This window comes from Eutrigla gurnardus, assembly GCF_963514095.1.
Source record: "Eutrigla gurnardus genome assembly, chromosome: 7".
NCBI lineage: Eukaryota > Metazoa > Chordata > Actinopteri > Perciformes > Triglidae > Eutrigla > Eutrigla gurnardus.
Window position 1 is genome coordinate 22,397,530 of NC_139921.1, and position 216,026 is coordinate 22,613,555.

Here is a 216,026-nt window from a genome sequence, read left to right on the forward strand (position 1 = left end):
CAAAGGGCGTGGCCAGTGCGTGACGTTTTTACCAGTGTACAGGAAGTCATTGTAACTTCAGCATACAATGTCCAATCTGCTCAACACTTGCAGGATGTGTTGACATCTCTCCCTGGAACATATCCTGAAAGTTTTATCAAAATTGACCACTCGGGGGCGCTACAGTTAATCAGCCATTTTAGACCCACGCCGTGGAGGTGGCCGGGGACGACAGGCGCAGTGGCGGCGCCAGGGAGGGGCTTGGTTGGGCTATAGCCCCATCAAGAATTGTGTCAGCCCTACCGTTAGCCCTACCATAAAACCACCAAGAAAAAAACAACAACAAAATAACCAAGAAAAGTGCGGAGTTCAACAGCAGCACCACGTCACGTCGTAACGGCATTCAGGCAGCTGCGATGCCAACTGTCACTGATCTGGGTTCATTAACAGACTGTACTGTCTGTACGTAAACGTCACTCATGTGAGCCCGCTTTTAGTGTATGCTCGACACAGAGACAGCAGGCTACTAGTTTGTAAGCTACCTGGCTCTAGCAGTTCGTGTTAGCGGCTTATAGTCACTCACGTTAAGTTAACGTTAGTAAGCTGGTCAAAATTGATCATGGATACATTTGTTTTTAAACGTCGTCGGACGGAACAACAGATGGCGGTGGCGGGCGTGTTGGGTAAAACTACGGACGCACCGTTGACACCTGCAGGGGAAGATGACCACTCGGGTCCCGGCTGTTAACGTAACTATTCACGTTTCGCTGTCTCTGTCTCTCTCTCTCACTGTGTGCGTGTTTATAGCTGTGGGAGGGTGTTGTCAGCGCCGCCGCCAGGATTCAATTTCAATGTACGCACAGATACGGCAAATACAACAACAAATGGAAAAATACTTTTTTAAGACAAAATCTAATGTTTTCAGTATCAGTGAAATCAGTAGTGTATATCATGGTGACAGGCCCCGGTGCAAATAGTTTTTTGTGCCCTCCATCCCCGAACTAAACACAAGCGCACGCTTGTGAGCACTCCACGCACGCACACACACGCTTGGACACGCACGCACAGTACGGTATGATAACTCTGCCGGCCCGGGGAGAGAGACATGCATCGTCTGTATCGAGCTGTATTGTGTAGTGGAGAGGGGCCAACACACGCTATGCGTAATTGCGCACACACGCGCGATCGTCCTCTCAAATGCGGCTGCATCCAGCCCGGTTCAGCAGCATCAATTTTTTTTTCCACCTTCAAAAAAAGTCCTCCCAGTGCGTACTGGATTCCGGCTGGCAGCGCCACTGGGTGTTGTTATATATTCACATTGAAATTCTGACATTGATTTGAGCCCCACCGTCGTATGAGTTAGCCCCACCGTAGTTGAACCAGAAAAAATACTCTGGCGCCGCCACTGCCTTTGATACATGTCACATCCCCCTCTCTCTCCCATGTTTCCTCTCTATCCACCACTAAATACAAAGGTGTCTATGCAAGAAAATAATCTTTAAAAAAAAAAGCCTTGATCATATTGTTAAAAAAAAGTCATACTATAGCACGTCGAAAATTCACGAAAAAGTCAGTCAGAATATATTCATAAAAAAATATTTAAAATTGTTAAAGAGTCATACAAATCGCTCATATCGCTGGACGCGCCTAGTCTCAGTGTAGTGAGTCCAAAACAGCCATAAAAAGCCATGGTCAATTTTTTCAGGAAAAAAAAAAGTCATACTATGTCGGAAAAAAAGTGAAAAATCAACAAAATTCATAAAATGTTGTAAAAATGATGTAAAAGTCCTAACATATGCTTCTATATCGCGTGTCAAATAAAAATCTGAGTGTAGTGAGTTCAAAACAGTCATAAAAAGGCTTATTCGTGGCAGGCAGGCAGGTAGTTGAGTGGTTAGAGTGCATGCCATTTACCCATGTCTGCATATATGCAGCAGCCTCAGGTTCGAATCCCGGCTGGAGATCCTTTGATACATGTCACATCCCCCTCTCTCTCCCATGTTTCCTCTCTGTCCACCGCTAAATACAAAGGTGTCTATGCAAGAAAATAATCTTTAAAAAAAAAAAAGCCTTGATCATATTGTTAAAAAAAGGTCATGCTATAGCATGTCGAAAATTCACGAAAAAGTCAGTCAGAATATATTCATAAAAAAATGTTTAAAATTGTTAAAGAGTCATAAAAATCGCTCATATCGCTTGATGCACCAAGTCTCAGTGTAGTGAGTCCAAAACAGCCATAAGAAGCCATGATCAATTTTTTCAGGAAAAAAAAAAGTCATACGAAAGTGAAAAATCGACAAAATTCATAAAATGTTGTAAAAATGATTTAAAAGCCGTAACATATGCTTGTGTATCGCGTGTCAATCAAAGTCTGGGTGAAGTGAGTCCAAATAAGCCATAAAAAGGGTTGCTCATGGCTGACAGGTGGCCTAGTGGTTAGAGTGCAAGCCATTTACCCATGTAAACATATATGCAGACGACACCGGTTCAAATCCCGCCTGGAGGTCCTTTGCTGCATGTCACGTCCCCATCTCTCTCACATGCTTCCTCTCTGTCCACTGCTAAATAAAAACTTCTCTACGCTGGAAGAATATCTTAAATCTTTTTTAGAAAAAAGTCATACAAAAGCATGTCGAAAATTCACGAAAAAGTCAGTCAAAATAAATTCTTGAAATATTCATAAAAAATATTAAAAAGTCATAAAAATCGCTCATATCGCTTGTCACGTCAAGTCTGAGTGTAGTGAGTCCAAAACAAGCATAAAAAGCCACGGTCAAATTTTTCGGGGGGAAAAAAAAGTCATACTATAGCATGTCGAAAAAAAAGTGAAAAATCGACAAAATTCATAAAATGTTGTAAAAATGATTTAAAAGCCGTAACATATGCTTGTGTATCGCGTGTCAATCAAAGTCTGGGTGAAGTGAGTCCAAATAAGCCATAAAAAGGGTTGCTCATGGCTGACAGGTGGCCTAGTGGTTAGAGTGCAAGCCATTTACCCATGTAAACATATATGCAGACGACACCGGTTCAAATCCCGCCTGGAGGTCCTTTGCTGCATGTCACGTCCCCATCTCTCTCACATGCTTCCTCTCTGTCCACTGCTAAATAAAAACTTCTCTACGCTGGAAGAATATCTTAAATCTTTTTTAGAAAAAAGTCATACAAAAGCATGTCGAAAATTCACGAAAAAGTCAGTCAAAATAAATTCTTGAAATATTCATAAAAAATATTAAAAAGTCATAAAAATCGCTCATATCGCTTGTCACGTCAAGTCTGAGTGTAGTGAGTCCAAAACAAGCATAAAAAGCCACGGTCAAATTTTTCGGGGGAAAAAAAAAGTCATACTATATATAGCATGTCGAAAAAAAAGTGAAAAATCGACAAAATTCATAAAATGTTGTAAAAGTGATTTAAAAGCCGTAACATATGCTTGTGTATCGCGTGTCAATCAAAGTCTGGGTGAAGTGAGTCCAAATAAGCCATAAAAAGGGTTGTTCACGGCTGGCAGGTGGCCTAGTGGTTAGAGTGCAAGCCATTTACCCATGTCTGCATATATGCAGCAGCCTCAGGTTCGAATCCCCGCTGGAGATCCTTTGATACATGTCACATCCCCCCCTCTCTCCCATATTTCCTCTCTATCCACCGCTAAATACAAAGGTGTCTATGCAAGAAAATAATCTTTAAAAAAAAAAAGCCTCGATCATATTGTTAAAAAAAGGTCATGCTATAGCATGTCGAAAATTCACGAAAAAGTCAGTCAGAATATATTCATAAAAAAATGTTTAAAATTGTTAAAGAGTCATAAAAATCGCTCATATCGCTTGATGCACCAAGTCTCAGTCAAGTGAGTCCAAAACAGCCATAAAAAGCCATGATCAATTTTTTCAGGAAAAAAAAAAGTCATACTATAGCATGTCGAAAAAAAAAGGGAAAAATCGACAAAATTCATAAAATGTTGTAAAAATGATGTAAAATTCCTAACATATGCTTCTATATCGCGTGTCAATCAAAATCTGAGTGTAGTGAGTGCAAAATAGTAGGGATGGGCAGAACAAGGCTTTGTGAAACAGCGAAGCGTTCGAAGCAATTGCGCCGGAATTGTGTCGAGGTTTCGAAACAATCCGAAACCTGGTTCTCCATGGTGACATCTAGTGGCCAGTTTTGCTAACATGACAATTTGACTGTGAAACTCAACTGGTTCAGACAGAGAATATAAATAGCTGTCAGGTAGTCAGCCCAACCGCGAAAAGTAACGTGGCCTAATGGTGAACAATCGCGTCGTACACCCGAAAGTCCGGTATTCAATTCCCAAGAAGTGCCACCAACAGTGTTTTTAAATAGAATTTTTTTAAATCGAAATTTGCCAGATGTTTTGTTATTTCAGGTTCATAGTAGCCTACATGATTCTGTTTTAAAATGTAGGCTGATGGCCCAGGCTTTTTCTTGAGAACATGTTGTAGGGAAAGGATAAACGAATTGGGAAAGTTAGGCTATGCTAATCAGGTTCAACATGGACAAATAAAAACACATTTTTTGTATGTCAAGATACATTTTTATTTAAGAATAATAGTTGTTCTGCAGTCTTGGCATTTAGTCGGTTTCTGGTTTTGGACAAAACCTCCCCAGCCTTGGAAAAAATCCTTTCACAAGGCACACTTGTTGCTGGAATACACAAATATTTGTTTGCCATTACACTTAAATGTGGATAAACAACTCTCCTCTCTTGCCAGTACTTCAACGGGTCAGCTGTTCTTGGGATGAAGGCATCAGTCAGATATTTCTGAACTTCCACTGTGGCATCTGCAGTGGCGCTCTGAATGTTTTGCGTTTCACCAACACGATGATCAAACAACTCCCATAAATTGTCTGATGTGGATGTTGGTGATGATGATGATGCTGATGCTGATGATGCTGATGGCTCTGAGGACGTTGTTGCTTGTGGCTCTACTTTGATAAAAAAAAGCAGTTAGTTATACAGCATATGCATACATATATTACGCCATGTTAGGCTAAAATGAACGGACACTGCATCTTTAGCTTATCTATACTAGCCTGACTAAACACTACAACTAGGCCTACCTCGCACTAATCTGCTATTCCCTAAATATTAACGTCACTTTATCTATCTAAACAATCGCTCACTGTCTGTCTCTAGCCTGTCAATTAATCTATATCACTAACTTTACTATCAATTGCAAGAATACACCAAATTGCTGTCGCTATGTCACTATTTCTCTCAAAATCGCTCTACTAACTCTCAATATCTCTCAAAATCTCTCCCCTCACAAAAACCCACAAAGATGAGATGTGTTTGAGTGGCTTTTAAGCATTCTGGGGCTTTGTGTTTTAGATTAACCAGCTGTTTAATTAGGCAATTGCCTCGTGCGGCAAGCGCCACCTGTGGGAAAACAGATTGAAACCTGAATGAAACACTACGAAGCCTGTGGTCACGTAACAAGGGCGTTTTGAACCACATTTCGAAACACTGTCCGAAACACTTGCGTTCCGGAAGCTCGACACTGTTTCGAAACATCAGCTTCGAGCGTCACATCCCTACAAAATAGTTATAAAAAGGCTTAGTCATATCCCCCCCCCCCCCCCCCAAAAAAAAAAAGTCATATTATAGCACATCGAAAATTCACGAAAAAGTCAGTCAGGATATATTCATAAAAAAATATTTAAAATTGTTAAAAAGGCATAAAAATCGCTCATCTCGCTTGACGCGCCTAGTCTCAGTGTAGTGAGTCCAAAACAGCCATAAAAAGCCATGATCAATTTTTTCAGGGAAAAAAAAAGTCATACTATAGCATGTCGGAAAAAAAGTGAAAAATCGACAAAATTCATAAAATGTTGTAAAAATTATGTAAAAGTCCTAACATGCTTCTATATCGCGTGTCAATCAAAATCTGAGTGTAGTGAGTCCAAAACAGTCATAAAAAGGCTTATTCATGGCAGGCAGGTGGTTGAGTGGTTAGAGTGCATGCCATTTACCCATGTCTGCATATATGCAGCAGCCTCAGGTTCGAATCCCGGCTGGAGATCCTTTGATACATGTCACATCCCCCTCTCTCTCCCATGTGGAAAGTGCGGAGTTCAACAGCACCACCACGTCACGTCGTAACGGCATTCAGGCAGCTGCGATGACAACTGTCACTGATCTGGGTTCATTAACACACTGTACTGGTATGTCAACGTCACTCATGTGAGCCCGCTTTTAGTGTATGCTCGTCACAGAGACAGCAGGCTACTAGTTTGTAAGCTACCTGGCTCTAGCAGTTCGCGTTAGCGGCTTATAGTCACTCACGTTAAGTTAACGTTAGTAAGCTGGTCAAAATTGATCATGGATACATTTGTTTTTAAACGTCGTCGGACGGAACAACAGATGGCGGTGGCGGGCGTGTTGGATAAAACTACGGACGCACCGTTGACACCTGCAGGGGAAGATGACCACTCGGGTCCCGGCTGTTAACGGAACTATTCACGTTTCGCTGTCTCTGTCTCTCTCTCTCACTGTGTGCGTGATTATAGCTGTGGGAGGGTGTTGTCAGCGCCGCCGCCAGGATTCAATTTCAATGTACGCACAGAAACGGCAAATACAACAACAAACGGAAAAATACTTTTTTAAGACAAAATCTAATGTTTTCAGTATCAGTGAAATCAGTAGTGTATATCATGGTGATAGGCCCCGGTGCAAATAGTTTTTTGTGCCCTCCATCCCCGACCTAAACACAAGCGCACGCTTGTGAGCACTCCACGCACGCACACACACGCTTGGACACGCACGCACAGTACATATGATAACTCTGCCGGCCCGGGGAGAGAGACATGCATCGGCTCGGCCCGCAGTGCTCAGCAGCAGAGAGGTGACGAGACTAGAGCCGAGCTGTATTGTGTAGTGGAGAGGGGCCAACACACGCTATGCGTAATTGCGCACACACGCGTGATCGGCTGCATCCGGCCCGGATTCAGCAGCATCAATTTTTTTTTTCCACCTTCAAAAAAAGTCCTCCCAGTGCGTACTGGATTCCGGCTGGCAGCGCCACTGGGTGTTGTTATATATTCACATTGAAATTCTGACATTGATTTGAGCCCCACCGTCGTATGAGTTAGCCCCACCGTAGTTGAACCAGAAAAAATACTCTGGCGCCGCCACTGGACAGGCGCCAGCCGTGGCGGCGGCCGGTGACGACCCGCGGCGTGGCGGTGGCCGGGGACGACCAGGGACGACTGGCAACGTGGCGGTGGCCAGGCCAGGCCAGGCGCCTGCGAGCCGTTATCACTGCTCGCAGTTTTAATTATAATTTAATTTGCCCAATGATAAAGTTATGATGCCTCCAAAATAGTATTCTCTATGAAAACTATTGACAAATATTCCCTTTTTAATTATCAGTGTCAGGTTTACACAGGATTTTAGAAATAAACATTTTTTGAAATTGTATTTATTCATTTATCAACTATTCAATGATACGGTAACTATGTCAATTTGTTGTCCATATCATTGGCCATCTGTTCCCTGTTAGGTATGTATCTAACTATTAACATATTTAATCTTTTTGCCTAAAAACAGCCACATTTTAAGATAATACAAAAAAATGAAAATGATCACACTCCTCTCTCGTGTAATTTAACCCCCCTTTACAGTATATTTCAAGAAGTCTGGACTCTAAATGACACAAGGAGCAGCTTCCTCAGCAGTAGCCCCCCTGATGAGTGTATGAAGTATGCGTGTGAATGGGGGATGGTAAAACAAACTGGATGTACAGTAGATGGTCAGGTCTTCACACTGCGTTTCCCAATGAGGCCAGAGAGGGGTTACTACTGGTCAGTTTACACCGCTGACAAAGAGAAAACGCCCTCTCCTCTCCTGGGAAGCGTACAGAGAACAGAAGAAGCTACACTAAACTATTATCTCTCCCGGCTCCTCCGACACAGAATGTGATAATCTCCCTCCTCTACCTTTTCAGTGCGATTGTGCTGCCGTGAATATTGTCACATGAACTCGCCTGAACTCGCCTTGTAAAAGGTCTTCACCCCAAATACTTATGCAAATGATGCTCTGCCTGGTTTTGTGAGAATAAAAAGGAACATTTTTTTTTTTTGGCATCCTATAACTGGAGCATAAAGACGGATTCTGATTGAAATTAATTCAGTAAAGCAACGGCCAAATGAGTTCCACTCCAGTTACCGCAGTTTCTTTGTGCCGCATGCTATTCAGAGGTGGCCAGAAACTTGGCAGCCTGTGCGTTGAGATAAGAAGAATGGCCACTTGTAGTCACAGTGTTCAGTAGGCTGGAGGCAGCTCACAGGGCAGGAGAGGGGAGGCTTTAGATTGGCGTCCTGAAATGTGGGAACTATTGAGGACAGACGGGGGAGCTTTAAAACAGCATCCTCTCGTATTATCAGAAGGTGTAGAGGCTGTCAGAGATCACACAGTTTTACTGGCAGCCTCTAATTTTAGACTTTGAACTACCAATGTGGGATATTGGATTGATACAATCTGCATACAGTGTCCTCTCACTCACGTCGCCTGCCGTCATGAGTCAGGTCAGAGGCAGCGTTCAATCACGGTTGGTCCACACACCATCGAACGATGCCTCTACGTAATGACACCACAACTAAAACCGGATTAGTGACATCACCACCAGCACCCCTCCCCGCCCCCCGCAGCTCTGAGTCGCCTCGGACCATCTGGGGTTTACTAGAGGACATTCATTCCCACGGGTTCAATGGTCAGAGTGGCTGCTGCTGCGGCTCTGGCCTGCACAGTCACCCTGCAGCTGTCACCTGGAAGTCACCCATCACAGGGAAAGCACTGTGTGGGAACTTATTTGAAGATATTTGAAAAGAAATGTGTGGATTCAAAGTTGCACAGGGGAGAGAGAAAAAACCCCACCCTAAATGAATAAGACAGCTCTGTTGAAATAAAGTGGGACTGATGGAGAACTTGTAAAAAACACATGAAAGGACTGAAACATTGAGGTTTAATCAAGTAGTTTATTTTTTCCATTTTTAACATGCGATACACCATTTTAAATGAAACCATTTTAGGTCCTTCATAGTCGGAATTTCTTACAAAAGATCTTACAAAACATTTCCCAAAAATATTTATCTCATGTTAAAACAGCAAATCAAGTGCAAACCACTGCATACTGTAAAAAAAAACGAACAAAAAAAGAAAGGAAAAAGGAGAACACCTTGTTGGACGTTTGCAGCGCAGGGATGATTTGCTCAGTGAAGTGGATGGAAAAGTTAGGCTTTCTCATATATGCGGACGGCCTGGACTCCCTCAAAAGTCAAAGTCTGTGAGGCGGAGAAAGGACAAAGCAAAACACAGCTTTGAATATTTACAGTGAATATTTAGGGATTTTAATGCAGGGTCAAGAAATCAAGTTAGTTATTTGAGTCATTCAACATCAGTTATTAACCATTGCAAAGGAAGAGCAAGCTTCTTTGTACCATAAATGGATAATATTTGTTATTTAATCTTACCGCAACCAGCTTCCCGTCCTTGATTTCCCTCACAAATTTGGTCTCCTTGCCGTCCCACTTCTGCACTTGCAGCAGTTTGTCTCCTTCCATGGTGAAGGTGGACTGCAAGCACAAGCACAATGTAAATTTAAACCGTCTCTCAACCTACAGCCAGCGTGCAGTGAAGATTGCATTGCATTTTTTTTTATAAGCTGCATACTTTGACATGTCGGTCATCAGCTGTGGTCTCATCAAACTCCTCTCCCAGTTTGGAGGATATCTCGGTGTTCTTGAAGGTGCTCAGGGTTTTCACCACCAATTTGTCCCCATCCTGGCTGATCACTACTGTTGGTTTGGTGACATTGCCCACTTGTCTTGTGGCAAAACTAACACCTGATCAAAAAACATATTTTTATTAGTAATGCATTATTATGCTGGACACAAATTATTTAAGTATTATTATTTTCTGTACTTTAAAATATATGAGCAAACGTAAGCAACTAGAACATTACTCAAACTAATAATTATATGTTATTTCAAGAAGGAAAATGATTTATTCTTACCAAGTGCCTTCATGTAATCATCAAAGTTCTGGCTGTCAACCAGTTTCCACGTTGCACAGAAAGCATCAACCATGTTTGCAGATGCTATTGATCCAGTTGAGTATCAGACAGTCAAACGGGCTCTGTTCTCCGTGCAGTAAATCCTGCAGCGTCTCTGCCTGCGAAATTAATACTGGCACAGAGGGCGGGGCCTCGGGCGGCAGCGGGACATCTGATTGGATGTCCCAGACGCTCCGTGGGCTGCGATTGGTCTTTGTCAAATGAGCCGTTAACATATTGTAATTTGTGCTTCAGCGTCGTCTGAATGTTGAATATGGAAATATAGGGCATATATATATATAGGCAAATGGTACGAATCCTTTTATATTTCTCATTAGACATAAAGTTAATATTATTTTTCTGTAGCCATACTAGTGGCTTTGTGAGGCTGTACTGAAGGCTAAATGCTAACGTGCTCACATGTTTAGCATTCTAAGAGTGAAGTTTCCCATATTCATCATCATCATTTTTTTTGCATGTAAGCTTGCTAACATTTGCTTATTAGTGCTAAAACAACATAAATACATAAATAAATAAATTAAAAAAACAGAGGCTGATGAGAACTTCATTAACTGGACAAATTATTGGACATATCAAAACTCTGTCCTGATGATTCTGCGAGAGAAAAAGTCTTAGAAACTCTTAATCACAAATGTCAACCACATGATGGTGCTAACGTAGTGAGGGGGTCACCAAGGTCATTCTGATTCATCACAAAGGAACCATGAAACATTACCATTCATAGAGCTGTGGCATTAAAATAAAACCAAAACCGTAATTCATCTTCAGCTTCCTTTATTGTTGACAAAGTATTTCCTGCAGATACAGTCTGATGTGGATACCAACAGATGTCCACCGTCGTAATATAGAAGAGCAGTCCTTATCAATAACACCAAAGATTCAATGAACTCTATATTATATAAATGATACAAATTGAAATGCAACTATTGCTGGATATACTGTCCAAAAAAGCACTGATCAAGGCCAGATTGTTACATGTATGAAACAAAAGCTTAAAAATATATCACAATTTATACACAATTACTTTTCCTTTTCCAGATAAATTATCACCCAGAACGCCTTTTAACTTCCCTGAAGTTCACATGTAGGCCTAGTGCATGCAAATTAAACGTTAATTCCACAATGAAAACTTGTGGGGGCAACTCTGCGACCTATACTTTCAAATAATCGAGGAGAATAGTGGCAGAAATTGTATGAATGTTGTGCAGTATATTTCTGAAGTAGCAGTTCATCTGGCGTCCTAGATGGTTACTTAACAGAATGATGTTTGCCTCCACAGTTATTCCTTTAACTGTTTAAATTAATAGATGGAGGTCAAACTGACAGCCTGCTTTAATTTCACGTCTAATAAAAGCCAATAAAGTTATTTAAACAGTTATAGAATATGAATAGAATTAAACAAAAGGCAGACAATCTACATTTTAAGAGTTGATGCTTTATGTCACGCCTTGCACAGAGCCGAATGATCAAACTATGTGCTACTGAAATACTTTTTATAAGCGTAGTTGTACCCAACTGAACAGGGCTTTAGGTTACAGTAATGTAATTATGGATTACAGCAAGAAATTGGGGGGTAAAAAGAAAGCCAGGGCAGAAGAGGTAGAATGAGAGAGGTAGAGAGTGAGGTAGGGAGGACAGCGCTACACCGAGGCGAACCCACATTAAGGCCCATCTCTCCTCTTCTTTATCAACCGAAATCAAGTCCATGGTCCAGTTTTTTTGTTCTTGGCGCACAGTGACAGGTTTATCATAAAAGTGAGCATCACTTATTGTAGTCGATTTCCTTCTACCGATGGCTTGTTGTACTGAAAACTTATTGTAAATATGTTTTTACCCTGATTGCTAGAGATTAAACAGCATATGAGAAATACAGTTTCCTTAGAGTCAGTATATAACCGCCAGCCTGTAATAGCAAAAAAAACACTTTAAGTAGAGACCGTTTTCTCTTGTTCTCTCAGCTACTGATCCATGCAGAAAAAAAAGCACATCGTCTTCAATACGCCGCAAAATATAATAAAACAGCATTTAATTAAATTAAGGGCATGGATGGTGGTGGTTGTAATTTAGACAGCTTGTAGAGAGAGGAAGCAAGACAAACGATGGGCATCTAATAAGAAATCCAGTAATATTGCATAGAAATAACACAAATTAAGGTCAATTGTTACAAAACAGCAAATCAAATTGCCAAAATGAAATTCCTCCTCTTCCCGTCAATAAAGAGTTGCTTTTAAAGATTTGTGGAGAAATATGGGTAAAAATAAATGGCACAACACCGGCGTCAAGTGGATTGTCCCAAATGCATCCCGGTATCTGTGTGTGTGTGTGTGTGAGTGTGTGTGAGACCATGTGGGTTTACCGATAGTTCTGATTCGTCCTTGCCCCCATGGGAGCAGAGTGCTATCTGAATACCCCAACATTGATTGACAGCGCTACCTCTGGTTTCCTGGATTTGGCTGGTCCAGTCTTCTTCTGTGGTCCATCAGCATCAGAGCCGGCAGCCTGCCCTCTGAAAAAAAACACAGGTAAAAACAAATCATCTTGGTCTAATTGAGCCATGTGATTACAGCTAAAGGACTAATTCATTCAGTCACAATATGATTTTCAAATAATTCTGCCATAAAAGGTTTGACTTTTTCCTGTACTCGTCAGTGCAAGCGATTACATCAAGAAACAAGCATTTTCCCTGCAGCTGCGGCTGCAGCTGCATGCGTCAACGTAAAGAAGTCCCACCCTTTCCTGTGTTGCTCTGCTTGCTCTCGGAGCCTCTGCTGGCCCTGCTCGTCCTCCAGACTGAGGAAGTCCCTGTTGTTATCAATCAAAAGATTCTGGGGAAAATATGAACAATGGATTCAGTGTTTCTCAAAGACATCAAACCAAAACGAACTCATTTCCAAAACAAAGAAGAGCTTATCAATACCTTGATGCCGATTGTGTCGCCATCTTTGAGGTAAAACGGTGCTCCCAGTAGTGATTCGGCCTTCCTCTTTTTCTTCTTTTTTGAAACCTGCTGATTCTGAAAGTAAAGACATATTATTCACTGATAATGCGACAACATATTAGCAACACATACAAGAATGTTATTCCGAGATACTTTCTTTGAAGTAAATGATCAGCGTTGACTCTCCTAATATTTGTCACTCTTTTTCCAACATTTCTACTGAGCCAGAGACTGCTGGTCTAGATATAGATTGTTCCAAGCCCCTATAACAGATTCCTTTCCATGGAATTACTCCTATAATCTCACCCAGTTTGAGATTTCCTCCCAGCTGTGTTTGTCCGGCTGGTGTTTGGCCAACAGCAGAGAGTCGGGGGAGAGGCCGTAGTGTGCAGCCAGACAGGTGCGTAGAGAGCGAGGAGACGAATCACGGGTTGCATCCCAAACCAGCTCCTCCGGAGGGTAGTAACACCTCTCCCCTGGTACTCCCATTTTAACATTCAGCACCACGTCTTTGGGACTAAATAACAGAAAGACAGGAAGAACTTAACCAACGTTGATAAAAGGCAAATGTACGGATTGGAAAAGAAAGGTCCTTTCTCAGATCATGGACGTTTGCTACAGAAAACTAGTGATGAAAGCCCAAACTTTACCCGAGATCTTCTTCTTTTAGTAGCTGTTGCACAAAAAGGTTTGTACCACTGGACAGCTTCAATTTCCTGATCAGGAGGAAACCAAACAGAAATTGTGGTTAATGATAACAAATGGCTCAAAACGTCTCAATTTTCCGATAATAGAATCCAGCGGCATCACATTACATGTATCTAAGAATAAACGCTGCGATGGGAAAGTGTCCATACTTTAGCGTGAGCTGTTGTCCTCTGATGATACGTGCTAGCCGTCGTCCTTCAAGCTGCCACATGCGCATGAACGCAGCGGTGGGCAAACACGCATCCTGAAAGGCAGGCAGCGTCAACACCTGATAGAGAGAAAAAAAAAAAAAAAAAAGGTAGAGCAAGAGATTTGCATTTGGTTCGAAAAAAAAGCATAGAAATCATATAAATGTACACTTTGCATACCCTGACGTATAAGTCTTCTATAAAATAAAAGGAGCAGTTTCCTTTAAATGTGTTTAGTTGCAGTCAGCCTCCTAAAACTTGAAATATTAATACAACGAGTACTTATCTCCTGGTCTCATAACTAACGAGGACTTAATTCCACTAGAATCCAAGAGGATCTCTTTCAGGTCTTTGAGGATCACCTCACTTGTACAGTGACTAGTAGAACAACTACCAACCTGAGTCTTGAGATCCTCCAGGGTGGCCTCGTCCGATATCTCCACCTGTCCTGCACAACTCCGCTCCGCCACGTCGCCTGCACACATGGGAGGTGAGCGACCTGCAGTCACGACCTCCAGCGTTTGCTCCTCGGTGTGTCCGTTGTCAGTGTGGTTTAAATCCATGGAAACCGCCGACTTGTTTCTGGGATCCGGACACAGCCACACAGATAGCTTGAGAAAACCCTGACAGAAAAAGAGACAACAAAAGGCTGATGAGAGAGGTGAAAGTTATAGTACATCATAGACTAAATCTAAATATTTGAGTACCTTGGGAGGAAGATGCCCTTCAGTGATGACTAATGTCTCGCCGTTGTTTATCTTCAGCTCCGACAGAGAAGCATCCTGAGAATAAAAGGTTGTCGCTTTTGAAATGGGACAGTATACATGTATTTATGTCAAATATATTACAAAGTGAGGGGATTGTGCCTTCTAGTAGATATCTGCTTTTGTTTAGATACAAGTTTTCATTCACAGTTTTGTTTATTTTGTTAGCTTTCAGACAATATTTTCCCTATGAATTTAGTCTGTTCCATCACTCACCTCATCCATTAATGGCTCTCCAACCTCCTCACACCAATCGAGCCTCCTTAAGTGCCAACGGGTGCCTGCAAACACGCATTTAAATTACAAAAACAACCGGATATTGCACCAATGTACTAGTGAAAAAAGGATTAGTGTTAAAAGCAACACTGTAAAAAGCAGAAAGTATTTATGTAGTTTTACCATCCAGTCCGACAGCATCCAGCATTGCCTTTAGACACTGCAAATGACAATCACATACGTTACATAAACATGTACATTAGCACGTAAAGAAAGTTCCACAAAATAAGTTTCCCGACCTCTCTGACAGTGCAGGCTTTCTCCACAATTATGTCCATCTCCGTGCCAGCAGAGGGCGCTGTGCCCAAAGAGAAGTGCAAGAAAAGCTGCAAAGCAAAGTGAAAATCCCACGTCATCAATCAAGCACTTTAAAACGCTCGCAACTCTTGGTCTCCTTTTGTTTTCAACTGTTGGATGGGGTAGGTTTACTGGTGCTTCAAGGTTCGGTAACATTCACCCGTGTGCAGCTGCAGGTACAAAGGATTTATTGAAGGTTTCAAGTAAAAGACACACCTGTGATGCCTTGGGGGCATTTCCCGGACAGAGAGTCAGTGTGGTCATGAGTCGCACGCCGGCATCCCGAACACTCAACTCTTCACAAACTGTCAGGTAAACCAGGGTTAAAAAAAACACACACAAGGGTACTTGGTAAATGTGTTCTAAAACTTCAAAGACAGATGATGAAGGAAGCATTACAGGCAGGGGGAGTACCTTTTAAACATTTTTATGAGGGGTAGTTTAAAGGAATGCCTATCTTAATATTTTGGCAAAATGAGGGGGATTTCCAGCTCTAAGTTATCGGCACCATTAAAATCACCCCCGGGTTACAAATGACACGTTACCTGGAGGAAGGAGTTTCCCTGTGCAGTCCACCTGTCTCAGACAGTACTCTGCACCTGGTCAGCAAAACACAAAACAGCTGGTTTAAGTATTATGTGTATACTTACATAAGAATTTAAGAACCCAACCACAAATACACATTTAATGATTTTCTGATCAGTCGCTGAGATAAAAAAATATATATTATTTGAAGAATTTTAGGAGCTCCCAAAACAATGTCTTATATTTGTATAATTTACTTATTCTGATCCTTTGGTACAGTTTTGACAATACGTATATGAATCAGGAATTGGTGTTCCAATTAAATGGCCTGGGGTTTTCACATTTCAGAAGAGACATGTCTAATATTTCCAGTTTACTTCATTGTCCAAAAAGAGACGTTTTTTTAATTAATTCAATGACGTGCAAATTGTCAAACATATTTTACACACATAAAACAAAAAAAAATGTATTGGTTCAATTAACTTTAATTACTACTAAGTGGGCATCTACATATAGACTATAATGAGGGGGTGGTGGATAACCAGGAAAATCCCTTTCAGACACAGTTATGTAAACACTGCGTCTTGCCTGGGGGTTGCTCCTGTAGCTGCAGCTCCTCTATGGCCCTCTGTTTCACCTCACACAGCAGCTGTCAGACAGACACATTAAACATATTAATTACTTTTTGAAAGAACAATGGGGTGCTTCAATTGAGAGATAAAGAGGGTAACCAGACAGCGCAGCAGAAAAAAATGACTGACCATATTTCCTGTAGCTGGCACCTTGATCTTCATCCTCTCCTCTTCTTTCTCCAATTCTCCTCCATGTGGCCGAAACTCCACCTGGAGCCAGCGGCAGTCAGACGGTGTAGTCACCGTGACGACGTCTCCGTTGAGAGTGAACACACTGAGCACAGTTAAGAAGACGGTAGTAAAACAGACGCACCTGTAGAAAACAACACACACACATTGCAGAGGATTGTACCTGCTGTCGAAGGATTGTGGCTCCAGCACCAACAGAGCGTCGCCATCTTTCAGCGACAGCTCCTTAAGCGTCCGGTGCATGTCACCGGGGGGGAACACCCTCCATCCACTTGCGCCTCCTCCCTCTCCTTCCCTCTGCTCTGCTCTCTTTCCTCCCTTATGTTCCTGGCACAGCAGACTCTCCTCAGGTTCCCCCAGTGCCTCCTTCACAGCCCCAAGAGTCGCAGCACCTGCAAACCCTCTGGCCTCTCTTTTAAGTCCCGGCGCCCCGCTTTCAAAATCTCCTCTTCCCTCCTCACACTTCACCCCATCCTCCTCCCCCTCCTCCTCCTCCTCCTGGTCCCCATATTCCCCCAAAAAGGGACGGACTACATTCAGCAGCACTGGTTCCCACTCGGCTCCAGTTAGGACTGCCGCACCACACACCTGATGGGGGGAAAAAAACATCATCATCCACCTTCGATCTTGCATAGTTACTGAATTAAACATATTTTGATTAAATGAATGTGTAATTCTCACCTCTCTGCCATTCCACACGAATAGGTCAGAGTTTGTACAAATGCCTGCACTGTACAGGGAGACGCTGTCATCTGCAAGGTCAACAACAACCAGAATGTTGTTACAGAATGTGTAAAGCTTCTTCTACCCTACTGAGGTATTTTACATGAGTTCAGTGACTCGCCTGTGACAGTATTGTAGAGGTGAAGACCTGCAGGAAGATTCCTGGCCACAGTCAGAGCCATGTCCCCTTCCCAGAGTTCCTGCTTCTATATAAACAGATGCAATGACAGCTTATTTCTATCAGTTTTCTGTGTTTTAAAACACAACATATAGTGTTTTTAGAAATAAAGTTACCTGATAAATAGCTAAGCGAAGATCTCCGATCGTCTTTCTACGGTCAAAACTGATAGTGGTGCTCCCGTTGTTGTCGTTGCTGATTGGTTGCAGCGCTCCATTCTCTAGTCTGTAAGAGGGTGCCAGGTGGAGACGCAGCTCCACTGTGTTGTTAGTGGCTTCGAACTCCTCGCTGTAACAGAAACAATGTTGATTCATGATTAGTGTAAGAAAACTATTTTGATAGTGGTTGGAAGTCAGAACCCACTGAATAAACAGCCAAACGTGTCATATGATAGTAGCGTAATACGCTGCATGGACATGCGTTTGTTTCTGTACCGCATTTTCTGCACTTTGATGTTCTCCTCCTGAGCCATTTGGATGAGGTGAAGAGGAACTGTATACTTGGGATTGTTCAGAGCTGCAGGTGTAGAAACACATTTTATACATATTAGTCAGCTAATTACTTCATCTTATGTGTACTTGATGGGAAAACTATTCAATTTATAACAATGAGGAACAGAGTTGTTGTTTAATTTAATCAAATTACCCCAATTTCAATTTCCAATTACCCCACCTCCCTTTGTCTCCTCTCTTTGTCCTCTTTTCCTGATCCTCTAAAATGCAAAACATGGGGTCCATTACCTTCACTAGGCCTGTGCAGCTGTGTTTTTCTGTAGAATAGCATGTATGCGCTCTCCTTGCCCTGGAACTGCTTCTCTATGTCAGACTCCCTGATGGAGGTCACCGTGGAGTCGTTCAGGTCAAACCAGTGGCTACTACCCTGCTGACAGACGGGAAGAAACACCGTGAGAAACAGTCAAAACTAATCACAGCAAATGTCCACCAGGAACCTAGACAAAAATGAATTAAGTGAGTTCATTTTTTCTTCTTCAAAAGTCTTCACAATATAATTTTAGACCCTGCATTTGTGCTAAAAATGTAAAATAAAACCTTTTGTTCAGGCTCTGGCTTCTGGTCTAGGTCTGGCTGCGGTTCAGCAGCTCCAGGGTCTGAAGGTGTTGAAGGATCAGAGTTAGTCGTCTGCTCTGCTGGCCCGGGGGGCTCCGTCACAGGGCTTGGCGGGTTTGCCTTCAGTGCCACTCGACTACCGTTGCACACCAACATGAAAACATCATTGTGGCTTTGCAGGAACTACAATAGAAAAAAGACATGGTATAAGACATATATTGGTACGAGCCTCAAGGACACCAGCAGTCATTTAAGATCTCAAGAACAAATAAGAACATCTTAGAAACAAAGAAACCAAAAATACCTTTCCGATGGGACCATAGTGCTTTCTGAACATTTTGCTCCAGGATGAACCAATCTTATCCATGATTTTCTGTCCTAGCTGGTCCAACAGGACACTCTTGGATGGCTCCTATAGGACAGGATATGCAGCACCTAATTAATTAACAATACTGAGACAACAAAGAAAAAACTAGAAAGGTGCACTCAGTCCAGAGCAGATCTCCACCAGGTTTGTCTGCAATGGCCGCTGGTCTATGGTGTGATTTAAAGAACACCAAGGCAGGCAGTCGGGCGTCACTCAAGCACGCAGCCATGCAAGCAATTTTCTGGCAGAGATAAGTGTGAACTAATTCACTCGGGAAGCTGTCGCTATACCTGGGCAATAATAGCAGTAATGACAGACAAAGGGTCATCTGCTTGTAGTTTAGGCTCACACATTTGCTTGACCTCCTCCTTGAATTTCTTCTGAAACTTGGGTTTGCATTCCTCCTCCTGACAACAAAACACAGCGGAGATGTCTTTCCTAATAGTCACATACAAAATGTTGCAGGTTATAAATACATACAAAAAAATCCTCACTGGTGGCTCCCATTGGCCAAGCTGGTCAATGTCCCTGATATAAACGTGGTAATGACCACCATAACAGCCGCCCTTATGGATGATCACAGAGAACAGCTCGTAGGTGTAATCAGAGTCCTCTCCATCAGTCTGTGGACGAGAAACACATAGAAGTTAACTTCTAGAAGACATCTTGGTGAAGTTAATCATAAGCCCAGAAACCAAGAAAATGTGTTTGTCAGGTACCTCCTCACAAAATGGCCGTAGGTTTATGTTTATGGGGAAAATATAGCGTGCCGTCTCCTTGTATCGCTCACATTTGGCGAAGTCAAAGCTGAATCTCAGCAAAGACATCGTCATGAATGGGGGAAGTTTCTGCAGCTTGGCAGACTGAATAAAAGGAAAAGAAGTAAAGGAAGGTGAGTAACAGCAAAAAAAAGAAATGAAAAGCAACATTTTTGCTGTAAATAAGAAAAGAATGTTAATACAATGTTTAATGTCAGGCTTGCTCGGGTAAACTGAGAGAAAAGGACAATTTTAACATCTCTTAAGGTTCTCGGTGTGATAACCTTTGCTATTGTTCCGACAGTTGGAAAGCTGGCACTGACCTTAGCAGCAGTGACTAGCCTGTCACACTGTGCACAGCGGTACAGGTTATTGCCCTCGAACAACTCTTCCTCCACAAACATGTTCCACAAAGCCTCCTCCAGGCTAGACACGCCACAAACACACACTGTCAAGTCCAGGAAGTCCTCCTGAAGAGGGCACGGGAAAAACACAGAACTGGTTCATTACTCATCGTTTTATTCACATTTAGTAGTGAGAGATATTCCACTAGGATCAGTATATCCAACAATATCTAATGGACAGAATATAACTTCGTAAAAAAAGTTGACACGTCAGAGGAAGCTGCACACACGGACACACCTGTCTCTGGCTGACGTTACCGCACTCCTTGCAGACAATGCTGTTAACAATAGTCCCATGATACAGCTGGTGGATGAACGTACTCCCACTGGTGCCCACTAGAGAGTGCTCCAACGCACTGAACAGAATCCTGTTTAGTTCCTGCACGTCATGCTGATTCGTTCCCTGAGAGCAACACACACATAAATGGATCAAATTAGGGATGTGTATATTGTGTTGTTATTATTAAGAGAATAAATCAATAAATATCAACTTATTCCCCATTATTTACTTCACTTTTTAACATTGTTTTCACTTCCCACCTCCCCCTGGTTCACGGTACACCTTCCTTTTTCATTCGTTTGAGCGAATGCACTTAATGACATCATGTGTGCATTCTTGACTTGGAAAAAGGTGGTTATTGGCAATTTCTGTGAATGTGTCTTTCTGAACTTGTTCTTCTTGTGTTTATTTTTGCTTCCGTTAAATAAAACCTGGAATTCTAATCAGGTTGTACCATTTGAAATCCAGTTGTGGATTTCGTCATGTACTTCCTGGTATGACTGGAAGGTAAATCAATCGGTGAAATGAGAAGGGGTAACCTGATTCTCTCTTGACAAGGATAATGGACACAGACCTCGCTGCTGTTCCAGCCAAAACTGCTCGTGAGGTCGGCCGTGGAAGCGCTCTGCTGGTCCACCAGCAGCAGACTGGCAAACAGTCTCTGTAGCTCCAGTGGGATCACTCTCACCTGGGGGAAAAGAGAAATCTCATTACACTTCACAAACACACCTAGAGACATTACACCTGTGGTTACAGCTAAGCTACTTACTTTGGCCCCTATTTTGTCTTTGTCCTTCAGGCATCCTAATTCATCTGCACCCAAACTGAACAACTTCTCTGTAAAGACAAATAATGCATAAATTAGTGACTGTCCTCTGGTTGTTTACGTCACCTCATCCCACCCTAAAGGACATGTGATCTGGCCTTGCCTCTGAACTCCGGGGTGAACAGCAGGGTCTGGAGCAGAGAGTTGAGGTAGCAGGTCCCCCCTTGGTTCTTGATGCCACACAGATTGCTTCTTCCTCGGGGCGGAGGTGGCTCGTCTCCCCGCGTCGCAACTCTCCCCCTGGAGGAAGCCGAAGAGAAGCCCTCCTCCTCCTCCTCTTCCTCGAATAGGTTCCCAAACATGCCGTTTGAGTGATGTCTTCCGTTGTCCTCTTGATTTATCCTGGGGGCTTTGCCTCGTCGTAAATCACGTGTTAGCACTCTAACGTGCCCTCTTGCTATCTCATCTTGGTCTTGCCGAGTTCTCTGTTGACAATGGCCGGGCTGACTCTGAAATAAGAAGACTTCACGGGGCTAAACATAGCGACTGTTACCGGATGTAGCATATATGCGTTGGGCTCGCGGTTATGTTGCTCGAACGTTAGCTAGCTCAATGCTATATCAAATTCAAACCAATGGCAGTCGAACGCCGAGGAGCAGCTTTGACTGCTCAGCGAAATAAAAAATCAGGGTGTCCGTAAGGTTAACGCTCCGTGTCACTACGACGGGAGAAATGGCGTCTTCTCACCGCAACTCCAACGACCGATATAACCGAATTGTTACACGATGTAGCTTCTGACACTCTCTCTTTCTTCCTCTGTCTGTCTTAAAACAGATAACAAACGAAACGTCAATAAAAATACCGTCGGTGAACTGTAGGCAGCCATGTTTCTTCCGAGCAAAAAAAAAAAAAAAAACAGTAGTGCATTGTGGTACTTGTAGTATGACGATTAAAGTACGTACTGTAACTGACATCAATAATATTCAGTGTATATGTCCAGTAATTGAGTGTTCTCTTTATGATACAGCCATAAAAAATATATATGTATAGTTGTATCTTCTTTTCACAGCGACACGAACTGTAGCTATAAATACTACATTTCTGACAAGTCTAGTCTTGAAGTTATGGGGCTTGTAGTCTTCAAGACCAAACCATGGAACAAACACGTCTAACAGTTGTTGGTGTTTTCGTGGATGGCAGTTATGTGCCCAGGGCCATGCATACCAATCAAATACGTCACCAGGATTTAGATTAGCCACTAAATGACTGGGATTTTTTGTTAAAATTATACTTCTGATCTTATAGGGTATGTTTGTCACCCCAGGAGCTCTAAATAAACATAGCCGAAGGGCAGACAATGCATAAAGAAACACTTGTCTCGCATATAAACATAATAAATGTGGTTTATTGCAGTTTAAATCTAATTACGATAACTTTGTATTTAATTAGTGCCATAGGTAACAATCAGTCCATTTTTTATGAGAACACACAATCCAGTTAATATACAAAATGTTAAATATCATCAATATTAATTTTTTACAGAAAGAAAACAATCTGACAGAGGCGTGCTGTCTTCGGCTGTATTAATTTCTGTTACCCAGTGCACACAAATGCACCGCGCTGACAGTTGATGTTGTGGGGTAACTGTGCAGAGGGGTTCATTTTACCAAATAGGTTATGGATATTTTAACCAAAGTTAATTTAATTCTTGTCAAAACTGTTATATTTAAAGATTGTTATCGAAGAAATATCAAAATCGTGACTTTAATGGTTGCTACGGCCCTGTCTGTATGTAAATTGAGAACAAAGTATTGTAAAGGCACATTCACTTAAACACACTCGGACATTTTAAATATTATCACAAACATCTTCTCAGACAGGAACACAAGTAATAACAACATGTACACACAAACACAATGCACAAAGCTAGCGTGTACAAATGTGCCTAGTAAGTTTTCAGCTTAAAAACTTTGGAGAGGGGTGCTTTGGCACTAGAGTAGATCAGATACGATTCACCCTTAAAACTAAAAAACTCCCAGTCACTGCACCCAATCGTTGGGAGCCAATGAACAGGAACAAATCCTTCATATCCCTGCCACCTAAAAACAGAGAACAGAGAAGATGAATCAAACCAAAGGTATTAACATTAGCTTACCAGAGGCTCTAGACTCAGAATGAGCTAGTTTCTTGTAAATTCTTACATAGTAAAAATGCTGTCAGAGGTCTGGCTCACAGGAGGGATATAAATCTACATTAAAACAGCACTTAATTAGAGGGTAATCATAATGTGTGATTTATTTAACACTGGGAGGGGTGCTGTTGACACGTTGAGTACCTGTAAAGAATGCTGTTGAGAGAGTAGGATTCTCCGTCAAAGGAGTTTGCAACAACAAGAAAATATTCCTCCCCGAGGCTGAAGAACTCCCAGTCCACGGCACTGGAGAGACAGAAAAGCACATGGCCATGAGGAGAGGTGGAAATGGCAGCAAACTGGATATTACACATCCAGTGCCTCGCATGAGGCAAGTGTTTGCACATCTGTACCTGTAGGTGACGATATCCTGGAAGCGGACAAACAGCTGTGCAACCATGTCCAGCTCGTAGATGGTGGAGTTGATGGCGTATTGACTCGGCCCGTTACCATGGAGTCTGTGTCCATTGGCAACAATTAGGAAGACTCTCCCGCCAATCTGAAACATCTCCCAGTCTGTGGCGCAGAATGTCTAGATGGAGAGAGAAACCATCCAGTGTTTTCAGTAGCGTTAAAGATTCGTGTCCTTCTTTTCTCTTACAGAAAAGCTGAAAGAGAGACGGCGACACAATTAATGCATGTAAAACAAATGTCAACATTATATAATTGCACATTATTTTACATGATTAATTCCCACCTGCCTCAAGGTGTTCCTAACTATCCTCACATCCAGCTGTGGAGTTCCCCTAAATCATCTGCTTATGGTTTCTCGTGTGCCCATCAATGTGTCAGCACTCTCTCTTTCAATGTGGCTAGATGCAAATGTATAATTCGCTATCAGTCACACGTCAAAGTGCTGCTATCAGTCAAACAAATCATGGCAAACCGCACACTCTATTTTTGGCCCTGGTTTAACGCCTGTTCTCTTCGCTCCATCTCTCTTTCATTACCTTTTTTTTCTCTTTCCCTGTAAGGTCCCCTTCCTTCTCGACGACACAGTTTTTCATACATATAGATACAGATCTTATCAGAGGAAATCAAAGCCCAGCTGGAGAGAACATGAGTGATATGGAAATCCTGCAATCAAGCCGTATTCACCCCCTCACACTTAAACACCTTCCACATTTACCCCTGTACTGTGGTTTTCAGACATTATTTAAAGGCAATTTATTTTTGCCATTTTCTGACCTTAATTGTCTGAAACACCAGGAAGCTTCCGTTGACCCAAACGTAGACGACTGAGTCTATGGAAGTCGTCACCCCATCAAAGGCATTAGCGACCACCAGGAAATGGTACGGTCCGACTGTGAAGAACTCCCAGTCGTAGGCCCCCGAGGTCTGCAACGTCTGGTGAACCTCAAAAGACTTTGTCAACCTGCTCCATTTGTATATCACACTGTCTATAGTGTGATTATTATCACCTGAAACACAAGTAAGACAGAGAGAGGATGCAGCAGCGGAGTTTGATATCATGTGAATGTCATGCCAGGCTTTCTGGAAGTCATATGATGGATTTCTTTTTTTTTTTACCTTGCCTGTGGTTGGCCACGGCCAGATAGGTTTGTCGATTGATGTTAAAGGCCTCCCAGTCTCGTGCACAGTGGGTCTGCAGAGTCTGGAACCGCACAAACCGTTTTCTTCTTTTGCTCCACTCGTAAATCACAGAAATGTCTGTCTCTGACTCTTTCCGCTTATGTGGCCCTCCTCCAGAATTAGACACCACCAGAAATATCTACATCCGGATCAAAGTAAAACAAACCACCAGGGATATCAGCTCTCCATCTAACGTCGACCAGGTGGATGCATGCGCTCGATTCATGTCACATCTCTTCCTTATACCTTCTTGCCCATGCTGAAATGTCTCCAAGCCAGAGCTCCATATGTGCTGATATTCTGGTAGAGCTGGAAACCTGCGTTGCTCCACAGATACACAGCGGAGCCAGAGGCGGACCTATGGGCCATTGCAGCCATCAGACCCACGCCAGCTACCTGGAACAACTAAAAAGTGGATAAAAATGTTTAAAAAGTGAAAAAATGACTCCTAAACCTTTTGGACAGCCCAGAGGAAGGAAATCACAGGATGGTGAAAAGGCTGCACAATATCTTATACAAAAATCACATCAAGTTAAAAGTGGTACTGCAACAGAAAAAAGCATTACATTTCAGGAATTGACACCTTTTTATCGATGTAAAACAACATTGGAACAGAAGAAAAACATACAAATTCCATCTAGAATTGTTATTCATAACCTTTTTTTTTCTTATGAGCCCATAATTAAAAAAAAAAAAGCATTCTCTGTCCATGATCCTTTGTGAAAGGATGTATATCTTGTGTTTCACAGGATAAATATGAGAAAAGTCTGGAAAAAAAACTAATTTTGCATGACCATATAGCCTTTTTTCTATTCATCTTGTGACCTCATAGATCGATCTTGTGACCCCTTGTGGACCAAGACCTGAAATGCAAGACTCCTCTAAAGACTAAATATTTTCCTCCTCTTGTGCCTTTGTTTCCCTAAAGTACAGTGAGTATCCTAGCAATACTATAGACAGAACAGATACATGTAAATATTGATATTCCATGAAGTGGAAGGGTACCTCTATATCATGTGTCTCTGAGCTGGTGGTGAGGACCTGCTGTTCCAACACGTAGTCCAGTCATTTATGATCTGAGTCGATGGAGACGTGAAAACATTGTCAATTTTAAAACATTAGTTAAAACATGGTCACGAGCAGAAGGTTGAACATCCTCACCCTCGAGCACGGTGATCCACACCGCGCCGTCACACAGGTAGAGGCCTTTCCTGAGCGGATTGAACCACATCTGGCCTTGTAGCGGCTCCGAGCACGATCGCTCCGACCCCACCGACACTCGCTCCTCTGCTTCTGGCAGGTCGTCATCGAAACACAAAAAAACAAGCAGACAATCAACGAGGGCAAGGAAAGCACGGAAACTTTCAGCATGCTGTGTCAAATCTCTGCAAGTTACCATAGGAAGTCACATGGTCAGTATCCTCGCTGCCCACGACAGGCAGGTCCGAGAGAAGTGGAGGAACTGACAGAGCTGACAGTTGGGGGTCTGAAGAGGGGCAGATAAGATGGGTGGCATCCATACCTGGCGTCAAAACAAGCTGTCGCAACAGACCCTGTGCACGAGGTCGCGGATGAGAAGAGATTTGGTTGTTTTATAGAGAGATGTATCATTCACGTGATTTAGCATCTTATTCCTCAACATGGAAGTCTTACTGAATACAAGCCTTTCCATTTCCCCCGACTGCCGATGTGGAATTGGGATCCCCGAATGTTGAGGTCTGAGGGGAATGGCCTGGAGGGAACACTGGCGGCCATAAAAATGCATCATTATTTCTAAAAGCCGAGGTAAGTTGCTTTCCTTCAATAAGTCTCTGTAATTAAAGGAGTCTCCTCCATTCTTCAGGTTGTAGAACTGAGACAGGAATAGTATTAAATAGGCTCCTTTCACAGAAGAGAGGAATATCGGCTCCCACAGCTGATATTCCTCTCCCTTCTGTGAGCCAGAGGGAGTTTCCACTACAAACATCTATCACATCCTGTCAAGCCACTGTGATATGGCTGCGGGCCGTGAGTAGATTTGGAGCAGTGCCATTGTATTGTGGTGAAGGATCTACTATCCCTCAAGGGAATTCAGAGGCAACAGGAAGAGAAGATGGTGGGAGGCAGACCCAGTCATTTAGTCAGAGAGAGAGAGAAGAAGAAACATGAACTTACATTTCTATGGGTGAGCTGCAGTCCACCATGAGCCTGACATGGTGACCAGCGACGACTAAAACCAGAGTGTGCCACTGGTTGTCGGCAAGTTGGGCGCCTCGAAACACCCAGTGATCGGCGACCCCTCCATGACCTCTAAAGAGGAAATGCAGGCGCTTTCTCGAGAACCTCAGTCCCAGGATGAACCGTCCACGTTGCTCTCGCCTCTCCTTCTCCCTTTCTCCACGTCGCCTTTCTCCACCGCCACCCCTCGTTTTATTCCTTTCCGAAATGTCCCCTTTATCGTCCTCCTCTTCCTCCTCTCCCACTCCATCTTTCTCTACATGTTTTGAATCCATCAAGGAGAAGATGTATTCATTTCTCTGGAAGGCAAATCATAAAAGACCTTTAGACACTGTATTTGGCAGGGTTGAACGGTGATGAAGGTACTTTCACTAAGTATCTGAGTACTACTCCACCACTGGCAGATGTTTCAGAAAAGCGTGGACGCTCACCTTGTGTGCGATGCTCGTGACTTTTACAGTCGCAACGATGGAGAATTCCTCGGGGAACAGGTCGCAGTTCACCAGCAGCTGGGAGGAGGGAAAGCTCATGGAGGTATGAGGGCTGGAGAACTGCACACCCCTCACCCCTCCAGCCTGCTTCATGTGCACCCCCCGTACCAGTTTGGAGGGGTCCCTCTCGAGGACAAAAGACAGAAGATCCAGAGGGAGCAAATCTGCAGACAATAAACAAATAAAGAGGTCAGAATGATTGCTTTACTGCTGAAAGCCTTTTTATGCATTCAAAGTTAAGTTGGTGGACTGTAAGTCTGAGCGTTTGCTTATTGCTATTAGTAGTATTTTCATTTCATTCTGATCCATAAATAATCAGCAGATTAATCCATAATAAAAACCAGATTCATCGGTTATATGTTTCTGCAAAGCTGCGAAGTTGCAGTTCACATCCACGTCTGTCCAGAATGTCATAACTTCATTATTTCATCCTAATAAGACCTTTGTGTGGAATTAATAATAATAATAATAATAATTAGCATATCAGGATTTGAGTTATGGCCACATATGAGGTCACAGAGGCCTTGGGCCAAATTATGATTTGTGCCAAATTTTAAGAAATTCCCTCAAGGCAGAGAGAATGGCCGAATGTGAGGTCACAGTGACCTTGACCTTTGACCCCCAAAATGCAATCAGTATATCCTTGAGTCTAGGTGTAAATATAGATGTTCCTAAGACGTACAAAGCGGTATGGACAACCTGAAAACAAGATGCCTCCGGTGTGGAGGATGATAATTATTTTGTAGCCCTTTATGAAATAGTAATTTGCTCCACCTCAATCAACAACGAAAAGCGAGGATCTGCTTACACATGAATGCATCGATAATAATAATAATCTAATGATAAGTACAAGAACATTTTCTTGATTACACTTTATTAACCTAACAGTGCTTCTAAAGTGTGGTATTAGTACTTTTATAGTGTGGTATTAGTACTTTTATAGTGTGGTATTAGCAGCTCATAGGTTAATAAATACCATTGGAAACAAAAAGGCCACAAGCAGACGCAGCTTTGTTTTAAGGGTAAAGACGCCAAAAAGGTTGGGAATAACTGCTGTAAACTAATAAATCAATGAATGTGGTAGCATGAAGGAGTCCCTGACCCCCCGGTGTGTGAGAAATAGCCCTGGGTGGTGGTGGTGGAGGTAGAGGAGTTTTTAGGAGGGGGTTGTTGAAGAATAATAGAAAGAGAATTGCGGTGAAATTGTTGAGACATCGTAGAAAGTGTGTGTTTGGAAATGCTGACCTCATTAAGTGTCTGTACTTGTTTGTGGATGTTAATTTAAGTTAATGTGGCACGCAACACTGCACGCACAAACACTCCCACAGTACTGTAAGCAGACGCAGACAGTTGGAATTATCCGAAAGAATTTTAGCTGGAGGGGCTTCCCAGGTTTCAGATGAAACTGTAAACCATCCATTGAATAATCATTAACCGCACATTAGATGTGTTGCAGGGAGCTGAGGTAATATAGATGAAAGCTGAGGTTGGGAGAGAGTCGAATCAAATAAAATGGTATTGTACCTGTGCAGCGTCTCCATGTGTCTGTGGTGGCGTCGGTGACCTTTAACCCCAGGAGAAGAAAGTGCACAAAAATGAGCGATGTCATCACAAAAAGTTTGGTTTCAGTTGCCAGCTGGTGCAAATGTCTCCATATTGAAGGTGTTTCTCTATCTCGAGTGACAACAGACACCAGACGACGGTGTGTTCTTCACGTTGACCCAAGAGAGCATGTTTCCTAGATCCAGATGAAAATGTCCCGCCGACAAACTCTGTTTAAAAGTGGCTAACCTAAGATTCACAAGTAGTAGAAGTGAAGACCCAGAGCATCTGTCCTGAGAGAGGGATCCATTCATCTGTGTGGAGAATCCTGCACCTGCAGCTCCTTTTAAACACCAGTCATGCAAATCACCAAGCAGCCTTTCACTCATCCTCCCTCTGATGTCACAGACCTGCCAGAGGGGTGAGCTGCTCTGTGTGTGTGTGTGTGTGTGTGTGTGTGTGTGTGTGTGTGTGTGTGTGTGTGTGTGTGTGTGTGTGTGTGTGTGTGTGTAGGCAGGCAGACTAAAAAAAAAAAAATTCTGTCAAAAGATCCAGACATTCACTACATGAAAGAGGCCTTAGCAGACGAAATTTAATTAAAAGGCAACCCTAACAACAACAGAACGTATGTGACCTTTGGTCCACTAATGGATGGATGGATATGAGCTGAGCTATTATCATATTAGCTGTTATCCCATAGTTTATTAGAGAAAGCGAGGTATGTGAATGGACCCAGCTGTGATATTAAAGTATATTAAAAAAAGGGATGTCCTGCACATATTACCTGTTAAAAATGTCTCAGGGCAATGACATTGGGCAAAATAACATTTTATTTTGTATTGCATTATTTTGTGCATTGGTGAAATCACAGGGATTTAACTATTAAAGTTATATTATACACGGTCACCCTACGATTGAATATCACTATAATTTCTATTTGACCCTGGTTTGTGGGTCAAATAGGCGCTCATGTAATAACAAGATCATGTTGATGTCGGCATCTCGGCCGCTGTCAGATCTCTCCTGCATCCTCTCATCCACCGGCCGGCACATTTACAAGGCAAATGCACTTCATCTCCCTTCTTCTGCAGCCACATTAAAATCATAGACTGCACACCGATCAGGATACAAGATATCAACTCTGCCTCGCTTTTTTTCCCTCCCTCTATCCATTCAGTAATCTTTCTTCCTTCCAGGCATGACAGAGAGTTTCAGATTTCTGTTTGGATACAGAAAAGTGAATATAGATTGTCCACCTGCGTGCACGCTTTTCCTCATTCCTGGTTCCGCTCACCAACCACTGCTGTTAACATCCCTGTTCCCGTCAGTACCTCAGATGATATCTAAGGTTCTAAATCAGGACTGGAAGGCAATACACTATTTTAAATCAGTATCAGACTTAAGCTACTAATAGTCTTCAGGGCCACTTTTGAAATCTGTAATTTAAACTTTTTATTTCTTCACATTTTTCAGTGTCATTCTGACATTTTATGTGAAACTCTTATTTATATTCTATTTTTTTTGGCATTTCTGAATTTCCATGTTTTACGTCAGACTTAATATGTTTGTTTTGTATGTTGGCGAATATTTGGACAAGTGTGTTTATGTGGAGGCTGTTTTACCACCACAGTTCACTGGCACCACCTAGCTGTCTATTATCTTCAAGACACGTGTGGTGTTTCATGCATTTCCAGCAGGCAGGACCTCAGTGGGAATCTCGTCTTGCATAATTGACCCACACATCAACTATATTTAATTCAATGACAGCCATGTTCTGAGAGCAGGCACCAGAGAGGCTATGTCTTCAATAATAACTCAATCATATTGTAGTTTTGTAAAAGCACATCGAGGGACAGTCATTTTAATCTAGTTTAGGCTATTAATTATGTAGCATTAGCATTAATTAGTGTCCTTGGTCTGTATATGATCCAAATATATTATTTAAAGCAACAGATTATTACCTATTAATCAAAAAGAACACCCCAGGGGTAATTGTAAAGCTTTAAAAAAAATGCAATTCTTTCCCAATTTTTAAATGTACAAATACCAAATAATGATACGCAGGACAGCAAATCTGAGTACCAAACTATATTTATTGTATACAGTAGTAAAAGACCACAAATAATGTACAAATCAGTAGAGAAACAAATAACATGACAAGACGCGGGCCCCGCTCTTCGTACATTACACAGCTTAGCTCGCACGTTAGCCAGCTCAGAAGACCTCGGTCCAGCTAACTAGGTTTTGCAAATGCAAGTTGAAGACCGTCTTGATATCTGTGCTCTTATTTTTGTGAGACAGGAAAGCTAAAACCAGGATGGATACTTGTGATCGGCTTGTGCCGAGGCCTGTCTTCAAAAGTAACCACGCACATATTTAGCACACATCCGTGACATAGTTTTGTCCAATGCTTGTCGTTGATGAGATTTGAGTAGTCCCAAAAAAGAAATGTCATTTCATATTTATTTGGGGCCAGAGTGGACAATAGCAAATAGTTCAGCAGGTGGCAGTACAGTGAAGCTTTTTAAAACAATTACATCAAATATTTATTTAGAAAATGAGTTAATGCTGCACCAAAAAAAAAAAAATAAAAAAAAAGTTTGGTTTAAAATTCAGTGAATACAACGCTAATTAAATGCCTTTGAAGAAAAGGTGGAGCCTGAAAATAAACTAAAATTGATAAACTTAAAAAAAAAAAAAGGTTGTCATGATCCAACTCACTCTGAATTAACTTGCACTTCTGCAAACAGAAATTTTAATCCTGATTGAACTGAAAAATCCAAGCTCAAGTCAGGCCATCAATCATATCAGCTGTTTTCTGCGTACGAAGAATGGGGCCCTGTGGGTACAGAACACTGATCTCCCAAACTCAATTGGTTGGCCTTCGTGCCCTCCCCATTTGCAACACACTGCATGCATCCTTCTCTGAACTTTAAAATATTGAAGACACTCATCACCACTTGGGATCTCACCGTTTGCAACACTGCAGTCAGGCTTTTAAACAAATGGCCTGAAACGTCCCGTCTTACACACAATCAAACAGCTCGACGGTTGACACTGCAGTGAAAAATGTCTTCAAAATGTGTTTGAACGGAAACATACTGACTTTTGTTGGATATCCTGGCCCAAACTGGAAGCTGCTCCTCTTTAAAAACTCATCTAGACTCAGTCGTCCCAGGACAATCCAGAGAAGCGACAGCTGACCCCGAACTATCGTTGATGCTTCCAGTTATTCCCACCCAAAGCCCGCCCTCTACTTTCACAAGTAAAACTCACAAGCAGAGCCACTTGTAAGAACACCATAGGGACTGGCAATTGGCAAGGATCATCAGAAAATAGAGAAAGTGAAAAAAAAAGTTATGTATTCCACATCGTGATCCTATCCTTACACAGCCAGACCCCGACCGACTCGAACAAAAAGACAAAAGGACATTTCCCTCCCCTAAACAGGCATTTGCGAATAAAAGTCTGTACCACGGATACCCACAGAGAACCTTTCTCAATTAGTAGAAGTCAAAGAGGAATCAAACAACATTAAGGAAATACAAACTCCCGTGTGACTGTTTTGACCTTGCAGTTTGCTTTTTAGAGTGATCCAAGTACATCGAATATGAAACAGAAGTTAAGTCTTTGGAGTATTGGTCCAAGCAACCCAACTTTTTATCTAACATCCACTCTGATATTTCTGTACAGGAAGGAAAAAAAAAAAGAAAAAAAAAAAGTCAACAAGCCCCCTGGGTGTTAATTCTTAAAAAGAAAAGAAATACAAAAAACATTGCAGAACTCTTTAGCAAAAGCACCTAAAATGCAGAGAGAATTAAAATACCTTTTTGACAGAAGAGCAAGAGTCACCGTTCAGACAAAAAAAAAAAAAAAACACACGAAAGCGAAGAGAAATGGAAAGCGGACTGTGTATTAAGTTCAGATGGTGCTTCCACTTCAAAACATTTTCATGCCCACTGACTGTGACCCTGGACAAAAACTTGCAGAGCCTCGCATTCGACCCCGACGGATGAAAACCGTGACAAACTACTGGATACTAAGCTTTCACTGGAGAATGAATGAGAAGCGCTGACAAAACAGGAACAGCTGTGACGTGCTTTTGGTCCAATCACAGCCTGCGGTGCCAGAAGGAAATGATGTCCTGATTGGCCAGCGGAGAGACTGTTGACACGCACAAAAGTTCAGTCCTGGCTGAGACAGTACATAAACAGCTGAGGAGCCCCCTCCCCCCACACACCTGATGAAAAAGCATGACAGACATCTTTTAACTGAAGAAATAATAATAATTATAATATTCATGAGAATAATAATAATAATAATAATAATAGGCTGAGAGGAGCGATGGGGATTGGAGGGACAGTGAAAGTGGCTGAGGGCGTGGTCTGAGGGTGGCCGTCAATAAGGTGGGGAGGGGGGGGGGCTTAGCAATGCCCTCCTGTCTGCTGCTGGAAAACATCTATGGTGTCCTCATCTTCCATCTCCAGCTGAAAAAAAGCAGAGGGAAAGATATTCAAGTGAGTGGATAGAACTGAACAAGTAAATTAGAGAGATAAAACTTTATAATTAAGACTCAGAGATTGTCTGAATTGTGCAGCGAACGTTACAAAAGTGCCTCTCCAATAGTGACGGGTAGGCTTCTCTGTCATCGTGTAGAAAAGGTCACTTCAGTGAGGTTTAAAGAGAATATAATGATAAATCGAGCACGAGATCTTACCTGTGCAGGTGTATCCGTTTCATTTATCGGCTGGCCATCGAACCTGAACCTGATCTGCCTTATTGCGAGACCCTGCGGAGGCGACAACAGACACAGGGGGTGAATCCAAAGTGACTTTGGGTACAGTAATAGCATGGTGAAGTGCACAACCACTGGGGAGGCTGCGGAGCCAGAATAATTGCATGTTGTTGTAAAGGAGGACATTTAAAAGCAGTCATTTGAGGGGTTTTCAGCTCACCTGTCGGTCACAGTACGCCTTCATTAGTTTGCTGAGCGGCGTGTGCCTCTTGATTTTGAACTGCACCACCGACCCATCTTGCCCCGCAACCTTGAGGTTGATGTGATCGTTCTCGGTCTTTACTCCCTCCTGCAGAGGCAAAAACGTGTCGGCACAGAGAACCACAGACATTACACACCGGAGTCAACGGATACACAACAAAACAATGGAGCAGAGCATTGTGGGGGACGTCTGACAGCCAAATAAGTTGCCAGACTGCAGGCTACACACGTTACGTTAACTTTAAAAGACATGTGACGGTGTTCGGTGAAGGAATATGGTTCCACTAGCTTAGGTTAGAGAGAGCCGGTTACTGAGTGTGTTTCTTCAGCCACATATGCTAACATTAGCATTGTTAGCTACAGGCTAGGTGGTTGGTACGCTAGCCCTTTAAGACCACAGTCGAGTTTAGCTGCCGGCTAACGATGCTAGCGGTTTTGTTTGTTGTACCGGGGCAAAACAAACGCACACAAAAAATAAAATACACAAGAGCAGCTCGGATGCTTTGGTTTTTATATACGCGAGTCTCCTCCATTGGCGCCTTTTGGTCGCTGCAGCAGTTGCGGCATTTCGGCGTTGCGGACATAACGTGGTCCCGTTTCGACAAAGAAAAAAAAAATCCGCAAATGACAATCATGGTGTAATTGAGATTTCTGCTCACAATCTTCGAGACCCCGGTTTGTAGGACGGGATATCTCCCCGTTTCCGTCAATCGGGTGTTGCGTAAGCGCAGGTAAACGTAAATGGATGTGCAGGTAACTCATTCATTTGCGAAACAAACACTGCGCCGATTCAGAGAAACGTGCAAACCAGGCCATTTTAGATTGCACATCTGAGAAATGGTTTGGCAGCAGCTCGACTGAGCCATCACCACAAATCCACAGCTCTTTGAGCCGTTTGTCTTACCTTTGGCTTTTCCTCTGACATCTTGGCTGTATTTCGCGTGATGGTTTTCAGAATAATCTGTTAATTGGGCTATATTTGTCTTTCTGCCGCCTTCTGTCCTCTCCTTTCCTCCGCTGACGGGTGCGCGCTTTGGACCGAAGTTAGGGATAAACGATTGGATCCGAGGGGACCACGTGACTGCTAAACCGCGGGAGCGCGGAAACGGAGGCGCGCACCATGCAAAATACTCGAGCACGCGGACTGAAGAGCCGAAGGTAATACTGTATCAACACCACCTGAATGCTCTCATTAAAGTATGTATTTGTATTTATTGTAAATGTTCACAGACAAGTACAATCTTTTGGAACTTCTTATAAAGCAAATTACATATTTCTGAAAATTCAACTGAAATATAATCAGCCAGTTAACTGGATTTTGTTTTTCAATATCTTAATATTATTTACTATATATTATTTCTTAAATTAATCATTTCAGAATAAAAGAATAATATCTAAATAAGAGAGTGAGCTAAATTCTGAAAATAAAATGGGACAGAATTCATTAAAAATATTCTTTACACTAACAGCTAAACTAAAGACCTTGGCCAGGTGTTCTCCAAGTACCTCACTTTGTAATAACTCAGGACACAAAATATAAGGCGACAGTTTTGGTTGGTTTTAATCAAAGCAGAATAGGAATGCGTCAATTTGAAACAAAGGAAGAAATCACACAAAGTACAAAAATAGGCTGTTATTTCCTATGTATATCTTTAAATCAGCAGCAACTCAGAGGAGTAAATTAGATGAACTGTGAAAATTTGCACACGATAAACCTAATAAATAGTATACGACTGACGCTATAGGAGCCACAGGATCAGCTTCATAGTCTTGAAGAATACTGCTGCCATGTTTCTATTCTAGCTTTTGGTTACAGCCTCTTAGGTCATCACATTGAACACAACTTTCCTGTTCATTGGCTGGAAGAAGCCAGAAGAGACCTATATACGCCTATATACAAAACTTCTACGGCCTTTCTGAAATTGTCTTAGTTATTTGCACATTATGTCTCAAGTCTACTTTCACAATGTCTGTTGGGTTGGAGGTCAGAGTTCAGGGGGAAACAGAAGGGTCGTGATCCTCTCATCCAAATTTGGAGTATGGATTTTGCCCACTCAGACCTGGAGAAACAGAACACAATCATGAGAGTCGTACATTGATTGAAAAGTGTAGTTCGACATTTTGGGGAATGGCGTTTTTTTTTGCTGAGAGTTAGAGAAGAGGACTGGTACCATGTGTATGTCGTCCATTAAATATAAAGCTACCAGAGCGTCTAGATGTGTACATTTGTAGGTTACCAGGCAACCAATGTTGACTCCAGCAGGTTAATGCACGTGGCAACACAAACGCTAACATTGCACACAGAGCCAGGCTAGCTGTGTCCAGTCTCTGTGCTAAGCTAACCGGCTGCTGGTAGCTTTACGTTTACTGTACAAACATGAGATTGGCATCATTGTTGTCAACCAACCTTAGGCAAGAAAAGCAAATAAGCGTGATTCCCCAAACATCTGACTAATAAGTGTCAACAAGGTGTCAACAACAAAACACCATTTTTAAGTTTTTAATTCTCCCATCAGAACACAAAAACGGATCTGCACCGTTAGTATGTTCATGTTTATGAAAAAGGGGTGTCAGCGAACTCACCATATTTCTTCCTGATATCGTCATGTCTCTGTTTCATATCTGCCCTCCTGTAGGAACAACATTTTTTTCTGAGCGACACAAAGACTGATATTTTTTTCACACTCCCAAAAGTCATGTGGCACACAAACCAGTTTGGGTTGGTGGCAGTTTGACGTGTCCTTTTGTGGTTCGCTATGAAGGAAACTGATATGGATCATGTCCAACAATGCAACGTGGGCCACTGGTGCGTCAGACGTCCTGATTGTAAACCCTGAGACTATCCACACATTGTGATTATTAGAGGGACAATGCGCATAGACCCAGATAGTTATTCAGCTATTATAATAAATATGAATATATCTACTGTATATGGGCATTTGTACTGCAAGGACAAACATTATTCATCAGTACTGAATGGAGAGGTCGGCCCTGCCCCTACTGAGCAAACTTATCTTCGCACAGCACTCGCTAATGATCGGTTACAGCTGATCAGTGCCACAAGAAAATGTTACACACTGGTTGAAAGGGCTGCATGCATAACATTAACATGGAACCATGGAAAAACCTTTGTGGGAAGAAGCGGTTATATTATGTACATATATGTTATGTTCAGCCAGTTTAAGTTAAGACGCAACCCGATAATCAGACTGAATTCCTTCTGCGTTTCACTAATTACATTCATTAACCAGGTGGCTTGCAAATTCAGGTCAATTACTTGTGATGATCGAAGCGGCCTCTTGCAACACAACATCATTTTTTTCCTCACCTTTCTTCCTGCTTGCTTTTCGTCTTGGTGGCCTGTTTCTCCATCTTGTTCTCAAACCGTTTGGATCTGACACGCAATCACAAGACCAAAGTTCATGTTATCATTAGATAGGTCACAGGAAGGTACGCAGTCTGGTTGGTTTTTATTTGAGTGCAGAAAAGCAAAAGGCAACCGCAGACAACGCACAGTATCTGACCATATTATACTACATTAATATTAATAGAAACCCATCCTGATCACATGGCATCATCTTATATTGACTTTAGCTCCAAGATGAAGAAAGTCTCATGACAAAGGGTGACAAAGGTAGTATCTGGGTTTAACATGCAAAACCCAGGGAGCAGATTAACCTCCAAATATAGAATTAAATAGTTAAATAAACATTTACTGTAGATACAGTTTTACTTCTAACGAAATGTGTGATTTTTATTCTGAAAAAAAAATGTTTTTCGTTATTGTAAGTGGGTATTATTATTATTCTATTCGTGCCTCATGTGAAATGACAAGAAATCAAGAAAAAAGGCAGGTTACAGTAAATAGCAGTCAGCAACAAGAGATTTTCCCACACACATACAGAAAGTTCTTTACAGAAGTTATGAAATGCGGTTGCGTTCTTGCAAACACTTACCCGAAGTTCTCACACTTGCAGCAGCAGAACAGGCAGACCAGGAAGGCAATGATGATAATTCCACCTACTACTGCCAAGGTGATGATCAATATCTGGAAGTTCACTGAAGGCCAAGACAGAGAAACACAATCAAAACCATTTTATACCTCTTTCTTTAGCTCTTCTTTTTTCTCTTGCATGTCTCCCTTGATACTCTAATCTTTGTATGTATATTGCAAGGTGACCGCAACCACTTGTTCAAGTTGCTTGATTGTAATGTTGTTCTTTCCCAAGGGCAAACGGAAATATTTGAAATAAAATCTCCATTAAAAGTTGAAGTGTGCCTTGTGATGAATGCCCCTTTCAGAATGTTGAATCATCCATGTTATTGTGTAAGGTGCACTCTCCTGGAGTCTGACCTTGAGGTTGCTAAGGCTCATACTTTTTTTTATCTTGGATAGTTCGAATTTGTCTGCGGTCAAGAAATGTCTTTCATATCCGTCATACTATGGGATCATACTACATCGTGAGTCTTGGTATTGCCATTATTGTACTTGAACTATATAATATAATCAATGAGCAGCACTGCTTCATGGTACTTCAGACATTTACATTATTCACCAGATTAACCAAAAACTTTCATCCATTAACAATTTCACAAACGATTTTCCAGGAAATGTTTTACCAAAATAAACAGTGTATTGATATTAAAATCATACTGTAGCCTATATTCTGATCGGAGATTTCAGCCATATCGTCCATACTCTACAAAGCATTATTGGGATAACGCGCTAGGTTGTCATGTTTTTTTATAAAGTTGAGAATGAGACATTGTGACTCACTATTGGTCAAAAGAGAAGCACATTGTCATCATTCTTAAGCTTTATCTGCAATTTAACCGATGGTTAGGCCTGTGTCATCAGTGAACGGCAACTATGTAGCACAAAGTTGAAGAGCTGTTGCTATGGTTACAGTAGAACAGAATGGAACTATGTACGTTTATCCGGTAGCCATACATTTCATGAGCTTATTTTAAGTCTTTCGTATTCATGCAAGCGATCTTACATCATCATCGTTTAGAAAACGGGTACGCCCATGGGCCGCTACCCGTTTTCTAATGGCCTAATAAAAAAATGATGCCTATGAATAGAGCATATTTCTGATAAATGACTCTGCATTGCACTTCTTAGTTTGAACACTAGATGTTACTGCTATTTTTAGCAACTATTTGACCTACATCGATTACTAGAAAAACATTCACCTTAGTTGATTAGGGAAAACATGTATATAATTAATAAATATATATATATATATATATATATATATATATATAGTTCTATCTGTGTGTGTCTTACTCCAGCAGAGCCCCCAGCGTGCTTCATTCAGTGGACAGAGTGCATGGGGTGGAAGGATGGTCCTCACTGGATACGTGACGCACGACTTGGTTTTGATGCACCACAGGCACTGTAAAAAAAACAACAACACAAATCACATAATGACCGCTTTATTATTTTTCAACAAAAGAAATAATTGTAAGGTATTCAGGGAAATTGTCGGACACACACACACAAAGTAGAAAATGGAGGAGGAATGGTGGGAATGGAGGACAGATCAGTTACTCCTCAAACCAGTCTAACAGGTGTGGAGGTGAAGAAGAGGGAAGCAACACACACACATACACACACACACACACAGTAAACACAACGGGAAGTCAGCAGATTTACCGTCACATTTCGCAGACATTCATCACAGCTCGTCCCATTCTTCGACTCACACACTGTTGGCAGAAACAAAGTCAGTTTAGGTGAAACCCCCCCAAAAATCGTCCCGCAGAGGGTCAATAAGGGCGTGAGCTCTGGTCACCATGGTGTGTGGTCTGGAAAGTACTGAAACAAACACTTGGAGAAAGCAGATTATGATCATGAGGCCTGTGCTCACTGTGGGTTTCTTGTAACTACTGCTAATCCTTCTGGGATATTTTCCATGGAGACACACAGTAAACACACACAGGCTTCAGACGGGTCACATTATTGTCAGCAGACGGCACAGGACAACAGCTGGGTTTGTCTCCGCCATGTAGCCATGTTTTTGTTTTGTGTTTGCTTGGAAGCTACTCCTGCTGGCTTCTTTACTGTGAAACCAAAAAAACCTGAGGGGGGTTTGTGAACTAAATAAGAGACGTGTTGTTCCTGCTCAGAGGTTTCAGCAACACAGAGATTCAGAGTCACGCTGGTAGAATAGTTCATCTTGCTTTTAGGCTTTAATCTAAGATGTTCTACATATTTTTATGTGAGAAATCATCTTGAAACTAGAAAATACAAACAGTTGATGTGTAATTCAGGACCAACATATCTCAAATTAAGTTATATTCTCATTATTCAACACAAAGTAACACAAAGGGAACTGACCTTAAAAGAAGGGGGAAGTCTCAATAAACCAGGTGCGTATTTGTATGATCTATATCTCACCAGAGCTTATTACAAAACATATCGAGGTTAAAAGCCATTAAATAACATGGAGAGATGATTTTTGAACAGCCATTAGTTCCCCAGTCACCACAGAGTCCCATTCCTACCTCCAGCAGGTGTGGTAGACTGAGCAAAGACCGTCGCCAAACCGACGACAAGCAGGGTAAAGCAGAGTAAAATCCGCGAATCCACCATCCTCACACCGCTGAGACGCAGGTTATTCCTGGTGGTATTCCTCAGAAGAAAAGTTTGAGCAGATTCGAAAAAGCCGTGAGCGGAAAGCCAGGAAGCGTTCAGTCTGCTGAAACTCGAGAAATGAAGTTGCCGAGAAGGAACCAAGCGCTGAATCCTGACGCACGCTCATTACGCACCAAGCAGCACAAAGGAGAGGGAGGCGCGCTGTGTGTGTGTGTGTGTGTGTGTGTGTGTGTGTGTGTGTGTGTGTGTGTGTGTGTGTGTGTGTGTGTGTGTTGGAGGCTAATGCGAGAAGTACTCTCAAAAAGTAAAAAGTACCAAAAATGCAATGTTAAAAATACTCAATTGCAAATAAAAGTCCTGCAATTAAAAGTACATACTTATTATCAATAATCATTTAAAAGTAAATTGAAGAATCTGCAGACAAAACGCCCTTCTCACTTACAGGCCTACATATTGTTTTTTTAAACTACTACTTTAACCTGTAAAATAATTACAAAAACTGTAAATGAAACAGAGGAATTTTAGTAAAAAATTGACCTCTGAAATGTAGCAGAAGTATAAAGTAGAATATGGAAATGGAGCACAAGTACTTTAAATTATAAGTGTGTCTTTAATTATACTTAGTAGCGATGTTGCTTGAATTAATATCATTGGTTACTTTTTAAAAAAAATCATGAAGACAAAATTGAGGACAATAATTCCAATAATTTATTAAAGCATAATTTTGTAAAGCCAGTTACAAATAAAAAAAAAACACACACATCTCTCTCTTTCTCTTTTCTTTTTTTCCATAACAAGCACAATATTTTTACTATGATGATAATAAGCATAACATAAGATTAGAAACGGGCCCCACTCTGGCCGCCTGCGGCTGATAACAGGACCCTTTTTTGCGACGAAGTTGGCCCTTGGAAACAGATTTGGAACCGGAACTCTAATTCACTGTTTATTCGTGTTTCTTATCACATTTGGGCAACTGTGGGGGCAACTTCATCCTACTCAGTGTAATATCAGTGACAGACAGAACCCGTAGATGTAGAATAACTAGAACAGACGGCTCCAGGTTCCCCCTTCATTATGGCTTATGGGTTCTCCTCTTATTTTAGGCAAAACAAAGAAATAACCAAACGTTCCAACAGGAACCTGTGAGTGAGTTCTGCTTATTCTAACTCTCCAGGCAGGATCCCAGTGAGTGTGTGTGTGTGTGTGTGTGTGTGCAGTCAGGGCCGTCGCTTGAGGACACTGAGGTCATGTCCTTGCACGTTTTCCCTCAGATTCAAGGAGGTAAAGTGAGTTTGAATTCTACAGCAGGAACAAGTTTATTGGTTCCCACTTTTATTATTATTATTTGAATACCTGCAGGCCAAATAAATATACAATTCCGTAACAAAATGTTATTCCAGATAATGTGGGGTTGGGCTTTGAGACACACACAACACACCCATAACTGAAACTCATTATTTGGGTATGGGGGAAAGGTTGGGGGTTGAAAGGTCGTGACCCCAGTGTTTCAAATATCCTGGCAGCCCTGAACGTGCCATCCAGCTAAACAACGGGCGATTTCACCTAAATAAGTTCAACTTCAATTCAGCACCTGGCAACCCAAACGTATTTTCAAGGCAAATATTGACACGCAAACTAGTTCAGAAGCTTTAGCTCAACCCAAATCCGGTGATTAAATGGGCTTTTTTTCTCCATGTTATCTAAGTATTCCCCCGCTGGATATTTGATGGAGCACTTTGCTTACAGAGACGTGTGACACATGAGGGACGCCACCACCAAAACGGCGACTTTCACGAGAACAACAAAGAAGCGGTGACTCCCAGCATTCCCGGTGCACAATTCAAACCCATCTCTGAGCCCGTGTCCTCACAGTGTCTTATCTGCTCCTCTCACAACGAGACTGGAACAAAAACTAAAAAAAAAATCCAATATATTTGAATACATTATCCTCCCAAGCACACCTCGCAATACATACAGTACAATAAGAATTAAATGACCCCCCCTCCCCCTCCCACACCTTAATACTCCCATGCTTTTCCCTTTAACTCACAATCACGAACACCATTCTTTAAGTCATGTAAATATACGTCTTATTTCTGAGGGATACACTTATCAACACTTCTCATTTCTCTTTTCTCATTTCCCTTTTCTTCTCCAACTGTTGCACCATAAATACACTCGAACTCCACACACACACTCACACACACACACACACACACACACACACACACACACACACACACACACACACACACACACACACACACACACACACACACACACACACTCACACAGCAGCAGCAGTAGCATTCCAGACACAGCACTTCAGGGTGGTTAAGATAGCAGAGGGCATACAGTACGGTAATACTAGTAGTATCGGTAATAAAAGTCACACGTTCATAAACAGGTGGGAAACACAGACAAACTCTTATATTATTGTTCGAGTCGCCGATCTTAGTAAAGAAATAAGGTGAGGACAGCATCGAGCAGACGAGGATATACAATATTTCATGGCTCCCATTGATGCTGCAGGGTGAGTCCCGCAGACGACGACAATGATAAAAAAAAAATCATCCAAACACTGTGGAAACATGGCCGCCATAGCAGCCTGCCTCAATATGGTCTTTTTTTTTAACTATTAATTTCTCTGTGAGTCACATTAATGGCACAGCCAGTGAATGATGTACAACCAGTGGTCTTTGCTAACACCATTCATTTGCATGTATTTTACACGATAGGGTGTCATCTACATACTGTACAGTGCAGTGGCCACCCGAAAAATGTCAATATTAACTCCTATAATGTGTGATATACAGTACAAAACAATACTTGTTGGTTCAGTTCATGTGTGTGAATATACAGCAGATATATGTAGTGTTACGACATAGATAGGGGAAATGTTTTTGACTCTTATGATTCCGGTCGATATTGTTCGTCTTGTAGAGGTCGCTCTTCTTGAGAGCATCTCTTTGATATTGAAATATTTTCAAGCCACTGCCTTTGGCCGCGCTTCCTTCTCGCGGCCACTTGGTGGCACTGTTGTGGCACGTGAGAGAGTAAGCGAGCACCGTGTGGACCAGGCAGCTCTCCTTCTCCCTTCAGGAGCCCCCAAAGAAGAACCATCATGGAGTCCTTTTTCTCTCAGTCACAAACGGATGTGACGCAGCTGATGTGACGGGTAAACGACACAGAGAGAGAGAAAAACAACAGAGAGAAAGAGAGCAAGAATTGAGCATAATAACTTAAACAGCAAACAAAGATGGGAGCGAGGACACGTGGAGAGAAAGAGAGAGACTCTTGAAATCGGAAAGGGGTGAGAAAGAAAGGTTTAACTGAGAAAGTTTGGCTTTCCTCTGTCTGGCAGTGCACTGGGGGGGTTGTTTGGGTGGGTGGGGGGCCCCACCTGGGACGGACTGGGACTGGCCGGCTGTTGTGCTTGTTTGTTACTTGAGTTTTGTCCGGAGAGGGAAGCAGAGAGAAGTTTGTAAGAGTGTGCTTGAACATCTACATGCAGTACTAGAACTGGGGGGGGGGGGGGGGTTATGTATTTGAAAAGGTCCGTCCCAAAATACAGGTTGTTTTCTTTGACATGCAGGTTTTTAAAATCTTATCCCATGTGAGACCCAGGCCAGTAGAGTGTGCGTCTGGCTTCTGCGTCCACCTCGGTCTTGCTTATCCCCCCTTATCCCCCCCGTCATCCATCACTCTCCCTCGAGGAATAGCTGGCTGGTGCGACTGCCTCCATAAAAACAAGCAACCATCGCAGGGGGGCCCCGAGGCTGATCTGTTCCCACTGGATGAACCGAGGGCTCTGGCTGGTTTCTGGCGATCACCTGGCCCAGGAACTGGTTATGCTGGTCACGGACATGATGCTGCAGCGCTTCTTCACCACCATGTTAATGTAGGCCCTCATGATCTTGGTGATCTCCCCAACCTGAGGAGAGGGAGACAGCTGCGGGTTAATAAGTGTCTGGCTGTGATTAAAAGAGGTTAAAGAGTGATTTGGTAATGCGTTTCCATAAAGTTTGGGGACAAAAAAGAGACAGAATGGTCTAAAAGTAAAGCAGTAGACTTTTAAAAGTAAAATAAAAGTCCTCCCCAATATGATGACAAAATGACAAAGTTATGATGGTTGTTTTTTTGTTTTTTTTACACAATATCAATACAAACGTAATGTTGGCACTCATGACTTATTGATTTTATTTAAAAGGGCAACACTCCCCATCAGGTCCATATCTAAATTCAGTTTTCAACATTTTATCGACCAAACAATGAATCAGTGATGAAAATGATCCTGCAGTCGTAGCCCTAAAAGGGATGAAACAAACAAAATAAAAAGGAATATGCTGAATAATGAGCTCTCACCAGTGGCGTCTCAAAGAACATCTCCCTCTCGTCCACGATGACCTTGTAGGTGCAGGGCTGCGACGCCCCAAAGAAGGTGATGTGTTCGTACTGGAAGGTCTCCAGTGGCTTCGGGTCGCCGCGTTTGTACACCGACACGTTGTCAGCGCTCACACTCAGCCACAGGTCATGAGGGAAACCGCCTTCTTTACACTACAGAGGAAGACAAAGACAGAAGAAGAGGTTTGTTGTTGTTGTTTTTTGAACAAACCTACAGATGTTGTTCCCTCCGATGTTTCCTCACCTCCACGTCGAACAGAGTCGACCCGTACCCGGGCCACTCCTTGCTGATGCTCATGTATTTAAGCATGGCCTGGTGCTGAGGCATGCCCTGCAGCCGGGTCCACTTCTCCAGAACGCTGGTGCGCGTGGCGGACGTCTCCTCCTTCACCCACATCTCCAGCATCTGCTCCTCCTCCACCTGCAACGACTCAGCCAATCAGAACATAGACGCGTAGAGCACGTTTGACTTGCAGTGAATGGGCTGAATCTTTACTTCCACCACTGACCTTCTGCTTCTTCAGTGACCCGGTCTTGAAGCTTCTCCTCAGGGTGCCGTCCAGGAAGCTCGGCGTCCTCCGTTTCTCCACCCCGACCCCGACACCTCCCGGTCCTCCCACCGTTCCCTTCCCGTCTCCCCCTCCTGCTCCGGCTCCTCCGGCTCCGCCCGCCGCTCCCACACCCGGCTTGGTGGAGTGGAGGATGCGATTGCGGAGACGTCCGATCGGATAAACGGTTCCCAGGCTCCACCCGGCCCGACCCGCCCCGTCGCCGTGGAGATACTGGAGGCGTAAAGCAGCCAAGTGCTGCAAAGTCTCCTCTGAGGCCGGGACGTGTCCGCTTATCAAAGACTCATGAGCCTAAGAGAGAAAACAAGAAAGTGACCGTAAGAGACAGAAAAACTACATTGCATTGTTGGGGAAACATAAGTAATACATACATTTAATAACTATAGAAGGAAAACTGATGGTGTACAGAAGTTCCTACATTTTTTAGGTATTAATTCCCTAAAACAAATATTATACATGAATTAATTTCAACTGGGTAATTGGGACACATAATCTAATCATTGCAGCTGCTCAAAAGCGAAAAATATTCCAACCTTATGGGCAACACTGTGTTTAAAGCTCACCTGCTCAAACATGAAAGCAAACTCCACTCCTTCCTTGGGCATGCTCTCTACATCCAAGAAGCAGTAGAGCTTGAAGTAGAGTTTCCATTCTCCTTCCTCCTCCTCTTCCTCGCTGCCTGCCAGCCTGGATTAATACAGCAGACGCAGGTCAAGTCACCGTATTGATTAAACAATCCACTGGGTGACAATCGAGACCTGACAGCGGCGTACACACCTCTCAAACTTGGCCAGGACGTCGGCCACGATGACTCTGCTCTCCAAAGCTCTGTCTGTGCAGGCGTTGTGCTCGAACAGAGAGAACAGGTTCTTGCTCTCCTCCATGGCCAGACCTCTGATCAGCTTCTCCACAACCTGCAACATGAACAACAATTAGATTTGACCCAGAGGAGGACGCGTCAGTGTACGAGTGTGTGTCTGGAGACGCACCTCTCCAGCTGTGGTGTGTGAGTTGATGGAGATCTTGCAGGAGCCTCCTCCGTGGCAGTAGACGGTGGTGCTCATCTCCTGTCTCACCAGCAGAGCGGCGATCTCCTCCTGAGAGGGAACGAACTCACGCATCTTGGTCTTCTTCAGGGACTCCCCGATGAAACTGGCGTAGCGCTCGATGTCCGTGCCGGGATAACGCTCTCGTACCCTGAGTCGGATCACACGTATTACACATTTATTCCATGAATGATGTATCGAGGAAACACAATCCATAACACACACACACACACACACACACACACACACACACACACACACACACACACACACACACACACACCTCTTGAGGTGGAAGCGGAGGTATCTCAGAATGACTCGGCTGGGCAGGAAGGTGCAGCTCATGCAGGTGAGCAGGTGCCAGTGTGCCCGATTCGCTGGGCTGTTAGGCTGAGGCACGTGATTGGTCTGCTTGATCACCTGACAATATACCTGAAAAACATTGACAGGATGAGAGAAATCCAAATGTTTAATGAACATCTGACAGCAAACAAACACATCAGAATAATACAAGTAATACACTACAGCAGTTTCAGGTCCTTATACACCAATAAAAACATAGTTATGAATATTCCAATTCTGCCCATAATTCTCCACTAAATTCTGCACACTGCTCCTTTAGCTCTCTGTTTTAACACTTAAAAGCAAATGAAAGAAATCAAGTACCTCGTCCCTGAGGGGGCGCAGGTCCTGGCAGGTTTGCAGGATGCCCTGGATGATGGGCACCGTGTCCGCCAGCGTCTCCATCTCCTGCAGTGAGTTGAAAACTCGCACCGCCTCGTCCTGCAGGCTGGCATAGCCCTGCTGCCTTTGTACTGCACACACACACACACACACACACACGAAGAAGAAGAAAACACATGACATCAAAATTAAATTGAACTGATATTCAGCCACTAATTCATTCATTTCTGCAAAATGCTGGAAGAGGAAAATGTCATAATTTCATTTTATGAGTGCATACAGTTAAAGTGAAATGTTTAGTTTTGACCTGCAGAGGGCAGTAACGTGTACGGCAGCATTTAATGTGCACAGTTTGTGAAGGCAAAAGGAAAAGACAGGGAAGAAACAGCAGAAACATCAAGTTTTTTTTTAGGGTTTTAGGTTTGTGGGTTTGACTTACGGCTGGTGACCTCTCCGTAAGGGAGCGGCAGTAGAGGCGAGTGCAGAGGATGCTGAGTGTATCTGAGGATGGGGTTCCTCCTGTACATCTGCTCCACGATGTCCGGGTTCACACTGTTCTCCTGACATACACACGAAAAAGGTCAACTTCAAGCCAGGAGCGAGCGTGTGCTGATGCATTTAAAAGTCCTTACTTGAACAGGTGTGCGTTTTACCTTGATGTCTCGGATGAGCTGCAGAGTCGGGGTCTCTATCGGGGTCTTGCTGTCTATGACCCCCTGTATGGCAGCGGTCCACCTCATGGCCTCGTTCAGCATCTTGGTGTAGAGGCGGTAGGAATGCTTCCTCCCGTACACGATGATGTTCCAGTAACCTGTTGTGGGAAAAAAAATACGTTACTACTTAAATGTCACACCAGAATCATCTCGTCGCACGCCGTCTCAAACCCCCCCCTCCGTCTAAGCCCTGATTAAACTTCCCCACCTGTCTCCCTGTGCACGCGTTCATCCGGCTGAATGACGGAGCAGAGGGAGTTAAGGACCAGAGTTCCCATCTTGGAGGAGCTTCGCTCTGAGCTCTTGTAGTAATCCAGCGAGCTGTGGGTCAAAACAAACCAGCGCTTCTTCAGCTTCAGGGATGTGCTCTTCGCGTTCGTCTTCATCTCCTTTTGGAGCCAACCTGAAAGGTGACGAGAGGGAGAGGGATGTGATGAACTCAGAGTCATGCAATTATTCAATGTCTATTTGTATTGTGTCAAAATGTCATCGAAGCTGTGAAACGAGTCGTCACCTCTGACGAGAAACTCCTGGCCGTCTATTCTGGCGTCTCCTTTGGGTTTCTGCAGCAGACTGATCCAGTGGTGCATCTCCTCCGGCGTGTCGCTGTTGCAGTGGATGACGCGGTTGGCCGTGATGATGACGAAGGAGTTGGGCCTGCAAACGTCAAACGATAGATTTTTTACCATCAAATCTCATTCATTTGGAGGATTAATTTGGAAAATATGATAAAAGAATAATATGGTCCTCAAAGTGAATCAGCATTTCCTTTTCTTTTTCCATCACTGGTCCAACTTACCGATCAGGGTTGTCGGAAGCACAAACGGAGTCAATCAGCCCCACGTCAAGAGTTCCCTGAAGGACAAAAGGAGAAGGAGAACAATTTAAAATATGAATTAATAGTGCACTATTGCTTCGGCAGCTTATTAAGGGATCTAACTCAACATAAAGGGACCTCAACTATAGAGAGACCTATTGTAACCCCTGTTCTGTGTCCATAGAGCATAAAAATGTCTTAAACAAAAAACAGCAATAAAATGATATATTAATATTATTTTCTTTCACTGAGTCCAATAATATCTAATAGTCATTCACATCCAGAAACCTTTTAAATGCAACTTTGTTATTTTCTGAAAGAAAAACAAAAAATGTAATGATTTTCTGAAAACTGAATGCACTTTTTTCCCACAGTGTTATGTCAATGATAAACAGTAATATTGATTTTGATGTATTGAATAAATCATATAATACAAAACAGGAAAATAGCATGTATTTCCCTCATAAAAATAGTGAAAACTACCATTTTAAAATAATACATACATATATATATATATATTTTCTTGACATAATAGAATACATTGGGGTGTTAATGGGTTTCAATGGGGACATTTTCCTCCTTAAGGGAGTGTCTTTAATTTGGATACACATTTTATTATAGACATAATATAATATAAAATTTCCTGGTGAGGCCCAGGTGTTAAGATCAGGACACAGTGTAGTCTGACAGAGGTCCGTTACTGACCACAGCGTTCTTTGGGTTGGCCTGTTCGTGGGACATCTCCAGCAGCTGCTCAGGAGTGCACACACGCACCTTACTGAGCACATTAAACCAGCCGCTGCACAGAGAGACAGAGGCGTCATCACACGTTTGAATCCAGGAATCTGCTGGTGTTGCCACCGCCTATGAAAGTCATAACAATCTCCACCACACCTTGCATCCTCTGGTGACTCAGCGAACACCTGATAGGTCCTCTCATCCGTCACGAGGTTCAACGCGTTCTCTTTCTCGTGATTATTCACGATCTCCCTGTAAAAACACAAACCATCTCAAGTCTGAAACGTCTATAAAACAGAGAACAATGAAATAAAGGGTTGTTTCATGAAGATCTTACTTGGCAGCGCGGATGTCGATGGTTCCTTTCAGCTTCTCCTCGCTGTCGTTTTCGTAGTACATCAGCTTGTTGTCCCTCAGTACGAACCAGCGCATCTTCCAGTTCCTGACATTGAACAGATTCAATAAAAACGAGGGCCGAGACGAATCTATTCTCGACATTGTAAAGGTTTATGTGACTCTATAACTGATGCATGCACTTATTTTTTAATCAACTTAAAAGATTGCTTTGTGTTTTTCCAAATACAATTTCATACATCCATTAAGATAACTTCCAGGCCTTCTATGGAAATAACTCAATTTTATCATGACTCATGTTTCAATGTTATGCATACCACCCTGTTTGTGTTAAGTGTTATCTATAGTTTATTTTTCAAGGTTCTTTTCCTGCACGTCCAGGTCCCACGTTGGATAAAATCCTCTCGTTCGGATGCTTTCTTCTTTTTTTGTCTCCGCATGGTCTCATATGTGCAGGTTGTTTATGACATCATAAAACCAAACCAAGCATCAAACAGCGTCCTCTTTCCTGAAAAGCACTGCTTTTTTTTTTCCAACACAGACGGGCCGTTCATATTAAAATTCCAGATCCAAGTGATTGATTGTGGTTTAAGTAGCATGCAGGCTGCACTCAGTAACAACTACAACAACCTCCGTGACAGAGTGGAGAGGCCTCCCCCCTTCTTGTAGAGCCAGCCGGACTTCAGAGACTCCTGTTTGGACCGGAACCACATGAAGGTTTCATCCTTCAGCACGCACCAGCGCCTCCTCCATGGGATCATCAGACCAGCTGGAGGAGCAGAGAGTAAACGTGAAAACCCGACACTAAAAAGGAATGAGATCGTCTGAGTTTAGAAACATGGAAGCCCACCCTTCATGTAGAGGTAGCCGTGGAAGTACGGCGGTCCGTTCCCATTAAGCAGGGTCACTCTGCCATTAGTCACTTCTTCATCAGTGTCCATCATGCCGTCGTGTTCGTCGTCGCTGTCTGCATACTGCAACATTGTACAATAACATCAGTTATTTATTTTCTATCATAACGAATGAAAAAGTAGTTCAGATTTTTCCTTTTTTACAATACTGAGCACATTTAAAACATTTCTCCACGTAGCTGCTCATACATATCTGCGTGCACGCGAGTGAGGATGCGTGTGAGTGTGTGTCCTCACAGAGTCGGAGCTGCCTCTGTAGGACTCGACGCTGGCGTTGGTGCACGTCGACTTCCTCGGGTGCTCCTCGTCCGTCACGGTGGTGCTGCCACGGTTGCTCCCGGAGACGGAGCTGTCGTCGCCGGCCGTGACCGAGCCCTCCTCCTCCTCCTGGTCGTAGTCCGACTCGGTGTCGGCCGGCATGCTGTAGATGGGCTCCTCGCCGTCCCCGAGGCTCTCCACCATGCTCACCTTCCTCTCCGGGTCTGCCTTGGCGCCGTCTTTCTTCTCGCCCTCTCCCGGGGGAAGCGGAGGCGGGATGGATGGAGGAGGGACAGGGGAGCCGTCTCCAGCTGGAGGGAGAGGAGGAGGAGGGGGAACTCCAGCAACGGGAGCGCCATCTGTGGGCAGAGGAGGTGGAGGAGGTGGTGCGGGAGGCACCGTCCCCTCTGCGAAAGCCGGTGGGGGGGGAGGCAGGTGAGCGAATATCTCCTGATCGATGGGAGCGTCCGTCTCGGCGGGAGGAGGGAAGTCGGGGAGAGGGATGCACTCGTCATCGGCGTGAAACCCTTCGTCCACCTCCTCCTCTTTGGACGCGCCGCCGGTGGCGCTCGCTGGTTTCGGAGCTTTCGCCTCCGCGGCGGGCTTGGCTGCGGCCGCTCCCAGCGACGGGTCCACGCCTCCGAAGTTCAGGAGGTCGATGAGCTCCGTTGCCTTGCGGGACGCCTCCTTCTTCATGCGTTTGAGCTCGGCGTCTCTGCGCAGCTGCAGCTCCTGTTTGGAGGACTCGCACAGCTGGGACACCTCGTCCTCCCTCTTCTTCTGCAAGCGCTCGATCTCTCGCTCCAGCTGGAGGATCTCCTCCATCTGCCGGGCCTCATCCTGGAGACAAGAGAAAGCATCAACATCATCGACAGGAGGTGAATAAGCATTATCAAGTGGTGTAAAGTTAGAGGGTAAACGTACAGAATCAGCACTCTCCTCTGGCGATTGGGCCTTTTTCTCCGCTCCTTCAGTCACTTCCTCCTTCTCCTTTTTGCCCACCGCCTTCTCCTCCTTCTTCTCCTCCTCCGCCTCTTTCTTCTTCTCCTCCTCCTCCCTCTTCTTCCTCTTCTCCTCCCGGAGTTTTCGAACCCGCGTCCGCGCCACCTGGCCTCGCCTGTGTCTCTGCAGGACCAGCGCTGCCTTCCGCTGCTTCACGAAGCGTCTACGCAGGAGGTGCTTCCTGAAGTGCTTCTGGAGGGTGACGACGCTCACGCGCACAAGCTTGAAGTGCTTCCTGTGGGACGGAAGAGGAGAAACACACAGTAAGAGCAGGCACACAAGCTTTTACAGCCCCCCCACAAAAAAATGTCAGCTATTAGGAGGATCTCACTTGGCCGAGAAAGTGAGAAGGTGGGCTCGGATGACCATGGCAGCTTGGCGTCGGACTTCGTCTCTGTCTTTCTCTAAAAGCTGCTCGAGAGCCTCTTTCATAAACACCTGCAGAGCAAAGGTGAAAGGTTTACAGAAAGATGTCTGACGCAGAAAACCTATTAAATGACGCATTCATCATGTGATGGCTACGACTGGATCTTACCTTGGTTTTGCCCAGCTGCCACTCTTTCTTGGTCTTGTCATATTTGGTTAAAAGGTCTGTACATCTCTTCTTGTCATCTCCTGCTGCAGCTGCTGCTGATGATTTCGCCTTCTGAATGATTTTATACCTGGCATGCATTAAATAAAAGAGACAAACAAAAGATATCTCAACAAAACGGTTCAGATAAATGAGGTAAAAGTTAAGATAATGGTAGATTTAAAGGTATTTACCGAGAGAAGAAATCTTTGAAAGTTCTGCGGACGGGGAACCCGGCCCGACGGATCTTCACCGTCTCCAACATCCCAGAATACCTCAGCTGGTTCAGGACGACCTCTGGGTCAAACCGACTTGGATTCTACGGGTAAAAAAAAAGCAGTTATTTAACGTTGGACTGATTCTTCATGAGGTGATTACCAATCAGGCTCTAAGATTGTAATAATGTGAATTTTGAGAAACGGACCTTTTCCATGTTGGGCTTAATGCAGCGGATGAAGAAAGGGTTGGATACACTGAGAGTGGCCATGAGAGAATGGAGGGAGTCCTGAGGAGACGGGGAAGGAAGGACATATGATGGTTATTTGCAATAATTTCTGACATATTTAAGTCCTAGCACTTCACTTTATCCATAACTATTCTGTACATTCTTTGTTACGAGTTGCTTGTTGGGATTCGAGCGATTTCAAGCGGCTCACTCACCCTGAACTGGGAGCTCACGGTGGGTTTGCGTCTGGCCGTTCCCATCTTCTCCTCATTGTTTCGGCTCCCAACCTTCTCAAACAAGTCGTAGATGAAGTCCAGCCTGAGAGGCAACGGAAACACAATGGATAACACACCTACAGTTTTATTATGACAGGGGGGATACTGATGACAATTAAATACAAATCTAAATAAATCAACTTATTTTTGTTCTTGAAAAAAAGGTGAAAATTTAATTAACGGTCGATGAGTTTTTATATTTTTTGAGGGATTGCACTATCCTCAGACCTTTTTCAAATAAAAAAAAAACATTTTCAAAAACACATTATTACACAGATTTTTTTTTCAGTCCAAAAAAAAATTCTATTTTGGATTACAGTGAAAAGAGCAATGGACGTTTTATATTAGTCATTGTAATATTGAAGATTCATATCAGCCAAAAAAAAAAATGTCAGTCATTCTATGAATGACTGACATGAAACCCTTACTTATAACAATTTCAAGACAATTAATGTAATGCATGTGAATGTCCTAACCTGCTGTCTTTGAGCATGTTCAGGATGTCGTCTCTGAAGGTGTCTCTGTTCTTCTCCAGGATCCCTCTGGCATCATACAGGACCTGCCCAACACAGACCAGTTCATCTCCCAGACTCCACTCCAAAAACAAATACAGTACGTTCAGTGGAGCATCACTCACCTCCCCGGCGTAATGTTTGATACCGAACTGATGATCGGCCAGTCTGGGCTTCACGTAGTAAGGGTTTGTCTGGAGACAACGTGAAAACAGCACAAAAAACATCAAATATAATGTGACATTTAGAACCAGCACAGCAGCTCAACTTCAAAACTAATCACCCACAGCGTGTCTGCTGTGCAACTTCTCCAGCAGAGTGAAGTCGGTTCCTTTAGGGAATCGACTCTCTTCATTCACGAGTGCCAACAAGCCCAGTTTCTAAGAGAGAGAGAGAGGGGGGGGAAACATCATGTTATTGCCTCAGCACCACTTCCTAACACATCACTCCACTATGATTGGATCAGTTTCCAGAGAGCGTCCAACACAGCCGTTATTTTAATTCACTTCCAACCCAACTCTGATTGAGAAAAAAGGGAACATTTCAACTTCTTGGCCAAATGCACAGAAGGTTCAAAGACTTGCACTAACTGACGTTATTGCAGCTCCATACAGCGTTCATGTTGCAAGTTATATCAAATGTCCTACCTTCTCTATGAGGTCAAGACACTCTGCATTGTCCATCCAGTCAATAGCGTCCCACTGGACACCTTCTCTGTGGAGTAAATCAAAAGCACATGGAACACTCATTTATTCAGTTTTTAACTGAATTAAGAAATATATAAAAATATCTTCAGACACACAGAGCCTGAGAATGTTAGAAAGACTGAATGGGTGTGAATGTTCATTTACTTTACAATTGTATTGTGTTTTATTTTTAAATACTTGATAAAATAATTGTTTTATTTGTTTTTTTTACAGCCATCTTGAGATAATGGAGTAGGATATTGACCTTAAATGTCTATTTTCAAGGAGTATACATTATGATTATATATCTCAGAATTAATATTGCATATTTGGATTGCATTGTTATGGTTATAATGAGTAATTTTGTTCAAATGATATGTATATATTTACCTTTATACTTTTTTTAAACCTCTAAAGTTGTATTTTATATATATTGTTTTATTGAAGTCTATGAATGGATGAATTCAACAACAAACTAAGTAACTTGTAACGTGTAATTCTCTGTGTGTACAGGTTTGTAAAAAGAGATACTGGATGTAGAAGTTCACCTGTTGTACTCCAGCTGCTCCAGGGAGAAGATGTGCTTGTTGAAGTACTCCTGAAGTTTCTCGTTGGCGTAGTTGATGTTAAACTGCTCAAACCGATTCACCTGGAAGCAAAGTCACAAATCAGAAAGATCTGCATGTGTGTGTGCTGTTTGTGTGTGTGTGTGTGTGTTTCTGGCAAAACAGTTCAAAGTTCTGACCTCAAAGTTCTCAAAGCCAAAGATGTCAAGGATGCCGATGGATTTGAAGTTTTCCTTCCCTTTGATCTTCTGATTAATCTTGAGGATGATCCAGGAGAAACACTGGGAATATAACGCCATGGCAACGGAGTCCCGGGAGTCCACGGCCTGCAGGGGTGAGAGTGTGAGCGTGTCACAAAGAGCCGGCGATCGATCAAGAGGCCGGGGAATAAATGTGTGGATTTATGTGCGCGCTGACCTGCTCTATGGTGAGTGGCGAGCAGATTTCCTCCCCCCTGAGGATGATGGAGCGCTGAGTCAGGACTTCAGACAACTGGAAGACATCCAGTCCCAGCAGCTCGCTGGCGTTAGTGACCACTGAAAGATGGACAAAGATGGGTTACACACCTTTCTATATCTTCCTTTTCCTCGCTCACTGTACACTTAACATGCGCGCCGACCTTGCTTGGTGGTGATCTGGGCTCCTCCTGCCGTCATGAACTCGATGTTTCCCAGCTGTAAGACTCCTGACAGCAGCTTGAACATGTCTCTGCTCTCCTCCTCCGTGAAGTCTAACACCTTCAGCGCCTCCTACACAAGGAACGTGGCACGGGGAGAAGAGATCAGGTGTGTTAATCTCAGTGACTGGAGGAGACACAGAGGAATACAGTGGGGTCGCCGAGGTCGCCGAGTGTGCATTGATGCAGAATCAGCGGTCAAACTTGCAGAGGTTTGATAAACAGTGAGTCGAATTTCAATTGTACAAACTTTGTCCTCACAATGCAATGCACGGATTTCTGGGAGGGAGTGCAGATTTTGGACTTTATGACTTTATTGACTTTATGTTATGTTTTTTGCAGGCAGCAATCATCCCCTATAGTGTTTGTAATTAGGTATTTATATCTGTTATTTTTTAGGTAAACAACATCCAAATTCATTCATTTGATAATTAATATGTTTTTCCTTCAGTATGGGAATCTGCTCAAAATGCATTAAAGTAGAGGAACAAGAGAAAAAACTGGCAAAGGGAAAAAAAAACATTGTAATGTTGGAAAGTCACCATCGAGCTAAACTTGCATTTACAGATATTGTCTAGTGTGCCTCGTGCAAACCCAGAAAGTCACCTCAGATTACAAAAATAAAAGGGTAATTTGCAAAACGTGAATCTACTTGTCAAAGAAAAGGACTCTGTCCTACTGACCAAAACACTGTTATACAGTTCCTTGTCATTCAGGCTCTTGTCCTTTAGACATCCGGATTGGTTGAGGTAGTGGTAAGATTCGGGAGGGTCCTCCAGCAAGTAGGCGCCTGATGTGGAAATACACAATGTCAACATGATATTGGGAGAGATGCATCGGACGCTGTTGGTAACATTTGCGTGCTTTTCCTCACTCTTATGGTCTTTGTTAGCTCCCGCCAGCAAAGCGTAGAAGATGTGGTAGTTCCGTTCTCCGGGGTTTTGTCGCACCACTCGGTTCTACAGCAAAGTCAATGCAGCAAAAGTCGCCATTAAAGGACCATACCAACGTTATTACATGTCAGTGTCCACTGAAACACAAACACAAACAAATGACTCCCAATGAATTTGAACTTGATATGAGCAGGCAGCAGACGTGGTTACCTTCTCCAGTAAATCTGAAAGATAGAGGGTCAAGGAACAAACGATGAAACATGAGTTCTTTACAAATAATGAGCATAACTTACCATTCCCTAACAATATTTAATATAAAAGCACACACAAAATCTGGTACATTTGATCCAAATCTGCATCTTTCCTACGTAGATGTAAGGATACAGTCGATGACGCAGCCTCCCTGGATGTTGCCGCCCTCGGAGAAGTGAAGTTGGATGAACTTCCCGAAGCGACTGGAGTTGTTGTTGTAAACAGTCTTGGCGTTACCGAACGCTTCCATGATCGGACTGCAGAGAGAATAAATAACCAGTTAGTGCATTTTGTTATTAAGACCTTGAGACTTTTGTAAAACTGACGTGATCTTTAAGCCCCTCGTTATGACAGTGACGTCCTTCAGCTTCTGTACCTGCTCTGTACGATGGCCTGCTCCACCCGCGTGCTTTTCTCCGATGCAGGACTCCCGGCGGATTTCTGGCTCATCACAGACAGGAACTGAAGCAACAGTTTAGTGCTCTCCGTTTTCCCTGCCCCTGATTCACCACTGGAGTACACACACACACACACACACACACAATCTAATTAAATACACTGTGACCTTCTCTGACATTCCCATATCCTAAACACCGGTTCGGTCATTTAATTGATATCGAGGCTTGATAGCGTCAGAGATATTGCATTAACTCCTAGTCTATCTCAATCAGGATAGCAAGAGCTAGACGATGCCTGAGTGTAATTAAAAGCATGATGAGATATCTGACCATCAACCAGATAAGCCAAGCAGGCCAAGAGCAGTTAACCGACTTCACACTCGGTGGGTTGGGTTTTTTTGGGGGGGATGCTGTTCATTCATTTTCACTACCAAGGCAGATTGAAGAGGAGACTTTCTTTATGTGATTTAAATAGCAAAACGTGGTATTTGTCGAGTAAAAGCTCGCTCATCAACACTTCATATGTTGTTTGTTCAAAGCATACAAAAAACAAAGTGAAGAATGTGACTTTATGCTACGCTAAGCTAACGGCCTCCTGACTGTTGTTTACAGACATTCAGAAACATAAACCATGTGTTCCAGAAAGAGGAGAACCTGGAGTCCTCAACCAGCCTGGAGAACTTCATGAACCTCCAGGCTGAGATGGAGGTCACCCATGAGAAGGCTGTTCTTATCCACCAGCTGCAGGGGGAGATCCAGACCCTGAAAGAAGACCTCTCTGAGAAAGAGGAGGCCTTAAATGACATGAGTGAGAGCTCAGCCTGCCGGCAGAACTACATTAACCTCCATGCTGAGAAGCAAGTCACTCAAGGGCTCCGAGCCCAATTAGCTCAGCTCAAAAAACGGTACCAGTGCAAGACCCTGCAGCAGGAGCAGCAGAAGGAGGCTCTGGAAAAACAGCTGGAGCTGACAACGGCACTCCTCAAAGACTCGGGGGACCTGAAAGACAAACAGGTCTCATCCAACCAGGAGCTGGTGTCTAACCTCCACACTGGTATTGAAGACAATCAGGGCCTCCGAGCTGAGTTAACTCAGCTCAAAGAAGAGCTCCAGAAGAAGACCCTGGACCAGGAGCAGGAGAAGGAAGTCCTTGAAGAACAGGTCACTGCCAACCAGGAGTCACCAGCAGACAACACATACAACGAGGTGGAGAGAGACAAGCTCCTCAGCACAAAGTTTTGTATATATTTAAAAAAAAAACGCATTTAGTTGCTATTGTGTTGGTTTACGTGTTTTTGTTCGCGGTTGCTATGGTAACGGTTGCCATACCATAGCAACCGTTACCATGGCAACCGTAAACAAAAACACGTAAACCAAAACAATAGCAATTAAATGTGTTTTTTTCTTTTTTTTTAAATATACGGCAGCTGTCGCGTTTGGCTTTGAAACCAGTTCCATCTTTTTAAAACTTCAAATCTCAACTAGCATGTTTGCTACTAGCGGGGCTCCGATGCTACACGCTACACCAGAGGTCCGTCTTCCCACATAGAGACTGTGCGCTGGCAAAGTTACCGAGCTCAATAAAAGTTATCATGCGATTAATTGATTTATTGCTTATTGCGACAGTCCTAACCATGTGCAATTCTGGTAAGTAGGACAGTAGGAATTGTTGGATTTTCTAAAAAAGGGCACTCCCCTCTGGTCCTAATGCATGCCTCAACAGGCAGCAGTCCCCTGTGACACAGGATTTAAGAGATGGATGGATTGATGGTTTGTCCGACAGATGGAACAAAGCATGAATGAGAGGAAAACCATCACATTTAATCGTTGAAGCAGCCTCCTCCGTGGTGGAGACTCACCTGATGAGGACACACTGACTGTCGTGGCGTTTCCAGATGCAGCGGTAGCATTCGTTGGCCACGGCAAAGATGTGCGGGGGGAGCTCCCCTATGTGGTGCTTGGAGTAGAGGTCCACCCTCTCCGGGTCGTACAGACCCGAGATCGGCTTGTAGGGGTTGACGGCCGCCAGGATGCTGCCGATATTGGTCTGAAAAACAGTCGGGAAGTGACATTTCAGCTCTTTGCTCTGGTATCTTTTGTTTATTTTTTCCTTTTGTCAGGTTTTTCCCCCACTTTCAGATATTAAAACGCACCCACACACAGGAAGATCACGCATATCAATTAATATCAACACAAGGCTGCTTTAAAATGTCAATATGTGACATTTTAAAGCAGCCTTGTGTTGATATTAATCTAGATATGGAGGGTAAGGGAAGGTGGTGATGTGATAGAGGGGGTGACGAGATTTTTATTCGAAAAGCTGAGGTCAAATCAGTGAGATGATAGAAGACGAACGGCAGATTTCCATTTTGAGCTGTTCGTGCTGTAACCTTGCTTTCGATCCTTCTGCACGAGGAACAAAAGAAAAAAACTTGAGGTCCGCAGGACTTCCATCGTGTCACATTACGCTTGTCTGTGCATTTCTGTGTACTGCACTCACACAAAACTGTGCTGGAGGACACACACACACACACACACACAAATGCATAAGCACACTGTGACACAGAAAGCTGACCCGCCGGACACACAGGGTCAATTCTTATGATCAGCTTAAGGGGAATCCATGTATGGACAATATTTCATCATCTAGATTAGGTCACACTCGGGGGAGGCCCTTATTGGTCCGTGGTCTGGTAATCTTTCAGGTTTTCAGGCTTTCCCAGATGTCTGATTTCCAATCATTAAAATGTACTAGTTAATTGTATGTCTCCCGAGGCAAGTGATTAAGTTTTATGTCTGTGAGCCAGTCCTCGTATTCATTATGGACACAAACAAATGATCACAGCAACTGACACTATGATGCCTCACTGTATTAGATTACAAGTATCATGCATGTGTTCCTGTTTCTTGTGCTTTTCGTGTGTTGCATTCTGTTTCTTTGCATTTAGTTCATAAGCTCACTCTCCATCTCCCTCCTGTCTCACTCAAAGTAGATGCGTCTGATAAGATGATTCGTGTTTCCCACTAAAAGCCTCATGCAGTTAAAAATGACGGGACATGAACATAATGCACCCTCTTAAACACATCTATCTGAAAGCACTTACATAGATGTTATCCTTCTGGTAGCGCTGATACAGGTTGTGCATGATGGCGGCCTCGTGCAGCTCGGCCAGCGCCGACATGTCCTCCACGCCGTCGATGCTGGTCTGGTGCATGGCGTACACCCGCTCCCTGGTAACCTCGGCCTGCTGCAGGTACAACACCTGGAAGACAACGGAGCGTACAGAGAATGTTGAATTACCCGAGAAACCCACGTTTACCTCCGCCTGACAACATTCATCCTGAGAAAAACACCATTTGTTGCAGTGATACTTGGATTTGATGTAACCAAAAGCAGACACTCCTGACCGCAGGCAAGGGATAAATTAGCTCAAAAATGAAGGCGCACTGCTTAATTAGAGTAATGATTTAAAAATAAGTCACACACAGATTTAAAAGATAAAAACATTGCAAGCTCTCCATTTTTAGCATGAGCCCATGCATTACGACGGAAATGCACATGATGAGAATTGAGAGCTTTAGGGCTTCTTCTAACCAGACCCCAGTCTCGTCTGCCATCAATCGCCATGGCAACCGGAGAGCAAGAGGACAAGACGGGTGGGGGACCCGTCTGTGGAAGTAGAAGAAGAAGAAGAAGAAGAAGAAGAAGCAGGAGAAGGAGGAGGAGGAGGAGGAGGAGGTTTGAAGTCTGTGTAAATTATAGTTTGTAGTTTATAGTTTTGATTTTTGTTGTAGTTTTTATATATTTATTATTAGTTTAAATTATTTGCCATGGGGTTCAAAATATTGATTGATTTAAGTTATATTTCAGAATAAAGGTTATTCATTAGCATAATCAACTTGACTATGAATAGAATAGTGTGTGTGTGTGTGTGTGTGTGTGTGTGTGTGTGTGTGTGTGTGTGTGTGTGTGCGTGTGCGTGTGTGTGTGTGTGTGTGTGTGTGCTAGGTGTGTGTATGTGTGTGTGTGTGTGTGTGTGTGTGTGTGTGTGTGTGTGTGTGCTAGGTGTGTGTATGTGTGTGTGTGTGTGTGTGTGTGTGTGTGTGTGCGTGCGTGTTGCTGTAGCAGATGTGTCGGGAGTCTGTTGAGGACGGCAGAGGGGTGCGCTGTAGGCGTTCAGACATCTTGTTCTTAAATAAATCTTATTCACTCCAGTAAGTTTGTCTTCCACCACACAGAGCTGTTGCATGCAGACGGCTCTCTCTCTCTCATGTCTGCACGGAAAAAATGTTGTTTCTGGCCGACGAAACAGCCATGCATGTCTTGCACTCCGTTACATACTCCAGCCAATCAAATCACTAACCTTTCCCCACTCACTCAGCTGTGATGAAACGACCCAATTATCCCTCGTCCGCCATTAGAGAGAACATAACTCACTACGACCCCCGTCCGCTTGACTCTGTGTCTTCACCTTTTCACCACCGCGCTACAGCCGGGGGTCAGGTGGTAGAAACTGTGCAAAAGAGAATGCTGGGCTGCATTTTTATTCTTTATTTGAGTTTAATTTAAGCTATGGTTTATAATAATTAGTTGATGATATGGCATCCTTTCCATTGCCCCTCCACTCCAACTTTTATATCTGTGTATCATTTTCTATTTGTGTGATATGGGAGACACGTGTAATGTAAATTAGATTATTTACATGTCTGTTGGTCATGGCTTGGACAACACATGCAGAGTTCATATTGACTACATTATATCTAGACCACGGTGTCTTCCATTATTTCTCCATCCGAGTCCATTCGTTCCAGATAAGACTTTCTCTTTATTTTCTCGCCCTATTAAATCTCTCCGCCACTCTCGCTCCCTGCGTGCCTTCATGCCTCAAACATCACTTCCCCGTCTCTCTCTCATCTCGCTTTCCCTTTGTACGTCACTCCTCTTTTATCCCTTCCCCCTCTTTGTCAGTTCTCTCTCTGTTCTCTCCATCTCCTCCTCCTTCACAGCATCACACTCTTAATTAATGGACCCCTCTCTCTTCTGCCTGCCCCGTTACTGCATTTCCCACATTTCTACCTCCCGTGGCTTTCCTTCTCTTCCTCCAGTTGGCCTCTTTTACTCTCTATTGCCGGCTTCCGATAACCTCCACGCTCATGCTGACCCCCTTCAGCTTGTTTGTGTTTGTTTTTTGTTAGTGCAAGGCTTTCTGATCTGATCTAATGCACAAGGATCCCCGTTTTGAGACCCCTGCCTGTGATCAAAGGTGGACTGAGAGCATGTCTTCGCAATCCTGGGTAAATTATAGTGTAACAGAAGATAAGGGAACACACACACACACCACAACACATACTAGGACATGGAGGCCTGGGTTTTGGTTGTCAACATTCACCTCGACGTGTCTCATTACCTTCCGTTTCCTGTAAAACGTGTCATAATCAGGGGGATCATCATCATCAAGGTTGCTTTCTCTGACTTTGGAAAGCTCCCGCCAGATTCACAGATGACATTCAACAACTGTTTTCACAGGCTGAGTAGGACTTAAACTGATTTTCAGGTGTAAAATCTGGTGGCAAACTTGGACGTTAAATTACGAGATTAAAAGCAAATAAATGCCTGAGCTGCTTTCAAATATAAAGGCCTTTAACAGAAGACAAAGCAAGAAAACCATTTGGGACAACCCAGATGCAGATGATTCAGAGAGAGGAGGCGTGTGAGACGTGAGAAAGTGTGTCAGGGACTGAAATAAAATGGAGCCGGAGTGGAAGAAGAAAGAAAAAAGAAAGGTTTTTGCAATCAGCTCTATCTTCTTCTGCCCTCTGGTGGGATTTAACACACATTCGGTGCTTCTTGGTGCACAATAACACACATACAAAGACAAACTGTACTGTGTGTGAAGCCCACACAAACACGCACACACACACAATAAGTCGGACTACCCAGAGAGGCTAAAATGGGATACCTTATATTCAATAATTCATTATTGGAGAGACGAACAGAGGAAAGGCTGTGGAATTAGTGAAAGCAACATTATAGAGACTGACATAGACTGAGAGAGAGAGAGAGAGAGAGAGAGAGAGAGAGAGAGAGAGAGAGAGAGAGAGAGAGAGAGAGAGTAATGCAGTAGAGCATGGTTAACCAACTCTGATTGGTCTTCAGTGAAACATCTCTCACTAGGGCCTAAATCGTGGGAGAGGAAGCTTCTTAAAGGATAACGCTGCTGTTATTCTGTATTTCTGATACAAGCGAAAGAAAAGTCCATGAAAAGACATAAACCAGCAGAGCGTTAGTCCGTTTCTGGATTATTTTTGAGTCCGCTACACTGTCAGTGCCACTCAAACCCCAAGGCCACACGTTACTGAATATTTCTATTTCATCTTTTTACTTTATTTCATTATATTTGACTTTATTTTTATTTGATGAATGAATGCTTGCATTGCTACCAAATACATGACAATCTTGACTTTTGAATCAAATATTGTTTCAGTAGCTGGGCGTTGTAGTTTTGAGCAAATATTGCAATAATTGAGGTCTATTTTCAGCTGCGGATTAATACGCATTTGCTAGACTAGCAAGTAGTTCCAGGAAGAAGGCATACGTGGGATTAATTTAAATTAAACAGGGCCCATGTTCATCGTAGAGAAGGTCTATAGGGACGTCGGTGGGTTGCCATGAAATGTTGTAAAGACGTTCAAGATCCCCAGAGGATGAATCCTTCTGGCTTTGATGACGTCCTGACTTTTTTTCTAGTGCCACCATGAGATTAACATTTGTGGTTTTGAGTGAACTATTGCCATAAACTATGTGTATATATTAGCATGGAATTTGTTGACACTATTTACTCTCTCATACACACACACACACACACACACACTTATTCCCTCTCGTGATTTTATGTTGCTCCTCTTGCACGTAAATTGCTACACTCTTAACCTGCTATGCTCATGTGAACACACACACACACACACACGCACACACACACACACACACGCACACACACACACAAACACACACGGCCTTTCTCTAAAGCCCTCTGATGTCTGAAGCTGCTTTGCATGATTCAGGAGGAGAGCCAGGGGAGGAAAGCCTCTTCATTTGACTTCCCATATTAGCAGCAGCCAAAGTGAGGAGGAGAGGGGACAAGAGAGATAAAGATAGAGCATGGAGAGAGAGAGAGAGAGAGAGAGAGACTGAAACTGACCTATATAATCTGCGGTCCTGTATTCGGTCACACGGCCAACTGTATGTGCACCTGCAGCTCTCCTCGCTGACCTTGGATCAGATCTGGCAGACCCCCGCGGGTCAGATTAGGATTGGGGAACACCGAGGAGGTATTTTGTATAATCTGACCTCTCGGATCAGAGTATCCATCCATCCAGGTTTATAGTGAGCTGTTTTGGACTTGCTACACCAGCCATGTTATTAAACTGAAACAGATTACCGTGCTGTACAACTGTCACTGTCTTATCATATCATAGTTCTGATAAAAAAAAATGGTGTAGCATCGATTTGTAACCTCTTTAGGTCGCCTCGCCGTGTCGTCACACACACCTAAACCACAGCTGCCAGTAGCTCCACGCAGGATGCTGATTGGTCTGAATCCACCGTGGCTACTTGGAGCCTGAGAAGGTGGATTTTCATGTGCTTCAGCTCTTTGCGTCCCAAAGTGAATCTCATATGATACCAAGCGAGCGACTTACTATGGGGTCCTCAGAGGGGCCGAAATATCAACGTGTGAGGTGGAATGTGGGTCAGGAGATCACAGGGCAACATCAGCTTTATTATGAGCCAAATTACTGGAAACAAAAGGGTAGGTTTGATAGTGCATCAGTTTTTCTGTGTGTGTGTCCAAGTTCCTCGTCGTGTTGTGTGTGTGTGTGTGGCCAAGGAGTAAGGCATCCCTGCAGCATGTTCTGTGCTCGCGTGAGCTTTCGCTGCAGCTTTCACGCTAGCTACTGAAATCCAGGTCACATAACACACACTGTCCATAACTCATCGCCAACGCAACGTGTGTACGCTGGCACGTTCGTGTGTGTGTGTGTGTGTGTGTGTGTGTGTGTGTGTGTGTGTGTGTGTGTGTGTGTGTGTGTGTGCGCGGTTCAAATGTAGGGTTGCAGGTGTGTGTTGACGTCTCTCTATATCTAAATATTATTTATGTGTTATACATTCAATGTTGGTGTAAATGTGTCCTATAGAGATGGACATTGGGGCATCATGATTGTATGCAAGAACAAGCCTGATAGTGACTCTGTATCCATGGCAACCAGACCAGGAGGATCTCTTTCAGGCACAGAAATGCCACAACATGGCTGGTTAGAAATACAAGGTTGGAAATATAAACTTTCATTTATATTTGTGTTCATTAATTATTAATCAGGTGATTCATTTTGTCCACGAAATGTCAGAAAATTGTTTCAATTAATTGTTACAGCCGTACTTTCATCTAAAGGCCCATTTTATAAGGCAGTGGGAGCTCGGTGTTATCACAATCTGTAGTTTTTATGTTCATTCATTATATCTTCATATACCATCTATTTGTTCTATCTTTATCCAGTTCTTTGTTGACCCACTTTTACTACGAGTCCATAAAAGTTTCCTCTAATCTGATGTAATCTAATCTTATTCTCCATGCAGTGAGCTATACAGACTTAAAAGGGAAAGGGAACCTTGGATCGTGGAGGAGAAAATTGATCCAACATTCCTCCCTTTAGAGCTTTTCATTTCAAGGACACCTAAATTGATAGACCTAAGCTCATGGACCCCCATTTGATAAGATTAAGACCTCCATCTGAAGAAAGTTTGGTTGTTGGATATGATTAAGCCACCAGAGTTGTATAGAAAGCTGTAGAGGAAGTTCCTTGGAACTCCCTCGAGGACCCCTGAGGGTCCCCAGACTCCCAGTCAACCCCACCAGAACGATTAACTGACCTATAAATCAGCCAATATATTGGTTTATTATCTTTATCTGTATATGTCAGCTAAAGAACAAGTAACGAGCTGTATAGAAATATCGAACAGTGTTGCCATTACAAAGTCTGTCCTCTAATATATTATTATCTATAAAATATATATCATATTGCTTTTTGGTTAGGCTTCAAGTGGCTGCTATATCAGTATAGTATTTTTTTTTTTTTTTTTTTAGAAATGTCAACCTCACAAAGGCTTGCTTTTTGACTTGCAAGTCAAGTTTCAAAGACGTGAGGCTTGACATGATTTTACGCAAAACACATCCAACCTTTCTGAAGTGAAAATGGCAGCGACTGCCTTTTATCTTGGCATTTGCAATGTCAGCAAGGTGCTCACATCTATGTGGATGCATGTGAACCACGCGATCATCTGCTACAGTACAACATGTAGTCACAAATCACTGATATGGACAGAACAGAAGAATGAAAACATACAACATCGAGGATATTGTCTTATTTATGGAAACGCGCTCATGAATATGAATGATGGAAAAGGCCTGCACGTATACGCCTGGTTGTTATGAGTTGTGCTGATTTGGCATGAAGGCTTTTGCTGCAGCAGCATTTGTAACCCAGAATCGGTAATATGGTGAACTGGGTCAGGGCCTGAAGATTACAGAACCAGAGTGACGCGCCAGCCGGGAGTACAAGGAAGGAAAGGAAAAGTAATAAAACAGCTGAAATGCTGTTAAATTTGTCATGTTTCTTGTTCGGCCACTACTTAAATGCAGAGAGTTCTTTGGACATCGGAGTCATACATGTATTTACGATTATGGGAACCAGGAGCAGAGCAACAGGGAGTGATGGGGAGCCAGGGGGGGGCTGGTAGCCAGATCCTGTCGTAACAGGGAAAAGCCCCCCCATCCTGCTGACTCTCTATCAAATATTCACCACCTCTTGCGGAGCTAACATTTAAACAGCTAGCGGAGAGGGAGGGCTGGTGGGAGGCAGGGAGAGCTGGATGGGGGGTTGGGGAAGTTAAGGACATTCATAATCCAGAGCAAAGAGAATGCCTGTCCCGATAACCGCTCCTCCTATTTTGGGAGGGAAAAAAATGCCTGTCTGTTCTCGCTGCAGCCGCATGAAAAGGCGATGCTTTTAGAGCGGCGTTTGGCCATTCTATGTCTCAGGGGCCGAACACGGACTCATTGTGGATCTGTGAAAGAGAGCCTAGATGTGGATGTTCTTCATGGGGTATAAAGGGAGGGATTGAGACTCTTGAATTCGGGCCAAAGAACAAAGTCTATTATTAGCTCCATCTAAACGCTGCCAACTGGAGCACATGTGTGTGTGTGTGTGTGTGTGTGTTTGCCATACACACATACACACACACACACACACACTCTCATAACGAGATTCAAACATTCAACGTGCTGGTTTGGAACAACCAGGCAACGCTCTCCTCACATCTGACGTGTAAATGTGCATTTGTGTTCCTCTTGAGGATGAATGTGTGTCAGAGATGAATTTTGCATATGTATGATGAGGAAGAGGAGGAGGAGGAGGAAGGAGGCAACTGGGGGCAGGAGAGTGGTGCATCACGACAAGGAGTTTGTATCGATCCACGCAGGAGAGAATGAACCTGCACAGCTGTTTGACCTTCACTCATGTTCCTCTTCAAGCAGCGAATAGAATAGTTTGAAGAGATGACGTCTAAAACATTTAGCATCTTCTGCACTTCAAAGTTCCCTGTCTCCAGCTCAATGGGTTTTTGGTTAGATGGCCGATACAAAGTCTGGTTAACACAAGCTGAAGAGATGTTAACATGTTGTTGTTAACATGATATAAAATATGTCAGGAAAAATCCCATTCTTGAATTTTGAAGCTTTTGGTTGCTAACAAGCAGCTAAATGAGACTGACAGACACCATCACGCTGACCTTGTTGTGTGTATTTGCGACATGTAGCCTGGTTTACTTCGTTTCTAGCCTAACATTAGCTTTTTACTAATGAATGCATTCAGGCGACAAATATCATAAACGTGGTGTTCATTTGTGAAGATTATCTAGCTCAACAAAACATTTGATTGCCGCATTATTATTTTCTGCAATAATCCATAATACAAAAATTGGCTTTTTTATCGAGGGAACCAGTGCAATGCTAACTGCATCCCTATAGCATTCTAATCAGCTGCAACATGGGAGCGTCACCATGGATGGCTGTGAACTTTTACAGTCTTTGTTCATGACTCCAAAACTAACTGTGATGGAAACAGATACATCCTGTTTCTCTCAGCTCCAGTGGCGAATGTTGGGGAAGTTGGCAAAACTGAACCTCCTCTTCTTTTGGGTGTAATTGGCTCTTTGGCCGACAGCGCTGCCAGGTGAGACGCCATGTAATGTGCGAGGGTTGTAAAATTCAACTTTTCATTTCTTTGACTGTGTGGGAATCTGATATTTTCACGGCAGATATGATGAAGAAAGGCGTTAAAATGTCTGGCAGGTTAAACATGACACTCATGTAAGCAGTTATGGGAGGTGTGTGTGTTTATACATTCCTTACCTCTCCATAGTCGGTTGTGATGACAAGCGTTCCATCTCCACAGGAGTTGACTGTAGCGGGAACCAGCTGCTCCTTCTCCCTGACCCAAACACGGGCCCCCTGGATCGCAGACACACACAGGGACTGAAGTTAGGCAAGCAGTGGGAAAAAATGAAACCGACGGCTGACACGAGTAGAGGTCTTCAGCTCTAAGTCGACTTGGTGGAGTGAGTTAGTAATAAGAGGTACATGTTTTTGAGGGCAGAGCTGCCAGTCTGTTGATGACTATTGACTGTAATCGATGTACAGCAGTGCTCTGCATTAACCCGGCATTCATTCCCACTTCATAATGAATTAGAGAGTAAAAATGTTATCCACATTGTGGGCGAGCCATTTGGAACAATTCTAAACATGTCTAATTTCCATCGGGGAAACACAACACACTGTAGGAACCTGCTCTGTTGGAGCATAACCTTTGACCCTGACATGTATGATGAGATGTCACAGATGTGTTTAATGAGAAACAAAGATTGCAACATCTGGACTTTCCACCGAGGTGAGGCAACAAGCCTTGGCATCTGCGTGTGTGTGTGTGTGTGGTGGAGGGCAAGGGGGGGGGGGCTGGGGAGGTCCTCAGGGTCAGAGGAAGTGTGCTCCTTCTAGACCTTTCCTCACAGACAAAGCCCTCTTTTACAAAGTCCCTGACCTCTGACCTCCAGCCCCTAAAAGGGGGGCACAGCGTAACAGAGGACACAGAAAAGGAAACAAGAAGAGGAGGCAGTCAAAAGGGCTACAGAAGTACTGTAAAGACAGCAAATGATTCATTCTGCATTTTCTTGCTCTCTATATCTCAATCTGACACACACACACACACACACACACACACACACACACACACACACACACACACACACTGATAAGAGTAGAAAACCAGTCTGTGCTCCTGGCTGTGGCGTTAACCAGGCAGAAATACATCATATACACTCACCCACACACACACACACACACACACACACACTACACTACACTATATATATATATATATATATATATATATATATATATGCACACTGTTGGGTCAGTGTAAGCTTAGGGGGAAGAATGACTTTTAAACAGACGGCATCCTCCAGGTCTGAAAAATGAAGCATTCCTTTAAGTTGCATTCTTTCTGCTGGCCATCAGGGGGCGACTCCCCAGGTTGTCTGATTGGATAGAACTCAATTATTAAAATTACCCACTCACTGGATTTATTACCTCATTAAACACTGAAAACATGATTTCATTGTCTCTCGCTAGTTTCAAGTCTTCTCCAACACAGCATGAAGTTGATTTAGTAAATGATGGTCCCATTTACAGTAAAAACAGAGACACGTGGGAACGATGCAGACTAAATACACAGAAACGAATCAGCCGACGAGACACAGGTCGGCAGACAAGAGGGCAGCCTGAAAGCTGATTGGTGGAAATGGAGCAGGGCTGACTCAAACAACACAAGGGATACACAGAATAAAAGAGGGGAACAAATACAAAGACTCACTTTGGTGATCCTCGGACTTTCAGATAAACATTTATTTTTGTGAAATCCTGTACTTTGGTTTAGCTGTACTTATGTACTGTGTTTAGTGCTACTTCCCTAAAATACAGTGGTAACATTTCTTTTTTATATTGTGGTTCATCTTGTTATAAACTCCACCAGAACTGAGATCTGACGTTCACTGCATGTTACATTTCATGCTAATCCAATCTTTGCATGAACAAGCCTCGTACATCTACAATCACTCTGACGGATGAAAAATTCAGGAGCCTCTGTGTTGTTCGTTCCTCAGCAACCTTCTATATATATCCCCCTCCTCATCCATCCTGTAGATCCTCTCTCTCTCTCAGTCAGCCTGTCTAGACCCTAAACCCAGCTCGTCTGCCCGTCAGATTCCAGCAAACAGAGCCATTGTAATGATGGTGATGCCGCGACTTGACCCGGTGACCCCCTGGCCTAAGGCTCCGCTGCATCCTGTTTCAACCAATGAAATGACGACATGTAAACTGGACTACCATGAATATACTTTATCCTTATGCTCTCCGTAAATATGATGCATGTTTTTGCGTTCTGCCTGGCTTTCCATCCGTCTCCTCTTTAAGTAAATTGGTGTTGAGTCCTGATCGATGTACTTTGCCTGAGCCACAAGCAATCCTCTGGGGAAAAGGGGGATGCCGAGGGTTATAAATGACCTGCCAGTACACCTCCTCCCCTCCCCCCCCCTCTATTACTGACCGAGACGGACAAGAATGGTCATGCATGACAACAAACTCTAGTGCTTTCTGTTCGTAGGACTACACGTATGGCGAAAACACTCCCTCTCCGCTTCTCACTGTGAAATTCAAACCGAGCCGCAGTCAAACCGGGGCCTCCAGCTTCGTCCATCACCTTTTCGCCAAGCTCCATTAAACCTCAATTGTCGCTTTAGCCTCAAACGTGACCCCCGACTTCGTGTCTCACACCGTGTCTGTCTGACCAACAGGAGCTGAACGAGTGCCAGAACATCCCTCCCAATGAATGCTATTCGTTTAGTTAGGAGAGTTAAGGGGAAAAAAACCTTCACTCAGATGTGATTCTTATGTGAAAATTATTTTACTTCTCACTTGATTTATTACCTCAGTAAACATTGTAAAGTTTATGATCTCAATCTCTAGTTTCAGGTCTTCTTAGAGTAAAATAGATGATAAAGCTGGCTATGCTTCAAGGCGCGGCTACTTTATGATTGACAGCTTGCTACAGCGCTGGTCTGGGAGTTGTCCATGTTTTTCACTTAGAACTTTAACCCTTTTACTTTGTGTTTTAAGTTCATCAAAGTCTTTGTTTGAAACATGCAAAACCTCTGCTGTTCCTCATAGAGCTCCTTCTATCAAGGCCTCTATGTAAAGCGAAGGTTGGCAGGATTGATTACACTAAAATATATTGATTATACCACGAAGAACAATGGGAGAACTGACCATCTACTAATCTTTCATTACTGGGAACATACAAAAGGGAGCATCCCCAGAGCATTCAGCCCAGACACCTGAACAGCTGTAAGCTGTCTGTCTGTGTCTGATAAAGACTTGTTTCTGCTCGGGCGATCACATGGACGCCCGTGTCGTTTGATTGAGGAATCGCCCTGGAGACGGCCTTTGATGAAGGACCTCCTCCCTCACGCCCCAACAAAACCAATAATATGAAAAATGCCTCCATCTTCAACTTCAAACTGCACATTCGAAATTCACTCAGAGCATGAACCATCTCATAGTTTCATGAGAACTATGAGATATTTCATCAGGCTAAAGAAATAGTAAGAAATAAGAGAAAAAGACAAATATAGGAAAGGACATAAATGAAGAAAAATAAGAAACGACAACCAGACTCCCTAAGAAGTTGGTATTTTGGAGCAATCCACAGAAACATAAGCAACAACCTGACAGAGAGACATGACAGAGAATGAGGGTAAAAGGGGGATAATAGTAAGAAAAAATACACAAACAAATGGGATAAAAGGTTAAAATTAGAGGCTGAAGAAAACGCAGAATGACAGGCTGATTAATAAATGAGGACAGAAACAGCTGACCAGCCACCAGCTAATGGAAGGAAACTTAAGACCAGCATGGAGGTGGGAAGACACAGCAGGATCTCTGGAGACGAAAGGTCAGGAGTGCATTTACAGATGGCTCTGAATGTCTGTCTTTGTCCGACCCGAACTCATTAACTCATTAACTCCAGTTACTTAAAGCGCAATTTCAAAACAGCACCAGAGGCACATCCAAGACTCACCAAACACAAGCAGCCATCAATAATTCAACATGATAATATCTGGAGTGCGGTTTGGCTTCCTTTCTTCTCTGCATTTTTCACACTTTTGACACCTCAAAGCGCTGAATCTGGCAGACAAACAAGTCGTGTTTTTTTTTAACATTTTAAATAAAATGCAAAAAAAGCCACCAAGCTCTGCTCTCCCCACATATATGTCTTACAGGAGAGGGGATGGGGTGTGGTTGCTAAGTGCTTGTATGAGTTAATCGGGCGAGGAGGGGAGGGTCGTCTGGCCAATTCCCTCTAATGCTGACCGCCATGCTTTTAGATTTGAAGGTCCAGTGAGGAGCACTTAGTGCGATCTATTGGCATAAAATGGACACACAATATAATATATAAGTATGTTTTCTTCAGTCTATAATCACCTGAAAAAAAAATAATCGGTGTTTCCGTTACTTTCCTCTTCACAGAGCCGACCATCATGTTTCTACAGTAGCCCAGAATGGACAAACCCCAATACTGGCTCTAGATAGAGCCATTTGCATTTTCATGGTTTGGCATTGGCCACCGTATCTCTCCCACACGTTTGGCATACGGGAGAAGTTTCAGTTAGTTGCAATTATATTCTTTAAATGTTATTTTATATTCTACTTTTCTACTACTCCTCTCAACAGTAAAACTATTGTCGTCATAACTTCCGTCTCCTGTCAACTGCAGAATCAGGTCCGATCGTACATACAGCAGGTGAACTAGTGTGTATGTGTGTTAAAGGTTGTATACAGCATCACCGTGGAAAAGCTCTCTGATCCGTCTCCTCTAGTGCAGCTCGGCCTGTGTCAGGGACCTAAACTGTGTCAGTAATATTCCATTAAAGGTGATAATACAATCAGGACAGCGAGGCTTTCAGCAGATTATGGCGGCTGGAAGGAGAGCAACAGCATGTGTTTATGTGTGAGGGTGGGTGAGCGTGGGTGTCACCTGTCCTATATGAGTCACATCTGTCAGTGGAAGAGATTACACTTCTGTCTGTAGGTATATATATTTAAAAAAACATCTGGGGGAACTAAGAAATGTGCACAAAGCCAAAAATGAAATGTTTCAATTCATTATGTTCCTATTTCATGAGAATATAATGTTAACTCTACTTGAGTGTATCAAAAATTAAAAAAATGCCTCCTCAATAACAGAACTATAGTTGAATCAAAGCTCTTATAGGATGGCTATTTAGAATTTTGAGATACTATATCAGCAGATTAAATGTTCTCTTCCTTCTTTCCTTGTGAGAACATTTTACTATTGTAGCACACACACACCCACACAGAGCTGGAGAGAGAGAGAACAAGCATCAGATCACACTCCACACGTTACTGTAGATACTGTAGTTTTAAGTGCATCAAATATCGGACACGTTGGACAGATTACCGTGTGACCTGCCCTGAATTCCAAAACAAACACATGAATGATTTAAAGTAAACCAGATCAGAGTTTACTGTGAAATTACAAACAGGGATAAAGGCAGCAGATAGAAGCAGCTGTTAACGTGTGTGTGTGTGTGTGTGTGTGTGTGTGTGTGTGTGTGTGTGTGTGTGTGTGTGTGTGTGTGTGAACGTGGAAGTGTGTGTTGGTACAGTGCAAATCCTCTTTGAAAGGCCAGTTTTGAGCAGTCTGCTAATTATCACATTCTCTCTGATCTTGGATTAAACTACAGTCACACACACCCCCCACCCCCGCCAACACCCTGGCAACAAGACTCCACGGCAACAGTGTGGAAACGGGGCACCATGGAAACAGCCTCCCTCCTCTAAGTGGATGTTGAGAGATGGTGTTCAGGTGGAGAGGATTGTGGGATATGCAGTCCTGTATTATTTTAATTTATCTAATGGGTAAGGTATATGTTTATAGAGGCATTTTTTATATTCTATATTAATCATTTATGCATTTTATTTTCCAAAATGATTCATATAGAATATAAAAAAGCCAAAACTGTATTGGCTTTTCAATTTTCAGGATTTTAGGTTTTGTGTTGTATCATTTAATTGGAATATCTTTGGGTTTTGAACTGTTGGTTAAACAAAATAAAGCCATTTAAAGATGTTATCTTGAGCTTTAGGAAATTTAAAATTTTACATTTTTCTAATATTCTATAGATAAAAACAAGTAACTGATTAATAGAGAAAGTGACAAATGTAGGTAATAATCATTAGTTGTCGCTCTACATTGTTCAGCAAACATTAGTTTGAGGAGCCGAACAGGCCACCTCCTTTAAATCTGGAAAGTGTGCGCCTGCACAAGTCATCAAATATTATGCAATGTATTTAAAAATATAAATACTCATTGTTGCATTTGTTGTTATCGGACTAATTGTTGTGAATCACGGTGATGCAAATGTTCTGCCGTATTGCTCGGTTCCGTCGCAGCCGTTTGAAAGAGGAGCGATTCTGGGAAGTGTTTTATTCACACGCTGGAAAATAGCTTTTAATGCGGCTTGACTGAAGTGGAGCTGTAGTCAAAGACACCTACACATGCAGAACAAGCAGGAGAGTGAGACGGAGGAAGTGTGTGTTTGTGTGTGTGTGTAGAAAGACAGTGCCAGAAGGCGTGAGGGAGAGAGCAGCACCGAGAGAGAGAGAGGTTGGTTGGCTGAGATGGAGAATCACCAAGCGAGTGGCCGCAGGGAGAGAGAGAGCATCAGAGGAGAGTGAAAAGAGGAGAGAGAGAGAGAAGCGAAGCTGATGCAGCTCCTGAGCAGAACAAATGTGTTTGGAGCTGCTGAATATAGGTCACACATCTCCAGTGACTGTTCCCTTCCCTCCACTGAACCAGCCTTCCCGAAGCATGCACTTCATACAGAACCCTGCATGATCCTAGACCACGATCCACGGACCGCTAAATGTTGCCCCCCTATTGCTTTTTACATCAAAAAGTGCATCGCACAAAAGAAAGTCCTGAAGACACCAAGTTCCGACATGGAAGCTGCTCTGATATCTGTTAAGTTTCACGTCTCCTATATATGCAAGAAGCCGTACAGAATGCATACATGTGATTAATATTTTACTGCTCCTTGGATGAAAAAGCTTGAGTGAGGGAAAGCTTTTACTGCTCTACTACTCTCAATACGTACGGGTGTGTAGGGTCCACTCGACTCAATACAGTAGTAAATGATTATTTACAGCCTGTTTAGTTACACGGACTAAAAGGAAGAGGAGAGGACCATGTGTGCTGGGCAACGACAGGACAGAAAGGCAGATGTGATCAACGAGACAGCAGGCTTGAGATACTGTGTCCAAGCTGTTCTCTCCACATTCCCGCCTGTCTGTCTCCCAGTTATCAGTCCGGTGTGGCTGTGCACCTGCAATACAGTCCAGATATTACACAAACACACACACAGCAGACCCACGGAGGTTGGTGGGATCCATCTTTAGGCCTCTCACCGTCACGTCTAATGTCTCCCCAGTAGTTTTTCAGCTAACGTGACTTATTTCTGTGTGTATTTAGAGCACATTATGTCACCGTATTCCCCTACCGAGCCATCCAGTTTGAATGTGAGGGGATTACATACAGTAGTCGACTGCCACCTGACATTTCATGCTCGGCTTGTCGGCCAGCTATCGTGTTTTCTGCCTGAGTTGATAGAGGGAGGTCAGCTGCTCACTCTTCCTGGTTTTAAACGCCGGAGACGAGCGGAGGAACGCAGAGATACACGATGAAGATTGCAGAGGAATGAAGCTCGAGAGGACTCGATTACTCAGCAGCCCCCACTGCATGAAGTCATGTCAAGGGGACCAGACGTGCAGCTGATGCAGGACTGCAGGCCTGAACATCATAACTCAATAAGTCCACTCCATTTTTTCAGGTCTTTTCAGAGTCTGTGCTGCGAGGGGCTGTGGGCTTGGGCGATGTGCGGCCATGCGAATCAATGCTATGATCAATATATTACAACCAGACGGATGGGAAATGGAGCAGGAGGGATGGTTGTTGCACTTAGCTGTTTGGTTGTCATGACATTTTTTTTGTGTGTGTGTTCATATAACACATTATTAGCAGCATTCAATAGCTCACATCGCTGTTTTTCCCCCAGAAATAGCTGGAAAATGAATCCACACAGCCACTCACACACACACACTCACACACACACACACACACACACACACACACACACTCACACACACACACACCAATAAATGGCATGACATCACTGCCAAAGTGGGAGATATTTAAACCCATATCAGATTAACTTAAGAGGGAGGGAGGATAAGTAGCTTGGAGAGGATGGATATTGGCATCAAAGTCATAGCCAAGACTCGTTTCATGAGATTCTGTAGATATGCCACTGAATGGTGTGTGTGTGTGTGGACCAAAACACTCATGAAAGGAGGGGTACCACTATACAACGAAGACCATGGAGGGAAGAATAGAAATGTGAGAGGTAAATTGCTCAAACATGACTCGGGAACTGAATGGAAAACACATTTGTCTTGGTTTTAAAGCACAAGAATGGTTTGTCCATGCAGCATCAGAGGGTTTATTCCCCCATTAGGCACTCGAGGTATGCAGTAGCCCGAATTCATAACCGCAGATTTATATTCAAAAGGCCTACCAGTTGTCTCACCTATAGCCTGTTCCATCCACGTACACACTCCTCCTCCCCCTCCTCCTCCTCCTTCATCCACTCCTCAATCCCCGCAGCCGTGCACACATAACCCACCCATACACCCCTGCTCCATCCCAGTAACACTAAAAAAGGAACAGAAAGGGCATCTTAGCAGCAGCAGTGGTGTGGGAGGGCTGTTGCTGTGGGTCAACACCGTCTCCCCTCCGTTAACAGATTGGCTATAATCCGGGAGGCTGCAGCCTTATGGATGCAAAAGCCCGTGTCGGCTCTCGTTTGGCCAATTTATCTGCGGCTCAGCCTCTGAATGAGTCCACCGGCCAGGCCCCCGATGCTCCGCAGTGACACTCAAATAAACAGCTTTTATGTTTAATCACCGACATGCAGTTAAGACACAGGCCGACTCCTTTTTAATGCTTGTTGGGGAACCGTTGAGCAATGTTTCCAGTCGATGGAAGCAAAGCAACACCTGCCGTCACCAAACCCGATGGAAAAACCCGTAAAAAAAAAAAAAAATCATCATCTCACACAATATAGGCCGTGCGCCGGTGCGAATGTGGGCTACGTCGAAAGGCTTAATCTGTCATCAATGTTCAGCACCGCAGCAGTGACACACATTTCCCCGTGGCTTACCTCCGTGAAAAACGCCTCCATCCTCTCCCTGTTCCTCCCAGAATACGCGCGCCCGGCCCCGCAGAGCGCAGACACCGGCTCCGGTCTCGGCTGCGCTGAAGCTCGGTGAGCGTTCGTGTCAGGACGGCGGGGAGAGAGGTAGCGGCGCCTCCGTGTCGGTGTTTCCCATTCACCGAGCGTTCGTCTTCATGGCTCGGTCGCTCAAACACACCTCACCAGCGTCCGAGCTCTATGCGCAAAAAAAGAAAAAAAAGAAGCCACATGAGGCTTTGATGGGGGGGAGAATTAAAATTGTCCACGCCAGGGATCCGTCGGAGGAGCGCTAATTGAAGCGCCCCGGTTTTCCAGGCTTGCCTCGTTTCAGTGTTCCTGTGCGCGCGTGTGTGTGTGTGGATGCGGGCGTGCGTGGAGTTGAGAGAGAGGATCAGTCCGGGGGCAGAACGAGCTCCTCACACACCGGCGGGGCGGTGCAGACACAGCAGCATCCACCAATACCAATACACACGTATTCAGCTCACATCCACATCCAGGGCAGAGGCAGGGAAGAGTGGAAGTTTAAGGACCCAGTGGTTGTGTTGTCAAGGTTTCCTTTGGTTGGGGACTAGATGAAAGAGTCTCGTCCCACTTGGCCCAATCACCTTGACATGATACAGATTGTACATCATCATCATCAAAAAAAAAAGACAAGGAATATCTCAACTCTCTAAACATTTGCATATGGATTCTTTATTATACTACTGCCTTTTGTGACATTTATTGGTGCCAAATTTGTCTTTTTAGCTTATTGGCTCATCCATCAGGAAGACTCTTCCAATGGATCAAACTTAATTGAGTAAAACATTCGCTTACAACTGCATTATAAGAACTATAAATTACATTTATGACTGCTTTTAATCTTTATTTATTATAACAAATCTTTAAAAATTACTTGACTTTGTGAATCTTCTTATTACGTGTGAACAATTTATTGGCCATGATGTCATTACAACTTATACGCCCTTTATAAAGGGTGACGGATCATAAGCAGGTATGTCCCATTTGTGCATATCCTATTATAATACATAGTAGAAATGATTAATGAAGGATAAAATAACAAATTATGATAAGTTGGCTTGAGTGGATCTGAATTTCTAACGACACAGAAGAAGAAATTCTCCTATCCGAACCGAACTTGTGTCTAAATTAGCCATGAGGCAAGAGCTGTCAGCAGTGTTCACTCTAATGTATATCAAAAATCACACAAAGAGAGAAAAGATAGAGAAGAAGTTAATATTTCTGTGTCATCTTTTCTAAAAAAGCCTATCCCTCGTTGCATGTGAGGAGGAGGAGGCTTGGTTACAGGGTTAGTCGGAGCCCCCCGTAGGGTGAAAAATGATATCTCACCACACATACACACACATATGCACACAGCACCAGAACAGCAGGGTAAAAACACCCCGAAAAAATCAAGGAAGATAACACACAATGTCCCTCAAGACACCGGATTGTATGAATGAGGTAGAAATGGCTAGACAGCTGGCTTGTGTGATGTGGACTCTGTGTGTGTGTTTTTTCTCCAGACCAAGCTGTGGGGGCCAGGTGCAGCCATCAGGAGCCCAGCGGGGTGAGGCCTCTCTGGGGTAAAGCATTGTGAAGCTCAGCCTGTTCCCTCTGGAGCCCTGGAGGTATAGAAGGGGGGGCCTCCTGCATGCCTGGAAGTACTATTTAACCGTGGCGTCCCACTCCATCAGGGAGACAGTTCAAAAGCTATAGCCTCAACCCAAGCCTGTCTGTAGGGGAACACCAACATATGCAAACACACACACACAAACACTCAGGAAATGAGACCTGATCTTTATAATCTTTAATATGAAGTGGCTTTAAGGGAAAACCTTGGTTAACCTGCAGCAGCACAGACAACGATGTCATATAAGATTGTCTTAAACTGGTGGAGGGGTGTGGAGACATATCATGCTCCATAAGCAGAAAGCCCCCATCCAACTAGTGTGGTCCTACAGTCCGTTATGTATGCAGACACGCAAAATGTGTCATGTTTAATGATCTGAAACTGAAGTATATAGATCAAGCCTTGTGAGACAATTTGTCAGAGAATGGCTAAATCACTGTAAATATGCAGTTACACGCTCTAAAAACAATGTTATATTATTGAGGTGCATTCAGGTACCAGAAGCAGTGTGTTGACACTGGACTAACAGAGGTTACAGCGTTGTCGACTTGATTATGGTTTGCAGCAAGCACTTATGAATCATGGTGGATTCTCTGTTGTTTTCTCAGAAGTGTTTCTTTTAAATTTTAATGAACTTCTGAAGGACACTGACATCATTGGCTATTTTGTGAGGAAAAATTGGAGATTCATTTTCTGCCTGTGTTGAAAGTGGACCAAAGTCTGGAAGCAAATGGAAGCGTTTATTTTAAGCATTTGTTTCAAAGTAATGAGGGCGGTTTACCACACAGGAACAATTCAGACGGTGTTAAGTAGAGCTGAAGCTATTCGTTGATTCATCAGTGGATTATTTGAATAATGGTTTAATCAATTAAAGGTGCAATATATTAGATTGGGAGCTTCTCAATGGCTCGTAGCTAACACGGGAAATAACAAAATTGCTGACACAACTAACTTCACCTGAGAGGAACCAGAGGGTGGGCGCTACGCTAGCCTCCGAACATGAACTAAAAGTAGCGGCTATGTCAACAAAGCAAGGAGAAGCTCGGATTACAACACACACAGAGGGAGAGCGGCTTCATTCTCTCATATCTCCACATAGCTAATAGTCGATTGGAGCCACGTTATTGCTCTTGTACCTTAAGGTCACATTATTAATGAAATATATGCTTTATTGATTTTACCAAACATTTTTTTCCGCATTTCTTCTGCACTAAACCTCTCCCGACTGGTCAATATCTACCGAATGCAACAGACACAACTTTGGACCCCTGGAGTGGAGAAGAGGAGGGGGATGCTGCTGCTGCTGCTGCTGCTGCCTAAAAGCCATCGACCCACTCATATAACGTGCCCATGTATACACATACACACACACACACACATTGAAACACACATCAAAAATACAGACATTAGGTAGTCTGTGCTATTGAATTCTCATTACCAAGACAACACCAGGACTGGGTGACCCTCAGTGGTGAATTATGGGATAGAATTTGTTCCCTGCGAGTCAGGAGCAGAACTCTGCTTACTCATGACCACAGCTCTGCATCTCCCTTTCTCCTTGATGTCTCCTACTCCTCCTACTGTTACACTGAATGTGTGTGTGTATGTGTGTGTGTGTGTGTGTGTGTGTGTGTGTGTGTGTGTGTGTGTGTGTGTGTGTGTGTGTGTGGAGGGGGTCGTGGTCATGTCATATGTTGCATGCGTTAATATGCATCACTCGCAATGTCACAGTCAATCAGTTTTACAGCCACAGCATCCCGTAAATCTCTCTTCATTTATTAACCTCTTTCTCTTTCCGTCACCCCTCCTCCGTGACCCCGCACACACATCTGTTTACGGCTGTCTGTGGAGGACACGCTGAATCAGAGGGACGAAGGGGAACTCAGTGTGAAATGCCCCGATCATCAAGCATACTTGTTACTGGTTAACTGGTAAAATGGGGGGACATTTTCAAACGAGGCCTGGAGGCTTAATTGAGTCCTTAACGAGTCTTCTTTTAGTCTCAGAGGTACAAAGATGCATTGTTTGCTCTATTTGAATGCATTTTCTGCAATGGAATTCATACAAATATAATAAAATGTTTTATCAATGCATACAGAAACGTTAATAAAAAGATTCCCCTTGTTATGTGTTTAAAATAATCAAATATTTCATGCCGGATGTTCTTCATTCTTATATTGTGCTATATTATTGCAATCTGCAGTTCATCAATAAAGTCACTCTTCTGACAGTGCAAGGCACTAGATGTTATTATAATAACTGCAGCAGCTTTATGAAAGCTTGTTTTCATCAATCTGCATTATGGTTTATGAGCTGGTTCACAATGACACACACACACATACACACACACACACACACACACACACACACACACACACACACGCACACATTCTCTCACGGAAATGTAATATCAAGCAGATGAGGTTACTTAGTCTCGCTGATTTAATTTATTTTGAATTCTACAATATAACTTCTGTCAGCGGGAGGCAAGCACTTCTGTCCGCACCACTAATTTTCAACATTACTCATCCAGATTCCTGTCTGGACACACAAAATTAAAAACAATGTTTTGATGCACATCATGTCACCCATCAGAGAGCATTTTGAATAGTCAAATTAGGGATTCAGTATCCTACCAACTGAATGCCTCTGTTGGTTTTCAGAGAACTGGAGTTTGTTTGATCAAATCAAGTTCCTCTGGTAATCTCAATCTCAATAATCTGCTAAAATGTAAAAGATGTTCCTCTTTTCCTTTTAGACATGTTTTAATATGCTAAACTGCTTCCTTCCTGTGAGTTGGAAGAGAAGAGTAATACCACTCCCATATCTGTACAGTAAATATGACTGCAAACAGGGAAACCAGTCGGACACAGTCATTCCTGGAGTCTCCACTGGGAAGCTAAACAGCTGCTGGCGATAGCTTTATATTTACCATCCGGACAAAAGAGTCTTCTCATCTAACGCTTTGCAAGCGTGTTTCCCAAAATGTCCAACCGTTCCTTTAAGGGGAGCTAATCTATATTGTTAAGTGTTTCTGTTATTTGTACGTCCAGATTCTGTCTGTCCTGACATGCAAACCATATATATTATATCAATTTTACATCTGTATTGATTTTCAACTACAGCGTTAACATTTCTGCTTAGTGAGGAACGTCTGAAGGACGTCGACATGTCTGGACACCCGACATGAATGGATTTACGATACATGGGCACCAGGGATGCAGCGAGTGCAGCTACAGCAAGGACAAAGGGACAAAGCGGACACGGAGAGACGACGGCTGTGCAAAGATGCAACCTGAATGGCTGATGGTTAAAATACTAAATCATATGAATAGATAAGAAACACATTTTTTAAAATTGCCTCTCCGTATTACAGAGGTGGATTAATGCAAAGATGCTAAGCTACAATCCATGCTGTCTGGTGTCAGAGTTCACTCCCTGGGGACAAGTATACTCAACAATCCAATGATTCATGCATTCCACACCCACACACACACACACACACACACACACACACACACACACACACACTCTCAAAGAGTGACATATATGATGTCACCTGATCTGAATGACTCATGCAACACGAAGCTTGTAGCTCCGTTTTCAAAATGATGACGTCACATTTCTGAGAATAAAGGAGGATAAAGAAGGTCAATTTGGCAGAAAGTTGGGAGTGGAGTGTATATTGCTCCTATCTGGAGACAGCTGTGGACTTTATTTATAAAAACTCATTATGACAGTGCCAGTCAGCGAACAACACTAACCCTGACTCTAAGCTTGACCTTCTCTCCTCCACACAGGTGTCTTACTTTCTTACTATTATCATCTTTCTTTGTGTCATAAGCCAGATGAACACACAGTGATCTAGATCCGTTGCTCATCCTCTACATTGTAAACAGAGCAGAGATCAGTAATGCCTTTGTTCAAGTTGTCTTCTTTTTATAACACACACACACACACACACACACACACACACACACACACACACACACACACACACACACACACACACACACACACACTCACCCACATGCACACAAAAGCAATGGAACCTTGTCAAACATCTCCACTTATATCAAACACGGACAGGAAATTGATTTTAAACTGAACCATTGTGTGTGTGTGTGTGTGTGTGTTTGTGTGTGTGTGTGTGTGTGTGTGTGTGTGTGTTATTTTCCATCCACAAGTGGCCAAAACATCTGTCAGGGGAAATGAGGGACCACAATACAGTGAACATATAGATTCCAGAAGATCCACATACATTGATTCTGGTTCGGGTTTAGAACATTGCGTATTAAGCATATTGCTGATAATCGCACCACACTGAAGGATAACATTTCCCTGTTGTCATATTTCAGCGACCACCATTGAGGACTCGGAGGTGATTTTTGGAGAATGGGGTTTGGGAAACTCAGGGGAACAATACATTTCACAGATGAACGCTTACAAACGGTTGTTTTTTCATACGTATTTTTTACTCGGGGGATGGGTGTCGACTCTTTTCTTTCATTTAATCAAAAATAGAAGACTTCTCTTAAGGCATCAAGATTTATTGAGGTTGATCACTATCCTGTGAAGAACTCACTGGCAATTTAGAGTAGGCTTTAAAACAGTATTTAGACCTTCATGCTGGGAAATATGATCATGAGTATATGAAATAGTTGATAAATTAAATATTTTATTTAAAAAATTGGATCAGGGAGATTTTTTTAAATCCTGGTTCCATTAAATATATATTGACATTGTTTAGACAACAAATAAATTATGATTAATAATATTTAAAAAAAAATATTGCTCAATTTAATAACAGTGATATGAAAATCATTTATTGTATATTGCGCCAAGCCCTACAGGAAGTGGGACAATTAGGGCCTTTGGAAAACTGCCCCAGGGGTACCAGCATGGAGAGGAAGACAAGCCACGATTAACTTTTATTTATTGTATATGCGTGTGTGTGTGTGTGTGTGTGTGTGTGTGTGTGTGTGTGTGTGTGTGTGTGTGTGTGTGTGTGTGTGTGCGTGCGTGTGTGTGTGTGTGTGTGTGTGTGTGTGTGGGCGTGCGTGCGTGTGTGCGCGTGGATTTCATACCTGCTGTGTTGTGTTCACATGGGTTTACAGACAGGAAGGAGCTTGATCTAATTAAGTGGCGAGATGACTTCATCCTGATTCCCTTTTCCCTGCCCCCTTCCCGGTACCCCCACCGTACACAGCCCCACCCCCACCCCTGCTATCGCAGCACCACCCGTGGCAGCATGACAGCACGTCTTTGGACCAAATTAGCTGTCATTGCAACCCCCTAATTCCTGACAGACAGTGGGTTAATTTAATCAGCCCGCTATAGCCTGCAGCAGAGCACAAACACACACATGCAGACATATTATAGTCGTCCGGAATCATAAACAACACAAGGAATAGTTTGGCAACTATGAATTTAACAGTAGTCATTTCAGAAAAAAAGGAGATGGGCTCTCACCTAACTCTAGCTTTAGCTTCATTTTAGTTCTGGGAAAAGTCAAACTTCATTTTGGGGGGCAAAGGGGCAAAATTGTGTCAGGTCATCAAAGTGATCCAAACTACCTTAGATCATCCATAACATCTGCAATTCTACCCTTAACATTAACTGTACAAGCATGTACATAAATAAAATAAGTAAAATAATATAAAAAATAATCAGTTCAAACACGGTATAATAGGTTAAGAGTCAGCAGAGACACTGGTTTATGGTGAGAAATATCTGAGTTAATGTTGGGTGTCCAACAGCTAGTAAGATCTGTTGTGACAGACTTTTTCATGGATTAAACTAAATGGAGCCTAATCCTAATCAGAATAGATTAAATTACCCAGATCACTATAATAGCTGGATTAGGCTGCACAGAATCCCCCCTGATTCAAGACTCCCCTGCCCTTTTTTTAGAGAGAGAGAGAGAGAGAGAGAGAGAGAGAGAGAGAGAGAGAGAGAGAGAGAGAGAGAGAGAGAGAGAGAGAGAGAACTGAGAATCAATGACTTTGTGTGTAATGTGCACATTTTTGTGTTTGTTTGTCTTCCACACTTCCACCACACTCATTCATTCCCTTCTGTCTGGGGAGGCTGGTTAATGAAATGGTCATTACTAAATTTAACACAAAGGTGCACACACACACACACACACACACACATACACACACACACACACACAGTGATCGGTGTTAACAGTGGAACTAACACATTGACACAGTGAACAAAAAGCCCAGCTGTCACTCCAGAGACTTAACAATCAGATATGAATATTCATCACAGCAGAGAGCGACAGAAGGTGAGCCTGGCTTTGCAAGGCATCACGTTGTTACTTATTTAACTTTACAGTATTTCGGTTTTGGGGAATGAATGAAAGTTTCATTAAATGTCCTTGGAATTCAGCACTAGTTATTAGGAAAATGGGAATGTTCTGCTCCACTGAAGCTGAAGTCGATATTGATTTATCACTCATTCATTATTGGAAGTTGTATTGTCCATATGTATGTTTAATTTCATGCTTGCAGCATAGAAGTATAGTGAAATATTTATTTTTTTCTTCTATAAAATACAGTGTCACCCTTATTTTGATTTATTTCACTATATACTGTAGGCTATATGATGCAGTACAGTGATCAGAAGTAATATTTAAATTATTCGTGTTCAATTATATTTTAAGACGTATAATTGATGCCAATTGAAATGTATTAAAAATGTAATTACATTTAAACACGAGAAGGGATTATTACACATCATTAGTTTATGTAGCAGCGTCACCAAGAGTACATTTGCAGTATGACATGTGTCCGTATTGTAGTACTACTTAAAATGACCAGACGGTGGCAGTAAACACTCATTTATTTAGCCAAACCACCGTGAATGAGCAGCCCGTCATGCGCTCGTCACACGAGGCGTGTCGTCTCCCATCTTCACAACACATCCTCGGAACCCCGCCTCTAGCCGCGTTTGATTGGCTGTGCTTCCTGCCGTCAAGGGAACTCTCTTTTCTGAATGGACAACGCCTCTGCCCCTCAGTTAGACACACGCCAGACACTGCTGCTAGCTGTTTCGAAAATGAAACTGTCTCGTGTTCGTTTGAGTCTTCACTTCGAGAGGCAGCGAAGAAAAAACGAAATTCAAGAGGGCCGTTAGGTTTTAAAATCGCGGGGGTTGACTGTTGTGACGTGGCGGCGCGGAGAAGGAAGAACCCAACGGTGAGGACTCCGTGCGGCGACATTTTTTTTTTTTTTTTTTAGGGAGGGAGGCAGGCCTGTGCTGTCAAACCACGACAACAACAACACCTGAATCACTTCTCCGCTGTTAGCTCGCATTTAATTACCAGCCATTAGCTTAACGTTTAGCTATTTGGTCGTCTTGTTTTGGGTTTAGCCCTGTGCCGTACTGTCTGGTGACTCTGAATAAGTAATATGACATAAAAGCCCAGTACTGCGGTCTGTTATGTTCCGAGATAATGAAGAAAACGTCTATTCCTTCCTCACAGCTGGTAATGTCGAGCAAACACCAGAGTTGGATGGGATGTGCTTTACTGCAATGGAGGTAAGCTATAACTGACAGTAGGTGTGTGCTTGTGTGTGTCCAGTAAATAGATCATTACATTAATTCCACTTATGCGTTCAAAGATCTGACGTATCTCTTTCCACCTATAAGTATAACGTTATGCTGCATGTTTAAACAGAGTCCCTGGTATATTGTGGTGTAATCACTGGGGTTTTAGGACAGTCATTACACCATGAGGTGTCGTTATTACAGTGTGATAACCCAAAATATGATTCTTGAGAAATAATTAGTCTCCTTTTAAAACATTTGTTTATTCTAAAAAAAAACCACATCTGTGGAGCATCTTATAGGAACTTATAGGTGGTTGTTATTATCTACTTGGAGGCTTTTACATGTTGCTGTGACACAACCATACAGATCATAAAGCAGAGACCCTCGACAATCCCCTTTTTGGTTGGTTTTACTTTCACTTAATTCATTTCAGTCTGACGAGGGAGGACGCAACACGAAGGCACTATACCACACGTTTGACATACACATTAGATACTCATTTCATTTTGTACAACAGAGAATGGTCTTTGAACGTTGTCATGGAATATTTCCAAGACCCTCGGTTTCAAACACCAATCGTGTTTTGAACCCCTTTGTCAGCAAGAATCCTGCTCCAGGGCTGCTGCTCTGTCACTGACCCTGAACTCTGACCCCCCTTCTGAGGGGAGGATCAGGCATTTTTTCCGTCTGTATATCTCCAACCCTCTTGCCTTCTCCCTCTTCTCTCTCTCTTCTCCAGTCTGTAGCAGTGGGCTCAGCTAACTGGTGATACCGAAGCTGCTGTCACCATGGCGCACTTTGACACAGAGTACCAGCGCCTGGAGACGTCCTACAGCGACTCTCCCCCTGGCGAGGAGAACCTGCTGATGCATGTGCCTGAAGGAGCCAAATGTATGACAGATATACACAAATCACAAAACGACTTATCAACTCACACACATAAACACACCCTGCACTTTCTAAGATGATTACTAATTTGTAACACATCCTTTGCAGCCCAGTGGCACCATATAGAAAACCTGGACCTGTTTTTCCAGAGAATATCCTTTTACTTGGTTTTGGCGTGTATTTCTAATGTGCTGTGTTCCTAATTGTGTGTCTTGAAACGCTAACTTCAGATACATTTCCAACTATTCCTTAACTTTCATTACGTTTATAATCTGCACCAGAAGAATGGATTCACCTGTATGCTGCTGGGAGAGATCTTTGAGCTGGTGTATGTATCTCATCCATCAGAAATTAGGAGTTTTTGTGCCTGTAAGAGGTTTTGTTTATGGCAGAGCTCGACGTTCATGTATTTTCTCCTCGTCCTTTCTTTCTCCATGCAGTCAGTTGCTGTTCGTGGTTGGCTTCACCGTATTCCTAGCCAACTGTGTGGACTACGACATACTCTTTGCCAACAAGTTTGTAAATCACACTGATTCATCTAAAGTCACCTTGCCAGATGCTTTCCTCCCTGTGGATGTCTGCAGTGCCCGGTGAGTGTGACACTGTATTTGGGTAATCTATCATTTATTTTCTTATGCAAAGAAGCTGCAATTGTTATTTCATTGCGAGTGCGTAGCTGAGGGTAGGTGCGATGTTTGTTTTTTTCTAAAGTAATGACAGTGAGGAGAATAAAGTTTCTGTTGTCCTGGATCAAGTTGAAATGTGTCACGAGTTAGCGTGTTTATTTTTGCTATTGGGAAATGTTAAATGTTCCAAAGGTGTTAGTCATGTCTGCTGTTGAACACATTCATTTTTGAATTACAGAAGTGAATATTTTCTTTCTGCAGTATCCGAGGTAACGCATTTGTGATCTTTGTGCTGATAATCTCCGGCGTGTTCTGGCTACATCGTCTGGTCAAATTCATCTACAATGTCTGCTGCTACTGGGAGATACGATCCTTCTACATCAACGCACTCAAAATGACCATGGTAAGGCAGACAAGGGTTTATTTTTGCATTGTGTACATTTGGTATTTTGTCATTATAATCGCATAGAATGAGTCGTGCCATCTAACCGTCGCCGCACTTTTTCTTTGCAGTCAGAACTCCCTTATGCAACATGGCAGGAGGTGCAGGCCAGGATAGTGGAGATCCAGAAGGAGCACCAGATCTGCATCCATAAAAAAGAACTGACGGAGCTTGACATCTACCATCGCATCCTCCGCTTTAAAAACTACATGGTGGGTCCACGATGTGTGATGCTTTGGTTGCTGAACTATTCATGTCTGACTTGCAGACTTTTTGCAAAAACCAAAACGTTCTTCCCGTGCTTCTCAAGGTTGCCATGGTGAATAAATCGCTCCTCCCTGTGCGATTTCGACTTCCTGTATTCGGAGAGTCTGTGTTCTACACCCGCGGTCTCAAATACAACTTTGAGCTCATCTTCTTTTGGGGGCCAGGTACGTCCATGTTTGATGTGATTAATTATATATGTGAAATCCGCATTTCTCTCCCTTTTCTCCGGTGCAGCACTCAAACAAAAACAAAGCATTTGCATGCACACACTCATATATTTGCCTATCTGTCAAGGTTTGGAATTTCAGAGGACACTCATTTTTGCTCTGTAGGCTCTCTGTTTGAGAACGAGTGGAGCCTCAAACAAGAGTACAAGAGAGGAGGTAACAGGCTCGAGCTGGCAGAAAGACTAGCGTCCCGTATCCTGTGGATTGGGATCGCCAATCTGCTGCTGTGTCCTGTCATTCTGGTGTGGCAGATTCTCTACGCCTTTTTCAGTTACACGGAGGTAAGTGGCTCACATGCGTGCACGATACGCTGAAGGCTTTTCTTGTTCAGCTCTCTGGACAGTCCTTTTGTTGTGTGTGTGAGACTAGGTGATCAAGCGAGAGCCCGGTTCTCTAGGAGCAAGATGCTGGTCGCTGTATGGTCGGTGTTACCTGCGACACTTCAATGAGTTGGACCACGAGCTCATGTCACGCCTCAGCAAAGGCTACAAGGTCAGTGAACAAGGTTATCTCTTATTGCCTTTTTTTAATAAAAACTTACTGCTTACATTACATATTAATGATTATTCTCTTTATACATGAGGTTCATTATTAAGTGATTATTAAGTCTGTTTTGTTTCTGTTTCATGCAGCCTGCATCCAAGTATATGAACTGTTTCCTCTCACCGCTGCTCACGGTGGTTGCCAAAAATGTCGCTTTTTTCGCCGGGTCTCTCCTGGCTGTCCTCATCGCCCTGACTATCTACGACGAGGACGTCCTCGCAGTGGAACATGTGTTGTCATCAATAACACTACTGGGTGTGTGTATCACAGTCTGCAGGTAGGGGATTAGTGTCACCCAGTTAATCTGTCTGCTCCTCTGATCTATCTTAACAGACATGCAGAATGGATTTATCGATTTTATTTAACCAAAGCATTTTAGAGACACTCGGTTGAATCGTTTAATGATTAGTTGGTTAGTTATGTAACGACTGTTGTGGTTCAATGGGGAGGGATCATGTTAATCACCTATAATGTATTACTGATGTCTCTTATGAAACTGATATGAAAGGCAAACATCAGATAAAACATGAATATAAGACAGAAATCTCACACTACGTGAAACGTTAGGGCTTTTAACCATGAGCCATTTCTTTATGCCCTTTTAAAGCTACCCAGAGTCCTAATCCCTGTAATGCTCTTCGGCAGCTTATTCTGCTGTATAACTGACGAGTATAAGAGGGTATCATTCCTTAAGTAGCTCTCGACTGTTTGATGTCTGTTAATAGCTCTAAATTGAAATATTTAGATATATTTGGGAACATTCCCATGTGTTGGAACTGTGCGGGAAAAGTCCAGTTCTATCTATAAACATTTCTTTTAAATTCATTCAGTCATCCAAGACATTCAAGAATACGTCAGAAATGTCACAGGTAGATTTTAAACTAGAGGTTTGAATAAATTAAGACTCACTTCCTTTAATAAGAGAGTTTTTAGTCGTATAATTATCAAACACATTTACACAAAGTAATCATTTCTTATTGATTTTGAACCTCTCTTCAGTTGTAAGACCAAGCTTTTCCACCAGCCCTCTCTCTCTCCCTCCCTCTCTCCCTTCAGGTCATTTATCCCAGATAAGCACATGGTGTTTTGTCCTGAGCAGCTGTTGAGGGTCATCCTGGCTCATATCCACTACATGCCTGACCACTGGCAAGGCAATGCACATAGATATGAGACTCGTGACCAGTTCTCCCAGCTCTTCCAGTACAAAGCAGTGAGTATGTATACTGAACTGGGATTAAATGTCAAGGCTCCGAACGATCGCGAGGGAATTAACCTGTCGAAACTGTGTCATATACATGGTAGACGTTTTAACATGCCATAAACCGAATACACACAGCTTTATTGTCTGATTTGCATTCATATCTTAGAGAGACTATTAGAGTTAATCATTTCTGCTGTTCGCTCTCAATGCGATCCACTGAAGCAAGAGTTCAAGACTAAGAAGCACCTTGTTGGTATTTGTTAAAGGAAGAGATGCACACTGGTGGCATTTTGAATGTTTTTAATCATAAAGTCACAAGTCTTCCTCGAGATTTCACTTACACGTTTCGACTTTGGAATCAGAGGTTCAGCATACTTTTGCTAAACTCTAAACTACCTGAGTGTACAGTGTCGACCTTTCCTCCCCGTTTGGTTGCAGGTATTTATTCTAGAAGAGCTGATAAGTCCCGTGGTGACTCCCATCATCCTGATCTTCTGTCTGCGGAGGAAGTCTCTGGAGATCATTGATTTCTTCAGGAACTTCACCGTGGAGGTGGTCGGGGTAGGAGACACGTGCTCCTTTGCCCAGATGGACATCAGGCAGCATGGACACCCTGCGGTAAGGGACTGCCATGTTAAGTGCAGCCACACAGATGAAGACGCACTTGAAATACTTATTTATAGAATGCATGGCATGCATTAGATTAAAATATGAGTGGGTAAGGAAGTGTGTCTACGGCATCTGTGGGTTAACCCTCTCTCCTCCCTCTGTAGTGGATGTCAGAGGGGAAGACGGAGGCGTCTATCTACCAACAGGCAGAGGATGGGAAGACGGAGTTGTCTCTGATGCACTTTGCCATCACCAACCCCCAGTGGCAGCCTCCTCAGGAGACCACACACTTCATCAGCCAGTTGAAAGAGCGGGTTCACAGAGAGTGCACAGGGGCTGCTTCAGTCACACATCCCCTCTCACCATCTGAGTCTGAGGTACAGTGGTGAACCAACATTCCTGTTTATGTATCACAGTGGTCATAAGTTACTGTCGTCTCTTACCCGTTGTCTCGCTTGCAGCCAAGGAGCCTCATTGCAAACCTCTTGGTGGGTCCCTCCACGCTGACCTCCGTTCATTTCAGCAGCTCTTTGAGCGGTCATGCAGCGGCAGGCGTGAGCGACGGGGCATCTGCTTTACGCTCCCTTTCCCCGGTCAGCGGCAGTCTTCACCTGAGAGGCAGCATGAGTGCAGCTAACAGGGCTTCTGGCCACACTTCAACCATGAGCAAAGCAATGGCTGGCTCTGGGTAGGAAAATCCTCAATTTAACTCCTTTTCAGACTATATCTTCCTGTACATCGCCAGATATGAGCAGCTGGAGGAAACCTCACAGTTCAAAGTGCAAAATCTAAAGATTTCATGGTTAACCTAGTTTAAACCTTAATTTATATTTGGTGTTCATTTCTGTCATCTTCTCATGTCTATCACCTCCTCGATCGTCATGTCTATATTTTCTCCACGTTTTTTGCATTTTCTTTATTTAGGACGGATGCCCGGACTGTGAGTTCAGGCAGCAGTGCATGGGAGGGTCAACTCACCAGTTTGGTGCTGTCAGAGTATGCCTCCACTGAGATGAGCATCCATGCACTGTACATACATGAGGTAATTGTGTGTGAGATTTTGTGGGAAATGAGTAGAGTTTGTGTTGTGCACATTTCTCAACCTGACTGCTTCGCAGATCTTCTCCATCTCGCATCTGACCCTCTCTTCCTCCCATCTATTTTCCCCTGTAGGTACACAAGCAGCAGTCCCGTGGCGAGCTATCCCGTCACACGTGGCACAGGCAGGAGAGTGACGAAAGCAGCGACAGCATCCCAGATGACGTGAGGAGCGAACCCAACCCCCACTCCAGACACTTCCCCCGCTCGCACACTTTCCCCACCACAGCTCCCAGTCCTAGTGCCATTCCCACTTCAGCTTCAGGTATTCGCAGTACCACCCTGGGCCAGGAGGCGGCTTCATCACACGGCAGCGGTCAGCGGCGCTATAGTGGGCCTGCCACAGGTACTCATTTCATTTCTCCATTTCTTCCATTTCAGTACCCCTGTGCTCAGGGACCGGGGGTCAGGGGGTCACCAACCCTGGTGTAAAAATAAGAAGAGCTTCTCAATCTTGAGTACTTAATAAAGTCTACCTCAGTTTATCTCACACTGACTTACTAAAATAGCTGTTGAGCGAGTATTTTCTTGTTTATTTAAATCAACTGAGGACAGTTAACATGACAGTAGCTGTACATATTTTCAACACTATCGCTTTCTGTTTTACAGACTCTTTTGGTGCAGGGGGGAAAGTAGCCAGGTCAGCCCGCGGCGTGCCCATGGGAGGGTGGGCAGAGGAGGCTCAGGCAGCACCACGACACCACGAGACACTTCCAGAGGAGAGCTCCGAGGATGATATGCCTCCTCACATACACAAGGTGAAGGCTGTTTGTGCACGGTTGGAAGGGTGGTTTTAATTGGCCTGCACTGCACTGCAAGTAAATTAACATTTGTGTCCTGTTTCTCTCATTTTAGATTGCATAATCAAGCCAGGTGAATAGGTATCAGCGCCCCACCCTCCATACATATCCACACAACTTTGACCAAAACTTTCCTCCAGGATTGACCATTTTGTCACGACACAGATGAAGATGGAAATGTGCAAGATGCGTGTACGGGATCTCTACAAACATTTTACTGGAGAAATCCATCTGGATAAGCTAGGACTGATGCCACCATCCACCGTTCAATGATACTATATGACTAACTACATGCCTAAACAGGCAAACAGGGTAAATATCTGAATTTGTGTATCAGAGGAGTACCTACAGGATCAAGTTATTACTAATAGCCATTGATACCATCAGATTAGGCTAGGGTGTTTTATAATGTCAAAAGGTTACATAAAGGAAGTGCATGTGTTACTGGGATGTAAATAAACATTGTGGACACGTCATCCTTTGCACTGTGCCGCTGTTGCTGTAGAAAAATACCATACCAACACATATCACAATAATCCTAATTGTGCTATCTGTATTGTTTCCCTCTTTTACAAATGAGGTGGCATGAGAGGTGAAATTTGAAGAATGTATGGTGTCTCTCTACCAATAACAGCATTCTCCAGGTTGTAATCAGAGAATTGCTGGTAACACAATTATCTTCATTGTGACTATTATTGTACAAGTAGCAGGAGGCTTTGTATCCTACCCTGTGCGCTGTATTTCTGCTTACATTCTGCCTCTTCGCAAAATGTATTAAGGCCTCAAATAGTGTCAAAATCCCCTTCCCTTCTTTCTTTTATAAGATTTTATTTAGATTTCTGTCCATGTGATTTTTCTGAATTTTTCAGAAACTGTCACAGATCAGCTTGCACAGATCAGTTCTTGTTTAAAAGGTAATTGTACAGCGTAGCCTAGTATTCACACACATGGCCTGTGTAAATAAAAGTTATTAGGTTATTTAGCAAAGCAGTCATTCAGATTATTGAATTAATTACATTTACAAAATTATGAGGCCAATATTTTGTGATAACCAGACATGCAGTATGCAAGCCCATTTTATTCTGATTTAATCTGTTGTTTTTATTGTTTACCATTCATTATTTTTCAACAGACGTGCAAAAGGGAACAGCTGATAAACAAGTCTGTTTGAAGCACGTCATATTGACTTCTGTGCCATGCAAATTACCCTCAAGCACAAGTGCATGACCATCATCCACACATTCTTCTAAATTTTCCACAAGAAGAATGCAATGATCGTCCTCCACCACCTGCTAAATCACAGCATGACTCCTTTCCATGTTCTCTTGTCATTAAGCCACAATACATAAAATGAAGAATTATGCACTTTAATAATCTTTTCAATGCAGAGGGTGTCCCGTAACTTGGATTATTTGTATGTGTGTTTTACATATTTCTTTAATTGTGTTATTTATCAAATGGACGTGTCATGATGATTGACCTTTGTGAATAAAGGTTTGGTTCTCTGTTGTGCACTTGGATGAGGATAAAGAAGCACACTGCCATCCTGGACCAATAATATGGCCCAGGATGCAGTGCTTCGGTGTGTAATGTCCAAGTTAAAAGATAATTGTGTTCTGGGTTTTTTGTTGTTGTATAGATCCTGTAAAATACCATTTTGTACAGCTGTAAATTCATCTATTAAAACAAGGTAATGAGGCAATGAGTTTCTGTGTCGACTGAAAAACCAGCTACCATTACAACACATGATACATTTTATATTTGCGTTAGCATAGCCACAATTAGACAACTCGTTTTCAACATTGGGTTGCTAACTAGCTTTGGTTACTAACATCGCTCCATACCACATTAACGTTATGGAGAAGGAAATAAAAACGTGCAAGCTATAACTGACAGTCTGAGCGACGTTCGTCATACTGTGTATTGGTTTATTCAGCTGTGTATCGATGCACAGCAGAGCCCGGATAGCTCAGTCGGTAGAGCATCAGACTTTTAATCTGAGGGTCCAGGGTTCAAGTCCCTGTTCGGGCGGTACTTTTTCTCTTCATCAAACTCCTAAAGGAAACTTTCCTAATTGCGTAATATTAAACATTGTTTATATGAAGTGTATTATGTTACTATATATCGTCAATCTTGACATAGTTATTGTAAAAGTCCTTGCTCAGATTATTATGTCCCATGTCTTTGGATGAAGGGCGAAGGAATCGCGTTTATCACGGGAGGTTAAAATTATAGGCTAATTACGTAGAAATGACCGTCAAATATACATGGTTTGATTAAATCTAACCTGAATGGTTAACTTTCAACCCAGTTTTACATGACATACTTCATTGCAACCACACTTCACCAGAACTTCATCACTTTTAAGTGAGTGGAGATTTGTGTGATAGTAGGCTATTCTGATTGGCTACCAACGCTGTCAATCTGAGACACAGCCATCTCATTGGTCAACTACATTCTGTTTTTAAATTATGTACCAGAAGGAAGCTAGTTTATACGCTACGTTGGAGGATATTTCAGCGACGCAAACCCCATTGGCTGAAGATGTGGAACATAACGATTTCATTGGTCCGTTCATTCAGGGTAACTCGATAAGGGCGGAGTTGAGATCACTTGGCGGCCATATTGAATATTGTCTGTTGACAGTTGTGTCTAAGGAAGCTCGAAGATTTTTTGTTTTAGCCAACTTATGCTAGAAGTAAAGGTCTGTTGCGCTTTTAAGTTGAATTAGGACGTATGTCCCAAAGGTTAAATAGCTTGATTTAACCCAAATGAGATGGATGACGATGAACGGCGGAGGAAACTAGAAGCTGGAAGAGCGAAGGTTTGTTGCTAACACTTAAGGCACGCTAATGCTGAATGCTAACGCTAAGCAACTCTTTTGTCATAGCTTTGCGTTCGTCCACCGCTAACTACATCCACCTCCAAAACCACTATATATTTGGTTTTCCGTTGCTCAGTTTAATTATACCCGTTAAAGTACAAGGAACGTTACTAAGAACGTTCGCGATTTGCCGCGCATACGCCACGTCTTGATCATTAGCTGAGATGGCACGCAGTTAACCACAACAATAACACTTTTGGAGTTGGGGTAATATCGGGTGATGAGTTGAAACACTTCGTAGTTCATATAACGTAAGCAGAGGCAGAAAGATGGGCATCGTGACTATAGTGAGGGATATTTGTTTCGAACCTGTAGGATTCATTTTTGATGTTACCTTTGCAGGTGCATCCGAGTTTTTTTGGTGCACACAGTTAGAATAATTTTCTTGTGACGTATACTTTTTTTTTTTTCAAAATAACATTTCATTTTCAAAATGTTGTTTCTACAGCGATAACGCGTGCCCAAAAAGTGTCTACTGTGGTATTTCCAAGATACAAAAAAAAAAAGCTAGCAGCTCCTTTTGCTTCAGTGGGAGCATAAGTGATGGTGCAGTGATAATGAATGGCCCACCCTGTATTGACAACCAGGCCACATTTTCTAAAAACTATATTTAAAATTCACCTTTTAAGAGTAACTATTGAGTTGCATTTTTTTATGTTGTAGTTCACTTCCAGCTCATGATTGAACTCTTAAAAAAAAAAAGATAATATGATGCATAATACATAAGAAATAACTCAACTGAACCGCTGATATTCCTTATGACAGAAAGCTGCCAATATGCCCCGAAGCCAGTCGGTAAGTAAAGAAACTGGTGACTGGCAGATACATTTGACTTTGTCATGGGCTTGTGGTATTATTTTGATTTCGGACATTATTTCTTTGTGATTTTGGTCTTCTTGCTTTTTGTTTTGTTTCTCTTGGGTGGTCAATCAGGGCTTTCTTCTTCTTTTATGCACCATGATATTATTAACACCTTCTAAGATCTAATCCCACTGCTCTTAAAAATAATTAAACGTCCTCATGTTGTAAAGTTCCCTGCATTCACTGTCATGCTGGTTACGGGCCATCAGGTGGTGCAGTGAGCCCATGAGATTTGGCGGCAGTTCGATAGGTTGCATTTGCCTCTCACATGAATGGTGTTGCTATGGTAATGCAGCGCTGTCAGTTGCCTTTACTGTATTTGGCGCATCGAAAAGCTCTGATTTATTTGCTACACTGAAAGCATGCCACATATGTATACACTGTTGTGTTGTGTTGACATGGTTGAGAACTCAATATTCATATTCAGCAGTGCAGTAACAGCCGATGTTACCACGGTAAGCTCCATCTAGCCGGTTAGTCAGACTCTCAGTAGTGTGGAAGCGGCCTTGGGCTAAACAATGCTCATATGGCTAATGTCTGAGATGCGATGTGATGTGAGTTGTAGTAGGCGGAGGCGGTGAACAGGGTGATGGAAGGACACGGAGGGTGGGGTTTTCACTTATAAGTTGGGGGAAAGCAAATCCTTTTTGGTTTTAGGAGTGAAAAGAGGAATATCTGGATTTATAACGTTGTCATGCATGCACACACAATGTTGTCATGTGCATGCATTTGACAACAAAGCAACGCGTAGCTCTCCTGGCACCATGCTCTCTCAAATTGAATTGAGCATGCACACTATGATGCTGCACACCACACACAGAGCCCTGTCTCCTCCTCTCTATGTGAATGCATCTCCCAGTCTCCACCCTTTTTTTCCTTAGCCTAGACACATGCCATCCTCTATTCAGAGTTTGCAGATCACTCTGCACTCTACGTTGGCTGTGGCAGGGATTTCTAGGATCTTGGTACGTTGTGCGGCTGCCTACAGACTGCAAGATCGACATTTGGACAGTAGAGCAACGGCCCTGGAGAGAAGGCATTGACAGTTCTCACGACAGGCATGAAAGGAAGTCGATGATTGACCGTCAGATATGGATGGAAGGATTCATGAGGGTCACTGTCACAATGTGGACTGCTGTAATCTGATTTAAGCAGCTTAAAGAAGACAGATCGAGAGAGAGAGAGAAACAGTGATGAAAAGAGGAATGTGTTGCAAAGAGAAACTGCCTGTGATGGATTTCTACCATACAGTCACTTCTTATTGTGACTTCGAAGGAACTTCTCTTGTTTAAATTCTTGATTTTTCTGTCTCTGACTTTTCTACGGGCTAAAAAAATGAAAACAATGAGATGGATGTATACTTTTTTAAATCTTTTTACCTTCTGCCATTTCTGGCCTACTGAGAGGCTGTCCAATGTGTGTCACTAAAATCTGCACTACTCATGGGTTTGATATGGCTCTGGAGAGTTGAGAATATTTAGCTTCGTCACCTCATTTTAAACTTGGATCCTTTTTTCAGGTAGCCTATTTTGGGTGTGAGTTTGGGATTTCTTGCTTCATTGGGAACTGTCTTTTTTTTCTTTCGTTGCACAACCCTGACTCATCAAAATAGGGGCTGCCAAATCAATTTTGTTTTCTACAGCGGGGACTATCAACAACTTGTATTTTTACTTTGCATAATGATTTCTGAATGATGACTCTTTCAACTGAGGGGATTAATCTGGACTCTGTCACCCGTGACCCCTGAGCTCCACCATGCTGATAGTGTGGTGGTGCTCAGTGGTCCTGACCTATGTGTCCATCTACCTCTCGCTGTCCTTCCTGCGCAGCTTGCTAGCTTCCGACAGAAGCGGGCGAAAGGCGACGGTGCGGGGGCGCCGAAAAAGACGCAGAAGAGGAAGGGCCAGACTGACTCGCAGAATGACGGAGCGACGCAAGGCCGACCCGTAGGACCCGCACTTTCTTCAGCCAAGGACACAGAGCTGAACAAGAAAACCAACCATGAGGTACACCACTAATTATAGGGATTATCGTTCATGCATCATTAACAGCATTACAGAGGAGAGGTGAAATCTGTGTCAACAGCTGGTTCACGGGTCACAATGCCTGAGCTCCAGTATTTGTTTGCTCACTGTATGCTTTAACAAGTGGTCCGCACCCCCTGCTCAGTTAACATACATTATAGAAATGGGTCACTAAGCATTATGGTGCATGTAGGGCATGTTGTCATAGCAACCTGGTCAGAATTAATGCATTCTAAAAGGTCACTCCCAACATCAGATGACACATGTTTTTTAATCACAATAATATACTTGATTCTAAAACTACTCAATCCTTTAGGAACCCAAGAGGCTGGAGAAATCAGAGGTTCAGAACCAACGAGCAAAGGATCAGCCCCCCACCTTGGAGCAAAGTCCGTCCCCTGTGGAAGATTTCAGAGAAGACGAGCTTGTCGCACTTACTGGCAAAGAGCAGCTCAAGGTAAACACAGTCGATGATTAAAGACATACAGAGGATATCTTGTTTTTATTTTTTAGGGTATTAAAACATTCTTCATTCTCTTTAATAAAAAATAAAGTGATAAAAAAAACATTCTTCATAGTGAAGTGGAAGCATCGGACTGCTTTTATGTCTTCTAATTAGTTCCTTGTGGCTATATCTGGCTGTTTCTGTTAAATACTCAGTTTGGCTTGGATATGACTCAGTATGACTAGCGAAAGGAAGCATGACAATGGGTTTAATGTCCTGAAATGCCCATGTAGCGTTATAATCTTAGGCTCTGAATTCACACATTGAAAACAGGTCTGTGGAACTATTCTGTAAAGCAGCGTTCCCGTTTACATGCCATGTTGCAGTCAGTTTAGATTTGTTTGGTCATATGGAGTCATTTGTCTTCAGGCTTTGTTTACCTGTGAGACACTTGGAGTTTTGTTGCGGTATTGCCTGTGTGTATGAAGAGGGTGTATTTGTGTTAAGCAACCCATGGGGAATGTAACTGTCTGCTCCTCTGCCTGACTGCTTGGCTACGTTGATCTAAAAATACAGCATAGTTCCTCTTTATTATGTATGTGTGTAGATGAGTGAGTTTAAACTGAGTGTCAAGTAGTGGAAATGTTGCAAAATGGCAATTGTGTTACTTGAGTTAGGGCTGCAAAATTAATCGGAATGTTGTTGAAAATTATTGAAATATGACCTGCTGCAATTTTCAAACCGCAGGAGGCACAATATTTCTTTAAGGCGAAATGTGTGTCAAAAAAATACAATTTTTAAATGAAATATTGCCATGCTGCAGAATCACACATTATCATTTTAATAGGGTTTTACATGAACAATAATGTCGTTGTTGTTAAGAATTATTGTTCCCTCTCCTATTGCAAGGCTTATCACAATTGCAGTTTAAGTCAGAATAATCGCAATTAGATTCAAATAAATAAATAAATACAAATTTAGCCCTAAGATGAATTCAAGTCCTCCAATTGTTTTACCTTTTTCATGTTACATTCAGATCTACAATTTGTTTTTTCAACCATACGAACCATACATTTATTTCACTTGCAGCAGCTACAGCAGGCTGTGGAGAAGCGTAATGAGATCATTGCTAGGCTCAGCTCCAACCTGCAGGAGGCCCTATCCAGCAGAGACCAGGTACAATTGGAGGCACAGTCACTTGCTGAACAGATTCAGGCCTTACAGAGACAGCTCCAACAGGTACGTGCCACTCCAACCTAAATCTGTGGCAGCACAGGATTATTGACTAAAAATATGCACTTCACTATTCATGTGTACAGCAGCTGACCTTTCATATTCTCTGAATTGTCCTTCACACAGACCAGTGTAGAGTTTCTGCGCATCAAATGTCAGTCGGGGGCCGAAGTCCTCAACACTCAACAACAGCACCTGCATGACCATTTCTCCCAAGATGCAGACCTCAATCATAAGGAGGGGCCATCATGGGAATCCGGGAATGCGGGTCCCGTTCTGCACAAATTGAGGGCCGAGCTGGAAGAAGAACGGGAGAAAAGCCAACGCATAAGTGCTGAACTAGTGGAGGAGATGGGGAAACACCAACATGTGCTTTCTTTACTGGATAAGGAGAGACTAGGCAGGGAAGAGGAGCGAAAAGATAGGGAGGCACAGCTGCAAGACCTCCAGACTCGGTTAAACTTAGTCCAAAGTCAGTGCCTTGAGATGCAGCAATACAAAGAGGAGAAAGAGAAGCTAAACATAGAAGTGCTGGAGCTGAGGAAAAGGCTTCAGGACGAGGTCGCCAGCTCTGCTCTTCCTCTCCAGAGACAGGAGGAGGAGATGCAGAAGCTCAAAGAGGAGGTGGAGGGAGTCAGGCACTTGTTGGAGGAGAGGGAGAAAGAGGTCATCGGACTCAAAGCGTCTAAGAATCTGCAGAACCAAGCAAAAGCTGGTTTTAGTTGCGATGCAAAGATTAGCACAGATGAGGCCAACCTGTTAAGCGGACCTGATGAGGACAGCATGAACGTATCGATACCTGGGGATATTCTGATGGAGCGCTACCTGTCCTCAGCTCCTCCCGCACACTCGCAATCTTCAGTGATCAATGAAAGCTTTGACCACTGCAGTCAGCTGGACCTCTCTGCAGACTACAGGTTAGAGACACGCTAATGCTAGTGATGCTGTTATCTGTGTGTTTCCGTTTCAGCCCAGTTTAATCCTCTGTTCTGTCTCTTTACAGTTTTGAGCTGAATAGCGACGTGTTGGGAGATGAGCCCCTGTTGTCAATTTCGAACCGTTTCCTCGAAGAAAGCGACAATCTCCACAACACCTCCACCCCACAGGGCTCCCCTGGCATTCATCTGGCTGAAGACTCCCACGCTGTGTCTCCATCTCCGCTGCTTCATAACTTCACTTCCAGCGAGCTGGAGACGAGTAAACTGTCCGAGCAGCAGTTTGAGGAGACGGACCTGGAAAAAGAGCTGCTGAATCAGCAATGTGGGGAGCTCCGTGAAGAGCTGGTCCTCAAGGACAGGGACTTGAATGTGTTGAGGGAGGAAGTCATCAACAGTGCTGAAGAGCTGGAGGAGGCCAGGAGCAGGTAATGTAGTTAATTAAGGAATGTGGTTAATTTGTTTGTCCCAATTAAGGTCTTTTTAAACATTTTTAATTTTATGTTTTTTATAAACGTGCATTGGTCTTCAGTTACTTACAGTTTACCTTTGCTAACTTTAACTTTGAGGGTAAATTATCATTAAAACATAGCATTTTTGTTTGACAAGTAAATTGCCACAGCTTTTCACAAACTAGTCCCCCTTAAACCTAAACCCATCTACAAGTTTTAAACAATATATGCAATGCAAAGTGACCCTATGTTTCCATTGATCACTCAAGGCTTTTCTATTATTTGTATCGACTTGATAAAACTATCTTTGTATGTTCAGGTGGGCCCAAGTATCAGAAGAGCTCAGACAGGCTCTCTGGGAACTTGAAGAGGAGCAGGAGAAGAGGAAACACGTTGAGGAGGAGATGAACTTGAAAATGCATGAACAAGACAACCTGAAGAACAAACTCAGTGCCTTAATGGAAGAAAGAGAAGAGGAGAATGCAGCAGTGATGATGGAAAAGGAAGCCGCTGAATCCTCCTTGCTGGTTCCTGCTACCTCTCTATCAGAGGGGGAAGATGAGCTGGTAGGGGAGCTGAAAAATGAAAAGGAGGTTCCAATCCCATCTCATCAAAAACAGCAGGCACCGCTGTTGTCTCTGCAGGAGATAAAGCAGCCTGCAATCTCTGCCAAACAGAGCCCAGAGCTCAGAGATGACAACCAGCTGCAAACACTACAGGTACATCAATATGATAAGTGGGTCTGTGACAGTTTAGTAGGAATGTAAACACGCTGGGCTTTGCATGCAGATGGAAAGAATATTAAACGGCAGCAGTAATGTTTGAGCTGAAAAGCTTCAAAGGGAGGAGATAATTAATTCATACGAAAATGAGTAAAAGGCACAAAAAGCAGAAATAATTTCCCTTTCTTCCTTCTCCCCAAGGTGCAATGTGAACTTCTCACGTCAGAACTAGAGGAGACGAAAACAACGAACAAAACCACAGCAGCCCTCCTGGGTCAAAGGACCACGGAGCTGGATGAAACATTAAAGGAGCTGGAAACGACTCGCGCTCAGCGTGCAAATGTTCAAACAGAAGTGGAAAGTTTGCGGGACCAGCTGGAGAAGAGCCAGGGCCGTCTGGACGGTGCTGAGAAAGAGAAGCACGAACTGGAGTCTCAGATCATGTGTTTGAGACAAAACACGGCCAACCTGGAGGAGGTCCAAGCCCAGGCAGCACAGGAGAGAGAGGAGCACGGGCGGAAAGAAGAGGAGATGGATGACCGCATTAAGAAAATGGAACAAGTCTTAGAGGAGGAACTGGAACAGTTTGAGAACCTGCTGAAAGCCAAGGATGTTGAGGTAACATGTCTGATTCAATAGCAGATTATTCATTTTGCTCTGTTTGGATTTCTACTGTCAAGAGATTAACGTGAGCTACAAAACAATTTTTGATAGTTGGCCGAGGAGAAGGAGAAATGGGAGGAAGAGAGACAGGAGAAGGAGAAACTACACCTTGATGTGAGGCAACAACTGGAGGAGCAGAGGAGGGAGAGGGAGGAGGAGGTGAAGGCTCTCCTGCAGGAGCAGCTGGTGGCTGTGGAGGAAGCTACAGAACGGCTCAAGACTTCTCACCAACAGGAGATTAAGGACCTGATGGAGAAACATCTACAAGAGGTGGGATTTCCAAACCTCATCACAGTATTGCGTGTTATCTGAGTAATTTGATACAGATTTGTCGTTGCGCCTTCTAGTTTTGTAACTTCCATGATATGTTTATCTTCATAAATTCTTAGATTTCTGAGTCGAACACTCATCTGGAGTCAGAACTGCTGAGGCGGCAGGCCGTTATGGAGGAGGAACAGAAGAGACGGATCAGCCTAATCAAACAGGTATCAGAACTAATAACTTTCTGTATACCTAAGAGCAAACTGTATACTTCCTTCTCTAAAGTTATTAAATATTTTGCCTCTGCCTCCCCCCAGGTGACTGAACGCGAGCACGAGAGGATGATGTCGGAGCTGACTGCCAAACACAATGAGGATCTGAGTCAACTGAGGACTGAGGTGTCCTTGGAGCTGAGGGAGAGTTTGGAGGCTGCCCACCAGGCTGAACTGCAGCAGGCACAGGTATATATTGAATATGCACACAGAGTGTTACATATTCAGCCATGAAAACCGTGTCATATACTTTATATACCTTTTTACCTTTAGGTCCAAAAGGCCAGTGAGCTTGAAGCTTTGCGTCTGAGCCTAACCAACGTCCATGTTTCCGAGCTGGAGCAAGCGTCTGCTCTCACCCATGCCCAGACCTCCCTGAAGGAGACGTTTGCCCAGGAAAGTGCGCTCCTGCAGGCGCAGCATAAGTTAGAACTGGACCAGATGGGACTGCAGAACCAGGAGCAGCAGGAGAGACTGCGTGAGCTGCACCAACAGGAAACAAGTGAGTGCAGACTGGAGTCCTTTTTCTCAGTTGTTAAGTTCTCTTTCTTTTTCATGTTTCCCATTCTTTAGAATAATGATCAGGGCAAAGTAGGACACAGTTACAGATGTAACCTTCAGATTCTGTGATGTGGTTGAATCTTTAGATTTGTTTATGTATGTTCAGATGAGTTGAAGCAGCAGTGGGAGGCTTGTGTTGCTCAGGAGAGAGCCACCATGGAGGAAGAACAGACCAAAGAGATACGGGTAAATTTAAACATCTGTACTGCTATTCCATTATTTTGCATATTTTGGAATTTATACAATATTTAAATTATGTACATCTCAATCTTCTCTGCTTCTCAGGCTCTAAGGTCACAGTGGGATAAGGATGCTGAGAGCACTCGGTCAAACCTCCAGACATCTCTGTCAGAGACCCAGAACAGCCTTACTGCCACCCAGACAGAACTCGCCAGCACCCGTTCCTCCCTCAGCCAGACCACCAAAGCTCTAACTGAAGCCCAGGCAGCTCTGTCCCAGACCCAGTCTGAGCTGCAGGACTCAAGGGCCAGGCTCCAGGAGCTCCAGGAACTCCAGGCCTCCAGTGAGAAACAGAACCTGACACTGGAGGAGGAGCTGAAACAGGCCTGGGCCGACAGAGATGCTGCTGCCCGTGAGTTGCCTCCCCTCCGTAAATGTTACTTCCACTAAGGCTGCAAAATCTAAGTTCATTATTTAAAAGAAAACGTATTATTTGAATGCATTAGCATACACATGGTGATGGACAATCTTGGACAATACTTTGATTGAATAAAGCTAATTTCAGACTGCTCACAGAGTTACTGTATGCATGTTTTCCCCATGCTTTTTGTGTTCTAGTGAAATAAATAGTTATTTCTTTGCTCACTCTGTTGTCTTTGCTGCTTAGGTGCTCTAGAGGAGTTGATTTATAGCAAAAAGGCAGTACTGCAGGAAAAAGAGCAGCAAGTACTCCACCTAGAGGAGAAGAATCAGCAACTGCACCAAGAGGTGAGTTTACTCAAACACACACATGTCAAATAAATGTCAATGTCATTTATTTAATAAAACATACTAAATTGCGCAAAACATTTTAAGGTGTTTTTTGCCTTCAAAAAGAGTTGAATTAATTATGGAAACGCCTTTGCTGAATAATTTGTTATGTAGCGAACATTTAACTCATGTCTGATCAGCCGTTTCTGCTGTCTGAGTCTTCCTGGATATATATTTATAATGTCTTTGTCTTCTGAAAGCATGAAACACGACCAACACCAACTCAACACTAGAAACTTCCTGGGGAAAAAAGAAATTCCTGAAGACCTTGGTTTTTCTCTCGTAGATGGGCCAAGGCGACTTGTTTTGTTTCCGGTTCACAACCTCTACTTCTCTGTTTACTGGCAGATTATGGCCATGGGTAATGCGTAGTTTATACTGCTAACTTCTGACGAAACTATGCAACTTAGTTTAATCGCTCCAAACCAGTTGATGGAAAAGTGTCGCTTAAAATTCACTTGGAAGAATTTAATTGAAATGTGTTTTATACCAATGATTCCTCTGTGAACCAGGTCTTGCACCTTCAGGAAGAGAAGATCTTGCTAAAACAGAGCTCAGAACAAGAAGTAGGTCAGCTTTGGACCCAGGTGGAGAGCATGAGGGCCAGTCGCCAAGAGTTGGGAGGTGAGATTGACACAGCCAGACATCTACTTGACAATACTGTTTTTTCATCTACTGCGTCCCAAGTTCAAGGTGTAGAAAACATGTTGCTTTATCAACCATGGCTGTCAGTGATGACATGATGCAGAGAGTCAAACAGAACTTGAATGCATGCATGTAAGTGCTGTTACCGTGCTGTTACCTTTTTCCCCGTCCTTGTTGTCTAACCTTATTTTTCCTCACAGAGCTGAAGGAGCAGCTGCTCGCTCGCTCATCCCGTGTCGATGACATTGAGCGCCTGAAGACGGAGTTTAATGAACAGAAACGTGAAATCAAAGAGCAAAACGAGGCTGAGCTGGAAAGCCTGAGGAGGTATGAGACCACAAACATAGACACACACAGTCGGGATGCATTTACTTTCACAAAAGTAATTGCCTCTCTTTGTTTGTCCATCCGTCTTTAGGTACTTTGAGCAGCGAATGCGGGCAACAGAGGAGAGCTACAGAGAAGAAATTGCTCTGCTTCAGCTGAGGCTGGTGGAACGTGCTTTGGAGGAATCTGTGCTTAAAACGGCAGATGACAGGTATGCCAGTACATCGGTATATAAGACACATATACTACGAACTTGGATACTTTTATTTTGATAAAACTGCCTTTTGGCCTCTGTTTCAGTTCCATATCTCAAGGTGAAGCTGAGGGGGGAACAGATGATGTGCTTTCTGATACTGGCTTCAAACACAAGGTGCGTACCAACTATGTGGGGAAATTAATTGTGTAAGACATTTTGAATCTCAGGTTTAATTTTTCTGTACATTTTTAGCTGCTATTTGTTTTGGGATCCCGATCACAAGGTACCTTATGCGTCATCTTATTTTCCCAAGCAGGGAGCGTTTGACAGTTTGCATCTTCAGCTGGAGGAGAAACACACAATGGAGCTCGCCAGTCTGCAGTCTTCAATGGATCTTTCATTTAAGGAAGAGCTGCGACAGGTCAGACACGATCTCAGTCCTTAAATCCCAAGATGCACTTGGCACACAGTACCCTTGTTCTTCTAAATGCCATAACTTGAAGGCATCCCAACATGTTGGGAGTATACTGGCCTTTTACTCTCTCTCATTTATTAGTTTTTATATCATCACTTGCATACATTAGGTCCACTCGGACCTCACTGACCACTACTATGAGGAGCTGCAGGAGAAGAAGTCTCGTCATGCCTTAGAGCTGGAGCAACTCAGAGCCAAACTCTCTGACCTTCACTTACAAGGTACTTCACACACATACATGGAATACTGCCATGGTATTAAGAAGTTGCTAAAGTTAAATGACACTTCTCAAATATGTCTGTCTGTCACAGAGCTTACCAGAGTTCGTTTAGAGACGGCACGGCAGGTTGAGGTGAGAATTAAAAAAGAAGTATCGAATGGTCTATACAACGAATAAAGTTATGGTCCATATAATGCAAGATTGTGGTGATTTTTAATTAGGTGGAGGTTGAACAAAGGATGTGGTGTCACACTGAGGAGCTGCAGACGAGGATGTCCGTAATCCACACTTTGGAGAACAGACTGGCTGCCTTGAATAATCAACACGATGCAGAAATGCAAAGGAACACACAAAAGGTACTTTCTATACAAGTCTGCATAGTAGGATATATGCATGAAAATATACTGGCGGCGCTACAGGAACACAGATTTAATGATACAATATGGGGATTTTAAACTATAAGTATGCGTTCCTCCCAACTACTCCAGCTGAAACAGGAGTTTGCTGGGGAGCTTGTTCATCTGGAGGAAGCTCTGGAACAGGAGAGGGTGCATGTGCTGGAGGAGATGAAGAGGCTGAGAGAAGAGCTCCAAGAGAAGCATGAAGCCGAGCTCTCTGCCCTGAGGTCAGACCTTCACAGAGAGTCGGAGAAGAAGAGGACGCACCTTGAAAAAGCCCTTGAAGAGGAGAAGGGGAAATTAAAGTCTCTCCAGGCTGCACTGGACAATGATGAGAGTAAGATCACTTTACGAGACTTACATGGGCAGACTCTCATTTCATTATTTCTTCCAATTAGATCAGAACCAGTGGTTCTCCATCAACTTAAAGCATGGTGTGTTTCTGTTTCAGGCCCACAGGTACTCGTAGTGAGGCAAAGACTGGAGGCCCAGTATGACGGTGAGCTGCAAAGGGCAAGGAGCTGCATGGCAACGGACATGAAGGAGCTCGCTGCTCTCCTCCAGGAGCAGGGTGAAGAGCGGCTCCGCCAAGCCCAAGAGAGGTGAGCTCTATCGAGGCTCAAGATCCTTAAATCCCAGCATCATCATAGCTGGAGGTCAAGGGTTTGTCGGTGGCTACACCCTGACCTTTGTATTGCTGTATTAAACTAGATTTGTTATGGTTTTAATAGATGTTATACATGCCATTTCAGCTACAGGGCTGCAATTATGGTCTGTAAACTGAATGCTGTGCATCAAATCACTGGGCACGGATGTGTTTTTCCTTTCAATATAATAAAATCACCTCCAGTTTCATCATGAGGACCAAAATGCTCTTTTTTTCTGCTTTTGTGTTCAGGTTCCAAGAGGAGAAAGCAGCGTTAGAGCAGAGATTGGCCCAGAAATCTGAAATCTCTCTTGCAGAACTAAAGAACAACCATCAAACTGAGCTTGAAAAGGAGAGAGCAACACTACTGAACAAACACTCCCATGAGAAGGACACACTCGACACCAAACACAAAGCACAACACGATTCACTCGGTGCCAGCCACAGAGATCAGCTTGCAGCTACGGCCGCCGAGCTCGAATCCAAGCACAATGCCGAGCTTGTCGCCTTGGAAGCGGCCCTCGATTCCAAACGAAAGGCCGACCTTGAAAGCCTGGAGGTCGTTTTTCAGGAGACCAATCAGGCTCAGCTGGAGGCTTTAGAAGCCGAGTTGACTCGCAAACACCTGGAAGAGAGGGATGAACTGGAAAAGAGGATGCTGGGTAATATGGACACTTTGGAGGCCACATATCTGAAGGAAGTGCAAGTAAGGGCACATAATTCATACCCTCAAACTTTTGTTAGCGATTCAATTCTTTAGAAATACACAATGCTGCCATTTATTGCAGAGGGAGTCTCAGTTTCTCAGTACTTTTGAATGCCCTTGTCTTTTTTTGTATTTCAGACACTGCATGATGAAATGGTGTCACTTGAAGAGAGAAATCGTCAAGCCCTGGATCTCCAGAAGTCGCAACAAAAGCAGATCACGGAGCACCATGTCACAGAGCAGCATTCAATCAGGGAGGAACTGAGGAAAGAGCTGGCTCAGGTGCACATAGAGAAGTTTAGTGCCATGGCAGCAGAACTAAGCCAGGTTCACAAGGTGAGATATAAAGATCGGTTCCTCAGCCTCACGTTAAAATCTGCTATATCGTCATTCATCACATTATCATTCAGACAATAAGCAAAAATACCCAATTGACGACTTCTACTGACGCCTTTTGTCAAAATATTTTTTGTTTTTTATCACAATTTGTTCTTACAGATGGAGCTGGCTACTCAAAAAGAGGCCTTAGATACTGAACATTGCAAAGCCCTGGAGACCCTTAAGAAACAGGTACTTACCCAGTTATCTATACATTACTTTGGTTTGCTGCACAAATTTTTTTTGCGTAAATCCATGTGCATAAAATTGTGCTGCGTATTAGCTTTAAAGTCTACACGCTGACATTAATGGAAAACATAGGGTTTTTTATTTTTATTTTAGGTGATCAGAAAGAATTCACTATCTAGTCACAGCAAAACAGTGGTTTTCACTTTTTGAGATTAATTCTGTTGGCCGTCACATACGACTGCACATGAATGCAGCTTTTAAGATAAGCTTTTAAGCAGCAAGATTACACTGGCTATATTTCATCACAAAATGCTAGTGTGGGCTTATATGACGATGTACATCATGAGACATTAGGCTGTGATTCTTGGTTGTATGTGACATTTGCAGGCAATGCTTTACGGCAATATAGGATTTTTAGGTTTTTAAGCATCGGTGTAATGAAGTATCTTAAATTTGGTGTTTAATCCACAGATTTTATTAAAAATAAAAACTGGTTACTGTATGGAAATAGTTATTACTATGTATATTATTAATGCAATATAAAATAACCAACAAACCTGAAAAAGATTTGATTCACCTTTGCATCCTGTGAACTTTTTTAGGTTTTGGAACTTGAGCAACAACACAGCACTGCTCTTCAGGAGCTCTCACATACCTGCACTACTGAGAACGAGCAACTCACCACACAGCACCAGCTCCAGCTACAGGTGTGTGTGTGTGTGTGTGTGAAACTGTTTATTACAATACAAGTTAACATAAAGCCTGGCAAGTTGTTTTTAACAGTTGTCAGTAGAGTTCTTGTCCCTGTGGCTCTTACGACCCATTAGAGGAGGGATTACACAGAATTGTTCATCCTTCATAATGGAGTATTTGAGTGCAGATGCACGGAGTATTTATTTGGATATTTTTCTGAGATGCACTATGACTCAACGCCACGGCATACTGTGGTATTAAACCAAGGCATGGCATGTGTCTGCTGTAGGAGTTGAGGGGTGTCTCTGCGCGGGAACTGGAGGCGTTTCGCAGGGAGCTTGAAGAGGAGTCGTCAAGGCAACGCCAGCACTTCCTAGAAGAGGTGGAGCTCCTCAAAGTCCAATCAGAGGAGAGACTGCAGGACAGGATTAATCATCTGAAGGTAAAGAGGAGATGTCTCAGAGTGATGAGGAAAAAGGTGACAGTGTGCGTAACTTTCAAGCTTCCTTATGCTAAAGATCTTTAATGATTTAGGCAACCTTGTTGACTATATAATCATTCATTTTACGTGGAAACTATGACCTTTCCCATTTTATTATGTTGTGTATTAATTTGACTCTGAGTGCCTGTTTGAACATTATGTAATATCTCTGGATTATTGAGGGCTGTGGTGTGTGTGCGTGTGTGTGTGCATGTGTGTGTGTGTGTGTGTGTGTGTGTTGTGGCGTTGCCCTCTCTAAGCTCCAGCTGTACCAGTTCATTCTTAGGCATAGCTCTTCCTGTTGGATTCTGTCCCAGTGGAGCTTTATTCAAACCCAGTTTCCACATAATCCCACCATCATCATATATGTAGAAGTGTTACTGTCAACCTGTTTCTCTGTTCTCGGTGTGTGTGTGTGTGTGTGTGTGTGTTTGTGTGCTGGGCTGTGGGTTTATTTGTGTTCCTGCCATCTACAGTGGCTAAATGGGATGGATCTAAGCTTTTTATCCCCTGATGCAGGAGGTTTTAAGGCAGAAGGTACTTTTTTTTTTTCAGACATTTGGCATTTTGACCATCTGAAATGTGCAAGCCAGTCGTCGGCCATAATCCAGTGAGGCACGGCCGGAGATCTCTTTAGCTGAGGAACAAAATGAACCAACACTATACAGCAGCGTTTTAAGATGGTGATCTGCATAACTTAATTGACGTACCGACATCTCTGCTTTTGTTTGAAGACGGAGTTTGAAGACCAGAAGGAGGCAGAGCTTGAGGACCTGAAGCGGAGCTTCACAGCTGAACAGGAGGCGAAGGAGCAGAGCTACACGGGCAAAATGAGCCAGCTCACTGTTCAACTGCAGCAGCTAGATGCTGTGGTGGCCCAGGTACAAGACACACACATGCACACACAAAATCACACACAGAAAATAAGAGTGTTTTTCAGGTTTTGCATTATGTTCTTTGTGCAAATGAAAAGCTTGAATAAAGCGGCACATGCAGCTTGACTATGTTGGGGCTGAGGCTAGACAGGCCTGAGAAAAAATGTTGTGTCATGGGTGTTGAGGCTTAAAGGACAAAACCAATGAAATGAATGAGAAGTTATAGTGACTTTGAACTGTAAATAATAAAGTAGACTGTTTGGGAATTAAGAAAATATTGCTGCTAAGGCATGGCATCCATACGGCTTGAGATTAAATCATGTTTTAAGAGATTATCATATCAGTGAAACACCAAACTAATCTGGTGTGTGTATGCTTTGTGGGTGTTGTGTGGTCAGTCATGCTCTCTTCTTCGAAGCCAGCAGAACTGATAAGATTAGTTTGGTAATTAGTCGATCAGTGGAAAAATAATTGGTAACAATTTTTTACTAAACTGTTCATCTGTTCTTCTCAATTGTGTAGATTTTCTGCTTTTCTTTCTCTTCTCTTAAGCTTCAGGAAGTTTATTTACTGTCATGTTTGTAGACTGGAAGATTAATTAGAAAGATGAATTTATTGCAGCTTTGGTTGTAAATAATAGTAATATGTGGACTTCAGATGGCAGAATAAACTCAAATTCATAGCAACATGCAACATTAATTCCTGTCCCCTTTCTGTTTTATTTATATATTTCTATTTCTATTCTGCATATCATTGGAGCAATGTTTCATTTTGTTGGTTGGTTGTCGTGGAGATGTGAACTTTTAATGAATCGGTTACTATCGCCTTAGCAAACATTTATTTCTCCCCCAAAAAATGTTTTGGCTTTATTGGGTCTAGCTTCATAAATAAATCTGTTATTTCTGCAGTTTCATACATTTATTCTGTTAATTCTGTAAATCCATAATGAATCCTGTAGGGACAATCAGCATAAATGTGGCTAACGAGTGTATACACTTGTTTCCATGGCATCCTCCTGGCTTGGCTCTCGATAGTGAGATATTAACAAACACACGCCCCCCTCGAGGTTAGCAAAGAGAAGCTTAAGAGGGGTTGGGAGGGTGCTGTTGTCAGGGCAACAACATTGTTTGGTTGAGGCAGGTGGCTGCATGAGACGTGTTTGATCAGAGGAAGTGGGATTGAGAGGGAAAAAGAGAGGGAAGAAGAGGGAGAGAACGAAGGGGTCGTGGAACGAAAGGTAGGAACAATTTACTACAGAGACCTGGGGGGAAAAAAACTCTGATAAAGGTGCAGCAGTGAATCCAGAAGTTGTGTTTACCACAATCCCACACTGACATGGCACTTGATCCTGATAACAGTCAGTATGTGTGTATATGTAGGCTTTAGACTGGTTGTAAAGGAGGACATTTGTGTTTTTTGTCTCATAGATGATGCATTGAATGCACGTTTGGTACTGGTGCTGGTTTGATTTCCTTTTAAATGCAGACCATGCCTTCTGTTTTGTCATGTTCTTGGCAATAATAGGCGGGCAGAGGCCATTCGTTATTTCTCCTGTGTGATGCGTTAAACAAACACAACAAGCTGGCAGTGAGCCAGTCTTTGAGGTGTTCATTTTACAGTTTTGGATTGAATTGCTTACTATCATTTGGTCAATTGGTTTGTTCTCCGCTCGCTAGCATTCAGTTCCTCAAATGGATATTTTTTTAAAACAAGTCGGCACAGATGGGAGAGGGGAAGTTAGTAGGTGTGTTTGGTGTTGGTCGAATCAACAGGCTATCTCCGTCTGTCTTTCCAGCTGCGAGCAGAGGTCGGTTGTCTGCAGGGGGAGTTGGAAGGGAAGCGTGCAGAGATGGAGACTTTGGACACTCTCCTCCAACGGAGGGAGCGGGAGAGTCAGGAGGGAGGCAACCTTCTAAAGATGCTCACTGATGACTTGCAGACTGCTAAAGAGGAAAGGTAAGTGATGTTCTATGCATTTGTTTTAGGAGTGTAGTAGATACAGCTGTCATCTGTTAATATTACCTGGTAACTTGTAGGTTTTTCTGTAAAATGTATGACAAGCTACTTGCAACTTTGGGCTGTAAAATTCAGTACGCCCTTCACCCAAAGCATTCATGAGCTGTATGTTTATTGAGTACTCTGGATTTTAATTTACTGACTTTACTTTACTAACTTTTTTTCCACTTTTGTTTACTTGGAATTGTATTTTTGTTTCTGAACATCTTGTATTAGAAAGTTCCACACCAGTGTGTTAATTGTTGCAAATAATTAGTCTGCCAATAAAGCAATGTTTGCTTTAGCATATTTGTGTCACTTTTGTTCTCCCAGACGTAAACTGCACCAGGCCAATGAAAAACTGAGGAAGGTGCTGATAGAGATGATTCGCAGCACCATTGCAACAGAAGACATGGTCGGGCTAAAGATCAGTGCCAGAGCCAAAACATCCGAGCAGGCAACCCATCAGAGGAGCTCTACAGGGCACAAAGATGCACAAGAATCAGGTCCGTTGTTGTAGTTGTAGGTTATGATGTGCTTTGATGAACCGTTCTTTTGGCTCAGTCAAGTTGTTAGAGATACAGATATAGATAGGCTTTTAATTTAAATATTTGCATCAACGCCATGATTAAAGTTTTCTTTTTTCCCCGCAGGTATTTCAGTTGCAGACTTTTCTTCAGAAGACATGGAGCTGACGCAGCTGCTCTGTGAGAGCTTGCTGGTTTCAGATACTCAGATCAATCCTGGGGGAGAAGAAGCTGCTCTGAATGCCTGCAGCAGACTGCGTCACACTGTTGAGACCCTGCTGGAGCTGCTCAACCAGGCCAACACGCAGGTAAAGGATGCATACTAATAGCTCAACAATCTTCTTTGTAGTGTTCGCTGTCTAAAAAAGCATGGCTTTCTCACTTCACTAGCTGGAGCAGACTCACGATGTCCACCTTTCTCTGGAGGAAAAGTTCTCTCAGGGCAAAGAGGACTCTGCGCAACTCATTGAGCAGCACAAGCTCCTGTTGGAGCAGCTCGATCAGGAGACGAAGCTGAAGAGTCAACTACAGCTGGAACTCCACAAGGCAGAGGGTGAGCATTGTATCCTAGTTGGCTCTGATTCACTTCACTCATCTTACACTGCCAAGTTATGTGACTTTGAGGTAATGGGGCTGTGGAAGGGACAAGCAGAAAAACACATTTTAGCCACCTAAAAAATTCAATATCAGTGCAAGTGTATACTACATTTAAAACATGTCTACAGCTTTACCTCGCCATCAGACGATGGGGAACTGAAGTAGTCATAGTTCCCTTCAAAGCCACCATACTCGGTATTTGTACCTTGCAGAACACAAGAGTCCGCCGACTGCTATTTACATCATCATTACCTACACTGGACATATACAGGATGTATGTGTATATGTAGCAACATCATCATGCAGAAACGGGTCACATGGGAAAACGTTTTAGAAGGAAAATAGCATTTTAAAACTGCAAATTTTGAATGTTTTTCCTCCAAAACAAAAACAACATAATGGACCCGCCCTTTAAACAAATACTTTTGACATTGCATGACGTGTTCAGGGCTTCTGGAGGGCTATGTGGCAGAGAAAGCAGTCTTGGAGGAGTCCCTGCAGCAGAAGGAGGCACAAGAGGAGAGACTAGTGGAGGAGCTGGAGGACCTGAAGTCGAAGCTGCACCCGATGCAGCCCCTCCCCAAAGAGCTGGACAACCTCCGACTGAAGCATCAGGAACTCAGTGAGGAACATGCACTTCTCCTGCGCCAGAAGGAGCATCTCTCTGCCGGTCTGGGGGAGAGGGAGAAAGGTGAGCCGAGCAAGCACCAACAAAATCATGCATTTCTGTCCGCATTAAAATGTAGCATGACCTCTTTAGTGCGCTTGACCACACACTTATGATAATGTCTGTGCTCAGATGTGTCTTCTCTCCCTAGGCCATTGGCTCAATTTAGATCCTGACGCAGGTTTGTGTGTCAGAGTGCAGTATGAGTGTGTCATGCGGTGGGGGATGAACATGCAGTATATTTGCAGTGCTGTGTGAGGTTGCCGTTTGTACCATTGCCATTGCCAGTAGCTTGTAGCAAAGGCTCTTTGAGTGCCGTGTCATTTTTACCTCTTCAACAATGTTCAGAACTGTCAAAGTGAGTGCAGTTGTATGTATTTAACTCCTCTAATGTATTGCCCGCTTTTTTAAAATTCTGCTGTGTATTTTTTGCATCGGAAGATTTTCCCTCTTATTTGTGCCCTCTTATTTTTCCAGCTCTACTGGCAGAGACGGAGCGTTTAACCCAGGATAGGCTGGACTTGCAGCGGCAGGCAGAGAAGGACCACGGCTCTCTGTCCCAGCGCCTCAGAGCCCTGGAGAGAGAGCTGGAGGAACAGGAAACGAAGGGCCTGGAGACGGAGCAGCACCACAAGACCCACACCGAAGACCTCAACCAGCGTGTCCAGGCACTCGAGAAACAGCTGAAACACGACAGGCAGTTTATAGAGGTGAGATTTCCTCATTTTCACTTGCGTTTGTCTAAATTATAATCCTGCATTCTCGCTTCACTTTCTTCCTAGTGTCATTTGAGAGCGTCACAGGCAATTTGTCATGTTGCTGCTAAATGCAGCGGACGTAATCTTTCACATCGCTTGTTCCCGTGCATATAGGAGCAGGCCGTGGAGCGTGAACACGAGAGAGACGAGTTCCAGCAGGAGATCCGAAGCCTGGAGGCCCAATGCAGACAGACGGTCAGCGTGGATAATAAAGGACACAGGGTGAGGCCCATTCGTTTGTGAGCATGTACATAGAGTAACATCTAATAAGGTCATATTAATTATACAAAATGCTTGTGTTTCTAGATTGTGTGTGTGTTTCTTGGATGTTTTTTGTGATGCATATGGAGTCGTACTGACAAAGGTTGAACTGGTGAATGCATTGTTTGTTTGCCGATGAGCCTGACATTTGCCATGTGTTTATCCCTGCGCTGAACGGATTGCCGTAGTTTGAGGACTTGGTTCTGCAGGTATGAAATCTAACCGTAGCATACTTCTCTTAGCTCCTCTGACTCTAGTCTTGTGCATGGTTGTGTATTGCACATCATTATTTCCACGCGGTCATCCATCGATCATGCTGCTTGTGCTTGTCATACGTCCTCCATTCATTCCCATTTCATCCTCCGTTTCTTAATATTCATTTGCTTCCGATTTGCGCTTCATTTGTCTTTCACCTTCTCTTCACCGCTCTCTGGAATGGCTTTGACTTCAACTTTTGGTAGCAGCAGCTGCAGATCCGGAATTGCTATTTTTCCCACAAATCATGCCGTTTTTTTCACTCTACTTCAAACTGTAGGAACGTCACCCAAAAATGTTGCACCCTCTATGTCTCTGCAGGTGGAGAGTCTACAAGCTATTATCAAAGACAAGACACAGGACCACGCTTCCTTGCTTGCAGCCAATCAGCAAGCCCAGCGTGATCTTGCGGAGCGCAATGAGGAGATAGACAAGCTAGCCGGGCGAATCAGAGAGCTAGAGCAAGCACTGCTGAACAGTACTGAGAGTCACAGATCGGTCAGTCAACTGGAACAAGAGCTTCACAGAGCAAAGTTGCGAGAACAGGAGCTCTTACAAGTAAGAAACGTATGGACTTGCAAGTACTCTTAATACCACCGATCTTTTTCTCACGAATGCATTCACTTATGTCAAGGATAAGCAGGCGTTGGAGCAGCAGCAGCTGTCTAACAGGCTTCAGATCTCCGCCCTGCAGTCCAAAGTGGATGAGACGAGACACTGTTACCATGACAACACGCGTGACCCCACCCAGAAGCTTAGCGAAGCCCTGGACTCTGCTCAGCAGAGCCTACAGAGCAAAGAGCAAGAGGTCTGTAAGATTTTACAGAAGATTGTTGTTTGATGCTTTTGGCTGCAGTGCCACCTTTTGGTACAGATGTATTGGGGTATACAAAGTTGATCTATTTTTTTAAAAGCCACTAGGACTACAAACTTTCTGTGATAGCTCAGTATTTTTAACGCAGCACCTAAAACTACGTTGCACCTTTCGTATTTATCTAATAAGTAATGTTATGTCTTTTGTAGGTCGAGGCCGTTCTTGGCCAACTGGAGAATGCACAGAGGGACTTGAACCTCAAGGAGGTTGAACTCAAACACCTCGCACTACAGCTGGAGCTCCTGACTAATCGGAATGCTGCCCAGGTTAATGAGCTCCAAGAAGAGATTTCTGCCCTCAAGGTAAGTGCTAATTAGCCTTCATACCATATTGTTATCAATTTTATTTGGCTGTTTCGTAACAATTTTAGCCTTGTGGAGTGTATGTATGTAATTGTGTTTATCCATTTAATATATGACTTGTAGGTATATTCCTCTCTTTGTTTTCTCCTCTTTAAAAGTATTTTTTTAATAATAATTTCTCCTTAATGGTAAACAAGACGACAACAAAAATATCTTATAATTGAACTGGTATGTACACGCCTGTTTGCAGGAAAATGTGTCCGCTCTCACCATACTCACGGAGGAGAGAGAGGAAAGCAAGGTGGAGGACATTGAGGAAGAGACCCTCTCCTCAGCGTTACTCCAGGAGAAAAATCAGGAGATCGACCAGCTCAACACTGAGATCCAAAAACTGGAACAGGAGTTGGAGAACACCAGGGACAACAAGGTCAGACTAAGTACACACAAAATACATGCAGTGAGCCTATCGTTGATGAGAAAAAAAAATGAATTTAATTTATCTCGTTCATGTCTTTCTGACAAAAAGGCCTTGGAGGCTGAGCTTGAGGATCTGCGCTCGCAGGTGGAACACCTTCGGTCTGAAACCATGAGAGTGCGTCAGGACAAACAGGAAGAGGAGGAGCGCCTCCACGAGGTCATCAGCACGCTGCAAGCAGAACTTGCCACGTTAGGCCCCAACCTGCATGAAGTCAGCGACTCTCAGGATGGCGACAGCATCAATCCCTCACCTGCTCCCAGCCCCGAACCTCACCACTTTGCCCTTCAGGAACAAGCCACCAGGGGAAGACCAAACAGCCTGAAGCAAGAGCTCAGTCTGAGTCATTCGGCTTCATCTCGTTCCCTTCGATCTCGTCTCAAGGCCCTCCAGACTCAGCTGGAGACCGCGGTGGCAGAGAAGGAGGGACTGGAGCGATTGCTGCTCACCCAGGAGGAAGAGTACAGAGGACACGGGGAAGAGTTTGGAAAGAGGCTGACAGCTGAGAGGGAGAGAGCGGATGAACTCCGAGGTATCCTCGCCATCAAAGAAGCTGAGCTGGAGGGAGTCCAAGCTCAGAAAGAAGAGGAGACGGAGAAGCGGAAACTATCTGAAGAGGAGAGGGACAATTGCAAAATTCAAGCCCAAGAGATGAGCACACTGCATGAGAAGGACCTCAACCTCAGCTCTCTGGTTGTGGAACTCCAACGGAAAGAACAGGACAGCCTCACAGAGATTGAGATTCTTAAAGCAAAACAGCAGGATTTGAAGATGGAAATGGAAGTCCTCCGAGAAACCAGTCTCACTCTTGAGAGACAAGTCCAGGAGGTCAGGGCTGAGGTGGTAGACATGGAGGAACTGGTTGCTGAGGAACGGACGAAGGTTAAAACGCTCAAGACCGTGAAGGGCGAGCTTTCTGCTGAACGTGAGGCGCTGAGGAAGAGGGAGGGGCAACTCCAGGAGGAGATTGAAAGGCTCAGGCAGGAAGTGACTTCAATGAGAACCGTCATCCAGAGCCTGACGGTTCAGCTCAATGAGAAGAAAACGGGTCAAGAAGACGCTCAAAAGGAAGTGCTGGTGAGTGTCTGCTACAAGGTGAATTGGATTGTTTTCAGCATTAAAAGCACATTCCAAGTTGCAAATGTAAAGTAAAATTCCAAACACAGCAGTTAGGTCTTTCAATAAAGAAAATAACCAAATCTAAGGTGTTAATTAGCTAGGATTTTGATGGTGATTTTGATCATTTATAGTGCCTTTTGTAATCGGGTCAGTAGAACCAGAACAACCCTTGCTCCACATTTGAAGGGGATCTGGGATTGCACCCAGCAAAATCAGATAACTTGCTGCTTCTGCAGGCTCCACGTCCAGACCGGAAATGCCTCGCTGCCACTTTGTTTTTGCTAGCTTTACTAGAAACTGCAGGCGAGACCACATCTGGGTCTAGTTAACTGCAGTAACACGTCACATCACAGCGTCGCTCATGAGATTGCAGACTCTTACGAACACAGAGGAAGTGCCATTTAAATGAGGAAGTAGGAGGAAAATCTTTGTTAGCTGTGTTTTTAGTGTGTTTTTAGGTCCGATGCACTTTATTTTTCATGTCTTTACGGGCTAACTTGGCAGGATGTGGTACGGAGACGTTTTATTCGTTCAAGAGAATGCATGGATGTTGAAAAGCATTTGTTTGGCTGCTGCATGTCTTTGCAGTCAGATCTGTTTTGATTGCTGTGATAGTGTACTAAAAGTGTGTCTGGCTGTAGATATAAAATAATCAGCTAAATGTTAAAAAAAACTAAAAAAACAGCATGTACATGTGGTAATGGTTAAAAAGCTCTTCATATTGTTGCTCTTATGTAAGCAGCGTTTTTTTCCGGGAACTCCTGAAAGTTTGAAATCCTGTATGTGGATACAGGCTTCCATGAAGATGTGTCTGAAGAAGGCTGCTTCTAAGGATGTTTCTCTTTGTCTCAGACCCATGCTGAGGTGACCCTGGCTAAAGCAGACGCTGCTTTGAGACAAAGTGAGGCTGAGCTCGCTACGCTGAGGGCAGAGCATCGGGCTCTCAGGGCAGAGCTGACTGCGGTGAAACAGGGTCTGAGTACCAGTACAGAGAGGGCTGAGAAGCTACATGAGGAAGGACAGGTGGGAATATATTATATTATACATGATGATCTGTCTTTCTGTACAGATGTTGTGAGATTTTTAAATAATGGAAATACTAGATTTGAGTACTTCAATGTCCTTTCTTCCTGTCAGACCAAAGACCGTGCCCTAGTTGATCTGGAGACTGATAACCAGCGGCTGAAAGCGGAGCTTCGAGGTCTACAAGAAGACCTGGCTGTACAGGAAGAGGAACTAGCCTATCAGCAAAGGGAACTGCAGCAAATCACACAACACTGTCACCAGCAAGACACGCTTCCACACCGGCAAGGTTACCCACAGAAAGGTGAGTACTCTCTATAGGATTATTGGCTCTCAAGAAGCTTGCTAATGTCACCGTGGGCTCAGCAACAAGTAAGGGTCTTTATTGACAACTTTTTCCCCTCTTCATCCGTCAGATATTTCTCACAGAGCTTTTGAGGACGTTGTGAGTGTCTCCCGCGATGAAGCCTCTCTGAGCTCCCCGGAGGTTTTAAGGAGACTCGAATGCTCCGAAGACAGAAACCCGGAACGGTTCCACGCTTCTGCTCTCGGCTCTCGGCTGTCCGAGTTCAGCACTCTAAACATCTCGGGCCTGGATCTGCACCAGGTAAAGACCTCTCCCAGGGTTGTGATGGAGCCTCCCCTCTCCAGGACCATCACACCCGATCCAGCCACTCGGACTTCACACTCCCCAGGCTCCGTGTCCGACAACTTCTCCATGCTCGACTCACTGGACACTGACAAAGTAAGTGGTCTATAACCTCTATACATGCTACCTTTTAGGGCATTTTGGCCTTTTCTTTTGGTTCCGATGTGGTTAAATATATACTTTTTTCTTAGGTGCGTGAGTTGGATGAACTCGATATAACAGCGCCTCCATCTCCTCTTGGCTCCACCTCCTCCTTGTCGGCACCAGAATGGGCCAGTGATGGATATGGCAGCAGTGAGTGTTGCCACTTTTTTTTGTATAGTTTTTTGACAAACTGCAGCTTCATGTTACAGAGGAATATGTTATAGCAGGCTATTGTTATCAACTGAACTCTTCTGTCTCTTCTTGTGCTTTAGATGTGAGTTCAGAATTGGGTGCTAGGCTGAAGGTGGAACTGGAACAGACTGAAAGGCTGGATGCTCAGTTTCTTGAGTATCTCCGCTGCCGAGGGATGAACCCCACAGTTAACACAGATAGTGCTGCAGGCAGTATGAGCTACAGTGATGACCTGTTGTCACCTGAGCTTCAGGTGGGCTTCATTTATAATTAGGTAAATTCTATTGATAAAGACGGTAAGCGTAGATTTCATTCAGGTGCTTTCTCCGTTTTTCCTGCAGGGTCTGTTGAAGAAAGTTTATCAAGAAAGCTGCCGAATTCTCACTTTGTCTCAACGTCGGGCCACTTCCTCAACACAAGCGCATGTCTCGGACATAAGAGTCGTGTTGAGTCAGAGAGGACACCATTCTGTAGATGGCTCCACCATACTGGACCACCGGGAAGAGTCTCCCTCCAACCCCCCCATGAGCTGGCAGCAGGAAAAGAGGGCACTGCAGGAGACTGTGATTGCTCTCCGGGAGCTGCTCTGTCGAATGGCCCAGAGAACCACTCAAGTGAGATTCTGTGGATTTAAAGATTCTTTACAATAAACTAGTGAAAGGAAATTGAGTTTGACGTCTTTAGGGCGCGGTACTATAACAGTCTTTGTGAGTTTCCTCTTAATAAATGGCTCGCTTCTTGGTTCCGTTGATGCTGATCATGATCTCCTTTCTTCTTCAGACGGACTACAGAGATGAAGAGGTCTGGCACGGAGATCAGCTCCGGACTGGCGGACAGGTTGAATCCCAATTGAGGGCGGAGCTGGAGGAGAGTCGGAAACAACTGAAATGTGCTCAGGACACTCGGCAAGAGCAAAAGAACGAAATACAGTCAGTCAGGTATGTTCCACCCAGCGATTAATGGTCTTTAGACACAAGTTATTGTTACGAGCTATTTGTTACGAGTGGAATGATACTGTTTATTTGATCTTTCAAATTCAGGTTCAATAGATTTTAAAATTAGTCAATTGCCTGAATGTGTGACTGTTCAATCTTATCTTGGTTTCTCAGTTCTTTCCATGTTTTTAGGTGTCTGTGGTGCTTGTACTCTCTTCACCATGTTGCTGTCACACTCACCCAAACATGCCTTCATGTAGTGTTGGCGAAAGTGGTTAAAACGTAAGGTTGTAAATGTGCTTCTTTTTTCTCTGCAGGGTGGTTGTAGAAGAGCATGAGGAAACTTTGAGACAGGAGCAGACCAGAGTCCAGGAGCTTCAACAACAACTGGAGGAGGAGAGAGCTCTAACTCTCCGCAAGGACAGAGAGGAGGATGAAAGGAGAGAGGTAAAACATGCAGAATGAATGTACTGTAAATTCTCCTATAAACGCTGGTATTCAAATGATGAAATAACAGCCCGGACCCCGATTGAGAGGGGGTGTAAGTACCTGTAGTAACGGATGACCCTCCTCCTCCCTCTCCAGGCTGTGCAGGTGTCTTCTGAACATCAGAGGTCAGAGGTCATGGCTCTGAAGGGTCAGGTGGAACAGGAGAGGCAGGCCTGCAGCAACCTCAAACGGGAGCTTCAGATCGAGCAGTCGCGCAGTGTGTTGCTGGAGAAACGCCTAGATGACGTCCAGCAGGAGCTCAAAGATGAACGCCACCTCTCTGCTCACCAACAGGAGCTCAACATGCAAGACAAGACTCGTCTGGAGCGCCTCCTGTCTGAAGCAGAGTCTCGCCTCACAGAAATCCACTCCAAGCTCGCAGACGCTCGCAGGAATCAGGATGAAGAGAGAAATAATTCCTCCAGGCAGGTGGATGAACTCAGCCGCAGACATGAGGCAGATGCCGCCAGAGACAGGAAGTTCATCACCGACATGCGCGCTCAGCTAGAGCAGGAGCGAAGGCAGGGGGGGGATTTGCTTGTTGAAATTGACAAACTGAAGGCAGAGCTCCTGCAGAGCCGGAGGAAATGGGAAGAGGAGGACAGATCAAGGAGGGTGGAGGTACAGAGGGAGCAGGAGGCCGCCACTCGATACCGTGTAGGCATGGAGACCTTGAAGGAGCAGAAACGGGAAAGCAGCCGTGCTTTAGAGGTGGAGCGAGAGCAGTCCAGACATCAAGGGGTGGAACTGGCCGAGCTGAAGGACAAACTGCGACTGCTGAAGGACACAGAGAGGGAGAGGGAGGAACAGTGGGAAAGAGAGAAGAGGAAGGAGAGACAAGAGCAGATGGAGAGGGAGAGACGGCAAGAGAGGACCGACAGCAAACTGGTAAAATATCATCAACCTCCTTCTTTACTATACTCGATGATGCTTTCACAAATTCAATGCTCTTATTTTAGATATGTTAGAGATAGTTTTGGATGCACACAAAGACGCGGCCTAATGAACATTTCTGACTTTAGTGCGAGTTGGAGTTGTTGAGGCAACAAGACCAGCAACGCATGCAGGAGCTGCAGCGCACTCTGGTAGAGCTGGGAAGAGAGGAGAGAGAGATGGCTGCTCAGAGGCTGTCTAGACAGCAACACAAGGCTGCGTCCTCACAGCATCTCCAAAGTGACTTCCAGCCAGGCAGCACACAGCAAAACCAGCAGGTGTGCATGTGGTTATTACACAAACACTGTAGCAAAATCCAAGCTCGGTGCTCGGCCTACTAGTACTTTATTACTATTGGATGCATGTAATACTGGGTTATACGAAGGTAAACATATTGGACTGTTGTGAAATAAATGTACTTTTCTCACTGTAGATGCCATCCGCGTCGGCATCACCCAATCTGCTGGAAAGGTTCCTGAAGGAGAACGGGGAGCTCACGGAGAGCGTGACATCACTGAGTCAGGAGAGAGCCACTCTTAAACATAGACTCGCCTGCCTGGAGCGACAGCTGCGGCGCACAGAGAACGAGCTCGCCAAGGTCACCACAGAAACGGAAAACAGACCCAACAATGATGTGATCAGCAACAGCAAGGTCAGTATAAAACAAGATCCACTATACTGTAGAGAATACATTATTGGCTCCCCCTATCTAATAGATTTCCCTTTTTGTATTTTTTCAATTCATGGCGACATGTTTATTTGTTTGCAGGTGCAGCGTCTGTATGAGCGTTACCTGCGTGCCGAGAGCTTCAGGAAAGCTCTGGTGTACCAGAAGCGTTACCTGCTGCTGCTGCTGGGAGGCTTCCAGGACTGTGAGCAGGCCACGCTGTGTCTCATCGCCCGCATGGGGGCGCGGCCGTCACCCCCACTCTCTCGGAACAGACCCCTCGGACGGTTCAGGGCTGCTGTACGAGTTGTCATTGCTGTCTCAAGGTAGGGAGAGGACCAGGATGTAAGATTTTAGACCTTAGCCTTGTCTATGGATATATCTGAGCCTTTCTTTTATTTATTTTTCCAGAATGAAGTTCCTGACCAAGAAATGGCAGAAAGCGATCAGAAGATTATCTATATCTGGCACCGTCAATGGGCATGCTCCAGGTCAGCTCAGTGCTCACATTTTATGATGCGTGTGTGTACGAGTGGGTGGATTTTTAATCCTTATGTCTTTTACAGGACCTAAAGCTGAAGTTTTAAGACAGCAGCAGCCAAGACTAAATCTTGAGTCGCCGCCAAACCGAGGCAGCAGCGCCGTCCACAGAGACCCAGTGTCGGCTCTGGTTCCGCCCACAAAATCACCCTTCAGGTTGCACAACAGGTTTGGGCTCTTTTTCGTTTTTTTTTTTACTTTAAATTTGAAAGTGGATGGCTTATTAAAGTAAATGATAATTAATGAGGTTTCTTCTATCCACAGGTCGTACTCCAGCACCACTCTGCCCTCGGAGCATTCAGGAGGAACGTCTCAGGATCCAGAGCGATCTCTGACGGAATACATCCACCATCTAGAGAGAGTCCAGCAGCGGTTGGTGGGAGCAAGACAAGGTGAACCGCATTAAGTATAAGTAAGGTGACATTACATTTCAACGCAAAAAAGTTGGGAGCTGTATGCACCAAGGTGGATGGAACACAATTTGGAAAAATAATAATAATAATAATTTTATGCACACCGGGAACACAGGGTGTAAGCTCAGCTCTGGATCCATTCATCAGGTAAAGGATAAGTCACTGTTACTTCCTGGCTTTCCTTCATTGCACCCTGCTCCGTGTTTATGATTTATGAGTGACTTGTTAGGTGCAGTTAGGTTAGAAATTACACTGGTGATGGTTCCCCACAAACTTCCAGTCTAGGCATTCCACTCAAAAACAGCCAAAACTATTTGGGTTCTGAGCATTTAAATATCAGTGGGCACTGGGTTTATGTTTTTAAACCTCTTATGCTGAGATCAGACCGCTCAACACCAGCCTGCTATTAAATCCCACAAAACCTGTGTGCTCTATCGTCTCCCAACCTAGTAAGCAAGACTCATTTAGCTCCGCCCCCTAAAGAGGAAAGGAGGATACAGTCAGCCTGTTCCCCTGATATGATTGGTTATCGGCAGCGCTGGCTGCAGGAGAACAGGACGTGGCTGTACCTGAGCTGCTTGTCGCCCCTTTACCTGAATGGTCCAGGTGAGTGCGAGTGTAACATACTCACTCACTCCACCAGATAACGAAGCAGCACCTCTCAGCATGGGTGCTTTTCATCATTCACTGGGTGCACTGGCTTAAAGGTGGTAACGGTCTGGAATGAGGCATACATGCTCTGTGGGTTTATGATCCTCCATGTTTATTAATTCATGCTTAAAAAGCCAATTTCCGGCATATTTCATATGTATAACCATTTGATTCAGTACATAGGTTTAGATTTAGCAAACTTTAAGTTCTTATAATTGTCTAAAACAAATTGAAAACATGTTGTTGGTGTGGTGCTTTTTATGTGATGGTTGGGAAATTCAATGACTATGTGATAATAATAAGTAATTGTCCTACTTTTTTTCCATCATATTTTCCTACTTTGGATGTTATGATAATAAAAATGGTATTGTCTTTAACTTTTGTGTTACTAAACTCTGGATGCTAATCACTTACTCTGATATTTCATTATTTTTGTGTGTCCTATTAGGTTCGTCTGTTCTCCAGCCCGACCCAAAGCTATCCGACCACTGAATGAATGTCTGGCGTGTGCATATCCATCCAAAACTGTCATTGCCTTACACCTGTGTGTGTGTATAGGTATATCGCGTATTGAATATTTTTTACAATGACATGATTTTAAAACTACATAAATTATTTTTAGAAATGTTCTATTGTAATTTTTCTATTCTAGTGTTTTGAAGGTCACTGTTGATATTGCAAGAACAAATTTTTGTCAGAATTTTAAATAGTGTTAAATTACTACTGATGTTTTTATACCCTTTGTGCTTGTAAGTAGGACTGATGTTCATCGTACATGCTTTCAAATTTGCACTGATTTTTATTTTTCTGGAAAGCCATGATGAACAAAGCTAATGAGCATGTTACTGTGTGAAGGTTAACCATATTTGTTTTTTTTGTATTATCTGTGTTTCTACCATAAAGTTGATAAATATTTTAAATGCGTTTACAAGCCAAAAAGACTGTTTGTTTTATTCATATCATGAGGTTATCTGTCACTTTTGTATGTGACAATCCACTTTGGATGTTTGTCATGTGCTATTTATTTATTTAACTTTACTATAGGTTAGACTGTTTGAACATGCATACTTTTAATTTTAAAACAAAACACTGACCACTTCAGCATTCTGCTCTGCAGATAATAAACCATGATCACAGGTCCTGCCTGAGATCGTGGTTTATTTTATAGAGGATGATCACTAAGACCAGACTTTAATATAACTACAGTATATATAGACTTAAGTGGGTTTAGGAGCATTTTGTCTTGCTTTGATGACATTTCACTTTAATATTTTCAGTCCAATTTGAAACAGTTGCACCTTTTTCACCTCTTTAATGGAACAATTGTATTATTGACCTAATAAAGATTGTTAAAAATATTTCGTGATTCGCCCTGTATAAAGGGAATCTCTCTCTCAGGGTAAGCTGTAAAATCCTGAAAACAAAACTAACTGCAAAGGAACACATGAGTAAAGTAAAAATACTCTCCGAATAACTTACACACGTAATTTGGTTTCTCAATTTTACTTACGGTATTTAAGATGTCGTTAAACAAACATAAAGGACAAAAATAAGAATATAAGAGAAAGATATTGAGTAGATAATGCAAATAAATACAACAGTTTTTAAAATAAGGTTTGGGATTTAATTAAACACTCTTACTAAGGGATATTTTAATAGCTTATCAACAATTTTACCGATCATAATCATACATTATTCAAATATAATCACCTCCTATACTATAAATACATTTCCCCACTATTTGTTTGTCTTCTCAGAGTCACTGAGATGTAGTGACTGGGATATCGACCATTATTATGTAACACATCGACGTCCAGCAGCTCAGCAGTCTGATATGCATCTGACGCTCTTCGTCCTCTTCGGTTAGGGTTCGTTTGTTTATGGAGTCCGCAGGAACCGCTTGTGCTCCTTCCTCCATTTCCTGTTCTCGTTGCAATTGTACGTTAAGAACTCCGCCCACTTGTCTCCCGTACGTGAGTAAAACGTTCGCCCCACGTGAGACATCACCGCTGAGTGACGCACATCAGCAACACAGCACGGCGCTGCTAACGCTAAAGCTAAAGCCAAAGCCAGCGGCGGGCGGTGTGTCGTAGATCGCCGTTTGACACCGTACCTGTGGTGAAATTAGTCCTGGACCGCGTAGAAGACCGCGCCACCATTTTATCGTATTTGTCTGGGATGTATGGATGGATAGTTGACGGCATATCGTCGCTGTTTGAGCCCGTTGCGGGGCAGAAGCCCACCGAGTGGCCCGGGAAAGGTAACGTCGGCGAGGAGGTCCCCACGCGACCTGGCGTGGAAGCGGGAGCACAGCGGCAGGAGAACCACAGCAGAGCAGCCAAACGGAACTACCAGAGGTCCGTTAAACACCATTTATGTGCTCCGTCAGGGGCTTCGTGATAGCTGTTGGTATAACAGTTGATCCCCTTGGCTATTTAATGACAAAGCTACTAACGTTCATAGAAATGATAACGAAGGGGGTTCAGCTAAGTCATCTAAGTTCAGTCAGCTAGCCTAACGTCAGCCAACTAACTATGGCTGGTTCCAACAACCAGCAACATGAAACAGTGATGTGGCAGTCACTTAAATATCCATATAAAACACTTATTTAACAATATTTGACATTAAGTGGTTAAAATGGTTGTTTGAAGGCACCAACCGCCGCCCCTCCTCATGTGCCCACTCTTTAATGCAGTCTAATGTCAGTCCTGCGATACATTCATGGTGCTTATAATATTTAGATTGTGTTGAATTGTCAAATTTATATTATATATTTATTTCAGACAACTGCAGCCACATAAATGACCAGGAAGTTGAATAAACAGCTCTCTCAACCCAAAGTGACCATCATAACCTTCATAATAATAGGAGAGCTGTTGTATTAGACTGGCACAGGTGTCCCCAATTGTGCCATACATTATTGTTAAGCTGTTATGATGTCAGGGATGTTGTGATATTTGATATTGTTACTATCACTCATCTCCATCTCTGTTTTTTTACCATTGCAGCGTTGATGTCGCAGATGCTGTTTACCAGAGTGACCAGGTTGAGGTGAAAAGACGGAAGCGAGGTCTGTTTAAGAAGCAGAAAACCTTTACTGTAATTCCAATTTTCCAAATCAAATGAAGGTGGTTTTGTAATTTGTGGCGTCCTGTGTGTCAGATGTAGTCATCAGCTTTGTGAAGAAGACCGTGGCTGGGGTAGCAGGTCTGCTCAGGCTGAGGAACCCGCTGACGACCAGGTGTGAGAAGCCCAGGCGCTATGAAGCGGTGCAGGTTTGTGCTCCAACTCCCTCCGTTACTCATGCATTTGTGATCAGAGTCTATGTGACGGTTATGCTGGATGCTTAAAAGCATTTTTATCCTGCAGACTTTGGACAAGTATATCAGAGGCCTGTATTATGAAGCAGGATTTGGGGTTAGTGTTGACGCTCAGATTTAACCCTGGGTTTTCAGCCCTATGATGTTGGCTCACTTCTTACCAGGTTACATCGCTATGGTAACTTAGACGTCACACCTAACCTCAGGAGCAGGTTATGTTCCAGATAAGAGATGGACTCGTATATAAACATAGCTTACTGACCCATCGGGGCTCTGTGAGGTAATATTACACGGATACGGAAAAGCAGCACAGTTTAATCTGCCAGATGCAGGGAGGACAGCTGTCCCATCTAGGGCACATTATCTAACTCGGCTTGGATACGTGTGTATTCAGTTCAATTAATGTTGCTTAGATGTATTCTTATGGTGTGTTTTTCAACATTACATATACTATTGTAGACTTAGATTACAGGGATGTGTAGGATTGTTTCTGACTCATGTCCAGAGCATTGTAAAATCCCAAATTACTTGACAAAACGATGAATCATTTCCAAAATTCTCAAAATGCTTTTTGTCGAGCTACATTTTTCTGCTTCTATACATATTTCTTGGTGTTTAGACTATCAAAAACAATGTGTCGCTGAGCTAATGAAGTAACGGTGCAGCTGATATCCACCGATGTAGGACCGCTTAGCGTGATCGCTATCGTTCCGGTTAGTCAAGCTGAATTTGCTTCGTAATACAGGCTCCTGGAACAGGAACTAAACACAACTTAAGGCCGATTTTTCTGGTGTGGCATTTGTGAATTATAATCTCCATCTTTAATTACTTTGCATTTCCTGTTTGGATCCAGCCTGTTACTTTGATGGGGATAGATGAGCTCCACACCTCGTGGCCGAGCACTACTGAATGGAGAATGAGTAAGTGAGAACAGCTGTTTACGGTCTGTTTACTTTGCTCATGTCACTTTGTTTCATCCACACTTTCTACCGAGTGCTGCTCTCCTCCTTATCCTCATTGTAGTTTGGCTGATTTTGTTGTTTCTCCGAAGGTAAACCAGGAGGTGGAGTAAATGAGAGAAGTGGGAAGAATCCCTTTCAGAGTTCCTCGCCTCCTTTAATGAGGAAATGCAGGCAAGTCACGCTCCAGTTCTGTTCACCCACCCAGTTTGCTGTAAATATACCCACAGGGCGGTATAACAAGCAGTATCTCAAGTATTTGAAAGTACTCCTTTTGCTAACTTGCATAACCTTTTTGACCGCAGCGTGCCAGGTCTGTCTGCAGGACTCCCTGACCGGGGGAAGGACAGGGACAGGAGAGGCTCGCTGCAGCTGCTGCCCTCCAGAAGTGCTCTGAGGGTTGGAACCAATAACCCTGATCCAACCTGTAATGGCTTTGGACACAACCGCTGCTACAAGCCCAGTCTTACAGTGGAAGAAGTAAAAACAACGTGTTTTTAGCTTAATTGGTTGGGTTTATATAAGGATATTTTATAATCTTAAGACATTTGTACAATTTGGAAGTCTTAAATATCCCAGCCGATACTAGATTTTAGACATTTAACCAAGTTGTACTCTGATGGAATACCGTATATTATGCAAAAAGCTAACGGCTGGATTTATCTATTTAGCTCTACTTGAATTATAAACAAAGTAGAAACGGATGTCCAGAAGCTTTCCCCCGTTATTTGAGTAGAGGTCTAAGGAGTAAAACTCACTCACACGATTTCTGTTTTATTAAGTTTAGACTTTAAACCAGTTATCCTCATTCACTGCTTTCAGCGTTCAGAGCAATTATTGTAGGTTGAAGTTGAATTGACCACTAATCATGTTTTCTCTCTTAAGGCCATAAAGCAGAACAATAAGGAGCACTACCGGCGCTTGCTGGAGATGGTATCGGTGAAATATAGCAAAAGCCAACCACTACCTTTCAACCAAACAAAACCACAAGAGTGAGTATAACCTCCCGTTATATGTGAATTATTTATACATTTCATCAAGGTCTATGTAACGATAAACCGTAGAAAATGAGCTACTCTGACATCCTTTTCTCCTTTTCCTCCCAGTGAGTCGCATTCACAGGTTGATCACAAAACTGCTGCTTCAGGAAAAGCCTGTGAACCGGTACCCAGGAAGACGGGACACATGGGTTAGACGTCTTATTCACCTTTTAGAAGAAACTCATCTGTAAATGTTTTGGTTTGTGATGCTCAACTGTCACTTGTGTTTTTTTGCACAGCTGCCCCAAGTGTGTTTACATGGAGAAATGCATCTGCAACCAAGGAAAGGTTAGTGTAGTGTTTCATATATACATATAAATAATGTGCGTCTCATGTTTATTCTCATACACTTTATATATGCTTATTTGAATGCTCTATTTGATTCATCTCCAGGTGGAGTGGCTTGTCTTTTAGTAAGACATTCAGTGGAGTCTTTGAGGACACACAGCCTGTTAGATGCACAAAGGTAGGCATTTCTGACTCTTTCATTACATAGCAAAGGACCCATTCAATTCTAATTATGGACGGGAATGTATTATAGCTGTTATGTTATGTTGCAGCAGAAACAGGCAGCAGATTTGGATCTTTCTACAGAAGTTGCTACTCGCCTAAATCTAGTGGACAGAGACACCCCCGCTGTCGGTCTCCCTGACACACATTCTGCACATACACGGCACAGCGATGAGGACATACCCAGACTGACCAAGGTAAGATGGTGAGGCGTTAGGTGCCGTCACCGTTGACGAAAGCGTGTATACAATTCAGTTTATTTGATGCGTTTGTGTGTAGGAAATGGCGGTGGAGGTGACGTGTGCTCTGGCTCAGAGCGATCCCAACCTTGTCCTCAGTGCCGCTTTCAAACTACGCATCACACAGAGAGACCTGGCCACCCTGCAGGAAGGCGGCTGGCTCAACGATGAGGTGCGCACTGAGAGCATGAAGACTGTGATTGTAGAATCATAACCTTTTTCTTTTTCTTGCTCATTGATCTCCCCTCTGATTAAAAAGTAAAATCAAAATGATTGACTGAGATGCATGTTTTTAATGCCTAGCTGTTGTTACAGAATGATGGACATAGCTGTTGATCGATAGACGGAGAGACACGGTTTCTACGCTCCTCCCCCGGTTGATTTTAGTGAATCCTTTTATAAATTTAAAATGATAGCTAGCGCTCTCTTAGTGCTACATTGTTATGTGGGTGCTCAGCTCAATAAATGGAGGTGTATGTCTTTGGTTTTTCATTTTCCGCTCAATGGGAGGACTCGACTGTCAGTCGATGGGCGGTGAAATCAGGCTCCTTAGATCTTATTCTGGGTCACCCCCTAGAATGGATAGTGGTGACTGTACATATTAACATCTATAAGTCTTGAAATCATATTTAAGAACTATTTTTAACATGTTTTATATTGTGCCTCCTCTGTTTTGTCCACCAAGGTGATTAACTTCTACCTTTCCCTGGTCATGGAGCGGTGCTCCAGTGAGGCAGCAGGATTCAAAATCTACTCGTTCAGCACCTTCTTCTTCCCGAAGCTGCGAGGGGGAGGAGGCGGCCAGGCTGGAGGACACGGTGCTGTGAAGCGCTGGACCAAGGCGGTCGACCTTTTCCTCTATGACCTCATCCTGGTCCCGCTGCACCTGGGCGTCCACTGGGCAATGGCTGTGAGTCAGAACCAGTGACAACAATGTGTTTGTTGACACGTCACATTGCTTCCTTTTTTTGGTTGCCGATTCTTGACGGTGCCTTGAGTGCTTGAGCAGTTTTTGCCAAGAATAGGGCAAACTTTTTAGATAAATCATGAATTATTGCATATTTCCTTTTTTGTTCAGTTTCAACAAATGTATTTTAACCGTTTTCTTCCCTCTCTGATTCCAGGTGATTGATTTTAGGTCAAAGACGGTCAAGTCATATGACTCAATGGGCCAGAGACATGATGACATCTGTAGTCTTTTACTGTGAGTCTTCAAGCTTTATATTTTAAATGCCTTTTCCATACATCACCCTATATTCTTGCACAATTCATGATATCAATATGATATCTTTTCCAGACTCTACCTTAAAGAGGAGCACAAAACAAAGAAAGGCAGGGAGCTTGACAGCCCCAAATGGACTGTTGGAAGCCTGAGAGCCACTGTAAGTCAAACTGAGATGTATTACTCATCACAGATGTTATATTTTATAAATTTACTGTGAGATTAATATTTTGTACACTGCTTGTGCCTCTATAGGAGGTTCCCCAGCAGAAAAATGGCAGCGACTGTGGTGTTTTTGTCTGCAAATATGCCGACTATATCGCAAAAGGAAGGCCTCTCACCTTTAAACAGGTATACACTTTATGTTCACCTGATATAGCAATACTTTTCATATAAACACAAAGTAACATGTGCCTCTTTGTTTACAGTGCCACATGCCTCTCTTCAGGAAATTAATGATTTGGGAAATCCTCCATCAGAAACTGCTATAAAGGATCGCCCACAATCTCAACGAAACCTTTTCTCAATGGGAGCAACGTTTGTGTACAGACACTACATGGTGAAGAAAATAAAATGAATGGGCCAAAGAAGTGGCTGAACTGACTGAAATCTAACCCAGGGCAGGTGTTCTGGAGAGATGATACACTAGTCTTAAAAGGTGATTATGTCCCTTCTTCTGTCAGGGACGTATTTACACTTTGTAATCTCTGAGTTGTAATTGGAGACATTATCGGGATGGAGGAAGATTTGGCACTACTGACTGAAAGGCTTCTTTTTTTTTTCTTTCTTTCTTTTAATTGACATTGGATTGTTGTTTGTTTTTTTTGTTTGAAGTTCTGCCTGAAGTGCCTTCAGCCCTCTGACACTGATCTCAACTTAAAGCATGCTTTTGTATATTTTGGGAAATTACTTGGTCACTTACAACTCAAAAGCCTGACTCAGAATTAGCTGAATTAGCTTGTTGCAGTGATATTGTAGTGTCTCCCCCCTAGCAAGTATGATGAACGGTGTGGACGGCAACTTCCTGCAATGCTATTTAATATTTAAACTTAATCTCTCTGTTGAGAAAGTGAAAAATCGAAATCTGTTCTTTTGGTCCCCTTTTCAGGCAATATGCATGGTTGAGAACTTGTAGTATGTTTGTGTTGGCTGTTATTTATGACTTGACTGGAAAAGAAAGTGTGTTTGGAGTGTTTGTATAGTTTGTTTTTCCTCCACGTATGGAGCATTATTTGTTGTTCTCCCACATGTAACATAAGGCACTGTTAGGTCTGTGAATCTATTCCATGAGCAGATTGCAAGAGGCAATTTAGGGCTTTTACATTCACTTACAGTATATAGTATACTGCATAGCAAACCTACTGTGCATACATGCATGTTTGAGTTCATGCTTTGAAATGTGATTATAATTTGTTTCCCTCCCTGTAATAAAGTACGCAATTTTTTAAAGTGGAGTTTGATATATTAAATGAGTGCTACTATGCTTCAACTGGGGCTGGATGGTGTGCTGAAATCTATATTTTTTCCAAATGTATACAATCTTGGTGAGTGAGAGCAGGCACGCAACCAGTACAAATTGTGGTTTGAATTTGGTTATTAAAATTAATAATTGATTGAGAATCATTAAATCAGGACAATAAAGCTGCAGTAAAAGGTGCTCCTTTTGTATTTCATGTGTTGTGACTGCCTGATATATGCGGAAAGCCTATTTCTAAATATTTTGTGTGGAAAATTAATGTTTTTTTTTTTAAATATACAGGGGGAACATTCAACCGATTGTTATTATTATTATTATTATTAACTATTTTACACTCTTTATTTGACTTTAAAATCTCTGCTTTTCGTTCAAATGTTGTATGTGAGCGACGTTTACTACTTTTATTTTGGCAGACAAACCAGAACAGGAAACGATCGGTACAGGCCGTTTGTGATGCCTTCAAGTGCTAGTCGGAAGATCCTGAAATTGGGATTACGAGAATTTCATGGTCAAGTGATTTGTTGTAGGAATTAATTGAAATAAATTGTAGACGTAAGGTTTGCTGTTCCCTACGTATAAGGAAAATGCTTTTTGATTCTAATATGATAAAAAAAAAATAACATCATGTTGCAGAATGAACGAACGTCAGCAATTTCCGAGTCGGCATCTCGTATTTACCATAATTCCGATACCACACGAAGGCAGCATTACATCGTGAGCTTTGCTAATGCTAACGCTAGCTAGTGCGGTTCAAACCTGTGCTGTGCGGTAAATTCGGCGGGCGATTAAGTTAAAGTTACCGTGTGCCACGTTATTTTAACAACCTGCTGTTTTGTAACGATAACATGAGCGACAACGAGAAAGATTTTAGGGAGCAGGTGAGTTTTGGTCATAAGTTAAGATAACGATTTGAAAAAACATCTTGCTAGCTTAGATGCCAGCTGCGTTTGTAGCTCGGCTAATGGCAACGCATTACGAAAATTGGCCTCAAACCTACAAATGTTCTATATAATATTTAAATAACGTTATCTAGAAGATCATTTTACTGATTTTTAAATGTTTAAACGATAGGCGTAACGTCACAGCGTATGGCCTACAAAGCAACTTTATCGCTCGTGTGCTACTTAACGTTAACTGTTGAAATCGGTGAACATTAAATAATGGCTACCAGTCAATCTTTAATGTGCTTATTCAGCTTTGTAGCCGAACATAGTAATTTAACACCGAACAAGACCATGCCAAGCTAACACAGACGTATTCAGCTCAAGTTATTGTATGTTGTTTCCTGGGTTTGCTGTTTTTTTGTTTTTTGGGTTCTTTCAGAAACCAACATGCCTTATCACCCTTGTTTGTTCTTTGTTAAGGTTGAGTTTGGAAGAAAGAAAAAAGGCGGAAGACGTATCAGATGTGAAGTTGTTATTGTTTGGCGCTGATGGGGTTGATGCATGCTAATGTGTTGGATGCTGAAAAGAAGCGATCAAGATCTGTCCCCACTACTAGTGTTGTAATGGCAGATGGTAAATGGGGGAAGAGGAGGAAAAAGAAGTCATAATGTCAAACTGAAGAAAGAAGAAATGAAGGGTTGTTTTGAAGTAATGAAGTTAAAGAAGTTGTGAAGTTAAGCTCAGAAGTTTACCAGGGTATGAGTAATTTCCTAACAGCCTGCTTTGCTACTCTATTTCATCCTGTTTCTTTCTCTTAAGCATGCACATTATTTTTTTTTATCTATAAGATACATCACTGGTCAATCCCTCTCAATCTTTTAGGTTAACTTTACTTTTTGTGCGGTCTGTCTTTCAGCTAAATTACTTCATATCTCATTTAAATATATATAGCAATGTATGACCTCTTATAATCAAATTCCTAAATGTGTAGTGTCAAACCTGTTAAATGCCAGAATGTGCTGAAGTCTTTCTGAAGGGGGCATGTAGAGGGCAACGCTGTCAACCCCTGGCCCTTTTTTGACACATACATGGCTTTGGGTTGTTTTTTTATATACGTCTGTTCTGTCCAGGACTCGCGGCCTGTCTCGAGGAGTGCGTCCCCTCTGGGCTCAGCAAAATCTGCCAGCCGCTCACCAGCACGCTCAAAAGAGGGCTCCCGCCGCTCTAGGTCCAGATCCAGATCTCGATCCAGGTCCAAATCCAGGTGAGATGGGTTTTGTTTGTATCTGCACACGTGCAAGTGGTGTTTACAAAGTTAAGTTGTAGCATGTTTGGCTCTAAAACTACATTTTTGACGCTTCTGAAGTACATGACATGCTCAGGGTTAAGTTCATGTCCATCTCCAGGTCCCGTTCTCATCGAAGCTCACGCAGGCATCACTCCCGCTCTCGATCTCGCTCCCACCGACGGCGTTCCAGGAGCCGATCTCGTAGCTGGGAGTACCGCCGGCATAGGAGCCATAGCCGTTCCCCCATGTCAAATCGTCGCAGGCACATTGGCAACAGGGTATGTAGTGCTTCCTCATCAAGTTTGTGAATTAGATCTTTTAAAGAGGGGGTTACGTGTTAAATACTAAATAAACTTTAGTTTAAACTCATTAGTGTTTTTTTTTTGTGTGTGTCTCGATTTAACTCATTAAATGTTAAGTTCATTATTTGTACAAGATCATGTGTAAAAATCCTTTAAGGTGTCTAGTCTTGAGGAATTTCAACCAAACCTCGGAAACCCAGGTGGTCACAATATTTTTATGCTCTTCCCTTTACTCACACAGGCCAACCCAGACCCCAACCACTGTCTGGGTGTATTTGGACTGAGTCTGTACACCACGGAGAGGGACCTGAGGGAGGTTTTCTCTAAATATGGCTCTTTGAGTGGCGTCAACATTGTGTACGACCAGCAGTCCCGTCGTTCAAGAGGCTTTGCCTTTGTCTACTTTGAAAGCTTTGAGGACTCCAAGGAGGTATGGAGAATTACACAGGGATGACATTGTTCAATACTGACTCATTACCACTCATTACAGAGTAGATCAAATTAAAAGTCTTAAACGTGTTGTGCATTTTAGGCCAAGGAGCGTGCTAACGGGATGGAGCTTGATGGGCGCAGGATCCGAGTGGATTTCTCCATCACAAAACGAGCCCATACACCCACCCCTGGAATCTACATGGGACGTCCCACGTAGTGAGTGTTTCTTAACCAGGCAGCTTTGTTATTATGTGTGAGTGTTTGTCACTAATGTGTATTCTTTGTGTTTTCTCAGTGGTGGTGGTGGTGGCGGCGGAGGCGGTAGCAGCAGTGGTGGTGGCAGTAGCGGTGGCGGCGGTGGTGGTGGTGGTAGTAGTAGCGGTGGTGGTGGCGGCGGCGGCGGTTCATCGCGGCGTGCCTCCAGGGACTACGACAGGGGCTACGACAGAGGCTATGAGAGAAGTTATGATCGTGACTATGATCGCTATGACGACAGAGAGTATAGATCATACAGGTAAGTGATTTCTCCAATAGCCTATTTGTTGCATTACTTTGTTGATTTATTTTATGGTTAATTAAGGTCAATGTAAGCACTCTTTTGGTTTTTAACTGGTATTTAAAAATCAAGAGTAAGTATGGCTGAAATTAAGTTGCCCAAGTGTCTTGTCAAATTGAGCTTTTTTGTTCTTCCCCCTACAGACGCAAATCTCCATCGCCTTACTATAGCAGAGGCTACCGCTCACGGTCCCGCTCACGGTCCTACTCGCCACGTATGTTGAAACAGCTTTTCTATCATTAGACCACAGGGATTCGAATATTGACATCCTTACATTTAATATGAAATTCAGATATGTATGTTACCTTCAGACACACAAACAAATCTAAAATATGCTTGTATGCTTTTTTTTGATGCAAATCGAACCTGGCAGTTAATCTCTTGCCCTGTTGTTTTTTCACAGGTCACTACTGAGCCGTTAAAGAGTCAACAACAGTTTCAGTGTTATTGTTCAGATACTCGTCTTTTTATCCTTTTTGCACCAGATATTGTGATAGGAATTCTGGATTTGTTCATATATTGAAGGTTTAAAAAAAAAAAATGGTCCTTAAGAAGCAGTCTGTCTGAGCACCATAATGTCAGTGGTGAAGTTGTTGTTACCAAATTAGTAGGCAGAATCATAGGGGGGGAAAAGAACCCAACATCCCAGGAAATAGGTTGAAAGTGGAAATAAGCAATGCTTTGGATCTGCACCAAAAAGTTATCACATGCCTATCTTTTGAGCTCATTTTAGGTATCCTTGTAACGGCTAACAAACAGGAATCAAACACATAACTTGTTTGGCAGTGGTAAGTTATAGAAGGGCTGACGTGCTTATGCTTGGCTCAACAGATTTGTTTTTATACAAGCAGGATTTTCTGTATTTCATTATGCTGTTCGTATGTAGTTGATTTCTTTAACTGTCAAGATCCCAGTTTGCATTTATTTAATGTTTTAAATACCACATTTCTTTTTAATTTTGTGTTCTTGTGGTGGAAAGTTCTTTTCTGGGGGGTGTTGTACATAAACAATAAAAAATCTTTGGTGCGTTGCTCTGTTCCTTTAGTAACAGTATGTAATAAACTGTAATGCCCACATTTGCCCTGTGGTTTGAGAGGCGGGAATGCTGCATGAATTGTACCATGAAGTCCTATTAAACATTTTTGATTTAATTGGTGATTTTTATTTCTTGACAGAAATAAAAATAAAAAAATCACTGTTTGGTCATTATGCTCCCAGATTTGACATCAGTGATCTTCCATAATGAAGCACTCTTGTGTCACAGTTATATTTTTGATCATGGTTAATTGAAGTTTTACACAGAATTGAGGATTTTTACATCGTATGAAATGTATATTCAGTCTAGCATGTATAAATCAAACAATACCGGTACATTACCTGAAAATTAGAATAGTTTGGGAGTAGAAACACTACAAAAATCACCCATGCTTTCTGTTTTGGCTACAGTTGGGGCAGTTTTTGTGTTAATTTTAGTAACAGACTTCTGCTTGTACATTTGTCTGTACAAGTACTCTCGCGTACGCGGGTCCTCGAACGCATCTTCACCACGGAAATACAGGCCGTAAAGTAAACTGCGAAGATCGCCGATTATTCACAAATGCTGTAGTCTAAGAAGACTATAATTCAAACAACATGCGACACAATATAAACCCTCAATATAAAATATGTAAAATAAACTACCTAAAAACGTAAATACATTCGGTCGGTTGGCTAGCACACGTCTGTTCTAGCTCCTTCTCTGACCAACCACAGGTCCCTCCCGTCAAAACACTTCCGGTTTACCCTGCAGTTTGCCTTTCCCACCGGAGCGGCTGGTGTGAGCAGACACCGGAGGAGTGAATACCACGTACACCATAGGCTAAAAAAAGACATTAAGGTACCAAAGGAGCGATTTTCTCAGCCAAGTCGCCATTGGACTGTCGTTAATGCATGTAAAATGCAGATATTAGTATCGTTCAGTCGGATATTCTAGCTAACAGCTAGCCATGAGGGGTCTCGGTTAACCAGTAGCTAACATTAGCACGCTGTGTTTGAATGAGCATATGACTGGAGCTGCCTTTTTCATGTTACAGTTGAGCTAGTTCAACGGGATGGAGTTACTTGGCGATACATGCCCAAACCTAACTTTTAGAACTTTGAGGCGTTGCTACGTTACAAATGAGCCTGGCTTTGGTGACATGCGGTAGCTAACTTGTTACTTGTTGTTGTGTTAACTCTCGCAGATGCCCCCCAAAAAGACAGAAGCCCCCAAACAGGCTCCATTAATTGGACGATTTGGAACCTCTCTGAAAATTGGAATCGTGGGATTACCTAATGTTGGGTATGTACAAAAAATGTTTTTTTTAACGTCATTGATTGAACAAATCCATCACTCACGGTTAATTATTCCACTTCTGTTGACACACTCCTGACTGTCCACTGCAGGAAATCCACCTTTTTCAATGTGCTGACCAAGAGCCAAGCCGCTGCAGAGAACTTCCCATTCTGCACAATTGACCCAAATGAGAGCAGGGTACCTGTTCCCGATGAGCGCTTTGATTTCCTGTGCCAATACCACAAACCACTAAGGTGTGTCCTCACAGCTGATTTGTAATTTGTCTAGCATCGGTGGTTTACTGTCTCATTAACAATCCCTTCTTCATCTGGCTGTTTTCTTTAACTCTTTAGTAAGGTTCCAGCTTTTCTCAACGTTGTGGACATCGCTGGTCTGGTGAAGGGAGCTCACTCGGGACAGGGACTCGGAAACGCCTTTCTCTCCCACATCAGTGCCTGTGACGGCATCTTCCACATGACCCGTGAGTTGTCAATGCTAGTGCCTGCAGCTGCTGTGTAGTATCAACTGAGTAACGTGGACAGGTGTTAGGAGGGCAACTTAAGACCATCACTACACATTTAAAGAGGAGCAGGACTTATTTAAAGGATTCACTCATGTTAGGCCCAGACAAGATGATGCCTAACTATCAAGTATCGAAAGCTAAATGTCTGGTCAAACTCATAATTTGGCTGGTTTATTATCAGATGCTGATAGATCCTGGTTTAAATACTATACTATTTTGACCATTTTAGACTATTTTAATTACGCTGGCTGTGTTACAAAAACTAATAGAGGGCTCAGGTTGGAAAAAGAATATTAGAGCTGGATGATTTAAAAACAATATAGATATAATTTAGGTTCAACTTGGGTACACAACTTCAATTATGAGTCTTAGAGATCAACAAATTTAAACCAGGTATCACAAGCAAACCGGGCCTAATAATGACTATTTCTAACAGGCTGACTTCAGCTGACGATGCTTGTGTTTTTAGGTGCGTTTGATGATGAGGATATCATCCATGTGGAGGGTAACGTTGACCCAGTGAGGGACATTGAGATCATCCACGAGGAGCTGCGACTAAAGGATGAGGAAATGATGGCTCCAGTCCTTGACAAACTGGAGAAAACCGCCGTCAGAGGAAGTGACAAAAAACTCAAGCCGGAATATGTAAGTATATGTATGTGTTTGCACTATGCATTGTCGTGTTGTCCTGTTTCATGCATTGCTTTTGGGGGACATAAGAGGTTATTGTCTGTGACTGGTCTGCAGAATTCATACAATCTGCTGCTTCTTCCTGCAGGATATCATGTTGAAAGTAAAGAACTGGATAGTGGAGGAAAAGAAACACATCCGATTTTACCATGACTGGAACGAAAAAGAGGTAATGGTGTATGTGTGTTAGTGTGTGCCTGATTGTGTGTTATACTTATGTGTCTATGTGGTGTAATATTCCTAAAAAATGTGTGATTGGTTTAATTTTTCTCTCAGTGAAACCTGCGTGATTTTGTGAGCTGAGTGAGTTTTTGAGAACCGTTTCATAATTTGTACCTTTTTTAAATCCTCTCCGCAGATTGAGGTGTTGAATAAATACCTGTTCCTGACATCCAAGCCCATGATCTACCTGGTTAATCTCTCGGAGAAAGATTACATCAGAAAAAAGAACAAGTGGTAGGTTTGCTTTCAAATACCCAGTGAACACATTTGCATATAACAAACATTTAGTATGCAGCTCTAACATTCAGAATAACTCGCCCTGCTGCCTGTTCTTTTTCTTCTCAGGTTGGTAAAAATTAAGGAGTGGGTAGACGCTCATGACCCCGGTGCTCTGGTTATTCCTTTGAGTGGAGGCTTTGAGTCTAAACTGCTGGACATGGAGGAGGAGGAGAGGACAAAGTACTGCGAAGAAATGAAGACGCAGAGGTAAGACGTAAACTCAGTGTAGCAGGAATATCGTAAATCGGGTCGAGAAATTATTTAACTGCCACTTAGGGACGCAACTAAGAATGATTATGTTTGTTAATTAATCCCTGAATTATCATTGAGCCTATACAATGTCATAATAGTGAAAAATACACCAAAATGCTATTAAACATGTCATTTATTACTACCGTGTTTTTCCTGCTCAAGTCAACGTGTCTGCAGTGCAAATGGCCTTGATTCCGCTTGTGCTGATTGATTAAATAAGACCGCATCATCGTGTGTTTCTGTTTGTAGATACAATAACAGAGTAGCTGAACTGTATTTGTTCCGATAAATCACAGATTTGAGACTTTTCTCATTAATTGTGTCTTTCTAAATACACACGTTTGCTTAAACTGCTCCATCATGGCTTTTCTATGCGCTTCTAGCGTTCTGACCAAAATGATCAAGACCGGCTATGCAGCACTTCAGCTGGAATACTTCTTCACAGCGGGACCAGATGAGGTGCGAGCGTGGACCGTCAGGGTAAGTGCTGTGATATGGAAACCCTTTCTTTGAATCATTATTACCCTTTTTTCCACCTCCAAATTAAGTGTTGATTTCAAAATCCTCTCGATTTGTTGTTTGAAAGTGTAATTTACGGTTGATTTATTTAAAGCAAATTAAATGGTCTGTAAACATTTTCAAAGAAATGTATTAACTTATCACAAATAGTAAGTTCCTCGTGGTCAAATGGGGATATTACATATTTATGATTAGTCATGATCCAAATGAATCCGTTAATGTGTCATAATGTTTTCTTTCTCTGACTAATTGACTTTGGTAAATTGATATATTTTCCATTTTATATGTTTTATTTTTTTTTGTGGGGTTTTGCACCAACAGAAAGGTACCAAGGCTCCTCAAGCTGCAGGAAAGATCCACACTGACTTTGAGAAAGGCTTCATCATGGCGGAGGTGATGAAGTACATTGACTTCAAAGAGGAGGGCAGTGAAAATGCAGCCAAGGTGTGTGTTTTTTCTTCTTATAGAGCCTTATTATAAGCTTGAAAGGTACTGTTGAGTTTCTGCCAATAACATGGTTGTCTTTCTGAGAAACGTACTGGAATACAATTTGAGTTTGTCTCCCTTTTTACAGGCCGCTGGAAAATACAGGCAACTGGGCAGGAACTACGTGGTGGAGGACGGCGACATCATCTTTTTCAAATTCAACACACCCAATGCACCTAAAAAGAAACCATGAGGCCACACAGTCACCGGAGGGAGAACTCGGAATACTTTTATGTTGGGCCCCAAAGAGCTACACTGTCAGCTGTTTTTCATACTTCTCTTTTGAATTCGGAGGATCGGCTCGTGGCCTGGTTGGCCAGAGGCATTTAGTCAACTGGCCTCCCAGGTCTGAATCTAGTGGAATTATTCTATGTAATAACATTTCTATACAAGCATAGCATACATTCCTAGCTATAATATTTTGAAATGCCACCTACTACACCAGTCAAACATTTTTGAAAACATTATATTCTAGCTTCCATTGTCTAAACAAAGATGTATAATTGAACTGTAGCAGAACACGAAGTGCATATTGTTTCTAAATGATGCTGGTACTGTCCGTGTGTTTCTGTTATGCATCTGATAATCGGAGGGCGTCTTCTTTTGGAGACACTTTTTGATAATTTAAACCCAATACCCAAGGAGACTTAGAGAAGTACGTTTATGTTTAATCCATCTTTAAGACTATCTTTGATTCCTTTTGAGTAATAACGACTGATTTAATTGCAGAGTCTTGCAACCTAATAACACATTCACAATGAATACATAATCCCCAGCCTATTTATGCTTTAAAAATACAGTGTCTATAAAGGTTTGACTGGTGCTCTGTTAACTATAAAGAAAAAAATGAAAGCCGTCACTCAGTGTGGCACTTCAGGGCAGTATTGTGTATTCTGAGGGTAAAGAAAAAATGTTATTTTAGAAAGAGAAAAGCAGGCGTCCCTGACCATGCAGGATGAGACACCTGATTGGGGAAAGTTGTTGTACACGCTGCTTTTATTGACTTTGTTTTTGGCTGGAAAAAAAAGACGACATTCTCATTTTATTTGCACCTTGTGTTGCGAGATAACGCTTCGTGGTGAACCAGCTACCACAGTGCTCTGAGGATCATCTGGATTGTACAGCTTCATAATGCCTCTTGTTTCATGCCACTGCTTCCACAGCGTGAATGTCTTTTATTTTCAAAATCACTCAACAATCCCCTCATTAAACATCTTGTGGATGATGGAAAATCCTATGAATTTAAGGGGGCCAGATTATAATAGATGTCATCCCCATCAATATGCATGTGTCAATAAAAGGAGACAAACGTGTCATCGCTTTGTGTGTTTCAATTTATTTCTCCTGTTAGCCTAAAGTCACAAAATATGGGAATGAATAGACATTATAATAAGCTGTTTTTTTAGTGTTATATCGAATAACAAGTTGCCTTTAATGATGTATTAAAATGCTTAAAGTACATGATAGAATGGAATCACAAAAGCAATGTTTAAAGGGCATTATACTTGTATCTACTATTGTCTGCCTTTTTAAAACAATCTCGCTACAAAATCCACTCATTCTGGAGCCTTCGATCGCATCAGCAGATGGAGTTGTCATGCAAACGTAGAGATTCAGATTTCTGGGCTTTTTTTCTTCTTCACTTTCTTCAATCTTAAAAATTGCATTCCTGGTTGATTAAAAAAATTCAATTTGAATGTCAATGAAATTGTGCTTTGAGGAGCAGGAGTGTATTTGTTGATGATTGTTTTGTAGTTAAACCACATTCCTGCTTCATACAGGCAGGAATGTAATCATCATGTGGACGTTTTTTCTTTCTTTTTTTAAACAAGTAATTTACTTTTTGAAACCCTTCAAAAGGGAAAATGTTTTTTTATTGTGGATAAAAATAATGACCGGTTTCCTCTGCTTTGATTATCTATAAAGTTATGTTTGTTAATATTCCAGTTTCATGTGAGAAAACTTAATCCATTGAAAAAAGTGTGTGATAATGATAAAATAAAAAAAGATGTAGTACAAGAAAGTGAACTTTCATCATTTAAAATGCACGTTAATCTGTGTTATTTTGATTACTTATACGACAAGTTAAATACAAATAACACGTGCAACCAGTTACAAGTTATTATAAGGCTGTAATGAACTTTGATATAAGCAGTAATGGACGCCAGATGACAATTTACACTGACATAAAAGTTAAAAACCGAATCTCCTCGCGCGTCTATTGCATGTTTTTGTGTCACGTCGAAAACAGAAAACGCACTGCATTAAAACAACGACCAAATTGTAGATTATATAACTATATTTTTTTTACATCAAAACAATTAAATATATAGTACGACTTCGACACAAACGCCGCTGTTAAACAAGAATCTCTGCTGGGAATTCAACAACTACATTCCATCTCTTCACTCGCTGAGCAACAAACAGGAAACACACGTCCACTAAAAATGTTACCGACAGCCCGCTTAGCCTATCGCGCGCGACGAGCTCCTCGCTTAGCCAATCAGCTTAGAGAAGAAGGGCGGGACGTCCTGTAATGTGATGCAAATTCGACGGTCAAGCCTGTTAGTCCCACCTTTTTGTGTTTCCCGCACCGTCAATCAAAATAGAAAAAAATCGACCCGAATTCACCGATCAACACTAGCCCGCCTTTGATAAAATAATCATGTTTGGAGTTTAGTTTATCAGATAATCCTCCCGGTTACTACCACTCACGCTATGACTGGTACGTAAACATTTACCGCATCGACGCGTGCAACTAATCGGTGAGTTTGTGCAACACACAGCGAAGCGAGCTGCGTCTTTTTATCTTTTGCTCTGCTGCTAACTAGCCAGATATGGTTAGCTAACTGAGCTAGCTGGCTAGCCGCGGAGTTGACAAAGTAAACAGTCGAACTGGGCCGATATTGCCACAGAATCTGCGCTGGAAAGTTGGATTTCGCAGTCTGCCCCTTTTGGAGTGGAGAGTGGGGATGCTTTGCGGGGTTTTCTGGCAGGCAGGAGTTGAAGATTACAGAGTTTTGCTGAGTTCCCCTCTCTCCCCGCTAGCGCCAGAGAGCAGCCTCTGAAACAAGGAGAAATGGCGTCCGCGGACGTGGACAGCAGTCAAAGCGAGTTTCTGCAACCCGGCGGCGCAGCGGAAACACAGGTATCCGACATTTTCTAGCTCGTTTTTCTCTCTCGCTTTCGATTGTTGGTTGTATTTTTGAGAGCATGAAGTTCACACGTTTTAAAATTTTGATGGCATGGGGTGAAAGCCGTACACTTCCTGTGTTCCCCTCAATAACGGCCACCCACTTTACCCCTGTAAAACCCGCCCATAGTGGGTAGGACACTGAAGTCAGTCACTTGGGTCGGCTCGCTGGAAGATAGCCGGTGTACCTAAGCCTGGGAGGATGCCGGGTGTGATAACATTGCGGGGATAGCGTCCATAATCAACACAGTAGCGTTCAATTGTGTTGTAATAGCCACCCATCCCCCACACGCGGCACTCGATCATTTCTGAGCCTGTTATCTTCACTGTTCGCGGTCGCTTCGAGGTTGTGGCTGCTGTATCGTCTCCATCAGCACAAAAACTACACGATCCCCATCCTGTCGACGATTTACTCTTTGATTTAGCAGCACAATCTCTAAATCCAACACTTAATTTCCAGACAATAGCCAGGCTGGTTTCCATTCCCCTCTGTGATCTAATCGAAAACTGAGATGAATCTCGTTTTTTGTCTTAATCTGAGTGTTATTTTTTACTTCCAGACGACAGATATGTCGGCCATTCAGCTGACGGGTTCAGACCGATGGGAGGTGTTGACTCCTGTCTCCACTGGGAAGGAAGACCAGGGAATTGTTCACATTCCAAACTCGGGGATTGTCACGTCCAACGGGCAGTACGTGCTTCCCATTGGGAGTCTCCCCAATCAGCCCATTTATGTTACAGCATCTGGGAATGAGGCTGCAGCCAATGGAGTGTCAGGCATTCAGTATCAGGTAAAACGATACAGAAAGCTGGTTAACATACAGTAAGGTGTTCTTGTTTTTGACAACGATCTTGCTCAAAACCGTCCTTCCGTCCGCCAGGTCATTCCCCAAATCCAAAACGCAGATGGGACCCTCACAGGATTCACACAGGGATTGGATGATGGAACGGGGCACATCCAGCTCCTTCACGACGGCGGCCATGGCAGCATTGGAATCAGCTGTGCTACGACAGCGACCACAGATCTCCTGACGCAGGCGGGGCATGTACAGTCCATCCAAGGCGTCTCGCTGGGTGGGGGGTCAGCGTACACTGGCTCCGTAGGGCTTCCCGGCAACATAACATTTGTCCCTATAAACAGTGTAGATCTGGAGTCTCTAGGGCTGACTGGAGCGCACACGGTCCCCATTGCAACCGGGGTAACGGCTGAAGGTCAGCTGATCATGGGAGGCCAGACGCTGGACAATCATGGCCAGGACGCTGATGTCAAGCAGTCGCTGGTAACGGTGAGCGCTGCCCACCAAGAACTATACGTGCCAACCACCTCTTCCTCCTCCAACCCATCCCATCTTCCGGAGACCATCGACGGCACCGGGGTCCTGACACAAGCAACCGCCGTGTCTGCAGGCGTGTCCGACCCCTCCTCAGAGAATTATAACTCCCACAACCACCTGCAGCAAATCCAGGTCAGTTACGTCTGTAACACCACGTCAGTGTAAGGCCTGTATGCTTTTAAGGAAGGAGTTCCCAGCCCTGGGTCAGGCCGGTCCCAACATATATCAGATGGATTACAATCATTTAAAATATGAGAAGTAAAATATGCATTTCTATTACCCAAAATTAATTATATTTCTTAATAGGATGCTTTCACGTTCAGCTCTTTTTGGGTCTAAAAATATGAGGAGGAAATTATTCTTTGTTCCACATTAAGGCGGTGATAGAGATGAATGGGGCTTGATGGAATCATAACCAATTTAATTGGGACAAATAGGATGTTTTATAAACTATCGTTGATATTATCTTCAAAGTAAGGTATCAGAAAAGCGACACCAAACCCATACAGTTTTGGTGTCGGTATTAATCTCAAAATTTCAAATTACACCGGAGTAGTACACATTGATGGTTTGTTTTTCTCCATTGGGCATGTTTATACTCTATATATTTTGTGAGACTATGCTGGACGGACCTCAGACCATATAGGGGGTCCAGGCCATGCTCCACCACAATAAAATATTTTACATTTGAAAGTTAAATGCTACAATCTGGAACACTTTGAGATCACAATTAAGCTTTATGAAGAGCATTGGGCTTTTGTAAACTATTTTGTGCGCTTGTTCTAGCATTGGTGGAAATGTACCCAAGTTCATTTAGGCGACTCAAGTACTGTGCTTGAGTACTTGTACTTACTTGAGTATTTCCATTTTATGTAACTTTATTCTTCTCCACTACATCTCAGAGGGAGATGTTGTACATTTATTTGACAATATGCGCTACTAGTTAGGCTATCTTGCCATACAAAATATAAATCAACTGATAAACTATGATATGTTATGATATAATGCCCTTTTTAGCATTCAAAGTAGTTAAAATGTGCTATTATATATATTTTTTTGGTACATAATGAAACAAATTAGTCGTTTGCAAGCTGCCACAGTCTAGGTAATTACTGGGAAACACTGTCAGATGTGAGCTTGTGAATGCAACCAGCTCTCAAGGGTCAGAGCTCTCCATCCCGAGAGTCATCAGCCACAAATTAAGTCTAAACCCATGGGAAATGCTGCAGCAATTTATTAACAAGATTAAGGCTTATTTTCCATCCTACTGTTGAACCAGGACCTCCTACATAGAACTGTGGCATAATTATTGCCTACTCAACTCTGCAGGTCTCATCCTCTAACGCCACCACTATCTCGCAGCCCCTCCTGCAGCTGTCTGGGGACAGTCATGGCCAACTGGCCCAGGTGTCCCAGGGTCAGGACCTGAATGCAGGTGGTCAGACTCTCCAGAGTGTGCAGCTGGTCAACCCAGGGACCTTCCTCATCCAGGCCCAAACTGTCACCGCTACGGGACAGATCCAGTGGCAGACCTTCCAGGTAACCTATAAGGACTCTTCCTCGTGTTTTAAAGCCTACAGAAGTTTCTTCTTACTGTAAGCAGCACGTTGTGTTTTAGTTTTGGGAAGGATGTTGGATTACTAATACGTATCCCATCCATTTCTCTGTAGGTTCAGGGCGTCCAGTCACTCCAGGGGCTCCAGTTGCCCCAGGGACAGGGACAGGCCCAGCAGCTGACCTTAGCCCCGGTCCATACCCTCCCTCTGGGCCAGACAGGCCAGGTCAGCCTGCCCAACCTCCAGACAGTCACAGTGAACTCTATATCACAAACTGGGATTCAGTACACGCAGGCGGAGGACGCAAACAGTCCAGTTGGTACGGGACACATTCACACTCTGTACATACTCACACAGAATTCTTTATTTTGAATGGAAAATCTTAGATTTCATGCATAACGAGACCCTAAATCTGCATCTTCTTCCCCCCGATTCAGGCATCCAGATAAAGGAAGAACCAGACTCTGAGGAATGGCAGCTGAGCGGAGACTCCACGCTGAACCCCAGCGATCTGAACAACCTGCGCGTTCAGATCGGAGACGAGGACATGGAGATGCAAGGCGGGGAGGGCAAGAGGCTCCGCAGAGTAGCCTGCACCTGCCCCAACTGTAAAGAGTCTGGAGGAAGGTGGGCATGTGGAGAAACACCCACATCACAGATGCACACATACCAGGAAGTGTTGGTGTTCAGCTCACCATTAGAAAAGATAGAAAATGAACTCAGAAAAACAGAATGATGCCCCCAAACTTTATTAAACGTTATCATAACAGTAATAAAAATCTATTACAACCCTATTTTGCAGGTTTTTCAGCGATAGTCGAGTTTACTACAACCATAAAATCAATTTTAGAGACACCTTTCGGTGATACAACCAGATGTTGTTAATTGGAGCAGCTGCACCAACACTTGATGTCTCAAAGCCTCAAATCTGCTTCTCTTTTATTGCTTTAGAAGTTGTGTTTATCTGAAAATGATCTGTTGTAACCGGCTTCACATTTTTGTATTGAAGTGGTTCAAGTGTTTCTGTTCATGTGGGAGAGTGTGATCCAAATTTGCATGCAAAAACATTCATGCAAATACAAAATGCAATTCTTTTTTGCTCATCCTTTTATGAGCACAGTGATGATATATTATTATTCATGTATTATTTAGGATTTATTTCATTGTTGTCTTTTATTAAGCAGCATGTGTCTTTAAATTTAATATTTTCAACGTCTGCATTCATTTATTTCACAGTATTGTTGTTTTTGACTCATTTCGTATCCCCCCCACATTCTCACAGAGGTTCGGGCATGGGGAAAAAGAAGCAGCATATCTGCCACATTGCCGGCTGTGCGAAGGTTTACGGGAAGACGTCTCATCTGCGAGCTCACCTGCGCTGGCACAGCGGAGAGAGGCCGTTCGTCTGCAACTGGATGTTCTGTGGGAAGAGGTTCACCAGGAGCGACGAGCTGCAAAGACACCGGAGGACACACACAGGTGAGGCGATGCTCAAATCACCATGTTGAAAGAGTGAAAACAGCCTCGTATCTGGCTGGACTGTGTGTGGTCAGTGTGCTTAACTGCAGACGAGCTACACTTCTCAACCTCAACGATTGTCTTGTTCAACACCGTCTCTACAACCTGCAGCCTGTCAGTCAGTCACCAGGGCAACGCTGTTGATAGCGTTCCTGTCTTTGTTATTGTAGCGCTAGCATCACTGCTGTGCTAGCACCGCTGTACGCCATACCCTGATATTTCCCTGGTAACAGTCTGCAATTTATGAATTCTGGTTTCATACTAAGGTGTCAGACTTACTAATAAATGTCAGTGTTGTAGTGACTAAATATCATGTTGGTGAGGACTATTGGACGCTATTAAAAATGCTAAGCCAGCCAAGACTGGTGTCGCAGAAAACAGCTGAGTAAACAACACCAGTTATCTCCAGCTACAACATATCCAACGAGCCAATTTATCACTTAGAGTTTTGCTGTCTATTAGTGGTGAAGTTAGATTGTTTAGATGCTGGCTGCAGGTGTGCTAACGTTAGCTAACGCTAGCTAGGGCTGCTGTGCTAAAGGTAGCTACAGTTGCTTTCAGGCTCTGATCAACGGTGCCGTCTTTAGATCCACCGTATTCTGTTTGTTCTAGACGTCTTGACTTCTCCAGCTTTGTCCGTGAGTCTTGAATGCAACTGTTTCTGCTGCTCTGGCGACTGTGAACGCAGCTTCATGAGCAACGTCCCTTGGTGATGTCATAGGTCTACATCACTTGACTGACCAATGGTTGCAATTTGATCACTCACTCACGTTATAGGGCTGGTCCTCTGGTCCAGACAAAAACTGCTGCATTGCTGTTTTCCCCAATGCAAATTTCAATGTTAACAATGAGACTGACTTCTTGCAGGGACCTGGGGAGACATTGCCACTCCTTTAATACTGCCCAGGAATCTTTGAGCGTGAAGCACTTTTTCTGTATTCTGGTGATTTTTATGCAACAATTTATGCTGGAAATGTTTATATTTATTTATTTATATATTCGCGACCCACTTTAAAAATGACAAACCATCCTGACCCAACGCACTTTGTTTCCTCACAGGAGAGAAGAAGTTCGTGTGCACGGAGTGCTCCAAGAGGTTCATGCGGAGCGACCACCTGGCCAAGCACATAAAGACTCACCAGAATAAAAAAGGCATGGTTCCCTCCTCCACATCTCCGCCCACCACTGACGCCGTCATCACCGCCGACGGAACCACTCTCATCCTCCAGACGGCCGCCCACGACCTCCTAGCCAATCAGGAGATCCCCTTGCAGCTGGTCACCGTGGCGTCCGGTGAGGTTATGGAATGAGGGGCTGAATGTGGTGGGGTTTTTTTTTTTTTTTTTTTTTGAGAACTGGCCTATCACAGGGACCTCTTGGGCTTTTCTCTTTCCCCTCTTACCTTTTTTTTTTTGTTTGTTTTTTTACATATGAATATATACATAAATATATATGACAAATATATATATTTTAAGAGTTATCATGACTTTATGTTTGTTTTTTGCAGTCTTTTTATGGACGGGCAAAAAAAAGAAACATTAAAATGTGGTTGCTATTTACACACATAAACACGTCACACACACACACACACACCAAAACATGCATTAACACTCAACACGCGACATGAATACTCAACACGATGAAATGCCTTATTTTGTATCATACTCTTGTATAAAATGCTGGAGGTGCATGTGTTTTTTAAGCTTTGCAGATGATGTAACTGTAACAGATAAATGTGTTTGTGAAATGAGATGATGAGGAGGCTTTTCTGAAAGAGAGAAAAGGAAGTCGTGAACCTCTCTGGGATGATTTGGATTTTTCGTCTCTGGAACGATCTGACTAAACCCAAGTGGTGTGTTTGAAGCAGCGTTGCGTCTATGCTGAACTGTTGCACTGCTGTCATGAATTAGAGCTTTTGTTTTTAAAGAAATGGTTCAACATTTCGGGGGAAAATCCTCATTTGCTTTTATGCAGAGAGTTGGAAGACGAGATTGACAGCACTCATGGTAGATAAGAAGCTACTGGTTAGTTTCGCTTAGGACTGGAAATCAGGGAAACAACTAGCCTGGCTGTCCAACGGTAGCAAAATCTCTCTCAAGCATCTCTAAAGCTCATTATTTTCACACATCTTGTTTGTTTAATCTATACAAAAGCCAAATTGTAAAATCCCATTGTTTAATGGCAGATTATGGACCAGATTATGACTCCAGGAACTAAGTGTTTCCAGCCAGGGAATAGTTAAGCAAATTGTCCCATTTAGGCAACATATTTTTGTACAGATAAAACAAACAAGATACACCGTGTGAACTAATGAGAATTATCGATGCTGGTCGGCGGATTCTGTCACATTTGGACAGCCAGACGAGCTGTTTCCAATCGTAATGCTAGGCTATGGTAACCAGCTGCTGGCAGCGTCTTCATATGTAAAGACAGCCATGTGAGTGCTATCAATCTTCACATCGAGCTCTTGGCAAGAAAGCAAATAAGCGTTTTCCCAAAATGTCAAACCTTTCCTTTTTAATAAACCAACAAGGCGGTGACACTGATGTCATAGTGTAGTATGTGCTGCTTCAAGCAGAGCAGGAGTTTCAGCAAGCAGTCAGAGCAGGACGACAGTGCCACCGTTAACAGGAAGTTGGTGTTTTCCGTGTCCGAGTAGAGGAAATACATGCAAGCCGCTCCGAGTGAGTGGCAACTTCTTCCAGCATCTGGTCAGTCTGAACAGAATGTCTCATCTGTCCTCACGAGCACACCGTCCGCTGTGCTTGTCCACATAAAACAATCTTTTATTTTTCTTTCCTTTTTAATATTTTTGTTGTAAATTCACATTGTATTTCAGTTGTCTTGTGTCTCTTCGCCGATGTGCGCGGCGTCTAAATTGAAGCCACGTGAGTGCGATCGTAGAAGGTTTTCATTGCCATCGTCGGCCGCACGCGGATGCAGGGAGGAGGACATTGTTGCCATGTCGAGAAAAAACAGATGCAACAAATCAGAAAGCCCCTAATGGTGTGTTTGTCATCAAACATTCCAGTTTGGAAACCAGATGATGTGGGATTAGTTTTGCAATAACTGCTCTGTTGGTAATTCTGGCCAAATGTCACGCAAGTCAAAAGAAAAGCAATCATGCCATTGTTTGTTGTTTTTATTTTATTTTAATTAATGTAATCCCTTCCTCAGTTTGTCATGTTTGTAGCATTCATTTACATGTATATTATCTTATTTTCACATTGTTTATAGAAGCCATTACTTAGTTAACGGAATTTGTTGTATCAAAACCTTATTTTAAGTGATTTTTTTTTTTTTTTTAAAGAATTGGTGTAAAAATTGAATGTTACCTTTTTGTAAAACCTTTTTTCAAATGGATCACAATAAAAGTCTGAAACCTTCCATCAATGGGTTTTGTGGGCGTCGAGGGCAGCATTGAGATACCTTACACATACTGTAGAAGAATGAAATGAATCTATTCCACACCCTGAGGGTTGCCCCGGTGCCGGTATCAAACTGCAAACTGACTTTTTATATAATGACATGTCGTAGTATAATTTTGTGAAAAAATTGACTGTTTCACAACTTTTCTGAATTTTGTCGACTGACTTTTTTTCTAAATTTCGACATGTCATAGTATGACTTTGGGGAATATTACATTTTTACAACTTTATGAATTTTGTTTTAACTTTTTTCGCAAAATTGCTACATGATATAGTATGACTTTTTGCGAAAAATGTGACATTTGCTTTTTATCACTGTTTTGGACTTACTACACTCAGACTTTGCTAGGCATACGATAAGATGTTTTTATGACTTTTTAATGCTTTTTGACAACATTTCGTCAACCGACTTTATGACCTTTTAATGCTGTTTATTAATTTTGTCGACTGACTTTTTTGTGAAATTCAATGTCAGTATAATTTTGTGAAAAAAATGTTGTTTTTTTTCAATTAATGAATTTTGTCGACTACTTTTTTCTCGAAATTTCGACGTTATGACTTTTTGTGAAAAAAATTAGTCTTTTACAACTTTTTATGAATTTTGTTGACTGACTTTTTTCTAAAAAATTTCGACGTCATATGACTGTGAAAAAAAAAGGTCTTTTACAACTTTTTATGAATTTTGTCGACCAACTTTTTTCTCAAAATTTCGCCATGTCATGACTTTTTATGAAAAAATTTACTTTTTTACAACTTTTTACGAATTTCGTCGACTTTTTTCTCGAAATTTCGACGTTATGACTGAAAAAAATGAGTTTTTACAACTTTTTATGAATTTTGTCGACTGACTTTTTTGAGAAATTTCGACATCATAGTATACGTTTTTGTGAAAAATTTACTTTTTTACAAGTTTTTATGAATTTTGTCGACTGACTTTTTCCATGAAATTTCGACAAAAATTTCGATTAGTTTTTGTGAAAAAATACTTTTTTTCCCAAAAAATGTGACTTCTTTTATTACTGTTTTGGACTACACTCAGTAATAAATGCCCAGCATTTATTACTCTTTTTGAAACGGTTTTTACAACATTCTATAATTTTTACACATACTATAGTATTACTTTTAATCAGATTTGACATTTTATGAATTTTGTCCACTGAATTTCCTTGTAAAAGCTCGACCCTCTACAGTATGACTTTATCAAGAAATTTGAGTCTCAGTTTTGGATTCATTAGTTGAATGAATGTTCATTATTTTATACTATAAAATTTTAGGATTCTTTGTAACAAAATACACCGACTTTATGACATACATTTTTTATTTACTATTCTGTGATTTGTATGATTCATACATCATGAACAATATCCTGATCACTTCTTGATTTGGAATTTTTATTAAACACAAACTGACAGCCAAACAGGATGAACATGACAAATCCATGGATACATTACCAAGGAACAGAAAAAAGAGATTATTCAGCTGAACTTTAATGTCATGGTTACTTACAGAACCACAAACTCTCCCCTCTCTTCTTATTCTTACATCATACTGCAAGCTGCACACGCTTTAAACAACCTTCCCTGAGAGTTACAGTGATATTTATGTTCCACGATAAACTGGGGATTCAATGAAGGCTGCTGATTTTGTACTTCATTTTCATGTAAAATACCAGATAATGAGTGTAATCATTATTAACTGTGTTACCACTCATATATAAATCCCATACACATTCCCTTTATGTTTTGTGAAGTTTAGATTGGGAACTAACCCAGTTGGTGTGTGCCAACAAGGCGGTGACACTGATGTCATAGTGTAGTATTTGCTGAATACTACACTATGTGATTCGTAAAATGATATGACGAGTGGATGTAGCCCTGTAAAAGTAATGCAAACGTAGATATGTCCTTAATTTTCCCAAATGAAATACAATTTCAGCATTTTATTTAGTATGTCTCATTTGGGCTGTTCAAAACTGCTCTCCAAATTCAGGGTGAAACTATTTAAAAAAACAAACAAGTTGAGTTTAATCTTATGTATTGAGCAACATAGTTCACATTAGACACCAGTTTGATGATCTTCGCTAATGAAAAAAAAACTTCAATATCAATATTCAGAATATCGACTTCAAACATATTGCCCAGCTCTAGTATTTAGGTGTGTAAAAAAGATTCTTGTGCATCTTTTAACATCCCTCCCGGCTAAATTTTTCAGATGAAAATCCAAGTTAACCAACAGTAGGATTTTCCTCCTTTCGTGCTTCGACCAAAGCCAAAACCAGAATCCAAATCAGTGCAAACTTACAGATCTTTTACAGGGGGAATAAAAAAAAAATTATATTGATGATTTGCTTGACAAAATACATTCTCACCACCACGCACGCACACGCACATACATACAGAAAAACCTCCGACCTGACCACTTCAACTCCCCTTCACACGTTATAAAAAGAACAAAAAACGGTTTCAACCACTTAGCACTGATTTATGGTTATTCTGTCAGCAGGAGCAGAGCCTCTTTAAACAGAGTCCAGTTCACCGCCTCATCACAGCCACTCCAGGATCCTCACAACTCTATGTGAACATCTAACAGAGAGACAAAGAGAAATCAATCAAGTTGTGTGTTGTTTCAATTTAAGCACGTGTTTACTTGCGGTGTTCGGTACCTTTGTCTTGCTGTTTCTTTGTGTGGTTTATTCTCCCCTGGACTCTGCTCTGCAGATGTTTAATCTCCTGGTCGTAATCGCTCCACTCTGCCACAATTCTCACCGCAGCCTGCAGCTTGGGCTCCTTGGTCATGGGGTTGTTACACTGAGATCGGGGAAATTGGACAGTGATTCAGGATCAACTACAATACCATCAGACCATTCAAGGCTCATAAAGAAGGGTGGTGATGTTTTAATGCTGATGATCAGGTTGGATGATGGGGGTACTTTGGGTTTTATACTATGCTGTCATTGTGATCGTGTGTGGTGGATTTCAGTATTTGTTTTACATATCTTTCAAGTGTAAATTGAGAGTTTTGTATCTGTGGGAATGGTTTAGAAAATCTTAACTCACAGATGTAGTGAGTCAACACAAAAAACAAACCCCAACATGATAAGGGAGTTGAGCTTTTTCTAGACAATTTAATTTAGAAGTGTTGACTCTGGTGTTTTTCTTGTGTGAACACAGCAGAGTTATAGGATTTAAGGGGAAGCAAATAATCTTCCTCTGTTAGAGACCCAATTTAATATTTTACATTATCTAAAAAATAACTGACTTGACTGCTCCAATAATTTGATTTTTACTCAGAATTTAAACCCTAATCTTATGGAAATATTTGTCATCTCAGGGTTTGTTGTTTTTATATGTGAATTGCTTAATTTATCCCAAAAGACACTCATCCACACACTCTCTCTCAGTTGGCCTGTCCGCCCTCTAGTGGCTGTTGGCAAGTGTGACATTCTATTGACTCCGTAACTGCTGCAGGGGGCCACAGGTCTACAGGACTACACTAGTCGATACGATTCTACTGTCATTTTTTGGAGCATTTAGTCGTGATCTGTCTATCCGTCTGACAAGACTGACAAACTCACCAGGTCTATCGTCTTGGCGCTCCTCTTGGAGCTGTTGTCACACCAGGTCTCACACCACAGCCACTCCTGAGGCAGAGACTTGATGGGCACCTGGTGGATCATGTTGTTGGGCAGATCCTGGGGGGGAAAAAAGGCAATGACGCCAAAGACGGAGGCAGGGATGGTTTGGGAAATGGTTGGCAATAATATAAGCTGTTTTATATAATTAACTGACAACAGTCTCAGTCTTTAGAATCAGATCCCAACTGCACATTAAAATGACAAACGTGGAAAGCCAGTAAAAAGACAGACCTGGTCGAGGTTTGAAAGGCTGTTGGGGTCCTGGCTGAGCCCCTGGTACTGTCCTCTGAGTCGATCTCCTGCAGCTATTTTCCTGAACTTCTTCAGGTCGACCACATACAGGGCACTGCAGGGGGATAAACAACGGGGAACACATGAAATATGCATGAAAGTATGAAACATTTATTGAGAGAGTAAAGGCCTTTTCATACCAGTGGCAGTTTTTTTTCGTATGATTAATTCACACATAAATATTTTTTGGAACTGTTGTTTTTGCAGCGAATACTGTCCCACAGAATGCAAATATCACGTGGTAAAGAAGTGATTTACTTATGTTGCCCAACAAGGTCAAGTTCTTTTTCACGCTGCAAGAAAAGGCGTCAACCGATCAACCAAAACGTCAACCTTCCCTCGACGAACGCAGTGCAGATCGGATCCACTCCTTCTGTTCTTACCTTTCACAATAAAAGCCCTCGACATATAATATTTGCAGGAGAGTGTTTCGCATTTCTGTGTTTTTTATTAGTCGTTTCCCCTTTGTGTAAAGTGTTACGACTCAGCCAAGCTGCCAGAGTGTGTATACCTGATGTGGTATTTACGCCCGGCAAGGTGGCTCGCCCAGTATCCAGACTTCCAGAAGCGGTAGCCGTCCATTTCCCTCCGGCTCTCGCAGAACGGAGTGTAACCGTACGGAGCTCCCTCCAGGTCGAAGTCACGCAGCTCCTTCAGGTCTGTTCGTACAATCTGAAGGAGAAGGACCGAGAGCGTACAATAGAGATAAATCACTTATGATGGAATCTTTTTTCAGTCCTACTAATCCAAACAGAACACTAACAACATTTGATAAATGAGTACCAGTGAATCTTCGGCATTTTGGCTCATAAAATGACTCACAATTGTTGTATTTGGGTTTTTTTGTTGTTGCAATGTTGGGTAAAACTATATTTGTATTAGATTACAGCAGAAATCCTGAAGCATGAGACCTTATCATACAACTTTTGCAATTTCCAGACATTTTTAATAATTTACGTCCCAAGGAAATCCATAAATCATAACCAGCGCTGGCCTTTTTCACATTTTGCTCGGAGCTATCCGAGACAGTAATCAGCTAATGAATGTGAGTTATTTTTACATCATCAGCTGAATAGTAAAAAAAAAAAGAAGAATTATTTGGACAGAGGCAGAATGAATGCTAACCTGGTCAGCGTCCACAAACAGGATCTTGTCGACGGCGAGAGGAAACAGCACATCCAGGAACAGGATCTTGTAGCCCCAGATGATCCTCTGCTTCTCGGTCTGCTGGTGTAACCAGCGGGGCCACTTGTACTGGACCAGCTCATACTGGAAACCGTACTGCTTCGCCATGTGGGGGATGAACTCCTGCAAAATAGTCATAACGCAAAACAGGCATTTCAACGTGAACTAGGAAGTACTAGAGGAAATGTACAAACATACATCACTGGCCAAAAGACACCAATAAATCAAAAGACGTAAACATTATCTGTGACAAAGTAAGTACAGATTCATATCCACACAAAAATGTTCATAAATCTGAAAACTCTGCAGTAGAAATAAAACTAATCTAAAATGACAAATAACAGAAGATACAACTGTCTAAAGAGTTTATTGTGACATATTGTAAATATTAAACTGAGAGGCAGTCATTTATACTGCAATACTGGAGCACATGTACAATAGTTTTCAATTTGTTTTTATTTTATTGTTGTTTTTTGGGTTCAATGACATTTTTGATTAGTTTTTGTTTGGACCAGCTGTAATGGGACAGAAGTTTGAAGTACAAATACATAAAAAACACATGCTTGTTGAACTGTAAAGGAGCTTGATTTCTCTGTGTTTTTTCTTGTTTTCTTGGTTAAATGACATTTGATCCACTACGATATTAAACTCACGTTTTTGTAATTATTATAGTTATTGTCTCGGCCAGAAGGCGTCCATCGCTCTTCTCGGTTTTTATTCTGGACGGTGTGTTTGACTAACAGCTAACACAAGTACCAGAATACACACATTAAGCTACTGCTACGTGAGCAGAGTCGGAGAGTTTAATTGTGTTTTCGGAAAGGTCATAAAATGTCTTTATACAACAATCTTGAGCCGCTTGTTTTTGCGTCTGAATGAAGTGTGTTTTATTGCCGCCTTACAGGCCATTAGTGTGTAGATAAGGTAAGCCATCAAGGGTTGAATTCACTCAATCACACAATACAGCGATGGCCGTCGCAGACACACCTGAGGGTTGCACTCTACTGAGTTCATCCTTCTAGTTCGTATTTAATTCTACAAGAGTGCACGTGGAAAACAACAGGGATTAATTGCAAATCTGTTCGGTTTCTGTGGTTGGCGGATATTCATTCACGCTCTGTCCTTTATTTCGGTGGTGATATATTATAGCTAGAAAACTGAGATGAACAACTATGGAAATGGGCTGAGTGGGAATCTGGGTTACAAAACAATTCTATCTGACTTTAACAAGCCAGAACACACAGAGTATTGCAACATAACGAGGGCTTAAAAAATAAATTAAAGCGGTGCAAAAACAGAAGTCATCATGATGAATGAGCCGAGTAAAAGCGCTGAAGTCTTCTCATTCATCAGGAGACTTCCTTCTACATGCAGAGTAAAAATCTAATCCCTGCTTCATGTTTGACCTTGGTTTGCAGAGCTCCGTTTGAAGCTCACATCACGGACAGAGAGAAACGCTGCAGGCGTCAGATCTCCACATCAATGACGAGGCGCCAGCTGATTTTTTTGCCAAGTAAAAATCCTACCTTGAACGTCGGGGACAGGTAGTTTTTGAGGAACCAGAACTTCACTGGAGTTTTGGTGTTTTTCAGAACCGACAGCATCATAATCCTGAGAGGAAAGAAATGATAAATACGCCTGTGATCACAGAACTGGGAGAAGAAAAGAGCTTGAATCACGTTACGCCTTCGTACACAGGAAGACAGATCATTTTTAAGGATTTTGGGCTGACACAACACTATTGTTTGCACGGTAACGCCACTGATTCTCACCTGAGGAAGCGCTCGTACAGATGTCCCGAGGCCACAGAAAAGATGTTGATCACGTTGTCCTTCTCCGGCTTTTGCTCCTCGGTCTTTCCTCCACCGGTGAAGCCTCTGAAAGGCACAAGACAAACAGTTTTGTTTGTTTTTTAAGTTTACAAATTTCAAAAGAAAAATACACAAAAAATAGATAACATTTTTGATTCATTCAGTCATCCAGGTACTTGTGAGGTAAAGTTAACAAAGGAAGAAGAAGCTCAGGGATGCAAACAGTTATCGACCCTTTAAATACTTTTTCAATAAATACGCAAAAAATATTTTATCCGATCAAATTGTACAAAAAAGTGTTCAATTTCCAATTATGTTAAATAGACAAAAGCATCATCAAGAGAATGTTTGAAGAGAGTTTTGCTTAATAAATGACTTAAACAAACGCAGACTAATTTTCTGCTGATCGACCCATTGATTAATTGACTTATAGTAAGTAACCAGTCCTTTGGAACAAAGCTGTACCTGGCCAGAGAGTTCCAGAAGCCAGTGTCAGTTTCCTCGGTCGTGTCACTCAGCAGCTCCTCATTGAACTTGTCTGGCTTCTTCTGGACCTGATAAACAAAATGTCAAAAGCATTATTCATCCATAAATATTATCTTGTCTAGCTCAGTTTCAACAGAGGACCATGTTAATAAATTCATAAAATAAAAAATTTAAATCTGTAAAATAATTAGTAATTTAGAAAAAAAAGTTTAAAAAAAAAGAAGAACATTTTAGGAAACATGGAAACAAAATTGTTGGTTTCAGCTGTGTAAATGCTTCATGAGGGAAAAAAATCATAACATTTGTTGGACCTCGGGGAAACACACAAATGTGTTTTGGTGGACAAACAGAAACTTTGTTTCCAAGAAAGCTCCACAGGGTCCCATTAGAATGTTTTGCTCAAGTAAAGGGCAGACAAAATAATAAGAATTATATTCTTCTTTCTGCTCCTTTCCAATCATGAAATGCATTAATTTGACATATGTGATGTGGACTTGTGTGCCAACTTTATATTATAATGTACATTTTCATGAAAGGAACAAGTACAAAATGAAATGAACTGGTGAGTTTGAATATAAACATGTAAGTGTCATATTTATACATCCCTGCATTTCTTTTTTCCTTAATATATTTGAGCATTTTATTTCTATACCGTAGATGACCATTTAGTAGCCCGGGCGTTTAATATGCTAAATGAGGTCGGACCCCCGGCGGCTATTAGAGCACAGGCGCGTATTTGCAACAGGCTACAATTTATTTTTGCAATGAGCAGCACCAGACCATCATGCAAAGAACAAGGAGCTCACCATAGCACCACTGGAACAAAACTACTTTTTCCCCCGACGCATCTTTATTGACATCAGACAATAAATACAAAGACAGTTTGTCTGTGTTACCGCGACACAGGGAGCTGATCAGAGCAGTGTTATGAATGATAACGGAAGGGGGGGTCGATCGCGGTAATTTCAACACTGTACATTAGCGCATTTATCTATATCCCTATATCCCTCAGTCTAGCGCGCCTGTGTTTGTGTGTGTGTGTGTGTGTGCGCGCGCCTGCATGCGAGAGAGAGAGAGAGAGAGAGCGCGAGAGGAGGGGCTGACTGACAGAAGAGGTGAGAGCCGGTGAAGTGCTGTTAAAAAAAAACTTTTGTTTTCTGTGCAAGACTATGGTAAACACTTAATCGCCCGGGCGTTTAATTGAACCGGCGTTTATTATGCCAAATGAGGTCGGACCCCCGGCGGCTATTAGAGCACAGGCGCGTATTTGCACGCGGGCGATTATTTGGTCATCTACGGTATTTATGTCCCACTTTATTTCCAATAATCATATCCTATATCCCTCTTGGGAATGTAGTTTTTTGAAGTGTGGAAATATTGCCAACAGCTGTCCTGGAGTTGGTTTAATTTATTTGGGGACAAAAAATACTTCAACAGACTGAAAGGGCACATTGGTATCACTGTTTCCATACTACTGCAGCAGACGGTCAGGTAAACCAACCTTGACTTTAATGATCCGGCTCTTGAAGGTGTTCAACACGACTATAATGTCATCAGACTCTGCAGGAGAGTCCGTGCCTTCATGGCTGCAAGAGAAGAAAGAAACGATTGGGGAAACAGGAAGTGTACACCTAGTTTGGCGACCCAAGAGAAACCAATAAGGCCTTCTAACTCTCTGACACAACATAGTTCTTACCTGTAAATCTTGTAAATGTCATCAGAGCGTCCTTTCCTCATCCTCAGGCTCCAGGCTCCGGGGTTTGCCTTCAGCTGAAAGTATCCCTACAGAGCAGAACATGAGATTTACACCGTTTGTGACGAGCTGTGGACCATGGAGGAAAGCCTTGAAAGGCATCACTATAACTCACCAGGTTTGCCATGACGATTGTATCCACGATGACGGGCTCCGAGGCGGTTCCCAGGGTGAACTGGAGGCCTCTTGGCGGCTGGCCAGAACTGACGTCGAAACAATGGCCTTCCAACAAAAGATGCTCCAACTCGTACTCGGCTGCTACGATATTCTCCACCTGCAGGCACACGGGTCCAGACATGTAAAGTGGATTGGCTGTGAGCGACTGTGGTTCCTAAATAAACCCAAGGTCTTCCAGAAGAGAGAGAAAACATCCCGAGGAAGAAATCTCAACGGGAGAGAATCCAACCCCTCTTTGAACAAGCGAGGATGAAATATAAAACTCGCTTCATAGAAATAGTCAAATAACAGGGGGTGCCGTTTCATCTCATGAAAAGGGGAGGCCCTAGACATGTAAACACGTATAACCGTTAGTACAGTTATAACCTTTTTAATCGTGTACCCCTATTTAAACATTAATATCTTAATACACACATTATTAAAACGCAGATACAGAGACACAACTATTGTCCACTTCATATAAACCACGGCACAAGTTAAAGTTGTTTTTGGATTTCATCAAAATAAGCAGAAAACTCTTGTAAAACGTACGAGAACAACTTTAAATCACAGATGACAAGACACACTTAATTTTATTTTAGTTCGTATCTTTTCATCATAACACATAAGGAAAAAAGAATAAACTAATTTAGAATTTGGATTTTTGTATCCTGTATCTTTAAGTTATTTTTCATTTGTCTCTACCATGATAGTAAACTAGACAGCTTTTTGGTTTTGATCACCATCTGTGATATAATCCTAGTCTTTGTACAGTCCCCTTAGACAAATAAATGAAAAATAAATCCAGTGACGTGAGTCCCAAATCTAAGTAGCACAATATCACTTTTGTTTGTCAGCATTTAAACACACCGATCAATGACAGACATCCGAACTCAAGAGAGCAGGATGAAGTTTAACAACACATCCTAACTGAACCCAGACACACTTATGACTGTACCTCCTCCAGGTAGATGTTGTCCAGGTCGTACCGGGTGTCCACAGACTCCACCATCCAGCTCTCAGGAGTGTTGATGTTCAGGGTGAAGAGAGGAGACTGGGGCATGTCCAGGAACTTGGCCATGGGGCCGGGAGAGAAGCTCCCGTCGGACTGAAACGCCACCTCTGGCTCCAACACGTAGCGGTAAAAACTGGAAGAAAACATAATATCATCAAATGTTCAGCAGTGATGCTTAAAGATCTTTACACAGTAATATGGTCCAGATTTACTGCCTCATTTAAAACAATTTTAAATTGGAAATAGTCCGATTGGGAATGGTATGACATACTGATATTCATATAACTAGGAAGTAACATTCAGAAACATCTCTCACCTCTTGAGAGGAATCTCTGACAGTTTGGACTGGCAGTTCATGAAGACTCGTAAGTTGACGTTCACCAGCTGCTTCAGAACCTGCGGGGATGAGAGATGAAGACAAGAACGTTGGGTGAGAAATAACATGCGGACGGGGTGAAATAAATCACGGATGGATCGGTAAGAAAGGCCCCATCCGACGAGGGACGTCTTTCAACCCACCAACAGGAGAGGAGCCAGTTTCTGTGCGTCCCTGGTTACGGGATCCACCACTGCAATGACATCAAAGTAGACGTCTCCCTCCTTCGGGCGGATCTTCACAGCGCTGTCAATAATCAGCAAATCAACGATGAAGTAACAGACTAACTTTGCTTTTTTAAGGCTGTTTCTGGCTGCAGAGGGCACACTAACTTCAAAAATGTACTCCATATTCACGATAAATGTGAAGGTAGAATAAAAAAATAATGTTTGATACAGTATTTAGACCAATATCTGTAATGAAATACAATACAGCTGAAGGGAAACAGGGGCTCCCCTCAGGGATGAAAGGACTGTGTATAAATTATGCACATGTATTAAAAATGTACCTGTAGCGGTCATCTGCAAAGTCATATTCTACCCGGGCCTCCCCTTTGGGCTGAGAGGAGAGCAGAGCATCCACCTTCATCACGAGGTCGCTGGCCCTGAGAGAAAAGCCACAGAAGATGCATTCAAATTCATAAAAATAATCCAATATTCCTTCCTCAAGATTTATCCATGAGAACATTTACAGATGCAGCGAGGGGGGATAAAATACCTGTCCTCCTCAATCCCGAACTGTTGGACTTTGCTTTTGATTCGCTCTCCGGATGTTTTCAGGATGATGCTCTCCAAAAGCAGGAAGTCATCCTGGTTAAACACCTCCCCCTCCTCCAGTGGACCTATGATCTGTAAATAAGAAACACAAGTATTCATTTCATTGCTACTGCAACATAGTTAAAGTAAATCTAAAAAAAAAAAAAAAATCCCATTCAGGGAAGGTTCTTTAAACAATAAGACTCACTCTTCCGTTGCTGATAACGGCGTTCTGTCCTTTCCTCAGTTTGAGCACGTCTTGGCAGTAGGCAGCGTGGGAGAGCAGGAAGTTAAATTGGGTACCTTCGTATGCATCCTTGAACAATGACACATCCATACCCTGAAGGAAGAATAAATCACTTTTAGGCAGCTGATAAAAAAGGAAATAAACTTAAATGTTAATTAAGTCACAAAGCCTGAAGAGGGTGAAGTGTTTCAACAGTAACGAGAGGAGAAAACATTTTGAATCCAGTATAAATAAACAGGGATGTTCATGTCCATCCTCCCCCCCCCTCCTCACCCCGACAGCAAACTCCCCGACGTCAACTCCTTTCTCCAGGGCCGCGGCAGTCTCTTCTTTAGCCAACTTGGTGATGAAGTTCTTGGCGTTGTTGGCAGATTGCGTCTGCATGGCGGCCCAGATGGCTCTGGCGACGCGACTCGTCTCGGCAGCCGGAGCGGCCGATGGGTTGTTGATCATCCCCAGTCGGACGTTGTTGCTGGTTTTCTGTTGTGGAGCAAGTATGTGTTAGTGAAGGGTTTGCCACTGAGAGCAGAATAACAAAACAGCTGATCTTTCCAAACACACGATGACAAAAAAAACACATTAAGGGCTCTAAATGATTATTCATCTGTTTCATTATTCATTCATTGGGTAGGTTTTCAATCTTGGTATTGGTAAAACAACCCCTCTTGATTACAATACTGTGGAATAACAGAATGCTTAAAAACAGAACGCCGTCCATCTCGGTCGAGAAGGGATAGATGTCTGGCTGAGTCCCTCCTGACTCACGTCGTGGCGACGAGCCAAATCAGAGCTCTTGTCGCAGTTGCTTTTGTCAGAGCGCAACCCACTGGGGGCTCGGGTCAAAAGGGCTGAGCAGGAGCCTCTGCATGCTGCATTATGCAAGGGCTTGCAGCCAGGCACTGCCAGAGGGGCGGTGCGTAATGGGTGGAGACGGCAGTCTCAAAATGCTGCCATTTAAGGGGGAGAGGGCCCACGAATGAAAACGTTGAGGTATGTCTAGACACGGAGGGATGAGGAGAGGCTGAAGGCGGACAGAGACGTGCGTGACGTCCTCACGAGGCGTAAATACAGCCGACTCATCGCGGCACAATTTGGAAAAACGTGTGTGGGAAGCATTCAAGTGTGTGACAGAGGAATGGCTTTAATGATACGAGTTTATGCTGCATCCTAACAAAGAGAGGATAAGCAGCTGGACATGTATAGAAAAATATATTTGCTGTCACAATGTGATCGACAACAGCACTAGGATATTGAACCAAAGAGATTTTGTACCATGTGTCTGATGGCATCATAAAGAAGCTGACGTCCCGAGGGCTTGTCAAAGTCTCCGACCACCCAGAAGGTCACAGGACGGATGTAGCCATCATCTGACAGCCGCAAGGAAGAAACAGAGACCGTCAGAATAAGTTAATGAGGTGATGCACCAACGGCGACCTTATGAAGCAAACGAGGCAAGTCATATAGTTTTGATGAAGATAAAAGTTAATTGAACTTGAAGCACAGCGGGCTGCAAGAAAGAAACATGAAAAAGTATGTATATTTTTGTCGTTATCTACTCCAAAACTCTCCAAAACACTTAATTAAACCTTTTACATTTCATTCTCATGCAGCTACAACAAAATGACACATGCGCTCCTAACTATGTTAGAACTTAGGGAGCAGTTATGAAAACACATATTTAGTACTCGAGACCCTACTGCATAATCATCACATGCATAATTGGGCATTTGTTCCCTCTTTGAAATGAAGCACTTATGGAAGAGTGGTGGTGGATTCACAAGCACTTCCAAAACACCAGCCAAGAACGTAGTTCACAGAGAAGGAGGGCGAGTGAGGAGGAGATGGGACAATGCGGAGGAAAAGGGTGATTACCATGCCTGTTGGTGGCGGTCATCCCTGATGCAGGGACATAGTTTAAATCACATGAATAGGAGGAAGAGGAGGAGGAGGAGGAGAGGACAGAAGGAGAATACATGAAGAGAGATTTAAGGCTTGAAGATGACTTTCTTCACTAGAAATAACATTAAAAACCTGCACAGGCAGTCTCTTCCATTCAGAGTTTGTTCTTATACGCCCGGATATCATACGAGATTCATCTTACCTTTCTTAGTCATATAGTTCATGCTGTTGGCCACAGCGGTGCTCTTCTCTTTGGTGTCGAGAGTTGAGAAGCGAGCGTAGTCATCTACAAAGAAGTTGTCTGCAAGAAGATATGAAAACTGGAGCATTCCACGCATATTCACCAACGAGCTGCCACTCAAGGGGAACAACTTGGGGTTCAGCTTCTTGCTTTTTTACTGAAACTACTGCACAATTTCCCTCAGGATAAATAACATTCTCTCTTATAATATGCTCATACATAGAGTACAATATACATAGAAAAAAGTATTTTAAGAATATACCTAAATTGATTTAAAGTGTTCATGGTATAAAAATAAATAAAAGACAGAATTGCAGGAGGTCATATTGCATGATTTTTCTGTAAAAACTGGAGAGGTTGCATATAAAATGAGAGGAGGCTCAGGTGAATATAAAGTAATACATAAAAAATACATGACAGTACAAAAGCTCATTGGGTCATTTTGCATAGTTAAAAAAAGATGAGGTTGTGGTTGGATGTCTAGATGAGAGTAGTTCTGTGTACTCACTGGTATCAGACAGATCCAGGTATGTCCTGCTGGTGGACAGCACTCTGGGGTTGATGCGAGGAACAACGTTGGGCTGATTCATGATGTAGTCCACGACGTCGTGATCCGAGGCCAGCTCCCCCTGTGAGCAACACAGATTCAGGATATTAAGCGATATTTCAGAGAGGACATTTCCTAATGTGATGCAGGAGGTACTCTCATCCTCTTAGTTGCAGTCAAAACAGCTCAAGATTTAATAGCTTTTCAGTCCGTAATGCTTGTTTATCAACTAAAAAGTTTTCTGGCGTAAACATTAAAAAGGAGAAAACACCAGGGTTCATCACGAGAACTGACATAGCAACTAAATGAAACAATGCTGCCATAATTAAGCTAGCAAGACCTAACAAAACAGAGGCCATAAAAAAACAAAAATTGGCTCTACATAGTGCTGGAAAACATTAAAACAGCAAAGCATGGCAGATGGCACGCTCACAGAAATCTAGCTCAACAGAAAAAAATATCACTCACTACAATCCAAGACAGTGTTCTTGTTAAAATTAACTTTTTTTCCCCAAACAAAGGATCTGGAGCTCTTCCACTTATTTATTTATTTTTTTACTTTCAATTTCAACCATTTTATTATTGTCAAAGTGTGTGTGTGTGTGTGTGTGTGTGTGTGTGTGTGTGTGTGTGTGTGTGTGTGTGTGGGAGCTCTGACTGACCAGGTACACGGCTCTCTGGTAGGTGGAGGTGGTCTCCAGGATCTTCTGCATGGTGACCGTCTCCATTTCGTCCACGTCCAGCTGCTCACGCTGGTAAGGTATGCCATTGTACATCACCACAGGCAGCGGGCCCACCCCCGTCTGCTGGTAGTACGCACGCCCTTCCTGAGAGAGCAGACACAATACGGTGTTACTTGGACTTGCATCAGCCTCGAAAAAACAATGCTGGTCTAGAGCAGGACAATCTGATCCATGCTTTCATCTTAAGTATGAAGGCAGGCTAAAATAAATACAACTTTTGTTAAATGTTCTTGTTTGTCTCTGAGATCTTGTAAAACATCATATATACATATACATATTTAAAAGTTGTTCATTCAAATGCAGTGAATGGTATCTGCCCTGGCGCTCTCATCCCTTAAAAACGTAATAAGTAGGAGAAATGCTACCATAAGAAATAAATAATGGCTGTGGGTTATTAAAGTACTTGTGCATTATTTAAAGTGTTTGTTGTTCAGTAATCTAATTGTCTTTGAAGCGGCTGGTGTGAGCTCTGGTGCTCTGTAGGCGTTTTCCTGAGTGAAGGAATAAGAACAGCACATGTGCCGGGTCGTTGGTGTCCTCCTTAATTTATAGGGCCTTCTTTAGCAGTGGGAGGTGTAAATGTCCTGAAACTTTGGCAGAGATGTTCCTAGGACTTTTTTAAGCTGTTTTTACTTTGCGTTTTTAATATGTGTGGTCTTGCTTAGACAGCAAACCACACGACTAAGGATGCTCTCCACGGTAGCTTGATAGGAATGGATTATTTGTTCGTTCCATTCTTTTTAAGGCATTGCAGACAATATAGTCTCTGTTCATCATCAGCTTCATAATGTTTTCATCTCTTAAATAGGTAACAATGTCGGTTTTGACTAATAAATTGATGTGTGAGATCACATTCAACTCACCTTCCTGTTGCTGTCGTAGCTGGAGTCGGCTCCCAAGATGCTGCTGACCTCCACATAAGGGAACCTCTTCTCCAGCACTTTCACCACATCCCCAACGCCCAACTTTCCACCGATCGTCACCCGGTTAAACATCTGGAAGAAGACAAGTCACTGGTGTCAAACTCCAAAACAAAGTCTAATAATAATAATAATAATATCAAGTTCTTCGGACAGTGTTGGTGAAAGGTCGACTCACCGAGATAACTGCTTCGAATGCACTCTGGCTGTCCACCTCGTCGCTGATGTAGTTGTAGGCTCGGACCAGCGCCACGCCTGCATCCTGCATGCCGTCGACGTCATCTTCATCCGACACCACAAACACCAGCCCTATCCTGAAAACACGCAGCGGATAACATTCCTGAGACACACTCTCTTGTGTTGGTCAGACAGTTAAAATGCAGAGTGCGTGCCGTCTGCTTCATCAGTAGTCAAACAAACTGACCATCCCAAGACGCCACATGCAGAGAGGGGGTATCAAAGGTCTCCTCACACCGGCCTGACAAAACTTCTAAATTAAAATGGATTTTAACTACCCATCCCAAAAGTTTTTTGCTGAGGGCTAATAAAAAAAACGGCGCTTTCTCGAACATCCTTATACTGATATAAGTAACATTTACTAGAAAATACATACAATGTACAATATGTAATGTAACCTATTAAAAGCAACAAAAATATCCATGTTTAGAGGAGCCGATCAACTAACCTGAGTGGGATGTTGTTGGCATAAAACATCTCTGCGACACTCAGCAGCTCAGCAGCGTTTTCCTGAGTTGGGTCTAGAATGATCACCTGCAACACACACACACACACAAACACGTTTATAAAGCATTCAGATACATATGCATTCACAAGGGGTTTTGATTAATCCGGTTTGGACGAACCAGATTGTGGAAGTTCTTGCGGATCTGTCTGATGACTCCGGGGAAGGTCGGCCTGAGCAGCTCCTGCACGTTGTAAGGCCACGAGCTGTACCGGTGGTCTGTTTCTAAGTTGTTAATCCACTAGAAAAAAAAGGAAAGAGAAATTGAAGAGGAAATATTTGAAAGGAGCATCCTGAGCCCAACAGCGGATCAGTGTCGATGAAGAATTACATTTCACTGCAGGTGGCTGAAAAGCTCGAGATGCAACTATAAATCTATAAATTAATTGCCTATGGACCTTTTCCAGTAATAGGATTTTTATTTCGTAGTCTATCTAGTTTCAGAAAATAGATTTTTTTTTGACAACAGCAAGGAAAATTCGTCTTCAAATGACTGCATTTTGTTGTTCCCAGCATCAACGCTTAATTAAGGTTGCTATGTTTACTTATTTAGCAGAGGGTTGTGGTCATGCGATTTCTTACACTGATGGCGGGGTTGCGAATGTCGACAGCGTAGTCAGAATCCGAGGGCTGGACGTTGAGCTTCAGGATGTCGTGGATGTAGGGCGTGTCGATGTGCAGGGAGCGCAGACCTTCCATCACCCTCGCCTCACTGCGCAGCACCTCAAACACACTGCGGGAAACACAAAGGGTGATCATCTACAACACGTGTGTGTTCATGCAGGACTGAATACGAGCATGACATCACCAACGTGACTACTGACAACCTCATTATTTTCAGAGAGAAAGAATATTTTGAATATTGAAAAAAAAAAAAAAACACTTAGAACTAATACACTGTAATTGAACACTGTGAGAGCTTAAACAATTAACTGAATTAACTCATTTGATTCATCGGGAATCGACGAATCAAATGAGTTTTAATCTATAGTTTTAAACCATTTATTGTAATTTTCTGGTACATAATCAGCAGCTCATTTTGCATTTTTTATCATTATTTTTTTCAAGCCAGGCAGATTTGAAACTGGTTATAACTGGTTGAGTCTGAAGTGTCATTTCAAAAATAATTGTATTGTAATATATGACAATGATGGTGTCCGTGTACCTGAAGATGTCTTGTGTGTCCAGATCTATATGCAGCCCGTTGAGGAACAGGGCTGAATCCCCGGGCTGCAGGCCCAGAGTCCCTTTGAAAAACTACGGAGACAGAAACGTCAACGTGACTAAACGTCCTGTTCACATCAAACCCCAAAACGTCCCCATTCAACTCCCGCTGAGCGCTCCGCCACGCTGCGTAGCAGGTAACGTCAAAGCCAGCCGTCACGTAGTCAATTAAACCGCGAAACCAGAAGCAACAGTCAACACAAAGCTGCAACAAGGAACGCCTCCGGGCTACAAACAAACACTGACAGCTACGTTTAAAGTCAGTCTGTTTAGAGCAATCAAACCCCACACTAAACAAATCTAATTATTAGAGAAAGGGTGTGTGTGTGAGCGTTTGTGTCCGCACGTGCAAAACGAACGCTCAAAGTCATTCTGGCGCAGTCAAATCTCATTACCGAAAGACAAAGACATCAGATTATTCATACTCCAGACACTGCAATTACAACAAGACATGATTAACACAAATATTGTTCATCCCACTTAAACAGTGTCTGTGTGTGTGTGTGTGTGTGTGTGTGTGTGTGTGAGAGAGAGAGAGAAATGTCTGCATGCAAGCGCAATGTGTCCAAACTACTTCAATCAATAATAATTTCTCGCGGCAGGACTCAGTGCGCCTGCTGAATGAATCACCGATCCAGTAATTAGGACGTTTGGTGCTCACCCCCAACCACCCACCCAAACTCCTGTCTGCACACCAAGATAATGTGAGCACAGCTTGAGGAGGATAAGGAGGGGGGGGTGAAAAAAAAATATTTGACAAGAAAAAAGGAGTGATTACTTATTCCATTAGCGGGGCAAAGACAAACATTGTGAGAAAACTGAATGCTTTTCACGTCTGATGTTGTTTGCAATTTATCACGTAATAAAAAAAAAGGTGAGATGAACAAAAGGAAAACAGCGAGGGCAGTTCTCATTTTGAGATATTTCCCTGAAGACTGTGGTGGAGGGTGTGTGGTCGTGGCTGCATGAAATAATGCGATCTCGAGGTCTTCTTTATTTCTCCACTTTATTGGATTAGATTGGTCAACAGCTAAGCCTAAATTATCCCTGACCACTGGGCAACACAGTCAGCAGGAGGGGGCAAGTACCAGCATGCTGGATGAAGACAAGACGGGGTAATGAAAGAGGATGACGACGAGGAGTCACTCGCTCAATATCCACTGAAATGTAGCGCCAACATTAAAAAAAAGTGGATGCAAATTGTTTTTGATCCTATTAAGAGGTGTTGATTGTGTAAACAAAGCCTAATATAACCCTCTCTGTCATAGAGCTCCATTGTTTTCCTAATAAAACTGTTAAAAACACAGTTGCACCACATGGCATATTCCTTTGTTACCATGAAAACACACAGTGTTTTGAGTCAATCCCTCATAGACTGTTCTGCTGCTGTAAACACTCACTTGAGCACCAAATGCTTAGAAATTCACAAATGAAAAAAGTTCCCATTGATTGAGTGATCTCCAACAAAGAATGGGATTTACTGAAAATAAGACATATAGAGAAATAACACAGTTGAAGATTGGTTAAAGAGGATGAGATCAATTAACGAACAAACACGTACCTTTTGGTTCTCGCCGATCTCTTTGCGGATCTCAGAGTTGACCACCGTTTTCGTGATGGACCTGTGAGGGAAGAAACCTAACTGTAAAACTGCAGACGTGCCAATATCTGTATAAAAACAAACTTCTCACTGTAGCTCCTGGTTGCGTGTGAGCGTTTCTTCCTTACCTGGCTTTGGTAGGGAAGTTCTGACTGAGGTCTTTCATAACGGTGAGGGCATCAACAGCGGGAGCAGCAAGGATGCGAGCTGCTGTCTGGAAACTCAGATCTAGAAGGTACACAAAGGGGGGGGTAAAAAAAAAATATGTGAAGAATGAACAAAAACAGAGAGGAGATGAGGAAACACACAAGAGGGTAGAGAGGGATGAAGTATGAGCAAGTGCCTGCACTCTGAACAAACTAGGGGTGACCGTCGGGAAAAATGTGGTCATGAAACCTTCCTTTAGGGTTATATGGGGACGCTGAATGTCTGATTTCACATGGTTTCTCCCTAAATCATAATATATAGGTAAACCTTAATGTCAGGCTTCATTTTAAAATAACTGTATCATGTTATTTTAATACATTTAAAGCATTGGGGTTTTCCAATGAAGCTTTGAAGCTTTTCTGGTGCAGTTATGGTCGACCACCACTTTAAAACAGGTGCATGTGGGAGAGTACACAGTTTAAACACATGTTATACATTTTGGAAAATTATTGCATTTACATTTTCCCAATAAATGTTAACTTCCGGAGCACTGCAACGATTAACGTTACAGGGAAGATGGAGGGCACCGCAGCGCTCGCCCTGTGTGTGCTTGAGAGAGAAAGAGTGGGGAAGAGGAGGAGGAGGGTAATAAAACCTGCACACTTATATACTCATGGTAGCCTATAATCTCAGACAACAGTCCCCATTAACATTTCATTAAATATTACACCACACATCGGGCTTCGTGAGGTGCATTACTAACTGGGCGACTAGAGTGGTCGCCGGAGACATATCGATCGCTGCAGCATTTAAAATACGATGCGGTAATTGATACATTTGATTAGTGATTTGAAATGGCTCATATACACAATGTTTTCTTAGTGTTAGATTAGTCGACTAGCTGCATTTTAGGGGAATTTGTCCTTAGGAACGTCCCTACAACCAATCCAACAGCTGTTTGAGACAAAAAAACACATGTGACCATCGCTGTGGTGCGAGAAGAAAAGTCAGAGAATCACCGAATGCATTAGAGCACATGGTCTGTGCACCGTGTGTCGACAAAATGTCATGGCAATCCATCTAATTGTTCAACCCGAACCAACATGGCGGAGCTACCAGCCGACAGACGTTGCCACGCCTGGAGCCGTGTCGCTCGCACAATTAAAAAAGTCATCAGTTAAGTTAATTAACGAAATACTTGAGCAAATAACTCCATGTTAACATGCTTGTCTTTGCCTCTGAGGCATTAATTAGAACTATCTCAAAGGATTCGGGGCAGGATCAAGGATACAGTCGTGAATATATTAACGTACGTATACGTTCAGAAGTGTAGAGAAGATACTGTGGAGATTTTGCTTGCAAAGGAGATTGAAGAGTGTAGCATCTCAAGGCAGCGAGCATCGACGTAATGGTGTTGTAGCCTGTGTGATTATTAGGCCCTGGAGGTCTTCCTCTCTTTGTAAACAGGCTGAGTTAATGAGCCCCGGTGGGCTAGAAGATAAAGACAGACATGTCTGACAGTGGAGCTCGACCGCCTCGCTCACCCCCTCACATCCTTCATTCACCACAATCAAAGCCGCGTCATGCCCACATCCTGTGATAGACGTTTGCATGCAAAAGCAAACAGGAATTGTGTGTGAGACATTTTTTTTTTTTTAAATATATGTATGATTAACACCGGTGGAAGTGTGTTTAAATACGTAATCCAATAGATGATGTCACACTAATCAATAATGCTTTTATGCGGCGGCAGACGATGCTCTCATTACTTCACGATATTATGGCTAGAATGTATCAAGAGGACGCTGATCGACCGCGGGCATCGATTACAGAACTAGACAGATTCATTTTTCGGCTGCGAGTTTGATTCACCGATGGTATGATCTCACCGTTAAAGCAACAGGAAGCCTATATTAATATCCGTTTCTTTATTAATGATCAACACATAAAGTAGAATGAATCAAACTGATGAAACAACAAGGGATGCAAATTCTCTCACTGAATCTAATCAGCTGACTTCCAATGCTTTCTGTGCATCACGGGGTGATGACTAGAAAATCTTTTTTTTTTATTATTTTGCTAGATATGTGAAATCAAAGCTAAACATATACGTTGAAGTAGAGAAACGTAAATAAAAATGTTGCTTTTATATCTCATTCTACATCAAGGGGATCACGTTTTGCTCATTTTAATTGGCTTTTTCCTTTGATTAGTTTTACGGATGTTAAAATCAGTTATTCCGTCCTGTGTTATATAGGCATATACATTCTGCACTGAAGCTATGTGATATTTACACTTAGTGAAATATTCAATGTATCATTTTATACACATTGTACATACTGAATTAGTCAGATCCTGCATTTGAAAGAACAAATAACACATTCTTTCTCTTTTAAGTGAAAATAAGCATGTGTGTTGTATTACATATTGGATTATTGTAAGTCACTTTGAATAAAAACATCTGCTTAATGCCAGAAAATGTAGATTATTGGCTTTGTAGCAACAATAACGTTAGAATAGTTTGTCAAGGTGAAGCTGTTTTTTTAAAATGATCTGTGGGTTAAAACAACGTTCGGCTGTAAAAATGTTCCAAAAGATTTCTACACTACAGTAAGGAGAATAAACCTCTTTGGGGCAAAAAAATGATTTATTACATTTTGATAGGGATGGGATTTTTTGCCATTAGATATAATTATCTATTGTCAGCTGTGCCTGTGAAAATAATGGACCGAGAGCTCAGTCTGAGTCCTGAGGGCGCATTTATAAGATCATAATATCGATTCTCTCAAAACATAAGTGACAGGAATAATGTCTGCAGGTATTAACAGTAAGCTGAGGATGTGTTTAGCCTTGGTGCTCAGAGGGCCTCGCAACTTACTTTCATTAGCTTTGTCAAGATCATCGGCTGAGTCAGTTTGACGTATTCGTTTCAATTTGTATTGGATGTGCTGCCAATATTTCTTATACAGACTGTTTGTATCTACAAATCCAATCAGGATACAGCAGGAAACCCAAGAAGAACTTTGCAGGGGAGTATGATTTGAGGGGAGACACCCACCTTGCATTTGCCAGACTTTCAGAGGTGACATCTCATTGGTGCTTTCTACCAAATGTTTCCTCAACTCCTTTAACTGCTCCTTCAGCTCCGGGTAGACGGTCCTGGTGAGAGAAACGACAGACGAGGCAGACGGAGGGAGAGTGAGCGCATCCACTAAATGCACTAATTGCTCATTTAGAGCGAGTTGTCGGATTCACATATTGATTTGTTTTTATTTTCTGGTTAGTTTATCACACATTAGGATTCAGCACTTTGAGGGGAATAAATTGTAGAGGAAGAGAGGAAAAAAAGAAGAAGGAAAAAAGGCTTGGCTGGTGTGAGCGTGCTGCTTTTCCTGGAGCCAATCCAAGCTTTGAGTTTTTTATCATGGGTTGATGCGGAGTCACTCACTTCAGTTTGCCAAAAAGGAACCCCTGGACCTCGTCCACTGGATCGTTCTCCCCGAACATCGTAGCATTCACCTCCGCCCCTGAAACCACGACCAATGAGCTCATTATGCACATGAGGACTCCTGTGGGGATTACACCATTGTGGGCACGTGTGTGTTGATAGTGTGTGTGTGTACCTTGCACTTGTGTGTCGTCCTTTGCCTTGTACTCCTGGTTTTTGATGGCCAGCTCCACTCCGTACCCTGACAGATAGACATTCTTTGTACTCGGATCCTGGAGGGAAAGGATGAAGCATTGTGAAAACATGAGCAGGAGAATTGGTCCTTGTTTCTATCAGGGATTCCTCAGATTCTTTGATCTGCCTTGACACCCCTCTTGTTTTATTCAGCGCGAGATAAACGCCCGTGTAAATGAATTAAAAAAAGGCCCTGACAGTTGTTTGTGATTGCAGCCGCACTGGCGATGAACTAAACAATGTTTTCAATCCATATTTGCCCAAGTGGCTTCTGCCGTTGTAAAAGGCTCCATTAACTTCCTTGTATTCATCTTCGTCCCCTGTTGCAAAAAAGCCTCTTGCTTGCATCACAAACACATGCGCTTGCTCACTACTTTGACAGCTTTCAAGTGCAGACAACCAGCTGTTGCTTGCTAAGTGCCGCAGACATTAACCGTTACCCTGATTGGCCCCGAAGCTTTGAAGTACAACGAAAAAGCATTAAGTGATACAACCTCTCAAGTGCCCAGGACCTCGCGCCTAACAGATGGTGGGAATAATTTAGCATAATTACAGGGGGGGGGGAAACAAACTTATCAGCAGCATTTGCATGTGAGTGAAGAAACAATCCAACTTCGACCCGGCGTGATGAATTGGAGATGCACTTTTCATCTGAGGTGAAAATGAAGAACCCAATTAAAAGGCAGAGGTTGTTTTTTTGCTTTTCAATCAACACCCTGTTTCACATTCACTAACGGGTACAATCAATCTGATCACTTGTGGCGGCTGCACAGTTCTAATAATCACCACCGCAGCAGTTGATGAAGAAAAGCAGAGTTAACATTCACTTTCTCTGATATGCACCTTTAAGAAGGACACCAAGAAGTAGAAAATAATTCGCTAAGTTATCTACAAACAGTAGCAGTGCATGAATTTGTATTTTTCCGTGGTTTTGGGATATCTGAGACTGTGTGCAAATGAGGCAACAGCTCATACAAATTCAGATATTATGAGTATTCAAGACATGTGTTCATCTATGTGTGTATGAATGTGTGGAGATCTAATTATGTCTTTCAGGCCCAAACATCCATCTTTATTACATGCAGTTAACTGTATCTAGAATAATGTCATCTCACACCGGATCGAAGCAACATTGTTCCTTCACGGTACTTCTTCTTCAACCAAACTTACATGCAGTGCTGCTTGGATACACAGACTATGCACATTCCTGTGATAACTTGTTTAGTTTGGCAGATAACGGCGTGGGTAGAAAGTGTGTGCAGGGTTACAGCTGACACCGTACACAGGGGGACGGATCTAATTTGTTGTTGGTCACTGAAGCGACACACCTGGGAGACGCCGAGAGAGCAACAGTGGAAAACGTTGATGTGTGCCCCGTTTCCAAAGTGGGGAGTGGTTTGATTAGTCGTTTTCTCTTGTGTAACAGTTTGGTACTATGCCATTCACATTTTTACTCACAAAGTAAAAGCTTTATCAAGAGAAGAGGCAGAACAAGTAGAACAGCTGCTACTGTTGCTGCCATCAAAATGCTACATGTATCTGTGTATAATATCGAGATGAAAACGTGTTTATGTCTGGAGTAAAAAACCCACCCAGCAAGTTGAAATGTCACCTAACCTTGCTTCTTCCTGCTTGCCCAACAATAGTAACTGTAGCCAGCTACAGTCTGTTTGTGGCATTGCTTCACTTTAGCCTATTATTGGTCACTATTTGTATTGAGATTAATCACAATGTGGGCACAATTAATGTAGTAAGAACCCTGATTTGGTGTAAATGCAAAGATATATACAGAATATCTCTTTCCCTTTATCTATGCTAGATTTTAACTGTACTGTGTATTGTGAACTGTGTTAGTGCATTCAACATTTTCAAGTTAGTCTTGTTATAAAGGTGTAAGAAATACGTACAGCCACGTAGTGGCGGAGCACATAGGTTGCCAGGCCTTCGTTGACTTTGGATAATATGATTTGGTGAAGCTTTTGGAAGTCCGGTTTCCCAAACTCGCCGTACAGGATGACAACAGGAGCTGCTGGATTTGATCCTGGGTATTTGTGGTCGCCTTTGAAAAGGAATGGCCTTGTCCTGAAAGAGACACAGCGAAGTCAGTTATAAGATCAATCAATAGTTTGCTGGTTTATCACCCCCCCATGTCTGAATTGTATAATTACCTCGCAGGTGCCGTTTCCAGCAGTTCTCCTAAACGTTGTCCATCACACGTCTTTTCTCCATGGACGCTGAAAAACGCTGAGCATCCAGAGGGAGGAGGCTCATTGGACGCTATCTAAAAAAACAACAGCACAATCTTGTATTCACTTTCACTCCCCGTAATGCATGTACAAGCCTTCATATACAACATGATGTGATCCTCCTGGTACCTGTTGGAAGGAGTAAACTGTTGCAGAGTAGGCTCTCAGGGAGAGGGCGAACTTGAGCATGTTCACTTGGACGGAGCTGAGGAAGGCACCCGCTTTCTTCACAATCAGGTCATAGTAGGCCTGATCTGTGTCTACATGAGGACAATAAGCACAAACAGAAGTTGTGTGTCAACATTGTGCTGTGTCACGTTTCCTCTCACTCCATTTAACCGTTTTAAATTATTTACGTCTGTCACAGGAGTTATGGTCTGTTTTTGAATGAGCCGACTCAAATTACAGTTTGCAGCTCTTTTACTATCATGCTATTGCTTCTTGCATAACTGCTGGGCCAAAAAACACTGACACTGCAGTTGCTTCCAAGACACTTTCATACACATCATTAATTCAGTCGCTCCCGGCACAGAGACTAAAAGTGAAAACTGGTCTAGAGTGGCTGGAGCAGCTTTACATTACCATCATGCTCTCCTTCTATGTTCTGATTGGCTTCCACGAAGTTCCAGAACTTCTCCTGGCTCTCCTCTGCCAGAAACTCACTGAGGAAGAAGGAGATGAAGGCAGCTTGATAAGCAGGGCATGTAGGAATGACACACTTTGTGCACACTTGTTATTAACAGCTACATTTTGGATGAATATGAGCTTGAAGAGTGACATTTTTTTTGTCAGAGTCAGAGCACATGGTGAGCTGCAGCACATAGGACTACATCTGAAGCCTTTAAGTATTCAGCATCTTGCTCAACAATGCATTAGCGAGGCAGAAGTTTAAACACACTTAGAGGACAGACTCGGTAATGACCCTGCATCCCCTCAGGGCATTGATTTATCTATTAGCTGCTTCTGAAATGTAATGCAAGATGTAATGCAGCCAAATGGCTGCCACTGCTGAGCAGCGCAGTATCGTACCTGGCCTCCAACAGCAGAGGAGTGTCTGCCCATTTGGTTGTGAGGGTGGTGGTGACAGCCTTGGAGTCTGCGTCCCCATTTACCGCAGAGAGCAGTGACAGCAGCAGGACCGAGAGAAGCCACATCCTTAAGCCTACACCTGAAAGAGGAGTGGAGGGAGTGGTGGCAAGTGAGATGAAGAGTCATAGGAATAACAGGATAATCATAGCAAGGAAAATGTGTTCCACATCCCTATTTACATAGCACTAAAAGGCATCTCAGGCTACACATGGACAGCTAAAATACAGGTGTTGATCAAGTGTATCAGTCCACATGGTTAACACTTATATTATGCAAACTCAAATTCCTACCCACATCATTAATGGTCTGAGCAACCATTGGATATTAGAATGTATTAACCTACTTTTCAGACACAAGTAGGAATATGGATTTGTCAATATTTCAGCCTTATGGACAAATATTGGCATACTTGCCAAACACACTAGGATACTACATTTACTTTTGCCAAACAACTTCTCAAACATGTTTTCTAGCTGTCTGTCTGAATGTGATGGGTTTGTTTTTATGCTCAGCAGTGGTCATATAAACAGTTACAATGAGACATTAATGTGAGGAAACATCTGGTCATGGTCTGGTGGTCACTGGAGATGCTACATGCTTTAAGATGCAAGGTACAAAGTAAAATCCACTACAGCTTGATGTAGACAAGGCTCAACCACCAACTGGGCAAAGCAGGCAATTGCACCAGCGCAGCACAAACCCAAAGTTCACCTACATTTATGACCCTTATTAGTCCCAGTGAATATTATGCTCCCATATTCCTAACTTAACATTTCCCTTAATCAAATCACTGCAAACTATGTGAACAATAGTCTATAACACATCAGAAAACATTGAAAAAGCACTAACACAATAGAGCCCAAGGTGATGACATTAAATGTCTTGTTTTATTTGTCGGTCTGCATATTTCTAAGTCTAATTTATGATTATGTTTAGACGACGAAAACTCTGACATCTGTTGATCAAATTGACTAATGGTTTTAGCTCTATAGTGTGTTGTGAAAGATATAACCTCATAATCACTGTCAGTTTTGTGTATCCTAAATCAGACCATGATGTTATGGGCGCTCTTACACTGATTGCATAGGCGCCCGTTTTTAGGGGTGCTTTAGGACCCCTAAATTGAGTCCCAGCACCCCTAAAAAATATTTCATAGATAAATGCAATATAAAAATAACAGTCATATTGTTTTTTTAAACGCAAGTCTGTGTTTGACAAGCTTAGACATGGTCAAAAAACCGTAGACAGTACTTATACTCTAAACTTAATATTTCAACAACGAAATACAACACACACCCCCAACCGCGTCATTGTATGGTACGATCCACTTTCTCCCACCTTCCCCATTCACCCCCGTTATATCTCATTATATTTTAATTTGAATACAATTTCATTTGTAGAACTTTGTAAAACCAAGTGATGTCTTTTTTAGCTCAGCATTAAAGTAAGATTTCCAATCACAATGATGTCCCCAACCCCCAAAAGTCTGATGTTCTTCATTCACAAATGTGGGAATGATAGTCCAAAAAAACGTCAAAAAGTACGGTTTTTGTTTTATAAAAAAAGGAACATTCTTTGGGGATCATTGGGTGCTCAGCACCCCTAAAGCTCTGTTCCTAGAATCGCCCTGACTGATTGTAAACAACAAAAAAAGAAGCTAAATGATCTCTGTCCAATAGGAGGGTTCAGCGTGGCTGCTTCGTCCAATCGGCGTACAGTTTATACATCCGGATTGTTTCAATGACACTAATCGTCAGAGCTGTAAAACAACCTTAATGTGTTTTTCTACTACGTTTAACTGTGTCTAACCAGCGATAATGTACGTTACGTTTACGTCAACAGTTGGCGAGCTAATGCTTTTAGCGATTAACTTTAGCCTAAAAGAGGCAGTGAGCTAGCTAACACTTCCTACTACAACAGCTAAAACTACGCCGTTTGTTGTACTTGTTTCGGTTCGCTCACTGTCCGCTAATGTCGCATTCTCCAAACACGACAATAACCAGCTCAGAAAACAGCCGTTCATCGCTCCATCGCGTACAAAATGAATGCTATCTTTCTCACCGAAGCCGGCTCCGTAGCTTCCTGCATCCATGATCGCTGAGGAGTGGGTGGGTCCTGTCAGACGACGTAGATGACCACGATGCTGCCTGTTTAAAATTACAGAAATCTTCCAAACATGAAACGCTTTAACAACACGAGAACGTGACGTGAACGCAAAGTAGTCAATTTACCGGAAACATAATTAAAAATGGAAGTATGAGGAAACTGAACCGTATCTAACAATTCATTTTAATGCCTGATCCACGCCTCCTAAACTAAAAGAATAATACCTAAATATAATATACATTTTTACTCAATTCCGAAACTAAATTTATATTTAATTTTCAAGATAATAATGACAGTAGCACAGAGCATTTGATGAAAAGGAAAATGTTTGCGTTTTTTTTTAAAGTGTCTTGGCTGTTTTTAAGAATATAGCTGTAAGTCATTACTGGACAGTTATATATCTAACATAAAATGAATGTTTTGCAGCGGTCAGTGTATCATTTAAATGGAAAACCCCCATGTTTACATAATTTACAATATTCTTGTGATTTATGATTTGTTTCTAACCAGTAAAATCAGTATTTGACTAAATACTACAACTGTTGCACAACTCCAGCTGCAAATCAGAGCCGGTGTCAGTTTAATGGATTTTGACTGATGACACATATATCTTATTGGCAGGCTCCATGGCTCCCTGGACATTTAAGATATTACAGCCAAAAGTAGTGCTCAAAGATGTGAAACAGAAAATCTCTGATACAGATTTACAGGAAAACAGAGACCTTTTGTCCCTGGCATTAATCTAAACATGTCAAAACTCACATGGTGCGTTGTTATAATAGCATATATAAAAAGAGAGGAGTCTATAGATCACAGCAGAGTAATTATCTGTGTATTCAGGAATGTATTTGCATGTTTGTAAATATATTTGCTTGCATGTGTAAGTAGGTGCTTGTACCAGAAACTGTTTCCACATGAATATTTGGTACCCGATTTAAGAAAACAGCGTGTATTCTTCTGGAAAATGGAAATGAGCTATGCTGTATGCATGTTGTGATAGCCATGGGAAATAAATTCCTGCATTTAGAATAAGCCAAAGCTATTCCTTTGGTTGATAGTATTTTTTATGTGGTATTTGTAATGAAAAAGTGGAGAAACTTTAATCCCTCTCATTTTGCAAAAAGCCACCTGGGATTCCTGGGGTCCATTTTTGTAAAGCGTTTTTCCTTCGGGGCAGATTAGTAAAAATAAAAAAAAAAGGGGGTCTACCTGTTGTGTGGTCTTGATAAAGAAGAAGATGAAAGGTACAAGAGACTCTGTCCCAGGGTGTCGAGACATGGGTCTTGCTTCTTTCATTTACTCGCTCTACAGCCTAAATTAAATTGGACAGCTGATCCTCCAGAGGGAGCAGTTCTCAGGGTTTGATTTAACATTATATAAAAGGCAGCGACATTAATTATCCTGCCGGATTTGACCTTCACTTTGAAGTGCAGTGACACCTCAGACATGTAGATGCACGCACACACACAAACACACACACACACGCACGATGTAATACAAAAACATGTATCCCAATGAGGACAGGCCAACATGTCCTAGGCAGTCCCTGCAAGTATATCAACCCAGCCTCACACACACACACTCTGTCTACAGGGGCCTGCTCATCTGTCAAGAAGGTGACATCTTCAGATGAATTATGGGAGATGGTTGTCATCTTCTCCGGGGTCACACACAAAATGGCGAACCCGTGGCTGTGGTCTCCCTTTTTCCTCACGCTATCGCACGTCAGCCATTTTAGAGGTTGAAAGCCTCAACGGGGGACCGAAACGACCTCAATTAAACCTCCATTAATATTAATACATTTTGTCGTTTCACGTGAGTTGCCGCTAATTAAATGTGTCCCTGACTGTATAATGGGGGTCAGCCGGGGTCTCCCCACATGAAGTTAATTCACCGCGCGTTGCAGCCGCCAAACGCTGGGCGTGTGGCGACTCAAAATCATAAATACAGATAGAGAAGAGGGGCTGTGTTGGTTACCGACGGTAACAGTTCCGGTCAAGTCCTGCATCACATACAAATTCCTCCTCCTGACCTACAAATGCCTTCACAAGGGTACTTATCCGACCTCCTCCACCAACATACCCCATCCCGGAGCCTGCGGTCATCTGACTCAGGTCTGCTCTCCATCCCCTGCACTAAACTGCCCACCTTTGGGGACAGAGCCTTCAGCTTGGCAGCCCCCACCCTCTGGAACGCCCCCACTATGGTCACATTCATAACAGCACACAAAACTTTTCTGTTCACCGAGACCTTTGGCCCCTAGATTATTTTACATTTTTCTCTTGTGTTCTTTGTGTGAATGACTGGTTGGTTGTCCCTCCTCCCTCAATGTGAAGCATCCTTGGGTTCCTTGAAAGGCACTATATACATTCCATTTATTATTATTCTTATTATTTTTAACAGTTATCCCATATTCAGCAAAAGGAGAGCTTTTTTGATTGGGATCTGATTTTTTTTTAATTATATAAATATGCAGAGTTACATTTACGACTTTCATTTCTATGCTCCGTTCGTGTGTGCATGTGTATAAAGGGAATGTATCACCCTGTGAACAGCCTTACATGTCGTGTTTGGCCCTGAACCAGCACTTGTATCCTGCAACATTTCTCCAACATCAACAGTTCTAAGACTTTTATGTAGAGGTTAATAAGTTTTGCAGTGGATCAGGCTCTTTATGAGCTCCTGCTAGAGCTCCAGGCACGCACACACACACACACAAATATAATAAACACATCATAATGGGATTGTGGGATTCCTCAGATTGGACTCCCACTGGTGTCAGCTTGTACGAGGTCCAGAGCCGAGTGCTGCCTGGGAGGTTGGATTCTTCCCTTCAATCCTTTAATGTCATGAGCAATGATTTGTTGTTGACCTGGGAGATAAGCCAAACCTGGAACAGGAAGGTCAGATAGCCGCCCCAGTTATCCAATCTAATCATGTTTATTTTATCGCTGGAGGATAAATCTGAACCCCCCCCTACACTGGATTGAGCTCTTTCGCTGCCCTGTGCGTTTACTTTTCTTTTTTTTTGTGTGACAAAACAAGGTATTGAAATGCTGCAAATTGTTTGTGTACAGAGATTTATCCGCATTGTTGGTATATTTGACGATGAAGGTCAAAGCCGTGCCAAATGCTGGAAATGCCCCAACCCGACACAGAGGACCAAACTCCACAGTGACCAGTGGCGAGCGCCAAAAGGGGCAATCGGCCAGAACTACAATAAGCGGGCTCCCGATATGTGCGAGGGAGGTGCCCGATATGAACTTATCTGCAGAATTCCACACTAAAAATAAACGATCATAACGCCAGGGCTTTCTTTGTTTGCACGAGAGAGAGAGAGAGCATGGGACCGGCGTCGAGGAGCTGCAGCCAGTTTGACCTCCTAATAATAGACGGCAGCCAGAGCCCCATACAATCACCCGGAGCTGGATTCCCACTGCAGGGGAACGCAAGCGTTTTCCCTCCAACGCTCGCACATGTCCCCCCCCCCCCCCCCCCCCCCAAACCCAAAACAAAAGCGGTTCGGCCCTCTGCGGTAGCCGAGCCATTATTGTTTGTTTAGTCCAGCTGCACTCGAAATGACATCGACCCAGAGCTGCGGGGAGGATTAAAGAGCGTGTTCAGTCCGATACACAACGTACCAGCTGCCAGAGAGGCTGCACAGCCTTCCCTTTCTCTGCTGCTCCCCCATTCATATGTGAGGCACTCTTTTCCTCCTGTCTTACATAAAGGCCCTCTGATTCCTCATCTCCCTTACACTCTCGCATCTCGTCGGCGCTGCCTGCCTTCTCTGATCTCCCTTCAGCCTGTCGCTGTCCAGGCAAATTATTATTTTTTCTGTTGATGACACGGTGCAAAAAGCCTGTGATTCTCGCCCTCTCCTGGGAATATTTATCCACCCACAGTTCTCCGTCCCCTGCTCGCCAAAACATCTACCTGCCACAAGAGGAGGAAGCGTATTTGTGTGCAGGCCCAGCGTGTCTGCAGATTGAATTAGGCTGTAGATCACCGTCACGCAGGGCTGAGGCTGTCATTGGGCAGGGAGCAGGCTGTTTTATGGGGTCATGGTCCCGCGGTTAGTGTAGGCAAGCGGTAGAAACGTCCTCCAGTTATAGATCGGCCCGCGGTTGGAGGTGCGGAAACCTCGGGAGGTCAAAGTTCACATGCAAGTTGTCATTGTTAAGAGGAATATGCCGCCGCATTACAGGTTCAGAACACCGGATGCATTTTGGAGATGATTTTTCATGCTTGATAATGATGCGACGGAGACGGAAAACGATATGCAGTGAAAATCAAAACACAGTCGGGTCTGTAAAAATGAAATATTTTAATTGGTGGCTTTGATGACTCATTTTTGCAATCATAAGAAACAAACCCAGAACGATGCATACAGAAGGAGCCGGAGACAGACTGCACATCAATCTGAAAAAAAAAAAAAAACAACAACAACAACCCCAAAACGAGTCTTGATCACACTGTTTTAAACACATCTTTAAAAAAAAAGAAAAGAAAAGGGATGATGTTAGTGACACCTGGGTTGCTTCATTGTCACAAAGGAAACGCTGTTAAGACATCAGATATACATAGTGATGAGACAAAAATATTTGAGTATAACTTTACAGCATTAATTCTTGGAATAATTTCAGTGAAAGGATTGATTTTTTTTCTTTCACACACTGTTCAGATACAAGGGGGGGATATTTGTGGAGGCTGCTTCAAATCTGAGGGTCACCTGAAACTGGAAAACACTGAAAAGACAACACTCTGGGGGGAGAGAATCAGTTTTGTATCCTGTCTTCAGTGACTAACGCGGAGCCAGATATTGGTTCGGTGCCCGAGCGCAAGTCTGACTTTGGAAGAAAAAAAAGAGCTCGTGGGCAAAATGCCTGGAGCTGCAGTGTTTTCAAGTCTCAAGTTTCAAGAATACAACGGGGGAAGTTATTACGAAACCCAAAAAAAAGAAGAAAAAAAAGGACATTTCTCTTCCTGTATCCATTTGCGTTACTTTGAAGGCTACACAAAAAGCAGCATATTGACTGTGAATGCATCCCGATACCTTTCACCCCTTGTTCTTCTCTCCTTACCCATCATGCATCATCCCTGATTTGAAAGGAGCCGATCAAAAAGGAGAGACACAGCGAGGATCCTGGATGATTAGTTGAACTTTAACGAGGAAGGTGGCGGGGCGGCTTAATTGTTAGGTTTTCCTTCCTTCAGACGACAAATCTACTGTTAACAACAGAATGCAACGTGTTATTCATCTTATACCGAGGGCAGCATGCGTCCTCCTGTTGCCTCCCTGGGTGACACACCACACTTGGACTACATTCACTTCCATTCAAACTGTGCTGTGACACGTCTTTCCCCCACTTTTACATTCTCTTCCTCGCCCTCGTCTGTTTGTTTTCAACTCTCTTTGCTCAGTTTCTAGGGTTGGGGGTTCGTTTGCGTTAGCATTTCATGAAATTCATATTTCAGTGTTAGGTTTGCGAATCGAATCTGAATAATTTGTTATCCCCTTACGGATTCCAGTCAGGCACTCGGGTCATGCCGTTACAATCTATGGGAGGAAATATGGGATTTAAATGTTGAATATGTGCCCTGAGCTGAAAATTGGAGGGTCACAACAATTTCTTCATTTTAGGGCTTGAACCACAAGAACATGGCAAATTGAAAAAAAATAAGAAAAAAAAAGGAGAAGTTCCTGATTGGGACACAGAATGGTGCAACTGGTGGAGCAGCTGTCGTAAGCCAACCTGTCACATGACATTTTTAAAAGTCGAGATTATGAAGTACGTCATGAGCAGGAGACAAGAAAAGGGGGGGGGGGGGTTAAAGGAAAGAGCAGAGGGGAGTATTGTTGGCTTGCATCACTACGCTGGTCACGCTGCTGTGACATGCGGTTGGAGGGACTCTGCCCCCCCCCCCAAACCACCAAATAATGGCAAGATAATTGGTCATGGAACCTGTCGTCACTCACAAAACTCATCAGGCATCCTCTCTCAGTCAGGCACACTATTTACAAAGGCATACACATACGCCAATCAGAGGCATACTGTACATACTATTTACACACACACACACACACACACACACACACACACACACACACACACACACACACACACACACACACACACACACACACACACACACACACACACACACACACACACACACACACACACACACACACACACACACACACACACAGAGTAGTCAGAGAAATTACTGTAGTATAATGCAGACACAATATCGGTCAATAATTATGTTACTATGATCCCAGTACATAGAGGCACTGCTACCTCGCCCCCGTGCCGTCTTTAGGGTAAAACCAATAAGATACCAGACACCCTAACGAACTACGGGTCACCGCCGCCGTGTGGGCTCTCTCAGAAGCTGGGAGGGAGGCTTGTATACCGCCGCATTTACAACGCGGCTCTTGGTCAGGGGAGGAAAAAAAAAAAGAGAGAGAAACTGAAAATGCCACCCACTACATTAAGGGCTCACATTGCCATGGTGACCAGTAGTTCCACAACTCCCGTCTTGAGCGTTTGTCTGAGTTTTAGGTTTCCAAAGTGCTTGTCGCTCACACAGCACGGCTCCTGGCAACGACCTGCAGCAGACTCACTCCTCTCACTCCCCTCCCTGCCTTTGATTTCTTCACACCTATGTGAGATTCGATGCCGTAATTGGCTGTCATTCTCTGCAGGACTCGAGAAAAAGGGAGAGGAGAGAAAAAGGAGAAATAATGAACTTGTTAAGCGACAGGACCTTTGGGAACCTTTTAACAGGCCGCTCGGCCACCAACCCACCCCCACCCCTACCCCCCGCCCAAGATGCAAGGCTTCAGTAATGGCTATGGTCCATTGTACATCAATCCGATCCATTAGCTTTGACTTATAAAACTGATAAAAATAAAGAAATAAAAAGGAATCACTTTTCTTTAGGCAGCAATATTGGTCTCAGTGTTATTACAATTCTGCTTTTAAAAAAGCATGAACAAAAAAAAGGAAAGATACAAATGAAATCATCCTATAATGAGAATGAGACTGTCATTATTTCATGACCAAAGCGTGTTCATGGGTAAAATGGCAGATTTTCTTGAAGCAGAAAGCTTTATTACACAACTCAGTCCGACTTCTTCTTCTTCTTCTTCTTTCGGGTTCAGTCTCTTGTGTTCTCTCGCTGTGTTCTTTGTTGAGCTCAGCCGTTAGATTACTTTGATAACGTTCCCAGTTCCTTTGAAATCGGGGCATCCAGGAAGTGGACTGGTCCTTTTTGCAAGAGTTTGTGGAAATTCACAGACTTAATTTTTATTTTCTCATGCTCCATATTAGGCCACAGAGAACGAGAGGAATACAGGAGGAGGAGGAGGAGGAGGAGGAGGGGAAGAGGAGGGGGAGGGTGGAGAGAGATGGATGAGATACTTGGTTGTCAGCAACTCTTAAAAATATCTCTCCTCAGCTCAGTCAGTAATGATGATAGAAAGGGGGGGGGGGGGGGGGCGCAAGCGGGTGCTAATAACTGGGCAAACCTCAATAATATGAGTTGATGCAATCGACCAAGCCCAGGTCTCCATAGCAACCACTGCGACTCTCATTCCTGTAGCCCAACTCTCCAGAAAAGTCTGTTTGTCAGTCATTTGGGTCTTTTGATGCAGGCGCCTCTCTGTGTATGTGTGTGTGTGTGTGTATGCATATATGTGTGTGTGTGTGTGTGTGTGTTTCACATTACATATGCATGTCTGTGTGTTTGTTCTCATTCTGCAGCTACCAGCGGTTGATGATCTGGTTCATGTAGTCCTCAGTAGGGAGCCTGCTGCCCGCCTCCTCCGTTCTGCCTCCTTCCTCGCCCTCCTCCCGCTCCTCCCTCTCCCCGTCTCCGTCCCCCAGTGTCGACACCGAGCTCTGGCGGCCGTGGGAGGGCCACAGGCTGACGCCGAGGCCCAGGCCCTGGTGGCTCTGCTGCATGTGGTTCTTGATGCGCTGCTGCCGCCTCTCCTGCTGCCTGGTGTACTGGTAGCGCTGCTGGAACAGGTCCCGGGCGTAGTCGTAGAGCTCCATGTCCAGCTCATTCAGCTCCTCTATGCGCTGGACCTGGAGCGAGCGGATGGAAACATTTTAAGTTGAAAAGAGGAAGTGGAAGAAACGTATCATGAGAGAGCATAAAGGGAAGGTGAGAAAAGGGTTAAGTCATAGACGTTTACACAACTAAACTGAGGAACTGGACTCTGGACCCATGATGGATTGCAAAATAATGGTTCAGACACAGTTTTCAGGTGTTGTTTGCATTCATTGTGGCGTGACTCTAATGCTTGAGCGGACTAAATCAATTAATTAAACGGAGAGCCCATATTTATTAATCCTCTCAGAGTATGAAACCTATCTCACCTGGCCAATGCTGCAAATTTTGTCCTACTTTCCCTTTTTTTTTGACAGAACCATTGCTGGACTGGCCTCATTCATGAATTGTCTAAAGTCGATCCGAACGTGGCCTTAGAAAGCACTACACCACCTCACAAACCTTCCTGTTATACAGGAAGACAGGTAAAGATTAGTTCCTGCCCCCCGGGAAGGTTCCCGCGGTGAAACGCCCTATTTCATGACACATTTTTGTACAAAAGCTTTGTAGGACTTCTAACATGAGAGATGGGAACAGAGAAAAAAAGTGTTTTGGCAATATGTGGAGCAAGATAAGGTTGTGCGACGTAGCTGGATTTATTGGCGTGCATCCTCCGCCACGTCTGGATTCGACATGGAGGAGGAAATGTGTTTAATGAAGAGAATGCCTTTGAAAATCTGTGATGGAGAGCTGGATATCATCTGCGAGCAACAAGGAGCGGGAAACGACGCACTTGCATCAGCGATGGAAAATTAAGAGATGTTTGATCGGCAGCGTGGGGGACGCCGGCACAAAGCCAGCAAGATGGAGTTGTCACAAGTCTCCACGTATCGGCGAACGGTCGTCACTTAGAAGAAGGTTTCAATCAAAAATGACTCACTGGGCGTCACAAGGGTATAAATTGGGCTCTCAGCGTAAAGTAATTTATTCTTCTTTTCACCTGCTGATGTAATTATTTTACTTTTTAGAAATAGTTAAACAAACTCACAATTTCACGCAGTGCCTTTGGAAGCTTTTAATATGAAAACTATTAAAAAAAAGTTGAAAAATGCCTCCTGGTACACAGCCTCCCTGACCTGTCAGACTTTCACCACATGATATTTTCTATTTTTTTCTGTGTGATAATAACCACATAACCTTTCCGCGGCCTCTGTCAGCGGGGCATATTTTATTTTTCCAGTTTTGATGTATAAATCACCAGTCTGCTGTGTACCGGAGGGTATTTCTTTTTTGCTGGGAATCCAGCCTAAGAACTCCCACACTGGACCAATCAAAGTGTGAAGAACGTGTTTGAAGCTGCTGGGTTTAAAAAAAAGAGATTTTTAACAGCGACAGTCATCCCAACTCATTTCACAGCCGTATAAGATCACTGCTTCTTCTCTGTTTCTCATTTCCTACTTTGCTTTTCTCAGATTATTTTCTAAATATTTATTTTGCAGTCTGCTACGGCTGCCATGTACTTGTACAACCCTATTTGTAAGGGGCCTAAACGGTTGGGAGTGCTGGTTTAAAATCTTGCACAATGCATTGTTTTGTATGAATGTATTATATGCTTGTTTTATGTAACATTGTATTACATCTAGCGACACCATGCACAGTAAGTCGTCAAGCAGCACTGACCGTAGCGTTGTCCAAGTCCACCCCTGCAGCTCGGGTGCTGTTGTACTGCATGAAAGGCCTGATGAAGCGCAACCTGAAGGTGCGCTCGAACAGGAACTGGGTTTTCCTCTGATACTCGGTGAGACCAAAGAAGGCCATGTCTCGCAGGTTCTTCTTGGCCGACTCCAGGAGGAGCTGGGCCCTCTTCTTCTCTGGGACCGTGGACATGTTGTAGCAGCCGACGAGGCTCAGGTCTGCTAGCATACGGACCTGCAGACAGGAACAGGAAGTGAAGGAGGTTACAGAAATGAGTGGATGTATCCCCCTTTAGGAGAGTTGTGTTTACCCCTCTGAAGCAAGTAAAAGAAAAAGGAACATTCAAACATTCAGGTGTGGAACTGAGGCTGAATAGAACTGAAATGATTTCTCAAGAACAGAAAATAAGTGGATAAGTGGATAAGTGGTCAATCATCAAACTAAGGCTCATTATTTTCATTATCCATTGTTATTATCCATTATTTTTTTCAATTTATAATTGTCAATGAACTGTTAAATGGAAAAAGCAAAAAAATGACATTCACAATTTCCTCAAATTGCTTGGTTTTGTGCGACCAACAGTTCAAAAAATCTTTACATATTCAATCAACTTCCATTGATGATTGAAGTGTTTTGGTTTTGTTTTATTTATGCTTTAAAATATGACAGAAACTATTGATCAGTCGAAAACAACTAATCATTGCAGCTCTATATAATGAATAAAATATTATGTAAAAATACTGGTTCTCCCCTTTTAATGTAGTTTTATTAGTTTTTTTTTTAAATATTTTATTTACATTTCACCTTTCATGCACAAGAGTGCCGCTCAAAGTGCTTTACATTCATCGTACGAACTGATAACTAAATAAAGAGCAGACGATTTAAACGGCTAGAAAAAGTCAATACGTCGGACATCACTTAGAGTTTCAGGAAGTTATTATGGATGTTTGTCTTTTGCTTTTACACTTTATACAATTTGATACCAGTATCTTTAACCACTTCTCTTTCAGATTCCTTTATCGGGAAATGTACTCGATATACTACAGCAGTTTTAGTTCTGGTGCATTTGTTCCAAAATGAGACATCACTTATTCACCGAGTGCATTCTGGAGCCGTTATGTTAGAGTACAGGAGCAGGGACCGCATACTGATTTGGATTCACGAAAATACAACAACAAGACGCCTCAAGTGTGTGTGTGTGTGTGTGTGTGTGTGTGTGTCACATTTATAAGTCATGGGAGCCTGAGCAATAACAGCCTTGGGCTCAGGTGAGTAAAGCCAACACATTTGGGTGGGAGACTGAGAAAGCCATCAGAAGAAAGGTGTGAATTTGAGGTGTTTATGACCAGCAGGTGAACTTGTGCACGCACACACACTCTTTTTTCAGGAATAAATATTCGGGCAATCTTTTTACATTTAAATAAACACATCAGTGTTCGGTTTTCCGATCCAATAAACTGAAAATTCACCAAACTATTTGTGCTCTTTTTCTGCAGAGAAAAAAAAAAACAGCTGACAATATCAGTGCTATGATCTTTTTAGGGAAGAGAAGACGGAGCCGGGAGCAGGGATGCATGTTAGCTACGGGGGCTGTAATAAATGGCAGCATCATGACTGAAATCAGCTGCTCTTTTCAGTGTTCGCATTCTTTTACATGACTGCACTGGCTTCAGTTCAGACTGTCAATATGACAAACCTGCAACATATCCAATCTTTTGAAGCTTGTATCGTCGTTATGCAACATGGCGACTGGTGTATTGGGGTTCATCCTGTACCTGTCTGTTGTTGGCCAGATTGTAGGGACAGTCCATGAACTGCTGCAGGGTGCACCCCGACCAATCCGAGCCCTCGTAGCAGGAGGGCAGCTCCTCGGGCGTGGGGGTCCGTCCATCGCACATGTGCAGGGAGGTTTTCCACGTGGCCCCCCGCTGCACATGCCGCCACTCGCTAAGGTAGCGAGACACCGGGTCCCTCAGCAGAGTGATGTAGTAGAACTTCCTTTAGGGGGGGGAGGGAGGGGAGGGGGGAGCAGAGGAGAAAGAAAAGATTCACATTAACAAATTACTGCTTCACTTAAACAAACAAAAAAGCTTTTCACATAAGCGTGATCAATCAGTAAAAATGTAAGCAAACAAGAATAAAAACAAGCAGCGAAACAACCTGTAAAACAGGCACATTCGTTCATTTATTTTATTGCCTTTTCTTTTCCTTCTGGGAAATGAGTCATTTGCTGATTGCACAGAACGTCAAATCAAGTGAAATGTAGATGAGGAGTTAAAAGCCCAAAGTGCAGCGATAACTCTTTCAAAAAGCACAGCATCGCGTGTAATTCCCCGGTTGTCCATGTGGTGGCATTGTGTACAATGCTTTACTGCAGGAGGCCCGGTGCACCTCCACAAAGAAAACTCAGCAGGACGAAGGCAACTGGCCGAGGTTACCTTCGTACATATTATTTGCATTTAGCAGCTCTGTGATGCGTGGAAGGAAATCTGGCCAGCTGATGGGAAGTGAAACTACAAACGAGGGGGGCGGAGGAGGTGAGAGTTGTCAGGCGGAGGGGGGGGGGGATCGGGTCAGTGTTTGGGCCGCACGGTGCAGGAAGAGAAACTGCTGGCACAAGCACATCCCACTCTGCAATACACATCTCCACACTGCAAGCATCCTTATGTCTCAGACACACACACACACACACACACACACACACACACACACACACACACACACACACACACACACACACACACACACACACACACACACACACACACACACACACACACACACACACACACACACACACACACACACACACACACACACACACACACACACACACCAAGTATTAGGTCTGCCATGACTCATCCCGCATCTGAGATATGGTTGGGACTGTTTCTGTGGTGTGTGTGTGTGTGTGTGTGTGTGTGTCTGTGTGTGTGTAACGTAATGGTGCATAGCACAGTTCAATGTCTCTCCAGAGGGGACACTCCCACCAGAGCGGAGACCTTTCCAGGCCTTCACACTCCAGCTAATTACTGCAGTCTAATCAATCAACGCGTCCTCGTTTACCCCACACGCATGCAACTTGTGTGCATGCGTTTTACGTGCCCGCAGCGTGTCTGGCAGCGTTGGTATGGATCCGTCTGGGTATAACAGACACATGGCCCGACGCTCGAAAACACACACACACACACAGCCCTTCTCTCCTGGGCTTGCATCACGTCAGCGGAATGTTTGCAGAGAGAATTTTGTGTGCTGACAGGACTCCACGAAATGGCCCGGTCCACACAAGCCGCCTCACATATACACACACACAGACCATCGCTAAATCTTTGGCTTCACACTACAAAGCTCGCCCAGTGAGAGAGGAGGGATTGCTGGGTGGATACAAAGCCCCAAGTGTCACACAAACAGCAGCAGTGTCTGGATATTAAAAAGAAGGGGCTAACCCCCCCCCAACCACACGAAATGCAGTGGCAGCAGGGAGATCCCGGACAAAAAAAACGACTAAACCCTAAATCTAGCAACAGCTGAGAGATGCACAATAAAACAAACCAAACTCTAAATCCGGCAATGGCAGGCAGATCCTGACCCCGGACAATAAAACTAACCAAAACCCCAACACAAATTTCATCTGGGGGAGATCCTGCGCGACAAAAACAAAGCCACACCCCGAAATCTCGCCGCCGCACGATGTGATCCCCCGCAAATGAAACAAATCTAGCCGCAGCAGGGGGATCATGGACAATGACGCGACTAAACCCTAAATCCAGTGGCAGCTGGGAGATCCCAGGCAACGAACCAAACAGACCCTCAATCCGGGGACAGCGAAGGGATCACGGCCATAGAAGCGCGTATCTAAACTCTAAATCCCATCAACCTAAACCGAAAATCTCATCCCCGATCTAATCAAAAGCAGGGGAGGGGAGAGGCACAGTCCGACCGGAGCCCGCCGGAGACTGGGGTACATTATGGAGATTCCTATGATGACATTATCAGGATTCCTAACACTCCCCAGAGTGCAGTGTGTTTTTGTCTGTGCGAGTGTGTGTGTGTGTGTGTGCCTACTATGTGTGTTTCTAAGACTACGCCTGTTAAATGAGTGATGACATTCTTCCCCCTTTTGGCTTCCATTCGACTGAAAAACACGGAAGTGTTTGGCCCTTGCAACAGAGACGGGAGGAGAGAACAAGGGGAAAGGGTGAGAGATGAAAGAGAGAAAGAAAGAAAGGGGGAGATAGGGAGGGAGAAAGAGAGAGAGAGAGAGAGGGGGCGGAAGAGAATTTCAATTAGTTTTCTAATACTGTGAAAGCAGTGAGGGCCCCGAGCCCAAGTGATTTATCAAAGTTATGGCTCCAGCTATAATGAAGGCTCAGGCATATTACCAGGGAAAATAAATAAATAACATGAACGCAAACACACACAGTAACGCAAACACACACACAGACAGACAGACAGACACACGGGCGTACATGCAAACCCAAATAAATGGTCTTAAACGGCATGCCTGGCTGTCGTGTCTGCTGGGTCAGACTGCAAAAACTGGTGCCGTGGAGACTCTCTCGCCTTAAAGCCTAATGATGTCTGGCCGTGTGCTCGGATCCCTGGGTAATGATCATTCAACCCGCACACACACACACACCCACGCACACTAGCAAGTCCACTCCCTTTAACACACTTTCTAACACGCGCCCCCCCTGCCTCTGAGCGGCACATTTTTATTCTTCACAGGTGATATTGCTTATAGATGAAGCATACGTGCACTTGTCAAATTAACTTCAAAGCTAATACACAGCACTCAATCTCCCGCCGCGTCGAGGTTTTAGCACATCGTCCTCCGGCTGACTGCAGGAATTTGCAGACTACGTGCGATCCATTTTTTTTTCACGAAAAAATTTCCCCCTGTATGCTTTTTTTGTTTGTTTTTGTTATCAAATGGAAGAACACCTCTCTCCGACACCCTGGCAGAATACACTCAAAACCACACTTACCGGGTGTCAAACGTGTCAACTCAAGATTTATCCCGTCAGATCGGCGGTGTTTAGAGTTAGTGTTCGGCAGGGAGAGGTGTGACGGAGCTATTATCTCAACCATTGTGGGATTTGGACAGAACAACGGCTTTTTTTTTTTTTTTTATCTTTTTAGCCCAATCTCTATTATTGAATTAAAAACTGAGATTGTAAGCGGGATTCTTTTAGAGGGCGTCCTGACTTTTTACCTGTGAATACAACACACTTTCCCGCCGTGCCAACGGTACAATTATCTACAGGAAATAATACATACTTGTAATTCTTCACCATTTCTCTTATGACAGCGAACTTAGAGGATACCTGAACAAACATTAGCGGCTTCGACCCAAAAGTGACCAGTTCGGCCCTCAAACAAAAACCCATGTTGGTTCGGCGAGTAAACGTGAGTTTGCCGAGTGTTATCAGGAGGAAACACATAGCGCCTGGGCTTGTTATGGTCCCTCGGAGCCCTTACTTAATGAGCCCTTTGCCTGTTTCCTGTGGGTCACAAATCACCACTTCTGCAACCTGCACCGTCCCTCTTTAACCTCCCTTCCCTTTTCTGCTTCAAATCTTTCCCTTTCTGTCGCTTCTCTTCTCCCAGACCATCTCTTACCCCCCCCTCCCCCCCTCCCTGTCTGATTACAATGTGTTCTCCTTTCTCGGAGGTTGGTTTAGCTACAATCTCGAAACCGGAACCCTCGAGTAATGTCTTGGGAGGGCGCGCCACAAAATTGAGGAATGGTGAGGTTTGAAGCAGTTTGAGGTGTAGCTTGTGTTCGTTGAAAATGTTATAAATAGGAACGTGATTCATTAGGGTTGGATCTGCAATTTAACACGCCCGGGTTACCATTTTAGGATAAGGTTTACGTGCAAATTAAGAGTGTTTTTGGAAGCGTTCTTTACAAGAGCAACGGGAGCACAATAAATAATGGAGGTGGTTTGTGGCTGCAATACACAAGAGACGCAAAGTCTTCTTTTTTTTCCCCCAAGGGAGTGTGAAAAAGTTAAGAAGTCTTGTTTAAATAGGAGGTTAAGCTCATAGCAGGGTTTACGCACCCAGACGCACAATTGCAGCGACGCCAAAGGCATCCCAACACGTCGAGCCGCTATGATTTATTAATAGTTCACGGATGTTTGTTGAAACCAGATCCACTCAACAACACGGCTCTTTCCCACCTCTAAAAATGGACCTGAACTCAAAAAGAAAAGAAAGAAATCACACCTCACACACACACACGGAGACCTGAAGAAGTCCAAGTTCAAACGCAGATGCACGAATTAAACCACATTTGGCAACAGATAACCGAATAAAATTCAAACGCGAGCGGAGAAAATACGATTTAAGTTGAGGGGAAGGACTTGTGTGTGTTTCATGGCCGGTATTAATATATCACTGCCAGATGCCAACAATCCTTCACTTGTGATTATTTTTTTCACAGGCGTCTGGGTTAGCGCTCGCTATTGAATGGGTATAACCTCATAAGACAACGGCACCGTGTGTGTGTGTGTGTGTGTGTGTGTGTGTGTGTGTGTGTGTGTGTGTGTGTGTGTGTGTGTGTGTGTGTGTGTGTGTGTGTGTGTGTTTAGAGAAGGGGAGAGTGAGGAACGGCATGTCAGGACTTGAATCTCAATAGAGTCCCTCCTGCTCCCGTTTGGTTTCGACACACGTCATCTTTTGGACACTCGGCCGTGCAAACGTACGCAAAGCAGGCGCTCTCGCCCTAAAACAGTTGTGGGGTTGGATGTGCGCCGTCCCTCGCCCGTTAGACGGTAAACCATCAGACGTGGTGGCGAGCCGACGGGCTTCGGCCTACGTTCGAGTCTCCATCGCAATCCCTCCGTCTGTGGCAGGAAATCATCAGTGACCCGTCGTGACGGAACTTCACCTTTTCGCCCGCCATCCTACTCCCGTTCTCCTCTCTCACCGTTCGTCATCTCATCCCGGGTGTCCGGTGTGTCCAATAATGACGCATTGAGACGGACAGAAATAGACCCTCCGGTTCAGACTCTCCAGCTCTCGAGGCGTCTTCTATGCCTACCTCGGCTCACTCGCCCTCCCTGCACTGCTCACTCCCTCTCTCCCTCTCTTGCTTTTGTTAGTCGATCAATAACAGCCTCAGGATTCAGACAGCCTCCCTCAGTAGTTTGGGCTTTAAATACAGGAGACGTACGAGAGACAAGTGAAAAAACAGAGAGTAGACAGCGGCAACAGTGTTGGAAAGAGGGGACACCGAGGGGGCCACGCTGCAGCGAGGCAGGCGTCCAGGAGATTGTGGCCTCGAATATGAGAACACTTGTGGAAAAATTCTTTGCAAGAGAAATGAGATTGTGCCAAAGAAGTTACGGTTTATGAATGTTTTCCATCGCAAGTGTTTTATATCCCGACATCCCTACTCAGATTTGCAGACGCCTGGATGCAATTCGATATGCTGTGTGGTGATGTGGCCGAGCGACAGGACGGGAACGAGCCAAGTCTAGTTTCTTTTTATATGATGAATAAAATAATATGCAGCATTTTTTTAAAGATCAAAGATATTTAAAAAGCGAATCATTTTCATCACAAGCTGGAGTCTGGTGATGAAACTATTATTAAATCGTAATATACTAAGTTGGTTGCCGGATATTTTTCTGTCAAAAGAAATTGTTTCAACACACAACAATTTTGCCTTTTCTAAAAAAACTAAAAAACATTCCCATTGGTTTCAGGAAATCTTTTTTTTTTGCTATTTTATACACAAAATGATGATCAAGAAAAGAAGAAGGAAACGAAAATAATAATTGGTTGAAGCCAGTCGTTCCAACAGTCAGCGGATACAGAAGATAAAAAGCAACTGCCAACAAACAAGATGTGAAATGTTTCATGTACTGTTAATAATGTATGCACAGATGAAAGCTCTTCCAGTCCATTTTGATGTCGGATTTCCTGCTTAATGGACTCAAACAGCATTGTGGCGTGATTATGATTTATGCACGGCTGCAATTAACATTTTCAACCATTGATTAATCTGGAGATTATTGTCTTCATCGATTGATTAATGAGTCTATAAAATGCTCTTTTTTTTACATGTCTTATCTCTGGAACAAGAGAACGTTTGGAAACTTATCAGGTTTGGATTTAAATAGCATGAAGTCACGTGTTTCTATAATTCTGGTTCAGACCTGAAGAGGAGTGTCGTTGCTGGCTGTGTTCAGTACAATCAGTCTTCAAAACAAGTCATAGAAAGATGCCAAGCATGTTTGAAAGCCTGTGCAGATACTGTCAACGTATTTAGGGCAGGCAAGCATCTCTCTGCATGCAAGGTGCTCTTTCACAACCAAAATGCATGTTGGCATTGCCGTGCTACAGTCACCAAAAGGAGCGTGTGAGAACTTAGCTTATGCCATGAGTGCAAAATAAAGCACGGCTCGCTGCGTTTCAGCACGAAACAAAAATCTGGCATCCTTTTTTCCGTGATTACCAGACAAAGGAACGGAGAGAAACGAGGAGAAGAATGCCTCGGGTGGAGCGTGGCCCGCAAGCTGGACATTACGGTACCAGGAATGGACAAAAACAAAGAGAGGGCAGCGGGAGATGGGGAGACAGGGGAGGGAATCCCCTGAGTGCAAAGCTATGTTCAGCAGGAATGTACCGCCGCCTGTTCTCTCATGTAACTTGACTGGCAACAGCCCAGAGAGCTGTCTGACACAGTGGGAGAGGGGAGGGAGAGAAATAAGATGGATTTGGTGAGAGGGAGACGGGCGGGGGACAGGAAGGATTGCAACAGTAATCACGGATCATTCTTCATGTTTCCACGATTTAAAGTTATGTATCTCTGACAGTATTGGGTGATACGCTGACAGAAGGTACACTGCCAGGAGGTAGACATTTTTCAACTCTGAGATTTTGCAGTAGTATTCAAACCAGAGCTCCTCGTTACGGTCTCGAAAAGCAAAGCTGCAAATCAATGAACTGCTTTGTTCTATTTACAGATTCATCTGCAGATTTTCCTTGATTCATTAATTCATTGTTTTGACTAAAAAATGCTTGTTATGATTGAATAAAAAGGGGAATTCTTCAAATTGCTTGCTTTGTTCATTTTACAGGCCGCATTTTCACTTAATTAAAGAAAAACTTAAAATCTTTGATATAAGGCATGTGGCATGTTTTCTTGGAAACATGATTAAAATGAGGGATTGACTCTGAAATAAGTTGCTGGTTAATTTTCTGTTGATTATTCTGGCTCTAATAGGTTAACTGACCAATATTGTATTCATATTTCTGGTTTTCATTTCAGATTTTTGCATCAATGTGATGAAAATCGTATCTATTATATTTCACCCACTCCTAAAGAGTGGATTGGCTCATCCATAGAAGAGAAAATTCATCCCCCAAAAACTCTGTTTCTCTGGTTTTAAGCCTGATCACGACAAACCGCTCCAGGTTTTTTGCCTTTGGATTGTAGCTGTGTCCCAAAGTAATAAAGAATCCGTTATTAACCGTAAATTAAATTACATTTTTGGACCACAACAAAAGTGTTAAAGACAGCGAGTGTAGAAAAAAAGGACTCCAACTTTAACAAATGCTGCACGGAGACAAATAGAGTGAAAAAGTATGCAAAAAAAAAAAAAACTCTAATAGAACAATGTGCTGTAGTTTTCTGAAGCCAAGACAAACAATCATGATTTAAAGTTTGAACGCCGTAGTACAAAAAAAAAACAGAACCAGAGTCCATTTTCACAATCCTGCCACTATAAAAAGGAGAGAAAATGTGAGCCAGAAAGCAAGACGAATGGAGGTGAAACTTTAGGTTGTTCCAAGGCAACACAAATCAAACCTGATAGCACCGTGTGTGTGTGTGTGTGTGTGTGCATACACTCCCCTCCACTCTGCGTCATATTCATATCCCTCCTGATGCCGAGGTCAAAGCAATCACTTTGCTAATATGCTGACATATGGACGCGTTGCACTCGCGTCACCCCGCCCAATCCCAGCACACACACAGTCACACACACCTGCACGGCATGACGCAATCCCCGCTGTACGCCCATGATGTCAGATTATTGATACGTCCCAATAGTTCACTTAACACCAAGAGTGAGGAAGGGGGGAGAGAAGAGAAGAGTAGGAGGAGGAGGAGGAGACATGGTGCAAACTTTGGGGGGCAATTAAAAGGCTGGGTAACGAGGCTAATGAGTAGACAGGTGGCCCCATTACAGGCGCAGCCGCACACACTTATTAGCACACTCACATCAAAATTTCTCCTCTGGCTGGGATTAGTGTGATTGTGTGTGTGCTTTGTATGTGTGTGTGTGTGTGTGTGTGTGTGTGTGTGTGTGTGTAACCCCCGTTTCCCTGTTAATCAGTCGTCACGTGTATGTGAGACCAGAGGCAACAGGGTATTTCTGTGTGTGTGCTTTGTGTGTGTGTGTGTGTGTGTGTGTGTGTGTGTGTGACTGGAGGCGAGAGCGTGAAATTGGAGTGATAAGGCAGTTAACATTCAAACCTCCCCGCCTGCTCTACAGCTCCCCCATCGACACACGCACCCCTCGAAGCTGGCTTCTTTCACCCTGCTCTCCCCTCTCTCCAGCGCTACGTCTGTACATTATGTGTGCGTGCAAACTAAGTGAATTTGTTTGTATGACAGGATAATGATCGCCGAGCCTTAGCGGTGCAGACTTGCATGCGTGTGTGTGTGTGTGTGTGTGTGTGTGTATATGAATAAGGGATAGAAAAAGACAGCAGGCAGCAGGATTTCAACACTCTTTCAAGGTAGTGTCAAGTGTTTGCCCGGGAAAGGAAAGGAAAACCAGGCAGATGTGGCTGTAATTGCACAGACATAGACGGCTACGGTGATGAGTCGCGTTTACCCAGAAAGCTCAGCAGATGCACAAACAAACGAACACAAAAAAAAACAGCAGTCACATGAGGATAACTCAGTCTCGGGGTATTCTTGAAAAGTTTTTTTGAGAAAAAAAAAAAAAAAAAAAATCCCCAGAGGTAGGTTAAAAAAAAAAAAAAAAAGGAATCTCAAGCATCCAAGACACAAAGAAGCACAAAGAGTCTCGTTGGGAGAGAGCCAGCGAGGGAGACAAACAAGAAAGAGAAAGACAGAGAGTTGGTGGAAAGGTAACGGCGAGGTGGAGAGCAAGCGAGAAGCATCCAGAGCAGCCTGTTGACATTTGGGGGAGGCAGGGAGGGGGGGGGGGTACGTCTGCATATCAATAGGGGCTTGCATGGGTAGTGGTGGTTATTATCTGTTGACAAAGAAAGGGAGAGAGGGGAGACAGAGGGACAGCCAGGAGGCTAGTCAGCCCAGTCAGGCCCGGAGACAGGCCCGGGGCTGGATTTAAACTCTCCGGTCCAGGGACCGCAACCTCACCCAGGGGAATAGGAAGGAGACAATTGGCTCTTTAAGAATGGAGGGAAACGTGTGAAGGGAGGAGAGGGGGGGAGGGGGGCACATGAGTGATGTATGTGTGTGTGGGTAGAGGGGTCCTCCAAGCCCAATTAAGCCTGACTGCATGTCGGAGGGCTGTGCCAAACATGCCCCACCTGTTTAGAGAGGGCCACGGGGCTAATGAGCACTGCCTGGAGGAAGGAGTGACATGAGAGCGAAAGAGGGGGGAAAATACGGGGAAAGAAAATTCCAGGGAGTTAAAGAATAACGATGACATTCCCCACTTTTTTTGTCCCCCTGGCTTCTCTTTCTTTTACGCAGCCACCACTCGGAGACACGATGTCAGAGGGATTTCACAGCTCAAATTAGGCTTTGTTATCACATGCGCTCATACGGTACAGGCTAGATACATGGGACAGTGTGGTGCGCACACACACGCACACACACACACACACACACACACACTAACACACACAGGCCACAATCAGTCAGACAAAAACAAATTAAAAACAGAAATGGGTGGAGGACAAGGGAGAAGAGAGCATAATGAAATAAAAAAGCCAAATATTGTGCAATAGGAGCAACAACAGTTTTTCAAGACAGAACGCCTCTGTGTTGTGTTGTGTGTGTGTGAGTGTGTGTGTGTGTGTGTGTGTGTGTGTGTGTGTGTGTGTGTGTGTTTGGGTGAAAGAAGCCCATTGTCTAACAGTGTAACTCAAGCTCACAGCCCTAGCTTTGGCTCAAATGAGCTGTGAGGCTGTGACATCCTTCCTTCAGTCCTCATTTACTCCTTCCTCCACTCCTCCAACCAGACTCAACTTCTCAATCTAAATTATACAACCACCAGTCAGTTAGCTTAGCTTAGCTTAGCATAAAGACTGGAAAGAAAGCCAGGCTCCTTCCAAAGATCACAAAATCCACACTTCTAAAGCTTGCTAATTAACAAGTCATATCTCATTTGTTTAACAATAAAACTGATGGGGGGAAAGTTGTAGAGAGGCTGTTTCCTCTTATTTTCAGGATTTATGGCAAGTTAAGCAAACCAGATGCATGATTCGTCTCATATTTACTGTTCAGATATGAAACTTGTATCAACCATCTCAAACTTCTCTCGGCTACAAAGTGAATAAACATAATTCCCCAAATGTGAGGCGGTTCTTTTTCATTATCAATTGACCGATGGCTTCAAACACACTGATATTTACACATTCAAGTGACCAGAGCAGTAAGAGCAACTTAATTGCTCATCGATATACACACACACACACACACACACACACACACATAGACACACACACACACACACATAGACACACACACAGACACAAACACACACACACACGCACACACACAATCAACCAGCAGCTGCTAACCCCGAGATTAAGGCCAGTGTGACAGACGTGATTTCAGGCTACATCTGTGACAGAGAGAGAAAGAGAGCAGAACGAACTCTACAACAAACCTAGAGGAACATGCAGCTAACATGCACTGAGCACCAAATGGTAAGTGGCTAGTGGAGAGGACAAAAAAACAAGGAGGTGAAGAAAAAAAAAAGAGAACAGGGAAGAAGAAAGGCAGCGGAGCCACGCACCATCTGTTGGGTACATATCGGCTGCATTCAGGGATTCAAAAGGCCATTAATTCCACACAAAATCCAACATGGAGGGGCGGAGAGGACCTAGAAATGCTCCTATCAAACGACCTTTTAGTAAAAAAAATCTGAAAATAGAGATGTTTGACTGGGAATGGATGCCTGACCTTTTTGTTGAGTCTCTGTTTGGCTGAAAAGAATAAAGGGATTAAAAATAAATAAAACAGATGTTGTCTTTGCATTTGATGCAAGCCGGCTTTTAGTAAAAAGGAACCTGGCCTTTGGTCATAGCTGAAATTGAATTAGATCTCCATTTAGCCTGCCGCAAACAGCTCTGCTCCGCCCGCACGGCATTCTCCTCCACTCTCGGCTCTCTCTTCCCCTTTATTTTCTCTCGTCTCTCTCCTCATCCCCTCGTTCTCGATCCATTACGAATGACACCGGAAATAATTGAAAAGCCCGCTTAGTCCTCCACAAAACTTCAAACCTGCTTTTCCAAGAAAAGGCATGGGCAGAAGGGAGGGAGAGAGATGGAAGAAGAGTCTGAAAAAGAAAAGTGAAGAGGAGAGGGGGGAGATCTTTTTCTCTCTTTTTTGGGGGGCTGAGCTACTCATTGATATGACAATTTGATTTTCTGGGCTGTGGTGTGAAGCAGCTTAAGGGGGCATCCCTCTATTATAAGGCCTGTGACATCTAGCCTCTCCAGCAGCCCCCACCCTGCATGTGTGTGGGTGTGTGTGATTGTAAGCTGGTGCATGAGTGTGCCTCTGAGTACATGTGTTTTTCACCGTGTGGATGTGGATGTGTGTGTCCCGTCTCAGGCAGGACTCTCCCCTGAGTTTCCAATCCCGGATCACATGCTGGGGAATGTGAAGTCGGAGCAGCTGTCGGCCTGGCAACGCTCCTCGCCAACCAAGCGGGATAGAAACTTACCAAGCATCAACACCCCGACATTCAACACAGCAGAGGACAGGGGACATGCGGGGCTTACTGTGTGTGTGTGTGTGTCAGCTTCAATGACCATTCATGTTGTCACTAACTATTAGGCATCGAGCTGAAGACCCCACCCAAGAACGATTTAGTCGGAATTCAAAAGCAAGGATGAGGGTTTTAATTTCGTCATTCGAGGCATTTTAACATCAATAAATCTGCGCTAAATTAATTTGGAGGCTGGCAGCCTGTATCAGCATCTACACTGAGTGCCTTTCGCAATTTGTGCCACCTGGTTGGATTTGGCATGAAGTCTGCTCGTTTGCCTTATAGAACGAAACTGGCATGAACCGAGCCCGGGCTTTTGGGGACTTTCTCGCCGTGGAAGACGGACAAAATGGAAAAACAACAAGTGAAAGGCCAGTGGAAAAAAACATACATCACAGCTGAAATGTTTATCTAATCCGCTAAAAAAGTAAACAGAGGCCAGGGGTCAAAGCCCGAGTGCTCCTTGGAGAGAGGCTGGACATATTGAAATGCAGTCAATTATGTCCTTTAATGGTCATGTATAATAGACTAGCCCCCAGTACAGAAATAACATGTTTTTAAGAAAAGGTGGATAAAGGGGACTGGAAAAGGATGGAGCATATGTTGGTCTGAGGTAATGGAAGTCTTTAAAATGTGGTTTAGTTAGAGACCAAATAGACATGAAGGAACATAACTATGTTTAAAAATGTCTTATTTTAATAGTTTTGGCCATAATTCTTCAAGTTATTAATCCTATTGGTAATAATAACAAGATTTCACTCATCAAGTGAGTGGGATCTGGAGACACGGCAATAAAACATAAAGTCAGACGGGGCGTGGTGTTAAACCTGTTGCTGTTTAGCAGCTAATTGACCCTTTTCATGGCAGACATTTTGACCGTTTGGAGTCTCGGTAAGCTGTTATGACATGTGAGCATGCAATGCACAGCATGCAGGAACTAGGCTCACCCAAACGGAGAGCGGTTGTTTTTAATGTCATTAATTACACCTGAGACTTTCCTACTACGACAAAGCCAAAAGGTCGGTCATGCAAAAGGCTCTTTAGAGATGCAGCATCGTGTCACGTCATGCCACCTGTACTCCCTGCAATCAATGTCAGCGTGTTCCCAAACGCACCATGCCAGCACAGCCTGACCGGCTTAATGGTTCACCTTTTACCAACTGTTGGTGCTGTTATGGAAATTTACTATAGACATTTTGGGTACGATTACTTTCAGTTTTACCTCAAAATTAGATCATATTATAGCAAAATTGTATTGTATTTCATAAAATGTGGGGCATTTAGTCATAAAAGTGACGTCTCAGAACAGATTTTTGTCAATGTCTTAATAATAATAAAACTAATAATAATAATAATAATATGAGTGAGTGTGTGCATGTGTTAGAGCACATCCTACCCTCAACACAGCCAACAATACTAGATTTTGTCTCCTTGAAAGATATAAAAGGCTGTTTGGGTGGAGGCTGATGTGTAATTAAATTCATGTGAACAGCCAGAAGAGACGCGTTGCGACGAGCACATGTGCACATGCGCGCACAAACAGATAAAAAAAAAAAGAGGGGAGAATCAGGGTGAATCCGAGTGAATCCGCAAACAAATCCTTGGATCAGATGCCGTGGTAGGGGGCGCCGGAGGGAAATGAGAAAAAAAGAGGGCAGACTGTGTGTGTGTGAGGATTGTGTCTCAGGGTCAGAGTTGGAGTGTGTGTGTTCATGTGCTGTTCACTAGAAAGAGACCCGAGTATATTATGGCTAAAACTCACAAGAGACCATGTGCCAGGGGAACAATACACTATGCAAATGAAGCTCCTCCATATGGTGAGAGTCAACGGAGCGCTACACACTCTCTCACACACACACACACACACACTCACACACACACTCACACACACACACACACACACACACACACACACACACACAGAAACATGTCTACAATGACGAGCCAAGTGCTTTCCCTCATTTTCATGCTAAATCTGCCTAGCCTTGTAACAGCTATCTGCGCAACAAGAAAAAAGGGGGACGACACAAGAGGAAAACCGAATGAGAGGACGGGAGATGGTTAGGGCGGGAAAAGGCAGACGCTCAATAGAGAAAATGGGAGAAACCAGCCAATAGGGTCTTCTGCTCCTCCTGATTAGCATTCAGTAGGAACTGGAGGAAGCAGTTAGCAGTCGGGCCCTTATCAGAGCCTGCCTGCATACCTCCCACACTGGGTCACTGTGCTGAAAGCTCGGCGTGTCTTTTTTTCTCTCCCATGTCTTCCCACCGACTATTATCTGCTAATCCACCCACACTGGTTCATCCCAGTGTAACAGGAAACATTATTAACTGCTGAAAAAAGATCGACCCGGAGACTCGCGGGGAAAGCTAATCGCCCGAAAGCCTGCAGGACAAGTCTGTTCATCTAGCCCACGCCGAGCCGTCTCGCCTGACAGTGGGGGCCCCGGTCTACCTACACAATGCTTTGGACAGCAACCTCATGAGATCGCAGCCCGTCCCCCAAGGGGCGCGACGGCAGGACGGAGGGATAACGAAGAAATAGGATGGAATCGGAGTAAAATAAAGACTTCTATAGAGGTCAGGCATGCTTATGAGTCGAGAACATGTACCAAAGAGATGCTGCAGTAACAGAGGGAACCCTGTAGCCTATACTTTATTTTGCAGCATTTAACCTCCAGTCCACTACCAGCAGCTGGCAGGGGCTTCAAACTCCCAAACATAAATCCTCGTAAAAAGTAAATAAAACCATCTGTAAAAGTTGGAGGTAGCCACTACTCCCCAGCTGGGGGTTAAATTCCCCCTTTAAAAGTCCCCCCTTGATGGTCGCACAGCGGAAGAATGTTCTGCTGGAATAGCGGATCTGTGTATAGTTTGTGTGTTGGAGAAAGAAAAAAAAAGGTAAGCAGTGGTGGAATGATGATCCTGTGATTTCCCCCGAGGCCACATCTGCCCTCGTTGAGCAGGCCGCCTCTAAAAAAGCCCCATCTGACATTCCTGAAGCATTCCGCCAGCATTCATCACCCCGCTCCGAGACCCCCTCCTCAAAAACCCCCACATGTCCCCTCCGTGCATACCTCTCCCTCCCTTCCACTCCGCTAAGAAACCTCTGAAGCTACATCCAGAAATGTCCAGAATGTCCGCCGTGAGACTTGCCAGAGCCGGAGCCCTGATCCCTCCCCTCCCCTCCCTGCAGCACCGGGGTCATTGTTCATCCCTCCTCTGTTCATTCCTCATCCGTCGCTCACTCCATCTCTTTTTCTCCACCTCCGCGGGGATTTGCGACTCTCTAATAGAGGCATCTACCATGTCCCACTAACTGCTGGAACAGCTGGAGCCGGGGATGTGTGCGGAGCGCTGGCCGTTACGTGTGTGTGCGCGGCTGGGCGTGCGAACCGGGCGTGCACAGGCGAACATCTGTGCCGAGAAAGGAGCGATGGGAAATGATGTTGCGAGCGTTGAGCCAAGAATATCCGTCACACTCTTGACACATGAACGCGTCCCGACCGCATGCACAAGCGCGCGGCCGAGGCTGGCGGTGCTCAGACATGGTGACACCCATCAAACAGCAGCGGCTCCTTTTTTTTCTTTTTCTTTTTTATAACACGCCATAAATCACCCATCTTCTAATTGTCCCCGACTTCCCTGGGTCTCTGACAATCTGCTCCTTGACAACCAGCCCATATAACTGACAAACGGTGCCCTCGACAACCGTCGTCCTGGGTAACACGGGCGTTTATCAGGGGGCCCTCCATCCCCTTTTGGAGTGGTTTCTGCTGGCAAACCCCTGAAAGTTTGATAAGGTGGAAGGTGGGCATGAAGCTCCATATTTAGCCACCGCTGTCAAACGTCTGATTTAGCACCGCAGGTAATTGCACGGAGTCACAACGGCGCCGGCAGGGAGTGAGTTAGAGGCGTGGGATGGGGAAGGCGCGGCGAGGGAAGGCTAAATTATGCTGAACAGCACTGTAGTGATATCCCCCCTTTGCTGTTGAAACAATGCATCGCCGCCAACCACTTTTCATTGAGACAGCAGCATCAAAGCAAGAATAATGGATCCTTGCAGAAAGCTCGGCTCGATAGTCGGAGAAACAAAGCTCTCATTGTAATCTCGGGCTCCCTCCCTCCTCTCGCGCATTCATCCCAGGGTTAATCCTTTTCACATTACTTTGACTCTACTGTAGGTCATTAGAGGAAGAGGAATTAGAACTCTACTGTTAGATTTCTAATCTGTTCCATTGCATTCTGCTCCCATGTCCAATCAGCACTTGGCAGCGGAATAAAGAAGAAAAAAAAACAGGAAATCTATAAAGAATTTTGACAGATAAACCACAGCCAAACACGAATGTTTCATTGGAAAGGAAGTCTAGCCGATGTGGAGCAAATATCACACCATGCGGTTTTATTGTGAAGCCTGTTTTTTGAAGCCTTCTCTAGCTAACATTTCAACTCACGGTTCATTTTTGTTGTTTTGGAGCTCATGACGATCTTTAGGCTTCAACACGAAACGACATGGATTTCCCATCAACTCCCAAATCAGACCATCCTCCAGTCTTCCGCATCAGTCTTCAATTATTGCTCAGATTGCGATGCTCTGACGTACAGTCTGACTTTTTCCTCTACATACGCAGAGAAAAATCTTCCAGTGAAATTGATTCCTCCTCAAAGCGTCACGCGGTCGCTGGAGGTCTATATGGTGAACAGTTTGACCACAGGGTTAAAAAGAAGTGACCACAGACAGAAAAACGACAGGATGCTATTGAGTCCGACTCTGCAGATCCATAGCCACTGGACTGTAACTACTCCAGAGGGGGGGGAAAGGCCAGCTGGAAAAATATATAGATGGGGGACCGTGATGTACAGCATCTTCTCGGTGCCAGGGGGGCTTCGGTGATGATGATGATCATAATGGATTTTACAGGGTTTCCCACAGATAGCAGGAGACCCAAATTCAGCTTTAAGGCAGGGCTCAGAGTTTCCACAGCGTGGAGCGACGAGGCCGAAGAGCATGCGTGTCTGTGTACATAGAGGAATATTGCGAAACCCAACAATAAAACCAAAAGGAAGAGATAATAAATACTGATAAGAGAGTCCGGGGTTATGTCCGACTGACTGAAGTCCAAACATTCCTCAACTCTAGTCTGCTCAGCTTATCTGGACCCCCTCAAAAATCCCCTTCATTTGAATAAAAATAAAACTCATTTCATCTTCATCTCGTCATAAGAAACGTTAATGGACTGTACTAAAGTCGACGCAGACGGTCTGGCGAGGGGAAATTAAGAAATGGTTTATATGATTTTTTAAATTTTTTTTACAGCTGGAAGGGTCAGCAAGGATTCAGTTAGGGGAATAGACGGGGGGGGGGGGGGGGGGGGGCATGCTCCACATTTGAATTCGACACAAGGACCACCTCAGCCTTAGCAGCAGACATTTAGTCTGAGAATTCGGGCTCACTTGTCTGTACTAGATGGCCACATTACTAATCACCCCTGCAGGAGACATTTAAGATTCTCTAAACTGTCATGCAGCCTGAAGCCTTTTTTTTGCGCCGCTGGCATCCATTATGTGATTATGGGGGTATTCACAGTTCTCCGGGGATAGTGTCTCCCAGGCTGCCAGGTATAGTCCAAGATTTTTGTAATGTGCGATAACCGTCATAGGGTTCCTTCCAGAAGGACAGGGGGGGTTATTTCTCTCAGAAATATGACCATAGGCATTCCACTATTCAGACAGACTTCCCATGTATTATATCTGTGGGCATTTATACTTTATTAGGTACTTTTTCTATTTGACATTCCTGGACTTTTTAATCGCTTTTATACATGGAAATTCAAGTTTAGGGTATTAACAGCCTTACAAATGAGGGTATTTATATTCTGAAATATCTGCAGGACATTGGTATTTTTTGCTTTTAAATGTCAAATGTGATTATTTTTTCAAAATAAACGCACGCTTCTTAACCCCTTTCCTTCTAAAATAAATCTGAATTAATTTATGATGACGTGAAACATTCTGGTCATTATGAAAGGCATGAAAAGAAGCAACAGTTAAGCGAGGCAGCAGCCACGCACTGCTCACGCAGGCAGTCTGGCCCGGGTGTTAAACCGTTCCTGCTGGCATCTCAGCACCGTCAGCGTAAATTGAAATATCTGGGCTCATTTCCCTTCCTTAAGGGGAAGCCATTAGCTTGCATTCATGTTCGTATAGGCTGAAAAAACCACTTCCACCAGACATATCTGGGAGAGAAAATGTAAAACTTTTCATCTGGTTCTGCAGGTGCTGCCGTGTCATTGTTATTCCACTGTGCCTGGGCTGTTTTCAGATGACTGCTGCATTGCGTTGTGACTGCTTACTGTCACTCCGCTGACATTCACAGGAAGACGGCGCTCTCTGCCAGGAAAGACTGCAAAAACATGACGCCACCTTACGCGCTTTTTAAATCCAGGTCTCCTTGTTCAGGATGTACGTTAGCCGGGACAGCAGTGAATTTCAAACATGTGCATCATGACTTAATTTGAAATATAAATTTTTTTTAATTCAGTTCCCTCAAGGTAAATGTACTTGAAAACCACGGGATTGAAACTGTTCGGACATCAAACAAGGCCTGCGCTCGCTGTCGGAAAAATAAAACTCCCAGAAAAAAAAAACAGCCTCTCTCGATACCTGTAGTTCTTTCCGGCTCCGGGACACACGCGAGCACAGGGTGAGATGGGTCTGATCTGGTTTGATCTAGTCCCACGCCAGCCCATCGCACAGTGGAGGTCAAGGACGCCGCAGTGCAACCTCCACCTGTCAGCAGAGGTTTGGTGGGGAGGGGGGGGGAGGGATTACGGTGCGACGCAGGGGAAGAGATTAAAGGACGACACAAACAGAGATCTGGAGTGCCAATCTGCCGAGCGGCGGGGTATCTCCCACTTTTTAGAGCTGATCGATGTCAGACAAACACACAGGAAACGCGCTCACATGCATACGCCGGAGTCACGTATACACAAACGGGCAGATGCTCCAACGAATGCCTTTATTACAGCACGAAGACGCGTGATTTAATTTGAACCGTTCCTCTCTGCGACGTCCAAGCCGGTTACTTCAGCCCGAGTCCCCGAGTCATGACGAATAGAATCACCGAGTAATGCTGATACAATCTTTGCTATCTTGGCTTTAATGTGCTGCAGTTTGAAGGCACTGCAGCAACTTTATAAGCCTCGGGGCCCCGGGATGGCGTGTCTGGGCTGCGAGGCTGTTTTAACATTCTGCCTGAGGAGCGTAGGCCGGGAAAAATTAGTGCCACCTTTGGATTCACTTGTTAAAACGTACTTTCACAGGGTGGCTTTCATATACACAGATATGCATTATATAATATCAGCGCTGATTCTCGCGTATCCTCCTCCTGCAGCCGTGTTTTTAAATTCACGTCCACCAGTTTCATCATTAACCATAAATCTTAATTGCTTCCCTTCATCGCTGTTTTGTAAAGCTCTCAAATGGGTTTTAAAAAAAAACTGCTATAACTGTTAAGTTTTACCGTGATTCGTGGTCCTCTGCTCGCTATCGGACGGGCTGGAGCAGCAAAGAGCACAGTCGGTGGCGGATGACACAGCGTTAACGCCGCTTGTTATAGGTGAATGCATTTCGGTGTAACAACTCTCTCTATGAGGTGATTCTGCGTCCAAACGCTGACATCAGTGGAAAAATGTGCATTACACACACTTAGGATTCTGCCACTTGGGGAATGTTGGAGTCTGTTTCAGTAATCAGTATCACTCACTCACACACACACACACACACACACACACACACACACACACACACACACACACACACACACACACACACACACACACACACACACACACACACACACACACACACACACACACACACACACACACACACACACACACACACTGTCCACTCAACAAAGACACACATGCAGAGACACGTGCAGCGTGCAC

At 43.2% G+C, this 216,026-nt stretch overlaps 13 protein-coding genes and 1 pseudogene across 21 annotated transcripts in view; 6 read left to right on the plus strand and 8 right to left on the minus strand.

The window, feature by feature from the left end:
* Positions 1–8,959: 8,959 nt before the first annotated feature.
* On the minus strand, positions 8,960–10,166 carry fabp7a (fatty acid binding protein 7, brain, a). Its single transcript, XM_084014288.1, has 4 exons — positions 10,011–10,166; positions 9,668–9,840; positions 9,469–9,570; positions 8,960–9,279 (listed from the first exon to the last, which is right to left on the minus strand). Exons 1-4 carry the CDS (start codon positions 10,081–10,083, stop codon positions 9,229–9,231), a joined length of 399 nt encoding a protein of 132 aa, XP_083870414.1. The 5' UTR covers positions 10,084–10,166; the 3' UTR covers positions 8,960–9,228.
* Positions 10,167–10,827: 661 nt separating this feature from the next.
* On the minus strand, positions 10,828–22,036 carry usp40 (ubiquitin specific peptidase 40). Of its 3 annotated transcripts, none has more exons than XM_084013477.1 (31): positions 21,294–22,036; positions 21,134–21,201; positions 20,939–21,052; positions 20,323–20,487; positions 20,004–20,150; positions 19,642–19,785; positions 19,417–19,545; positions 19,213–19,329; positions 18,860–18,967; positions 18,538–18,738; positions 18,229–18,370; positions 17,923–18,004; positions 17,605–17,776; positions 17,432–17,516; positions 17,269–17,339; positions 16,751–17,175; positions 16,528–16,672; positions 16,355–16,415; positions 15,787–15,840; positions 15,458–15,546; positions 15,184–15,270; positions 15,068–15,104; positions 14,885–14,949; positions 14,612–14,686; positions 14,303–14,527; positions 13,866–13,984; positions 13,659–13,724; positions 13,315–13,525; positions 12,988–13,074; positions 12,801–12,895; positions 10,828–12,576 (listed from the first exon to the last, which is right to left on the minus strand). In XM_084013477.1, the coding sequence occupies exons 1-31, from the start codon at positions 21,490–21,492 to the stop codon at positions 12,468–12,470; spliced, it is 3,894 nt and encodes a 1,297-aa protein (XP_083869603.1). In that variant the 5' UTR covers positions 21,493–22,036; the 3' UTR covers positions 10,828–12,467. The 3 variants fall into 3 exon arrangements, with proteins under 3 accessions (XP_083869603.1, XP_083869602.1, XP_083869601.1); XM_084013476.1 differs by having other exon boundaries at positions 12,988–13,083; positions 18,229–18,367; positions 21,294–22,035; XM_084013475.1 differs by having other exon boundaries at positions 12,988–13,083; positions 21,294–22,035.
* A 512-nt stretch (positions 22,037–22,548) lies between these two features.
* LOC311015722 (thrombospondin-type laminin G domain and EAR repeat-containing protein-like) lies at positions 22,549–29,377 on the minus strand (annotated as a pseudogene). Its single transcript, XR_014599478.1, has 13 exons — positions 29,147–29,377; positions 27,563–27,786; positions 27,069–27,430; positions 26,568–26,658; positions 26,311–26,467; positions 26,076–26,207; positions 25,920–25,990; positions 25,161–25,319; positions 24,852–25,053; positions 24,510–24,742; positions 23,675–23,853; positions 23,466–23,567; positions 22,549–23,229 (listed from the first exon to the last, which is right to left on the minus strand). The product of XR_014599478.1 is annotated as a thrombospondin-type laminin G domain and EAR repeat-containing protein-like (transcript).
* Positions 29,378–31,237: 1,860 nt separating this feature from the next.
* sumo3a (small ubiquitin like modifier 3a) lies at positions 31,238–35,223 on the minus strand. The gene is made up of 4 exons (XM_084013220.1): positions 35,065–35,223; positions 34,120–34,248; positions 33,882–33,953; positions 31,238–33,651 (listed from the first exon to the last, which is right to left on the minus strand). Exons 1-4 carry the CDS (start codon positions 35,083–35,085, stop codon positions 33,589–33,591), a joined length of 285 nt encoding a protein of 94 aa, XP_083869346.1. The 5' UTR covers positions 35,086–35,223; the 3' UTR covers positions 31,238–33,588.
* Positions 35,224–35,697: 474 nt separating this feature from the next.
* On the minus strand, positions 35,698–40,911 carry pttg1ipa (PTTG1 interacting protein a). The gene is made up of 7 exons (XM_084012955.1): positions 40,671–40,911; positions 39,820–39,872; positions 39,451–39,559; positions 38,117–38,219; positions 37,489–37,554; positions 36,744–36,790; positions 35,698–36,220 (listed from the first exon to the last, which is right to left on the minus strand). Exons 1-7 carry the CDS (start codon positions 40,756–40,758, stop codon positions 36,183–36,185), a joined length of 504 nt encoding a protein of 167 aa, XP_083869081.1. The 5' UTR covers positions 40,759–40,911; the 3' UTR covers positions 35,698–36,182.
* A 1,437-nt stretch (positions 40,912–42,348) lies between these two features.
* On the minus strand, positions 42,349–78,250 carry myo10l1 (myosin X, like 1). The gene is made up of 44 exons (XM_084013479.1): positions 77,999–78,250; positions 69,000–69,098; positions 60,639–60,797; positions 59,394–59,581; positions 57,513–57,647; positions 57,269–57,393; positions 57,095–57,108; positions 56,866–56,950; positions 56,675–56,781; positions 55,935–56,064; positions 55,733–55,851; positions 55,495–55,641; positions 55,298–55,398; positions 54,711–54,777; positions 54,351–54,443; positions 54,189–54,257; positions 54,028–54,110; positions 53,492–53,594; positions 53,256–53,336; positions 53,026–53,150; positions 52,796–52,922; positions 52,592–52,698; positions 52,183–52,495; positions 51,238–52,098; positions 50,940–51,063; positions 50,720–50,858; positions 50,073–50,177; positions 49,892–49,987; positions 49,703–49,796; positions 48,980–49,035; positions 48,695–48,837; positions 48,389–48,583; positions 48,121–48,278; positions 47,907–48,027; positions 47,450–47,598; positions 47,067–47,215; positions 46,727–46,934; positions 46,515–46,651; positions 46,301–46,424; positions 45,678–46,028; positions 45,413–45,589; positions 45,130–45,321; positions 43,010–44,698; positions 42,349–42,947 (listed from the first exon to the last, which is right to left on the minus strand). Exons 1-43 carry the CDS (start codon positions 78,017–78,019, stop codon positions 44,594–44,596), a joined length of 6,282 nt encoding a protein of 2,093 aa, XP_083869605.1. The 5' UTR covers positions 78,020–78,250; the 3' UTR covers positions 42,349–42,947; positions 43,010–44,593.
* An 8,487-nt stretch (positions 78,251–86,737) lies between these two features.
* Positions 86,738–95,627, plus strand: atg9a (ATG9 autophagy related 9 homolog A). 2 transcript variants are annotated; one of them, XM_084014107.1, is made up of 20 exons: positions 86,738–86,869; positions 87,157–87,212; positions 87,964–88,115; positions 88,221–88,264; positions 88,376–88,440; positions 88,553–88,702; positions 89,000–89,141; positions 89,252–89,392; positions 89,491–89,611; positions 89,780–89,955; positions 90,044–90,166; positions 90,307–90,494; positions 91,274–91,427; positions 91,857–92,036; positions 92,192–92,404; positions 92,489–92,715; positions 92,952–93,069; positions 93,201–93,471; positions 93,735–93,883; positions 93,981–95,627. In XM_084014107.1, exons 3-20 carry the CDS (start codon positions 88,013–88,015, stop codon positions 93,987–93,989), a joined length of 2,574 nt encoding a protein of 857 aa, XP_083870233.1. In that variant the 5' UTR covers positions 86,738–86,869; positions 87,157–87,212; positions 87,964–88,012; the 3' UTR covers positions 93,990–95,627. The 2 variants fall into 2 exon arrangements, with proteins under 2 accessions (XP_083870233.1, XP_083870234.1); XM_084014108.1 differs by lacking the exon at positions 86,738–86,869 and having other exon boundaries at positions 86,945–87,212.
* A 947-nt stretch (positions 95,628–96,574) lies between these two features.
* Positions 96,575–127,869, plus strand: pcnt (pericentrin). 3 transcript variants are annotated; one of them, XM_084013377.1, is made up of 61 exons: positions 96,575–96,749; positions 97,575–97,604; positions 99,500–99,676; positions 100,011–100,151; positions 101,229–101,378; positions 101,499–102,289; positions 102,376–102,735; positions 103,079–103,478; positions 103,683–104,099; positions 104,196–104,414; positions 104,534–104,629; positions 104,723–104,866; positions 104,951–105,179; positions 105,345–105,424; positions 105,524–105,830; positions 106,086–106,186; positions 106,741–106,852; positions 107,074–107,200; positions 107,292–107,411; positions 107,501–107,570; positions 107,713–107,817; positions 107,981–108,092; positions 108,183–108,223; positions 108,313–108,447; positions 108,580–108,826; positions 108,941–109,091; positions 109,388–109,841; positions 109,980–110,177; positions 110,340–110,411; positions 111,011–111,115; positions 111,391–111,543; positions 112,317–112,463; positions 114,253–114,413; positions 114,786–114,958; positions 115,106–115,287; positions 115,370–115,532; positions 116,025–116,267; positions 116,721–116,953; positions 117,116–117,223; positions 117,451–117,471; positions 117,839–118,075; positions 118,152–118,325; positions 118,541–118,693; positions 118,944–119,120; positions 119,220–120,245; positions 121,140–121,310; positions 121,425–121,614; positions 121,727–122,055; positions 122,151–122,253; positions 122,376–122,548; positions 122,637–122,909; positions 123,076–123,233; positions 123,548–123,677; positions 123,816–124,607; positions 124,742–124,930; positions 125,086–125,304; positions 125,422–125,645; positions 125,731–125,810; positions 125,886–126,027; positions 126,124–126,251; positions 127,372–127,869. In XM_084013377.1, exons 1-61 carry the CDS (start codon positions 96,702–96,704, stop codon positions 127,413–127,415), a joined length of 12,435 nt encoding a protein of 4,144 aa, XP_083869503.1. In that variant the 5' UTR covers positions 96,575–96,701; the 3' UTR covers positions 127,416–127,869. The 3 variants fall into 3 exon arrangements, with proteins under 3 accessions (XP_083869503.1, XP_083869504.1, XP_083869505.1); XM_084013378.1 differs by lacking the exon at positions 117,451–117,471; XM_084013379.1 differs by lacking the exon at positions 97,575–97,604.
* Positions 127,870–128,939: 1,070 nt separating this feature from the next.
* Positions 128,940–135,865, plus strand: senp2 (SUMO specific peptidase 2). Of its 2 annotated transcripts, none has more exons than XM_084013767.1 (17): positions 128,940–129,280; positions 129,932–129,993; positions 130,086–130,198; positions 131,097–131,163; positions 131,295–131,376; positions 131,508–131,682; positions 132,088–132,194; positions 132,309–132,391; positions 132,482–132,530; positions 132,636–132,708; positions 132,806–132,949; positions 133,032–133,163; positions 133,677–133,901; positions 134,116–134,195; positions 134,289–134,373; positions 134,469–134,564; positions 134,642–135,865. In XM_084013767.1, the coding sequence occupies exons 1-17, from the start codon at positions 129,102–129,104 to the stop codon at positions 134,702–134,704; spliced, it is 1,815 nt and encodes a 604-aa protein (XP_083869893.1). In that variant the 5' UTR covers positions 128,940–129,101; the 3' UTR covers positions 134,705–135,865. The 2 variants fall into 2 exon arrangements, with proteins under 2 accessions (XP_083869893.1, XP_083869892.1); XM_084013766.1 differs by having other exon boundaries at positions 128,941–129,280; positions 132,803–132,949.
* A 546-nt stretch (positions 135,866–136,411) lies between these two features.
* LOC311016528 (transformer-2 protein homolog beta-like) lies at positions 136,412–140,303 on the plus strand. The gene is made up of 8 exons (XM_084014268.1): positions 136,412–136,568; positions 137,705–137,838; positions 137,981–138,140; positions 138,406–138,594; positions 138,697–138,812; positions 138,892–139,110; positions 139,296–139,366; positions 139,556–140,303. The coding sequence occupies exons 1-8, from the start codon at positions 136,536–136,538 to the stop codon at positions 139,564–139,566; spliced, it is 933 nt and encodes a 310-aa protein (XP_083870394.1). The 5' UTR covers positions 136,412–136,535; the 3' UTR covers positions 139,567–140,303.
* A 630-nt stretch (positions 140,304–140,933) lies between these two features.
* Positions 140,934–145,753, plus strand: ola1 (Obg-like ATPase 1). The gene is made up of 11 exons (XM_084014242.1): positions 140,934–141,028; positions 141,375–141,472; positions 141,577–141,720; positions 141,820–141,947; positions 142,459–142,634; positions 142,768–142,848; positions 143,038–143,135; positions 143,247–143,387; positions 143,816–143,912; positions 144,273–144,395; positions 144,526–145,753. Exons 2-11 carry the CDS (start codon positions 141,375–141,377, stop codon positions 144,628–144,630), a joined length of 1,191 nt encoding a protein of 396 aa, XP_083870368.1. The 5' UTR covers positions 140,934–141,028; the 3' UTR covers positions 144,631–145,753.
* A 1,146-nt stretch (positions 145,754–146,899) lies between these two features.
* On the plus strand, positions 146,900–155,425 carry LOC311015509 (transcription factor Sp3-like). Its single transcript, XM_084012792.1, has 9 exons — positions 146,900–147,166; positions 147,492–147,585; positions 148,191–148,421; positions 148,512–149,096; positions 150,294–150,503; positions 150,635–150,839; positions 150,958–151,147; positions 151,803–151,999; positions 153,098–155,425. The coding sequence occupies exons 1-9, from the start codon at positions 147,156–147,158 to the stop codon at positions 153,346–153,348; spliced, it is 1,974 nt and encodes a 657-aa protein (XP_083868918.1). The 5' UTR covers positions 146,900–147,155; the 3' UTR covers positions 153,349–155,425.
* A 1,411-nt stretch (positions 155,426–156,836) lies between these two features.
* uggt1 (UDP-glucose glycoprotein glucosyltransferase 1) lies at positions 156,837–184,356 on the minus strand (the record flags this gene model as incomplete). Of its 2 annotated transcripts, none has more annotated exons than XM_084014243.1 (40): positions 156,837–158,048; positions 158,129–158,273; positions 159,041–159,157; positions 159,332–159,446; positions 159,903–160,063; positions 160,517–160,699; positions 162,103–162,187; positions 162,349–162,453; positions 162,853–162,941; positions 164,375–164,459; positions 164,570–164,655; positions 164,742–164,900; positions 165,741–165,930; positions 166,114–166,193; positions 166,317–166,419; positions 166,682–166,777; positions 166,891–167,021; positions 167,137–167,268; positions 167,449–167,655; positions 168,448–168,542; positions 169,277–169,375; positions 169,824–169,944; positions 170,525–170,689; positions 171,469–171,600; positions 171,704–171,839; positions 172,211–172,296; positions 172,389–172,508; positions 172,850–173,000; positions 173,433–173,524; positions 175,053–175,113; positions 175,220–175,319; positions 178,297–178,397; positions 178,687–178,765; positions 178,862–178,958; positions 180,828–181,002; positions 181,089–181,201; positions 181,296–181,426; positions 181,749–181,828; positions 182,196–182,334; positions 184,317–184,356. In XM_084014243.1, the coding sequence occupies 40 exons, from the start codon at positions 184,345–184,347 to the stop codon at positions 158,029–158,031; spliced, it is 4,593 nt and encodes a 1,530-aa protein (XP_083870369.1). In that variant the 3' UTR covers positions 156,837–158,028. The 2 variants fall into 2 exon arrangements, with proteins under 2 accessions (XP_083870369.1, XP_083870370.1); XM_084014244.1 differs by having other exon boundaries at positions 182,196–182,328; positions 184,317–184,347.
* Positions 184,357–190,121: 5,765 nt separating this feature from the next.
* hs6st1a (heparan sulfate 6-O-sulfotransferase 1a) overlaps positions 190,122–216,026 on the minus strand; it is a 49,192-nt gene continuing 23,287 nt past the window's right edge. Inside the window, exons 2-4 of the mRNA XM_084013891.1 lie at positions 195,896–196,118; positions 194,106–194,354; positions 190,122–192,460 (exon numbers count right to left, since the gene is read on the minus strand). Coding sequence (XP_083870017.1) covers positions 192,134–192,460; positions 194,106–194,354; positions 195,896–196,118 — 799 coding nt within the window. The 3' untranslated portion in view covers positions 190,122–192,133. The remainder of the gene's footprint in view (positions 192,461–194,105; positions 194,355–195,895; positions 196,119–216,026) is intronic.

Coding starts and splice junctions, on each gene's coding strand:
- fabp7a (XM_084014288.1), bottom strand. CDS start 10,083: ATGGTTGATGCTTTCTGTGCAACGTGGAAACTGGTTGACAGCCAGAAC. Junction 9,841..10,010: donor TGATTACATGAAGGCACTTG/GTAAGAATAAAT, acceptor TTTTTTGATCAG/GTGTTAGTTTTGCCACAAGA. Junction 9,571..9,667: donor CTGATGACCGACATGTCAAA/GTATGCAGCTTA, acceptor TTGTGCTTGCAG/TCCACCTTCACCATGGAAGG.
- usp40 (XM_084013475.1), bottom strand. CDS start 21,492: ATGTTTGGGAACCTATTCGAGGAAGAGGAGGAGGAGGAGGGCTTCTCT. Junction 17,176..17,268: donor TCGTGTGGAATGGCAGAGAG/GTGAGAATTACA, acceptor TCCCCCCATCAG/GTGTGTGGTGCGGCAGTCCT. Junction 12,577..12,800: donor GCAGAGCAACACAGGAAAGG/GTGGGACTTCTT, acceptor GTTTTTTTTCAG/AGGGCAGGCTGCCGGCTCTG.
- sumo3a (XM_084013220.1), bottom strand. CDS start 35,085: ATGTCAGAGGAAAAGCCAAAG. Junction 34,249..35,064: donor TGTCAGAGGAAAAGCCAAAG/GTAAGACAAACG, acceptor TTGCCTCTGCAG/GAGGGAGTAAAGACCGAGAA. Junction 33,954..34,119: donor AGGCGTACTGTGACCGACAG/GTGAGCTGAAAA, acceptor TCGCCTCCGCAG/GGTCTCGCAATAAGGCAGAT.
- pttg1ipa (XM_084012955.1), bottom strand. CDS start 40,758: ATGGTGGATTCGCGGATTTTACTCTGCTTTACCCTGCTTGTCGTCGGT. Junction 36,791..37,488: donor AAAAGCAAGCAGGAAGAAAG/GTGAGGAAAAAA, acceptor TTGTTCCTACAG/GAGGGCAGATATGAAACAGA. Junction 36,221..36,743: donor CGATATCAGGAAGAAATATG/GTGAGTTCGCTG, acceptor CTGTTTCTCCAG/GTCTGAGTGGGCAAAATCCA.
- myo10l1 (XM_084013479.1), bottom strand. CDS start 78,019: ATGGAGGCGTTTTTCACGGAG. Junction 69,099..77,998: donor TGGAGGCGTTTTTCACGGAG/GTAAGCCACGGG, acceptor TCTGCGATCCAG/GGGGCCCGTGTTTGGGTCAG. Junction 46,029..46,300: donor TTGCTTTCATGTTTGAGCAG/GTGAGCTTTAAA, acceptor TTTCTCTCTTAG/GCTCATGAGTCTTTGATAAG.
- atg9a (XM_084014107.1), top strand. CDS start 88,013: ATGGCGCACTTTGACACAGAGTACCAGCGCCTGGAGACGTCCTACAGC. Junction 92,037..92,191: donor GGCAGCATGGACACCCTGCG/GTAAGGGACTGC, acceptor CTCCCTCTGTAG/TGGATGTCAGAGGGGAAGAC. Junction 92,716..92,951: donor AAAGCAATGGCTGGCTCTGG/GTAGGAAAATCC, acceptor TTCTTTATTTAG/GACGGATGCCCGGACTGTGA.
- pcnt (XM_084013377.1), top strand. CDS start 96,702: ATGGATGACGATGAACGGCGGAGGAAACTAGAAGCTGGAAGAGCGAAG. Junction 109,842..109,979: donor CATATCTGAAGGAAGTGCAA/GTAAGGGCACAT, acceptor TTTGTATTTCAG/ACACTGCATGATGAAATGGT. Junction 122,254..122,375: donor CAGTGATGGATATGGCAGCA/GTGAGTGTTGCC, acceptor CTTGTGCTTTAG/ATGTGAGTTCAGAATTGGGT.
- senp2 (XM_084013766.1), top strand. CDS start 129,102: ATGTATGGATGGATAGTTGACGGCATATCGTCGCTGTTTGAGCCCGTT. Junction 130,199..131,096: donor GGCGCTATGAAGCGGTGCAG/GTTTGTGCTCCA, acceptor GTTTGGATCCAG/CCTGTTACTTTGATGGGGAT. Junction 132,709..132,802: donor AGCCTGTTAGATGCACAAAG/GTAGGCATTTCT, acceptor GTTATGTTGCAG/CAGAAACAGGCAGCAGATTT.
- LOC311016528 (XM_084014268.1), top strand. CDS start 136,536: ATGAGCGACAACGAGAAAGATTTTAGGGAGCAG. Junction 136,569..137,704: donor AGAAAGATTTTAGGGAGCAG/GTGAGTTTTGGT, acceptor TGTTCTGTCCAG/GACTCGCGGCCTGTCTCGAG. Junction 139,111..139,295: donor AGAGAGTATAGATCATACAG/GTAAGTGATTTC, acceptor TTCCCCCTACAG/ACGCAAATCTCCATCGCCTT.
- ola1 (XM_084014242.1), top strand. CDS start 141,375: ATGCCCCCCAAAAAGACAGAAGCCCCCAAACAGGCTCCATTAATTGGA. Junction 141,473..141,576: donor GTGGGATTACCTAATGTTGG/GTATGTACAAAA, acceptor TGTCCACTGCAG/GAAATCCACCTTTTTCAATG. Junction 143,388..143,815: donor GAAGAAATGAAGACGCAGAG/GTAAGACGTAAA, acceptor ATGCGCTTCTAG/CGTTCTGACCAAAATGATCA.
- LOC311015509 (XM_084012792.1), top strand. Junction 147,586..148,190: donor GCGGCGCAGCGGAAACACAG/GTATCCGACATT, acceptor TTTTACTTCCAG/ACGACAGATATGTCGGCCAT. Junction 151,148..151,802: donor TGTAAAGAGTCTGGAGGAAG/GTGGGCATGTGG, acceptor ACATTCTCACAG/AGGTTCGGGCATGGGGAAAA.